At 39.4% G+C, this 251,007-nt stretch overlaps 1 protein-coding gene across 4 annotated transcripts; it reads right to left on the bottom strand.

The window, feature by feature from the left end:
- Positions 1-24,592: 24,592 nt before the first annotated feature.
- pamr1b (peptidase domain containing associated with muscle regeneration 1b) lies at positions 24,593-193,783 on the bottom strand. 4 transcript variants are annotated; one of them, XM_042753304.1, is made up of 14 exons: positions 193,315-193,783; positions 158,732-158,908; positions 157,149-157,274; positions 128,669-128,783; positions 55,691-55,908; positions 43,810-43,917; positions 42,821-42,991; positions 42,512-42,700; positions 41,413-42,252; positions 37,643-37,828; positions 28,009-28,075; positions 27,540-27,772; positions 26,691-27,034; positions 24,593-25,539 (listed from the first exon to the last, which is right to left on the bottom strand). In XM_042753304.1, the coding sequence occupies exons 1-14, from the start codon at positions 193,445-193,447 to the stop codon at positions 24,985-24,987; spliced, it is 3,462 nt and encodes a 1,153-aa protein (XP_042609238.1). In that variant the 5' UTR covers positions 193,448-193,783; the 3' UTR covers positions 24,593-24,984. The 4 variants fall into 4 exon arrangements, with proteins under 4 accessions (XP_042609238.1, XP_042609239.1, XP_042609240.1 ...); XM_042753305.1 differs by having other exon boundaries at positions 158,799-158,908; positions 193,315-193,445; XM_042753306.1 differs by lacking the exon at positions 128,669-128,783 and having other exon boundaries at positions 158,799-158,908; positions 193,315-193,445.
- Positions 193,784-251,007: the final 57,224 nt, after the last annotated feature.

The following is a 251,007-nucleotide window of genomic DNA, read 5'->3' as shown; positions in this document are numbered from 1 at the left end:
GAGGGCAGATTAGAGTAGAGTAGACGTTTGAGGGACAGCCGGTGACGTCCATAGGATGGCATTATGCAAACAAACCTAACAGGTAACTGGTAACATGAAGTGAGATTGGAGTTTCTGACACTCATTTCAGCACAGTAGTTCAGAATCAATTCTTACTTTTAGGAGACAAAACGTTATTTGTCGTGCAATTTGATCTGAAAACTTTTGCAGACCTTTTTACATTAACAAACAGCTATATTGCAATTCATGTGATTCCCTTTCTCTAAGAAGGGACCAGTGATGGCTTCTGCTTTTTCCAAGAATGCTATTCTGCAAAGAGAAGAAAAACTAAATGAAACAGTGACAGCTGTAATAAAAAACAAATGTATGGGCCCTGAGAGCAGCATATAGTTTATTAAAATAACAGTTATATGAATATTGAGTACTCCTGCCCTGAGAGCATGCACAGTTTAGTAAAATAACAGTAATATGAATTTTGATTACTCCTGCCCTGAGAGCAGCACATAGTTTATTAAAATAACAGTAATATGAATATTGGGTACTCCTGCCAACACATAGTACCCTAAAAATAACAGTAATATGAATATTGAGTACTCCTGCCCTGAGAGCAGCGCATAGTTTAGTAAAAATAACAGTAATATGAATATTGAGTACTCCTGCCCTGAGAGCATGCACAGTTTAGTAAAATAACAGTAATATGAATATTGATTACTCCTGCCAGCAAATAGTACCCTAAAAATAACAGTAATATGAATATTGAGTACTCCTGCCCTGAGAGCAGCGCATAGTTTAGTAAAATAACAGTAATATGAATTTTGATTACTCCTGCCCTGAGAGCAGCACATAATACACTAAAAATAACAGTAATATGAATATTGAGTACTCCTGCCCTGAGAGCAGCGCATAGTTTAGGAAAATAACAGTAATATGAATATTGAGTATTCCTGCCCTGAGAGCAGCACATAGTTTAGGAAAATAACAGTAATATGAATATTGAGTGTTCCTGCCCTGAGAGCAGCGCATAGTTTAGGAAAATAACAGTAATATGAATATTGAGTACTCCTGCCCTGAGAGCAGCGCGCATAGTTTAGGAAAATAACAGTAATATGAATATTGAGTATTCCTGCCCTGAGAGCAGCGCATAGTTTAGGAAAATAACAGTAATATGAATATTGAGTATTCCTGCCCTGAGAGCAGCGCATAGTTTAGGAAAATAACAGTAATATGAATATTGAGTGTTCCTGCCCTGAGAGCAGCGCATAGTTTAGGAAAATAACAGTAATATGAATATTGATTACTCCTGCCCTGAGAGCAGCACATAATCGCTGTAGCATTGGAAAAGCGTGTTTTACTCCTGTTACCACATAAACAGCTTTGGTGCAATCAACAGATGTAGCAGTCAAATAAAAATGCATGCTATATTATATTTAGACCATGATTATTTGTTCTGTGCATCTTTGTTCTCTAATTATCTTATTAAATGTTAGAGATGTTCATCATTACAATTTTCATGAAAATACATGGTAAATTAACTTACCTTGCAATAAATGCATCCCACGAAGCGTCAGTAACGTATCTGTCTGAAGTATTCCATCTACACTTTCAAATTTCCTGACTCTGCCTCTGCTTCAATTTAATTGGTTGAATCTATAAACCAATCATTTTCCTTTCTGCCCTCAGAACATGTTTGAGTAAGTAAAACTCCCATCTGCTTGTCTTTAGCCCAGGCGAGACGCTTCTGACGCTGTCTGTTGTTCTAGAGTGTCTTGACACAAGGAATGCGACAGCTGAAACCCATGTCTTGCATACGTCTGTGTGTAGTGGTTCTTGAAGCACTGACTCCAGCTGCAGTCCACTCTTTGTGAATCTCCCCTACATTTTTGAATGGGTTTTGTTTCACAATCCTCTCCAGGGTGCGGTTATCCCTATTGCTTGTACACTTTTTTCTACCACATCTTTTCCTTCCTTCGCCTCTCTATTAATGTGCTTGGACACAGAGCTCTGTGAACAGCCAGCCTCTTTTGCAATGACCTTTTGTGTATCAATGGTCGTCTAACTAGACTGAGAGACCATAACAGTCTTCCCCATGATTGTGTAGCCTACAGAACTAGTCTGAGAGACCATTTAAAGGCCTTTGCAGGTGTTTTGAGTTAATTAGCTGATTAGAGTGTGGCACCAGATGTCTTCAATATTGAACCTTTTCACAATACCTCAAGGTTTGACCTCAAGGTTAGACTATTGTAATGCTCTATTGGGTGGTTGTTCTGCACGCTTAGTAAACAAACTCCAGTTAGTCCAAAATGCAGCAGCTAGAGTTCTTACTAGAACCAGGAAGTATGATCATATTAGCCCGGTCCTGTCAACACTGCACTGGCTCCCTATCAAACATCGTATAGATTTTAAAATCTTGCTTATTACTTATAAAGCCCTGAATGGTTTAGCACCTCAGTATTTGAACGAGCTCTTGTTACATTATAGTCCTCCACGTCTGCTCCGTTCTCAAAACTCTGGCAATTTGATAATACCTAGAATATCAAAATCAACTGCGGGCGGCAGATCCTTCTCCTATTTAGCGCCCAAACTCTGGAATAACCTACCTAACATTGTTCGGGAGGCAGACACACACTTGCAGTTTAAATCTAGATTAAAGACCCATCTCTTTAACCTGGGCTTACACATAACATACTAATACACGTCTAATATCCAAATCCATTAAAGGATTTTTTAGGCTGCATTAATTAGTTAATCTCTAGCCGGGAACACTTCCCATAACACCCGATGTACTTGCTACATCATTAGAAGAATGGCATCTACGCTAATATTAGTCTGTTCCTCTCTTATTCCAAGGTCACCATAGCCACCAGATCCAGTCTGTATCCAAGTCAGAGGGTCACTGCAGTCACCCGGATCCAGTATGTATCTAGCCCAGCTGTTGGATCAGCACCTAGAAAGGACCTCTACAGCCCTGAAAGACAGCGGAGACCAGGACTAGAGCCCCAGAGACAGATCCCCTGTAAAGACCTTGTCTCAGACGACCACCGGGACAAGACCACAGGAAACAGATGATTCTTCTGCACACAACCTGACTTTGCTGCAGCCTGGAATTGAACTGCTGGTTTCGTCTGGTCAGAGGAGGACTGGCCCCCCAACTGAGCCTGGTTTCTCCCAAGGTTTTTTTCTCCATTCTGTCATAGATGGAGTTTTGGTTCCTTGCCGCTGTCGCCTCTGGCTTGCTTAGTTGGGGACACTTCATTTACAGCGATATCGTTGACTTGATTGCAAATTATTGCACAGATACGATTTAAAAACTGAACTGAGCTCCATGATGACATCACTGAATTCAATGATGAACTGCCTTTAACTGTCATTTTGTATTATTGACACACTGTTTTCCTAATTAATGTTGTTCAGTTGCTTTGACGCAATCTTTTTTGTTTAAAGATAAAGATGACTTGACTTGACTTGACAATATTCTAATTTTCTGAAATACTGAATTTGGGATTTTCCTTTCAGTTATAATCATCAAAATTAAAAGAAATAAACATTTGAAATATATCAGTCTGTGTGTAATGAATGAATATAATATACAAGTTTCACTTTTTGAATGGAATTAGTGAAATAAATCAACTTTTTGATGATATTCTAATTATATGACCAGCACCTGTATGTCCAGCTATAGACAGGCTCTAAAAACTGCCAGGGCACAGCATATCCACAAACTCATAGAAAATAACCAAAATAATCCAAGGTTTTCATTTAGCACAGTGGGTAGATTAACAAATAACCAGACACCACCCGATCTAAATATTCCCTCACAGTTAAATAATAATGACTTTATGAATTTCTTCACTGATAAAATAGATAACATCAGAAATACAATAAAAAATTTAGATACTACAGCGTCTAGTATACTTTAGCTTCATTCATCAAACCCAAAGAAAAACTGCAGAATTCATACTCTAGATTTAATGCTGTAATGTGGAATTGATGTTAATGGTGTTGAAATTCTGCAGCAGAGCGATGATATCTCAGATCATTATCTAGTCTTGTGTATACTCCATACAGTAAAGCTAAAACTGTAAATTCATCTCCTTGTTACAAATATGGTAGCATCATCAGTTCAACCACAAAAGACTGCTTTGTAAGTAATCTTCCTGATTTATCTCAATTCCCCAGCATATCCAATAGCTCAGAACAACTTGATGATGTAACAGAAACGATGGAATCTCTTTGCACTTTAGCACTAGCACTAGCACTTTAGATAAAGTTGCTCCTTTAAGTTTAAAGTGCCCCTATTATGCCTTTTCGAATATTACATTTCATGCAGTGTGTCAAGTTGTGAAGCCGACCGTGCACAATATTTAAAGTTATTCTCTATCAGAAAAACAAACAAACATAAAAGAGTCGGCTCGCAATCACCTAAACGAGTCATCAGGAATTTGAATCTTATTCAACGTCACGAAGTAACACATTTGCATAATGTCTGCCCACGTTCTACGTCGCCAACTTGCCTGCCCACAAACAAAGTAAGGGTGCTTTCACACTTGGTTCGCTTGCCTGGTCCGCACTTGAGTTCGATTGCTCCCCCCTCCCCCTGCCCCCGCTGGACTACGTTCATATTATTTTATTTGGGTCCGAACCGCAGTTCATTTGTGTCACCAGGCCAGCAGCTGTTTACCCCGTTGCTTAGTAATGACCGTTCATTAAAATTACACAAATGCATATCATTGCTCTCTGCACTTCTATATATATACGTTTTTGAACCTTCGTTTTGTTTACAAAGCTTCAGTACATAATGGCACTTACACCTGTCTTACGAATGCACTGCAAATTATCTGAAGAACACTGAAGGCGAATGGAAATGAGATATACAGCTTTCTGTTTGCAGTGCGTCAGTCACACTTGTCAGGAAAGTGAGTGAAACACACACCAAACACACCTTTTAATCAAATAATGTCATTAATAGTGGTTCACTTCCGCGATTTGGAACGATTACATTCACATTCATCAGCAGCGAACCGTACGGGAGTTCACATGAACCGCACCCCAGACAACCCTTTTTAATCGGACCTGGGTACGGGTCGTGGGTGCGCACTCAAGTTCGGAAGACAGCGTACACATCATCCAAACAAACCGAACTATGACGTCAATCGAACCCGGGTGCACACCAAAAGTGCTAGTGTGAAAGCACCCTAAAATTCCTGTGTGGTTAACATCAATTCGAGAAGATGCTGTATCCTACCCTGTGAGAGTAAAAATTTTTTAACACATCTTTTAATAACCATACTTGTCAACACTTAACACTTACCGCTGAGAAACCCTGCTCCAGTCATGATTGCAATTCAGTCTCTTGTCAATCAACCACTTTAACCGTTTCATCATCAGACTCTGTCTCAAATTGTTAAGGTACAATCAATACCTTCTTTTCTATGTATGACAAGTCTTCAGGGCTGTCATTCCATCATGGCAATGGGTGTTTCGTTTCTGACACACGCTGTATGGGGTAGACCAGGGGTCAGCAACCTATGGCACGCAGAGAAAAAATAAAAAAAACACTATCATAGTGATTTGTATGCAATACGTCTACATTTTGAGGTAATAACTTATCATAGTCACACAGCCTGTTGGGAACTATAAATACTATTAAAGTGTGAGAATTAACTTGCGCTAGTCTACGGATGAGCGCAACCGCTGCACATATAGGTGCTTCAGATCAAAGCCTCAGAGGTCTAACAGCGCTCGTCAATGTCAAAATGACTAAGATGGCCAATCAAATCAAAGTAGGCGGGGTTTATTGTTGACAGAAATAGAGCGCGAAGCCTCAGTTAAGCATTACAGAGAGCGAAGTAAGATGAAGCTGCAAATCATTTAATATTAATATTAAGCCCTATTCGGACGGTAATTGTTTCTCAGGGGGACGCAAGTGATTTTCACCATTTACAGGGGGTAGTGATTTAATTGCCGACCGAATCCAGGATGCCGGTGTTTTTCTCTCTCCACCCCAGTAAAAATCCCCGGCCGAATTAGCTACTGTTTTTTGACAAACACCGAAGTCATGTGGTAATTTAATTGCCGTCTGAATCCACATCTCTAAAGTTTACAAGAAGAAATCGATTCAAAATTCAGTGCTTAAACCCTTTTTGAGCACTCCCGAACACCGTTAGGTACGTTAACTGTTGTACTTCGGTGTAATTTGCATAATTATTTATTTCTTACTTATTTCTGAAATGCTGGAAAATATTTAAAAGAACAATACTTCATAACTGCTCACAGTGACTGGGAGCAGAAAGAGAAGAAAAGAACGCAAAGGGTCGAAATGGGTCTTTATTATGGAAGCAGCAGGTATGCAATACAGTTTTAAAATGTGTGTTATAAACAGATATATAGGCTACATAACTATACCACGTATAATTATATACAACTATAGCGCATCTTTTTAAACAGGAGATTTAAATAAATAATAAATAGGATTATATAAAATATGCTTGGAATAATAAGAATACATTTTACATAATAATAAGTATTTTTAAATGCATTTTACACAATAATAAGAATACATTTTGTAAATAATTTTTTTTTTTATTTACAGCAGAGAATTATGTGACTGGTCACGTGAGCAGCGCGTTCCCAGGTTCCTAGGATCACAGAACTCACTCCTCTGTGAATAGATCACCATCCGAATCCATGAGTTGTTGATTTTGTTTTTTTCTACAAACAATGATATCAGTTAAATATAGTAAAAAAAATGAGTAAATTTCATTAAAAACACTGTAACTCTATCTACAAACAATCAGATAAATATAATGTAGCAGTTCAGTATCGATGGAATTATATTCGCTTAAAAAAAATGAATGTAACTTTATAAAACGTAACTTTTTCAGAAACTATCAAATATATGCCATTACAAAAGAAGAAACGTCTCGGTTACGTATGGTAACCCTCGTTCCCTGAAGGAGGGAACGGAGACGCCACGTCGGTGACCGACGAAAATGGGATATCACTTCGATAGACCAATCTACTTCGAGTGTAAACTAAACGAGCCAATGCACATTGGCATGCAATTATTGCATCCAGCTGCCGCTGATCACAGCGTGAGTATAAGAAGGCAGCAGGTGCAATGCATACCAGCTTTTCGCTGAGGAGCCGAGCCGGAGACCCGGCAGCTCAGCGGCGGTACAGTAACCATGGCGACGGGACGTGGCGTCTCCGTTCCCTCCTTCAGGGAACGAGGGTTACCATACGTAACCGAGACGTTCCCTTTCAGTCGGTCACTCTCGACGCCACGTCGGTGACCGACGAAAATGGGATCCCTACCAAAGCGCCATGGGTGCTGCCCCTTCCAGTGCCCTGTGCGAGCCGCCTGCGCCCCTATTAGGTGTAGGCCGGGGCTCGGAAAAAAGTAGTTCCACTCACCATTGTCAAAGCACTACCTCACTGGGTGAGATTGGATAACACTGGGAAAACGTACCCGTTCGCTTGGAACAGGGACGCTGCGGAAGCCCCATCCTTCCCGAAGGAGGTCTCGGGAGCAAATACACACATAGCATCCGTTTAGGTGTATATGGAGAAATTTGAGGTGATTAAAACCCTCTTGGAAGGCAGAAGTCTGCCGGGGAAACACGGGCTCTAAGGCTATACCGTGGACTATACACATATGAGTACCGTTTAAGTCTCAATATGGAACCCAGCCTTCCATGGTTCTCACGGATTCATCATGAAGGCCTGGCGCCGGACGTTCCCCCGCGTCCAGCTGCCTAGGGTGATGGAGGATCTCAACAGGGTCTGCAGTACGGACACTCTGGAGCGGTTTTAGCAAGCCGACACTAACCGGGGCCTCTCGGTGCCACTACCCGTTTGAGGTGAGAACACAGGAGGATACCGGCTCTACACGAAGGCTATAGAACCTAGCGAACGTGTTAGGGGTCGCCCAGCCCGCAGCTCTACAAATATCTGTCAGCGAGGCGCCACGAGCCAGCGCACAGGAGGATGCAACACTTCTTGTCGAGTGAGCTCGCAACCTGAACGGGCAGGGCACACCCTGTGCCTGATAAGCCAGGGCTATGGCATCCACAATCCAGTGGGCCATCCTCTGCTTAGAGACGGCATTCCCCTTCTGCCGGCCTCCGTAACAGACAAAGAGCTGGTCTTAGGTCCTGAAACTTTGAGTCCAGTCTACGTAGCATCCCAATGCTCCGACGGGACAGAGCAAAGCTAGGGCTGGGTCTGCCTCCTCCAGGGGCAGCGCTTGCAGGTTCACCACTTGGTCTTTAAAGGGTTGTAGTGGGAACCTTGGGGCACGTAGCCAGGCCGGGGCCTCAGGATTACCTGGGAGTCAGCCGGCCCAAACTCTAGGCACGAATCGTCGACCGAAAATGCGTGCAGGTCCCCTACCCTCTTGATGGAGGCCAGTGCAAGCAGGAGCAGAGTTTTCAATGAAAGAAACTTTGGCTCGACTGAATGCAAAGGCTCGAATGGGCCCTGCTGTAGTGATTTTAGCACCAGAGTCAGGTCCCAAGAGGGTATGGAGGGGGGCCAGGAAGGATTTAACCTCCTGGCCCCTCTAAGGAACCTGATGACGAGGTCATGCTTACCTAAAGACTTCCCATTCACGGGGTCATGGTACGCAGCAATAGCGGCAACCTGGACTTTGAGGGTGGAGGGAGACAGCCTTCGCTCCAGCCCTTGCTGCAGAAAGGAAAGCACAACCGCAATCGGGCATCTTCGGGGGTCTTCTCGGCGAGAAGAACACCACTCGACGAACAGGTTCCACTTCAAGGCGTAAGCGTGTCTCGTAGACGGTGCTCTTGCCGAAATGATGGTGTTCGCTACCTCCTGGGGCAGGTCACCTAGAACCTCCGCGTCCCGTCCAGGGACGCAGACATGGAGTTTCCAAAGGTCTGGACGCGGGTGCCAAATGGTGCCCCGTCTCTGAGTCAGTAGATCCTTCCTCAGAGGAATCGGCCAAGGAGGGGCTGTCGTGAGGAGCACCAGTTCGGGGAACCAGGTCCGCGTGGGCCAATACGGCGCCACTAGCAAGACTTGCTCCTCGTCCTCCCGGACTTTGCACAGTGTCTGTGCAAGAAGGCTCACTGGGGGAAACGCATACTTGCGTAGGCCCCGCGGCCAGCTGTGTGCCAGTGCATCCCTGCCGAGAGTTCCCTCGGTCAGAGAGTAGAACAACTGGCAGTGAGCGGTCTCTGGAGAAGCAAACAGGTCTACCTGAGCGGCTCTGAACCGTCTCCAAATCAGCTGGACCGTCAGGGGATGGAGTTGCCATTCTCCTGGGAGCATTGCTCGAGACAGCACGTCGGCTGTACGGTTGAGCAGGCCCGGAATGTGAACAGCACAAAGTGACCTCAGAACATTCCGACTCCAAAGGAGGAGGTGGCGGGCGAGTTGTGACATGCGACGGGAGCGCAGACCACCTTGTCGGTTGATGTACGCAACGGTCGCTGTGTTGTCCGTTCGGACCAGCACATGCTTGCCTCGTTAGTGACCTTTGAGACGGTTCAAGGCAAGGTGCACTGCTAACAACTCTAGGCAATTGATGTGCCACTGCAGCTGCGGGCCCGTCCAAACCCCTGAGACTGCATGCCCGTTGTACGTGGCCCCCCAGCCGGTGGTGGAGGCATCCGTGTAAACCACAGCATGCCTGGAGATCTGCTCTAGGGGCACCCCTGCCCTGAGAAACGCAAGATCTGACCACGGGGTGAGGGTTTGGCGACAGGCCGGTGTAACTTGGACCCGGTGAGTGCCGCGCTTCCACGCCCACCTCAGGACTCGGCCATAAAGCCACTGCTGGAGCGGTCTCATATGTAGCAGGCCGAGCGGTGTAAGTGCCGCTGCGGCCGCCATATGCCCCAGGAGCCTCTGAAAGAGTTTCAGTGGGACCGCTGTCCTGCTCTTGAATGTATTCAAGCAGGCTAGCACCGACCGCGCACGTTGCTCTGTGAGGCGTGCTGTCTGTTCGACCGAATCCAACTCCATACCAAGAAAAGAGATCCTCTGCGTTGGCAAGAGTTTGCTCTTTTCCCAGTTGACCCGAAGGCCCAACAGGCTGAGGTGCCGGAGCACCAGGTCCCTGTGTTCGCACAACTGATCCCGAGATTGCGCTAGTATCAGCCAATCGTCTAGATAGTTGAGAATACGAACACCCTGTTCTCTGAGTGGAACAAGAGCCGCCTCCGTGACTTTCGTGAAGACACGAGGAGACAGGGACAGCCCGAAGAGCAGGAACTTGTACTGATATGCCTGTCCTTCGAATGCAAACCGCAGAAAAGGTCTGTGGCGCGGAAGGACCGACACATGAAAGTTCACATCCTTCAGGTCAATCGCTGCAAACTAATCTCGGGGACGGGTGCATCTGAAGATGTGTTTCTGCGTCAACAGCTTGAACGGTAACTGATGAAGGGCCCGGTTCAAGACTCGCAGATCCAAGATCGGTCGTAACCCCCGCCTTTCTTGGGTACAATGAAGTAAGGCTGTAAAACCCCGTCCTCATATCGGCTGGAGGGACCGGCTCTATCGCGTCTTTCGCCAGTAAGACTGCGATCTCTTCCCGCAGAACAGGGGCATCGGACGCTTTCACTGTAGTGAAGCGGATACCGCTGAACTTGGGGGGGGACGCCGGGCGAGCTGAATCGCATAGCCGAGGCTGATGGTCCGCAGGAGCCAGCGAGACGGGCTGGGTAGCGCTGACCAGGCGCTTAGAAACCGTACAAGCGGGACCAGCGGAACCACAGCCGTACCCGCAGTGGGGCAGCGAGGTGGAACACAGGGACCCATCTCGGGCGGCTTGTGAGCAGGCCTGAGTGTGGTGCGAGTGTGGGGTGCAGGGCTCACCTGGTTCCACGGGGGTGGCAGAGGGTGGGCGTGAGTAGGGCCTTTGTTGACGCTCTCGAACCGCCCGCTACTGCCATCTGGCGAAGGAGGAGGATGAGTGGGGTCCGGTGTTTGGCCGTCCGCAAACTCTCCGTGCCCTCCTGGGACCCAGAGATGAGGGAAAAATGCTCTTTCGTCGAGAATTTGGGGTACCGTCGGCCGTGAGGCCAACGGCGGGAAAAAAATGAAACAAAAGATTCTCCACCCGGCCCTCCTCCGGGAGAGGGAGTGGTGCGTTCACCATCTCCCGAAGAGCAGATCCCTCCATCTCTGGGTCGCCTGTCTCAGGGCCGCTTGCTCTTGCGTTTACCACCAGGTTTGGCGGGGGCCTGGACAGGCGGGGCCCCTCTCCCACGCCCGGCTCCAATACGCTGCTTTGCTGGAGGCTGCTGCGGCTGCGGCGCGGGAGCGGGGGCGGACGCGGGGGCCCGCCCTCGGCGACGAGCAGGCTGGGGTGCTGCGGCCGGCGGACGGGTGGAGGCAGCAGCTGCCCGCCGGGGCAGGATGTGTCGGATCACCTCAGTCTGCTTCTGGGCAGCCGAGAACTGCTGGGCAAAGCTCTCAACCGCGTCGCCGAAGAGGCCGGTCTGGGACACAGGGGCATTGAGGAACCGGACCTTGTCGGTGTCCCTCATGTCTGCCAGACACAGCCAGAGATGGCGCTCCTGGACCACAAGCGTGGACATCGCACGACCCAGGGAACTCGCGGTGACCTTCGTCGCTCGGAGCGCGCGGGGTCAGTGGCGGTTCGAAGCTCTTTCAGAACTTCTGGATCGTGACCACCCTCCTGCAGGTCCTTCAGAGCCTTGGCCTGGTGCACCTGCAGTAAACGCCATGGCGTGTAAGGCGGAAGCAGCTTCCCCGCAAGCCGCATAGGCACTGCCGGTCAGACCAGACGAGTGCCTACAGGCCCGGGAAGGAAGCACCGGGTCTCCACGCCAGGAGGAGGCGGACTTAGGACACAATTGCATCGCTACCCCCCCCACCCGCTCCACTGACGGGATTCCCGAATACCCCTTCGCTGCACCACCATCAAGGGTGGTGAGGGAGGAGGAGCCCACTGGCCGGTTTCTGGCAGTAAAAGGTGCCGTCCACGACTTTGTGAGCTCATCATGCACTTCCGGGAAGAAAGGCACTGGGGCGGGGCGCTGCTGAGAACCAGCACGTGCCACCCCGAGATACCAATCATCCAGCCTCGATGGCTCGGGACGCGGTGGAGGATTCCACTCGAGCCCTACCATCTCGGCGGCCCGGGAAAGCATAGCTGCCATTTCGGGATCCGACTCAGGCTTTGCCACCGTCCCTGAGGGCGGCAGCGCAGCCGAATCTTCATCCGACAGCTCTCCCTCCGATGCTGAGATCGACATCCGGTCGGGGGGAGGCCCACTGGATACCACTGGTACGCTCCCTGTAGAGGGCCCAGCGCGTTCCGTGGGTTGCTCCACTGGATCAGAGGTGCAAGAGGAGCGGTGGTCCCCAGAGGGTTGGTTCCCTGCGGGGTTTGCCACCACTGTAACCCCTCAAACCGCCCGTGCTACTACCGGAAGTGGTTCTCGTCTGTCGGCCGCCAGAACGAGCCCCAGATCGCGGCAGCGGCAGCGGGACTCCGCCCCCCTGAAGGTAGCAGAGCCTGGCTCGCAGCTCTGAGACGGTCATCTTCCCGCAGTGAGAACATGACTCGTCCACGAAAGCCACCTCAGCGTGCTTAACGCCCAGACACGTGAGGCAGCGATCGTGACCATCACCCGGTGCCAGGTAACGACCGCATCCAGAAACGCACGGGTGAAACGGCATCCTTATAAGGACGATCCGTCGTCTTTATAAAGACGCACCCGTGGAACTCTTTTAGAGGAAATTCGCTCAGGAAATACTCTTTTTTGGTGCTGAGGCGCACAGGGGAGCTGGCCGCTTGCAACACGACAGGGGGTAGTGCAGCCTGAAGTGTGCAAACCACTCGACGCTGGAACGACCGCCGCTGAAACGCCGTCTCGCCAACACAGAAAGCTTTCCAGAGCGTGCTGAACTCGCAGTTCACGTCGACAGTTAAGGTAAGCGGAACGATACTCCTCGCTCGGCTTCGAAGCAAAAAGCTGGTATGCATTGCACCTGCTGCCTTCTTATACTCACGCTGTGATCAGCGGCAGCTGGATGCAATAATTGCATGCCAATGTGCATTGGCTCGTTTAGTTTACACTCGAAGTAGATTGGTCTATGAAGAGAAGAGAATACTTTTTGTACACGAAGAAAACAAAAATAATAGACTTTATTCATTAATTCCTCTCTTCTTTTTTCAAAGATTCGTTTTCGCTAATCGTGGATTCTGTATGAATTGCGCTTCGCAGTTTTTCATTTGGTGTTTTGACACAAACCTCTCGTGGGGGCGGGCTTAACAGTGATCCACTCTGATTGGATAGTGAGCTTTTGATGGACAGGTGCTCTCTGACTTGGAAGTACAGACGTCACTCATTGGCGCGCATATTGGAAAGCTCTCACGGTGAAAACACAATCAGGATTTATGCAGAAAAGGCACTTTACTAATAATATACGGTTAGTTCTAGATGTGTTAGATTATTCAGATTTAATAGACAGTGATGGTTTCATTTTCTTTTTAGATTAAAACAAAGCTTTCGACACGTTGGAACATGAATTTTTATTTCAGGCTCTACGAAAAATTGGCTTTGGCGATGCTTTTTGCAGGATGGTCCAAATGCTTTACATAAACTGAAACAGCTCTATCAAATTAAGTAATGGTACTTCACCTAGATTCTTTTTAAAACGAGAAGTTCGGCAAGGATGTCCAGTTTCACCTTACCTGTTTCTAATTGCAACACATTTCCTTAGCACACATATAAACAATAGTCAATTAAAGGGTATCACAATCGGTAACACTAAAATAAAAATTAGTCAATTAGCGGATGATACAGCTATATTCTTGAGTGATTCATCAGTTAAATTGGCTTTGGGTATTCTTTTTTTTAGTTCTATTTTAGTTTCTATTTTAGTTCTTATTTTATTTTTTATTTTTGTTTTTTTGTGGTTGATATTATGTGATGTATGTTTATACTTTTGTATGTTTTTGTTCTCTGCATTAATAATAATAAAAAAAAGCCTCTCACAGTGATTTGTATCCAATACGTCGTGCTTTGTATTACTAAATATGTAAATAATATTTGACCTTCGATCGTCTCAGTCTGTAAAGATGAGCTCTTGTCCTTCAAGGCAGCTTAAAGTCAGCTTGTTTTACTGAATTACAATAATAATAAGGTCAAATATCCTGTCCATCAAAAGCTCACTATCCAATCAGAGTAGATATACAAATCACCACGAGAGCTTTCCAATATGCGCGCCAATGAGGGACGACTGTACTTCCAAGTCAGAGAGCACCTGTCCATCAAAAGCTCACTATCCAATCAGAGTAGATCTCTGTTAAGCCCACCCCCACGAGAGGTTTGTGTCAAAACAACAAATGAAAACTGCGAAGCGTAAGCGAAATCTGTGGCAATGCATTCAGAATCCACGATTAGCGAAAACGAATCTTTGAAAAACATTAACAAAGAATGAAGCATATTTGAAGAGCCTGTTAAATTTGTGAGACTTTTTTTAGAGAGTTTTTTTGATAGTTTCTGAAAAAGTTATGTTCAGTTTTATAAAGTTATGTTAATTTTTTTTGAAGCAAATATAATTCCATAATTTTACCCCCCTCCTTGCTGAGAAATATAATGTAGAGATTCAGTATCGATTAATAAAAGTCACGTGGCAGCGCTGACAACAAGTTTATGAGCTTCTGAATGTTATTTTTTGCACAGCGCAATCTAACATCTCTGTGTGCAAGTGGTGTGTGTGTGTGTGTGTGTGCGTGCACGTGCGCATCATATGATGAATGGTTTAAATGCATTGGCCTCGTCAGACGCACACATACAGTGATGTTCAGTACGGTCACGCTGTATATATGTTATTCAAGAAACTTTTGAAAAGTTTAAAAAAACTATTTATGAAAAAATCTTCAGAAACTATTTGCATGAAAATCAAATAGACCTATTGTTTTTTTATCGTACCATTTAAAAATGTGTATGTACAAAGCATTAATGCATTCTGTATAATATGGGGGGTTGGCACAGTGTAGATCAATCCAGAGCCAATCTCTCTATGGCTCTGGATGAACAGCTAAGCACAAAGCCATCTAACAAACAAAAGGAAACAAGGTTCAAAGAAACAAAATAATGAAAAACAATGATTCTTTGAACTGCTTCGCGCAAAGTCATTTACGAATCATTTAGAAATTAGGTCAAATTAAATCTATTTTCTGATAAAACTAATGTGTTTTTGACCTTGCATGCATGTAAACCTGTTTTAGGAGATTCATAAAAGAATATTGGCAACCTTAAAAATGGCATAATAGGGGCACTTTAAGGAAGATTAAGGAAAACAGTCCAACACCGTGGTATAATGAGCACACTCGCATCCTAAAGAGCGCAGTCTGGAAAATGGAGCGCAGCTGGAGGAAAACAAAACTAGAGGTACAGTATTTTGTTTTGCATGGTGGGAAAGTACTTTCTCTAACAAAAAAAGCCTTAAAAACTGCTAGATCTTATTACTTTCATCTCTTTTAGAAGAAAACAAACACAACCCTAAGTATTTATTCAGTACTGAAAACAAAACAACAACAAACAAAACAAAACAAAACAGAACAGAGGTGTTAATCAAAGGACCAAAAACCTCCGCATGTAATATTCAGAACACTGCTACTTGATGGCTGATCTGTCAATTCTTCATCATCAGTTAGGAACCTAGGTGTGCTATTTGATAGCAATCTTTACTTTGAAAGCCACGTTTCTAGCATTTATAAAACCAAATTCTTAAATCTCAGAAATATATCTAAATTAAGACCTATGCTGTCAATGGCAAATGCAGAAACATTAATTCATGCGTTCATGACCTCAAGGTTAGATTATTGTAATGCTTTATTGGGTGGTTGTACTGCACGCTTAATAAACAAACTCCAGCTGAACCAAAATGCAGCAGCTAGAGTTCTTAATAGAACCAAGAGTATGACCATATTAGCCAGTTCTTTCAACACTGCATTGGCTCTCTATTAAACATCGTATACATTTTAAAATCTTGTTAATTACCTATAAAGCCTTAAATGGTTTAGCACCTCATTTTTTGAGCAAGCTCTTATTGCATTATAGTATTTCATGACTGCTACAATCTCAACACTCTAGCCATTTGATAATACCTAGAATATCAAAATCCAGTCCAGATGGTACATCAGCACCTAGAGACGACCTCGACAGCCCTGATTGTCAGCGGAGACCAGGACATCTAGATGAGCCCCAGAGACAGATCCCCTCCGAAGACCTCGTCACCTAGACGGCCATTGGGACAAGACGATGGGAACCAGATGAGACTTTGTTGCAGCCTAGAATTTAACTGCTGGTTTCATCTGTCCGGAGGAGAATGGCACACTATTTCAACACACTATATCCCTGTTTAATACTGTAAAGCTGCTTTGATATAATCTGCATTGTAAAAAGCACTCTATAAATAATGACTTGTCTTGACTTGAAAATTAATTTCTGTCAATAATGTCGACTTGATTGCACAGGTACTATTTGAGCTGAACTGAGCTGGATGATGAAGTCACTGAATAAAAGATTAACTGACTTTGAGTGTTAATTGGGTGTTTTGTATTGTCCCGTTTAATACTGTAAAGCTGCTTAGACACAATCTGTACAGTAAAAAGTGCTATAAATAAAAGTGACTTGACTTGTAATCTGCAGTGTTGTGTTCTTTCTCAGCCTAGATGATATGTAACACTAGTCATATTTAGTCAGATTTTCATACTCTTTCAATCACATAAATTGTGCATTTACATTTGCCTCCATTATTACGAAACACACAACACACAACAAAAACAGCTCCAATCACGCTGTCCTCCATTCATGGGTTGTTGATCTTAATATAGGCTAAAACTCTGAATTTATGTTTTGTTTTCTTTAGTGCCTTTTAAGCACTTGACTTGGTGTTCATTTCGTAAAGTTGTTGAGGTCTCTTCTAAAGCTTTAAATGAGATGATATGAGACCCCGAGAGTCTTTAGTTCAGAAGAAAAATCTGAGCAGAGTGTATGGTGTTGTTCAGATCTTTTCTAAAGCTTCAAAGGGGACAAATGTGAGGCATCCAGTGTCACTAGCTAAGAAGAAAAGTCAGAGCACAGTGTCTGATGTTGTTGAGGTCTCTTCTAAAGCATTAATAAGACAGATATTAGACCATCAGAGTTTCTAGCTAAAAGGAAAAATTTGAGCACAATGTGTGAAATTTTAAGGAGGCCATTGTGAGAGTTATTTTTCAGAAGACAAGTTTGAGAAGCAGGAGACTCAAGCAAAAGTCTCCATTTGACCACATTCATGTCTAGGAGAAATATTAGAGAGATCTTAATTTAGCTTTTTATTTCCTCATATTTAGCTTTCATAGTGCTAGTTCTTAAGTATGCTAGCCCAGAAAGTGGTGGACTGCTTAAAGGTCTTTCTGGTGAGTAAGAGTGTTCAAAAACAATGCTGTCAAATGTTGCTTCTCTTCCTTTTCTGAGTGAGAGAAGAAAAGATCACAACAATTGCACAATTTCCCCCAACGTCTACTTTTCACTTTGCTCGCACAAGGAACATGTCTGAGGATTTGACACATTTTAGGTTGTGCTGCTAATAGTTTTTTTTTTTTATTTTTTTTATACTTTATTTAACCAGGTTAATCGGTTGAGAACAGGTTCTCATTTGCAACCGCGACCTGGCCGAGATAAGACTCAGGGTACAAGACAACATGAAGTTACACATGACATACCGACATTTAAATACACAGTCATAAATGTAGAAGACATTCAGATTCAGTTAAAAGTACTGGACAATGTATAAATATAAAAATTAGAAAAACTTAATAGTTTAAAAAATGTAAAATAGAAGTACAAGAAAAATAGCAGTAGAATATTAGTATAGTCCAACATGGGTGAATTGATAAGTGCAAATAAGTGCAATAACAACCATTCAGATGAATATGTGCAAAAAAATACTTAAGACTTTGTTCGCAGAGAGCATCAACATATACAGTGGTCCGTCAGTAAATTTGAGAGTAAAACTTTAAAAGTAGTGCTCGAAACAGTAGATTCTAATTTGAGAGACTTTTGTAAAGTGTTCCAATCATTTGCAGCAGAAAATTTAAAAGAAGAGCGGCCAAAAGAGGTGCATGCTTTTGTAGGGTCTAGAGAGATATATTTACTCGAACGCAGGTTAAATACAGGCACTGATATGGTTATTAAAGTACTTAGGTAAGATGGTGTTTTACCTAATATGGACTTGTAAATTAAATGATACCAGTGATTTAGGCGCCGGTTGTGTAACTAGGGCCATCCAACTAGTGAGTAAAGAGTGCAATGGTGGGTGTTGTATGGGGCTTTAGTAATAAAGCGAATAGCACTGTGGTAAACAACGTCCAATTTTTTGAGTAAAGAATTAGAAGCAGTTCTGTAGACAACATCACCAAAGTCAAGCATTGGGATGATGGTCGTTTTCACAAGGGCCTGTTTTGCAGGAAGAGTAAATGAAGCTTTATTTCGAAATAGAAACCCAATCCTGGACTTGATCTTTGACTGGAGATGGTTTATGTGGGTTTGAAAGGAAAGCGAGGGGTCTAGCCAGACCCCTAGGTATTTATATTTCTCCACATATTCCAACTTAGACCCATTCAGGGTGGTGATGTTTATTGGGCACGGAGATACAGAATGTGTCCGGTTAAAGATCATGCATTTTGTTTTACTAGAGTTTAAAGACAGTTGAAGATCACAGAAGGCTAACTGAATGTCTTCAAAACTCTTTTGGAGTTTTTCTAACACGTTTTCCAATGTTGAGCCTGAAGTGTACAGAACGGTGTCGTCTGCATAGAGATGAATAAGAGAGTTGCCCGCAGCACAAGCAACATCACTGATGTAAACAGAGAATAACATCGGACCAAGAATCGAGCCCTGGGGCACCCCCATAGATACAACCAGAGGCTCAGACAGCAGACCCTCAGACTTAACACACTGAAATCTATCAGTGAAATAATTAGAAAACCAAGAAAGGCACGTGTTTGAGAAACCCAGGGCCTTAAGTTTCCCAATAAGAATCCTGTGATTGACAGAATCAAAAGCGTTGGCCAAGTCAATAAAAACAGCAGCACAATGTTGTTTTTGGTCTAGAGCTGTTATAACATCATTTAGGACCTTTAGTGTTGCTGAGGTACACCCATGACCAGCTCTGAAGCCAGATTGCATATCAGAGAGGAAATGATGTGACTCAAGATGACCTATTATCTGTTTGTTGACTTGACTTTCAAAGGAGATGGGTCGATAACAGTTTGGGTCTATAGGGTCCCCCCCTTTGAATATGGGAACAACTGCAGCAACTTTCCAGTCTTTAGGTATCTCTGATGAAACACATGAGAGATTGAATAGGCTGGTAATGGGTGAAGCAATAATTGCAGCTGATATTTTCAAAAAGAAGGGGTCCAAATTGTCAAGTCCAGCTGATTTGTGTGGGTTGAGGTTTTGTAGCTCTCTCAAGACATCTTCAGTTTGAATTTCAGAAAAAGAGAATTGTGGGTGATTAGAACCAGGTGCTAACGTAGGTGCTGTATAGTTGGGCCGGGTAGATGCAGCCAGTTTTAGCTCATGCCCATAAAAGGAAATTAACATGTCTGAGGATTTGACACATTTTAGGTTGTGCTGCTAATAGGAAATTTAACTATTCTTTTTAAATTCCATTTGCATTAACCTATGAATTACCTACATTTAATATCTGATTATGTATTATGTTTGACACTTTTTCAGGTTGTGCTGCTAAAATGAGAATTAACCATTCTTTTATTGTGCTTCAATATCCTGCCTTGTCAAACTTATAAATAAAACAAACTAAAAAAGATAGTAAACATGACTCTAATGGCTTGTCGGAGCAGCAGCAGTACTTATGTCTTGTAAATCTTTACATCTGAATTTGTTAACAAGGTGAGACTCTGGATCCTACAGTTAAAAACATAATGCTTCTCATAACCTATATATATCTGATATTATAGTAATAAATGATCTTCTCTTGCTGAAATGCTACAGACAACAGCTATAGGGGTGTGACAAGACACGCCAGACGAGACAAAACTAGACAAGCTTTTTACTCAGTATCTTCAATGACGAAATACATGACTGGAAAAACAGTCTGCAGGTGCATTTTTGAAATGTTTTAACTAATCATGTTGTAATGAATGTCATTTCAGTTCTACTTTCTGAGTATGAATTATCACATGCAGTATAAGAAAACAATATTTAAGCAGTGTAAAAGGTTTCGTCACAAACTTATTCTTCCAGGACATTTTCGGAACCCGTCTCACTCGCAAACCCCTCTGCGTTGCAGGTGACACCACTCACCCATCATACAGCTTCTTCAGTCTGCCTCCATCAGGGAGGAGACTGCGGAGTTGTCCAGGCCAGGACCAGCAGACTGAAGGACAGCTTCATTCATCAGGCTGTCAGGAAGCTGAACTCGCTCCTGAACCCCCCCCCCCCTCCCTCCCTCCTTCCTCTTCTTCCCCAGGCACACTGAACTATGAACCCCCAGCCACTTTTCCTGCACTGTTTGTTCACTTCACTGGTTTGCACTCTATCTGCCATGTGCCTTGCGCTGCTTTATTTAACTTTATTTTTATTATTTTTTTTAACATGTGCTTCTTTGTATAGTTATATTTTATATTTGATCTGTATCTATCTGGATTTTTAGGCTCTACTGTTAGTGTTATCTTTATGCACCATGGGTCTGAGAGTAATAATTCTCTGTATGTATGTACTGTACGTGGAAGAATTGACAATAAAGCAGACTTGACTTGACTTGACTTAACTTCTCTTCTGTATGATTTCACATGAGTCTCTTCAGATCTTAGAACTGTACAAGAATTATGAGTTTCTAGAAATTCTGACAAACAGTTGGTGGTTGCCATTGACTTCTATAGTTTTTTTCCCTACTATGGAAGTTAAGGCAACCACCAACTGTTTGATTACCAGCAATCTTCAAAATATCTTCTTTTATGTTCAACATAAAAAGCAACTAATACAGGTTTGGAACGACATGAGGGTGAGTAAATGATGACAGAATGCTCATTTTTGGGTGAACTATCCCTTTAACCTCAGCTTTGGCAAACTACTTACCCCTCTGGAATACATCCTATTGTGCCAGGATACTCTAATCAAGACCTGGCCAGACCTGTTACTTTATGTCTTCATTCCATCATTTTCATTTCTTTAACGTGTGAATATATCCCCCACTGTATTCTACAACAAAAACAATCAGAGCACCTTGTTATCACTAGTTTTATTTTAATTTGCAGAGTCCCCTACTACAGTAGCTTACATCCCATCTTATATCTTCCATTTTTCGTATGAGACGTTAAACCGAGATCCTGACTCTCTGTGGTCATTAAAAATCCCAGGATATCCTTCGACAAAGATTAGGGGTGTAACCCGGCATCTTGGCCAAATTCACCCATTAGCCTCTGACCATCATGGCCTCCTAACCATACCCATATCTGCTGATTGGCTTCATCACTCTGTCTCCTCTTCACCAATTAGCTGGTATGTGATGGACGTTCAGGTGCAATATGGCTGCCGTCGCATCATGCAGGTGGATGCTGCACACTGGTGGTGGTTGAGGAGATTACCCCCTTCTATGTAAAGCACTATAGTGCCCAGAAAAGCGCTATATAAATGTAAGGAATTATTATTATTATTATTATTATCCTGTTAGCACCGCTAACGTGGTTGCCGCTTATCCTGCTTACATTGCTTAATCTCCATTCTTTTACTCACCGTTATTTGCTTTAAATGGTGGATTTGTGTCTACCTTTGAGTGCAGGTGAGGACACGTTCAAGCTGAACTTGGTGCAGCTTGAGCTGGAGGCTGTAGAGAAGCAGATCCGCGACCTGGTGGAGAAACAGGCCCTGCTGAAAGAGCAGAGAGCCACGCTGGAAGTCCCGGGTAAGTATACAGCTTGCTGCTAACACTCCCACCATCTCTACACCGTGTGTTTCTTTGCTCATGATCTGTGCACCCAGGACGCAATCTTCACCTCCTTTACTTCAACGCTAGGACACCACAGACCCTGGGTGCACCAGCAGCGGAAGACGTGAGCCAAGCCCCCAGCAAGGACCTCTCCACCGTCTTCAAGCTCTCCACCCAGAATCACTTAGCTCCCCTTCGCGAGTAGGAATGTGATGCTGTGATCATCATTGGCAAGTCCATGCTACCCTTGCTAAAGGTAAAGTGCACACTCACTGTTTCCCTGGTGCTTGTGTTCTCAATGTTTCTGCGCAGATGCCCGCGATCCTGAAGGACGGCGAGAGCCCCAAAGTGGTTGTTCTACACATGGGGGTTAACGACATCAAGCTGCGGCATACAGAGACTCTAAAGAGGGACTTCAGAAGCCTGATTGAGACGGTATGCAGCACATCTCCCGCAATGACGATCATTGTGTCAGGACCGCTTCCCACATATCGACGAGGACGCGGAAGGTTGAGTAGACTGTTTTCTTTAAACAAATGGTTATTGTCATGGTGTAAAGAACAGAAACTACTCTTTGTTTATAATTGGAATCTTTTCTGGGAGTGTCCTAGGCTTTTTCGTGCTGATGGCCTGCACCCCAGCAGAGTTGAAGCGGAACTCCTGTCAGTAGTGATGGACAGATGAAGCCTCAAGAAGCTTTTCAGCTTTTCAGCCAAGTGGTTCACAAAAGGGTTAATTTCTGGAGGCTTCATTTGCTCACAATACCACCTGGTGACCAAAGAGTGTAAAACAATCATATATATTACAGACAGAGGTATAAAGTCTAGGGGTCAGAAAGTAAAAGTCCTGCCATATGTTTATTCCACCCATGAGCTCAGACAGCTGATTTCACCAGAGGAGGAACCAAGTAATTTCTCTCGAGTCACATCTCAAATCCTCAAAGAGTTCAAGTTAATGAGATAATTTGGAGACTAATTAAATGATGATTGTGCATTAGTGATGCACACCTGTTATTGAGAATTACAGAGGATCAGATGTTTTATTGATTAAAATGATGTCACCATCATGAGGATCAGTGTTTGCTTTAGTTGGACTCTTGAACCTTGACTTTTTGTGTTAGATCTCTCTCTCTCTGTAGAAATGCTGTTATATAGCAGTAAGATCAGTGCTGTGCAATGAACAGCTGTTAGCTGTTTTCTTATGATGAGATAATCATCAAGTGCTGATCTGTTTGTATCCAAAATAACTTTTTTTTTTCATTTATATCCTCAGGTTTTGAATAATCAACCCAGTGAAACTAGAACATGCAATGAAAGTGTTGCTCTAATAATTATATTGAATGAATTTCAAATCTATGTAATGCATATAAAAAAAATTTGCTATTTAGACACACACAGACATCAAGAACCAGCATATGAATCTGAACAATGGTGACAATCAACAAAATGCTTCATGCTGCAATGCATGCTGGGTAACACCATAGAAAAACTCCCATCATGCACTGCATCATGAATAATTATTATCACCACTGTTGAGGATCGTATGATAAGTGTTCATGTCTAAAATCCTGAGCAATGTAGTTCTTAGGTTTTCCAATATTTATGCGTTATGGTGACATTTGTTTAATTAAGTTTTTTTTTGCAGTTCTGTAATAGCTGAATTATTAAAAGGGCCAAGAGCCCAACTAAAGCAAACACTGCTCTCCATGACAGTGGCATAATTTTAACCAATAAAACATCAACATATGATCCTCTGTAATTCTCAATAACAGCAGGTGTTCATCCCTAATGCACAATCATCATTTAATTAGTCACTTACTTATCTCATTAACTTTAACTCTTAGAGGACTTGGGATTTGACTCGAGACTTGCTTGTTACTTGAAAGGAATGACTTGGTTCCTCCTCTGGTGAAATCGGCTGCTGAGTTCATGGGTGGAATAAACATGGCAGGATTTTACTTTCTGAGCTCTGGACTGTAATATATCTGCTTGTTTCCACTCTTTGGTCACCAGGTGGTATTGTGAGCAAACTAAGCCTCCAGAAATTAACCCTTTTGTGAACCACTTGGCTGAAAAGCTTCATGAGGCTTCATCGGTCCATCACTGCCTGTCGGACAACATCTCCAAGATGCTACACTCCATATGACTAATAAGCCAATTCTCAAATAACTGCTATGATGGCTTTTGTTCTACCCACTTAAATGATAGAAGTACTTGCATTGTCCAATCTATAAAGACTATGTCTGTACCCCCGAATAGTGAGGTCAAAATATACATTTGATGCAGGATCTAGAAAAAATCTGATCGTGATTCAACTGGAAAAATGCTAAATAAATGAACAAAAATAATTTTTAAAGTTTGGGCTCCTAAACAGTAGATCACTCGCACCCAAAGCAGTTTTTGTAAATTAAATTATCGCATGGTTTTTTATGTACTCTGCTTGAATGAAACCTGACTCAAACCAATTAATGAATATCAAACACTGTGAAAAGTTTGATGAAAATGAAAATGGAAGATATGTGTTTTTACACACTAAATGTTGTAGTATTTGATTAGTTTTCATTTTGTCACTGCAGTCCATATCTATGATCTATGATGTTATGATTCTTAGCTGGGTTCCCCCAATAAGAAAGTACTGAAAAATATTTGTAAATATATACATCTTTTATACATCTTTCAATAGCGTTTACAATGGTAAATGCAACATTACAATTTATGTACATTTATAAGATTTATAGTCAAAGCAAATATCACCTGAGAGACTGAGGGCCAACATGAATGTAAGAAGTGGCTCAGTGTTGGTGTTTTAGGAATTTTCCTAAAACCTTGAAATATTGTTTTAGGACTATGTTTTTTTAGGACTATTTCCCTTATAATGGTTACAATAAGGTTTAAATTAAGTCCATGTCTTATATATGTGCACTTCATAGTCCAGTGTATTTAAGCCTATACATTAATGCAGTATTATGATGGATAGAAGAAAATTAATGAAATGATATAAATGAAACATAGATAAGATGTAATATTGTATGTCAGCCTATGTCATATTTTCCTCTATAAAGCTGACAAAATTAGCAACATGAGTGTACACGGTGTAAAGCTCTGGGTTGCAGTTTAAAGAATCATATCCAAAACTGACCAACCCTAAAAGTTTCCACTCCTGTGAGCCCTGTCCATGTGGAGGTGTCAGACGGGAGTCTGTGGAGACTGGAGGCAAAATAAGAATCCCTCCAGTGTCAGCAGGGCAAATGTTTGACTGTTCCGCGCCAGAACCCTGTTGCCCACACAGCATGTTTTCAGACACACTGATAGGAACACCATAACTGGCATATTGCTGCTCACACTGAACAACATCCCCCAGAATCACTCGGCCCACACGTGCTTTCTCAGCATCTCCAGCCTTCTGGTCAGGTAAGAGGGACCAGCCTGTCACCATTCTTTGTCTGGAGTCTTCTACTCTATCATGAGCATCTGGTAGGCAGATCGGTAGCACATGTTCTCCAATACGAGCCTTGTCCAAGAGCTTCAATATGGCCACATCTGAATCCAGCACCAGGGGATCATAGTTTGGATGCAGAGTGATGGAGGATACCTGACAAATCAGAGATGAGATGTAGAATGAATAGCAGGATATACAAAAAACAAAATGAATAAATATGCTGTAGTCGTCAAAACTTGGGCAAACATTATTAAATGTAAATAAATGTAATACATGTACATGTAAATAAATAATTCACATACAAGTTGAATAGATATTCATATACAGATATTCATTAAACAATCACCTCTTGGGTTTTACAAAAAAAAAGTTTGTTTTGGAATGACATGCAGGGGAGTAAATCATGACGGAAGCAGCAATTAAATGGCCAAGCACACCAGTGCCGCAGAAAAAGAATAGTAACATTGATTTGGTGAAAAAGCAATGTTTTGGTATTCTCAGAAGATGGTTACAGTGACACATACAATGTTTTATGTCAGTACCCCAAAACATTGCAAAGATAAACACTCCTTTTGATCTATTACACAAGAACAGTTAATGTAGGCATATCTTCTAATAATTTTTGTTTTGAAAATTATGGAAATATGGTGCTGGCCCCAATTTTTACAGTATAAAATTCAGCATTTTATGACAAATTTAAATTATCTTATAAGGGAACACTGAGGATCATTCTCAGTACTCAACAGGGTGTGTCCCAACAAATCTAAAAACACTGGTCTCATTGTGCTTTTAGGCCAAACTATTCAGATGTTAAAATATCTAAAGAAAATATATTATTCTGTGGTTTGACCAGTAGGTGGCGTTGAGTTCAACTGCTCAGGTACTACACTTTTTCCACGTTTTAAGTATAAACAAGTCAAAAACAAGAGGGGGACAAATCTGGCCGGCACTAAGAAAAAATACTGTCTTAATGTGTTATGCTTCTTAAATAAATGTAATGTTTTTTAAAGGGTATTTAGACATTTTTTAATGGAAAACATGACTAAAAAAATAATAATTTAATTTTAATTTTTTTTCAACAACAAACAAAGTTGCTTATGATAAGCAGACTTTCATGTGTGCTTGCCCACTTGTGTTTTCATTTGTTTTGTCATAGTTTTAAGTGAAGGTCATTTTTAAAAATTATTTAAATTTAACTTTAATAACTATTTTAATAATGAAAGTTTTAAATGTGCAAAACAGTTATAATAAAGAATGTGTAGGAGTGTCCAAACTTCTGACTATTTGTATTCTTTCAAACTGACCCGTAATCGCTGCAGTCCCTTGGTCACTCTCAGATCACTGCGATACTGTTTGCCAAGCACTACCCTGATTTTGGCCGTGTCAAGTGGATATAATTTTCCCAGCTCTGTGACACAGTGGGCAGCTACAATCACACTTCGCTGGTTCACCAGGGCTCCACTGCAAACAAGCTGCCAACCATCCATGTCACTCTCTTCTTCCATCAGTTCAGTGTTTGCTCCCATTGTCTTGGCCACACTTAACTTCCCTAGTTTGCTTGCAACAGGCAAACGGTAGATGGCAGCCAGCCAGGGCCAGTTAGTCTCAGAAGGGTTCTGAGGGTCAAAGTTTGTCAGCTTCCCACACACTGGCATAAATAGGATGAGAGAGAGAACAAAAATGAAGAGAAGAAACAAAAGCAATGAATATTTTACAGATTATCGAGTATGACAATACAAGTGCACTTAGAGGGCTTTGATTGTTGTAGATCATATATAGAGTTCTATTTGGTTTCATTACTTCCTCAAGCATTTGCTTGTGCTGATGCTCTGATAAATGTGTATGTATGTGATACTTCTGTAACTCTTGCATTTAACAAGAGCATGAGGCCCACTTACAGAGGCTCGCCCTAAAATACTGTCAGATCACAAACAATTGGCATATTCACATAAATGTGTGACTGTGTTGGCATTTACACTGAAAGACATGTAATGTTACAATGAAAACTTTGCTCATTTTCTTACAAACCTCCATGATTTTCCATCACATGAAAACCTAATTAAAAGATGAAATTTAAATGATGAAATTGATCTCTTTAATAAAGACCTCTACACCTCCCCCATTGTTGTTTGTCTTGTCTGTCATGCCCTCACCAGGTGAACAAGAGACATGACGTCCACTCCACTTTCCCATCTTCAGACAGGTTCTGCGTGCACTTCCAAAGTGCTGGTAGTAAGGTGACATACACTCATACTCAATGTGTGTGTAGACATGATGAAACCCCTGTGGGAGCGGGGGCATGGTGAAAGGGGCCTGGGTGGGCTGCACTTCCCTTAAGAAATTGGTCACTCCAGAGGAAGAATAAAACTTATGCACAGGTGTTTTCCTGAAAGCACACACACACACACACACACACACAAGAGAGACAAAACAAGGACATCATATTAGACAAACATGCCTAATTAATGAAACACAGTTTACATTTCACATATTTACTTGAAAATTCTGCTTTGGAATGAATGGGAGAATTATGGTCACAGTAATGAATTAAACAGTTCAACTTTACATACATGTTATTGTAACACTCTGCCATCAGGATTGACATAGTACAACTGGCTATACCTGGATGGGATATGGGGATGTAGAACTCTCTGTTTGACCAGCACAGATACTTTGGGCTCTCGACAGGCTATAAATAAAAATGCAAACATTCATCTTAGTTTTGAATTTATTTTAGAATCTATGTTTAAAATGTTTATGTCAGTACAATATTTATGAAAATAGATGGTCAGATTTATATTGCTGATTTAAGTATTCTGTATAAATGTGTTGGTTTTTTTTTTTACCAGCAGTTACAGCTCTGTAGCACCTGAAAGAGTGGAGCATGCCAGCTCATTTTATACCCATATGAATAGGGAGTGGCTAGCATGCAAATTCCTCTAACCAGTTCTCATTGGCCTTTTTTGAAAGCATCAGAGGTGTTTAGGGCTCTCAAGTGCAACCCCTACTGTCACTACATTGAGCATCTTGTTCCCTCCATCAGGTAACGGAGATTACAATAGTAACTGAGATGTTTCCTTAGACAGTTTCCAATCCAACTCTGCTTAGTTTCAATAAGCAAAATACCACAACCAGCTGAACTGTTACAAAGTTTGCCATTGCAGATGCTGGCAAGATACTGTGGACCTGGTAGCAATTACCACATCGTAACCCTCTCAATGTCCATAATAATAAATAAAAAATACATTTACAGCCATGCAAATCTTTAGTTTACACTGGGGAAAGTGCTCTTTTTCCATACAGGGAAAAAACACTATGGAAAAAACACTACCCAGAGAAGAGGACAGTATGTGAAGAATACATCAGGTGGGCTTACCTAGTGGGAAGCACTACACATGGAAGAGGTCATGGGCTCTAACAAAGAGATAGGAGAGGATCATATCCACAGAGACTGGTGGCAAGTAAGGTTCTGCCCAGGAAATATATGTGGTTACTGACAGAGCACCTTTACAGTAAAAAAATTAAAAAAAAAAATACAGCATTTGAGATTACCATGTAGAAATCACCACACATGGAGCCCTTAGTCCAATTAGACAGGCCCATCTGATAAGAGGTATACCACAAATAATGGGCCTGGTAGCAGAATTCCTCTGCCACTGATTCTGCTACTGATGAGTACTGAAAACAGTCAGTTGTTATCCCAGGTACACCAGAAATAGGAAACACACGTGGATTGGAAAACTGTGCATCATTGTGGTGTGCTTGCAGTGCTTGCAGGTTCAGCACCTGGTCCCCGAAAGGGGTAGTGGAAACTTTGGGTACATTGCAGCTCCCTAAGCCTCTTGATGGAGGTAAGCACGGTCAGGACGGCCGTCTTCAAAGAGAAGGCACTAAGCTCAACTGACTCTAAGGGCTCAAAGGGAGCTCTCTGCAGACCCTGTAAGACCAAGGAGAGGAATAAGGCACAGCCTAAAGGGATTTAGCCTCCTCATGCCTTTGAGGAACCTAACAATCTGGTTGTGCTTTCCTAGAGACCTACCTTCCACAGTGTCATGATACACCACTATAGTCCTGACATACATTTTCAATGTGGAGGGGGACATCTGTCTGTCCAACCTTTCCTCTAGGAAGGAAAGCACTGACCCAGTGACAAATCTCTGTGGATCTTCTCCTCAGGAAGAACACTAGTTAGCAAAAATAAAGTGAAGGAGGGCAATTTACCAGGGAGGGGCCGTCGAGGGGAGCATGAGCTCTGAGAAGCAAGTGTTTGTGGGCCAGTAGGGTGCGACCAGCAGGACCTGTTCTCCTTCCTCCCTGACCCTTGAACAACATTTGCGCAATCAGGCTCACTTGGGGGAACACATACTTGCACAGTCCCTTGGGCCAGCTATGTGCCAAACCATTGGTGCAGAACAGAGCTTCAGTCAGGGAGTACCATAGACGGCAATGGGAGGACTCTTGCAAAGCGAACAGATTTACCTGTGCTTTGCTGAATCGACTCCAGATAAGCTGGACTTGCAAAGAAAGTTGTGATTTTAATGTTCCTATGGTCATGACATGTACCATCTATTAACACTGTCTCTGCATAATGTTTGCATAGGGATTTGAGGCCATCCTAAAGAGAATTATGTCACCCACATTCAAAAATATGGTAAGGCATCTTTGAAAAAATATTCCTCATCCATGTCAGCTCTTTTAGTTGGAAATTCTGGTTCCCTTCAGGAACTCGAGCTGTGTTGAAACGCTACAGGAATGCCTTTGATGTGACCACGCTCTGAATCACATGTGTAATCAGTCCAATGGATAGGCGAGACGTCACGGTGATGTAATGACCAGGAAGCTTAAAAGCATGTGAGGTGGAACCAGCATCAGCTTTCTGTCAGTCAGCAAGCGCTCTGTGTGTGTGTCAGTCGCTATCTGTTTGTGAGTCTTATTTAGTGTTGTTTGTCCACTTATAAGCTCCATTAAGTCAAAGCTTCAGTCAAAAGAAGCATTTGGGCAAGCAGGCAGCGTTTAGGCTGTCTGTTCTTCCCTGCCCGTGCTATATTTTGGGTGAGGACACACACACAGTTTGTGTGTTCTCTGCTTGGGAGCAAAGCACGCAGAGTCAGCTCTCGAGGGAGCTAACTGCCCATATTGCAAGCATTTTGTTACTGCCTTGCTTCGCTCTCAGAGGGCTCTCTTTGAGGAGGGACCCTTCACTAGCGTTTCTCGCGGTGCCAGGAGGGGCAGCTGTGCTCGTGGGTTTTGCATATTGATCCAGTGGAGGGAATGTAGATGGGCAAGTCCCTATCTTCTTCCTTAACCACAAGATCTGGCGCCCACTCTTGGGGTTTTGGAAGCCCGTGCTATGGTCCTTCCACCCAGCTCCCTGCTCCGCCTGTCTTTCTCAAAGGAGACTGACATGGAGGGCATCAATGAGCTCGCCAGCTGCACAAGCATTAGTTACACAAGCATATCATGCCTAATATTATAATGAGCAGCATTAATAGTGAGCGGAGCTCCCGCAGTCGGTTCTTGGGGGTCTGATTGTGTTCCCCGCTGTTAAGCGCTCCGCTCTCACCGTGCACGCTCCGAGGACTGTGTCTGTGCCTGTGATCTTGCGATTCCGGTCCCACTGCTGCTGAGGCATGGTGGCGACTGAGATCGCAGGGATCACTGGGATTGAACATGATCTGGCGGGCGGGTTGGAGGTGCCTCTTTCTATCTCCACCCATGTTCCCTAAATCTAGAGCTCATTCTCGAGGCTTGGAAGCCCGCGCTGCAGTTTCTTGCCCCTCTGAGTGAGAGCTCACTGCTGCAGCTATTTTTCTCTGAGGAGATTGATATTGTTTGTGTTGTCAACTGTGTTCCAGCTCCTCATTCTGGGGGTGTCACTTCTCTTACTCCGCAGAGTCTAGAGGCAGAGTGGAGCTCCCAGACTGAAGGCTTCTCGGTGAGCGGTGGTCTCTTATATCAACCACCAAGGAGGTCTGCGTTCCCGCCCCCTCTACAGGCTGGTGCACCAGATACTTGTGTAGTTCCAGGGCAAACTCCTCTCACTGAAAGCAGTTCACATTCCTGGGAATCTCAATATGGGAGCAGACATCCTGTTGAGGCAAGGGCTGAGGCCCGGGGAATGAAGACTTCACCCTGATGTGATGAAGCAGATATGGAGATCTTTTGGCCAGGCTCAGGTGGACCTGTTCGGGACTCGAGAGACATTGCACTGTCTCCTCTGGTTTTCTCTGATTCATCCAGCTTTACTGGGGCTGGATGCCATGGTACAGACGTGCCCGAAGTTGTGGAAGTTATGGGTGTGGATCTCAACTGAGGTTGTTGAGACCATCCTCCAATCCAGAGCTCCCTCAATGAGGAAACTGTATGCTTTGAAGTGGAAACTTTTCACTTCCTGGTGCGGAGACTGCCAGCTCAAACCAGTTAACTGCCCAGTTGGTACAGTGCTGGAGTTCCTGCAGGCCCATCTCTCTGCAGGGTTGACCAACTCAAACGTTAAGGTTTATGTGGCGGCCACTGTGGCCTACCACGGCTCTATTGGTGACCAGTCAGTGAGCAGACACCCCCTGGTTTTACATTTCCTCCACGGTGCGCTGAGGCTGAGGCCTCCGGCCAGAGAAGCTTATGCTAAGCAGTGGATCAGGATGCTATTCCATAACCTTGAGTCCTCTGATCTCCCCTTTTTGTTGGGGGTCAAGACTCACTCCTTCTGAAGTTGCCTTTGGGCAGGATGTCCCCACCTACTTTGTCAGGTGCCTACCTGCTTTCTGCGACCCTCCTGGTTCCGTTCTCTTGCTTTAGCTGAGCTCTTCCACACTAGGCAGGGATTTGTAAGCCTGGCAGCGTGGGCGATCTTGTTCCCATAGCGTTGCAATGCAGCTCGAATTCCTGAAGGGGAACATCTCCAGGTTACGCATGTAACTTGGTTCCCCGAAGGGAATGAGACGCTGCGTCTCAGGGCCATACTTTCATACTGAGCGCTTGCTTCTTTCCTAGAAGCTGATGCCGGTTCTACCGCACGTGCTTTTATGCTTCCTGGTCATTACCTCACCCCACCCATGACGTCTCGTCCATCCATTGGACTGATTACACATGTGATTCAGAGCATGGGCACGCTGAAGGTGTTTCCCTAGTGTTTCAACACAGTGTTTTGTTACCTTTGGGGAACCATGGTTACAAGCATAACCTGGAAATGGATAGGCGAGACGTCATGGTGATGTAATGACCAGGAAGCTTAAAAGCATGTGAGGTGGAACTGGCATCAGCTTTCTGTCAATCAGCAAGCACTCTGTGTGTGTGTCAGTCGCTATCTGTTTGTGAGTCTTATTTGGTGTTGTTTGTCCACTTATAAGCTCCATTATGTCAAAGCTTCAGTCAAAAGAACCATTTGGAAAAGCAGGCAGCGTTTAGGCTGTGTGTTCTTCCCTGCCCGTGCTATATTTCGGGTGAGGACACACACAGTTTGTGTGTTCTCTGCTTGGGAGCAAAGCACGCAGAGTCAGCTCTCGAGGGAGCTAACTGCCTATATTGCGAGCATTTTGTTACTGCCTTGCTTTGCTCTCAGAGGGCTCTCTTTGAGAAGGGACCATCCACAATTTCACCCCCACTTTCAACGAGCGGCAGCTGTGCTCGTGGGTTTCACATATTTATCCAGTGGAGGGAATGTAGATGGGCAAGTCCCTATCTTCTTACTTAACCACCAGATCTGGCGCCCACTTTAGGGGTTTCGGAAGCCCGTGCTGTGGTCCTTCCACCTCGGGGAGAGGGCAAGACGCTCCGCCTGTCTTTCTCAAAGGAGACTGACATGGAGGGTGTCAATGAGCTCACCAGTTGTACAAGCATTAGTTACACAAGCATTTCATGCCTAATATTATAATGAGCAGCATTAATGGGGAGCAGAGCTCGCGCAGTCGGCTCTTGGGGGGCTGATTGTGCTTTCCCCGCTGATTCAGAGCATGGGCACGCTGAAGGTGTTTCCGTAGTGTTTCAACACAGTGTCTTGTTACCTTTGGGGAACCATGGTTACAAACATAACCTGGAAATGCTTTTTTTTCACTGTGTCAAAGCATGCAGCATGCACTGCAATGCACCGTAAGGATCAAACAGGTTTTTCATAGAGTTGAATGAACTGTGTACTGTAAAAAAAACAAACAAACATGCAGCTCTGAATAACAAAATCTGAATGAGTGGAGCAAGCCAGATAGGAAAATCTGGCATTCAAATTCCACTCACCAGTTCTCACTGGTATTTTCTGAAAGCATCAGAGCTGTTTGGGACTCACAAAGTATGACCAACAGTGCCACTACATCAACACAACATTGAGTGAGGGGCAGATAGGAAACTAAGGCTGCTGCTGGAATAGGAGCTTACCCTGGAAGTACAACAGGAGATGCTCACCCTGTGGTCTGTGTGGGTCTATTTCCTCAGTATAACAACAGTATACGCTAAATCTTAAAGAGGTCATATGATGCAATTTCAATTTTTCCTTTCTCTTTAGAGTTTTACAAGCTCTTGGTGCATGAAGAAGATCTGTAAAGTTGCAAAGACTGAAGTCTCAAATCCAAAGAGATATTCTTTATCAAAGTTAAGACTCTGCCACACCCCCTACAACGGCTCATTCAAACACAACCCCACATATCTACGTCACAATGTGGAAATATTTGCGTAATGCCGACCAAATGTTCACGCAAAGAAATAAGGCGTGGTTTCAGTAGCCTAACCGCAGTTAGTGTTGAAGCAGCCATGTCAAGGAGATGCTGTGTGTATCTAGGGTGAAAGCAAAAGCACTTTATTTGGCCTTCCAAAAGTAGATGCATTTAGGAAGCTTTAAGATTACTTACAACAGAACAGCAGCATATTTTATGGACGACCGTTTCATGAACCTAGGAGAGGAGGTAATTCAGACTTTGCTACGACAATCTGGTGCTTCTGAATCAGCTACTATAAGTATGTTTTGCTATTAAAGTATTTGCTATAGACTGTTCAAATGCTGAGTTTTGTGTGCCTTGTGTGAGTAAGTGTAGCCTGGTAATACCAAACTCTGCTACTTCGCTTTGATTCGTAGACAGACCGAGTTTTGCTGCCTCCTTAACCTGATCCTCCATGAGAGCAACCAAGGGGGACACAATCACAATTATCGCCTTGCTGGACTTTGGCCTCCCCAGTTTCTCGCTGACGATCGGTAACAGTTGATAAATTAAACTTTTCTCAAAACCTGTCAGGAGTAGGGCCACAACATCACCTCCATTCAAAATGTGAAACAAACACTCTTCTTGTTCGAGCTTCAGTTGGAAAATCCCGGGAATATTCTCCACAACAGAGCGAATAGCATCCCGTGTCTCCATGTCTGCTGTCGTTTAGATTTCCCTAACCTGGGAAAATCTGGGAGCTGGTTTGCTATCTCAGACTGAGTACAGAAGCGAACTGAAATTGAGCAGAAGTACAAAGTCTGACGTAGTCAGGCTAGTGTATGTGCGTAGGTGTGTGTGAAAGAGAGAGAGACAAGGGTCACATCACAGTGGAGTCAGTTGCCTTTACCATCCGTGGCTTGTTTACTACAAACACATACGAGCATCATCACTGTGTCTGTCACGCGACTCTGTTCCCCTTTCGGGTTTGAACTGATGGTAAAACTAAGGACATTATTAATTGTCTTTACATTTATTTTGAAAGAAGAAACTTGCGAATATGGAAAGGGGCATTACATTTCCGATGAGTGTTTCGGTGTTCGGCCAATCAAAATGCCCTGGGTCAGTTGGCCAATCAGAGTAGACTGCGCTTGTCAGAAGGCGGGACTTTGTAGAAAACGACGCCTTTGAGAGAGGTGCACCAAATACAAAATACAAAAATATACAGTATTTGAAAAATAATGTGTTTTTTGAACATTAAAGCATGTCAACATATTCTGTTACACCAAATACACAAAATAATGATCTTTAAAAAAGCATCATATGACCCCTTTAAGCAAAGTTGTGATGGTTAGGGAAGGATTTGGGTGAGAAGGCCCACAACAACTTTGGCACCTGTATGCTCTTATTGCTATGAATCATCATTATTGTTGCAAATTGTAATTGATGTGTTGGCATGTGGGTGTTTTCACGCAGAAGAAAAACTGTCTGCGGATTACTCGCCTAAGTGGATAAATGTGCTATTGCTGCCAGACTTGATTCCCCAAAATCACATTGTATTTGATGCAAAACTAACTCTAGATTCTTAAGCAAACGGGGGTGTAAAAATTACTCAAAAATTATACTTTATTTAAAGTATTGATACAACTCTACTAAAAATATAAGTATCTGGCCAAAAATACACTTGAGTTAAAGTAAAAAAGTACAACTTTCAATTATACTTATGTATTTAGAAGTAACCTATAAATACATAAATAAATAAATAATTGTTTCATCATACTGAATCATCTTACAAACACAAACAAAAAAAAAATCCAAAACAGATAAACAAACACACACAAAACAATACCTAAACATAAAAACCAACATTAACACCTTCAAAAATTATATCTTTGCATAAAATGCAAGTGTATGATTCATCTAAAGATGGCACTTCAAAAACTACATAATCTGAGCGTGATGGTAATCTGTATGACCCCAGTTGATGAATCTATGGACAATATCACTCGGTGCAATGCGGCACCAGGCGCGACACAAGTGTTTTTGGTAGTTTCAGTCTGACGCAGTTATCATTTTCACATTTTGAAATTAGCTATATAGACCAAAACCACTTTTTGTACCAGGCTGTAAACACATTTTTTTCTGCTGTTAAGTTGGGCATTTTAACATGGGGAGTCTATGGGACTGACTCCCTTTTGAAGCCAGCCTCTAGCGGCCAGAAGATGAATTGCAGTGAAGGTTGCAGCTGGGGTTTTTGAAGCGGTCCCATACACATGCATCGTATGGACACTGTCAGGAGCACCCCTAAGCATAACTTGCAGCTAATTTTACATACAATTTTCATTTTTTTTCATTTTTTCTTTATTTATTTATTTTAAGATTTGTTACTCAATATACTTCGTCAGATTTGATGGCCAGAAATTTCCCTGATTATAACTGAAGCTAAAACCTGTGCGCTTGATGCATGAAGACAAAAATCACTAGCTCATCATGCATGTGTGAGCTTCTGTTACCATATTTAATGCATGCAAGGTGGAAGAAAATCATCTTGTGATGGCTACCTCCAGCATGATAATGCACCATTTCACATTTCAAATCATCACAGACTGGTTTCTTAAACACGATAGTAAATTCACTGTAATCAAATTGTCTCCACAGTTGAATGGAAGATTAGCATCATGGATGTGAAGCCGACTAATCAGAAGAAACTAAGTGATGCTATCATGTCAATATTGACCAAAATCTTTGAGAAATGTTTCCAGCCCATGCCATGATGAATTAAAGCAGTTCTGAAGGGAAAATGGGGTCCAACTTCATACTAACAAGCTGTACCTAATATAGTGGCTGGTGAGCGTACCCTATTCGGATAGGATTAGTTTTACAAGGGTAAATAGAGTAATGAAATTTTACCACAGGCCGTCTGTAATATTAATGGTCAGTTCACATGGGAAAACAAATATTACTAAAACTATCAGAAGTTGGAGTGGTAACTCGAACAACTCACCAACTCACACCAGAAAATCACATAACATTAACATACATATTTACAGCTGGTCTATTTACATGGGATTAGCATTACCTGAGGTAGGATTTTTCTGGACCTGTTCACAGAAGGTAACATTTTTTGTAATATTTAGTGACAATGTCCATAATGATTACTGAGATGCTCATTCGAACAGGACTAAAATAACTGAGAAGCTCTGCTTACAATTACTTTACCCTACCTCTCCATGTAAAACAAACCCCGTCCAAATAAAACTTAAGTGTAAGAATTTGGCAAGGCACTGCCACCTAATGGCTGTTCCTGATAACAGCCCTATTTTTTACATCAGCACCTGCCATGATGTTTCTTAACTGTCATTTCTGATACTGTAAATAGGACAGCAAACTCATTTAAAGAAATCACTGCTTGCCACTGCTATACACAATACTGTAAAAAGCACTCTCTTCTGGATGAGGTCCTGTCTGCTCTGTGCTCCTAAAAAGAATTCTGCATTTCTGTGCAAAGGGAGAAACTGCCAATATGCAAACTGCAATCAGAATTAATTTTAAGGAGGAGTTTGCAACTATTTTGTATCTCTTCAGTAAATTCAGTGCTAAAAAAGACTGCTGAAGTCTGAGACTGCTTCAACCTCTCATACAGACGGGCTGCGTGCCAGACCAGGTGCCATTAGGCTGACACGTCCTCCGGGCGCTGCCACTCAGAGCGTACGACAGGTTACAGAAGAGCTCCACTGTTTCTGGAAGGAGGTCAGGAACCAACTTATAGTAACCATTATACAATGGTGACAGCCGAGGACATGGTCTCCCTTCACCCTCTGAGAGAGAGAAAAGAAAGTATGACAGCAGAAAGTGAAAGACAGAAAAAAAAACGTCAATGTAAACATCAAACATAATCAAAGTACATGATTAAATAAAATGGTTATTGTTTAATAGGGCACCCAAAAGCACAGTAGTAATTAGCCGCTTTGCGAGCCAGGGCTAATAACGAGCTGGGAGGGGCCTAAAGCCTCGCACCTCCAGCGAGGCCAAAGTCAAAATTTCCTATAGTGTTTATAATGGTGCTACATTATAACATTATTAGGCCTTGCGTTATTATTTCTGAATGTAATAAAATGCGACTTGTACATTTTGGGGTTTTTTTACCCTCAAAACCTTAATTATTTTTGATGTGTTTTTAAAAAAACATGCAGCAAACATGCAGTTATAACAAATATGTTTCAGGAACTCATGGTTACAACAACCAGCGGGAAAAAAACCTAAGACAAGAGCCCAACTAAAGCAAACACTGATCTCTAACATGGTTCAACATCTAAATCAACATCTAAACCTTAGTTAATTCTCGATCAGATCTTCTGTAGACGTCTGACAGAAGTAAAGTCAGTCTGGTTACTAATAAGTGGAGCTGGTGATGCTGTTTGTGGGGTTGTTTAATCAGATCTTGAGAGATTTCATGTATTTTATTTCAGTTGATTTCATCTTCGTCTGTGGCTGAAGTCAGTTGTAGTAGGTCTTGTGCTGTTGTTTGTTAACAGCAGCTGTTCCTCACTAATGCTCAATCAGCACTTAATTACTAAACTGCAAAGTTTTAAAAGTTTAAGCCATGGTTTAAGACAAGGCAATCTGTTTACTCAAATGGTCTTATTTTTGTTAAAATCTTATTTTTGTTAAGTATATTTGGGTAAAGAATTCCTACATTTAACAGCTCTGACAAAAAAAAAAAAAAAAAAAAACGTAAAGTATACCTAATATTTTTCAATACAATACACATATAATAAATAATTACCTATAAAAGTTTAGCAATATTAACAATTTTAGCAGGCAAAAGTTAATCTGCTAAATTATTATTCATAATAATAGCCAATAGGAAAATGTTGAAATTTTAACAAACCACCATTATTTTGATCAGCGTTTCTTAGTTTCTTTGCTTTTCAGTATTTGTCATGCTTATAATATGTAGTGTTTCAACATAAATACTTCTGCATTAATAAAGAAGAACATTTTAAAGTTAAGGTGGATTATAGTGCATTATATGTCTTGTGATGGATGCCAACCTATAATAAAAATGATAAATAATATAAAAAGGGTTGATCATTTTGGTGGTGACAATCATCAAACTAATTCAGTTAAATAGATCAACAGCAATGGATGCTGGGAGTATTGATTGAGTTTTGTACTACGTTGATACCCAGCATGCATTCCAGCTAAATTTTTCTTTTGTTGATTTTCACCATTGTTGAGTTCCATATGCTGATTCTTGAAGTCAAATTAATTCAGCAATTTAACAAGTGATTAATTGACAGAAGTATGACAGCTGTCCCCGTGCTTTATCATTCACATATAAAAAACACAACAATTATTAAAACATTCTCACAAAGATTACAGTCACCATCAGCCGATCCCAAAAGATCTTAGTTTTCATTGCTTCAGCAAATGCTTTTGAACACATTTTTACCTAACCTAACATTGAAGTACAACGAGTCAAGAGCCAAACTAAAGCAAATGCTGATCGCAATAATGGTGTTTTGATGAAATTTCTACATTATTTCAACATTAATTACAGGTGCAAAAGTAATGTTATTTCAGTGCCGTTAACACTGACAAATCAACTATTTCTAACATCGATTCAGTGGTTGCTTGCTATCAGGATGTGTTCTCCTCAGCTGTGGGATCACACATGCGCACTTTGAGGTGCCAGAGCTAATATTTTTGGGTATATTTTACTTTTTTTTTTCTTTTTGCAGTTATTACTGTGAACAAATAGGTAGTGTAAGTAGAATTTACCCATTATTATATATTTTACTTGCTAACAAATCTACTTAAGTATATTCTAACTGATTTTCATGGGGGTTTTTTGGGGGGGGGACGTATGGAAAAGAAAAAAGAAAAAAGTAGTTACTGATTAGCTAATAGGGAACTACCACATTCGACTAAGCACTATTACTCACTAATTCATTAATTAGTGAGTTGTTAGATACTTGTAGTTACTAGAGTGCTAATATTGCATTACTCGTGTTCTTGTGAAGTTATTCATTAATGATGGAGCAGTATTCTAAAGTGTTACCATCTTTTGTTTTGGGAAATGTGAGAGGTAGATTTTTATTATGGATGTGAGTTGGGAAGAATTTATCAGTTCCAATTTATCTTAACAATTCCAGTTCCGTAATGGTTCCATTAACAATTCTTATAGTACTTTTAACGAATAAATATTTGCAAAAAAGAAACGCAACTCCAGTGCCAAAGAATCAGATAATTTCAATTCATTTTGAAATCAGACAACACTGGTTGTGTTGTACATTTTTGATTCACTAAAAAGAACTGGCTCATATTTATTTCTCTACACTGATTGGGTTGTCTATTTAGTAGGGTACAATGGGGCTAAATGTGCACAAGGTCAAAAAGCACATTTTACCTTATTCTCCTTTAAACCACTAGATGGTGCCAAAATTCACCTCAACACATTTCTTAACAACCACGGATATGCACATGGATATTTGGCTGATCCATGGACAGCAATACAAGGTTGATTCTAGCTAATTTTAGCTAATATTATCTAAATATATAATATACAATATTATAATATTATCTAATATTTATCTCATTTTTTTTTTTTGTAAATGTTGTAAATTTAAGAAGAAAAGGTAAAATGATCAACTCAAAGTAATTAAAGCAGCAGTTTTTCAATGACAGAAGAATATGTAAAAGTACGGTATTTGGGGTAAAAATGTGCACCTGCCATTGGCGCTAAAGCACAAAAATTAGCATGATAATAAATAGATGGCTGAATTGTTCGTGTTTTTTTTTTTTTTTTTTTGACCAACTTAAAACCACCAAACTTTGCCAAAGTGATTGTTCTGAACAAGTATTAACTTAAAAGCATTAACATATTACTTTAGCTAAAGTATTTGTATATATATTTTCTGCGTTTTCCCCCACCCCTAATATACCAAAATATGACATACAAACCACCAGATTTAAACACAAACAGACACACACACACACACACACACACACATACATATATATATATATATATATATTACACGGCTCTGTGGAATACTTGATTCTGATTGGTCAGCCGTGACATTCCGAGGTATGTTATTCCTGGATAACAGCCTGTGAAAGCTAATAACACAGGCTCATCCGGGTAACACCGGTCGGCGCTGTACTCTTGCTTGTACTATGTTTTTTTTTCTTGGTGGAAGCTTTGCGTTTGTTTAGCTAATAAAATATTAAAACCCGATTCAAAATGGTGTACAATTATTTAATTATGTCATCCTGGTAAAAATATACTTGTGGCAACCATTAACAAAGACTGGACATAATTATTGAAAAAGCAATTAAACTGTATAAATCACTATAAAACATTTAATTGTGTTACCAATAATCTGCCCAGATTCACCTTCCATGTCTGTGTTTTGTTGAGATTCGTTTTTTGTCTCTTGTTGTAAATCCTGTTCTGACGTCTTTACGTTCACTGTATCCACTTTGACCTTTTCCATAGGTTTAGCCATCATTGTCATTTTATCAGTTGTTTTGCTCACGGTTGGCATGACTGTTGTGTTGTAATTTCCAATAGTAGCTGATGGGAGTTGCTCAGTTTCTTCAAACAGTGTCCCCAAATTTTCTATGTCATTCCTATTGAAAAATTTAGTGTTATTTCCTTTGTGTATTGTATCTATTTCATAAAGAATATTGTCTTTCTCATCTTCAGTCAGGCTTAATATTGTGTATTGAGGTCCATCGATTCTTTTTTGTCCTTTGTCCATTCCACCATCCTTGGTTTTGTCAGCCTTTGTGGTCTGATTATTGGCCATCCTATTGTCTATCAAGACAATATCTATATATTCCATGCCCAAATCTTTTGTTGGACTTCCAACTTTCTTTCCGATATCTAAATGTGCGTCTTTGTCAAAGGGTTTAAGAGCGTCCTTATCCTCTCCAGTTTCCTTCTTTCTGATTGTGTTAATGCTGCTATCAGCATCTTTGTTTTCAGCTTTAGGTTTTTCTTTTACAAAATCTCTCCCAAAATCTATGCCCATGTCTTCGCCAAACTTTCCATCTTGCCCCACGTTATCTTTTCCAGGGGTAGGCTTTTGTGGTTTTATATCTTTGACTGTTTTTGACTCATTTTCTTTTTCTTGTGAAGTTTTGTTCTTGGCAAGGGCCAGTTCGTCTTGTCCGGTAGGTCTGTGTTTGCCTTGGTTTTGTTCAGTATCTGCTGCAGGAATTTTGTCCAGCTCTGTAAATAGAAGAAATTCAAAGGTTTAATTAAAGCACTGCTCTACCACCGAAAAACTGAAGTAGAAATGGAAAAAGAAAATAACCACAGACCTACCATACTGTATATGCCAACGATAAACTGACTATAATGATTTAATGTAAAATACATTGAAGACTTGAGATGCTTGATGTTATAAGCAGTGACCATGGAGACAATCTAGCTATCCAGTGTCAGGACCAAGAGCTACTAAGTCATTGTATTGTAAACAGTTCAGTACCTTTGACACAGGTTGGTGCTGTCCCACTCCAAGTGTTATTGCCCAGACAGGTTCTCTGAGGGATTCCATTCAGTTTGTATAGCTTATAGCAGAAATACTGTATAGCAATAATTACATCATTTGGTCCATAAACGAGGAAGTGATCACCATGCTCTGGCTTTGGAGGAATGCCGCAGTTTTGGTCAGGCACTGATGAAAAGATACAGTCAAGCTTCAACTATGATCAAATTAATTTTAACCCAAGTACAATGACTCAATTTTAGCCTTGCTTGTAGATCCATATGTTATGATGAGTTTTTAGTTGCTTACCACACTGTGGACTTGGTGTACTCCATGACCCATCCAATAAACAGGTGGCCATCCTGAAACCCTTTAATGTGTATCCAGGGTCACACTGGAACACAGCACGTCCTCCAATCCTTACATCCAGATGCTCTGTATTCCCGTGGGCTGGAACCAAAGGCCTTCTGCACTCAAGCACTGGGAGATCATATATACATTCACAGGGCTCGGCATTAGTTGGGAGGGAAAGGGCCCTTTATAAAAGTTAAAAAAGTGTCCTAGAAATCAATTGAATATTATAATAATATTAAGAATAAAATACAATTTTTATTATGCATGACTGATTTACTTGTCCAAATCACAAGCACAAAACAAGCCCTGCAACTGTTACATGCTACGGTATAAAAGTGTGATGGAACACATTCTGTTATTATTTATTTTGCACCACAGTGTGGCAGTATGATGTAAGATCAAAAAGACATTGATAACTCTTTTTTTCTTAGTGGTTGGTTCAGGTCATGTGACTCTTAGGTTAGAGGTTAACCAGTAAATGACTGCAGTGTTCTAGATTCTCTCCATTCAGTTAGCCAGAAATTGCTCCTCTCCCTGTTTGCCTCACATGTTGTGCCTTGCAGAGTCTCTCTCTCTCTCTCTCTCTCTCTTTTTTTTTTTTTTTTTCTACAAAAAAGAGAAAAGAAGTGGAAAAGAGCAGAACCTCAACTTTCCTCCTGTGTTCGACACTTTTCTGAATCCTGTAGCTTACTGTCAAGTTGGTATAGAAGGAACACACATCAGGGGCAGAATAAAAAGTGCAGCATTAAGAAATACACGGCATAAATTCGCCTTGTAAGGGTAGTAGTATAAACAAGTGTTAACACATTTTAAACAAAACAACATCAGCAGCAGCAGCAGGAACAACAAATTAGCTGCAATTTGAGTCTAGACTTAACCTCTAGTCATGTCTGTGTATGGATAGAATTAAATTGTAATTTATCTCTTAAAAAGACTGTTCTCACCATGTTCACATCTCTTTCCAGTATATCCAGCCAGGCAGGCGCAGTGGAAGGAGTGAGAGGAGTCTACGATGCAGGTGCCATCATGCAGACATGGAGAAGATATGCATTCTACACAAATACATTTACACGTTACTCATTCAGTTCCAACAATAATACATTATGTATTATATACTGTACACATGCCTAAACACACATATATAAATACAGATGTTATGTTAAATTTACAAGAAATCAAGAAAATACAAAATCTGTTTCCTTGAGAGGCCAAATGCATATAGTACATGCATTGGGGCTTTCAAGATGATATTGTCAAGGATAATCTTTTTGGACTTTTTATCTTTTGTTTGTTAATAAAACCTGCAAATAAATTCATGTTTCAGACTCCTACTTGCAACCAGTTGCAAATATATCTTGAATTACAGAAATTTTATACAATTGCATTTTTTCCCCTCATTTTAACCCTGTGACATGCAAAGATCGCAGGTGGCCGCAGATTATTATTGTACAAAATTTACAGCATGTTAAAACATAATACTTATACTTGATCTGGACAAACTGTATCATTAGGAAGATTATAGACTCTAGCTTCGATATTTGACCACTGTGATAGTAATTTCTTTATTTAAGGAGTGCAAAATAATCAATATCTTTGCCATGTTCAGGAATAAGTATTATTAAGCCTTGTTTATAACCCTTTCCTCTATATGTGTCATGGATCCTGTGCCTGCTCTTCCATTCACTCACCACCAGAGATTACCCGCTCATTACTATGGACTCTAGCGCCACACTAACAGTTGCACTTCACCCCAGACTACATTTCCCATCATCCATTGCACTGATTACACATGTGGCTGCAGCTAATCACACACTCTACATAAGCCATGGACTTCCTCGTTTGCCTGTATCTGTCTCCTAGTGATAGCAACATTACGGAGCCAGTTTTCAGTCATAGTTCTCCAGTTCTTGCTCCTAGATGTAGTCTTAGTTTAGTCACGTCGTGTTGCTTGAATGCCTGTTACTTGATCTCCTGCCTGTCTAGGATTATTCTCTTGTTTTGTCGTTTGGACTCTGTTTGCCCCTTGCCTGGATTATTGCATGTTTTGGATTACCCGTTTGCCTCGCCCCCTGGATTACGGGAGGCCTACACAGGGCACTGGAGGGGGCAGCACCTGTGGCTTGTTGGTATGGATCCTAATTCGTCGGTCATCACCGATGTGATGTTGAGAGTGACCGACTGAAAGGGAACATCTCGGTTACATATGTAACCCTCATTCTCTGAAGGAGGGAACAGAGACGTTACATCCCGTCGGCCACAGTTGCTGTACCACCACTGAGCTGCCAGGTCACCAGCTCGGCTCCTCATCGAAAACATGCGAAATCCACATGCCTATGTCCATTGGCTCGTTTAGTAACAATCGAAGCGGATTGGTCTCTCTAGCGAGATCCCAGTTCGTCGGTCATCACTGACGTGAATTCTCTGTTCCCTCCTTCGAGGAACGAGGGTTACATACCTAACCGAGATGTTTTGATATATGTAAGGTAGGAGATTTAGAACATATCTTCATGGAACAGGATCTTTACGTAATATCCTAATGATTTTTGGCATAAAAGAGAAATGTATAATTTTGACCCGTTCAGTGTATTTTTGGCTATTGCTACAAATATACCTGTGCTACTTATGACTGATTTTATGGTCCAGGGTCACATATTGGTTTTATTCAGGGTGATGAATTCTTTAAACAGGTCTGACTTGAATTCAACTTTAAACACTCCACCTTGAGAGTGCCAACATTAAATCCAAGATTCTTTGATTCTCTGAGTTTGTTCTTGTAAAGTGTTTACCCAAGTGTGCACACTCTTAAATATTGACTACACATTTTGGCAGCAGAGTGTGGTCTGTCTGATCATTTTACCAGCTGCAACAGTATGGCACCTTAAATGTTTACCATTTGTAACTCAAATCACAACATTTAACAAAATAATACCTAAAAGTATTTGCTCATAAACTCATTTTGGTTTATAAATGTGTAAAGTCAGCATTTTGTCTTTCATAATGCCGATTAAAAGTGTACAAGTGATAAACTAAAATTCTGCATTATTATATCCCAAAATGAATTAGTTTACTAATTTTTAGTAATTAACAATTTTCAAAAATTTCTAAAAATCAAATATAAATCTTGAAAAATCACCCTTTTTGAAATAGAAACTCCCCCTGTACCATATAATAACCCAGCTAATGTTAGATGCTTCAATGTATTATGATTTGTCTGTATTTACATTGTTTAATGGATGAACTGAGACCTGTAGAAGAGAGTTTTGCATCTGTCCCCAGTCCCAAGCAATCAGATGTTGATGACCACAGATGTACATCTAAAAACGTTGCCGCTGTTAGAACACAGTGGAAAGACCACGTCTTCGAGGAGCATACATACAGAGACAACACAGTTTAACTTATGTAAAAGAGTCAACGCAGTGCGATACTTTCAAGCCTCCTGCTCTGAAGAATGACTATGACTTAAATCTGTTCACCGGTCTCCAACTCCACACATTTCATACCCTTGTAGCTGTTCTGCGTCCCCATGGGAATCTGACTTACCAGACTGAAATTGAACAGGTGCTGACACTAATGAAACTGAAATTAAACCTGTTGATAGAAGATCTAGCCATTCGATTCCATATATCAGTGAGTCAAGTGAGCAGGATAATTTCTTTTTGGATTGACACCATGGCTGTAGCCTTGAAGGATCTGATACCATGGCTCCCCAAAGAAACAATCAGGGCCATGCAATTGCATTTAAGCAACATTATCCCAATGTTACCTGTATCTTAGGCTGCAGTGAAAGTGAAGTGCAAAGACCAAGGAACCTAGACTCACGGTCTGAAACATACAGCCACTACAATGCTTGCAACACTATCAAGGTGGCTATTGCACCATGTGGTCTAGTAATGTTTATATCTGCAGCATATGGGGGACACTGTAGTGACAAACTTATCACATGTGATTCTGGCATTCTTGAATACCTCCATCAAGGAGATGAGGTGATGGTGGACAGGGGTTTTTGATTAGAGACTTGTTGTTTGAAAGACAAGTTAATTTAATAATTCCTCACTTCGCCAACAAAACACAGCTGACAAAAAAAAAAAAAAAGAAAGTAACATGTCGCCGCAGGAATGCAAATGTAAGGATACATGTTGAACGTGCAATTAGGAGACTGAAAGTATACAACACTCTCAGAAAAAAAGGTACAAAAGCTGTAAATGTGGCGGTACCTTTTCAAAAGGTACACTTTTGTAGCTTTTACACTTTAGGTATTAATATGTACCTTTAAGGTATCAATATGGACTCTTTAGGTACAAAGCTGTGACTTTTGAAAAGGTACCGCCCCAGTGACAACTTTTGTACCTTTTTTTCTGAGAGTGAAGGTGTTATCACAAACCTTGCCTATCACCCTTATGCCAAAGATAGATAAAATTCTGTGTACTGTATATGTGCAGCTTTAGTGAATTTGTGTGGTGAACTGATCCGTGAAGCAGATAATTAAAGAGGTCATTTGATTCAATTTCAAATTTTTCTTTCTCTTTGGAGTGTTACAAGCTCTTGGTGCATAAAGAAGATCTGTAAAGTTGCAAAGGCTAAAGTCTCAAATCCAAATAGAAATTCTTTATAAAAGTTAAGAGTCAACCACTTCTACCTACAACTGCTCATTCTAACACGCCCCCACATGTCTACGTCATGATGTGGGAAGATTTGCATAACATCGCCCAAATGTTCACACAAAGAAAGGATGCGTAACTTTGATTCTCGCTGTAGTATTGTTGCTGCTACCTTTATGAAGATGCTGTGTGATCATTGTGAAAGAGAAACTACTTTGTTTGGCCTTCCAAAAGAGGATGATATCCGCTTCGTCATGCCTAGAACTGATACATGCTGGTCGCTGCGGAAATACAGTGGTGGTCAGAATTATTGGCACCCTTGGTAAATATGATCAAAGAAGGCTGTGAAAATAAATCTACATTGTTAATCATTTTGATCTTATATTTTAAAAAATCACATAAATCTAACCTTTCATTGGAGAATGGGAATTTAAAATAGGGGGAAGTATCATTATGACATTAATGATTTTCTCTAATACACATTGGACACAATTAACAGCACCCTTTTATTCAATGCTTTTTGAAACCCCCATTTTTGCCAAAATAACAGCTCTGCAGTGTTGAGAAGGTTACTCTGGAAATGTAATAGGTTATAGATTACAAGTTACCCTGTTTAAAATGTAATAGTAGTGTAACTTTTTCAATTACTTTATTAAGGTAATGTAACTGATTACTTTTGATTACTTTTGATTACTTTTCTAAATTTCTAATGAGTGTTTATTTTCAACTGTAAATCATTTTCAAACATTTACACCATGCAGGGTTAACCTTACAGTAGTGCTCAACACTGTCAAACTTTCACAATCTTTCATCACTAGAATTAAGATGATTAAATTTGAACACATCCACCACAAAATCAGACTTTAGTACCGCCTTTTACTTTGAGATCGATCTGAAGTTCAGTGCAGATTTAAAATCATAAGAAAACGTTTACTAATACTGATTTTGTAACCAAATATTTGCATGACTACAGGAAACACTGCTTCTAACAATGGTTTGGGAAAAAAATAGTTAATTAAAAAATAATAATAAATAAAAGCATATATATCAGCTCAAAAACGGATATCTAATAAGCAAGTGTCCTATTCTGTGTACTAAACTCCTGAAACACTGGTGTCTTTTTGAAACATTGCTGTCACTTTGTATATGATATGAAAGATAGTTTTCTCAAAATAAGTAAAATGCTCATGAAGTGACTCAGAGCAGTTCTAAAGATGATGTTTATTTGTTCATGTACTCATATATTGAGGTGGCAGAGGCTGAAAACACAGTGAGCTTCAGTAGGTCTATGTGTAGTAAATGAAACCGCATGTCTGCGTCATTAATTTCCACGAGGGGCGGACTAAGAAAAAAAAATCAGGCCAGGAAATCTCGTACTCATACACCCACAACACATTCTGAAACATGGACAACCCTATTTTTTTGTATGGACCTCACATACAATTTTTTTTTTAAATCTTTAGGTTTGGGACATGCAGAATAATTATAAGTTCTCTCCTGAACTGCACCTTCACTTCCATTTTGCTTTTCAGTCTCTTTATTTTGCCATATCTCTCACATGACTTTAATACTCAAGATTCAACAAAAGTATACTTTCTCAATTGTCTGCATGTCAAAATGAGTACATCACTACAATATCTTTATAGACAAATCCTAATACTGATCATGAGTCATGTTTTTCCCTTATAAAAATTAACCATGCTTTTATTATAGTAACCATGTTTTGTAACCAAGCACAGTAACCATGTTTTTTGTTTTGTTTTTGTTTGTTTTTTGGCAAATGGATTACCATTTGTACTTATTTTTAAATAAATTCATTTTAATTTGTGGTTACCATGGTTTAACAATATTAACCACTGTCTTTGGATTTATAGTAAACTCATCGTTAATTTTGGTAAGGGTTGTGTTGTTGTCTGCCCTAGCTCCCCCTAAACCTATAATACAATATGATTATTTTTCCGCTAAATTACTACTGTAACATTACAATAGATAATAATGATATTCTTTATAAAGTATTTTGAGTGATGACTGATGAGCAACGGGCTGCTGCTGCTGCTTAACTAAGTAAACAAAGACAAAACTACAATAGCATCTTTACAGATGAAACTGACCTGCACTTGAAACCCTGAACAGTAGTTTTTCTCTTCTGCTCCACCTGTGCGCTTCATTCTCTCTCTCGCATTGATTACTCTGAGTCTGGAGGAGCCGTGAAGAGCGCGCGAGCCGAAGCATTGCAGTCACGACTAACCGATTCATGATTTATTAGAGATTTAATTATCGAATGGCGGATTCGGAAATAATCGCTTTAGTACATTCGGCATGCAATTATACGATAATAATATTAAAATAGCGGGCCAATCGGTTGCCAGACCTCCTGATGGCCAGTACAGCCTGATTTCCACAGACACGCAGAACGTTCATATATTGTCTTTTTGCAGCTTAATATTAATAGACACTAGTCCATATCTCATTTTGATTCAAGTGTACTGACCTACTTTTGATTTATTCGTCCAAAATGTGGCATATTCCATCCGCGTTAGGCAACAGGAATTCCATTTTTATGACTGGATTCTATGAACCAGACTGTGTTTTCCGCATTGCAGAAATTATAGGGCCTTGTTATTATTGTATTTTTATTGTATTTTTATTTAGTTTTTCTTTTGATAGGGAATTAAGTCTTTTCTGTTAGGAGCTGGCTTGGTGTTTGTTTGTTGTTTTGGCCTTTGCTCACCCCTGAAGTTGTGCTTTTACTCTGTGGTTCTGTAAATAAATGTATAAAGGATCTCTGATTGTTGATTTTAGTTTATGTTGCAGTTTATACGGCTGTCGCAACAGCCGTATGTCTCAGAATAGTCAGTGCAATTTGGGAAAGAAATAAATTAAATCTGCATGTGGATGTGTGTAAATATTCAAATGTAATCCCCTTTGTAATCGTTAACATTTTCATAAGTAACTAATTTAATTACACATTTTTTTCTTAGTAACTGATTACAGTTACATTTACAGTATTTTGTAATTAAATTACGTAACGCCGTTACATGTATCTAGTTACTCCCCAACACTGCAGCTCTGGGTTTTCTCCTGATGAGGTTAGAGAAAATCTGACAAGAGATCAGAGACAATTCCTTCATCCAGAATCTCTCCAGACCCTTCAGATTCCCAGCTCCATGATAGCGCTTCTCCTCTTCAGTTCACCACACTCATTATCTGTAGGGTTCAGGTCAGAGAACTGGAATGGTCATAGCAGAAGCTTGGTTTTGTGCCCAGTGGCCCATTTTAGTGTTGTTTTTAAACTTTGTTTTTGGATTATTGTCCGGTTTGAAGATCTGAACATGGCCCATTATAAGATTTCTAACAGAGTCAGTTATTTTTTGATTGTTTTTTAATCTGCTGGTATTTGATAGAATCAAAGATGCCATGTATCTAAACAAGATTTCCAGGACCTCCAGCAGAAATATAAGCCCACAACATCAAAAATAGAGCAGTATGGAGTCACGTGGGACCACCGAGGAAGATGGCCGCACACTAGAGGAGCTTCTAAAGCCCGTTGATTAATGTTCTGAATTTGGAGACATACGCTTCAATTGTGGTCATAATTTTGACACCCTTTGTCGACTTTGAGGTTTCTTAAGGACTGCAGCCTTCTGAAAAATGGCAAGTAATAACAAAGCAAACTTTTTCAAAGGAGCTACCACGAGGAAGAAGCAAGCTAGCATTAGCCTCGCCCCTGCCCAGACCCCGGAGCTAGAGCCGCCTGAAAGCACACCTGCGACTGATGACGCCCCTCCAGCGGCAACGGAGGAGAGCACGGGGAGCGACACCAAAAAAAAGTTTTAGAAGAAATAAAGAAAATGAATGCTACTCTTCAGGCGGTGGCAAAAGATGTCACCACTATTAAAGACACAACTAAAGAACTAAAAGACTCAGTGGAAGATATAAAAGTGAGGATGGGAGAGGCGGAACAGCGTATATCAGACATTGAAGATGCTAGTGCGCTTACTGAGGCAAAAGTGGACAAATGCGAGGAGAGGCTGGAGGTGTTGAGGTCACGCGTGGAGGACCTGGAAAACCGCAGTAGGAGAAGTAATGTAAGGATTATCGGACTTAAAGAAGCTGTGGAGGAACCTGGAAAAGTGGATCAATATGTGATGAAGATTCTGGATAAAGCATTTGAGCTTTCTGGAAGTGAATTTGAAATTGAACGTGCGCATTGTTCCCCTGTACCAATGCCGGACCCTAATGAACCTCCCAGGGCGATACTTGTCCGCTTTCTACGTTCATCTGCCAGGGATAAAGTAATACGAGTGGCCAGAGAGAAACGGGGTATCGACTGGGAAGGCGCTAAGCTTTCCTTCTTTGAGGATGTTACGAGGGAGTTGGCGGAGAAGAGAAAAGCGTTCAAACCGGCGAAAAAGCGTCTTAGCGATCTACAAGTGAAGCATAGGCTGGCTTAGCCTGCAACACTTATGTTTATGTGACAAAAGAAAACGTTCAAAGATGGAAAGAAGGCTGAGAAATTTCTGCAGGAGTTGAGTTAGAGGAGTGCGGGACTTAATGTAACATATGGAGGAGTGTTTGTCAACCGAAAACTGTAAGGTAACAAACAATGGGTATAACGGGACTGAATGGGTTGTGCTGCTGTCGGACATCTAATGTGTCTCACGGACCAAGTAAAGTTTAGTGACTCAAGTTATAGTTAGTTCGGGCTGGGTAGGATGGGAAGGAGGGGAGGTGGGGGTCACTTAGCAACGTTGATCTGGGTTGCTATGCAAAGAAGGATGTTCATTTTGTTCATGTTTGATTTTTCTAAGACAGCTAGTTTTAATGGGCCGGATATGTTTTGTAATACTGAGTGCCTATATATATATATATATATATATTTGAGTTGTGTAATGTTTTTGGCTTTGGCCAGGTTTGTAAAGCGCACAGGGAATATCCCTCCACTTTTTTTTTTTTTTTTTTTTTTTTTGATAAAGATGAATAGGTATATTAAAATAATATCATGGAACATAAAAGGATGTGGGAACCCAGTTAAAAGGAGGAAGGTTCTGACATTTAAAATCTAAAAATACAGATATAGCATTTATCCAGGAATCTCACATTGTAGGAGAGGACGAGCCAAAAAAGTTTTAAAGAGATTGGGTGGCCACCGTCTTTCATAGTTCATATTCAAGCAAACAAAATGGTGTTTTGATCCTTATTAATAAAAAATTAAGCTTTGTGATGCTGAAAAAATATAATGATAAGGAAGAGTGCATTATATGTTTGGAAGCGTTAATAAACGGGGTTCGAACAATTTTGCGTAATTTATGTATACCTAATAAAGAGGAGCCAGATTTTTTTCATGGAATTAACAAGATAATAGGGGATCGTGAGGGGCAGGTTATATTGGCCGGAGATTTCATATCAAAGTCTTTGGCAGATGCAATTGAAGGTTGTGAGATTGGTACCATTGCCATTAGTGATCATGCCACAGTAGAGTTGCAAATCGATTTGAACACGGATAAAACAAAGAGGGGTCGCTGGAGGCTCAATACTATGTTGTTGCAAAATAAAATGTTTAGTGAGGAGTTAACAAAGGATCTGAAATTTTTCTTTGAAATCAATATGGGTTCCACAGATGAAGTAGCCACAGTTTGGGAAGCATCCAAAGCATATATAAGAGGAAAGATAATTGCATATGCGACAAAAGTTTAAAAAAAAAGTAATTTAGAAAGAGAAAAAAATTTGGAAATAGAAATACGTGAATTGGAGAAGGATTTGGCGAGACAATATTCAAATGATAAATACCAGACTATTTGTAAATTAAAATATCAGTTAAATGATGTTTATAATAAAAAGGCTGAATATGCCTTATTTAGGCTTAGAACAAAATTTTATGAAGGTGGTGAAAAGAATGGTAGATTATTAGTGAGAAAATTGAAGCAGCAAGGTAACCTAAATAATATATCAATGATTAAAAAAGATAACCAAGTGGTAACCTCATCAAAGGAAATAAACTCAATTTTCAAATCATTCTATCAAGACGTGTATACTTCTGCTGGTGCGCTTAATGAGGAGGAGGTGGAGACATTTTTCTCAGGCCTACAATTACCAACTCTTTCTAGTGAACAAAAAGCAAGGCTGGATGCACCTATAACGGAAGAAGAGGTCAGAGCTGCTATTTCATCAATGAAAAATGGGAAGTCGCCAGGTTGGGATGGCTTCCCGACCTAATATTATAAGAAATATATTGATATTCTGGCTCCAGTCTTGCATAAAGTTTATCTTGAGGCACTAGAAATAGGCTCCTTACCAGGTACATTTAATGACGCACTAATCTCCCTTATTCCTAAAAAAGATAGGGATATTTCAGATCCAGCGAATTACCGACCAGTAAGCCTTTTAGGAGTTGATTGTAAGATTTTAACAAAGGTTTTAGCCTCCCGATTGGATAAGATATTGCCAGATATTATCAATTGTGATCAAGTTGGTTTTATTAAGAATACACTGTAAAAAATAAGTGTCATTTTAACTGTACAATTTTGTAAAAACGCTACAAAAAAAAGTGTTAATAGGTTAACAGTAAGTTCCTGTACTATATACAGGGAAAAACTGTAAAAGATCTAACCAGACATTTCATGTAATTTTACAGTAAAATGCTGTTAATTTTACAGTTTTTAGAAATAAAAAAAGAACAAATCAATGTATAATTTACACTCAAAAACTGTAAACTGATATTCCCAGAATTCCCTGTGTGACGCTCCACATTTGAAAGTATTTTTGTTTAAATAATCATGTTTTTTAATAGTTTTTTGTTATCAGTTGTACATTTTGGCTTTATGTTACATCTTCTGCTGTTTAATGAAAGTTTATTGAATTGTTTAAGTATCGTGTGTCACCATGATGGTGTTTTGTGTTTGCATGAATGACTTTGTGCACCTTCTATATATTAATATAAACTTCTGCTTGTGGCGAAGCTACTTGTGATGAACTTCGATTCTTCATGTGGCTTTCTCTTTTACCACCTGCATTATTATGGTGGTTGTCAGTATGTTAAAGGTACAAAACAGATTTTAATAGCAGTGTGCGTTGTTGAATTTACTGGTTTACATTAAAATTTTCTTGTTTGTAAATAACAGTTTTATACTGTAAAATTTACAGTTTTTGGCCGTAATTGTGTTTTACAGTTTTTTTCTGTATTTTTTACAAAAGTATTCTGGCAACCACAGCTGCCAAAATTATTTTGTAAAAACTACAGACTTTTTTTTACAGTGTATTTTTTACAAAAGTATTCTGGCAACCACAGCTGCCAAAATTATTTTGTAAAAACTACAGACTTTTTTTTACAGTGTAGGTGTTCGGGTGATAACATGAGAAGACTTATTCATCTTATACACAAAAGTAAATCTAGTCTAGACCCGGTGGCGGCCTTCTCGCTTGATGCGGAGAAGGCCTTTGACTGGGTAGAATGGGGCTTTCTTATGCCAGCCCTTTTAAGGTTCGGGATGGGGCCTGGATTTTGTAGATGGGTGAAAACGATATATTCCAGTCCGAGGGCAGCAGTTTTGACAAATGGATTGGTGTCCGACTTTTTCCATCTCTCACGCGGGACCCGTCAGGGGTGTTCTTTGTCCCCACTGCTCTTCATGATATTTCTGGAACCACTAGCTCTAGCTATCCACGCTAATACAGATATCAGAGGTGTTCACGCAGGGGGTGCGGAACACAAGCTGTTTCTGTATGCCGACAACATCTTAGCAGTGTTAACTGATCCCATGCAATCTCTACCGTCGTTGCTCACATGTATTGAATCATATTCAAGGTTGTCAGGTTATAAAATAAATTGGTACAAATCGGAAGGCATGCTGCTTTCAGCATCATGCCATTCTGGATACATTACTACATTCAATTTCAAGTGTTTACCTTCGGGTATGAAGTATTTAGGAATATTATTAAACCCAAACCTAGAGGACATTATGCTTTCAAATATGAAACCTCTCCTCCTAAAAATAAAAACAAATTTGGATAAATGGGGAAAATTGAATCTTACGTAAAAATATTGACAGTTTAGTTGAATAATTGATAAACTGATGGCAGACAAACACATAATTATATATTTGCAGACTATAGCACATTGTTAGTTGTAATGCAACAACATATGCTTTGCACAGAAAGAAAGAGATCCATGCCCCGACCTTAAAAATGAACTGTATTCATAGAGAGCAAACTGATAATACTGTCTTACCTGAGCTCTCCTGAAAGATGGCAAAAAACCCATCAAAGTTCTTGTAACCATCTGAGATGAAAAGAATATGCAAGGAATTGCCAGTGCTTTTGATTGGAGGTGGTCGCTCATTTCCACAATAACGTCCAATCACACGTGAGTTCAAGCTCTCTCCATCCCTCACTTCAATGTAGTCATACTGACAGCTGTGGTCAAACTCCAAACTGAGCATCATGAACCTGAGATAAAGAAAATGACAAGTTCAGGTGATTAGGATATGATACATGTGTCAGGATATGCAGTGCTTGTGTGATGATATACAGTCTTAGTAAAGTAATGACCCTGCAAACAAGCCCAAACCCCAAATGGGCCTGTAAACACAGACAGTTCCGTTAGCTGGTGGAAGAATATAAACATACTGCTTATGTTTCAGTGCATGCTGAAGGAATAAAACCATCCATAACATATCTGTCCATTATCTCTGCAAATGTTAATGTGCTCTGTACTCTGTTAATGTAAAAAGCAGTGAAATGTTTTGGCAGTTTGACAGTCTTGCTGTATGACGTATGAATTGAAATTATTTTAATACATTTTGTTACTTTTCATGTAGTTCTCTGAATTTATTTGACATTTTAACTTTTTGTGTAGTTTTGAGGTCTGGTAAGGATAATTTAATAATTTGTTTAATAATTCATAATCATTTGACGGCCCAAAGGCCTGCAGTCCACATTTCCTAGTGCAACGTTGTCGTTGTTCGTATGGGACAATAAAGAACCATTAATGGAAAAAAAAAGTGTGTTGGCACAGGTGCATTGGAATGTATTGGGAATATACTAAAGTAATAAACCTCCTGATCAAGTTAGTGAATTTCTTTAACCATTTCAAATCCATGACTATATGTTGTTTACATATCTTTACTTTTGTAACTACTTTCCATATGTGACCATGGACCACAAATCCAGTCATAAGGGTAAAAAGGTTTTATTTTATTTTATTTTATTTTTTAATTTTTTTTTTAGATTTACAGGTCCTTCTCAAAAAATTAGCATATTGTGAAAAAGTTCATTATTTTCCATAATGTAATGATAAAAATTAAAACTTTCATATATTTTAGATTCATTGCACACCAACTGAAATATTTCAGGTCTTTTATTGTTTTAATACTGATGATTTTGGCATACAGCTCATGAAAACCCAAAATTCCTATCTCAAAAAATTAGCATATAATGAAAAGGTTCTCTAAACGAGCTATTAACCTAATCATCTGAATAAACTAATTAACTCTAAACACCTGCAAAAGATTCCTGAGGCTTTTAAAAACTCCCAGCCTGGTTCATTACTCAAAACCGCAACCATGGGTAAGACTGCCGACCTGACTGCTGTCCAGAAGGCCATCATTGACACCCTCAAGCAAGAGGGTAAGACACAGAAAGACATTTCTGAACGAATAGGCTGTTCCCAGAGTGCTGTATCAAGGCACCTCAGTGGGAAGTCTGTGGGAAGGAAAAAAGTGTGGCAAAAAACGCTGCACAACGAGAAGAGGTGACCGGACCCTGAGGAAGATTGTGGAGAAGGACCGATTCCAGACCTTCGGGGACCTGCGGAAGCAGTGGACTGAGTCTGGAGTAGAAACATCCAGAGCCACCGTGCACAGGCGTGTGCTTTTGAACCAGAAACAGCGGCAGAAGCGCCTGACCTGGGCTACAGAGAAGCAGCACTGGACTGTTGCTCAGTGGTCCAAAGTACTTTTTTCGGATGAAAGCAAATTTTGTATGTCATTCGGAAATCAAGGTGCCAGAGTCTGGAGGAAGACTGGGGAGAAGGAAATGCCAAAATGCCTGAAGTCCAGTGTCAAGTACCCACAGTCAGTGATGGTCTGGGGTGCCATGTCAGCTGCTGGTGTTGGTCCACTGTGTTTTATCAAGGGCAGGGTCAATGCAGCTAGCTATCAGGAGATTTTGGAGCACTTCATGCTTCCATCTGCTGAAAAGCTTTATGGAGATGAAGATTTCGTTTTTCAGCACGACCTGGCACCTGCTCACAGTGCCAAAACCACTGGTAAATGGTTTACTGACCATGGTATTACTGTGCTCAATTGGCCTGCCAACTCTCCTGACCTGAACCCCATAGAGAATCTGTGGGATATTGTGAAGAGAAAGTTGAGAGACGCAAGACCCAACACTCTGGATGAGCTTAAGGCCGCTATCGAAGCATCCTGGGCCTCCATAACACCTCAGCAGTGCCACAGGCTGATCGCCTCCATGCCACGCCGCATTGAAGCAGTCATTTCTGCAAAAGGATTCCCGACCAAGTATTGAGTGCATAACTGAACATAATTATTTGAAGGTTGACTTTTTTTTTTGTATTAAAAAACACTTTTCTTTTATTGGTCGGATGAAATATGCTAATTTTTTGAGATAGGAATTTTGGGTTTTCATGAGCTGTATGCCAAAATCATCAGTATTAAAACAATAAAAGACCTGAAATATTTCAGTTGGTGTGCAATGAATCTAAAATATATGAAAGTTAAATTTTTATCATTACATTATGGAAAATAATGAACTTTTTCACAATATGCTAATTTTTTGAGAAGGACCTGTATACATCATATGAAAGCTGAATAAATAAACTTTCCATTGATGTATGGTTTGTTAGAAGGACAATATTTGGCCAAGATACAACTATTGGACAATCTGGAATCTGAGGGTGAAAAAAAAAAGCAGAAAAAAAAAAGCAAAAAAAAAAAAGAAAAGAAAATAATCAAAATATTGAGAAAATCCCCTTTAAAGTTGTCCAAATGAAGTCCTTAGCATATTACTAATCAAAATTAAGTTTATATATATTCAAGATAGGAAATTTACAAAACATCTTCATGGAACATGATATTTACTTAATATCCTAATGATTTTTGGCATAAAAGAAAAATCAATAATTTTGACCCATACAATGCATTTTTGGCGCTTGCAAATATACCTGTGCTACTGAAGAGTGTTTCTTTTGGTCGAGGATCACATATGTATGTAAAGCTGCTTTGCAACCATGCAAAATTGTGAAAATCACTATTTGAAGTGTGGTTAGATTATTGAAAAGTGAAGCTCATAACTTTACAGAGTACTGCATCATTATGAATTATTATTATTATTATTTGCAACTCAAAACATTTCTTTTTATCTATTCTATGTTTATACTCAACAAGTAGAACTCAAATACAGTATTGTACAAGGAAATATTGTATTGTACATTTAATCATTACAGGTCAACAGAGGATTCAACTAAAATAAATTAAAGTATTACTTCAATATTTAACAAATTAGATTGTTTTATTTGCAAAACCCCCACTGAATGAATTAATGAATTAATTAGGGCTGCCACTAACGACTATTTTTATTTTGATTAATCTATCGACTAATTTATTGATTAATCGATTAATCTAAACAATTAATTTCCCACCAAAAAAATCAACAAATTTACTTATGAATGTTTTATTAAACTATATTTTATTAAACCAAATGAAATCCAATTTTATATATATATATATATATATATATATATATATATATAATATATATATATATATATACATATATATATATATATATATATATATATATATATATATATATATATATATATATATATATATATATATTTTTTTTTTTTTTTTTTTTTTTTTTTTTTTTAATGAAATCAATTATTTAGAAATGCTTTTGATTATTAAAATTTAATGAAACCATTAAAATGGAATCCAGAAAATAATAGAAAACAGAATTTGATAAAGATAAAACTGTATAACTTAATTAATTAGACAGGCTTTTTGATTAATACAATTTAATTTAACCATTAAAACGGAGTATAGAAAAAAGAAAATGGCAAAAAAAAATAAATGAATAACTGAATTTACAAATAAAACGGATTTCATAGGGCCCTATTCTTACTTGCTAGAGTGTGAAACTGAGAAAAATGACTTTAAAGTTTTTTTACTTGTCCAGCCAAATTAATTATAGGTAGAACACTGTAAACTTAACAAATAGATGTTTTAGTAATGAAAATTATCTACATTAAAAAATTTGTGAGCTCAAACTTACTCTGCCTTTGCATTGTCTGCAAATGTGAGAAGTCACACCAAGGCAAAAGGCAGTAACTTCCACATTATCAGTATTTGGTTGCTGATCACCATTTACAAAATTAACAAAAGTAACACTTGTATAAAATCTGGTGATCATGGGCTATCTCATATAGGCTATTGCATATAGTAATGTGACTGTATTATTATTATTATTATTATTTATTTATTATTATTTTGACCGTAACAATCAGACTAAAAGTTAAACATGTGAGTGGATACCGTGGATACCAATTTATATACTATGCTCATTAACGTAAAAGAATGCTAGACATAGCACAGTTCCTTCTATATTGATGAATGAAATAGCCTAACCTTAAAGAACAACATGTGGACTAAAGTGAACACCAGCAAGCAGGAATAATGCTCAGAATGCTTGTGGATTAAACATCTCAGATGACGTTCATTGCCATGGATTGATTTGATCAGGTTACAAGAAAAAGTAGGATATGGATTTAATTGCAAACTGTTAGTAGGCTTCTGATTTTATGACTGATCGTGCTAACTATGGCATTTGAGTCCACACGCGTCCAACTGACAGCCTGGTGAATAATCTGCATTACAAAAAGAAAAGAAAAAAATCTTTAAAGTTTATTCACGATTACGTATTGCTGCCAAGGTATCTAGTCTTTACAGTGCTTTCTTATATGGAGCTGTTTGGTAGATTGTGATCTATCTAATTTGTTTGTCTACACCCTAATTAAAATGTGACAGACTTTAATGGAGAATAAAAAATAAAAAAAACAGAACACCATATAACTCCAAAACGCCACCATAACTTAATTTTGATGCATGGCTAAACACAGGCAGCACGCTGTAACTCAATTTGAGCGTTCCAAACAAAGTGAAAGATCCATAACTGGTAGTGATGGCCAAATGAAGCCTCATGAAGCTTTTCGGCTTTTCAGCCAAGCGGTTCACAAAATGGTTAATTTCTGGAGGCTTCATTTGCTCACAATACCACCTGGTGTCCAAAGAGTGTAAAACAATCAGATATATTACAGACAGAGGTGTAAAGTCCGGGGGTCAGAGAGTAAAAGTCCTGCCTTATTCCACCCATTAGCTCAGACAGCTGATTTCACCAGAGGAGGAACCACAGCCTTTGCACAGCAGTATAATTTTATATATATATATATATATATATATATATATATATATATATATATATATATATATATATATATATATATATATATATATACATACATTTTTTTTTTTTTTTGTGGTAATAAAGATAGATGTAAGTGAACAATAGCCTTTAAATTTACTTAAAATTAGGTTGGGCATATAAATGACGTTCATATGGGACACGTCCTGGCCAGGATTCTAATATTGCCTAAAATATCCAGGCTTTGGCTGTTTGCACTGTGCAGGTCGATCGTTGTATGACATTCATGAGAGCTATAGAGAGCAGAGCAGACGGCTCCTTATGCTTTTGAATCGCTCTCACGTGTTTGTTCGGTCGTTTGACTTGAAGCGGCACTGCGCACTTAGGTGTCTTTTTTTGATCGGTGTGCAGCGACACTTCAAGTCAAACAAATGAACAAACACGTGCACATATTTGCATCGCTTTGATCGTTCCATGTAGATCTCACCTCCTCACACGCAGCCCGACGATTGGTCAATTATATACAATACCTGCATGTTATTGGTTAAACTGCTTTGGATGTATTACAAAAAATCAAAAACAATTACTTCAAATAACCAGTATGAACGGTGCATATGGCCACCCTACATAAAATACATATATAATAGCAATGAGGCAATAATAATTAGTTCAAATAAAGTATCAAAAGCAAGAAATCATATGGTTTTATTGAACAAAACTGTTAAAATACATAATGTAATATAAACAGTGTTGGGCAGTAACATATTACTTAGTAATGAGTTACTGTAATTTGATAACTTTTTTTAGTAATGGAGTAATCTAACGCATTATAATTTTCAAAATAGTAATTAGAGTATAGGTACAAGACGATGTCTCTATACGTTACTGCCGCGTTACATTGCTGACAGAATGCAGTGTTTTATATTCTAGAGTAAGAGTGTCACGATATACAAGTATTGACGATAACTGTGATATTCAAAGCAACAGTTATCGATATCGTGTTAATTTAGTGTGTGACGATATACCGCAATATTTAAAATGAACAGTTCTCTTATGATAACACCACATGTATAATCTGTAGCGCCAGTTCCTGGTTGATCCCCCAGGTGGCAGTATCGTGCCTTAACGCTCACACCTGTCACACAAGAAGACACAGTGCTCGCATCTACTCCGAGGAGGGCCGTGTTCAGCAGAGTAAGTTGTCATTATTTTATTAGTCATAGAATGGGAAACGTTATATTAACCTGTTAACAGCGGTTTTCTGTGTTCATATATTTAAGTAAAAGGTGATTATTTTAATAATTACCATGTTTTCTTTACTCGTCTTATTTTTGTATTTGCACTCCATACAGCCTGTGCATAGTAACACTTTATTTCTTTGTTCAAATCTATTACTAGTTACACGATTAAAACTGATCTTGAAAAACTGAGCGACCACATTGCTACATTAAAAGCAGTGTCATGCACTTAATGCCTCATCTGCGGTCATTCTTCAATAAGGTTCATTAGTTAACATTAGTTAATTACATTAGTTAACATATATAAATAACATAAATAATAATGAACAATATTTCCACAGCGTTTATTAATCTTAGTTCATATTAATTTCAGAATCAGAATCAGAAAGAGCTTTATTGCCAAGTATGCTTACGCATACAAGGAATTTGTTTTAGTGACATAAGCTTCCAGTACACAGAGACAACAACAACAAAAAAAAAAAAAAAAAAAAAAAAAATTGCAAATAAATAAATTGTATGAACAGTTGCGCTATAGATGACAATGGATTAGAATAGAGTAAGATGCAGAGATGTACTTTCAGCATTTACTAATGCATTATTAAAATCACAAGTTGTGTTTGTAACCATTAATGCACTGTGAACTAACATGAACAATGAACGACTCAATTTTTAATAACATCAACAAAGATTAATAAATCGTGTAATAAATGTATTGTTCATTGTTCATTCATGTTAGTTAATACATTAATGTTAACAAATGACATCTTATTGTAAAGTGTTACCATTAATATTTATTAATCATACTGTTGAACTTGACAGTATTTTCTCTCTTGTTATTTCATAGGAGCTTCAAAGAAGACGGAGAAAGCCAGAGTCTTGTGCCCTGCGTTTATCAGTATCCTTATGTTCGTTTGGTGAAAAAGAAAAACAAAGTAAAAAATAATTTGACTGATATCTTTCCCCCCAAGGTTTCTATAGATATCACAATATATTGATTCTAAATCGATTCGATATATAAAATTCTAATATCGTGACAGCCCTAATCTAGAGATTGTAAAAAGGATGTAGCACACTAAGTGCCAGTGGATTAGAGACCTGCCCCCGCGAGACCCGACGCAACAGAGTGCAGCGCAGTACAAGATGCTGCAGCGAGTGGTTAGACACTTGTGTGTGTGCGGGATGCAGGAGAATAAAATGATTCATGGGACTCCTGCAAAATAGAAATATCTAAACATAAAATATCTAAAACAAATAAATTGTTGTTCATCTATTGCACAAAAGCAACATGAACTAATATAAAATATAAATGATTAACAGGCGCAAGTGTATGCAGAGTTTCTATTTAGGATATAACACCTGTTTGCAGCATTGAGCAATGCAGTGCTGAAATTTGCGTACTTACAAATCCTCTCATTATAACAAAAGAATTGTAGACATTATGAAAGATTCATTATGCATATATTTATTGTGTTATAACAGAGATTTGTGAGATTGCAATGAACTATTCTTTGCTGGCATTCTGCCAAACCATGCACGCAGCAGCTGCTTGCTTTATTTAAAAATAACAGTGTTCTGTGAATGTTGATGCATTAATAACAAACATTTATCGGGAGCGTGTATGCTGGGATTTAATAAATTTCATGGAGAAAAAAAGTAATGTAACTAGTAATTTAACTAATTACTAATTACTTTTGAAATAAAGTAATCAGAACAGTAACGTAATTACTTTTAAAAGGAGTAATCAGTAATTTGATTACATTTTCAGAGTAACTTGCCTAACACTGATTATAAACAATAGAGCTAATGTACATTGCGCATTACAACAAAGGCCTGCAGAGGGCGCCAACGGACTGATGATTCTTTTTACACATTGCTGTGCGATCTAATACTTGTTCAATTTTGACAAAGCACCATTTAATTCAAATGTCCACTTAATCTTTAATATTTGTCCATTTCTTTAGGATAGAAATGCTATAGCCACTGTAATTAATAAATAATTATATAAAATATGTGGACATCAAAATGTGTAAACTCAGAGTGAGGGTTTGAGCTTTTATTTTGAAACCATGATGCATTCTCCTGAGTTTGCATAGATTTATAAATGATTTACCTTACAAATCTGATGAAATGGCACATGTTGCATTCCCAGATGAACGTTATAATAAACCCAAACTCAGAGTTTCAGATGCTCCGCACATATAAATGATAACAGTTCCTGTGGAACTACTGTGAACGCTGTGTGACGCACGTACTTAACCTACACCCATGTAAATAATTAAAGCACATATACTGCATTAGAACTGCATTGCATATAATTATTTAATTAAATTGTAGCATTTGTGAATTCACAATTATGCTTAATTATGATTTTTTTAAATGGGTTTAATATATCATGCAGCCTTGGGAAACAGTCTAATAATGTGTTTTATGGATTCTCATCCGTGAAATGCGCCACTTCTGGTATTTTGCCATTAGTTGACGCAAGCAAAATGAAGCCGGTGCCAAGTTTAGAGCTGTTAACAACAAAACACAGCAGAAAACAACAATGCTAATTATAAATATACAGTGAATATACAGTGAATATAAATATACAGTGGGTACGGAAAGTATTCAGACCCCCTTAAATTCTTCACTCTTTGTTATATTGGAGCCATTTGCTAAAATCATTTAAGTTCATTTTTTTCCTCATTAATGTACACACAGCACCCCATATTGACCATATTGACAGAAAAACACAGAATTGTTGACATTTTTGCAGATTTATTCAAAAAGAAAAACTGAAATATCACATGGTCCTAAGTATTCAGACCCTTTGCTCAGTATTTAGCAGAAGCACCCTTTTGATCTAATACAGCCAGAGTCTTTTTGGGAAAGATGCAACAAGTTTTTCACTACTAGATTTGGGGATCCTCTGCCATTCCTCCTTGCAGATCCTCTCCACTTCTGTCAGGTTGGATGGTAAACATTGGTGGACAGCCATTTTCAGGTCTCTCCAGAGATGCTCAATTGGGTTTAAGTCAGGGCTCTGGCTGGGCCATTCAAGAACAGTCACGGAGTTGTTGTGAAGCCACTCCTTCGTTATTTTAGCTGTGTGCTGGGGGTCATTGTCTTGTTGGAAGGTGAACCTTCGGCCCAGTCTGAGGTCCTGAGCACTGTGGAGAAGGTTTTCGTCCAGGATATCCCTGTACTTGGCTGCATTCATCTTTCCCTCGATTGCAACCAGTCGTCCTTTCCCTGCAGCTGAAAAACACCCCCACAGCATGATGCTGCCACCACCATGCTTCACTGTTGGACTGTATTGGACAGGTGATGAGCAGTGCCTGGTTTTCTCCACACATACCGCTTAGAATTAAGGCCAAAAAGTTCTATCTTGGTCTCATCAGACCAGATAATCTTATTTCTCTGTTTTTTTAGCAAACTCCATGCGGGCTATCATGTGTCTTGCACTGAGGAGAGGCTTCCGTCGGGCCACTCTGCCATAAAGCCCCGACTGGTGTAGGGCTGCAGTGATGGTTGACTTTCTACAACTTTCTCCCATCTTCTGATTGTATCTCTGGAGCTCAGCCACAGTGATCTTTGGGTTCTTCTTTACCTCTCTCACCAAGGCTCTTCTCCCCCGATAGCTCAGTTTGGCCGGACGGCCAGCTCTAGGAAGGGTTCTGGTCGTCCCAAACGTCTTCCATTTAAGAATTATGGGGGCCATTGTGCTCTTAGGAACCTTAAGTGCAGCAGAATTTTTTTTGTAACCTTGGCCAGATCTGTGCCTTGCCACAATTCTGTCTCTGAGCTCTTCAGGCAGTTCCTTTGACGTCATGATTCTCATTTGCTCTGACATGCACTGTGAGCTGTAAGGTCTTATATAGACAGGTGTGTGGCTTTCCTAATCAAGTCCAATCAGTATAATCAAACACAGCTGGACTCAAATGAAGGTGCAGAACCATCTCAAGGATGATCAGAAGAAATGGACAGCACCTGAGTTAAATATATGAGTGTCACAGCAAAGGGTCTGAATACTTAGGACCAAGTGATATTTCAGTTTTTCTTTTTTAATAAATCTGCAAAAATGTCAACGATTCTGTGTTTTTCTGTCAATATGGGGTGCTGTGTGTACATTAATGAGGGAAAAAATGAACTTAAATGATTTAAGCAAATGGCTGCAATATAACAAAGAGTGAAAAATTTAAGGGGGTCTGAATACTTTCCGTACCCACTGTAGTTATTTTTCATACTATCTATCTATCTATAACCTATGCTCAAACTAGATGTGACAAGACGTTTCTGATTTACATTTAGCATTATTATTCTCTAGGCTAAGAACATTTCAAAATAATCATGTAATTATAATTTGGAAAATTGTTGTTAGATGGCTAGGATAGAACTTAAACTTTGAAATTGCTAGTTCCCTTTCGAACGTTCACTCTCGTTATGTATGGGGGAAAACTCCCTTTTTCCTTTCTGCTGAAGCTGATTTGTTCACGTTTGTGTAGCTGCATAAACCAATGGTGCTTGAGCCCGCCAGAAGGGGCAGGGCCGACTCGTAGCTCCATTCATCAGATCATTTCTCCTTCAGCGACAAGGATCATCTCTTCGCTGACTCTTCTGCAAGAAGAAGCCATAGAAGAAGCTCCAGCTCTGCTCCCCGCCCTGAAAGAAGCCAAGGCAGTGACATAAGTGATCTCTGCAGGCATCCAGCATCCGGAGCAAAAGAGCAAATTTCTAAGAGAGAATTGTCATGCTGCGAGCCCTTGCACGATGAAGACGGACACAGCGAGTGTGCTGCCTGCCTCGGCCGCGCCCATGTAGAGGCTGCGCTCACTGATGGCTAATGCTCTTTCTGCGAGAGCACCAGTCTCTCTCGTCTATGCTCATGGGTCGCCTTGTTTCACCCGCCAGGCCCTCCCGTCTTTCTCCTCCCCTAAGAGGAAAAAACAGCGGGGCAGCGGATCTTTTTCAGCGGGCTCGAGCGGTGTCAAATCGGCTCAGCGCCCATGTGCCCCGCCCTTCCCGCGTCCTCTCATGCCAGTGTGCTTCACAAGTGAGGACCAGCGCCCCTCTTCAGCCGCGAGTGGACTGGTCTCATTCAGTGCGTCCGAAGAGGACATTATTATCGATGATGTCACCGCCGACGACTCTGTATCCTTGGCGGTGTCAGGAATGGAGGAATGGGGCAATTCCGGCGAGGAGCAACCCCTCCCCCTCAGGTGCCGAAACCAGACGCCGAGCATATCCGCGTCCTCGCAAAGGCTGTGGAGGATCTGGGCCTCAAGTGTAGGGCTTCGGACAAACCCGCCACTTGGCTTACTAGACAAGTGGTTCCTGCCAGAGACCCACCAGCAATCCTCACGCCACGCCCGGCCCTGTTCTTGCCAGCTGTCCATGACGAGGTTACCAAGATGTGGAGCGCCCCTATTCGGCACGGGTAAACCCCTCGACTGCAGTAGCTCTAACCACCGTTGACGGTGCTGACGAAAGAGGGTACACCAAACTTCTCCCCCTGGAGAAAGCAATCACCTCACATCTGTGCCCACCATCTGCCCTCAGGCTTAAAGGGCCATGCAGCACATCCACCTAAGCCCTACAGGACTACCTCGGCCATCGCCAATAGGGCTTATGCAGCAGCCGGACAGGCCGGTTCGGTGTTGCATACAATGGCAATCCCTCAAGTGTTTCAAGCCAAATTTCACCGTAACATGGACAAGTCTGGCCAAGAGCACCAAGAGGCCTTTAAGGAGCTGCGTACAGCAACAGACCCGGCTCTGCATGCTACAAAGGTGATCGGCAGGACCATTGCCAGTCTGGTGGTGCTGGAGCGCCACCTCTGGCTAACGCTGACAGAGTTTAGGGACGCTGAGAAAATGGCCTTCCTCGACTTTCCAGTCTCGCCGAAAGGGCTATTCAGCTCCGCTGTAAATGGGTTTACTGAGCAGCTTTCGGAGGCTCAGAAGACGTCGCAGGCACTGCGTCATTTCCTCCCTAAACATGGAAGAGCCCCGCTGCTCAGCCTGCAAAGCCAGCGCAGCATCAGCCTCAGCGGAAGACAGAGCCTGTGCTGAAACAGCACCCCAGGTCGGCGAAACGCTTCCCCTTCCCGAAGCGTCAAGGTCCCTGCCCATGAGTTGTGCTGGACCCTGAACCACCAAAGCCGTCTTGAGGTGCTAGAGAGGAAAAAGAGGTGCTCCCTTCTCACCTCGGCTGGAACGTCTCTTCGACCTCTCTTCGAACACCTCTGAGAGATGGAGTTTCGTCGCTGTCCACTTTTGCCAGATTCTATAACTTAGACATCCTCGCCCTGCAGGCGCGGATTCTATCTGTCTAACCTCTCATGTGGGTAGTGGTTTCTCATGCCCTCAGCTAAGCTTGTGGCGAGATAATGCCCAAGTCCCTTAGGCCCCTTATTAGTGCTCTAACACTGGGCTCACAGAGCAGCATGTAATTGTTGCTTGTAATACGGCGTGATTGGATTCGTTACCATACATAACGAGAGTGAATGTTCAAAAGGGAATGCTTTCAGTTACTTAACATAACCACGGTTCCCTGAGATAAGGAACAAGCATTATGTCACGTGCCACACTACAAGCTGCACGAATCGATGATCGTCGCTTCAGTTGAATGATCTGATGAATGGCGCTACGGGCCGACTTATATAGAGTCGGCCCCGCCCCTTCTGGCGGGCTGAAGCGCCATTGGTTTGTGCAGCTACACAAACGTCAACAAATCAGACTTCAGCAGAAAGGAAAAAAGGAGTTTTCCCCTTTAGATAACGCTCATTCCCTTATCTCAGGGAACCGAGGTTACGTTAAGTAACCGAAAGCATTATCTTTCTTTTCTGCTCAAGATGAAAACGTTTTGATTATTGTAGTTACATTTTATTTTTTAATAATGCTTTTAAGTAGGCTAAAGTATTAAAATAATATAGATTTCAGGAGGAAAACCCTGAACAGAAACAGTATTTTTTTTTTGTCACATGACCTTGCATGTATCTAAATGTTAAAATACAATACATGTAAAAAAACATGATAAAAGATTAAAACATAGCCTATAAATAACAGACTGGATGTACAACCTTACATGTTACCACCACTTTTTTTCTTTTTTTTTTTTTTTTTTTTTTTACAAAGCAGATAATCGAATATATATTTTGTCTATAGCTTATAAAACAGCTTCATAAATATGAAGATTTCAATACATGAGGATGCTGAATGAGATTTTTTTTTAGCAAGCCATTAAATGACTTGAGACTTGACTTGGACTCCAAGTTAAAGACTTGTGAACATCTCTGGGCCAAACAGAGTGAGGGTGAAACCGGTCAGAAAAGTTCCAGCATTTCATCCTTCACCAGGTCTAGCAGGATGGGTCTTCTTCCTGCCATCTTGCACCTAACTTCAGGAGGGAGGACCAGAAGGGCAGTGTGGCTTCTTGTACCCTCCCTCGTAAGGACTGATGTAGGAGCATCACAACCAGTCCCCAGCATGGAGGGGACAGACCTGACCTAAGGAAAATGGCAGGAATGACATTACCCTAAGAAGAAATGGGTGATAGTAGTGCATCAGGTCTACACTCTCTCCCATTCTCTTCTCTTCCCATTCTGTTCCAGTTCCTGTTAGGGCTTATGCCTCGTCTCCACTAATACACATTTGTTTTCCAATTCAGTTGGCTCCTGTTAGCGAGCTGTTTCAGGGCACCGAGTTGGTTTTGTTTTGTGACTCCAGGGCATCGGTGTATTAAACTGTATTGACAAATAACTGATAATAGCTCAGTCAGAGAAGATGGTGGTTCAACATCAAGATGCTTCTGACTCTTAAGATGCTTATAGCATTAATTTCTCTTAAGAGGGTAGGGGACTTGCAGGCCCTTTCAGTAGCTCCCTGCTGCCTTGACTTAGTCTTGTGTAGCCAGACGTTCTAACTTACCTCAGAAGGTCTGGGAACCTTGGCCACTTTGAATGGCTACACCAAATGACTGACAGGTAAAGCAACCAATAACGTTTAGTTTTTTTGTCGTGTCATGTTTAGGGGCATGGAAGTGTCACCACAATAACAGACCAGTGTCTAGACCTCTTGGACTTATTTTAAAGAGTATATGCCATGAAAATGACATATTTCACATACTTTGAAAAATCCAGCCTTTAGTTGATCCTGATAATGAAGTTTAGTTTCTGCTGCCATGGATCTGAGGGATTACACTCAGTCTTGGGGTTTTGTTTCCAGAAGATAGACTTTATTTCAGAGAGAAACCAAGCTGAGATGTTCTCTGTGAGAAGATCTCTCGAATGTCCTATGGTATCTTCTTATATACAGTATACAGGGCATTCCAAATATTTCATAATTTTCCTTATGCTTACATTCGATTCCTCCCTAGAGAGAAGGGCCCCCCTACTTGTTTTGGTAAAGAGAAAGACCCTTTTGTTGGTCTTTCCAGATGTTTCTCATGTTCTGGTGGTACATCCTGGCCACGTACATAGGATTATAATGGAATAATAACTATAGACATATATGGCTAAATTCACCTTGATTATAGTTGATTAATGAAAAATCTTATTAATAAAAATCTTCCACAATAAGCGCTCATCATTACAGCTGTAAACATGACAGCTTTCTTATTTCGTGAGGGGGTTTGGCATCACGCATATTTGTTTCCAGGGTGTGATGTGTGATGTCCAAGGTGATCTTGCACATTAGGCTGAATTACGTTCCAAAGGTGCCTTCATCACCATTTCATCCTGTTATTCTTCAAGCTTTCACCGCTACCGAAACATCAGAGCAGCAAAAAAAGTTATGTCCAGTCCAGGCCTTATGGGTTTATGGGGGGGCTCTTCTACATCCAGAGAGACTATATTTCATTGGGTTTCAAATGCAATTTCCCTTGCCTATAAGGGTGTATGGTGTAGCTTTGCCTCTAGTGTTTTTCAAGTGATATCTTCTAGCCTGCTGTATTCCCCTGTCTATCTCCAGTCTCTGCATCTCCTGTGATCTCCTCCTTGTTACCCCTGTGAAAGTAAGAAGGATACTATACCTATGTTCCCATAGCATGGATTTCTGGAGCAGTGTCTTGTTAACATATAACCGGCTAACATACGTAATCCTGAGATGTTCTGCTAACTTATTAAGGTTTACAGTGTAGTCACTGAGATGCCTATTAGGATATCAATATTTTTCTCTCCTGTGCAGGGACAGCAAGGCAAAATGTAATAAACAATGGTGATGATTACATTTTAATCCTTTATTAGCCGATTTTGGGTTTTATGCTAAGTTGTAGTAGATATGGAGAGTGGTGTCACAAACACCAAGCAGGGAGTGCTCTGCCCTTTGGGCCCTTATTCTTGTTTGTGTAATCATTATTGGTTTTTCATTGTTTTGTTTTTCAAATCATCTTATTGGTTCTGGTTTGTAACCAGGAAGTAGATTTAGGAGTTGTGTAACTTATGTAGGAGGACTAATTTAGTAACTTCATTAGAAGTGGATCTGGTCTTATTTTTGTATCCATTGTTTATTGTAATCTGCACATGTCCAGAAAAAAAAAAAAATCTTAGGCTGGCTGCACACTAGACGATTTTCAAATCTTAAACGATTTTAAAACCATTACAGACCACAGATATGAAGACAGTTCAACCGATTTTTAGACTTATAATCCTCTGAACACACACACTAGACGATTCGAGCAGACCGCAATACCACACACTTGTTGACTGTAGGAACGATTTCACAGTGACACGTGATCTCACAGACACTCACAAGATCAAATGTGACTAGAGAAGAAAAACTAATAGTGGACAATTAATGTTGATAATAATCGTTATGATACCACACAATAGAGGATTTTTGGGACAAAAAATCGCTTGCAACAAGCCATGAATCAGTGCAAATCGGGCATTAAAATCTGGCTGGCATGTTTCAGCTATAGAAGCACGCAACATCCGGTAGGTGACGCTTGCTCACTCTCATTGGCTATTGCAGGCATCACATCAGAGGCAGCACGATCAAGAGTCGTAAATATCAAACATGTTGTAATGACACCACACAATAGAGGATTTTTTGGACGAAAAATTGCTTGTCATAAGCTGCGAATTGGGCCACAGCCCCCTGATTGTTCAGGGATGCAAATCTGGCTTAAAATCGTCTAGTGTGCGGCCAGCCTTAAGCAGTGCGGTGAATTATTATTGTTCATTGTTGTCTGTTCAGGGAATATTAGTAATGCAAATAACATGGGTTATCTTAAAACATTTTATTATAATATTTACACCATCCAAATACGTATATATTTCCTTCTAATTCTCATTGCTGGCTGGTTTATATTCACTGTTAAGAAAATTTATTAATGTAGCCTGCTTATAATAGCAGTGAACTTAAAACAACAGGACAAAAAAATAGTTAACCGCTGACTGTTTTAGGTGTACAGTGACCTCTGGCAGTTTAAGTGTTAATGTGCTAAAATTAGGGATATGCTGGTATCAAATTTTCCTGTTGCGATTAATTGATAATGTTTTGTCACGGTATGCAGTTTCAAAAAAGTGGTCATAATACAGTAAAACAGGTTAAATAACTTTTTTCTTATAACAAAAATACTGTAACTGAACATTTAAATACAATAAAGCAATACAAAAAATATATTTAAAGTTAAAAGTTTTACACTGATTAAAGTGCAAAAGAACTTTAAAGACCCATAGGTATCACTTTACAATAAGACCTCATTAGTTAACCTTAGTTAATGCATTAACATTCACAATGAGCAATAGCTACATTTGCTACAGAAGTTATTACTCTTTGTTAAAAATGTGTTATTAAATATTGGAATACCTAAGATTAATGAATGTTCAGAAGATTTTTTCATTGGCAGTTTGTTAACTAATGAAGCCCTAATGTAAAGTGTTAATGAACAATAAAGAATCAAAACACTTTCAAACAATATCTAGGGCATGTTGTAGTCCAGATTAAAATGGAAAAAAATTATGGAAATATATAAATATTATTTTATATTATTTAAATGTTTAGAAAGTAGCAGCTGCTTTTATTTATGGGGTTTCCACGGACGTCTCCTTCCTTAACCAGCTAAATGACTTTTATGCTCGCTTCAACAGCGACAGCAAGGAGACGGCCACCAAAACCACACACTCAGCAGATCACCAACCTCTCAATTCACCTCCACAGATGTCCACACTGCATTGAGCCGGATCAACGCACGCAAGGCTGCCGGCCCGGACTGCATTCCTGGACGTGTGCTTAGGGCATGTGCAGAGCAGCTTGCAGGGGTCTTCACAGACATTTTCAACCTGTCCCTCACCCAAGCAACTGTGCCAACATGTTTTAAGTCCACATCCATTGTGCCAGTACCAAAACACTCCTCCCCGATGTGCCTGAATGACTATCGCCCCGTAGCACTCACACCCATCATTATGAAGTGCTTTGAGTGATTGGTCCTAGCACACCTCAAGGACTGCCTCCCACCCACACTGGACCCACACCAATTTGCCTGCCGCAGAAATAGGAGCACAGAGGATGCAGTATGCACAGTGCTGCACTCTGCACTCACACACCTGGACAATAACAACACATATGTTCGGATGTTGTTTGTTGACTTCAGTTCAGCATTTAACACCGTCATTCCCTCCAAGCTGACCACAAAACTTGGAGACCTGGACATTAATACCTCCCTCTGCAACTGGATCATGGACTTTCTGACCAACAGACCTCAGCATGTTAGGTCAGGCCACACCCACTCCACCACCATCACACTTAACACCGGCGTACCACAGGGCTGTGTGCTGAGCCCATTCCTCTACTCCCTCTACACCCACGACTGCAAGCCTGTGCATGGATCCAACTCCATCATTAAGTTTGCAGATGACACCACAGTGATTGGCCTCATCAGGGGGCTGGGGGGTAGTTCTGTATAACTTGCAGAACAGGTTTTAGGACAACTTTAAAGAAAGGTTTGATCCACTTCAAATGTTGACTACTGTATAGCGCAATAAAGTGTATTAGTTAGGTATTATAACTTAATTTCAGCGGAGGTTGCCTTATTAGCCACTTTTTAAATTACTTTAACCAAAACTGTTGCATTAGGGCTGGGCGATAGGCCTATGGCCTAAAAAAAAAAAATCCCAGATTTTTTTTTCAAACAAAAAAAAAAATCCGATTTACAATTTAAATCAATTTTTTTTGCCTCCCTACTTAAAATCAATATTCAAATGACAAAGAAATTGTTCAAAACAAGTTTTAATATAACAATATATTCGAAGGGTTGTGAGTTCGAGTCTCGGGCTGGCAGGAATTGTGGGTGGGGGGAGTGCATGTACAGTTCTCTCTCCACCTTCAATACCATGACTTAGGTGCCCTTGAGCAAGGCACCGAACCCCCAACTGCTGCCCGGGCGCCGCAGCATAAAAATGGCTGCCCACTGCTCCGGGTGTGTGTTCACAGTGTGTGTGTGTGTTCACTGCTCTGTGTGCACTTGCACTTCGGATGGGTTTAAATGCAGAGCACGAATTCTGAGTATGGGTCACCATACTTGGCTGAATGTCACGTCACTTTCACTTTAACTTTCTTATTAATACTAGCCCATCATGCATCTAACCATCCACTCGGCGTTAAGAGCTGTTCAGATTAAAACTGGCAGCTCCGCAGTGAGTCAGTGTCATGGACGGAGGACAGACCAAGTGTAGGCTTAAATCAGTTTTCTAGTCTATATTTTCATCTCGTTATGTCGCTGGTTTAGGTTATGTATTTATTTTTATTTCTTATATCAATTATTTGTAAATATAGCAGACACTGTCTAACCGTGTCTACACCGGACGGCCTTGTTCATATAGGGCGAAACATCTCTCTCACTCGACAGTACAGTAGGCCTATGTGAGCGGAGTGGAGCAGCAACAATTTCCCTCCGCGCTCCGAGCATTTAATAATCACTAAGCTCCGCGGTTCATTGATACCAGAAACACTGCTCCGCCTTCACTCTGTGGCTAAAGTTGAAATGTTATGTTCGTGTAACGTGAAGGTTCGGTATGTGGTGGTAGATCACTCTTTATAATAATGAACAGCAGAATGGAGACAGAAGACTTCCACAAGCGGCACTTTTTACTGACCACCGTCACAACAACAACACTTCCTTAAACACAGCCTTTCACGTGACGTCACTAACCAATCAGAAGCAAGGACTTAGACTGAGATAAACGTGAGCAGAATATCCTTACTGCATTAAATATGTAAACCCCATAAAGGTGTAAATAATTAACTGACTAAACATTGTAAATATACTTCTAGTATATTAACTCAAATATAAATCATATTAAATTCTAAGCATTACAACTTTCCAACATGAAATATGAACTCCACTTCTAAACCTTACATTTCCTCCCCCACCCACAAAGGAAACGTCCCCGTTTCCCATCAAATAAACAAGTAACAGTCACCACAGCAATAAACCAACTGTATCAGTTCAGAACATAGTCCTTAAGGAATCTTGGAGGTCTAACTGAACGTTTCCAAGGGCGTAGCAAAGAACCAGAAGCCTGAGGAGTGGAGGGGACAGTGTCAAACTGGCCTACTGGGCCAAAGGAGGGAACTGAGCAAGACTGAGTCAGGGGAGAGCGGGATTGGGGCTGTGGTCGGGGTTGTGGATGGCCAGTGGGAGGGACTAATGAGGGAGTATTGCCCTGGCCAGATAAGGTGTAGCTCCTCGTGGCTGCAAACTTTAAAGGCTTAAAGGGCAAAGCACCTGATAATGCAGTCAAATGAGGGAGTTGAGACTGCAAAAAGTCACGTGTAGGTGTGTCTCATGTCCACAATCTGGCACAGGAGCATAGTAGGGTCTGAGACGGTTGTAGTGTGACAATCTGGGACTTATCAGACTGATCCAGGAGATAGTGAATCCTGTATGTCACTCCAGGAGAATCCACATCAGATCCTAGGCACTCTAATATTTCAAAGGGGCCTTTCCAGTGAGGAGCAAGTTTTTGTTTTGCTGTAGTGGGGTCATTTAACCAGACAAGGTCTCCCGGAACATAGGGAGTGTGCTTAACACTCTTGTCATACTGTCGTTTCTGCTGATTGTGGGCATAATCTCGGTTCCATGCCGCAGAACTGAAAGCGGACTGAAGTTTCTGTGTCAATTGTGCAACATAGTCCGCAGGAGAACCCGTAATAGACAAAGATGGTGTGTTGTTAGGTAACAGCATGTTGACAGGCATCCTGGCTTCATGACCATGTGTGAGGAAGAATGGTGTGAATCCTGTTGTAGAGTGTGGGTTGGTATTGTAAGCCAAAGCAACTTGGTTGAGGCAGTCATCCCATTCCCCAGACTGCTGAAGAAGTGTCTTGGCTAACTGATCAATAAGTGTCCTGTTGAACCTCTCAATCATGCCGTCACACTGAGGATGATATGGGCTGGTACGTGTTTTCTGCACGCACAGCAGGTCACACAGATGTTTCACCAGGTCAGATTCAAACTGACGTCCCTGATCAGTGTGAAGCATTTCCGGGATACCATGCTCACAAATGAAGTTTTCAAACAGACATTTCGCTACTGTTATGGCGCGCTGGTCTGGAATGGCATAAAGGTTGACATACTTGGAGAAATAATCTTGGACAACAAGCACATACCGGTTGCCACGACTCGTGATGGGGAGCTCAAGTATGTCAGCTGCAACCTTTTGGAATGGCTCAGTAGCAACAATTGTTTTCATTGGAGCCCTCTGATAAGGTGTGGGACTCCGTCTGGCGTCACATGGAGTACATTGCTTGCACCACATCTTGATGTCACGTGACATAAAGGGCCAGTAGCACAGCTGTTGAGCACGTTTCAGGACCTTATCAGCAGATGAATGACCAGTTACAGGATTTCCATGCAGCATCTGCAGAACAGTGTCTTTCAAAGCATGAGGGACAATCCGTTGATGGAGCACTGATGTTGTGGATGGGTTGAAAACTTTACGGCAGAGTACACCATTATGAAAAGTAAGTCTGTGGAATTCTTGCCAAAGTGCCTTCTCAACAAGTGTGCGTTTTTTCATGCGCCAGTATGGGGGTTTCTGTCCCTTAACTGTCCAGCTAATAACCTCTAACAGTACGGAGTCTCGCTGTTGTTCCTTTTTAAAATCCTCTTCAGGGAACTGCAGCACAAATGTGGAGGAAACAGACTGTTGAACACACTGTGAGGAGGCCAGAGGAGGTTGTGGTCCAGTCAGGTTACAGCAAACTGGCTTTGTATCAGTACTGCAGAGGCTGTGATGTACAAAACTGACCGGACTAGACAGACTCACAGGACTCAGACTAGAATGTCTCTTGTCAGAGTGCGGATTACCAAAAGCACTGGAGGAGGTGCTCTGCTCACTTGGTCTGATGTCAGCGGGGGCGACGTGACATCGCATCTGCATTGAGGTGACTGTGGCCATCCTTGTGAATTACAGTCCATTCAAAAGGATCAAGTTCAAGGGCCCAGCGTGCACGGCGACCAGTTCTGTCATTGTCAATGGGTATTTTCCTGAGACCCAGGAGAGGTTTGTGGTCAGTTACAATAACAAAGGGCTGTTTGTAAAGGTAGTGGCGAAAATGTCGCACGGCCCAGACAATGGCCCAGAGTTCTCTGTCATATGTTGACCATTTTCTTTCTGCTTTTGAGAGAACATGACTAGCATAAGCAACCACTTTTTCTTGATCCCCTTGTCTCTGAGCAAGCACAGCACCAATTGCAGAGCCTGAAGCATCTGTGTAGAGGGAGAATGGCACAGTAAAGTCAGGGAATGCGACCACAGGAGGGTTTGTGAGTGCATGTTTCAGGTAAGTGAATGCATCCTGACAATGAGAAGTCCATTGGAAAGGTGCATTCTTCGCTGTGAGAGCATGTAGAGGGACACTGTGATGTGCAAAGCTTCGGATGAATTTGCGGTAATATGAACAAAGTCCCAGAAATGCTCTTACTTCTGTAGCTGACCGTGGAGTAGGCCAGTCTTGGACACTTTTCACATTCCGCGGGTCTGGCTGAATGCCGTCTTTGGATACAACATGACCCAGAAACTGTACTTGATCCCTGGCAAAACAGCATTTTGAGGGATTCAGCTTCAGGCCACTTGACTGGAATCTGGAGAGAATTTCTTCCAGGTGCTGGAGATGTTCACTGAAAGAGCGGCTGTAGATGAGGACATCATCCAGATACACAAGGCATGTTCTCCATGGGAGGCCACGAAGTACCATTTCCATCAAACGCTGGCATGTGGCTGGAGCGTTGGTGAGACCCATTGGCATAACTTTAAAGTGATAAAGGCCACTACCTGTTGTGAATGCTGTTCTTTCACGGTCTTCCTCCTGCAGCTCGACTTGCCAATAGCCATGTTGTAGGTCCATTGTGGAGAACCAGGCAGAGCCCGACAAAGCATCCAGTGCGTCATCGACTCTCGGAAGAGGGTGGGAATCTTTGATTGTCACTGTATTAAGTTTTCTATAGTCCAGGCAGAAACGCCATGTGCCATTTTTCTCTTGCGCACCAAAACAACTGGCGCAGCCCAGGGACTGTAGCTTTCTTCAATGACATCTGCCTTTAACAAGTTGTCAACTTGAGTCTGTATTTCAGCTCTCTGTTCTGGTGTCACTCTGTAGGCTCTCTGTTTAATTGGTGTGGCCTCACCAGTGCGGATTTGATGCTTGATGATGCTCGTGCGACCTCTGTCCTCTGAGTGTTTACTGAATACTGCTGAGTATTTCTGAAGCAGTGATTTCAGAGACTGAACTTGGGAAGGTGACAGGTCGCTGTCATTTATCTGGACAGATGGAGCTATATCATGCACAGGGGAGGTTGCACACCCTGTCCCTTCCCCTGATACGACGTCAACAGATGAAACCGAATGAAACTCACCCAGGTGTTGACCTGAATGCAGCTCAACGTCATCTCGGGAGGGATTTAAGATTCGAACCACAGTTGTACCATTCTGAACCTCACTGAGAGAATGTGCCACAATGATGTCACACAATGGGTTGGGCATGAGAACACCATAATATTCAGTTGGCATGGGAGAAGCAGGTGTAGCTGCTGACACACAGGCTGTGATGAGAGTTTCACTCATAGCTGGAATCTTAGTGGGCGCTAGCACAGATACATTACAGCAGGCGGCCACTTCATGTCCTTTGGGCAGGAGAGGAATTTTCATGTCCCAAAGTTGCAGCATTTTGTTGTTTATGTCAAGGAGGGCATGGTGTTTCCGTAGAAAATCAAACCCAAGAATGACTGGCTGGCAAGCACCTCTGAGAATTTCAAAGTCCTGTTGCCATACCTGATGTCCAAGTCTGATACCAATCGTTAACTTGCCTAAAATGTCCAGGCACTGTCCATCGACTGAGCGAGCTGGCAGAGAGGAGGGTGTCATGGGGCGTTTTTTCAATGCTGGGTGAGAGTTACGAAAATCTTCGCTCACAATGGAAACAGTAGAACCAGAGTCAATTAAAGTGCACACTTCAATGCCCTCAACAATAGCCAAGATTGTAGAAGAGACAGAATCATCAGAGTGTGAGTCATTCTTGTCAGGCATTAACTTGGGGAAATCCTTCTGGGGCAGTGAGACAGTAGCTGATGTTTGCCCCTCAACAGCAGCTAATGGAAGTTTCCCTGACGGTTGGAATCAGAGTGCGGGTATCGTTCAGGAGACTTGAAGCGAACACTACCTCTAGCGTGTGGACTGGCATCCCTGTTTCCCTGTGGAGCAGGACTAGGGCTGCGTCTGTATCTGTTCGTATCATCCTTGTCATGGCGACCATACCTGGAGTACTGATAGGACTGGCGTGAGGGAGAGCGATGCCGGTCACGTCTATCATTGTCATGCCATTGACGGTCTCTCTGAGTAACAGGGGAAGGAGGACAATGGTCATAGCAGGACCCTGTATCACGACCATGATACTGCTCAGGTGAGTAATTGTCCCTGCGGTGTTGTCTGTTATAATAGGGTTGTGGAGAGACACTGCGTGCACTGTATCGAGCATCATCAGAGGAAAACCTTTCAGTTTGGGAGTCCAGACGCTGAGCCAGGTAGCTGTGTTTCTCTCTTAATAGGTGTACTTCACTTTGTAAGCTGTTGACAGTAAGAGTCAGCTGCTCAACTGCATGCAGAAGCTTATCATCAGTAGATTTAGGACGAACCATAGCTACCTGCTCTGAAGATTGAGAGTGTGGAGACCCTACAGTTGTCAGTTGGAGCGCTGCACGCGCCCTCTCACAGCGGCTGGCGATACGCAGGGGCATCCTCAAGATCCTCCGCACCCATCTCATGGACTTTTGACTGAAGATTTGGGTCCAAGCCAGCAACAAAGCGGCGAAATTTTTCACCCTCCAGTGCATTGTGGTCATAGTTGGGAAAGGCTTCTAATACAAGACTAGTGATGTCAGCACTGTACACATCCAAACTTTCACCTGGTCGACGAGGTCGAGCATTCACATTTGTCTGGAAGAATGGCAGGGAGTATATTGGTCCAAAAACGTCCCTGAGTTTCTCCTTTACTGAATCATAGTCCTTCTGGATAGAAGAAGGAAGGCTGTCCCAATACAGAAATGCAGCATCTGCTAGGCGAGTAGGGAGGACGGAAGCCATCACTGTATACAGATCTGTATCAGTTGAACTCATAGCCTGCACTGCCACATCAAAACTTCGATACCAACTTTTGAATGATTCAGTCCCATCTCCTTTAAAAGCAGGTGGAAGATCAATTTTTAGGGCACTGGAGACAGCACATGTGGCTAGAGAAACAGCACCTGTTGATGTAACGTTAGCATCTCGCCGTCGTCGTGTGGGGGAAGACTGCAGCCCAGTTTCACTTTCATCAGCCGACATGGTGACAAAATGTCCAGTCCCAAAACTCACAAAAGCACGTAAAGTGGAAAAAAAAAAAAAAAATAATAACTAAACAAATACCGCAATAGTCCCTTAATATCTCCACACTAGTTGTTAGGTAATCCACTGCTCTCAAAGAGTGTAAAATCCAGATAGCACACAAAAAAAAAAAAAAATGACCGCATCCACAGTTCGTAGGAATAAAACTCGCCAAATGTGCAAAAACCACCAAAATAACACCACGCTGCCACCAAATGTAACGTGAAGGTTCGGTATGTGGTGGTAGATCACTCTTTATGATAATGAACAGCAGAATGGAGACAGAAGACTTCCACAAGCGGCACTTTTTACTGAACACCGTCACAACAACAACACTTCCTTAAACACAGCCTTTCACGTGACGTCACTAACCAATCAGAAGCAAGGACTTAGACTGAGATAAACGTGAGCAGAATATCCTTACTGCATTAAATATGTAAACCCATAAAGGTGTAAATAATTAACTGACTAAACATTGTAAATATACTTCTAGTATATTAACTCAAATATAAATCATATTAAATTCTAAGCATTACAACTTTCCAACATGAAATATGAACTCCACTTCTAAACCTTACATTCGTAATAGCTTATAAAAATAAAATATAAATAAATAAATAAATAAATAAATAAATAAATAAATAAATAAAATTACAGGAGAGTTTCAAAGGGGATTAGGCTATTGTGTGCAAACTTTTTGTCCTACCAAACGCAAAATTAATAAAATCTTCAGCACAAAAATTTATAATAACTAAATAACGATTCTCAAATATATTTTATAAACAAAATAAATATTTTCAAACATTTCATCAGTTTATTTATCTACAGATCGATGCATTTGTTACAGATTTCTGCTTATTCAAAATCAGATACAGATGAAGTAGCCTACTGTAAGATTACATTTGTTTGAATGCATTATTGCGACAGCGATTACGTGTGAATGTGCTGTATCTGTTTAAATCATGCTTTAACCCGAAAATAATCAGTAAAAGGAAGACAAATTCCTTGAGAACTAGCCTTTAACATCCCGCTCGACTATTCAGAATCACTCCGCTCCGCTCATACTCTGCTCGGCAGCGTGTCTCAAACGTGCGGGGGAGGCTTGAGCCCAATCATTCTCGAAACATAAAATATTTATTTTATTTCAATTTTCGTTTTTGTGTTTCAGAGGAAAAATCAGTGTTAAGGCATCTCTCCATTACAGACCGTTCTGAAAGAGGAATTTATGCAAACGCGTATAAAATTCTTTAAAAACTTTAACAGAGATGTCTAGAGGGTATTTAATAGGTCTGCTTCCCACGTAAGATTTTTCTAGTTACTAGTCGTTCATTTGTCATTATTCAACTAATCGCAAATTTATATTAAATTTACAACTATAATCCAGCCTTAATATATTCCACGCTCAAGCACATGCATTAAGTTTGTCACAAAGCACAGGCGGAAGTAGCCTAATAATTATGAAAAAGGAGACATTTTAATTATTTATTAATAAACAAATGTTTTCTTGTCGGCTGCAAGATGAAATTCACAGTGCTGACTCTCTCCACATGGACGCGCTTTTAAAGAGAAATACAACCTTCACAGATTACATAATGCTTTCGTTTCGAATTGATTCGTTTAAAAGACATTTCAAGCTTTCTGTAGATATATTTCTCATGTATGTGAGACACCCAGATTTTCAGTTATTTCATTATTAGGAAAAAAATCACGTGATCGAGAGGGCGCCTCCCTGTCATGCATGCGCATTAATAATTTTTGCACAAACACTTGAATATAAATAATAATTTACATTTTGCATAAGCATTACAAAGTAAATAATTTTTAACATGCAATTATCCAAAATAAAAACAAACAAGATTTGTAATGAAGATAAAATATGTAGACAAATAAGAATAAATGCTGCACGTGCACTCAGCTGCAGAGCAAATCTTGCACTGATATTTTACGGAATATTATACATTTTATATTATGCATTTAAATGCGGCTGCAATTTATTTATTTTATTTATTTATTTTTACTTTACTTAAATTATATGAAAGCAAGCAAAGAAGACTCCATTTAAAATCACTGAAGTTGTCAATTAATGAAGCTCTTTTTATTACATCGTGTGTACTTTGTTGATAAGTGAGGACGTTGTATTAATCCATCCATTCTTTAGAGTTGCAATGATTTAGTTAAATCGTGCAGGTTTAATTTATTCGTTTCTTGTTTTAATTAGGCCTAAATAATGGGAGCGAAATTATACAGTGCCTTACGTTTTACTAAAATAAAGATAATTTATAAAACATGCAAGCCTAGCTCACAATAGGCTACCACTTTTAATGCTCTGATGCAAAGTAAACCACATTTTCTTTTTAATAATATAACACATAATTCATATTATATAAATAATACTGCACACTATTTAAATGTGTCTAATCTAAAATATGGATGTAGAGAAAATATAAGCACAGGCTCATAGGCTTGACATTTATCCTGCTTGAATTCGTTCTAAGAAACGCACATATCTTCATAAGGACTAAACTTTCATCTGTGAATATTAAATATTTTTTCTTTCATTTTCCCTGACTGCAGTCAAATATAACACTTCAGTGAGGCAAAGCTGACGTCTGTTTGCGAAAATGTGCTTTGATGCGCTTGTTTGAAAACTTGTGATTAAAGCGCCACTCAGCGGTCAAAAGCTGCAAATGCACTTTGCAGACGCCGCTGCGGCGGTAGAAACGACGTTTTGGATGTCCACCTACTGTATCATGCTGATAGTATTTAAAATTTAAAATCTGTAAATTATGTCCATAATACTTATCTGTATAGTTATTGTACATATTGTAGACCTTGTATATTCTGTACTTACTGCTTATTGCACTTCTGGTTAGATGCTAACTGCATTTCGTTGCCTTGTACCTTACATGTGCAGTGACAATAAAGTTGAATCTAATCTAATCTAATCTAATCTAAATAGTGTTGTGTGTTCCACAGTTATTGTCAAGTGTTCATTAGATGGATTGCCTGGGGGAAGAAACTATTCCTGTGTCTGGTCGTTCTGGTGCTCAGTGCTCTGTAGCGTCGACCAGATGGCAACAGTTCAAAGAGGGAGTGTGCTGGATGTGAGGGGTCCAGAGTGATTTTGCCAGCCCTTTTGCTCACTCTGATAAGTACAGTTCTTGAATAGAAGGGAGGGTTGAACAAGTGATTCGCTCAGCAGTCCGGACTACCCTCTGTAGTCTTCTGAGCTCAGATTTGGTAGCTGAGCTGAACCAGACAGTTACTGAAGTGCAGAGGACGGATTCAATGATGGTGGAGTAGAACTGTTTCAGCAGTTCTTGTGGTAGGTTGAATTTCCTCAGCTGGTGAAGGAAGTACAACCTCTGCTGGGCCTTTTTCACAATGGAGTCAATGTGAATGTCCCACTTCAGGTCCTGAGAGATTGTGGTGCTCAGGAACCTGAATGACTCCACTGCAGTCATAGTGCTGTTCATGATGGTTAGTGGGGGGAGAGCAGGGGGGTTTCTCCTGAAGTCCACTATCATCTCCACTGTTTTGAGTGTGTTGAGCGTCGTCCTGAATGAGGCTGATGAGTGTGGTGTCGTCAGCAAACTTCAGGAGCTTGACAGAGGGGTCATTAGATGTGCAGTCGTTGGTGTACAGGGAGAAGAGCAGTGGGGAGAGAACGCAGCCCTGAGGAGCGCCAGTGCTGATTATATGGCACTGGATGTGTATTTTCCCAGCCTTACTAACTGCTGCCTGTCTGTCAGGAAGCTGTTGATCCACTTACAGACGGAGGTGGGCACGGAGAGCTGAGTTAGTTTGGGCAGGAGAAGGTTTGGGATGATCGTGTTAAAGGCCGAGCTGAAGTCCACAAACAGGATCCTCACATAAGTCCCTGGTCTGTCTAGATGTTGCAGAACATAATGCAGTGCAGTGTTTACTGCATCGTCCACAGACCTGTTTGCTCTGTAGTCAAACTGAAGAGGATCCAGTAAGGGTCCAGTAATGTCCTTCAGGTGGGCCAGCACCAGTTTTTCAAATGACTCCACAGACGTAGAGCCACAGACCTGTAGTCATTTGGTCCTGTAACTTTGGATTTTTTTGGGATGGGGATGATGGTGGAGTGTTTGAAGCATGAAGGGACTTCGCACAGCTCCAGTGATCTGTTGAAGATCTGTGTGAAGATGGGGGCCAGCTAGTCAGCACAGGATTTCAGACAGACTGATGTAACAGTCTGGGCCTGGTGCTTTTTTCCTTTTCTGCTTCCAGAAAACCTGGCGCACCTCCTCTTCGGTGATCTGAATTGCAGGTGTGGGGGAGAGGGGGGTTGCAGGAGGTTTAAATGGTGAGAGCGGTTGTTTGGAGAGGTGTTCAAGGTGGGTTGCAAGAGGTGCGGATGGTGTGAACGGTTGTGTGGAGAGGTGTTCAGGGCGGGTTGCAAGAGGTGTGAATGGTGTGAACGGTTGTGTGGAGAGGTGTTCAGGGCAGGTGATGGGTGTTCTTTCAAACCTGCAGTAAAACTCATTCAGATCGTCTGCCAGTTGTTGATTCTCCACAGTGCTGGGGGATGGTGTCTTGTAATTGGTGATCTCCTTCAGACTTTTCCACACAGATGCTGAGTCGCTGGAAGTGAACTGAGTCCTTATTTTTTCAGAATAATTCCTCTTTGCCACTCTGATCTCCTTTTCCCGTGTGTATTTAGCCTGTTTATACAAGACATTGTCCCCCTTCCTGTAAGCATCTTCTTTGGCCTGACGGAGCTGTCTGAGTTTTGCAGTGAACCACGGTTTGTCATTGTTGTAATTTAGATGAGTCCTGGTAGGAATACAGATATCCTGACAGAAACTGATATAAGATGTTACAGTCTCTGTGAGCTCGCCCAGATCGGTGGGAGCAGCTTCAAAAAACACTCCAATCAGTGAGGTCAAAACAAGATTGTAAATCCTGCTCTGCTTCATTAGTCTATCTTTTTACAGTCCTTAATACAGGTTTAGCTGATTTTAGTTTCTGCTTGTAGGTCAGAAGAAGATGAACAAAACAGTGATCAGAGTGCCCCAAAGCAGCTCGTGGAACAGAGTGATATGCATAGTTTATGGTGGTGTAACAGTGATCCAATATATTACTGTCTCTGGTGGGACATATGATGTGCTGTCTGTATTTTGGTAGTTCACGGGAGAGATTTGCTTTATTAAAGTCCCCGAAAATGATTAAAACAGAGTCCGGGTGTTGTTGTTCTGTCTCTGTGATCTAATCAGCGAATTTCTGTAAAGCCAGGCTCACGTGCGCTTGCGGATGAATGTAAACACTAACGAGAATTAACGAGCAAAACTCCTGCGGCGAATAGAATGGCTTGCAGTTAATGAAGAGTGTTTCTAGATCTGAACAGCACATCTTTTTTAACACTGTTACATCTATACTCCACCCTTCGTTGATGTAAAAGCATGTCCCGCCGCCAAGCGATTTCCACGTTGATTCTGCGTTGCAGTCCACTCTGAACAGCTGAAAGCCCGGCAGATGGATCACGCTGTCTAGAATGGCATTGTTTAGCCAAGTTTTTGTGAAACACAGAGCAGCAGAGTGTGAGAAATCCTTGTTTGTCCAGGAGAGCATAAGGAGTTTGTCCATTTTGTTGGGTAGAGAGCGGAGATTTGCCAGATGGATGCTAGGCAATGGCGTTCGAAATCTGCGTTTTCTGAATTTCAAAAGCGCCCCAGCTCACTTTCATGATCAGCGCAGCTGCTCCACCGACGAAAATGTCCAGCAAAACATCAGAATAGTCGAAGACCGATAATATATTGGGAGATGTGTGGTGCCGAATTTCCAGCAATTTGTCTCTGGTGAAACTGATTGCAGGAATATAACTAAAGACAGGACAAACTAACAAAAACACAAAAACAACTGCAGAGCACATCACGGAGGCAGCCATCCTGTATCGGCGCATGCAGAAGCACATTTCAATGCCATCCAACAAGGCTCAATTCTTGCACCGCTCTTGTTTAGCCTGTATATGCTCCCACTAAGTCAAATAATGAGAAAGAACCAAATGACCTATCACAGCTTTGCTGATGATACCCAGATTTACCTAGCCTTATCTCCAAATGACTACAGCCCCATTGACTCCCTCTATCAATTTATTGATGAAATTAATAGTTGGATGTGCCAGAACTTTCTTCAGTTAAACAAGGAAAAAACTGAAGTCATTGCATTGGGAAACAAAGATTAAGTTTTCAAGGTGAATGTATACCTTGACTCTAGTCGTGGAAGTCGTGGCCTAAGGGTTAGAGAGTTTGACTCCTAACCCTAATGTTGTGGGTTCGAGTCTCGGGCCGGCAATACCATGACTGAGGTGCCCTTGAGCAAGGCACCGAACCCCCAACCGCTCCCCGGGTGCCACAGCACAAATGGCTGCCCACTGCTCCAGGTGTGTGTGTGTGTTCACTGCTGTGTGTGTGCACTTTGGATGGGTTAAATGCAGAGCACAAATTCTGAGTATGGGTCACCATACTTGGCTGTATGTCATGTCACTTACTCACTTAGTCACTTACTTAGGGATCAAACAACCAAAAATCAAATCAAATTGGTGTGATTCTGGAGACAGACCTTAGTTTTAGTAATCATGTCAATGCAGTAACTAAATCAGCATACTATCATCTAAAAACATTGCAAGAATTAGATGTTTTGTTTCCAGTCAAGACTTGGAGAAACTTGTTCATGCCTTTATCACCAGCAGGGTGGACTACTGTAATGGTCTCCTCACCGGCCTTCCCAAAAAGACCATTAGACAGCTGCAGCTCATCCAGAACACTGCTGCCAGAATTCCGACTAGAACCAGAAAATCTGAGCATATCACACCAGTCCTCAGGTCCTTACACTGGCTTCCAGATACATTTAGGATTGATTTTAAAGTACTTTTACTTGTTTATAAATCACTCAATTACCTAGGACCGAAATACATTGCAGATATGCTCACTGAATATAAACCTAACAGAGCACTCAGAGCATTAGATCGAGTCAGTTAGAAATACCAAGGGTTCACACAAAACAAGGGAAGTCCGCTTTTAGTTATTATGCCGCCCGCAGTTGGAATCAGCTTCCAGAAAAGATCAGATGTGCTAGAACATTAGCCACTTTTAAATCTAGACTCAAAACTCATCTGTTTAGCTGTGCATTTATTGAATGAGCACTGTGCGATATCCAAACTGATTGTTTTTTATGTATTCACTGTATTTTATGTAAAATCATTTTCTATTTTTAACTGTTTTAAATTCATTTTTAATCAATGTTTAAATCATTTTCAAAGTTTTTTAAGTTCCTTGTTTTACTTTTGTGATTATTTTACTTTCTTTTATGTAAAGCACTTTGAATTACTATTGTGTATGAAATGTGATATATAAATAAACTTGCCTTACCTTGCCTAGTTGGGATCTTGACCCTTAAGTTGTTAACATTAGATTTTGTGTGGCTGTGGTAACTGAATTATAACAGACAGACAGACCAGAGGAAAGGTGATCATGTGGTGTTGATTCTGTTTTGAACTAATCATCATGTAGTGACCTGAATACCCTAGTTAGGTTTTCTTTATTGATTACATCAACAAGGTGAGGAATACGAGACCTAAAAGTTATTTCTATATAAATAAAAAACTCTTTAATTTAGACACACACATCAAGAATCAGCGTGAGAATCACAACAATGGTGACCATCAAAAAAGCATGCTGTAGCCAATAAAAACTCATCCAGGGATCCCATCATGCATTGCGGCATGAATAAATTATGAGCTGAATTGTCTTTGAAACTTTTTATTCTTACTATATTCTATTTTTTCTGTTTTTATATGACACTTTAGTAGCTTGTTTTGTGATGTTCAGAATTGATCTGTAAAGAATCAATGATCAATAAAGAAAATATAACTCAGAGTATAGACTCCAAAAGAGTTTAGTGATTCAGGTCAAATAACGATTATGTTAAAACTGTAGCATCTGCTTAGGATCATGTACGATCGTTTGGGCTTTATGTCTTAGAAATTCCTTTTAGCCTTTTGACATTTGCATATAAATTACAAAATCTGGCCCCATAGTCTACAGTTATATGGGCGCCATAAATGGCCAGTGTTTACCCCCATTATCCGGAAGATAATGAATAGATCAACTCTCTGGTCTCCCCATCGAACTTCAAACACATTCCAAGAGGAGCAAATGACCCCTGTGCCAGGCACCAATGGCCTGACTAGACTAGTGGTCTGTCTCCACAATTTCTAAACACATCACACACACACATAAAGACATTTTCTTTATTTAGACTACAATTAATCAGTTACAAATGTATCTGGTATATGCATGTGTTGTTTGTATGTTTCCTTATTATAATAGCCTAGTTATAACTCGTTATTTGTGTTAGTTAAGCTCCAGATGCTCATATTTAGTTGTATGAATGCATCTCTGATTTAATATCTTCTAGATGTCCTTTCCTTGGTATCAAAATAATCTGCTCTTTATTCCTCAGACAATGATGTACACTATGTGATCGTGAAATGCATCATACTATTTGTACTATGTTTTGGGTAAAACTGAACCAATTCATCAGGCCAGTCATAAAACATGCAAATGAGGTGTCACTGGGACAAAGAAACACTTTCCCGCTGAAACTATGCGCCTTGTTACTGGTCAGTCTAACCAAAAGGGGTGTTACAGGGAAACCAGATAAAACCTCTCCTGCACTCAAAAGGTTTCTCTTCACGTGCGGTTCCCTAGAGACACCCATCACCTGGGAAACCCCGCGACTCCCCTTCCGGGGGTAGTCTGATCTTCTGGCAGTTTTCAGCAACTTTGTTGATTCACTTCGGAGTAGTCAACCCATGGATGAACCGACAAAGCTTTTACTCCTAACAGATTTCAACAGCAATCAACGCATTAAACATGCTCCAGGACACTACTCAGCATCTACAGAACCAATGCAAGTAACAAAGCTAAAAGGCTTTGACCCCTTTTAATTAAGGGGATGTGATTCTTTGATGGTTCTTAACAGGTTGTGATTAGTTGATGAGTTCTCTCTACCACTACCCCCCCCCCTGTGCACGAGCGCTACCTCTCTCGACAGTGCGCACTCTCTCTCTCTCTCTACAGCACACGCTCTCTCTCTCTCACTCTCTATCCATGCCTTCCTTGCATTGGCATCAATGTTTAATGTGTGTATGTTTGTGTCTAGTCAGATGTTGCATGTTCCCCTGTAGTGTAGTTTAATCAGAGGTGGGTAGTAACGAGTTAAATTTACTTCGTTACATTTACTTGAGTAAATTTTTTGGGTAACTAATACTTTTGGAGTATATTTAAAGATGGGTACTTTTACTCTTAAGTACATTTTAGGGGAAAAATCTGTACTTTTACTTCGTTACTGTGGGCGACGCTCCTCTCGTTACTTTATCTTAATGCAATATAAGTTATAAATGCTTCAGTTTATTCCAAACGCGCCGTCTACTTTTCTCTGTGCAATGAGCGATGCCCATTCACGAATGATTCATTCTTTTGAGTCAATTTTGTTCAAAAGCTTGATCAAACCAGTTGGCAAAGCAGTAAATTGATTCGTGAATCAGTTTGAATGATTCGTTCAGTTCCCGCCGCGTGCGCTGAGCGTCTGAAGCGGTTCACTCAGAGTTGTAACAGAAAGTTTAAGAACATCAAGAGCGTTGAAGACACGACGTTGGATCTGCACTGAATTGAAAGCAAATCTGCAAAGGCTAGTATTTGCTTGCGATGAACATCTTTATTAGATGAACCCTGCGTGTGCTGTCTACGGTTCATCAGGTATAACATAGGCTACGTCTACATTAATCTGGATACATTCGAAAACGATGTTTTCGTTTTAAAACGCTCTCCGTCTACACTAGCGTTTTCAAGCGTTTTCCAAAAGTGTCTCATCCACACAGAAACATCAGAAAAAGTTAAATTCGCTTTCTGCGCATGCGTAAAGCCTCAAAAAAGCTCACTGCAGATTATACAATGCACACTACAACGCGAAAATGGCATTTTCAAATTTATCCACTTTGGAGAGTGTTTATACAAAACCGTATAAGTGTGGACATGGCCTTAGGCTACATTCGATTACAGTACACGATACCACTATGACATTAGTTTGTTGTACGTGTAACTAACGGAGGCGTCATGCCCATTCAAAGTGAAGGGGCACGTGCCCCCTCAGATTTTTGAGCCAAGTGGATTTTGAATGCAGCTTCCAAAAGAAAAAAAAAAAAAATAGCCGATTAATATTATCTATATTTGATACAATCACACCGGCATGAGAACGTTCAGCGAGTCATTTCCAGCCAATCAGCTGCTAAATTCAGATCCACGTTCGCTGGCTAGCACTGAGCAAGAGACAGACGAGTTTTTACAGCACTGCACATTACAACCAATCACACAAGATTCTGTTGAGCTTATGAATGCAATGACCAATCAAAGGTGTTCCGATGAGTCATCGCTAAAATCCCGGTGCTTCCTTCACTCGCTCGCTGACTGAATATCTCTTTCTGGCGAATTCTCTCATCAGAAACAACAAAGTGTGTGTGTACGAATCTGTAAATAAGATATTGATTTCACAGTGTTAACATTTTCAGTGATTTTAATGGAAGTTTATGAGAGTGATTGAACTCTAGACTGTCAGTAAAAATGTTCTTTGATAATGTAAATGTTCTTTGCTCTCTTTCTGTACAATGAAAGATTAGTAGCCTAACTTACAATGTTTTTATATCACATTAACTTTCAATGTTATATTCACATTTAATATAAAGATATGAAATATAAAAATATGTTATGGCATGACATCCATATCTGTTACTTAACAGACAGGTTTTTATGCATGGTTAATAGATTACATTATTAGGCTACTTTGACCATCGCATATTATCTAACATAATCTATGAAGGTGAGAATAAAGATATTTCATGATATAGTTCATGCGTCTGGGAATGTTACTAATAAAAATGAAAAAAAAAAAAAATAATGCATAATAATAATTTGCCAATATGCTGTTGTAGCTCCTGTGTGTCACATGACGACCCCCCAAACTCGTGCCCCCTCAAAAATAATAAGTGCATGACTCCCCTGCTTATACATTAAATAAAATATTATTTCTACATTCAATAAGCTGTCACAGAGTATGAAATGAATACCTCCAAACCCGCGTTAGCTCTGTTCCAGGAGGAATGCCTTTGCCTAGTCACAATTAATATTGATATTTCCACAATATTTACGCTTGCATAAATATACATATGTTTACATTTTGCAGAACAGATGGAAGAAAATCTGTCAATGTGCATTTGGTTCGTTATGTTCAGATGTTCGGTAACTTAGCGGTCATGTGAGGAGTTTTATTTATCCAAATAAAAATAGACTATAGATATTTAGTATATGACCCAAAGTCACTAGTAACTAACTACTTGAGTAGTTTTTTATCCAATACTTTTTTACTCTTACTCAAGTAACTCTTCAGACTAGTACTTTTACTTGAGTAAATATTTCTATAAGTACTTTTACTTTTACTTGAGTACAGTTTTTGGGTACTCTACCCACCTCTGAGTTTAATAAACATCTATATGTATTCACGCTTGGTTGTCTGTGTTTGCTGCTCACGGGACGAGGTCACTTTAACGTTCCAGTTTTGTTACATGGTCTGGGAGCAATGTATTGGTATTTTCGTGGCCAGAGAAATAATTTTACTTCGAGTCAATAAATGATTAGCACTGTCCATCCTGTAGACGAACAAATCATTTTATTGTACTGTTAATGCTATAATGCTACAAGTAATTCCTGAAGATGAATATAATTAATAACAACCCATTATAATTAATTATGTTCATCTCACTTTGAGTTAAAATTAGCTACAAAACAATCATCACCAACCAATGACTTTTGTTCACGGCTTATCTGTCTGTTATAATTCAGCTACAGCAACCAAACAAAACTTAAAATTAAAAAGTCAAGAGTCAAGATCCCAAATAAAGCAAACACTGACCACTATAAGGGTGACATGAATTTTTTTAGATTTTCTTCTTCGGTGATTCTGCTTGTTAACCCTTTGGAGTTGATCCCTGCGTATACCTGTTATGAGGCATCTTCTCCTGATAACCCCGAAAATAACTTAAGTTATACTTTCAGTTTTGATCGTACAGATAAGAGCAATACATCAATCGAATCTGTAAAGGGTCTACTTTTATTTGTATCCACAAATAATAACAACAAAATAAAGAAATAAAAAATAAAGAAAACAAACAAGGTGTGCTGTCTGCAGCCTTGGTCTGCGTTGATCTTCATTTAGAAACGCGTCATTAAAATGAACTGTAACTCAGTGAATACTCAACAAAGAGACATGAGAGATATATCTATAGAAAGCTTGACATGTCTACTTGTAAACTAAGCAAGTGCTGCCGAAAACAAATACTCTGTGATAAAGTAATCCATATGAAAACAACGCGATGTCCGTCTTTCACGTCTCCCTTCATTATATCTAATGTGACCACGCCCACGCGCTGAACGCGGTATTGATATTTAATGTTCCACGTGAAGCTCACTGCTTCTAAACGCCCATACAGAAAACAAAGCAGCGAGACTGTTCAATTTTTTTTCTTTTATTTTACTGTTTGCTTCGTGCTGAGAGGAATAAGACATAATTCACCCCAAGAAGATGCGCTGAGGATTACCTCAGGATTTGAGTTTTGGATTTTCTCAGAAAAAAGAATGAAGCGCTTTATCCAGATGAGATCATAAACATGAGTAAGTCTTTTATTATTATTATTTTTTTTTAAAATTTATATACTTGTATTAGGTTTCACATAATGTTTACACATTTTACTAGTTAGACTTTTTCCAAACTATAATTCCCGACTAAATGTATAATCAAATGAAACTTTATGAAGTTTCATTTACATCATCTAAATGTTCTACTGTACTACTAGTATCAGTGACCATCACAATAATGCAGTTTATCATTTAGTTTATTTGAGAGCACATAAACAATATACACTTTGGAAATGCTAGTTATGTGATGTTCATTTATATATTTCAACATTACACAATACCAGTCAATACCAGTTTGCTAAAACGGTAATATTGTTCAATATTTTTACTATTTAAAATAACTGCTTTCTATTTGAATATATTTTTCAATTTATTTTATTCCTGTGATCAAAGCTAAATTTTCAGCATCATTACTCCAGTCTTACTCCAAGTATAACAATACACACTATACCATTCAAAAGCTTGGAGTTAGTATATATAGAAATTAAAACTTTTATTTAGCACACACGTGATGATAAATAAAAACGATTAATAAGATAAATGTTACAAACAATGCTGTTCTTTCAATTTATCAAAAAAAAACCTGAAAAAAAAAAATTCTCAGCTCTTTTCAACATTAATAATAATAAAAATAACAATAAATGTTTGTTTGTTTGTTTTTTTGAGTAGAAAATCAGAATATTAAAAGGATTTCTGAAGTATCGTGTGACTGGAGTAATGGTGCTAAAAATTCAACTTTGAAAGTCAGCTTTGATTGTTCCTAATAAACTGTTTAACTGCACTTGCAAGTGAATCTCATATAATTTTTTGGGATAATTAAATATATTCTAAATAAACTACAAACATAAAAATATGTACATTTATTTTGTCCTCACATTCTTTCTTGTAACTCTTTCCTCTCGGTCACACACCTGGCTGAAAGGCTCATTATACAGGGCTTTGTCTTCTCAGGTGTGAATCACACATATATTCATGATAGTTGATGCCTACTCGCATATGCCCGTTACAAAAAAAAAGTGTCTTAGAAAATTTAAATCAATTTATTGTTTTCTGTGAGTGAGTAAACAAGATGATTTTCACATCATTTTGAAGCAAAAATTCTAGGCTACAAGCTCCAGGCTTGACAGTCTTGTGAACAAATGTTGTGTATTTGTTTTATGACCTTATTTCAGTGACTTCAAAATTTTAGTTTTCACTAACCACGCATAAACGTTGTTTTCTCAAAAACACAATCATGTACATACATGCTATTTACATATTATTGTAGCCCAGTTTGTACTGAATATAGTGTTTTCAAACTTTAGCCATGTATGTTTTCAGACTTTAGTCCACACTCAGTGTGTTAAATCAACACTGGGGATTTTGCTGTGTTCTTAAATGTTTCTTAAGATGTTATCTCTTAAAGGTAGCAAGGTGAAAAGCATTGATCCTAGTATTGAGCCTTGTGGAACTCCATAACAAACTTGTGATTGATATTGTAGCATTTGGACCAATCAGACACTCCATTTTCATTAGATTTAACAAACAATTATTCATTAGATTAACAAATGGTCACAGACCCCTCATCCAATAAACATACTGCGTGCCAGGATGTCTGTGAATGACACCAGGCCCCTGGTTACCATAGCAACCAGGACAATTCAGCCAGATCAGATAAACTTTTATGACCTAAAAGTATGTGGAGACAGTCTTCCTCCTACTCAATTCTCTCTAAAACAGACATATACTGCTATAGGAAATGACTTCTTTCATTAATTCATAGACAATTTTTTCTATGACCTTCCTATCATGCATGACCCCAGGTCGCTGTGTATGTTGTTACTGTTCTTGTATATTGTCTTTTGTACTGTATACTGTTTTATGAATGCTTATGATAGAACCATTCGTTCATGTAATCTTACCTATATGTAATCTTACCATGTTTAGTGTCTATGAATTTGTCTTCTGATTATCTAAGCGAGATTGTATATTATATGTTGGTACATGGGCAATATATTAATGTTCTAAGAATCTTTAGTAATTTTGCATCAACACCCAATCCAGTTCCATATTCCATTACTATGCTCTCAGACAAAGGGTCATAAAATTCCCCAGTATTTCCAACCTTCCGCTCGGAATTTCAGCTTTTCTCATTGGACAAGCCCATCCTGAGAGGCGTGAATCTTCTCAGACCTTCTCAGACCACACAGTTCTGCCTAGGTCTTCTGCTAAGTCTTCTGCAAAATCTTCTGATTGTGGCCTGTGTGGAGAGCTTGAGCCGGTGCGGGCATGCCCGGTGGGCTCCAACACAAAGTCTTTCAGTTGGCGGTCCTGTTAGATTCTGAGAAGATGAGGATGTGAGCTAGAACACCTCTGCAAACCTTAAGTCTGCACCAGGCTTTGGCCTAGTCTTTACAATCACCAATGGTCCTTGGATCTCAGCTGATGTCTCTCTTAGCTCTTCATCATCTCCATCTGGGAGAAAACTCTCCCTACCACCAGAATAACATCTTTTTGGAGTTCATTACTCTTCAAACTCGGAAGAAGGTAATCGCGACTCCTACACCACCGAACCTCCAAACCATCAAGACTTTCATCTGAGACTGCATCCAGACGCTCGTTCCAGGCCAAGGCAATGCAAGTATTGTACATTTAATTAAATGAAACAGAGGTTTAGTATAAGCTGAAGACCCCATTCTAAAATGGTGCTGATGGTTTTACTCAGGTGGTTAACTGACTCTTTTCATAGCTTCATTCTCTGGTTTTCCTGATGGTTTCGTCCATTAAGTCTCATTTGCCCTTTCCCATGTATGAGTGATTGTTTGTTTGTTTGTTAGACTAGTTTGTGTTCATATTTAGTTAATAAAACTATTGTGCACAAATTACATGAGTTTCTAATTCTGCCTTGCAAATTAATGTCCCTTTACGATTTTGATCCTTGCTACATGCTCTAATGCATTATCAGGCTACTGTAAGAAGGTTGTTTTCTGTGGTCACGAAAATATCCTTTCTTAGAGTTGATATGAAATTGCACTAAATGTTACTACTGGCAGCTCATATAAATAATTGTAATTAATCATAATTAATTGTAATTACTTATATACATTTCCCCTTTGAGGAATTTGCTACAATATGATACTTCATTTACTGCTACAAATTGATAACAGTCAGGTAAGTACAGTTTTAACCATGCCAAAGCAATTCCCCTAATGCCAACATAGTTTTCAAACCTATCCAAGAGAATATTGTGTTTGACAGTATTAAAGGCAGCACTTAGGTTCAGTAACACTAATAGAGAGGTGGAACCATGATCAGATAAGCTAAGTTAATTGTAACTCTAATGAGTGCAGTTTCAGTGCTATAAAATGATCTAAAATCTGACTGGAATTCCTCACGGATATCATTTCTTTCCAAGAAGTAGCATGGTTGTGAAATTATAAGGCCTTCGTGTAGGTAGGAATAATATCCCTTCTTTTGGTTTCTTCCAGATTCACTCCATTTTTTAAGCTGTTTTCTTCAGAGCATGAGTGTGCTTGTTATACTGTGGTATCGGACTGTTGATTTTGCAGCCTTGGCTTAATGGAGTATACAAGATAATACATTAGGTAATACAGGATAATGATAAGGATCTGAGACATTGCTCTGCTGAAGAATTTCAGTGTTATACACTTTGATTCATGTGACAATATTAAATCTATACGATCAAATATGAAGGAGCATTTTAAGTTCTTTTTGCTGTTATCATTAAAATCTGCAAGTGGTGGAGGTTAAAAAGATGTTGCATTTGAGCAAAATTCTCATCTAGAATGGGATACACGCCACGGCACTGTCAGTCTTTACAATTGGAAATGTTGGCTGTAAAAAACAGATTCTCCATTCTAAAGGGGAAAATATTCTTGCACTGAAGTAATTAAATTCTAAAGTTATGGCACATGATTGCTTAGAGTTAGTGTAAATTTTGTCAGCTATTTTCATTTTAGTCTTGGTCTTAGTCCCGTGTTAAAATGTCCTTGTTAGTTTTTATCATATTTAGTCAAACTTATCCTATTTAGTTTTAGTCAAGATTTAGTACTAAAAATCTCAACATTTTAGGCTAGTTTTAGTCCAAGAAAACCTGAAGTATTTTAGTGTAATTTTAGTCAATGAAAACTTAGCAATAAGATTATCATTAATTAACTGTACAGTATTTATTTTGGCAGCCATTTTTAATTTAGTCTTAGTCTTACTCAAATGTACATTTTAGTTATATTTACACAACCATGTCCTGTTTAGTCAAGTTAAATTTAATGAAATATATAAGCATTTTAGTCAAGTTTTAGTCCTTGAAATCTTAGTCACATTTTATCATTCTGTATAATGGTTAAACTCATTAAAAAAAAAAAAAAAAATCCATTCCATTTTAGGTATTGCACTTTCACCAGTAAGCACAAATCAATAGAATGTCGACACATACATAGTGTATTTTACCTCATCTAGTGTACTGATTTATTAAAGGCTTTTTATTATATTAATTAATACCAAAGGCAATCTCTCTGTCTACAGTATGAAAACAGCTAAAGCAAACGAAAAATATTATAACAGTGAAATTCCTAGTAATTCCAAATTGCAACGGACTATATTTTTCTATTAAAACAACAGAGGTTGAGTAAGTACATTTATTCATCGACCACAATCGCAAACAATTAGTCGAGATCTCATGACAGAACACAGACCGACTGAGTGACACTTTCAATTAGATCGCTAAACTTCAGCTTGTTTGTCAGTAGGTGCGTTTACATGGACACTTTTTGCTTCCATCGGAATAAATTCATTCTGATTGACGAATCCGAGCATAGTGTTTACACGACCGCTAAATAAAGTGATCGGGTTGATATGCGCGTTTATATTATTGTAGATTTGAAACACCCCCCATCCATTCTGATCATCTCTCTACACAACCATTAACACCTCCATCAATACCCCTCTCCCCCCTCCTGCTCTTCAAATCAGTGAAAACGATGTGCGCCAGGTCTTCAGGAAGAACAAAAGAAGAAAAAGCACCAGGCCCAGATGGTGTTACACCAGCCTGTCTGAGAACCTGTGCTGACCAATTGGCCCCCATCTTTTCACAGATCTTCAACAGATCTCTGGAGTTGTGTGAAGTGCCGTCCTGCTTCAAATGCTCCACCATCATCCCCGTTCCAAAGAAACCCAAGATAACAGGACTTAACGACTACAGACCTGTGGCTCTAACATCTGTTGTCATGAAGTCGTTTGAAAAACTGGACATCTGAAGGACATCACTGGACCCCCTGCAGTTTGCTTACCGAGCAAACAGGTCCGTGGATGATGCAGTCAACTTGGGATTGCACTTCATCATGCAACATCTGGACAAAACAGGGACTTATGTGAGGATCCTGTTTGTGGACTTTAGCTCGGCTTTCAACACCATCATCCAAACAGCCCTCCAGACCAAACTGACCCAGCTCTCTGTTCCTAGCTCTATCTTTCAGTGGATCACCAGCTTTCTGACAGATAGGCAACAGCTAGTGAGACTGGGGAAATTCATGTCAAACAGCTGCTCCACCAACACTGGTGCCACTCAGGGATGTGTTCTCTCCCCACTGCTCTTCTCCCTCTACACCAACGACTGCACCTCCAAAGACCCCTCTGTCAAGCTCCTGAAGTTTGCAGACGACACTACAGTCATCGGCCTCATCCAGGACGGTGACGAGTCTGCTTACAGGCAAGAGGTTGAGCAGCTAGCTGTCTGGTGCAGTCTTAAGATGATTGTGGACTTCAGGAGAAACCCCCCTGCACTCCCCCCACTCACCATCATAGACAGCACTGTGGCTGCAGTGGAGTCATTCAGATTCCTGGGAACCACCATCTCTCAGGACCTGAAGTGGGACAATCACATTGACTCCATTGTTAAAAATGGCCTAACAAAGGTTGTACTTCCTTCGCCAGCTGAGGAAGTTTAACCTGCCACAGGAGCTGCTGAAACATTTCTACTCAGCCGTCATTGAGTCTGTCCTGTGTACTTCAATAACTGTCTGGTTTGGTTCAGCTACAAAATCAGACATCAGAATACTACAGAGAACGGTTTGGACTGCTGAAAGAATTATTGGTGCTCCCCTGCCCACCCTTCAAGAACTGTATACATCCAGAGTGAGGAAAAGGGTTCAGAAAATCACTCTGGATCCCTCTCATCCAAGTTACCCCCTTTTTGAACTTTTGCCATCTGTCCGGCGCTTCAGAGCCGCAAATACCAGGACAGTCAGGCACAAGAACAGTTTCTTCCCCCAGGCAATCTACCTCATGAACAGTTAAATGTTCCCCACTTATGCAAAAAATGTGCAATATTCTTATATTTATTTGTTACCCCTCCATCCAAGTCCATCTCTGCATCTTACTCTATTCTATTCCATTGTCATCTATAGCACAACTGTTAATACAATTTATCTATTTGCAATTTGTTTTTTGTTTTTTTCTGTGTTGTTGTTGTCTCTGTGTACTGGAAGCTTATGTCACTAAAACAAATTCCTTGTATGCGTAAGCATACTTGGCAAAAAAGCTCTTTCTGATTCTGATTCTGATATGTCAAAAGCTTCTGGTCGGATTTAATCTTTTGACATGCACACACTGCATGAATATACAGAGTTTCCCGCTGTTTTAAAAAGCACACTAGATATTTATCTACTTAGTGTTCTAATTAGGCGATGACCAGCACATGAACTGTTGTGCAGTACCGCTTACTTTTAAAAAAATTAATCACTTAAAAGTGCCCCTTCCCGCACCCAAAACCAGTCGTTTGTTGATGAAAGTCTTAAACAAGGACTCTGGTGGAATGTTGTCCTGCTCCACTTCACAGATGCTGAGTGAAAGGAGAGTTTTATAATGACGGGATACTTATATATGACACTTTATTCACCAGGAAGAACACCTCATTCCGTGCGTCATACGTCATTATGCTATTTCTATGTCACTGCGTATGCGCAGTACTTTCCAGTTTCGGTTTTCAATCCGATCAAGCGTTTACATGTCCTCTCGCTCGGATTACAAAAGGAATAAACCACCCCTTACAATCCGATCTAAATTTTAGTCGGACCTGTCAATTCAATCCGATTGACGTGTTTACATGGGACTTTTTTATTCTGATTGTGCTTCTAGTCCTATTTACGATCTGATTAGTAGGGTCCATGTAAATGCAGCTAGTGTCAGATCATCAGCGGCAGCGCTTCCGCAATGAGGAAGCTAGCACTTGCGCATGGTTGCCAGATTGCCTAAAATAAGCAAAACATCAGGCAGAAAATGTATCAATCTAACAGCGAAGATCTAATTCAGGGATTAGAACTCTTGATATCTGGCAACCGCACTCATGAGATCTCGTGTAGTAGAGGCATGTAGAGCAGTCTGCAATAACATAATAGGTATGGCAAGCCGTTTTAACATTTAAAACTTTGTTTTGACTATCCATAAATATAATCGGATAGTCACAATTGTAATTCCAGATATCTGTACTGCAATTATGACTCACTGTAATTGGAATTAAGATATCTACAATGTGATTATGACTAGTCATAATATGCACTGAAGATATCTACAGTGTCATTTTGACTAGTCATAATACACATTCCAGATATCTACAATGCTATTACAACTAGTCATAATCTTCCATTGACTTCCATTGAAAAATATTTTCGGATATCTTCAATTGAGTTTTGACGTATCATAATTCCAATTCAAGATATCTTTAAATATGATTTGGCTAGTCAAGATTCTAATTAGAGATATCTCAAATTAAAATTTGACTAGTGATAATTCATTTAGAGATATCTTCAAATGAGTTTTGACAAATCGTAATCCCAATTCAAAATATTTTTAAATATGAGTTGACTAGTCAAAATACAATTTAAGATATCTTTAATTCAAAATTTTTAAAGATATCCAAAATACATTTGTAGATATCTGCAATTAATTTATGACTAGTCAAATTACAGCTGTAGCTATCTTGAACTAGAATTTTGACTAGGCAAATCATAAAGATATCTTGAATTGGAATTATGACTAGTCAAAACCCATTTAAAGATATCTGCAATTTAATTATAGATATCCCATTCAGATTTTTGACTAGGAAGAATTATATTTGGAGATATCTGCATTTAGCTTTGTGACTAGGCATAATGGCAATGTAGATATTTGGAATTAACAATTTGACTAATCAAAATATGTTTATAGATATCTACAATGTGCATGCAAATACACCTTTGTTGAGCCCCACCTTAAACATTTTATTTAACCAATCCTGGCTTGGAAACTGTTGTCATCCGCAATTTTGTCTAAGAGTTGTGAAATAAAGGTCCTGCATCTTTGGGTGATTTTAAACTGTTTTATACAGAAGTAATTCAAAAGTATGGAAATAAAAATGTAGCATAAGCATGTGTAAAAGTGGTAAGTAAGCTATACAGAGAGGACTTAAATAGACTTTTTTCCTGTTTTATATCATAATGTTGAGACGTGTGTGCTGTGGATTAAATTTTGTTAGCCTTTATTTACAAATGAACACATGTATAAGACTCATGTCAGCCGTTGCAACATTTGATATAATGTTAAAAGAATCCGAGTGTCTATTTACACTAAGTGCAAGCCTGCCTTGTTATCAGATGCTACTTACACTATCCGGCCACCAACATGTGATTGGGATAGTCAACACTGAAAAATGACACTAAATCAGTGTCAGTTGCAGTGGAGTAGTGGTTAAAGTGTGTGCTTTTTGACACAATCAAACCAAGTTCGCATCCACCTTTTGCCAAACATTTTTTCTCCCTTTTCAAATCTCATATTGTATCGGAAAGGCATTTATTTTCAATAAAAATGAAGGAAATAATAAAAAGTTGAAAATAAATAAATAAATAAATAAATAAATATATATATATATATATATATATATATATATATATATATATATATATATATATATATATATATATATATATATATATATATATATATATAATTCCATTGTTTTTCATTATGTCTAAATATATAATAAATAAATTCAGACAAGCAGTTTGCGATTTTCTGCCTTTATTGAACATAACAATGCATTTGGTCCATTTTGCAACATGATTCGATTAAAATCACAGCGCTATAGCTACATACATGTACTCTGGAGACCTTTTACCACATAAGGCTGCATCCAGATTTATTAATAATCCATGAAGCACTTCATCCAGTAGCTTTTCTCTCCGTGACAACAAAAGCAGACTATGTTAGCAAAGTAGGTGGGGAGGAGCTCTAGGAGGAGCTGAGTAAATTTATTCGGACATTAAACAACAGCAATTCGACTAGGATCAGTTGCAATTCAGATATCTTAAACTATAATTGTGACTAGCCGAAACTGAATTATAGATATCTCTGATTACATTTGCGGATGTATGACGCGTCTATTGAAGATATCTACAAAGTAATTACAGATATCTTAAATGGAGTTTTGACTAGTCAAATCATATTTAAAGATATCTGTAATCTGATTTCTTGCTAGTGCAATTATAATTGCAGATATCTCTAATTGTCATTGTGACTAGTCCAATTATAATAATGACTCGTCAAAATACAATTGTTCCTATCTTAAATTATATTTATGGATAGTAAAACCAAAGTTTTAAATGCTAAAACAGTTTGCAATATAATAGGTGCTTTCAACTTGAAACACGGCTACAGATGGCGGTCAACGAGAGCAGCCGCTTGCAGACGGGGGAGGAGTTGAAAACAGACACGTCAAGCCGGACACTTTCAGCTCTCGTTAGTGACAATCACGTGGTGTTTGCATACTTTATCACAGACGAAGTGAATTAAATGCAATATTTGTCAAATACACAGACGTTTCAGAAACATTTTCATGATCAACAGAAACACTTTTTATATACTGCTTAATACAGCGCCATCATTTCAAGAATAAAGTTCAACATAATCATATACTATTTAAATACTAATAAAGTGGGGCTATGCTTTTATCAGTGTTGTATGATAAACGTAACTCAATACAACAGTGCGACTACAGTAAAAAGCTTTTACAGCTTTTACTGTCCTAAAAACACAGATTTGTGGCTATTTTTGGAGCTGAAAAGGTTTGAATAAACCCGAAACACACGTGATCGTTGTGATGCGGTGAATCTGGCCAATTGTGAAACAGCTGTGTCGTCATCAGTGCTCCTGCAGCCGCTCTGGAGAAACTGCGGCGGCTGAGTCAGCCGGCTGTTCTCGACACGATCTCGCGGTGCTTTGATGCCACACGTGACAGTCATGTGGCGTCGGCGCCATCTCAAGTCGGACAAAATTTATAACCGGCATGCACTGCTTCAAGTCAGATTGCGATCGGTTTGCGCAGGTTTGTTAAAAAGTAAAGGACCTAAAATCGACCCCTGAGGGATGCCGGTTGAGACAGAGCTAATCTCAGACCTATAACCACCCATAGAAATTAACTGGGAGCGATCAGTAAAATAAGACCCCAACCACCTTAATGCAGTCCCAGACACACTAAACACTCTTTCAAGATGAGTAAGTAATAGACTGTGATCAAGAAGAATAAGAATAGATGTTGCACCAGAGTCAGAAGCCATCAATAAATCATTGGTGACTTTGACCAAGGCCGTCCCTGTGAAATTTACGAAAACCCGACTGAAGAGGTTCAAAAAGATTATCAACTGTGAGATGATTACACAAATGAGAAGCAACAATCTGCTCAAATAATTTTGCCAAAAACGGGAGATTTGAAATAGGATGATAAAGTTTTAATTATCGTTTATTGACCTTATTATTGTCTCATCTTCATCTCATCTTAGTCATGGGGAAAAAAAGCTGGTCAACAAACATTTTTCGTCATAGGCTTCGTTAACTACATTAAGACTACTTAGAGTCTGTAGCTCTTTATGGCTATTGCTTTAGAACCATCAGCCAATAGATTAATGTGATTCTATAGGGCTTTAGACCATGTGACTACTGACATTATGTTCATTTACACTGTAAAGTTCTTAACCCTCTGGGGTCTGAGGGGTTTTGGGGGCCTGGAGAAGCTTTGACATCCCCTGACTTTTGTGCTTTTTTCAGTTGCTTATAAATAGATACATAGCTAAATTCTAATAACACTGTAATCAGTACAAACTGGGCTACAATAATATGTAAATAGCATGTATGTACATGATTGTGTTTTTGAGAAAACAATGTTTATGCGTGGTTAGTAAAAAACTACAATTTTGAAGTCACTGAAATAAGGTCATAAAACACCTAGAGAACATTTGTTCGTAAGACTGTTAAACCTGGAGCTTGTAGCCTAGAATCTTTGCTTCAAATGATGTGAAAATCATCTTGTTTACTCACTCCCAGAAAACAATAGATTGATTTAAATTTTCTAAGACACTTTTTGTTTCAAAAGGGCAAATGCGAGTATGCGTCAACTATCATGAATATTTGTGTGATTCACACCTGAGAAGACAAAGACCCACATAATGAGCTGCATAATGATCCTTTCAATCAGGTATGTGAACGAGAGGGAAGAGTTATAAGAAAGAATGTGAGGACAAAATAAATGTATATATTTTTATGTTTGTAGTTTATTTAGAATATATTTAATTATCCCACAAAATAACTTGAGATTTACTTGCGAGTGCAGTTAAACAGTTTATTAGGAACAATCAAAGCTGACTTTCAAAGCTGAATTTTTAGCATCATTACTCCAATCACACGATCCTTCAGAAATCATTCTAATATTGTGATTTGCTGCTCAAAAAACATTTATTATTATTAATTTTGAAAAAATATGTTTTTTTTTTATTAATTGAAAGAACAGCATCATTTCTAACATGATTATATATATATATATATATATATATATATATATATATATATATATATATATATATATACTGACTCCCAGCTTTTAAATGGTATAGTGTATATTGTTACACTTGGAGTAAGACTGGAGTAATGAAGCTGAAAATTTAGCTTTGATCACAGGAATAAATTAAATTTTAAAATATATTTAAATAGAAAGCAGTTATTTTAAATAGTAAAAATATTTCACAATATTACTGCTTTAGCAAATGCAACTTTCTGTATTTTGGATCAAATAAATGCAGGCTCATGTGTCATGTTGAAATATATAACTGAACATCACATACACATAATGTATATTGTTTATGTGCTCTGAAGGACATACTTTTTTGAAGAGACATTGAAGAGATGGGAGTGTGTGCCTCGCTTGGTCTTAGCTGTGTTCCAGGTTCCTGAGTGGACTGCTTATTTGCATTGGCTCGCTTTGCAACAGGTTATTATTTATCTGAAATAAGAAAGTAAACATGCTGTTTACGCAAATCAACTGCATTATTAACTTTATTGTGATGGTCACTGACACTATTAGTAATTTATAGGAAATAAAGAACACAATTACCACATAGCACATTTATTATCAGTGATATTTACCGCTTGATACACTTTCTTTTTTTTGAGTTTTTTTTTTTTTTTTTACCTCAGACGATTGCAAACACCAATGACGGGGTATAACAAATTAAAAATATTTACACCAGAGCAGATATTGATGAACAGAAGCTTAGTTACATTCTTGAAAACACAAGCATGTTTTGTATGAAGGCCTATACAATATATATATTTATAAACATATGTGGCTATATTCATGAACAGAGAATAGCCTATCACAGTAAAGTTTTGTCTAATCATTCTTACTGACATTAAGCTAGCAACATTATAACTCATATTACTTTTGTATCGTATTGCTGTCTGTTATAGAACATTAAAAAACAAACAAACAAAAAAAAAACATGCTGGCATCGTGAAACTTTAGTCAGGAATTATAGTCTGGAAAAAGTCTAACTAGTAAAATGTGTACAAGTGACATGAAAACTGATACAAGTAGATTAATAATAAAAAAGACTTACTCATGTTTATCTCTGCTGGGTCAAACTGCTTCATTCTTCTTTCTGAGGTAATCCAAATCTTATTCCTCTCAGCGGTCCTATTGAGGTGAATTATGTCTTATTCCTCTCAGTGCGAAGCGAACAGTAACAATTAAAAAACGTGAAGTACAGTCTCGCTGCTTTGTTTGCTCTGATGTGGCCGGTTACCCGCCGCAAGCTTCAAGTGGATGATTATAATCTCAATAGCGCGTTCAGCGCGTGGGCGTGGTCACATTAGATATAATGAAGGGAGACGTGAAAGACGGACATTACGTTGTTTTCATGTGGATTACTTTATCACGGAATATTTGTTTTTGGTAGCACTTACTTAGTTTAAAAGTAGACATGTCAAGCTTTCTATAGATCCATCTCTCATGTCTCTGTGTTGAGTATTCACTGAGTTACAGTTCATTTTAATGACGCATTTCCATATAAAGATCACCGCAGACCAAGGCTACAGACAGCGCACTCTGTTTTCTTTATTTTATAAATGCACAAAGTTTTGTTGTTATCATGTCTGTATACAAATAAAAGTAGACCCTTTACAGATTTGTTTGATGTATCGCTCTTATCATTACGATCAAAACTGAAGGTGTAATTTAAGTTCTTTTTGGCCTTATTAGGAGAATTTGCCTCAAAGTGTGTATTCACGTTAGCCGACTCCAGAGGGTTAAAGGGTCATCCATTTTCCACAGTTTGATATAATTCTTTAGGGTCCTAATGAAAAGTCTATTACATACTTTGGTTAAAATTTCTTAATGTCAGTGTAAAACAACACCCTTTTTACATTGTCAAAAACATCTCTGCTTTGTTGCGTGTTCCTTTAAATGCAAATGAGCTCTACTCATCCCACCCCTCTCTTCCGAGCCACTCTCTGAGAGACTGTAAACTTTAGCCACATTTATTGTGAAACTTGCTAACAAGCACATTATTAGGAAGGCAATTTGCAAAGATTCATAAAAAAAAAAAGAAATAAAAAATTATAAATTTAATTTTATTAAATTATAAATAATTATAAATAAAATAAAACCTTATAATCATTTCTTCTGTAGGTGAAGCTGGATCACAAATGATTTGCGCGTAAATGACGACTGTTATGTTCATTATTACATCCAAAAACAAAACACATCAATCGCTTAGGAGACATTCTGGTCTACCACTGCTCTGGTGTCGAAAAAATAGGTGCGTTCGACTTGAAGCAGTGCTGCACAGAATGATCACTCTATGACATCAAAGTACCGCAAGAGCAATTCGAATGCATTGGATCCGTGTGCTCTCTTATCGCTCTCGCGGTACTTTTATGTCATACAGTGATCATTCTGTGCAGCGCTGCTTCAAGTCGAAGGCGCCTAATGACAGACTGATGACAGGGCGGAGCTGTGATAAAACCAAATACTGACACCACTGTCAATCAACAATCGTGGGAGGGGCCTGTGCAGAACTACGTCATCCTGCCAAGAGCCTGAGATCGGCTTGATATGAGAAAGGGGTTTGGATTTATCAAGATATTTATCATTAAAGGGTGGATGTGTACACACACTGCCAACACATATTTAAGTTCAAACAACATGTAAAAGTGAATTTTGAATCCAATGACCCCTTTAAGAAAAAAATAATAGAGAGCACATGTAAATAAACTGTGCTGTCAGTGGCACAATTCATTCTTGGTGAATTCCCTCAAACAGAATTATCTGACCATTTTATTGACTGCCATAAATATTTTATTTCCAATTAAAGGATATTATATCTTTTCTTAGACTTTTAATTGGTAGAATGTAAACACAAAATACAGAATAATGGTTCCTGTCTTTTATTAATCCAAATTCAGGTTTTCAGGTCTATGTTTTCCTCCAGCATGAAGAGGTAATATTTTCCTGGCTCTGAAACACTGACATGCATTTATTTCCCTTGCAACAGGCCAGTAATGAACTATTGCCAGACTTCTTGAATGTGTCAGATTTTCCTGATTATTCATAAGTACTTCATAAGAATTGCATTGGAGATAAACATAGGACATCTAGACAAAACCAGCCATCTTACTGATGAAATTCAAAACTTCATTATAATAATGTTTGACTTTACTGTTGGTTTTGGTAAATCATTATAATGATGTTGACCCGAGACATCAAAACATCTGAGGAACATTTGACTTGACTTTGTTGGATTAAGATGCTACTTCGACTAATAATTGACAAAAAAAAAAAAAAAAAAAATGTTTTTTGTCAATTTGGTTGCATTTGTTAAACATCAGATATGCTCACTAGAAATTTAGAGTAGAGTCCTGCATTGGGATTGGGATCTTGTGGGATGCAAATCTCATGGGAGCAGGCAGTTTTACCTTTACTGCGGGTAGGGGTGGAGGGACAAGAAAATATACCGCAAGTCCTGCCATCCTACAATTTGGCACATAACAAGTAAAATGGAATTACATAAATGTTAGGCTTGCTAGCCGGTGTTAAATTGTGTTTGGTCATACACCAATTATACTACTTGTCCATCATGGCACCTGTGTGATGTGGGCTGTGAGACAAAAGTAGCCCACAGAAAATTCAACCCATGGCAACAGTTCAAAAGTAGCCCAATTCCGTGGAAAAAGGCAGATCTGACAACCCTGCATCCAACACAAGTTGCAGGAGTCAGATTTGACTGATCACAGGTTGAGAGTAAGGAGAGATGACTGACAAGACCATGGTGGTGAATTTGCTGCTCAACAGATCCTAAGCTCATAAAAAAAAAAAAAAAAAAAAAAAAAAAAAATTATGTACAATATTAGAATGTTTGCAGGTGCAGGTGGAAGTGGACACAAAAATCATGAGATATAGTGGTAGGTTAGGAATTTGGCAGGAGCGGGATTAAGAAAAAGTCCTGTGCATGGTTCGAAATATAGAGTTAAAATTTAGGATTAGTCCTGACCACTTAGATGTTTTTTTGTCATATTACAATATTAAAATCAACAATCACGATCTGCTTGTGCACTAATACACAAAGCAAACAAAACCATTCCCTGAATCTCAGAGTGCGTAGTATCCATCCTAAAAAGTATGTGGGCCAGTTATGAATCTCAAAGCATAGACTGTTGAAAAGAGTATGCCAAAAGTCCTTGGATGGATATAATGGATAATATTGCCTACAACCCATAACACTTTGGAACTACAAACATGGTGGATGTGTGTGAGATTGGGTCGCCGTGATTTTGCCAAATAAGATAGGTTCCAGGATCAACATCTTTTGTTGATCCTGGATCAATATTACTGTCCAAAAATATAGACTAAACTCAATCCCTACTCCTAAACCTAACCCTACCCATAATTTATTCCTAAAATCAGTGTGAAATGATAGCTGATTAACAAGGGTGTGGAAGCACCTAACCCTGATCATAAGCCTAAAACAGATATTTCCTGAAAAGTTATATCTCAATTCTGATTGGTTAATTGGACTGTTGTTCCAGGATCAACAAGGATGTTGATCCAGGAACATGTTGTACTTCACGGTCACCTGTGAGATTGACAAGTAGAGATGCCACAAAAGGGGTCTGAGTAATTAATTTGAGTTATTAAATATCTAAGTAGTTTGTGCTGGCTACTGTATACAGGCCACCAGAGCACCATACAGACTTTATTAAAGAGTTTGCTGATTTTACATCCGAGTTAGTGCTGGCTGCAGATAAAGTTTTAATTGTTAGTTATTTTAATATCCATGTTGATAATGAAAAAGATGCAATACTATAAACATAAAAATACATTCTGAACTCTATTGGGGTTAGACAACACGTCTCAGGACCTACTCATTGTCGAAATCATACTCTAGATTTAATACTGTCACATGGAATTGATGTTGATGGTGTTGAAATTACGCAGCCAAGCGATGATATCTCAGATCATTATTTAGTTTTGTGCAATCTTAATATAGCTAAAACTGTAAATTCTACTTCTTGTTACAAGTATGGTAGAACCATCACTTCTACCACAAAAGACTGCTTTGTAAGTAATCTTCCTGATGTATCCCAATTCCTTAGCATATCCAAAACCTCAGAACAACTTGATGATGTAACAGAAACTATGGACTCTCTCTTTTCTAGCATTTTAAATACAATTGCTCCTTTACACTTAAGGAAGGTTAAGGAAAACTGCCTGACACCGTGGTATAATGAGCACACTCGCACCCTAAAGAGAGCAGCCTGGAAAATGGAGCGCAGCTGGAGGAAAACAAAACTAGAAGTATTTCGTATTGCTTGGAGGGAAAGTAACCTATCTTACAGAAAAAGCATTAAAAGCTGCTAAATCTGATTACTTTTCGTCTCTTTTAGAAGAAAACAAAACATAACCCCAGGTATTTATTCAATACAGTGGCTAAATTAATGAAAAATAAAGCATCAACAAGTGTTGACATTTCCCAACATCACAGCAGTAATGACTTTATGAACTACTTTACTTCTAAAGCCAATACTATTAGAGATAAAATTGTAACCATGCAGCCGTCAGCTACAGTATCGCATCAGACAGTGCACTATAGATCCCCTGAGGAACAGTTCAACTCATTCTCTACTATAGGAGAGGAAGAATTGTATAAACTTGTTAAATCATCTAAACCAACAACATGTATATTAGACCCTATTCCATCTAAGCTCCTAAAAGAGGTGCTTCCAGAAGTCATAGATCCTCTTCTGACTATTATTAATTCCTCATTGTTATTAGGATATGTCCCCAAAACCTTCAAACTGGCTGTTATTAAGCCTCTCATAAAAAAAACACAACTTGACCCCAAAGAACTAGTTAATTATGGACTGATCTCGAATCTCCCTTTTCTGTCCAAGATACTAGATTTCCAGTCAGGATTTAGACCGTATCATAGTACTGAGACTGCTCTCCTTAGAGTTACAAATGACCTGCTCTTATCATCTGATCGTGGTTGTATCTCTCTATTAGTGCTATTGGATCTTATTGCTGCGTTCGACACTATTGACCACACTATTCTTTTGCATAGACTAGAACACTTTGTTGGCATTAATGGAAGTGCATTAGCATGGTTTAAATCATACTTATATGACCGCCATCAGTTCGTAGCAGTGAATGAAGAGGTATCATATCGTTCACAAGTGCAGTATGGAGTACCTCAAGGCTCAGTACTAGGGCTGTTACTCTTCACGCTTTACATGCTACCCTTGTGAAATATCATCAGGAAACACGGTGTTAGCTTTCACTGTTATGCTGATGATACTCAGCTCTATATTTCTTCGCGGCCCAGCGAAACATACCAATTTGAAAAACTAACGGAATGCATAGTCGATATAAAAAACTGGTTGATGAGTAATTTCTCACTGCTAAATTCTGAAAAAACAGAGGTGTTAATTATAGGACCTAAAAGCTCTGCATGTAATAACCTAGAACGCTTTCTAAGACTTGATGGCTGCTCTGTCAATTCTTCGTCATCAGTTAGGAACCTAGGTGTGCTATTTGATAGCATCTTTTCCTTAGAAAGCCACGTTTCTAGCATTTGTAAAACTGCATTTTTCCATTTCAAAAATATATCTAAATTACGGCCTATGCTCTCAATGTCAAATGCAGAAATGTTAATCCATGCGTTTATGACCTCAAGGTTAGACTATTGTAATGCTCTATTGGGTGGTTGTTCTGCACGCTTAGTAAACAAAAAACTCCAGTTAGTCCAAAATGCAGCAGCTAGAGTTCTTACTAGAACCAGGAAGTATGATCATATTAGCCCGGTCCTGTCAACACTGCACTGGCTCCCTATCAAACATCGTATAGACTTTAAAATCTTGCTTATAACTTACAGGTCCTTCTCAAAAAATTAGCATATTGTGAAAAAGTTCATTATTTTCCATAATGTAGTGATAAAAATTAAACTTTCATATATTTTAGATTCATTGCACACTAACTGAAATATTTCAGGTCTTTTATTGTTTTAATACTGATGATTTTGGCATACAGCTCATGAAAACCCAAAATTCCTATCTCAAAAAATTAGCATATTTCATCCGACCAATAAAAGAAAAGTGTTTATAATACAAAAAAAGTCAACCTTCAAATAATTATGTTCAGTTATGCACTCAATACTTGGTCGGGAATCCTTTTGCAGAAATGACTGCTTCAATGCGGCGTGGCATGGAGGCAATCAGCCTGTGGCACTGCTGAGGTGTTATGGAGGCCCAGGATGCTTCGATAGCGGCCTTAAGCTCATCCAGAGTGTTGGGTCTTGCGTCTCTCAACTTTCTCTTCACAATATCCCACAGATTCTCTATGGGGTTCAGGTCAGGAGAGTTGGCAGGCCAATTGAGCACAGTAATACCATGGTCAGTAAACCATTTACCAGTGGTTTTTGGCACTGTGAGCAGGTGCCAGGTCGTGCTGAAAAAAACGAAATCTTCATCTCCATAAAGCTTTTCAGCAGATGGAAGCATGAAGTGCTCCAAAATCTCCTGATAGCTAGCTGCATTGACCCTGCCCTTGATAAAACACAGTGGACCAACACCAGCAGCTGACATGGCACCCCAGACCATCACTGACTGTGGGTACTTGACACTGGACTTCAGGCATTTTGGCATTTCCTTCTCCCCAGTCTTCCTCCAGACTCTGGCACCTTGATTTCCGAATGACATGCAAAATTTGCTTTCATCCGAAAAAAAGTACTTTGGACCACTGAGCAACAGTCCAGTGCTGCTTCTCTGTAGCCCAGGTCAGGCGCTTCTGCCGCTGTTTCTGGTTCAAAAGCACACGCCTGTGCACGGTGGCTCTGGATGTTTCTACTCCAGACTCAGTCCACTGCTTCCGCAGGTCCCCCAAGGTCTGGAATCGGTCCTTCTCCACAATCTTCCTCAGGGTCCGGTCACCTCTTCTCGTTGTGCAGCGTTTTTTGCCACACTTTTTCCTTCCCACAGACTTCCCACTGAGGTGCCTTGATACAGCACTCTGGGAACAGCCTATTCTTACCCTCTCGCTTGAGGGTGTCAATGATGGCCTTCTGGACAGCAGTCAGGTCGGCAGTCTTACCCATGATTGCGGTTTTGAGTAATGAACCAGGCTGGGAGTTTTTAAAAGCCTCAGGAATCTTTTGCAGGTGTTTAGAGTTAATTAGTTGATTCAGATGATTAGGTTAATAGCTCGTTTAGAGAACCTTTTCATTATATGCTAATTTTTTGAGATAGGAATTTTGGGTTTTCCTGAGCTGTATGCCAAAAATCATCAGTATTAAAACAATAAAAGACCTGAAATATTTCAGTTGGTGTGCAATGAATCTAAAATATATGAAAGTTTAATTTTTATCATTACATTATGGAAAATAATGAACTTTTTCACAATATGCTAATTTTTTGAGAAGGACCTGTATAAAGCCCTGAATGGTTCAGCATCTCAGTATTTGAACAAGCTCTTGTTACATTATAGTCCTCCACGTCCGCTGCATTCTCAATACTCTGGCAATTTGATAATACCTAGAATATCAAAGTCAACTGCGGGCGGCAGATCCTTCATTATTTAGCGCCCAAACTCTGGAATAACCTACCTAACATTGTTCGGGAGGCAGACACACTCTTGCAGTTTAAATCTAGATTAAAGACCCATCTCTTTAACCTGGCTTACACATAACATACTAAAACACTTCTAATATCCAAATCCGTTACAGGATTTTTAGGCTGCATTAATTAGGTAAACCGGAACCGGGAACACTTCCCATAACACCCGATGTACTTGCTACATCATTAGAAGAATGGCATCTACGCTCATATTAGTCTGTTTCTCTCTTATTCCGAGGTCACCGTAGCCACCAGATCCAGTCTGTATCCAAGTCAGAGGGTCACTGCAGTCACCCGGATCCAGTATGTATCTAGCACAGATAGTGGATCAGCACCTAGAAAGGACTTCTACAGCCCTGAAAGACAGCGGAGACCAAGACAACTAGAGCCCCAGAGACAGATCCCCTGTAAAGACCTTGTCTCAGACGACCACTGGGACAGGACCACAGGAAACAGATGATTCTTCTGCACAAACTGACTTTGCTGCAGCCTGGAATTGAACTGCTGGTTTCGTCTGGTCAGAGGAGAACTGGCCCCCCCGACTGAGCCTGGTTTCTCCCAAGGTTTTTTTTCTCCATTCTGTCACCGATGGAGTTTTGGTTCCTTGCCGCTGTCGCCTCTGGCTTGCTTAGTTGGGGACACTTCATTTACAGCAATATCGTTGACTTGATTGCAAATTATTGCACAGATAATATTTAAACTGAACTGAGCTGCATGATGACATCACTGAATTCAATGATGAACTGCCTTGAACTGTCATTTAGCATTATTGACACACTGTTTTCCTAATTAATGTTGTTCAGTTGCTTTGACGCAATCTTTTTTGTTTAAAGCACTATATAAATAAAGGTGACTTGACTTGACTTGACTTAACCTGATTAAACTGATTTAAAAATTTTATAAAGATACAAATACCTCACAGATATGTCTGGCCATAAATTTCCATGTTATTAAATGTATAATAATTTGTAAAAGAGTTCTCAGCATTACAGACTCATAACTAATAGATCAAGGGTCTTTTTTCATCGTCTTTTTTCGTCGTCTTCTTCTTCGTCGTCATCTTCTTCTTCTTCAGTACAATAGTAAAAATTGTTAAATTTTATTTAAATTAATTAAGTAAAATGTGGAATGTGTATATGAGGATGTAACTGTTACAGGTAAGTGACAGGAGGTTGACAATGACAGAATGTATATAACTATCCAACAGGTTTCAATGGTTTCAAGGCACAATTTAATGTCCAAAACTTTCCTATTCTTCTACTACACACAAGTTTTTCTTCACAAAAATAGTACATACTTTAAGGGCATAGTACAAGTATGTGAATTTGCATGCAGCAGGTCACCTGCATTGTTCCTGAATAAATCAGCAGGTTTCAACTAAACAGTTGAATAAATGAATCAACAACTTAAGACATTGACTTATCGCCAACTACTGACAGTTTTAGTTTTATATTTGGAAGTATACTTTAATTTTTAACCATCATTTTATATTTATAAATTGAAAATGTCATACGTTAAAAGATTAAGGGTGGAGTATCCCTTCAATAGTACAGAATGAATCTATTCACTTTATACTTGTATTCACGTTTTATGTCAGATTCTTAAAACAACAATTTCACTTAGAATATTTAGATACTATATAGCTGTTCCTAATCAAATAAATCTGTATCAGCAAAACCCATTTTTGCACCGCAGAGTTGGGGTTGAGGTTGCATTGGTAGTGGCATTTAGATGTATTTGCACAGGCTGCTTAATATCTCTAAATTATGAAATATCCTAATATGCTATGTCAAATGCAGCAATGCTAATTAATGTATTCATGATCTCAAAGGTTTTTTTTTTTTTTAAGTTGCCAGCCACCACCAGCATTTCACAAATAATTAATGGCACCCAGAATATTTTGTTGTATGAGTATCTGAATTTGCAACATGTTAAAACAAAGAACAGAGCCTCTGCTTTAAATAAAATAAAAATGAATAAATAAACATTTTATTCTAGCTTCACAATAAGCAACATTTTGAACAAAATCTGTGAAAACTGCGTTTTTGTGGATTCAGAATGTCTCGGTTACGTATGGTAACCCTCGTTCCCTGAAGGAGGGAACGGAGACGCCACGTCGGTGACCGACGAAAATGGGATATCGCTTCGATAGACCAATCTACTTCTCGCCGCTGATCACAGCGCCAATGCACATTGGCATGCAATTATTGCATCCAGCTGCCGCTGATCACAGCGTGAGTATAAGAAGGCAGCAGGTGCAATGCATACCAGGTTTTTGCTGAGGAGCCGAGCCGGAGACCCGGCGGCTCAGCGGTGGTACAGCAACATGGCGATGGGACGTGGTGTCTCCGTTCCCTCCTTCAGGGAACAAGGGTTACCATACGTAACCAAGACGTTCCCTTTCAGTCGGTCACTCTCGACGCCACATCAGTGACCGACGAAAATGGGATCCCTACCAAAGCGCCATGGGTGCTGCCCCTTCCAGTGCCCTGTGCGAGCCGCCTGTGCCCCTATTAGGTTTAGGCCGGAGCTCGGAACAAGTAGTTCCACTCACCATTGTCAAAGCACTACCTCACTGGGTGAGATTGGATAACACTGGGAAAACGGACCAGTTCCACTTGGAACAGGGACGCTGCGGAAGCCCCATCCTTCCCAAAGGAGGTCTCGGGAGCAAATACACATATAGCATCTGTTTAGGTGTAAATGGAGAAATTTGAGGTGATTCAAACCCTCTTGGAAAGGCAGAAGTCTGCTGGGGAAACACGGGCTCCAAGCTATACCATGGACTATACGCATTCGAGTACTGCTTAGGTGTCAATATGGAACCCAGCCTTCCATGGTTCTCACGGATTCATCATGAAGTCCTGGCGCCGGACATTCCGCCGCGTCCAGCTGCCTAGGGTGATGGAGAATCTCAACAGGGTCTACAGTACGGACACTCTGGAGCAGTTTTAGCAAGCCGACACTAACCGGGGCCTCTTGGTGCCACTACCTGTTTGAGGTGAGAACACAGGAGGATACCGGCTCTACACGAAGGCTATAGAACCCAGCAAACGTGTTAGGGGTCGCCCAGCCCACAGCTCTACAAATATCTGTCAGCGAGTCACCACGAGCCAGCGCCCAGGAGGATGCAACACTTCTAGTTGAGTGAGCGCGCAACCTGAACGGGCAGGGCACACCCTGTGCCTGATAAGCCAGGGCTATGGCATCCACAATCCAGTGGGCCATCCTCTGCTTAGAGACAGCATTCCCCTTCTGCCGGCCTCCGTAACAAACAAAGAGCTGGTCAGAGGTGCTGAAGCTTTGTGTCCGGCCAGGTAGCATCTCAATGCTTGGACGGGACAGAGCAAAGCCAGGGCTGGGTCTGCCTCCTCCAGGGGCAGCGCTTGCAGGTTCACCACTTGGTCTTTGAAGGGTGTAGTGGGAAACTTGGGCACGTAGCCAGGCCGGGGCCTCAGGATTACCTGGGAGTCAGCCGGCCCAAACTCTAGGCACAAATCGTCGACCGAAAATGTGTGCAGGTCCCCTACCCTCTTGATGGAGGCCAGTGCAAGCAGCAGCAGAGTTTTCAATGAAAGAAACTTTAGCTCAGCTGAATGTAAAGGCTCGAATGGGCCCTGCTATAGTGATTTTAGCACTAGAGTCAGGTGCCAAGAGGGTATAGAGGGGGGCCGGGAAGGATTTAACCTCCTGGCCCCTCTAAGGAACCTGATGATGAGGTCATGCTTACCTAAAGACTTGGTACACAGCAATAGCGGCAACCTGGACTTTGAGGGTGGTCTTCTCGGCGAGAAGAACACCACTCGATGAACAGGTTCCACTTCAAGGCGTAAGCATGTCTCGTAGATGGTGCTCTTGCCGAAGTGATGGTGTTCACTACCTCCTGGGGTAGGTCACCTAAAACCTCCGCGTCCCATCCAGGGACAACATTGAGTTTCCAAAGGTCTGCCAAACGGTGCCCCGTCTCTGAGTCAGTAGATCCTTCCTCAGAGGAATCGGCCAAAGAGGGGCTGTCGCGAGGAGCACTAGTTCGGGGAACCAGGTCCGAGTGGGCCAATACGGCGCCGCTAGCAAGACTCGCTCCTCGTCCTCTCGGACTTTGCACAGTGTCTGTGCAAGAAGGCTAACTGGGGGAAACGCATATTTGCGTAGGCCCCACGGCTGAGATCGACATCTGGTCAGGGGAGGCCCACTGGATACCGCTGGTGCGCTCTTTGAAGAGGGCCCAGCGCATTCCGTGGGTTACTCCACTGGATCGGAGATCCAAGAGGAGTGATGGTCCCCAGAGAGTTGGTTCCCTGCGGGGTTTGCCACCACTGTAATCCTCAAACCGCCCGTGCTGCTGCTGGAAATGGTTCTCGTCTGTCGGTTGCCAGAATGAGCCCCAGATCGCGGCAGCGGCAATGGGACTCCGCCCCCTTTTTTGAAGGTAGCGGAGCCTGGTTCGCAGCTCCGAGATGGTCATCTTTCCGCAGTGGGAACATGACTCATCCACGAAAGCTACCTCAGCATGTTTGCCCAGACCCGTGAGGCAGCGATCATGGCCATCACCCGTTGCCTGGTAACGACCGCACCCAGAAACGCACGGGTGAAACGGCATCCTTATAAGGACGATCCGTCGTCTTTACAAAGACGCACCCATGAAGCTCTTTTAGAGAAGTTTGCTCTTTAGGAAATGCTCTTTTAGTGCTGAGGTGCACAGGGGAATTGGCCGCTTGCAACACGACAGGGGGTAGTGCAGGGAGTGAAAGGGAACAACGATTAAAACATAGATGGAATAAATAATTTCCATCAACACATCCAAAGCTTGCACAATCCAAAACCACTTTCTGGATGATCTTTTCATTCTCTAATGTTAGGCAGTTTTGATTTATATAATGATTAATGTTATATGATCACGTTATTTTACATGTCATGCATCGGCTTACATACATGATTGCTTGTTTCGGTTTCTTTGCTGCATTTCGATCCAGACATTCAATACTCTTTCAGAAGATGCATAATAGTGCCTCCTACTGAAATTCCGAAAAGCCAAAACATTCTGTCAATGCTGGCAGGGATGCGTTGCCTCATAAATGACAGAAAATTCTGTCAATGGTGGGCAAAGAGTTAATAAACAAACTCCAGATGGTTCAAAATGCAGCAGCTAGAGTACTTGGTTACACTTTATTTTAAGGTGTCCTTGTTACAGTGTAATTATACATTTAAGTACTGAATAATATTAATAAACTATGCACTTACTATATGGTTAGGGATAGGATTAGGGTTTGGTTTAGGGTTACTTGCATGTAATTATGCATAATTAATTGTTATTATAATAGTAAATAAACAAAAAAACCTTAAAAAAAACAGTTTCTTAAAACAAATCTTTACCGAGTTCTTATTAGAACGAGAAAGTATGATCTTATTAACCCAGTTCTGTCAACACTGCAATGGTTCCTTATTAAACAATATATAAATTACTGTTTACTTTTAATGCCCTGAATGGTTTAGCACCTCAGTATTTGAGTGAGCATTTACCGCATTATAGTCCTTCATGACCGCTACAATCTCAAAACTCTGGCCACTTGATAAAACCTAGAATATCAAAATCAGCTGCGGGTGGCAGGTCCTTTTCCTATTTAGCTCACAAACTCTGGAACAATCTACCCTCTGTTCAGGAGGCTGCAGTTGGGGAAAATGAAAGAAAACACTGTAGTTAAAATATTTAATATTAACAGATGAAAGTTTAGTAGGCCTACTTATGAAGTTATGTGCATTCCTTTAGAACGAATTCAAGCAGGATAAATGTCAAGCCTATGAGCCTGTGCTTATATTTACTCTAAGCTACACAGTATTACACCATATTTTAGATTTGAAACATTTAACAGGTGTGCAATATATTTTATATAATATAAATTATGTGTTATATTATCGTAAAGAAATGGTGGTTTACTTTTCATCTGAGAATTAAAAGTGATAGCCTATTTTAGTGAGCTAGGCTACATTTGCAATCTATATGCAAAATGTCAATATTCTCACATATTAGGCCTATTTTTGTCACAAGTACATTTTAAATTTATATATAAAAATCCTTTAATAAAACAGCATACATTTTTGACATGCACATACTTTGTTATTCGTTACATGTCCTTTATTTTGACAGAGAACTACTTGGGAAAAAGACATCTGTTTGTACACTCATTAAGAAATTGTTGCGTGTTTTATGAATTATTTCATTTATTTTAGTAAAATGTGAGGCACTGTTTAATTTCACTCACAATTTAGCTAAATCACTGAAACTGAAAAGAATGGACGGAATAATAAAACATCCTCACGTTTAAACTCAAGTTCTCTCATTATAATCAAAGTATAATCAAATTATAAAAACAAAGTGAACACGATGTAAAAAAAAGGTTCATTAATTGATTTTAAAGGGAGCCGCCTTTACTTGCTTTTATACAGTTTAAGTAAAACTCACACACAGCAGTGAGAAGTGAACACACACCCGGAGCAGTGAGCAGCTATATATCCAGCGCCCGAGGAGCAACTGGGGGTTCAGTGCCTTGTTCAAGGGCACTTCAGTCATGGGTATTGAGGGTGGAAGAGAGCACTGTTCATTCACTCCCCACCCACCTACACCTCCTGCAGCACCGAGACTCGAACCTGCCTTAACCTGCTTTGTATCTTTATTATTTAATGCAAAAAAGATTTATTAAAACAAGTTTATAAGAGTCATGCATACATTTAATCTTGATCAAGAACAACTAATGATCAATCATTTGGAGCGACATCGGCATTAGATCACTTTAAAACGTTAGATAGCCTTCAATTTACAGGTTATAACTGCATCTGTCTCGGTTGTAGACTTGTGAAGATTTATTTTTAATGCGGATCCCATACTGTAACCTAAAATAAATGTGCTCTATTACTATTCATATTCAAGTGTTTGTGTGGAAACTTATAAATGCACGTGCATGACAGGGAGGAGCCCTCTCGATCACTTGAATTTTTTCCTGATAATGAAATAACTTAAAATTGGTGTGCCTCACATACATGAAAAATATATCAACAGAAAGCTTAAAAATTTTACTTTTAAATGAACCAATTCAAAATGAAAGCAAATACTCCCTGATTATGTAGTCAGTGAAGGTTGCATTTATCTCTAAAGTCAGCACCATGAGTGTCATCTTGCAGATGACAAGAAAACATTAGTTTATTAATAAATAATTAAAATGTCTCCTTTTTCACAATTATTAGGCTACTTCTGCCTGTGCTTTTTTGCAAACTTAATGCATGTGCCTGAATATATTAAGGCTCATGATGGATTAGGCTGTGTTAATTTAAAATAAATGTATGATTAGTTGAATAATGACCTAAATGAATGACTACTAGTAACTAAAAAAAATCTTACTTGGGGGGCAGCCCTATTAAATTCCCTCTAGACATCTTAAACAACAATAACATTATAATATACATTATAACATCCTTAAAAGCCATTAAAAAATAGGATAGTCTTAGGCTACAGTCTACTCATCAAAGATTTAAAGAAAGACCTTTACACAAGTCTTTCAGAATGGTCCGTAATGTAGAGATGACCTTTACATTGATGATCCTTAACATTGATTTTTCCTCTGAAACACAAAAATTTAAATTGAAATAAAACTTATCCTACTATATTATTTAATAATAATCAACAACGCTTGTCCATTCTGCAGATATTGTTGCTTCTGGTTTGTGCACTGTAAATCACAGAAAGTCTACAAAATATGTTGTCTCCCAAAAACTCGGGTCTTATTTGTCAAGTCCTAAAGCATGTGTATTTCCCAAATCTAAAATAGCCTATAAAACACTTTCATAGATGGATACTTTTCTGATATCTGGACTCTGTTTTGAATTTAGAAAAACATAAAAAGATGGTTCAGTATATTGGTAATGAATACATTCTCTGAGAATTTATATTTTAGGTTTCGACAGAATGTCACGTCAATAATGCTGGAATTGCCCAATAATGAAACTAAAAATATACCAACACTACATCACATCACAGTACATTATCACATCAATACAATATATACTCAGTCTGCAATATATTTGTATTGCCAAAATGACTGCAGCGTTGTGTGTACAATTAAAACAGTGCAAAACTGAAAATAGTCAAAGCAGCACACATTAAGAACAAAAGTTTTTATCTCTTTGGCAGACGCGCGTTTCTCTAGGCCAGTTTCTTTCTCTCCTAATGTCTCCTGAGAAAAAACAACTCTGTATGCTGTTGCAAAAATTACAAAATATTATTTTATTATTATCAAAAAAACTGACCACCTTCTACCACTGGACTATGGATTGATTAACTTGATAAACCAAACTTCCCTTTTCCACGCAAGACGGATGCACGCAAGACAGATGCACTCTTCAATCTTCTCACTTCGCAATAATAAAAATAGTGTCATCAAGCAGATAATTCTTGTGTGTTTATTATAGCGTTCAAATGCTGAAAATGTGTTTTTGTTCCATTAATAATTTTTAATTATTAATAATTAAATATGAACCAAAAGCACAATAATATTAACGTCTTATTGTCATTATTAGCCCTTCATGGATTCAGTCTATATATATTATATGTAGCTTATTGTGAATATAAACCATCAGTTTTTGAAGAAAGCGCATCCGGTTTAACCTGCTTTTAGAGCTTTGCATTTCAGCCTGAGCTCGACATGTTCACGCAGACAGAGATGGCAGAAAGCGCATCCGGTTTATTTTCTTTGTTTTACAGAAGCACAAGATTTTGAAAGTGAAAGTGACATAACATACAGCCAAGTATGGTGACCCATACTCAGAATTTGTGCTCTGCATTTAACCCATCCAAAGTGCACACACACAACAGTGAACGCACACACACCGTGAACACACACCCGGAGCAGTGGGTATCATTTATGCTGCGGTGCCCGGGGAGCAGTTGGGGGTTCAGTGCCTTGCTCAAGAGCACCTCAGTCGTGGTATTGCCAGCCCAAGACTCGAACCCACAACCTTAGGGTTAGGAGTCAAACTCTCTAGCCACTAGGCCACGACTTCCTCATTTTGTTGATATCATGTGAGTGTACACAAAAATAAGGGTACACCATTTACAGTTCCGAATGAAATATATGTCTTATCTGTATGAGAAAAAAATGATGGTGTACTTCAAGTTGTTTCCACTGTTATAAAGAACAGAATGAAGGGATCGCACTGTCGCCTCAGTGTATTAACTTCCACTCTCCGCACAAACGCTTAGATATATGCCTAAAAACAGTGCACTTTTTAAATGTTTAAACTAATATTGTAATATGCTTTAAGTGTTCTATATCTACAGATTTTATTTTAAGCAAGTCGTGATGATTTGAGATAGCTAAATTGATCAAACGTGATCAACTCAGCTCTGCCGCTATCCGCTTGGTCATCACAAAACTGAACTATTTTAATGGTGAGAGAGAAAAGAGACACGGGCTCCAGTCGGACTCGTGCTGAGGATACTGGTAAGCTGTCGGCCAAGGGCTGCCATAGGGCTTAGGTTTGAGGTCCGTGCTGGGCTCTACCTGATTTCTGTGTTTGGAAACAAATATTTTGAATCAGGGGCTGTTTTCAAATTAAATGACAAAAATCTTAAGTTGTTTTATGTTGACTAATTTATTTAATTGTTTATTTATTTAAAAAAATTATTATTATTATTATTTAAACTTTTTTTTTTTTTTCATTTTATGGAATCCCCCAATCTCCCGCATGTCCAAACTCTTTATATAAAACCATATTATTTATTTATTTAAAATGGATGAATTATTATTTAAACATTTTAATTAATACAAAAAAACAATAAAAATTGATACATTTCTTAATTCATGGGCTTAATTTTCGGCATGTCATGGGCTCTGTATATGGGAATAAAATGTGTTAAAAAAGGCCAGATAACGAATAAATAAATGTGTGACCTGCTGAAATAAATAAGCAAATTATTAAATCTAAGTTTCAAGCCTTTCATAATTTGTGACATTTATGTAACTATAATGCCAAAATATGTTAGAACTAAGCCTAGCCTATAACATGCAACAATAAGCCACCTTTTCAATTGTTTTATTTTTTATGTTATAATGCACACATCCTTCAATGTAATCTAAACCTTCCAAGTTAATATCCTACTTCTTGTAAGATTTCTAGTTTTTCATGTCGCAGCTTTAGCCTATTATTTTTATTTATTTGTTTATTTTTTTATTTTTATGGTGTGAGTCAGAGTAAATTGCGATGCAAATCAAGTCTCATGAACATGCAGCCTTGTACACATAGATATGTATGCTTGTACAGTGGACCAATGGCCAAGGACAGGATTTTTTGCTCAAAAACTTTCATTAGCCTGTAGATCGAAATGAAAGCCCCTTAAAGGGAAACTCCATTCCTCCATTCCTTACCCCCATGTCGTTCCAAAACCCGTAAAAGCTTTGTTCGTCTTCGGAACACAATTTAAGATATTTTGGATGAAAACATGGGGGTAAGTGAATAATGACAAAATTTTCATTTTGGGATGGAGTAACCCTTTAATGCAACATAAGGAAATTGTATCATTTTAATGGTTATCATAATGACTGTTTAATAACCATAACATGCAGTAAGAGTCTTTGCGTACATTTTTTTTTTTTTTTTTTATGAATTAGGCTGAAGCCTATACGACTGTCTCACATTTTGAAATTAATTTTCTAAAAATAAATTTTAGATTAATTTTCTAATATTTTTAAGGATGTTATAATGTTATATTATAAAGTTATTTTTGTTTTATTTCGTTATTTGATCTCCAGTTTACAAAACAAAATATAATTCCAGTCAGTTTGCAAACTGTCCTTTTGCACCACCTGGCGGTAGTTTTGTGGACGACTTTCGTGGACGACACGTGACTGACTTGCAGTTAACTTGCATGGCCCTGCGGCAGCGTTACACGTGGCGGTATTAGGCATTTTGGTTGGCCACCTACTGTAACACAACCGGAAATGGGAACACTTCCCATAACACCCAATGTACTTGTTATCGAATGGCATTTACACTAATATTAGTCTGTCTGTCTCATTCTTATTCTAAGGCTCCTGTCTGTATCCAGACCAGATGTTGGATCAGCACTTGATGACCACAACAGCCCTGAATGTCAGTGGAGACCACAACAATTAGATGAGCCATAGAGACCTATCCCATGCACAGTTCTTGTCAACTAGACAGCCAACAGTCCTTTGCACAGAGCCACACACACACGCACACACACACACACACACACACACACACACATAAATATAGTGGTAACTACAATTATTGTCAGCATTCATTAATATTTTACACTTTTACTACCAATAAAGTTTTTGAAGCTATTGTCAATACATTTCAGTGTGTATCCAAACAACATGTATGCTTTTCTATATTAGGATTGTAAACTTTATTTGCACTGAAAACATAATGGTTCCTGCCTGTCAAAAGTTTAATCTGAGCATGTCAGAAGCTGCAATGTTCCATAATTTTGTCACAGAGAATTAATTTATGGCATAACATCTCTAACTTAAAGAAACCATTAAAGAGAAAGAAATGTCAGAAATGTCAAAAACAAACAAAAAACAAGCAAACAAACAAACAAATAAATAAATAAATAGAAATCAATGCACATAGTTTGAAACAATATACAGTATATAATTTAGTCCAAAAGAAGTTGTTTTGCTTTTGTATGATTTGTTCTGTATATATTATATATGTGTGCTTCTGGGTGTTTATGAGTGTTTCTCTATAATTATCTCTCTAGGAAAATATGTGTAAGGCCAGGCAAATTGTTTCCTCATGGGTTTGGAGTGAGAGTGTGCATGGGCCACATCAGACTCTTGAGTCGGGGAATCTTTATTTCATACCATTCATTTCTGAACTACCATCCATTACTGGAAATGAAATTACTGGTTGATAAATCCTGATCTCAATAAAGTTTACACACACTTTCACTCCATGATCTCACTCAGGACATGCACTGTCTGTGGAGTTTTGGCCAGGACCACTTCCAGAATAAATCACTGAGGCATTTTTGTCCCGTCCATTGCTTATCACTGGGTCAATCACTGATATTTCGAGAATTAATACAGCATACATACAGGTCCTTCTCAAAAAATTAGCATATTGTGAAAAAGTTCATTATTTTCCATAATGTAATGATAAAAATTAAACTTTCATATATTTTAGATTCATTGCACACCAAATTGATATATTTCAGGTCTTTTGTTGTTTTAATACTGATGATTTCGGCATACAGCTCATGAAAACCCCAAATTCCTATCTCAAAAAATTAGCATATTTCATCCGACCAATAAAAGAAAAGTGTTTTTAATACAAAAAAAAAGTCAACCTTCAAATAATTATGTTCAGTTATGCACTCAATACTTGGTCGGGAATCCTTTTGCAGAAATGACTGCTTCAATGCGGCGTGGCATGGAGGCAATCAGCCTGTGGCACTGCTGAGGTGTTATGGAGGCCCAGGATGCTTCGATAGCAGCCTTAAGCTCATCCAGAGTGTTGGGACTTGCATCTCTCAACTTTCTCTTCACAATATCCCACAGATTCTCTATGGGGTTCAGGTCAGGAGAGTTGGCAGGCCAATTGAGCACAGTAATACCATGGTCAGTAAACCATTTACCAGTGGTTTTGGCACTGTAAGCAGGTGCCAGTTCTTGCTGAAAAACGAAATCTTCATCTCCATAAAGCTTTTCAGCAGATGGAAGCATGAAGTGCTCCAAAATCTCCTGATAGCTAGCTGCATTGACCCTGCCCTTGATAAAACACAGTGGACCAACACCAGCAGCTGACATGGCACCCCAGACCATCACTGACTGTGGGTACTTGACACTGGACTTCAGGCATTTTGGCATTTCCTTCTCCCCAGTCTTCCACCAGACTCTGGCACCTTGATTTCCGAATCACATGCAAAAATTTGCTTTCATCCGAAAAAAAGTACTTTGGACCACTGAGCAACAGTCCAGTGCTGCTTCTCTGTAGCCCAGGTCAGGCGCTTCTGCCGCTGTTTCTGGTTCAAAAGCACACGCCTGTGCACGGTGGCTCTGGATGTTTCTACTCCAGACTCAGTCCACTGCTTCCGCAGGTCCCCCAAGGTCTGGAATCGGTCCTTCTCCAAAATCTTCCTCAGGGTCCGGTTACCTCTTCTCGTTGGTGCAGCGTTTTTTTGCCACACTTTTTCCTTCCCACAGACTTCCCACTGAGGTGCCTTGATACAGCACTCTGGGAACAGCCTATTCGTTTCAGAAATTTCTTTCTGTGTCTTACCCTCTCGCTTGAGGGTGTCAATGATGGCCTTCTGGACAGCAGTCAGGTCGGCAGTCTTACCCATGATTGCGGTTTTGAGTAATGAACCAGGTTGGGAGTTTTTAAAAGCCTCAGGAATCTTTTGCAGGTGTTTAGAGTTAATTAGTTTATTCAGATGATTAGGTTAATAGCTCGTTTAGAGAAGCTTTTTCATTATATGCTAATTTTTTGAGATAGGAATTTTGGGTTTTCATGAGCTGTATGCCAAAATCATCAGTATTAAAAACAATAAAAGACCTGAAATATTTCAGTTGGTGTGCAATGAATCTAAAATATATGAAAGTTTAATTTTTATCATTACATTATGGAAAATAATGAACTTTTTCACAATATGCTAATTTTTTGAGAAGGACCTGTATATGGATGTCATTCCCAAAACTTTGCAGCATGTATGTGTCCAAAAAACTTTACAAAAAGTTTCATACAAATTCTGAATGGATTATAGTGTATAGAAAGAATGCAAAGTGCGCTTCCTTTATGATCACTAAAAGCATCACTTATCTTGTAAACTTAAAATAGTAAATGAAGTTGAAAGTGGATGGAAGTAAATGAAAGTGTAACAGTGCAAACAGGTTTTCTGTAAGGGGTAGGTTTAGGGTTAGAGGATAGAAAATATTGTTTGGTCAGTATAAAATAATAGAAGTATATGGAAAGTCTCCACAATTCATAGAAAAAAAAATGTGTGTGTGCGCGTAACATATTTTGGGGACAAATGTGTACCCAGGAATGAGCTAAATCTATCATGTGTCCTTTTTGGGGTATTTTCATTTGTAAGTGGAGAGTTCAGATGCAAAAGACTAAGTGCCGGTTGAAATTTTCTGCTAAAATGAGCATTTTTTTCAGGCTCCATATGTTTATGTTCAGTTATTTCACTTAAATGTCAATGAAACGAACCTATTCATTGCCATTAAAGTGAAATTACTGAACCTACACATAGCAGAAAATGCTCATTTAGAAGATAAATTCAAATGGCACTTAGATGATTTTGCATCTTAACTATATAGAAATATAAACTATATACTATATAAGTCTTTGGAATGTCCCAGTTTATCTAATTTGTGTGTGTGTGTGTGTGTGTGTGTGTGTGTGTTTGTGTGTGCAATATCAGTTCTCACCTCAGATCAATGGTGAAAGGCCGGTCTACTTTTAGTGTCCACTCACAGTGGGCATTGTTTGGGTAACTCTCAAGAACCAGATGACCTTGCCTCTTATGAATCACTCCTCCACATGCTAAAAAGCAGACAAAGTCAGTAAAGTTTCTGTGTCAAATGCATTAAAAGCAATTAGAATACTTGTCACAAGTCAGACATTTAAGCAAGAAGAACAGTAGGAAGTGATATTTAGTGAACTGTTGTAAGGCTGATGCCATATGTCTGGACCTAAGGAAGGCCACAGTCTGAGAAAACCAAGTACTCTTATGAAAATCAACATTTGAACTCTGTCGATGAAATATAATGCTTTAAAATTAACACATTTAATGTACTTGCCCCACCCCAGACTTACGTGGGTCATCTGACATTTCATACAGTTCATTGATGACAAATATGAGGCAGGGCACCAATTCACTGCATGATAGAGCCTAGAGAACGTAATCGGAATGTCCCTAAAATTCAAGATATGGGGCAAAAATGCCCCTGTTTGAGTTTTTGTCTCATGTTTACAACATATAGTCAAGCAATATCATGTGAGCAATAGGCTAAGTTGAATATCACATGAGTGCAAATGTGATACTGATCGTGTACATGCTGGTTTCGTCTGGCCAGAGGAGAACTGGCCCCCCGACTGAGCCTGGTTTCTCCCAAGGTTTTTTCTCCATTCTGTCACCGAGTTTTGGTTCCTTGCCGCTGTCACCTATGGCTTGCTTAGTTGGGGACACTTAAAGGGGTCATATGATCCAATTTATTTATTTTTTTCTTTCTCTTTGGAGTGTTACAAGCTCTTTGTGCATAAAGAAGATCTGTAAAGTTGCAAAGACTAAAGTCTCAAATCCAAAGAGATATTCTTTATAAAAGTTAAGAGTCAACCACACCCCCCTAAAACACCTGGTTTAAACACGGCCCCACATCTCTACGTCACTATGTGGGAAGATTTGCTTAACACTACCCAAATGTTCACGCAAAGAAAGAAGGCGTAACTTTTACTCTCACTCTAGTTTTGTTGTTGCCGCCATGTTGTGGTCATCACATGTCTCACATGTGTCCTTTGTCGAATCCGCCGGCCACGCCCGTTCTCTAACCCGCCGGCCGTTCCTCACTCAATCCCGCAGTGTGTGACGCTGTGTGACGCATTTTATGGAGGACAGTTTCCTGAACCTGCAGACTAGCCTACAGTTGGTCTGTGCTCAAAGGCTGTTCTATAAAGTGAGGCAGTTCTAACTTTGCAAGGACAGTCTGGTGCTTCTGACTAACAGACTGTAAGTACATGTTTTATATTTAAAGAATTTGCCACTGATGATTCAAATGCAAGTTTTAATCAGTGTTGAGTAGCGCTTGTTTGTCGTTTCTCCAATCACAAATGCAGACATGGTTTTATGTTTACGCAGCGCTATAAGCAACGCAGCGCGTAAAAACACTGTATAAGTCATTATAATCAGTAATTATGTCCCCACCGGATGCAACAGATTTGTATATGTGGTTTGTAACAGTTTGTAATGGGTTATATTTGTTTAGTCTGGTCATGCCAGGAGACGGCATCACAGTATATTAAGGGCCATTACATTTCCCTCACACTTAGTGGTGTAAAGAGTACTAAGAAATTGTACTTTAGTAAAGGAATTGCTACTTAAGGAACAATTTACTTGAGTACAAGTAAAAGTACTGAAAAATAATATGACTCAAGTATGAGTAAAAAAGTAGTTTTCTGAAAAACTACTCAAGTTACTGCGTTACAAAGTACTTTAGTACTAACCCTAACCTTAACACTCATGTACTTTAATGTCTTTTTCACAAGTAAGACCCAGGAAATCCCTTATATAGGACAAATGCATCAGATATCACTACAGCTGAATAACATGTAGATAGAGATGCTTTGACTGATGAAACATTAAGATAATAAACACAACTGCAATGCAATGCTAGTTGACATAGCTTGTATCACAGTAAAGAGTCTCACTGTGATAAGAAGCGAACCACAGAAGCTAACTGTTTCAAACACAACTGATGTTATGAAGTGATTTTGGAGAAAAACATGACATTAGTCTCATAAACTGTCATGTTTGACGCTATGTTAAGCAAACATACTACCTATCCCTGTTGCCAGGAGCAACTGTTTTATAACTAATTTTGAAAAGTACATTCACATATAAGATTATGTGATTGTTTTTAAGAAGGGCAAAAACAAAGAAGGGTAAGTGAGGGTTTAAAAGAAAAGAAAGAGTTTGTAAAACAGTATGAATTGAAAACTGCCAGTAAAAAATAACACTGTGTATGGGTAAGGTTGGGCATCATTTGAATTTTTATGATTCCGATTCTTGTCAAGTCCTAATTTTTAGTCCAATAAGGTAAATAATAATAATAATTATAATAATAATAATAATAAATTAATTAATTAAAAATGAGAAATCTTAGATACAGTATCATTCACATTTATTCTAACTCTTATTGCAAAATATTAATCGTTAGCTGAATATTATGAAAAAAAAAATCAACAGGCTAAAAAACCAACAAAACAAGTATGTGTGCACAACAGAAAAAACAAAAATGGTGAGAAAGAAAAAAAAAAAAAACATTTTCTCTTTTGTCTAATTGACAGGCTTTATTTTTTCTTATGTATTTTAATTGGATAAGAAATCAAATAAACTGCTGGATGATAGCCAATAATTTGTATTCTATAATATATATATATATATATATATATATATATACACAGTGGGTACGGAAAGTATTCAGACCCCCTTAAATTTTTCACACTTTGTTATATTGCAGCCATTTGCTAAAAATCATTTAAGTTCATTTTTTCCTCATTAATGTACACAAAGCACCCCATATTGACAGAAAAACACAGAATTGTTGACATTTTTGCACATTTATTAAAAAAGAAAAACTGAAATATCACATGGTCATAAGTATTCAGACCCTTTGCTCAGTATTTAGTAGAAGCACCCTTTTGATCTAATACAGCCATGAGTCTTTTTGGGAAAGATGCAAAAAGTTTTTCACACCTGGATTTGGGGATCCTCTGCCATTCCTCCTTGCAGATCCTCTCCAGTTCTGTCAGGTTGGATGGTAAACGTTGGTGGACAGCCATTTTCAGGTCTCTCCAGAGATGCTCAATTGGGTTTAAGTCAGGGCTCTGGCTGGGCCATTCAAGAACAGTCACAGAGTTTATGTGAAGCCACTCCTTCGTTATTTTAGCTGTGTGCTTAGGGTCATTGTCTTGTTGGAAGGTGAACCTTCGGAGCTCTGGAGCTCAGCCACAGTGATCTTTGGGTTCTTCTTTACCTCTCTCACCAAGGCTCTTCTCCCACGATAGCTCAGTCTGGCCGGACGGCCAGCTCTAGGAAGGGTTCTGGTCGTCCCAAACGTCTTCCATTTAAGGATTATGGAGGCCACTGTGCTCTTAGGAACCTTAAGTGCAGCAGAAATTTTTTGTAACCTTGGCCAGATCTGTGCCTTGCCACAATTCTGTCTCTGAGCTCTTCAGGCAGTTCCTTTGACGTCATGATTCTCATTTGCTCTGACATGGACTGCGAGCTATAAGGTTTTATATAAACAGGTGTGTGGCTTTCTTAATCAAGTCCAATCAGTATAATCAAACACAGCTGGACTCAAATGAAGGTGTAGAACCATCTCAAGGATGATCAGAAGAAATGGACAGCACCTGAGTTAAATATATGAGTGTCACAGCAAAGGGTCTGAATACTTAGGACCATGTGATATTTCAGTTTTTCTTTTTTTAATGAATCTGCAAAAATGTCAACAATTCTGTGTTTTTCTGTCAATATGGGGTGCTGTGTGTACATTAATGAGGAAAAAAATTAACTTAAATGATTTTAGCAAATGGCTGCAATATAACAAAGAGTGAAAAATTTAAGGGGGCCTGAATACTTTCTGTACACACTGTATATATATGTATATATATATATATATATATATATATATATATATATATATATATATATATATATATATATATATATAAATATATGTGACCCTGGACCACAAAACCAGTCTTAAGTTGCTGGGGTATATTTGTAGCAATAGCCAAAATTACATTTTATGGGTCAAAATTATAGACTTTTTATAGATAGATTTCTTTTATGCCAAAGATCATTGGGATATTAAGTAAAGATCATGTTCCATGAAGATATTTTGTACATTTCCTACAGTTGATTAGTAATATGCATTGCTAAGAACTTAATTTGGACAACTTTAAAGGCGATAATATTTAAAAAAAATTTGCACCCTCAGATTCCACATTTTCAAATAGTTGTATCTCGGCCAAACATCATCCTAAATTTTAAAAAAAATGACACTTAAGACTTGTTTTGTGGTCCAGGTCACATATTATATTTATTACCTCAAAATGACCTGAAATTGCCTTTTTTTAGCTACAGCAATAGTGGGATGCCTTTGTCCATGTTAGGGATTTCCTGCATGTCATTAGTTATTATATATTACTTCTACTAGGGTGTTTTGGACTTTCTGCATGAGAGCACCCTCCAGCTTCGAGTATGAATGAAACATGCACTGCACGAGAGTTTAGCGCTCCGTAATGTTCATATCGTCTCGTTTTGGATATGAATAAATCGTCCGGTCATACAAAGACTATCTTGTTTATATGCCCATGTGCTCACACATCCAAAGCACGCACACAGAAAAAGTGATTTTAAATGCATCTGATTGACAGGTAAATCATGGTCCAGATGCATGTAAAATGCATGCGCTCTTATTTCAGTGTTGTTGTTAATGTTGAGGTTATTTATAGCTTCGTACATTTAGTTTACCTACACTGTTAAAGAGGGTGATCTTTACCATTCAACTGAACAATGTGCATGTATTTTAGACACTTAATTGTACTTGCTCCATCCATGCAATAACTGTGTCCTTCTATCAGCTGAGTTTCTATTTACTTATACTGCTGTGAAATATCGACGGTATGACCAATTTCAGGAGCTGATAAAGTTACGATTTAAAATCAGAGCATAGCTCACATTAACTAAAATACTGAAACGCTAATAATGCTGATTCAAAACTACAACCCAGGTGATTGAAACTCAAAGCAAAGCGCAGTTTGAACGGCCTGCCCCCGCAGCTGAACTGGAAGTTTTGAATGGTTTTGCACCCGAGTCAGACCTGTCTGTTATTGGCTGAAGCGCAGGGCTCCAACTCAGAAGTTTGCTCACTTTTCTCCATCTGCTCCTCTGTCACCTTATTTATTTATTTTTTTGGTGAAAAATAAATGTAGCGAAGTTGAATACTTTTACTTTTACTTGAGTAGAATAAAACTAAAGTACCACAGTTTAATTATACTCAAGAAAGTAGAAAAATTTTTAAAAAATTTACTCAAGTACTGTAACAAAAGTATTTGTAATTAGTTACTTTCCACCTCAAGTCACACACTTGAGGTATTCAGCCAATCACAACACACTGGATGGCTGGCAAATCAGCGTACACCTCGTTTTTCAGAACGATGAGCTTTGTAAAAATCGGTGCGTTTCAGAAAGGCGGGGCATAGAGGAGAAACAATAATGTACATTATATGGAAAATAATGTGTTTTTTTTTTAACCTTAAACCATAAAAGCACATTTCATTACACCAAATACACAACATAATGTTCTTTTTAGCAATTTCATATGACCCCTTTAATATCCTGCGATATCGTCAACTTAATTGCACAGACACTAAACTGAAATGAGCTGGACGATGACATTACTGAATTCAATGATGAACTGCCTATAACTGAAGATGTGGTGTTTACTATTGTCATTTTGCATTATTGACACACTATTTTCCTATTTAATACTGTAAAATTGCTTTGACAATCTGTATTGTTGAAAGCACTTTTTGAATAAAGGTTACTTGACATACATCTTAAACAGTTCAGTACGTAAGAAGTTAATATTGTGTTATTTTAGACACAATGTTGTCTATTTTGCTCAATTTTGACAACAAAAATATGAAGACAAAGCAGAACTGTTCGTCTTCGAGCAACACACAGCGGTATTTCTAATCGCTCTTCCTGTACTTTAATGTCACACACCGATCTGTCTGATGGTGATGATCAGCTTCAAGTCGAACAAGCTTAATGATTCAATGGACCATTCATAAAGAACCATTTACTTCACCCTTAAATGAATCAGCCATTTGAATGACTCAATCAAATCAAATGAACGAATAAATGACTCGATGACTTAATCATTAAGACATTTACCACCACCTACTGGCAATTTTAGTTTATTATTTAGAGTATCATTTCATTAAATAAATAATTAAAATTTTCCTTAGTAATAAGAATAAAATTAATAAAATAAATTATTAAAGATTTAGTTCACCCACACAAAATTACAACTGGGTCATCATTTACTCACCCTCATGGTCCAAAAGAGTATATGTAATCAATTTTATCAAACTAAATATTTCTTGCTGAAGCTACTTTCTGTAATGTCTATTTGATGCTTTACACAACAACGTCTTTAAATTATTTTTGGGAGTAATTTCTCAGCCAAAATTGATGTGTGATTAATTTGCAATTAATTATATTAATTAATCGCCACATCATGTAATTAATTAGATTAAAAATTAATCGCTTACCAGCCCTACTTTAGTTAAGTTGTATGCAGTTGCATTAACTATAGGGGCTAGTTATAGCATAAAGTTTCCAGTCATAACCGCTGGTTATCGTCTCAACTTTATTCAAGTTGTACATAGTTATTTCTATCATGACAACTCTCAGAAGATTTTAGCTTGGCAATACATTAATGTATTTGGTTTTGGCAGAATAGATCTGTTACGCTGCTATTGGTTATTGCTGTAGTTGTAGATTATTGCTGCTGCTGAGATAACGTCTGTTGATGATGGTTGATGGGGTATTTATTCAATACAGTGGCTAAATTAACGAAAAAAAAAAAGCATCAACAAGTGTTGACATTTCCCAACATCACAGCAGTAATGACTTTATGAACTACTTTACTTCTAAAATCGATACTATTAGAGATAAAATTGTAACCATGCAGCCGTCAGCTACAGTATCGCATCAGACAGTGCACTATAGATCCCCTGAGGAACAGTTCCACTCATTCTCTACTATAGGAGAGGAAGAATTGTATAAACTTGTTAAATCATCTAAACCAACAACATGTATGTTAGACCCTATTCCATCTAAGCTCCTAAAAGAGGTGCTTCCAGATGTCATAGATCCTCTTCTAACTATTATTAATTCTTCATTGTTATTAGGATATGTCCCCAAAACCTTCAAACTGGCTGTTATTAAGCCTCTCATCAAAAAACCACAACTTGACCCCAAAGAACTAGTTAATTATAGACCGATCTCGAATCTCCCTTTTCTGTCCAAGATAATAGGAAAGGTAGTATCCTCACAATTACATTCCTTCTTAGAGAAAAATGGAAATCCTCACAGACATAATAATATGTCTGTGAGGATTTCCAGTCAGGATTTAGACCGTATCATAGTACTGAGACTGCTCTCCTTAGAGTTACAAATGACCTGCTCTTATCATCTGATCGTGGTTGTATCTCTCTATTAGTGCTATTGGATCTTAGTGCTGCGTTCGACACTATTGACCACACTATTCTTTTGCATAGACTAGAACACTTTGTTGGCATTAATGGAAGTGCATTAGCATGGTTTAAATCGTACTTATATGACCGCCATCAATTCGTAGCAGTGAATGAAGAGGTATCATATCGATCACAAGTGCAGTATGGAGTACATCAAGGCTCAGTACTAGGGCCGTTACTCTTCACGCTTTACATGTTACCCTTGGGAGATATCATCAGGAAACACGGTGTTAGCTTTCACTGTTATGCTGATGATACTCAGCTCTATATTTCTTCGAGGCCCAGCGAAACATACCAATTTGAAAAACTAACGGAATGCATAGTCAATATAAAAAACTGGATGATGAGTAATTTCTCACTGCTAAATTCTGAAAAAACAGAGGTGTTAATTATAGGGCCTAAAAGCTCTGCATGTAATAACCTAGAACGCTGTCTAAGACTTGATGGCTGCTCTGTCAATTCTTCGTCATCAGTTAGGAACCTAGGTGTGCTATATGATAGCAACCTTTCCTTAGAAAGCCACGTTTCTAGCATTTGTAAAACTGCATTTTTCCATCTCAAAAATATATCTAAATTACGGCCTATGCTCTCAATGTCAAATGCAGAAATGTTAATCCATGCGTTTATGACCTCAAGGTTAGACTATTGTAATGCTCTATTGGGTGGTTGTTCTGCACGCTTAGTAAACAAACTCCAGTTAGTCCAAAATGCAGCAGCTAGAGTTCTTATTAGAACCAGGAAGTATGATCATATTAGCCCGGTCCTGTCAACACTGCACTGGCTCCCTGTCAAACATCGTATAGATTTTAAAATCTTGCTTATTACTTATAAAGCCCTGAATGGTTTAGCACCTCAGTATTTGAACGAGCTCTTGTTACATTACAGTCCTCCACGTCCGCTCCGTTCTCAAAACTCTGGCAATTTGATAATACCTAGAATATCAAAGTCAACTGCGGCCGGCAGATCCTTCTCCTATTTAGCGCCCAAACTCTGGAATAACCTACCTAACATTGTTCGGGAGGCAGGCACACTCTTGCAGTTTAAATCTAGATTAAAGACCCATCTCTTTAACCTGGCTTACACATAGCACACTAATACACTTCTAATATCCAAATCCATTAAAGGATTTTTAGGCTGCATTAATTAGGTAAACCGGAACCGGGAAAACTACCCATAACACCCAATGTACTTGCTACATCATTAGAAGAATGGCATCTACACTAATATTAGTTTCTCTCTTATTCCGAGGTCACCATAGCCACCAGATCCAGTCTGTATCCAGATCAGATGGTCACTGCAGTCACCCGGATCCAGTATGTATCCAGCCCAGATGGTGGATCAGCACATAGAAAGGACCTCTACAGCCCTGAAAGACAGCGGAGACCAGGACTAGAGCCCCAGAGACAGATCCCCTGTAAAGACCTTGTCTCAGACCACCACCGGGACAAGACCACAGGAAACAGATGATTCTTCTGCACAATCTGACTTTGCTGCAGTCTGAAATTGAACTCCTGGTTTCGTCTGGTCAGAGGAGAACTGGCCCCCCGACTTAGCCTGGTTTCTCCCAAGGTTTTTTCTCCATTCTGTCACCGATGGAGTTTTGGTTCCTTGCCGCTGTCGCCTCTGGCTTGCTTAGATGGGGACACTTCATTTACAGCGATATCGTTGACTTACTACGATTTAAACTGCACTGAGCTGCATGATGACATCACTGAATTCAATGATGAACTGCCTTTAACTGTCATTTTGCCTTATTGACACACTGTTTTCCTAATTAATGTTGTCCAGTTGCTTTGACGCAATCTTTTTTGTTTAAAGCGCTATATAAATAAAGGTGACACTTGACTTAACTTGACTTGATGATGCCTTTGACGACAACAAGACAATTATTATTATCTGTCAAATATATAGGAGCCTATCTTTAGTGATGCAGCGCGAAGTGGTGGACTATTGTTGTGTGTACCTGATTGGTTCACCAGACAGTTTAAACTAGTGACTTGAGTTAAATGTGTTTATGGGCTAGTGAAGCCCGGAGATATTAACTAGTAGCTTAACAATGTTAACCTGGGTGCTGTACCCTTTTACAGGTTTATTTATCTAATGACCTAAATAACTATGTGCATCTGAGCCAATAGCTCAAATTTACCTAGATAGAAATTCTTACTATGTGTGTCATTAACAAACAGGAATCACATTGTAGGCTGATAGATGAAGTAACCCCCAGCAACCACCTGACTCAGGTGGCTTGGCTCCTGAGCAAATCGTTTTAAAATTGTCATTCATGAGTAGATTATTATTATTATTATTTATTTTATTTTTTTTGCATTAATGTTACTGCAATGCAAATACTTACCTTCTTAATCTCTCAATAAGCTAACAGAAGTATTCGGCAAAAGCATAAATCGCTGTACACCCAGTAGTTGAGGTGTGACTTGATATGCCCAGAACTAATGACTAAAAAGCAGCTTCTCACTTATCTTGATCGTTTAAAATATTTGTATGTATATTAAGTCAAGTCAAGTCAAGTCATCTTTATTTATATAGCGCTTTAAACAAAAAAGATTGCGTCAAAGCAACTGAACAACATTAATTAGGAAAACAGTGTGTCAATAATACAAAATGACAGTTAAAGCAGTTCATCATTGAATTCAGTGATGTCATCATGCAGCTCAGTTCAGTTTAAATGGTATCTGTGCAATAATTTGCAATCAAGTCAACGATATCGCTGTAAATGAAGTGTCCCCAACTAAGCAAGCCAGAGGCGACAGCGGCAAGGAACCAAAACTCCATCAGTGAGAGAATGGAGAAAAAAACCTTGGGAGAAACCAGGCTCAGTTGGGGGGCCAGTTCTCCTCTGACCAGACGAAACCAGCAGTTCAATTCCAATTAAGAACAATAATGTTTGCATGTATGATCAAATCATTAGCTAAATGCATGGCCAAGATGGTCTTAAGCAAGACATTACAGTGACTTTATTTTAATGCAGTGTTTGCTTTACATGCTACTATGCTGTAATATTATTGCCACATTGCCGTCTAATTGTACATATTGGTGCTGCTGTTTATATTAATTGACCAAATTAAAATTTGCAACATAGAAATGCTATGCATGCTGCTGCTGAGAAAATTTATATTCTTGATGACTGAATGCCTATGCAAGCTGCTGCTAATACACAAAGAAACTGTATTGCTGTAAGCTCCATTAATTAGACATATAGTTAGCTAGGCAAATGTCTATTTTTACTTAGTGACTATGTCAGATGCAAGCAGCACAACATGGCAAAATCATTAGAGCCCATAACCATAGGTGAAGCTGTCCACAATGTATGTGGTGTGATATGGCCTACTCAACAATTACCAACGGTAACCAAGTCCCTGTTCTATTTCTGACATAGTTTAGGTGCTCTCACTATATCTGATATGAAAAACCAATGAATATGTATGATCGCTTTGTTGCTTCCACAAATACAGCCTGTCATGGCGTGCCACCTTGATCACTACCAGCAAGCTTTTCACTGTAGTTCACGCAACTACTGATTTACTTCTGCTACTGCTGCTCTTGATAATATTCACTAACATTTCAATACTGAGTTGTAATACATGCTGTTGCTATTAATGGTATTTGCAATGTTGTAGTATGAATATACTGTGTGAGCTGCTGTGGTTAAAATATTGAAATCAGAATTTGTTACGGATAATCTACTGCTGCCGCACGAAACCTGCTGTAAGCCCCATTGGATAAGCAAAAGTAATATAATGCCTATTGTACTTAAAAGAGTTAATTTACCATCTATGAGTTATCACTGAAATTTAATGCAGCAAAAGCCCTTTTTTTGCTGCTGCTGCTATATTAGCAACAATAATATGACTTGCTATTCATGTTGCTGCTAATATTATTTCTAACCTTGCAAGTGAATGTGCTACGCATGCTGAATAGCTATGCATACTGCTGCTACAACTGCACAAAAGTAATTAAAATTGCTATAGCCCCTTATAAACAAACAAATACAATCAAAACCTGTAAACCTTCATGAATAAGCAAAAATAATAAAATGCCTAAAAATGCCTATTTCAACTAAAGAGTTCGCTTACCGTCCATGTGTTATTTTATCACTGAAATTTCATGAAACTAAAGTACTTCCTACTGCCCCTGCTAAATTAACAACATAATAATTGGTTTGTTATGCAGACTGCTGCTAATATTATTTCTAACATTGCATATGAATTTGCTATGTAGGCTGCTGCTAATACAATTCACTAAACGCGATCTGAATAGCTATGCATACTGCTGCTACAGATGCATAAAGTACTAATAATACCATCGAAGGGTTATCACTGAAATTTCATGCAGCTACTTTTTGCTGCCACTGCTATATTAGCAACAATAATTTGACTTGCTAAGCATGCTGCTGCTAATATTATTTGCAACATTGCATCTGATTTACTATGCATACTGCTGCTATTAAAATTTGCTACATGCGATCTGAATAGCTATAAGTACTTAGAATTGCTATAAACCCCCTTTATAAAAAAACAACAACAACAAAAACACACACACACACACACACACACACACACAAATAATACCTAGTTGCTTTGAAGAGTTCATGTACCATCCATGCTTAGTCACTGGAATTTCATTAACTACAGTCTACCAACTCCTGCCACCACTAAAACGTTATTTGATTTGCAATGCATACTGCTATTAAAGCTCCAATATGTAGGAATTTTGTAATAAAATTTCCGAAAATAACTTGCACAGTGTGATATATTTCCTCCAGTTGTGTACTTACAATATCTCAAAAGTCTCCGAAGATTTTTTATTTCAGAGAAAATTCCGATTTTAAATAACTGGCCGTCCCGGAAAAAATATGTCGCCTCTCAGTGACGCAATGTCCGCTCTATACTTTTTTTCTGGTGTAGACCATGTGATGTTCCAACACACCGGAATATCACATGGTCAAACGCGGAAGTGGTGGTTATGTTATAGCCGCACGTATGGTTTGGTTGTCGTTGTTATGGATCACGATAACTCTTTGGCGAGTATTGAAGTGCCAGTAAAACGTAAGCGTCCATATTCGGATACACGCAGACTATGTGACAAACGGAGGAATAAAACCAGGATAAATATCGGCCAGGCATTTACGAGATGGAGAGAGCTGCGCGAAAATCTTGGACTCGACAGAGACTCTGCTCTCGCGAGTGTATTGATAGACAGGTAAGCAAATCAATTATTTATTTTGTTATTGTACAAGTAACGTAATAGTTACAGTAAAGATGATTTTAATAGATATGAATTACACCACATGCCTGTACATTCTGTCACTGTAGCATTTTTTAATCAAAACGCATTAAAAACGAAATCTCCCATCGTCACCTGCTTCATAGCGTCATCAAGCTTCGCCTTTGTTATTGTTGGAAATGCGCCCTCTTGTGGTCAATTACAAAAGTCACATACTGGAGCTTTAATAATAAGCTAATAACAAAATCTGAATTTCTATGGATACTGCTGCTACACTCCATGAAAGCACTAGAATTGCTGTAAGGCCAGCAGAATAAACAAATAAGTGAATTCCAAGTTTAAAAAGTTTCGTGCTAGCTACATTGTTTCAGCAACATACGGGGAACACTCAGGTAAGTAGTAAATAACAACAGGGTTTATTTGTAAGTGAGCAGAGGATCGAGATGGTGAAGGATGGTAAGCACCAACAGTTCAGAGAAGTTGGGAAAAGAACTTAGCTGGGTTAGTAACTTGAATTCTTTTCCTTTTTCTTTCCAGGTGACGATAGAGCAAGGGGAATGCAGTAGCACAGGAGAGCACTGAGGGACACAGGTAGGTAGTTGGAGTCAGATAAGTGTTGCAGGTAGTAACCTTGAGACCAGACACCGATACTGGGGAATGTGAGGGGCTAGATGGGAGTGCTGATTGGCAGCAACAGGTGTGAATGATTAGAATGCTGGTGATTGGGACCTTGTTAATGTGGCAGGTTGAGCGGCTGAATCACTGACAGTACCTCCCCCTCCCAGAAGGCACATCCTTGTGCCATTTTAATTCCAGAGGGGTGGGGGTGGATACCCAGGAAGCCTATCAGAACAGGCTTGTACAGATGGGAAGCCTCCAGGGCAGTACAGGTTCAGGGAACCATGGCAGAGCAGCTAGTTCAGGGAGCCATGTTGGAGCAGGCAGTGGCCTCTGTGGCCTTGGCCTCGGAACATGACTTGGCCTCTATAGCCGGAGACGCTTAGCCTGTAACCCCCCTTACGTACCCCCATCCCCCTCCCCAATTTTCTTGGGGAAAGTCTTGGGTCCTTTGGCTGCAACAGGCTCAGGATGGAACATATCTGGCTCCTGTTTTAGGAACATAAGCCCACTCTGGGCAGGACTCAGGAACAGGACCCATCTCTGGGCTGCATTCGGGGACAGAAGCCCTCTCTGGACTAGAAGCAGAAGCAGAAACCCTTTCTGGGCTTGATGTTGGGACGGAAGCACTCTCTGGGCTAGATGTGAGAACGGAAGCAATCTATGAGCTAAACTCCGGAATGCAAGTCATCTCTCGACTCTGGTCAGAGGCTCGAGCAATCTCTTGACTCTGGTCAGGGGCTAGAGCCATATCTTAACTCTGGTCAGTGGCTGGAGCCTGCACTGGACTTTGGTCAGAGGCTAGAGCCTGCACTGGACTTTGGTCAGGGGCTAGACGGCTTCAGTGAACCATCTCTTCTACCTCATCCTCTTCTTTTGGGCTGAGTTTAAAGAAAATAGTAAGCTTGCGAGTGAAGCAGCTGGCGAGCTTGACAGTGTTGCAGGCAGCAGTCGTGGGTATGAAACTGCAGGCTCTGTTTTTTTCTGGGCTGAAGACTGGAATGGATTGCGGAACTGGAGACAAAGGAAGGGATGTGGATTTCAGTGCTGACCTGACAGACTGAAATGCTGGGTCTGCAACTTTAGCTCATAGGTCAGCGCTATTTGATGCTCAAATTTCCAAGAACCGAGTATTGAATTAGACGTGTGCATTTTGATTCTGCTTAATGATTCCTGCGTTCGCATTTTAATGTGATTTAAAATAACTTAAGTGCAGGAACGGAAAGAGTGCCTTGTTTGCAGGCAGCCAGAGGTGTAAAGTCCAGGGGTCAGAAAGAAAAAGTCCTGCCATATGTTTATTCCACCCATGAACTCAGCAGCTGATTTCACCAGAGGAGGAACCAAGTCATTCCCTTCAAGTAACAAGCAAGTCTCGAGTCAAATCCCAAGTCCTCAAAGAGTTAAAGTAAATGAGATAAGTAAGTGACTAATTAAATGATGATTGTGCATTAGTGATGAACACCTGCTTTCTTTGAAAGAAATTACTTGGTTCCTCCTCTGGTGAAATCAGCTGTCTGAGCTCATGGATGGAATAAACATATGGCAGGACTTTTACTTTCTGACCCCTGGCCTTTAAGGCGGGCGTACACGGTGCGTTTTTTGCTGTCGTACGAGTTTGCATGTGATTTTTTTCCATCGTGTGGAAATCGTGTGTGCTCGTATGGTCGCGGCTCGTATCATGTGCGAGGAATTACGAGCCGAGAAGAGTGCCTTACGAGCACTTCTCGACCTCCCGATGATTTTTAAACATGTCTAAAAAGTTTGTGAGCTATTGGTTTGAAATCGTGACGTGTGCGGTTGAACGAGCCGATTTATTGATCTATCTGAAGTTGACCAATCACGAACTAGGAAAACCACAGAAGAAAGACGGCAGCGCCACAGCGAATGTGGACTATTGACCAAGATGATAAACTCGCTGAACTCTGGCAGGAACAGCGAGCGCTGTATGACTCTCCCACCATCTCTCACCATCCCTCTCAATTTTTTCTCTCTCTCTCTCTCTCTCTCTCTCTCTCTCTCTCTCTCTCTCTCTCACACACACACACACGAATATGTAGTTTAGATGTAACGGTTTTCTATACTGTACAAACTGTATATTCTATCCCCATACCTATATCCATCACGGAAAAAATGCATGTTTAAAATTTCAATTAAACACCGTTTGGTATTTTTTTAAGCCATTTGGTTTAAGAGGGCATAGGAAGTGTCCTCATAAACCATGTTTACGTTGTAATACCCATGTCATTATAGACATTTGTGTCCCCATAAACCATATACAAGAACACACACACACACACCAGGGTGACCAGACGTCCCGGTTTCGCTGAAAAATAACCTGTATGTGTAGGAAACAGTCACGGCTCGTATCAATATTTTATATGCAGTTATGAGAGAGGGAGAGCAGTTACAGTATATTAGGCGCGTTCGACTTGAAGCAGCGCTGCACAGAATGATCACTGTATGACATTTAAGTACCGCGGAGCGATTCGAATGCATTTGATCCGTGTGCTCTCTTATCGCTCTCGCGGTACTTTGATGTCATACAGTGATCATTCTGTGCAGCGCTGCTTCAAGTTGAATGCGCCTATCAACTTCTTGCGACTGCTTCGGAAATTGGCAGGTCGTAAAATCATGTCGTATACCACCTCATCCGTATGATTTTTAGATAAACTCACTCGTGACGTGTGCGTGGACATACGATCTTCCGACCATCCGAATTCGCACCGTGTACGCCCGCCTTAACACCTCTGTCTGTAATATATCTGATTGTTTTACACTCTTTGGACACCAGGTGGTATTGTGAGCAAATGAAGCCTCCAGAAATGAACCCTTTTGTGAACCACTTGGCTGAAAAGCTTCATTTGGCCATCACTACCCCCTGCACATGATCAAAAGTGAATTTACTAATGAGAATGAAAAGCATTTATTGTACTGATCTAAAATTAAAGATTGCCAAACAAATCATTTAGCTCAAAGGACCACTTATCTATACAATGGTAACTTAATAAGAAGCTTAACTCTGTGTTTCCATCAACCTATTTTATGCACATGTTGGGATATCATATATAAAAAAATTATAATAAATACATAAATAAATAAAACACATTGGAAGTGCTAGGATAGCCTACAGTGCCTTCTCTTACTGCAGCAAATTACATTTTTTTTTGGGTGCAAAGATTATTTAGAATGTAAGGATTTACACATTGTAACATCATGCACATGCAGTGCTTCTGTGTAGGGAGAAGAACAGAATAAAACAACATATAAAGGAATAAAATAAATAGTTTGAACAAAATATATTTAATATATTTTAACAATATAAACATATTACAAAATAATACGTCTACACTGAGTTCCAGTTCATTTTTGTGACCGCGCCACAAGCTCAAGGAAACCGAGAAGGCTGAAAGCCCATACTGTTTTTTTTCTTTATTCTATAAGCTCAATGTTTTGTTTTTATTGTGAGTGTACACAAATAAAAGTGAATATTTTACAGTTCCGAATAATGTCTTATTCTTATCTATATGACCAAAAATGACATAGAATTTTAAGTTGTTTCCACTACTATAAGGAAAAATAAATAAATAAATCTAAGCAATTGCGCCTGGAGCCTCTCATGCAAAATATTTGTATTTGTGCCGAATGAGTGATGTAAGTTATAGGTGTGTTTCAGTTTTATATGTAGTTTATAACGAATGCTATTTTTGTGTTTTATTTTATAATTTGTCTGTTTCTTAAATAAATTTGTTTTGTTTATTTGTTTTTATAACGAATGTCATTACAATTTGTGATTTATTTTATCATTTGTATATATAAATTTGTACTATAATTTTATAGCTGCTCATATTTTCTGATTTTTATGTTCCTCTGCCTGAATATTTAAAAGGATTTGTCAACAACTCCTGTTTTTTGTCTCTCAACACAATTTTGTCTGATATGTGTGTAGCATTTTTTTTTTAATTCATGTAACAAATAAAAAAAAAAAAAGCTTTACAAACTTTACAAATTACTTTATTGCATGATTTTAAGGAATGTTTAAATAACTTTTATAGGTAGTTTGAAAATAAAATGTCATGAATTTGTTGTATTCGCATTTGTTGCATATAGTGTAGCACAGTGGTCCCCAATCCTGGTCCTGGAGAACCCCCAGCACTGTACTTTTTTGGTGTCTCTCTTATCACACATGACAAACATTGGCAAATAGAGAGAGAAAAGCAACTGCCAAATGCATTTTTAAAAAGCGATTTAAAATGTGCATTTAAAAATATTTATTAATGTACTTTTTTATTGTTGTTACACGGTTAAAACATGAATTAAATAAACCGGTTTAAATTTGTCTATTTATTACACATTAAAAAATGATTTTTTTTAAATTGATTGTTTTATTAAACTATAATTAAAAACATGAATTAAATAAACATCTTTAAATATGTCTATTAATTTGTCCATTTAAAAAGTGGTTTATTTATATAAATTTTTATGTTTGAATTACTAAATCTGGTGAACTTTTCAATTTCAGATCCTTGGCGTTTCTTTAACCCTACAAGTAAAGCATTTTCTTTTTTCTCTCCTGTGCATCGTACATTTACTCGGATTGATTATCTCTTATTGGATAATAGATTTCTTCCATGTCTCACTTCTACCTCTTGCTCCAATGGTTATCTCAGACCATTCTCCTGTTGTACTCAACATTAGGTTTAAAGGCTTGGTTCGATCACGCTACCCTTGGCGTATTAATACGAGCTTACTGTCAGACGAAAAATTTGTTGATATGATATCCAGCCAAATTGATTTGTTTTTGAGTACTAACAGGACCTCTGATGTGTCTGCGTCTGTCTTATGGGAGACGTTGAAAGCTTACATTAGAGGTCAAATAATCTCTTACGTGAATTATGATAGAAGGCGGAGGAGGGAGAGAGTGGTCACTCTAACCAATCGCATTGCCCAGTTGGACGCAGCGTTAGCCACTTCTCAAACTCCTGAGTTGTATAAGGAACGCCTCACAGCTCAGTCATCCCTCAGGTTAATTTGGACATGGCAGATCAATTAGAAATCCCAATAACTGCCCTAGAACTTTCGGGTGCTCTTAAAGTGATGCAGTCTGGCAAATGCCCAGGGCCAGATGGCTTTCCTGTAGAGTTTTACAGATGCTTTCAAAATAAACTAGCTCCGGTTCTGATTGATATGTTTAATGAATCTTTTCAGACGGCTAAACTTCCCCCTACGCTTAATCAGGCTTCGATTTCTCTTATTTTGAAGAAGGACAAGGACCCTCTTAGTTGCTCTTCGTATAGACCAATTAGTTTATTGAATGTTGATTTCAAAATTTTATCCAAAATGCTTGCTCTTCGTTTGGAAACTGTTCTTCCAGATATCATCTCTCCTGATCAAACGGGGTTAGTTAAAAATTGGCACTCTTTTTTTAATTTGAGAAGGCTTTTTAATACTATTTATAATCTTCCATCAACAACCTCACCGCAAGCAATTGTATCGTTAGACGCGGAGAAGGCCTTCGACCGTGTGGAATGGGCATACTTATTTCATACTTTGGGGAAATTCGGCTTTAAGGAAAATTTCATTTCTTGGGTGAAGCTTTTATACTCGTCACCTTTGGCTTCAGTTAGGACAAATAATAATCAGTCTTACTTTCCTCTCTATCGTTCAACACGGCAAGGGTGTCCTTTAAGTCCTCTTTTATTCGCTGTGGCAATTGAGCCTCTTTCCATTGCGCTCCGTGCTGACCCACATATTAAAGGTACTGTGAGTTGTGGGCAAGAACAGAAAGTGTCTCTCCATGCAAACGATCTTCTTTTATTCATTACTGACTTCTCTGTCAGTCCCAGCTGCACTTTCTGTTCTTGGTTCTTTTGGATCCATATCTGGTTACAAGCTAAATTTAGGAAAGAGTGAGCTGCTTCCTCTTAATAAGGCAGCACGTGAATATCCACTTCACACCCTGTCATTTAAAGTTGCTCAGCATGAGTTAAAATATCTTGGGATTCAGGTTACTGCTAAATTCAGGGATCTTTATCGCGCTAATTTCATTGCTCTTCTGTCTCAAGTACAAAGTAGTTTCAAATCGTTGGTCAGTGCTGAACTTATCTCTAGCAGCTCGGATTAATAGTATTAAGATGAATGTCCTTCCCAGGTTTCTATACTTGTTTCAGTGTGTACCGATTTTCCTTCCGCAAACCTTTTTTCGGAAATTAGACTCCATTATTTCGGATTTTGTTTGGAGTGGGAGGCCACCAAGATTACGTAAACAATATTTACAGTCACAAGTTTTACTACTGGGCGGCTCATCTCAAAATAATTCAGTTTTGGCTACATTCTGGTTCACAGTTATTATCGTCAGTTTGGAGCATTCTTCCTGCAAGCCTTTTTCACTTTCAGCTTTGGCTCATTCGCCTATTAAATCACCTATAAAAAATTACACTAAAAATGTCATTATTAAGACAACTGTAAAGATTTGGAATCAGTTTAGACGTTCCTTTGACCTTCAAACATATTCTATTTTGGCACCAATAACAGCTAATCACTCCTTTCCTCCATCGTTAATTGGTCGTGCATTTGAGATTTGGTCTAATATGGGCATTAAAACATTTAAGGATCTCTACATTGATAACACTTTCGCCTCATTTGAACAGTTGTCCAAAAAATTTTCCCTCCCAAACACTTTTTTAGGTACTTGCATATCCGTAATTTTGTTTTTCATAGGTTCCCTCAGTTTCCTTCTATGCCCTCTGACACATCCCTTGATATTTTTTTAAAACCAGCTCCCACTTTGAAGGGTATGATTTCATTTATTTATGCTCAGATCCACTCACTTAGATTGGTTTCTTTGTCATCAATTAAAGCGCTATGGGAGGAGGATCTGGGGATTGCGTTCAGTGATGATATGTGGGGGAATGTTCTTGACAAAGTACACCACTCCTCAGTTTGTGCCAAACATGGACTGATCCAATGTAAAATTTTACACCGTACTCATTTAACTAAAACCAGGCTCGCTAAGATGTTTAATAACATTGACCCGACTTGTGACCGATGTCACCAGGCAGCAGCAACACATATACATATGTTTTGGTCTTGCCCTGTTTTAACAACCTATTGTCAAAATATTTTTGATTCTTTGAGTGAGGTCACAGGGAAGAGAATAGTGCCTGATGCTATCACTGCACTTTTCGGGGTAACTCCGGTCACAATGCCGTTGTCTGCAGAGCTCAAGATCTTCATAGCCTTTGTTAGTTTGTTAGCAAGGCGTTTGATACTTTTGAATTGGAAGTCTCCTACACCTCCATCGCATATTCACTGGATTAGGGATGTTCTGTACTTCGCCAAACTGGAAAAAATTAGACATTTGTTAAGGGGCTCCCAAGAAAAAAATTTTAAGACGTGGGACCCCTTTTTTGAATATGTTGGGAAGTTGACCTTTCCAGATAATCCTCAGTAAACTTAGTGACCCGCATTTTTGCTGCAAATGAATGGGCAGTAGCCCTTTGGACCGTTACTCACAGCTAATAGTTAAAGGTATTTTTTATTTTTTTTGTATAATTATTATGTTGTCTGTCATTGTTTATTTTTGTTGATTCTTGGTGTTTTGGTCTTTGTATTATTATTATTATTATTATTATTTTTTTTTTTTTTATATATATATGTGAAGGGGAGTTTTGTTTGTTCCTATTTCATGTTAAAATTCAATAAAGAGACTGATGATGGAATTACAAAATCAATAAATTGATTCTTCATTTATTTTTAAGTGGCACTCTCGGCTCTCCATAGATTTCATCCAAGGCTGTGGCTGAAGTAATTTGTAGTTTTCTTCACTGATGCTGCTTGTTAACAGCAGGTGTTCATCACTAATACACAATAATCATTTAATTAGTCACTTAATTATCTCATTAACTTTAACTCTGTGTTCCTGTGGCTCAGTGGTAGAGCATTGCATTAGCAGCGCAAAAGGTTTGGGTTTGATTCCCAGGGAACACACATGGTAAAAAAATAAAAAAATTGTATAGCCTGAATTCACTGTAAGTCACTTTAGATAAAAGCGTCTTCCAAATGCATAAATGTAAATGTAAACTCTTTGAGGACTTGGGATTTGACTTGAGACTTGAAAGGAATGACAAGCCTTGCGTCTCAATGTTCATACTATCCATCCTAAATAGTATGTGAGATTAGAATAAGAGTGTCCCAAAGCATAGTATGTTGAAAAGAGTATGCCAAAAGCCCCCGGATGGTCTACTATATCAGGTCCATTTTTGAAGTGTGGATCTGTGCACACTCTAATGGCTAAAATTGCCCACAATCCATTGCGCTTTGGTGAAGGATTCGGTCTAAAACTACACATGAATAAATGGCGTTAGAAAAACTACAAACGTGGCGGATGCGCACGATCAACGGTTAGGTAGAGAGGTTTACAGGGGTTTGAGATAATAAAAATAAACATATAAACTGGTAAAAAAAAAAATATATATATATATATATATATATATATATATATATATATATATATATATATATATATATATTGTTATCTGTGTTATATTTCATCTGCAACAGCAATGTGTACTTTTATAATCATCCATTTGGTCGCTAACTTTTAAATGCATCATTATGCAGAAAATGAGTATAGTTCTCCACATGAAAGACCCGCAACTGGCAGATCAACAAGCTACTTATTTTCTCTCCAGTATGGTAGGAAATTAAATTAAATGTGGACGATGTTAACTGTGACAAGATGATTGACAGACCAGTTTATAGTGACAGGGTGCGACAGAGCGGTCCTTTAAAGATGCAATTTTATGACGTTATAGTATGTCCCAAAGCTGCCTAATCTTCTACTACACACTCAAAAGTCTGTACTTTTTCTTCACCAAAAGAGTACACACAGTAGGTAGACAACCAAAATGGGTAATACCGCCGTGCGTACCACCGCCGCAGGGCCGCGCCGTTAACTGCAAGTCAGTCACGTGTTAAAATCATTCGCTATACTACCGCCAGGTGGCGCAAAGGGACGGATTGCGAACTGAATGTAATTGTGAAATGAAAGGAAGATGTAAAACAACAATAATATTATAATATACATTATAACATCCTTAAAAGCCATTAAAAAAATAGGATAGTCTTAGGCTACAGTCTACTCATCAAAAATTTTAAGAAAGGCCTTTACACAAAGGCTCTTATGCATGCTATTGTTATTAAACAGTCATTACATACATACATATATACACACACACACATACATATACATATATATATATATATATATATATATATATATATATATATATATATCGGTTCATTCATATATATATATATGGATTAAAAGCTAAATGTTTTCATTTCGGTTCATTCTTGGTTAAAAAAAAAAAAACACTTATAATAATCTTCAGGTTCCATTTGCAGAGCGAAATGAGAACGGTTCAGCATTTACAAATAATTCTTATTCACTCTGTTATTTTTCTTGACTTTTCAAATTGCTAACACTTTGCATTTTTGAATTATGCCTTTACTGTGTGACCAATAATTGTGAATTGTGACTTTGATCGCGCTGGTGCCTCACGCGCACATATTCAGTGGAAACAGTTGTTCACCAAGCCATGAGGCGCGAGCAGCAGTCCACTTTAGCATATTTTTGCTCATTATGATTTTTTTTTCGTCGATACTGAAACACGTGTGAAATCCAAATCCTGTTTTACCTAATGAATAAGAGTTTAGCTTCAAATGGGCAACATGTTTGGATTTGTCCGGAATGAGAGAGATAAGCCCAACCTTACCTTATGTATCGCTTTAAACTATTTTTAACTATTATTATTATTATTATTTGTTTGTTTATAAGCCTATATTATTATATACTGCAATTATATTTATCCATTAGAATTATATATTTGTAATTCTTGTTCTGTTCTGATAAATTTGTTGAATTTAAAGGATTTGTTGTAAAGTGAAGGGAACTAAAAATATCCTGTTGTTACTTTAGCTTATAGCATTATAAGGCCTGCCGTTATTATTTCTGAATGTAATAAAATGCAACTATCACAAACTTAATTTATTTTTTAGCATGTTTTTGTGTGTTTTTATCCGGCTTTATTTTTCCATTGCATCTGAAAATGACTTTGTGCATCACATTCACTCCGTGCGCTCAATCGGCCTCTCGCGTTGTTCAGCTGTGGACGATTTCAAAATGTTTGATATAAAGGTTGCTGTCACATTTTATACAGGAATTGTTCATTTAAAAAAGAAAAAAAAAAAAGAAAAAGAAAAAAAAAAAAAAAAAAAAAGAAAAAGAAAAAAAATCAAATTATATTGTTAGGTTTATGCTAACATGCAATCAAGGTCTTCAGATACAATATTAGATACAAGTTCATTTAGGCTATTTAACATGCACTTGACATTTTACCGGGTTAACTTATAAACTCCTTGATATTTTAAAGTCAGTTTAACAGTATTGAAATTCAAGTTGAATCTAGTATAAAAAAGGTTTTAATTGCTTAAATTATTTCTATGAATTAATAAGTTAGCATGACTTTTTCATCATAGCATTTTTTACTAGCTGTATTTGTTTTCTGAAACCAAGCACCCACTTTTTTCTTTTTTACATCTATTAATCGCTCGCATATCTCCTACAACCTACAAATAAGGACTAATAGAGGTTCTTTCTTTTATTATTTATTTATAATGTTTATTCTTGAAGAAAATAAGTATTTATTCTTAAATAAAATAAGGGACAGAATAAGGGACGATCCAAATATTTGTAATGTACAATAATATAGGCCTATATCTGCCTGCAGTTAAAAAGTTATATTTGTTTTGATTCACCCATTTATGTAGGATACAATTATTCTAAAAATAAATAATGTCATAAAAAACGCCATCGGCCTGAATAAATTTTACCATTATAGAATTGGGGTAGTAATTTAGGAGGTGAAAATACAGTGAAATTACAAATGGCATTGGATTTTAAAGCATGACAACTGAAGGTCTATGAAACATTTCTATGATGCATTTTTTTTTTTAAATGGCACAAAGTTTTCAACTAAAATAATACTATTTCAACCATACAGCCTGTGAATAAATAAAATGCATACTTTTCAATTAAAGAACACTGAGAGTGTAGGTTGCTTCTGGTGTTTGGATTTTTACTTCAATATAATGAGCTCCAAGTTTAAGAATAGCCTACACTAGATTATTTTTTTTAATCTCTATTTAACAGCATTAGCTCAATGAAATACGTCTTCCTTCAGGTAGACTGAATGTTTTCCTGCCTTGCTAAATGTTGGGCTCATGATCAATGAGTTGTATTCGCTCAAATTGATTTAGTTAAATCAAAACTTGAGTACATTGAAGCTGGGTATAGTTAGCATGAGTCCCGCTCGCTGTGAAGCGGGAGCAGCTGACGGAGGATTCCGCTTGGTCTTAAAGCCTTCCTCAAACGCCTACGTTCACAAATAACAATGATTTTCGCAAAAATAATGATTAATTATAAACTGATAATTTGTTATTATTTTGGTCTAGTGAAAATAATAATATGGGCTGCGAGAAAATAATGAATAAAAAGAGTAGGGATGCTATGAGTGCAGCCATTTTTCAACCCAGTAACATGACAACACACCTTTCCTCAGCCAAAAAACAGACCGAGCTCAGTTCAGCTGGAGGGGGATGGGGGTTTTGGGGTAGTTCTGTATAGCTTGTGGGGGTCGAGATAAAGGTGTGAATCTCTTGCTCTTTCATATGGACAGTCTTATGAGGGTTTCAAACTTGCAGAACAGGTTTTAGGACAACTTTAAAGAAAGGTTTGATCTACTTCAAATGTTGGTTTACTTTACTGCAGAACCTTCCGAGGTGGCGGCGTCCATTTCTGAACTCATTGCCTGTCCTGTTATGGCCATGGAGGCCGTTCATGAACATACAGTCTGCCCTTTAATAATCATGGAGGCCTTCCATGAACTCTCTACCTGTCCTGTTATGGCCATGGAGGCCGTTCATGAACATACAGTCTGCCCTTTAATAATCATGGAGGCCTTCCATGAACTCTCTACCTGTCCTGTTATGGCCACAGAGGCCACTGTTAACCTCTCTGTGCTCTCTGTTCCAGTCCCGTCTGATCCGCCTTGGTGGATACCCGCTTTGCTGTGGAGGTCATCTGGGAATCTTTGCTGCTGTATGTTCTGCTGACCTGGTGGTCCTTTACTCCGCCAGGGCTCCCTGCTCTGCCTCCCACTCCAGGGATCCATGCTCCTCTGAATTTGACTTGGCGGACTTCTGCTCCACCGTTTCACTGTCTGCCTCTGCTCCACGGCCCAGGCCCACCACTGTTATGTGATTCTGATTCTGTTCCCCTTCATGGGCCTGGCCCTCCATCCCTCCCCCTGTTCTGCCTTCGCTCTACCACCCTCCTGGACTTGTTAGGTTTTGGGTTTTGTTAAGGCATCTGGAGCCACCCTTACAGGGGGGATATGTAATAGGGGTTTTTGGATTGTTTCATGTTCATGTTTTCATGCCTTTTTTTGAAGTTTAGTCATGGTCCCTGTCTAGTCATGTGATTCCTTTGCCCTCATGTTATCATGCTATTGGTTCTTTGGTTCATGTGTCATGTTCTCATTGATGGTGTTAGTCATGTGTCCTGTCTCTCATTGGTTGGTTCTTGTCATGTGACCTCTATTGTTTGATATATATATATAGCCCTCATGTTGCCATCGTCTCTTGTCAAGTATTGATGTTGTAACATGCTGTCGGTGAGTCTGTTAAAATCTGTTCATGCCAAGTCAGGTCTGTTCAAGTCTGTTCATGCCAAGCCTTCCTTTGTTTGTATGGATTTTGGATTACTTTGTAATAAAGCAGCATTTGGGTTCATCTTAAACTTGCCTTCAGTGGACTGCTTGTTACAACAACATTAAAATAAAAATGTAAAGCATGTACAAATACTAGAAATTGTGAATATAAATAACAGGGAATCATGTAAAAAAAAAACACTGAAAACAATGCACATTTCATTTACCTATTATAATATTTATGTATTTTTGTTCACTTGGTTGTTAACTAATAAAGGTCCAAAAATTTGTCAAGTTTTTCATCAGGTGTCTTTTTTAATTATATGATGTCATTAAGTTGCTGTCTTGCCACCAGCCAATCGCTGCATTGCTGATCTTGGTTTCGAGTATCAATACATCTGCCCTATTCAGGAAATAGAGGTCTTCACGGGTCTAAAAATTCGTGCCCGAACCCGAAAGAGACCCATAATGTACTACACCGAACCGACCGGGACCCGTCTATTATTTCAAAAGCTGGACCCGGACCTGTGTAGATCCGAGAAATGCCTACCCGGTCCTGACCCAGACCTGTCTATTATTTGAAAGCTGGACCCGAACCCGCCGGGAAGACACAGACCCGACTGGACCCGATTGTCACATATTCCACCTTAAATTGCTATTACAAGTCAATAAACCTGTTGCGAAAAATACAACTTTTTGTCTTACCTAATTTAAGGAGCCGTAGTCCTCCGACAAGAAAGTTATCCATGTTATTCCTCTCGTTATTCCAAGTCCAAGCTTAATCCACTCATTATTTCAGCTGTTATTTCAATGTACATTCTGACTCGAGGTAACTCGCATAATAACTTCGACTGTTTGCCCTTTTGAACTATGATAATGACTGCTCGTTCAGTGCCATGGCCGCTGACGTTATTTATTTGCTATCATATCTGTGCTCTCTGCTCTGCGTCAAGTCTGAATCTGACCACTAAAACTTTAAGATTAAACGGTTCATTTATATTATTATAAAAATGGGAGAAAATGTAAAGCGCGGTTTGGCGGTCGAAGTCATTGTGTCCCTCACTGGTTGCCATAGAAACATGACACACACTTGAGACTGCACATGCGTGCTACCTGGATCAACCTAAAATATGCTTTTTAACGCAATTTGAGCGTCATAGAAAACATTCATGTGACAGTTCACCTTATATTTTGTTGCTGATTTGAAGTATATTAAATATGAGTGTGTCAAGTCTGCAAGCATTTTTGAGATTTCAACTTTTATTTACTACTATGTCACATAGTAGGAACAGGAACTCAAAATGACACTTAAAACATAAAACATAGAAATAAAATAAACTTATATAGAAAATATTGATCTGATTCCCCACTGCACACAAAACCATGCATGACAGGCTATCTGACTTAATTAAACAAACACAAAACATCTTGAAGTGTGCAATCTGTGCCTTGCCATAAAAAAATAGAAATTAAATATTAAATGCTAAATATGCAATGCAATGCAAAAAATAAATAAACATCAGCTCGCTAAGCTGTGTTTGTCTTTATCTTTAATAAAGTGGTGCTGAAGGATGCCCAGACAGAAGAGGTGCCCGTAGGTTTTACCTCTGTATACTCGTTTTTTTAGCTTTTTTCACTCATGAACGTATCGGTTTTTGTTTGTTTGTTTGTTTTTTGACTCACACTTTTCTTTTCCTAATTTTACAAGTTGCAAGTTACAAAAAACACAAGCAGTGTCTGATCACGGCCGGGTGTTCTCGGAGTCCGATGACTCGCACTGTGAAGACCTCTATTGGGAAACATGAGAATGCGCAATAATCTCAGACAACTTAATCCAGATATTTTAATCAAATCTGCAAATTTATTTGAAGAACAAAATTACCCAGAGATCAGTTATCATGATTAGAAGATCTCAAATCTTTCAAATCATCCAGATGTATTAAGCGATGTATGAAGAATGGGCCTCTGGTGAGACACAGGGCCCATGACCAACACAGGAAATTGATACAGGAATAATTGTATGTTTTTACTTCCCAGTCAGTGAGATTGCATATGAGTAAAAATATTCAGTATAATGATGCTTACCCAGGTAAGCTGGCTGATCTTAAATAGAAAAAACGGCATCATGATTAAGTAAACAAACTCTGAGCATTTCACAATCACGCTGAAGAGAACGACTATATATCATTACTTTGAATACATGAAAACTTAAGTGTAAGGATCTTACTTAAACAGTCCCCACCAGTCCAGCCTGGGCGACACTCTGCACAGTACTGCCCTTTTACAAAGAAATCGTCCCTTGGGCCCCATGTGCCATTGTTGCAGCGCTTGCAGTTCTCGAATATGCTGCAGCCTGAAGAGGAAAAATGAAAACACCTAGAATTAAAAAGAGGCATTAAATATTGAGATTTGGTTCTGAGAAACTAGCATAGAAGATTTAAACCAGCCATCTCCATTAGACAAACAAGTCAACAACGTGCTTTGCAGGTGCCCTCTTATAATTCCAGCTGTGCTGCTAAAGGTGTCATGGGCTGCGCGGTCCAAAGGATTTGGAGTGATTGGCTGTTTGCTGCACACATCACACTTTCATGTGCACATGTTCCACAGAGTTAATCACAAAATCTGGCTCAAACTCTGAGTTGACTGAGAATGTTCATATCGAGCTTTGTGAGTCTGCTGAACCTGATCTAAACCAGGTTGGATTTGTTTGGTTTTGTCAACTTGTTGTTTGTTCAGCTAGCTTTATGCAACAGGCCACTGATGTAATGAGGCTGTTTTTCTTAACATCAACAGTGTTTTGATCCTGATTATTTGAATGCACTCACTTACTGGATCATTGGACTGAAACCTTTCTCGGAGTTTAAAGGCTTAAAATGATCTGATCACAAACAGAGAAGCGAAATTGAGTTAAAGGGTTAGATTTTAAATTCTGTTTTAGTAATTTTGTTGCTGAAAAGTAATTGTCCAGTAATTGTGTTAAATTATTTTAACTCATTAAGGATTATTAAATTAATCACATACATTAACCTATTAACGTTTACAGTCATACTTAAGAGTCCTTGGATAGCAAGCAATTCTGGCCCTCAAGATCTACTTTACTGCAGAGTTTACCTCCAACCTTGATCAAACTCCTGACCTGAAGACCTTTTTTAGCTTGTTCAGGTGTGTTAGGTTAGGGTTGGAGCAAAACTCTAGTGGAAAGTGGACTACGGCGACCAGAGAAACCCCTGCTCTATGGTTAACAGTAAAGTAAAGTATGGTTAACATTAAAGTAATGGCTGATGATAATTGACATTAATAATCATCCATTTAGTTAGTACACAGAGCCTAGATCCAAAAAAAAAACCTTTGTTATTCTTAGATTGCAAAAATCATGTACAGATATTTTTTTTAAAGACCAGGCCAGTTAATTTTCCTGTTGCTGTAAAACTCATTACAGACATCACACAGTCAAGAATGTAACAAATTATTTCTCAGAGAAAAAATAAATAAAATAAAAAACACTTTAACCATTAAATCGGATTAGAGTGAATACATTCTATTCTTAGTTAACAAGTTCCAGAGTTCCAAATGTCAAAAACAACAAATCATAACACACGTTGGGCTAATGGAATATTTACAATATAGAATATATACAGTATGACATTAATGTTTCTGTCAGGTGCCTGATTGCTTTCAAGCTGTTTAATTATTGAATATATAGGATCAAATGTAGCTATTATTAGACCATGGGCAAACCATAAAAATGTTTATCACAAGAAGAGAAAAATGAGAAACAGTTGTAAATGTGTTGATGTGTTATCTGCTCACCGGGATGGATGATGCAGGGATCGCATTCATTTACAGCATTACGACAGCATGGCACTGCATAACCTACCGAAGACCCTTGAAGAGGACATTTACAGTGGATGACATCATATTCACAGCATCCTCTACACATCACACTCCACTCGGGTCCTGGACAGTAGTTGTACAGGAACCTGTAATCTAACAAGTAAAATACAGTATCATAGAGAGTACAAACTGACCATACACTGTGTTTATCAAATGACTGTAAGAGACATTCTTATATTAAACAATAATATAGAGAATTGTTTTAAGGATTCACTCTAAATGAATGAATATTTAGCTTGCTTGTAAGTAGACATGCCTAAATAATTTGGTTTAATTAAGTAATTTGGACATAGTTTAGTTGCACTAACTCATATAAGTTTAATTAATTTAATTATTTTTATTTCTTTTTAAGTAGGAAATCAAATGACCAGAAATGTTCGTATTCATTCAAATAAAGAAATATTCCAAGCCTAGAGTTAATCATTCAAATCAGTGTATTTTTAATATCCCTCCCGCAGCATGTCATGGGTGGTTGTAAAAACACACATGAAGATGAAGGCGAAGGCAAATTAACAGAGCAACATTAACAGAGCAATCTACAACACATCCAAGAGAGATGACTTGGAACAACTAGACTGAGGCCCTGTCCACACAAACGTGGCTATTTTCAAAACCACAGCTTTTTCTATGCGGTTTGGCCATTCGTGGTTTGGCCACTCCTGCCAGGGTGAAGATTTTCAAAAACTCTGGTTGCAGTTTCATTATGTAGACAGCGAAGATTTTGGCTTGTGACATCCGAGCATGCATTGTTATCTCTGCCTACTGGAAACTTTTTCAGGCTTCTGATTGGCCAACATGGCTTTACGGTTGACCACCTGGTATTGCCACCTGTTGGCTTGGCATGCTCTTGACAGTGCTTCATAGCATGCTTTTGTGTTTCTATGTGGACAGAGATTTTTTTAAATGGAAAAAGGAAAAACTTTATAAAAAATACCTGTGTATGTGTGGACATGGCCTAAGGAAAGACGTTGCAAACTGAAAAACAAATTTCTTTACATTCCAGTAAAGATGACTCTTTTGTAGGCAATTACTGTATATGGATGAAAAGTGCACTTTTAAAATACAGAGTCATGTGAGGTGTACATGTCCTGAAAGTGAAAACAAAAGGTGTGTTCAACTTGAACCATGGCTACAGATGGTGGTCAATGAGATTAGCCGCTTGCAGTCAGGGGCAGAGTTGAAAACAGAGCCATCAACTCGGACACTTTCTGCTCCCAGTAGTGATGCTCACACAGTGTTTGCATGCTCTATCACAGATGAAATGAATAAAATGCAATATCTGTCAAATACACAGATGCTTCGGAAACCTTTTCATGAGCAACAGAAACCCTTTTTATATACTGCTTAATACAGTGCCATCTGTTCAAGAAAGTACAACATAAACATATACTATTTAAATACCAATAAAGTGGAGGTATTGCCTTTATCAGTGTTTTTTGATAAACGTGACTCAATACAACATTGTGACTACAGTAAAAAAGCTTTTACTGTTCTAAAAAGACCCACCATGGAGATCAGTGTTTTGCTTTAGTTGGGCTCTTGGCCTTTTAGTAATTCAATGTAGTTTGCTTTTAAACAATTGTTATATTGTGTCACAACAAACATTTGTGCATTACTGAATTAAAAGCTTGAGAAAGCAGATGAGCGTACACTTTGTGCTTTTAAATCACTCTAATCAATATCATGAAGGTTTCTTTCTTTATTTATAAACATTAACATACAACAAAAACACAAAAAAAAAAAAAAAAAAAAAAAAAAAAAAATCCAATTAAACAAATGTCACCGCAATTCATAATTATTAGAAAAAGTAGGAACTTTATTGCTCAGACTTTTAGACATGAACACTTATCATACGATCCTCAACAGTGGTGACAATAATTATTCATGCTGCAGTACATGATGGGAGATTTTACTATGCTATTACCCAGCATGCATTGCAGCATGAAGCATTTTATTGATTGTCACCATTGTTGAGATTCATATGCTGTTCTTGATGTCTGTGTGTATCTAAATAATTCAAATTTTTACTGTACTAAAAAGACAGATTTGTGAGAATTATTGGAATTTATGCAGTGAATTGTGAAACAGCGGTGTCATCATCAGAGCTCCTGCAGCCCCTCTGGAGAAACTGCACCAGCTGAAGCTGGCTGCACACTACACGATTTTCAAATCTTAAACAATTTTAAAACCATGGGAGACCACAGACATGAAGAGTGTTTCAACCAATTTTTAGCCTTATAATCCTCTCAACGCAAACACTAGACAATTCGAGCAGACCGTGAGACCACACATTTGTTGGTTGTAGGAACAATTTCACAGTGTGAGACGTGATCTCACGGACACTCGCGAGATCAAATGTGACTAGAGAAGAAAAACAGACAGAGGACAATCAAAAACATGTTGTTTTGCCTGGAGGCAACATGGTACCAAATAGAGATAAAGCATGACGTATCCTATTGCCAACAGGTGGCTCTATGATAATAACTGAATATTGGCCTTTAGATATCTTCAGGCCATGACTCTTTCCAAATATTTGAAGTTTGGTGCAAATTGGACATTGCATGTTTAAGTTAGTGTAAAACAAGACATTGCCTGTTACCAGCAGGTGGCACTATGATTATAATGGAATATTGACCTTCAGATGTGTTCAGGCCAGGACTCTTATCAAACGTGTGAAGTTTGGGCAAGATCGGACATTTTATGCCTGAGTTAAAATAACATTTATTCCCATGGCGAGACATCAAACTTTGTCACTGCTCCATGGACACGCCCTTTAACGAAAAGATCTTCACAATTTAACATCGCACAGGCCTTTAGAATAGAGTGACTGAAAAAAATTGATGTCATAAAATTTTTTCGGAGTAGTTTGTTACAGCGTAAAATATGTCACTTCCTGTTGCCAATAGGTGGCGCTATGACTATAACTGAATATGGGCATGTCAATCTGTTCAGGTCAGGAGTCTTATCAAACATGTGAAATTTGCTGCAGATTGGACATTGTATGTCTGAGTTATAGCAACTTCATTTTTCATGGCGAGACATCGAAATTCGTCAGGCCACAATGGACACGCCCTTCAACGAAAACTCAAGATCTTCGCAATTTAACGTCGCAAAGGCCTTTAGATTAGGCATACCACATTTGGTGTTGATCTGAATAAATCTCTAGGAGGTGTTCGTTAAAATACAAGGTATGCAAATGACAAAAATGATGCAAAATTTGCTCATAAAATAAAAAATAACTGACTTCCTGTTGGGTTTCGGATATTGCTCCAAGAGTCTTTTTTGTAGGCATTGATGCTTTACATATGTGTGCCAATTTTCGTACATGTACGTGAAACATAGCTCGAGGGCTGCTGATTTTTTTAGAATAGGTGGCGCTGTTGAGCCATTTTGACACACCCTCTTCTGAAACCTATATCAGACATAAATTTTCACCAGGTCTGACGCGTGTGCAAAGTTTCATGACTTTTTGCGCATGTTTAGGCCCTCAAAAATGTGATTCATTTTGGAGAAGAAGAAGAAGAAGAAGAAGAAGAAGAAGAAGAAGAAGAAGAATTAAAGCTGCAAGCAGCGATGAACGGGCCCTCGCACCTGGGCTCACCACCAGCGAGTGGCTTTAGTAAAAAGTGAACGGCGAGAAATATGCATTTGAAGTTGTAAATATAAATGGAATATGTCAAAGTCATTTATATCTGCCAATCTTCCTGCATGATCTGTCATATGGCCAACAGGTGGCGCTATGATTATAACTGAATACTGGCCTTTAGATGTCTTCAGACCATGACTCTTTCCAAACATCTGAAGTTTGGAGAAGATCGGACATTTTATGCCTAAGTTACAACAACCTCTATTCCCATGGCGAGACATCAAATTTTGTCACAGCGCCATGGACACGCCCTTTAACAAAAACTCAAGATCTCCACAACTTAACATTGCAAAGACTTTTAGATTAGACTGACCAACATAAAATGTTGATGTCATTAAATTTCTAGGAGTAGTTTTGTACAACGTAAAACATGTCACTTCCTGTTGCCAGCAGGTGGTGCTATGGCTATAACTGAATATGGGCATGTAGATCTGTTCAGGTCAGGAGTCTTATCAAACATGTGAAGTTTGGGGCAGATTGGACATTGTATGTCTGAGTTATAGCAACTTCCTTTTTCATGGCGAATAATCGAAATTTGTCAGGCCGCCACGGACACACTCTTCAACGAAAACTCAAGATCTTCATAATTTAACATCGCAAAGGCCTTTAGATTAGGCATACCAAGTTTGGTGTTGATCTGAATAAATCTCTAGGAGGAGTTTGTTAAAGTACAACGCCTGAAAATGGCAAAAACAACACTCATTTTGTAGAGAAAATTCAAAATAACAGACTTCCTGTTGGTTTTCGGATTTTGTACCAAGATACTTTTTTTGTAGGTATTGGTGTGTTACATGTGTGTACCAATTTTCCTACATGTACATGAAACACAGCTCGAGGCGCACTACGTTGAAAGTGTATAGGTGGCGCTATAAAGCCATTTTGCCACACCCACTTCTGAAACCCATATCAGATGTAAATTTTCACCACTTCTGAGGAGTGTGCAAAGTTTGCTCGGGCCCTAATAATAATAATAAACAAAGCAGATACAATAGGGTCCTCACACCATCGGTGCTCGGGCCCTAATAATAATAATAAACAGAGCAATTCCAAGAGGGTCCTCGCACCATTCGTGCTCGGGCCCTAATAATAATAATAAATGAAGCAATTCCAATAGGGTCCTCGCACCTCGAACGTTGGGCCATATGCTTATAAAATGGTAAATATTTGTGCCATATTTCATGCTGCCAGTTGGTGGCGCTTTGACTATAACTGGATATTGACATGTAGATGTCCTCAGACCAGGACTCTCACCAAACATGTGAAGTTTGGGGCAGATTGTACATTGCCTATTTAAGGTAGTGTAAAACAAGTAATTTCCCGTCACCAGTAGGTGGCACTATAATTATAATTGAATATTTACCTTTAGTTGTGCTCAGGCCAGGACTCTTATAAAACATGTGGAGTTTGGGGCAGATTGGGGATTGTATGCATGAGTTACAACAACTTCCTGTTTCATAGTATTAATAACATCTTTTAACACATAGTAAGTGTTGCTAGCATGTTTGAGAATATTTCTAGCATGATTAACACACAATGGCATATTTTACTGTGTTGCTAATAGTGTATAAGTGTAAAACATGTCACTTCCTGTTGCCAGTAGGTGGCGCTATAACTATAACCAAATATGAGGATGTAGATATCTTCAGGCCAGGAGTCTAATCAAACTTGTGAAGTTTGAGGCAGATTGGACATTGTATGCACGAGTTACAGTAATGTTCTGCTTCACTGCATTAATAGCATGCTTTAACACTGAGTTAAGTGAAAGTCGTGACATTTGTCAAGTATGGTAACCCATACTCGAAATTGGTGCTCTGCATTTAACCCATCCAAGTGCACACACACAGCAGTGAGAAGTGAACACACCGTGAACACACACCCGGAGCAGTGGGCAGCTATATCCAGCGCCCGGGGAGCAACTGGGGGTTCAGTGCCTTGCTCAAGGGCACTTCAGCCATGGGTATTGAGGGCGGAAGAGAGCGCTGTTCATTCACTTCCTCCCACCTACAACTCCTGCCAGCACCGAGACTCGAACCTGCGACCTTCAGGTTACAAATCCAAGTCTCTAACCATTAGGCCACAGCTGCCCCTAAGTGTTGCTAGCATGTTTTAGCATGCTTCTAGGAGTTTTCCAGCCTATTTAACACTTGTTGATGCTTTTTATTATTTTGCAAGCAGTGCATAACAGTGTTACACATGACACTTCCTGTTACCAGCAGGTGGCGCTATGACTATAACCTAATATGGGCATGTTGATGTGTTCAGGACACGACTCGTCAAAAATGTGAAGTTTGGGGCAGATCAGACATTGCTAGCCTGAGTTACAGCAACTTCCTTTTTCACCGCATTAGTAGCATGCTTTAGCACTTAGCTAAGTGCTACTAGGATGTTTTAGTATGTTTCTAGCATTTTGTCAGTGTATTTAGCACTTCCTGACACTTTTTAATATGTTGCTAGGAATCCATAACAGTGTTAAACATGACACTTCCTATTGCCAGTAGGTGGCGCTATGACTATAACCAAATACGGGCATGTTGATGTGTTCAGGCCAGGACTCTTGTCAAATGTGTGAAGTTTGGCACAGATTGGGCATTGTATGCATGAGTTACAACGACTTCTTGTTTGATAGTATTAATAGCATGCTTTTGCACTTAGTATGTGTTGCTAGTTGCTAGTATGTGTTGTGGCGCTATAACTATAACCAAATATGAACATGTACATGTCTTCAGGCCAGGACTCTGATCCAACTTGTGAAATTTGTGGAGGATCGGACATTATATGCCTGAGTTACAGCTACTTCCTGTTTCACTGCATTTGTATCATGTTTTAACACTGAGCTAAGTGTTGCTAGCATGTTTTAGTATGCTTCAAGAATTTTACCAGCCTATTTAACACTTGTTGATGCTTTTTATTATTTGCAAGGAGTCCATAACAGTGTTAAACATGCCACTTCCTGTTGCCAGCAGGTGGCGCTATGACTATAATCGAATACGGGCATGTTGATGTGTTCAGGACTGGACTCTTATCAAACTTGTTTAATGTGGAGCAGATTGGACACTGTATGCCTGAATTACAGTAACTTCCTGTTTCACTGCATTAATAGGATGCTTTAGCACTTTAGCACTTAGCATGTTGCCAGTGTATTTAGCACTTACTGACACTTTTTAATATGTTCCTAGGAGTCCATAACAGTGTTAACCATGTCACTTCCTGTTACCAGCAGGTGGTGCTATGACTATAACTGAATTTGGTCATGGGTGAAAACCTATCACACGTATGAAGTTTGGGGCAGATCGGACATTTCTTGCCTGAGTTACAGCGACTTCCTGTTTCCAGGCGAAACATCAAATTTTGTCAGGCCGCCAGGGACACACCCCTTGACGAAAACTCAAAATCTTCTCAATTTAACATCACAAAGATCTTATGATGACCCTCACCAAATTTAAAGACAGTCCGATTAAAACTGTAGGAGGAGTTTGTCAAAGTACGAGGCATGGAAATGGCAAAAACTGCACAAAAATAGTACAGGAAATTCAAAATAACTTACTTCCTGTTGGGTTTTGGATTTTGTACCAAGAGACATTTTTTGTAGGTAATGGTGTGTTACACGTGTGTACCGATTTTCATGCATGTACGTGAAACGTAGCTCGTGGTGCACTCCGTTGAAATTTAACAGGTGGCGCTATCAAGCCATTTTGCCACACTCACTTCTGAAACCTATATCAGATATAAATTTTCGCCAGTTCTGATGTGTGTGCAAAGTTTCGTGAGTTTTGGAGCATGTTTAGGCCCTCAAAAATGCGATAAATTTAGGAGAAGAAGAAGCGGAAGAATATTAATAAACGGAGCAATTCCAAGAGGGTCCTCGCACCACCGGTGCTCAGGCCCTAATAATAAACAGAAAAGATACAAGAGGGTCCTCGCACCATCGGTGCTCGGGCCCTAATAATAATAATAATAAATATAGCTGCAAGCAACACCAACCCTCTAGCACAGGGGTGTCCAACCCTGTTAATGGCAATTGACTGTCCTGCAAAGTTTAGCTCCATCCCAAGTCAAACACACCTGAAGCAACTAATTACGGTCTTAAGGATCACGTGAAAATTAAAGGTAGGTGTGACTGATTAGAGTTGGAGCAGAACTTTGCAGAACAATCGATCGCCAGGAACAGGATTGGGCACACTTACTTTAGCAGTTTGGATCTAAGGGATACAGCAAGAAAAGGGTTAATCCGAACCATCAAGAGACACACACACACACACACAACCCAATATATAAAACTTGAGTAACACTTCCAATAAGGTTTCAGTTATTAACATTAATTATATCAAAGTACATTAACAACAATTGTATGGCATTTATTAATGTGAGTCTCTCTCTATCTGTCTTTCTCTCACACTCACACACACACACACACACACACACACAAAGAACAATATATATATATATTATTCTAAAATTATTCTAACACTTTTCAATAAGGATTTAGTTTTTAACATTATATAAGTTAACATGTACATCACTTATATAGCATTTATGAATCTTAGTTAATATTATGTTCAAAATGGATTACTACATTATTAATTAAAATTTATAGTCAATGTACATTAGTTACTGTACCATGAATTAACATATTTTTTTTTTTACTAACACAAACAAATGCAGTAAAAATATGTTGTTAATACTTAGCTTGTACTAATGTTGAAGACTATATTATTTAACTATATCATTTAACACACACATATGTTAATTAAAGCTTAGTTAAAAAATATTTTAATACATTATTTATTAATACATTTTTTATTTACAGTTTTATTTTAAGATAGTTTATGTACTGTGAAATAACATTAACATTAATATTTTTAATGATAGGATTAACTAAAATAAAAAAGATTAATAAATGATCTGAAAAATAGAATGTTCATTGTTACTTCATGTTAGTTAATGCATTAACTAATGTAAACCAAGAGAGCTTATTATAAAATGTTGCCAACACTTTTCATGATCTATAACCATTTTAATAAATCCTTTTAATGATCTAAAAACATTTGTGAAATGATTATATAAAACTATATTACCCGTCAAATTCATTAGCTTTTTAAAATACATATTACTTTTCTTTGAAAGATTTTTATAAATGATTTAAACGCTCTACACGTTTCAACAATTATTTAAAAGTAATCCTATAGCTCCATCTGGTGGTGGCCATGATTGGTATTACACACTGCACGTTTGGTGTTGCTATCTGAACCAGCCAGAATGAAGTGTGCCTAAATGGAGCGTGAGTACAGGACAGTCTGGCCATATGCCTACGTAACGCCAGGTTCACAAGCTCTCTCTGTAATCCGTATTTTTTCCGAGCCCATGTTAATGGATCAGGGTGTTCACACTGCACACGGTAAAAGATGTGAACAGAAAAGGTTAGAAATAGAAAGATGAGAAAATAATGAATATCTTGCGCATGAGCATAGAGAGAGTTGTGAGTGCACAGGACACAGTTTGAGCAGAGGAAACACTTTTTAAGTGCGTGCACTCTCTCCGGGCATGAGCAGTGTGTATCTGAGCACGCCTGTCTGGTTTTGTGACAAAACAAAGGATATCTGTGTGCAAACAGAGAGATTTGCGCTCAAGCATTATTTTAATGTGCTTTCATGTTACAATAATGCACTCTCGCTGCTGCTTCTGCACCGCATACACATACTGTATACGCACTGCAAATGGAGTACGTGTGAACCTGTATAATGTATAACAAATCTATTTCAACACCTGAGGAGCCGCTACAATGAGCTCTATGACCAATGCATGGCAAGAAAACATGCCTAATAATTCAGCACTCCTGAATATATTCACTTCCAGCCTTAAAGGATAATTATATATCACTCATAAATGATTAAATACCAAATGTATAGTATTTATTAAGACTAATGTGATTTGGAATTGGTAAAATGTGCTTGGGGAAAAAAAAATTTTAGAATATCAATGTGCCTAATTATGCACTCTGTGAAAAAGCATTTTTAACGATTTTATTGATCTATAAGAATTTGAAAATATTTTTGCCTGCATTACAGCTTAGTCTTCATCTGTGAGCTGAACTGTTTTACTGTTACATCCATGAGATTGTGTAAATTCAGATAAATGTAATGTCACAGGATGTCTGTCATAGGTCAGTACCAAATTAGTTTAAAATTATTTACAGACTAAAAACAAAAATATAAGTCCACGAGTGTGTATTTGTTTTTTATCTTTTTATGTTGCAATTAACATAATTCTTAACCTATTTATATAAAATCATGTTGTCTGGGCCCTACAAATTGTACTAGGTTTTTTTTTGTCCCTAAAACTGACAGAAAAGGATAAGGCCTAAGAGATTTCTTAAGCTGTAATGAGGTAAAAAACAACAACAACAACTCACAATTACTTTTTTTTCTGGTGATTATAGAGATGTTAACTCTCCCTCTCTCTCTCTTTCTCTCTCTCTGTCAGACAGGCCCTCAACATCCCCCCCCCACAGAGAGAGTGGCCTCAGAGTGAGATCAGATGTCTGACAGTTTTTTAATTTTCTGTTATCCATACAGTGTTGTAAAGTTGTGAAACTATGCATATTTCCTCAGAATTACTTGTTCTCTGTATGAAAAAAGGTTTTGAAGTGTTTGTAAGCTGCAATTTAAAAATACAAGACAATTAATGATTCCCTTTTTACTGTTATTTAAAAAAATCACCACGGCAAAACCGTCCAAAATCCATTCGCAATTTAAGTTCCTCAATGTTTTGGCATCATGTAGACAAAGTTTGGTGTGTATAGTGTGCTTCTCCTCTGAGGAGTATGCATTAATTCACAGCTATATTTTTCCAAAAATCCATATTCAAATCAAAATAGCTGACTTCCTATTGGTCGTAGCTAATGACTGTAAATTAGAAAGTTGTCCGTCTTAATAAGAACAATATATGTACAGAGTTTGGTGTCTGTAGCTAAAACTAAGCCCCCCACTTTTGACAAAAGGTGGCGCTATAGAGTGCCTCCTCCACGCCCTTTTATGAGCTTTTGCCAGTGTCTATCTATCATTAATGCTGATATGTGTTTTGAGTATCACGAAATTCTAAGCATGTTATTTGCCTCAAAATCACCCGCAAAAATATTCCAGTTTGACATGTTGCCATGGCAATACTATATTTAATATCAATATCCCCTCAACAGTTTTACATGGGCTGTGTTTTGACATTATTCTGATGAAGATTGAACCAAATTGAGTAAAAATAAGATGCTGAATTCAAAGCATTTTGAAAATGACACACTTCCAGCTGCCAGTTGGTGGCGCTATAATTTTGACTCCTAATAGTCACAACTATGCGATTAACATCATACAACGAACAAACCGATGAATTTAAATTAAAATCATGTAATGTATGTGGATGTTATTGGTCACTTCCTGTTACTCATTTCTTGCCATAATTTCAACGCCTCGCCACGGCCAAACCATTCGAGATATCAAAAATCCCCTGGCAATTTTGCATCCCCAATGTCATGAGATCATGTTGACCGAGTTTACTGGCAATCGGGTAAAATACTTATGACAAGTACAAACCCGATTCCAAAAAAGTTGGGACACTGTACAAATTGTGAATAAAAACAGAATGCAATGATGTGGAAGTTTCAAATTTAAATATTTTATTCAGAATACAACATAGATGACATATCAAATGTTTAAACTGAGAAAATGTATCATTTTAAGCGAAAAATAAGTTGATTTTAAATTTCATGGCATCAACACATCTCAAAAAAGTTGGGACAAGACCATGTTTACCACTGTGTGGCATCTCCTCTTCTTTTATAACAGTCTGCAAACATCTGGGGACTGATGAGACAAGTTGCTCAAGTTTAGGAATAGGAATGTTGTCCCATTCTTGTCTAATACAGGCTTCTAGTTGCTCAACTGTCTTAGGTCTTCTTTGTCGCATCTTCCTCTTTATGATGCGCCAAATGTTTTGTATGGGTGAGAGATCTGGACTGCAGGCTGGGCATTTCAGTACCCGGATCCTTCTTCTACGCAGCCATGATGTTGTAATTGATGCAGTATGTGGTCTGGCATTGTGATGTTGGAAAATGCAAGGTCTTCCCTGAAAGAGGCGACGTCTGGATGGAAGCATATGTTGTTCAAGAACTTGGATATACCTTTCAGCATTTATGGTGCCTTTCTAGATGTGTAAGCTGCAAAATGACACACGCACTCATGCAACCCCATACCATCAGAGATGCAGGCTTGTGAACTGAGAATTGATAACAACTTGGGTTGTCCTTGTCCTCTTTAGTCCGGATGACATGGCATCCCAGTTTTCCAAAAAGAACTTCAAATTTTGATTCGTCTGACCACAGAACAGTTTTCCACTTTGCCACAGTCCATTTTAAATGAGCCTTGGCCCAGAGAAAAACGCCTGCGCTTCTGGATCATGTTTACATATGGCTTCTTTTTTGACCTATAGAGTTTTAGCCGGCAATGGCGAATGGCACGGTGGATTGTGTTCACCGACAATGTTTTCTGGAAGTATTCCTGAGCCCATGTTCAGGAACAGTACAGTAGTGTTCCTGTATGTGATGCAGTGCCATCTAAGGGCCCAAAGATCACGGGCATCCAGTATGGTTTTTTTTACGGCCTTGACTCTTCTCTGAATCTTTGGATGATATTATGCACTGTAGATGATGGTAACTTAAAACTCTTTGCAATTTTTCTCTGAGAAACTCCTTTCTGATATTGCTCCACTATTTTTCGCCACAGCATTGGGGGAATTGGTGATCCTCTGCCCATCTTGACTTCTGAGAAACACTGCCACTCTGAGAGGCTCTTTTTATACCCAATCATGTTGCCAATTGACCTAATAAGTTGCAAATTGGTCCTCCAGCTGTTCCTTATATGTACATTTAACTTTTTCCGGCCTCTTATTGCTACCTGTCCCAACTTTTTTGGAATGTGTAGCTCTCATGAAATCCAAAATGAGCCAATATTTGGCATGACATTTCAGAATGTCTCACTTTCAACATTTGATATGTTATCTATATTCTCTTGTGAATAAAATATAAGTTTATGAGATTTGTAAATTATTCCATTCCTTTTTTACTTTGTACAGTGTCCCAACTTTTTTTGGAATCGTGTTTGTATATCAAATTCCAGAGCATGTGCTTTTTACATAGCTCTAAATAGCTGACTTCCTGTTGGGCGGAGTATATGACATGCAATACGAAAGTTGTTCGGCACAATGAGATCTATATGTGTACTAAGTTTCATATGAATACGTGCAAGTACTGTATGTGTGAGCTATACATCAATATTTCTGACTGTGTTCCGGGGGCGCCGTAGAGCCCCTGTGCCACGTCCGGGTCCCAGCCTCTGCAGCCTCCTAATGGCCACAGATTCTGGTGTGCAAAGGTGTATGCAAATTTTCAAGAGTTTTTGAGCATGTAAGAATACTAAACCCCAAATAGCCAACTTCCTGTTGGGCGGAGCCTATGACATGCAGTACGAAAGTTGTTTGGCTTGATGAGATCTATATGTGTACCGAGTTTCATACGTCTACATACAAGTATGTATGATATATGGCCCTCCATATTCCAGGGGGCACTGTAGAGCCCCGGTGCCACGTCCGTGTATCAGTTTCTGCCCGGCCCTAATGGTCGCAGATTCCAAGGTGTGTGCCAATTTTCAAGAGTTTTTGAGCACGTTAAGGGCCCCAAAATCCCCAGAGATGTTGGAAAATAATAATAATAATAATAATAATAATAATAATAATGCTAAAATAATCCTAAGGAAAACAATAGGGCTCTTCGCCCTTTGGGCTTGAGCCCTAATTACATGGTTTTATTGAACAACCCTGATAAAAACAGGCCTACATAATGTAATTTGCCTACACAAAATATGAACATAACAAACTTAAGTTTATTTTGTATTATAACACATACCTGCAGAAGGCGCCGACTGCCTGGTCATGCTTCATTTTACAGCGTGATTCAAGAACATTTAAATCCATGTAATTTTAAAGTTGCAGTCTTTTTTGTGTTCAAAATTTACATAATAAGTGAGTACACCATGTATCCATTTTCCAAACTGTGTTTTTTGGCTTGTCCCGCATCACTACTGTACACCTATAATAAGTGTTTATATTTGGACTATTTAGACTGGTTCAGGTAGGAACCACTGAGGAGTAGCCCAGTACCTGCGTGATTCGCCATAGACATAAACAGAGAGAAGTAGCTCCGGCTACAGTGTTCTTCTGCAAGACACACACAGTTCTGTTTATTAACCACTAGAGCGCCAAAAGTTAAGTAAGACCGCTTTTCACATCAAGGAGTAATATCACAAGATCTCTTTTGCTGCTAAAAGCCAGTCGAAATGGCTCTTTATTCATATCAGATGCGCTGCATTGTTAATTTTGCATAAGGATTGTTTTATCGAGGGGAAAAAATAACACTTATTTCATATACACTGCCCTTTAAAAATTCAAGTACTTTTCAAGTACCTTCTCAAAAATACTTCTCAAGAAGTTTTCAAGGGTTTTCCAGGTCTAAAATTTCAAGAAGTCAAATTCAAGTACTTCAAACACTTTACGCACCTTGTGTGAACCCTGTAGGGTGCTAAAATAACCTCAGCATTAACAACAACACTGAAATAAGAGTGCATGCATTTTATGTGCATCTGACTTATAGATCAACCATGATTTATTTGTCAGTCAGATGCATTTAAAATCACTTTTTCTGTGTGCGTGCTTTGGATGTGTAAGCACATGAGCGAAGAAACAAGATTGTCTATCTGTGACCGGATGATTTATTCATATCCAAAATTAGACAATATGGATATTACGGAGCGCTAAACACTCTCATGCAGGAAAATCATCGTCGTGCAGGAAATCCCTAATATTCAACTCTTTTCATTAGTATTTTCAGTGACAGTTACAAAATGGTACATCATAGAAAGAAAAGTATTAGACCACAAGAAACTGTCCATCATTATTCTCTCCCACAAACCTTCCCTCCACCCAAATAACTCCTCTAAATGATTCAAATTGGGGAAAAATACTAATAATTCTAATAAATAAAAGAAAATAAGTAAATAAGAATAAAATAAATAAACCAGTAATTAAAGATAAATAATAACAATAAACTTTAAATTCCTTCCAATTCAGTCTTTTAATAGTTATGGATCGTTACCAGTCAGTGGTGAGCAAGGTAAACCTTTAGTGCAATTTAATAAGGTATACCAAATCTTGTAAAAGGATTTAAGTGAACCAGAGAGTGAACATCTCAATTTCTTAAGCCCAACACAATAGAAAATGTCCTGTATCCACCTGTCATGAGATGGAGGGGAAGTATGCTTCCTCTTAAGTATTTAGAATAGCCCGTCTGGCCAAAATTGTAGAAATGGTTCAGGGACAATGTTAATGTTAAAAGCTTTTTAAGCATCTCAAATCCATAGGACCAAAAGTTTACCAGCTTCGGACATGTCCAAAACACACTGAAAAAGATGTGGAGTTGGATTTACTTGAAAAAAGCTTGGAAACAATTCTCACTCAGAAAAGGCTAGTTAATTTACAAAAAGTTGACAAGTAAAAGCCTAAACATAATTATGAGTAGCTTTAAATAGAAATGTTTAACTTAAGTTTACTTGGGAATTCCAAAGTGCCAAAAGGTTTTTCACTGGTGAAAGGAGTTTTACTGTGTTGACCAATCAGCAGTAAATATACATTTACGTAATTTCCTTAAGGCAAGAGAAGGTGGCGGCGATAAGACGTGGTGTAATTATTCATCATACGTTTATCTATACTTTATATACCACAAATATGTATATTACGATAGCTTGTTACAATACGATCATAAATTTTCCTTTGCTTTATATCTTGCAGCTTTAGTAATTAGTTTATTGTTGTTGACAGACATATGTACAGTGAGACAAAACGATGACCGCATATGCATCGAAGGTGAAGCCCTCAGAGTTGGTAGTTTGTATTGGCGTCCTTTTTGTGCAATACAGTACAGAATACATCATGTAAGTATAATAATTATTACCACCTATGCTATTACAACTGATCAATTCACAATCTATAAGTATTTGAACGAGCTCTTGTTACATTATAGTCCTCCACGTCCGCTCCGTTCTCAAAACTCTGGCAATTTGATAATACCTAGAATATCAGTCAACTGTGGGCGGCAGATCCTTCTCCTATTTAGCGACTAAACTCTGGAATAACCTACCTAACATTGTTCGGGAGGCAGACACACTCTTGCAGTTTAAATCTAGATTAAAGACCCATCTCTTTAACCTAGCTTACACATAACATACTAATACACTTCTAATATCCAAATCCGTTAAAGGATTTTTAGGCTGCATTAATTAGGTAAACCGGGAACTGGGAACACTTCCCATAACACCTGATGTACTTGCTACATCGTTAGAAGAATGGCATCTACGCTCATATTAGTCTGTTTCTCTCTTATTCCGAGGTCACCGTAGCCACGAGATCCAGTCTGTATCCAAGTCAGAGGGTCACTGCAGTCACCCGGATCCAGTATGTATCTAGCCCAGATGGTGGATCAGCACCTAGAAAGGACCTCTACAGCTCTGAAAGACAGCGGAGACCAGGACTAGAGCCCCAGAGACAGATCCCCTGTAAAGACCTTGTCTCAGACGACCACTGGGACAAGACCACAGAAAACAGATGATTCTTCTGCACAATCTGACTTTGCTGCTGCCTGGAATTGAACTGCTGGTTTCATCTGGCCGGAGGAGAACTGGCCCCCCAACTGATCCTGGTTTCTCACAAGTTTTTTTTCTCCATTCTGTCACCAATGGAGTTTTGGTTACTTGCCGCTGTCGCCTCTGGCTTGCTTAGTTGGGGACACTTCATTTACAGCAATATCGTTGACTTGATTTTTTAATTATTGCACAGATACTATTTAAACTGAACTGAGCTGCATGATGACATCACTGAATTCAATGATGAACTGCCTTTAACTGTCATTTTGCATTACTGACACACTGCTTTCCTAATTGATGTTGTTCAGTTGCTTTGACGCAATCTTTTTTGTTTAAAGCACTATATAAATAAAGATGACTTGACTTGACAATCTATGAAGACGATTAGACAAAATCAAAAAAAAAAAACATTTAGAGTTTGTTTCTACCTTTCTGCTTGGTGTCCAACTAATGCAGAGTATATTCAAGTTGCCAACACACTGGTTGTGAAGTACCCTTTCCAGAGAAATATAAAAGGAAATGACTGTGGTAAATTGCATTGTTTTTAATCCACTGATTTATCTCTATCAACATAATCAAACACGATATTGTAGTAACAATGTATTGTAATCTTTATTTGCTGGAAAATGACAATCAGTCAAATTTGTGTTTTAAGCATACCTGACACATCCCTAAACCTGAAATTTAAAGCAGAACGTGCACCACTTGCAGGTTATTGTAGCATATGTAAGCACACTACCATATGCGTCATTTATTTTTGCCCTGTTAATCAATTTTACATTTTCACTTAGTCCAGGTCAATGTAAGGAAGATACTGTACTACAGATATTTAAATCTTTTTTTGTATATACTCCACTTTTTCACTGACTGATCATCATGTTACTGTTGATGCAGTTCAATGTTTTTATAATTTTTTATATCTAAAGCACTTTGTTCAATAAGTATTTAGATGTTTCACATATCTGTCATGGTCTAAGCATTATCTGTTTCTGTTGTTCTGATGAAGGAAACTTGTGTTGGGTAGGATTCAATGTCTGCTGGGCACATGTGTATGTGCTACAAAGTGAGTATCAGAAAACACCTCCAGACACCTGGACTGTCAAAGACCACACGGCAGGAACATTCTCCTGGAGATGTTGAGAAAGCACGGAAGGAATGTCTTTGGAGGATGTATTCAAAAAACACCCATACTTAAGGACACCTGCTAGAGTGAGTATAGTAAAATAAATGATCAACTGTAAAATATCTTGTTTCAAATCTTTTCTTGTAATATTTTATTCTTCTGTACCCTTTTAGCCCATCTGTTAATTTAAAACAATAGTTTTAGAAAACAATGTAAGATTTATCAGTGTATACAAAAACATGAAATGCATCGTATATTGTGACCCTTATACATTAGCCTTTTAATTGTTTTTGCAGTTTTGGTTAAAAAAACTGCAAAAACTATTAAAAACTAGATCCTCATGCCTCAGCTGTACCATTACCCAAAGTGCACTCGAAGGACATTTACTCTTTTGAAGTTAATCCAAAATGTTGGAGTTGTACATGCACATGAACCAAAAATTAGTATAACCTATGGTATAGATGAGTGCCAATCAACTTTTTTTGTGATTCCATTCTTTTAGAAAACATGCACAGGAAGCATATGTACTTTTGGTAACAAAAATGACTGTCTCAGTGAAGAGTCAGCAGTACAATTATATTATAATATAATGGAGAAGGGTCTGGCTGCAGACTTCCACTTGCACTCTCAGAAACTTGCGCTTCTGCTAGTGACAACACTCGCAGTCTTTTTTATTTTATATTTAGTTCTACTTATTGGTTCCTTTTTGTTTGAATCTCTCAACATTTGTTTTTTTCTTGTGTAGGTATCATTGACTGGAAGTCTGTCAGTCCAGATGTGAGGAAGACACACAGAGTGAGTTTGATTTCAGCAGGTGTGATGGCTGTGGATGCATCTACAGAAACACCACTGGATACTGTAGCCATGGAAAGAAGGGGGTCTTCATAGCTTTCTATTCAAAGAGTTCGCTGGATTCTGTTCTATGGACTGCTACTACAGAATGAATGAATGAGTGTGTTATCTATCTATCTATTTATCTATAAATTATTTTTTTTTTTACTTGAATTGGCAGCTGAACTGAAAGCTAAATAAATGTTTTAGTGGATAAAGCTGTGTCTGTTTGCTTATGTCACTTAACATAAGGATACTAAACTCTTCTGACGAATTTTAAAATTTTATAATTTAGTGGTTTTGTCAACTATATATTTTTATCAGACAAAACAGTTTTCGAGGGTAACACTTTACAATAAGGTTTCATTTGTTGATATTGATGTATTAACTAACATTAACTATGAGCAATACATTTGATACAGTATATAGTAAACTTTGTTAGTTAATAAAAATACAGCTGTTCGTTGTTTGTTCTTGTTAGTTCACTTTACATTGCATTAATTAATGTTAACAAATACATCTTTTGACTTTAACTTAAGAACAGCTAGTGCGACTAACCGTGTTAAGAGACGTTTGTATTCTCGAAAAATAATTGTCATTTGTTTTTGATTATTGATAAATCAAGACCTAAACTTGCGGCGATGACGTCAGTAACCCGCGCCATGCAGAAGTTTTGAAGGTACTTTCAAAAGTAATTTAAAATAATATTCTTAATATCATTAACGCTGTTTTTACCTTGGAAGAATTAAATTCGGTTTTATAGGATTATGTTGAATTTATGGCTTCCTATTAAGAGTATATGGCTCGCCAGGTTTTTTTTTTTTTTTTTTTTTTTTTTTTTTTTTTTTTTACAGCCAGCTTTCGCATTACCTTATGGCACGCCCCCTACCTTTCGTTTCACCAATGAGAAACCTTTTGGCCCACCCCCACATTTTGGCATGTCCATTGCTCCAGGCTGCAGCTACCCCTACTAGTAAAAAAGTGTGCTGTTAAATAACAGTAATATAATGCACTAAAAAAAAAAACAATAAGTAAGATAAGTTAAAAAATAAGTTTCTTTCTTTTGCACACATATATTTTAAGTGTAAATACAACTCAAAAACAGTGAAAATTTTTACATATTTAATTATTCATGCCCCAGTGTATGATGGAAAATATGGGATCATAACTTTGATATTTACTTAAAGAATCCTTGTAAACATAACAAATGAAAACAGTGCACGAGTCTTGCAGTTTAAATCTAGATTAAAGACCCATCTCTTTAACCTGGCTTACACATAACATAGTAATACACTTCTAATATCCAAATCCGTTAAAGGATTTTTAGGCTGCATTAATTAGTTAAACCGGAACCGGGAACACTTCCCATAACACCCTGATGTACTTGCTACATCGTTAGAAGAATGGCATCTATGCTCATATTAGTCTATTTCTCTCTTATTCCGAGGTCACCGTAGCCACCAGATCCAGTCTGTATCCAAGTCAGAGGGTCACTGCAGTCACCCGGATCCAGTACGTATCCAGCCCAGATGGTGGATCAGCACCTAGAAAGGACCTCTACAGCCCTGAAAGACAGCGGACACCAGGACAACTAGAGCCCCAGAGACAGATCCCCTGTAAAGACCTTGTCTCAGATGACCACCGGGACAAGACCACAGGAAACAGATGATTCTTCTGCACAATCTGACTTCGCTGCAGCCTGGAATTGAACCGCTGGTTTCGTCTGGTCAGAGGAGAACCTGGCCCCCCCAACTGAGCCTGGTTTCTCCCAAGGTTTTTTTTCTCCCATTCTCTCACTGATGGAGTTTTGGTTCCTTGCCGCTGTCGCCTCTGGCTTGCTTAGTTGGGGACACTTCATTTACAGCGATATCGTTGACTTGATTGCAAATTATTGCACAGATACTATTTAAACTGAACTGAGCTGCATGATGACATCACTGAATTCAATGATGAACTGCCTTTAACTGTCATTTTGCATTATTGACCCCGTTTTCCTAATTAATGTTGTTCAGTTGCTTTGACGCAATCTTTTTTGTTTAAAGCGCTATATAAATAAAGATGACTTGACTTGACTTGTGCTTGAATGGTATAAAGACATTTAAAATGCGCACAAAGGAATCGAGTAGACGATTCCTGACCTTAAGCATCCTATTCCAGACTTGGAATAGATTTTGGATACCCAAGCCTAGGTATAGGTTAAAATTAAAATTAAAACTCAGTTAATACTCAACGAAGAGACACGAGAGAGATATCTATAGAAAGCCTGACATGTCTACTTTTAAACTAAACAAGTGCTGCCGAAAACAAATATTCTGTGATAAAGTAATCAATATGCGATATACAACGCGATGTCCGTTTTTCACGTCTCCCTTCATTATCCTCTAATGTGACCACGCCCACGCGCTGGATGCGCTTTTGAGATGATAATGTTTCACTGAAGCGAGCCGCCCACACAACAGAAGACAACGCAGCGAGATTGTTCAAGTTTTTTTATTTTACTGTTTGCTTCACGATGAGAGGAATAAGACATAATTCACCCCAAAAAATGTGATGTGGATTACCTCAGGATTTGAGATTTGGATTTCCTCAGAAAAAAAAAAGAATGAAGTGCTTTATTCAGCAGAGATCATAAACATGAGTAAGTCTCTTTTTATTTATTTAGAGAATTGTTTTAGGTTTCACATAATGTGTAAACATTTTACTAGTTAGACTTTTTCCAAACTATAATTCCTGACTAAATGTATAATCAAGTGAAACATTATGAAGTTTCAATAAAAATATACACTACTATACCATTCAAAAGCTTTATGTAAATAATATAAATGTAACAAATAAATGTAACAGATGTAACAAACAATGCTGTTCTTCCAATTTATCCCCCCCAAAAAACCTAAAAAAAATCCTCAGCTCTTTTCAATATTAATAATAATAATAATAATAATAATAACAATTTTTTTTTTTTTGTAGAAAATCAGATTGTTAAAAGGATTTCTGAAGGATTGTGTGACTGGAGTAATGATGCTAAAAATTCATCTTTGAAAGTCAGCTTTGATTGTTCCTAATAAACTGTTTATCTGCACTCGCAAGTGAATATTAAATTATGTTGTGGGATAATTAAATATATTCTAAATAAACTACAAACATAAAATTATGTACATTTATTTTGTCCTTACATTCTGTCTTGTAACTCTTCCCTCTCAGTCACACAGCTGACTGAATGGCTCATTATGCAGCTCATTATGCAGGCCTTTGTCTTCCCAGGTGTCAATTCATGATAGTTGACGCCTACTCGCATATGACTTTTACCAACAAAAAGTGTCTTAGAAAATTTAAATCAATATATTGTTTTCTGTAAGTGAGTAAACAAGATGGTTTTCACATAGTTTAGAAAAGAAATTCTAGTCTACAAGCTCCAGTTCTCAAAAGTCCAGGGAACCAATGTTCTGTATGTGTTTTATTGCCTTATTTATTGCCCTAAAACACAATCATGTACATACCTGCTGCTTACATATTATTATAGCCCAAAAGCACAAATGTCAGGGCATGACAAAACTTCTCCAGGCCCCAAAAATACCCTTAGACCTCAGAGGGTTAAATAAAATGCTCTTTTATTTTGTCCTACCGAAAATGTACCTGGAGTCCAGCTTTGTTATTATATCAAACTACACTTTCAATGTGATTTTTAACCATTCAAGTCAAGATGACTCACAAGGTGTTTTTTCACTGCTGCACACATCCTTGTGTAAGTGTTCTTTATCCTGTTGATTTTCATTCATAATATTCAGCTAACAATGAAATATTTTGCAATAAGAGTTAGAATAAATGTGAATGATAGCTAAGATTTTTATTAATTAATTAATTTTTATTTATTTATTTATTTATTTTTACTTATTTTTTACCTTATTGGAATCAAAATTAGGAATTGACAAGAATTGGAATCTTTAAAATTCATACGATGTACAACCTTACCCATACCCCACATTATTTTTTACTGGCACATTTCAATTCACACTGTTTTAAACCCTTTCTTTTCTTTTAAACCCTCACTTACCCTTCTTTGCTTTTGCTCTTCTTAAAAACAACCACATAATCTTATATGTGAATGGACTTTTCAAAATTAGTTATAAAACATCTCGGTTACGTATTGTAACCCTCATTCCCTGAAGGAGGGGAACGGAGACATCACGTCGCTGACTGACAAATTGGGAATCTTGCCAGAGAGACCAATCCACTTCAAGTCAAGTCAAGTCAAGTCAAGTCAAGTCAAGTCAAGTCAAGTCAAGTCTACTTTATTGTCAATTCTTCCACATGTACAGTACATACATACAGAGAATTGAAATTGCAGAAGAGGGAAGGGGGGTAAGTTCGGGAGCGAGTTCTCTCTACACAGTCGCAACATTGATGGTCAGAGGAGCATTCTGAGTGTGCACACTCCTGAAGTCAACAACAATCTCCTTTGTCTTCTCCACGTTCAGAGAGAGATTGTTGCCACTGCACCATCCGGCCAGGCGGCTCACCTTGCTCCTGTAGTTTGTCTCATCTCTGTTGCTAATGAGATGTTGCAAACTTAATAAAGAGGTCGGAGTTGTGTTTAGCTGTGCAGTCATGGGTCATCAGAGTGAAGAGGTGGGGGCTCAGCACACATCCTTGGGGGGCCCCAGTGTTCAGTGTGATGGTGCTGGATGTGTTGCTGCCGACCCGTACTGCCTGAGGTCTTCTAGTCAGAAAGTCCAACAGCCAGTTGCACAGTGAAGTGATGAGTCCCAGCTGGACCAGTCTGTAAATGAGCTGTTGAGGTGTTGAATGCTAAACTGAAGTCTATGAACAGCATTCTGAAGTATGAGTCCTTATTGTCTATATGTGTGAGTGCTGAGTGGAGTGCAGTTGCAATGGCGTCATCGGTCGAGCGGTTGGACCAATATGCAAACTGGAAGGGGTCCAGGGAGTGAGGGAGGGCAGACTTGATATGGTGCATGACTAAACGTTCAAAGCACTTCATGAGAATAAGAACAAGTGCAACTGGACGGTAGTCATTGAAGCAGGATCGAGATGGCTTCTTCGGGACTGGAATGATGGTGGTAGCTTTGAAGCATGTGGGAACAACAGTCTGACTAGGCGAGATGTTGAAAATGTCTGTGAAGACATCAGTGAGTGCCGCTGCACAGTCTCTCAGCACACACCCAGGAATGTTGTCAGGACCCAGAGCTTTGCGTGCGTTGATCCTGCTGAGGGATCTCCTCATGCTGTCTGGGGTCAGAGTCATCACCTGTTCACCGGGAGGAGGTGGAGTCTTCTAAACAGTGGTGCTGTTTTGTTCCTCAAAGCGAGTGAAGAAGGCGTTCAGCTCGTTCAGCAGGGAGATGTTGCTGTCACATTTCTTTGTAAATTCTGTTCTTTGTATGCTCCTCTCTGTGTGGTGTTAACAAAGTCTAAAATGTTATTACCTCGTGTTGGAAAGTTAATGTGTTGGTGTATTTTTGGAAACACAGTTTTTAAGTCTGCATGGTTGAAATCCCCAGCTATGATGAGAAAAGCATCAGGGTGGGCTGTCTGCTGCTCACTGATGTGCTGGTACAGTTAATTTAGTGCATTGTTCCTGTTGCTGTTGTTGGAGTTCGGAGGAATGTATACAGGAATGAGCAGTATGGCTGTATATTCCCTTGGTAGATAGAACGGCTGACACTTAATAATCATAAACTCCACCAGAGGTGAGCAGTGTTTGCAGACCACAACAGCTTCGCTCCACCATGCATCATTGATGTAAACACAAAGCTGCTGAGGGGTTTTACCTCCCGCGACGAGAGCTCTGTCCACTCGATAGCATGTCAGCTGATCGAGCTGAATAGCGCCGTCTGGAACGCTGTTGCAAAACCATGTTTCTGTGAACACAAAAACACAACAGTCTCTCACAGTCCTTTGAGTTGAGTGTAGTAATAGGATATAGTCCAGTTTATTGTCCAAAGAGCATACGTTAGCCAGTACGATAGTGGGGATAGCTGGCTTGTGTGGGTTAGCAGTTAGCCTAGCCCGGATACCTCCGCACTTACCCCTCTTCTGCTTCCTCTCACACCGCTTGTGGCACCTCCGCTGTGGGCGAGATGCAGTAGTTGGGGTCGGTGATGGTGTAGGCCTCCGGAGCAGACCGAGATCCCACAGCTCTTCCGCGTGCATGGAGTTTAACTCTAAAAATGTGGTTCTGTCGGCATCCAGCAGAAACTCACAACTGTATGCGTGCTTAAAGACAGGTAGACGCGATGAAGACGTACAAAAACACTGCGACTCACAAGACAAAAAACACCGTTCTGACGGAAGCAATACAATACAAATAACATACACTAACCTCAATCTTGGAACATTATTTACAGTGTAAACTAAATGTGCCAATGCACATTGGTATGCGATTATTGCATTCAGCTGCCACTGATCACAGCATGAGTATAAGTAGGCAGCCGGTGTAGCGCATAATTGGGTTTTTGCTGAGGAGCCGAGCCGGTGACCCGGCTGCTCAGCAGTGGTACAGCAGCCGTGGTGAACGTTCTTCAGGGAACGAGGGTTACAATACGTAACCAAGACATTCCCTTTCAGTCGGTCACTCTCGACATCACATCAGTGACCGACAAAATTGGGAATCTCTACCAAAGCACCATGGATGCTGCCCATTCCGGTGTCCTGTGCGAGCCGCCCAGGGCCCTTTTTGGTGTAGACCGGGGCTTGTAACAAGAAGGCCAGTCACTGTATCATAGCACTACCCACTCAGTGAGATTTGGATAACACTGGGAAAATGTACCAATTCCACTTGGAACAGGAACGTTGCGGAAGTCCCATCCTTCCCGAAGGAGGTTTCGTAAGCAGTTACACATATGAACATCTGTTTAGGTGCATATGGAAGGGACTGTAACCCTCTTAGAAATGGCAGAAGTCTGCCAGGGAAACACAGGCTCTGAGGCTATACCGTGGACTTTACACATATGGGATCCACTTAGGTTTCTACATATGGAACCCAGCCCTCTACCGGTTCTCAAGGATTCAGCAAGTAAGTGCCTGGCTCCGGATGTTCTGCCATGTCTGGCTACCGAGGGGACGGAGGAGCTCAACAGGGCCTACAGTATGGACACTCTGGAGCAGTTTTAGCAAGCAAACACTTAACTGGGGCCTCTCAGTGCCACTACCTGTTTGAGGTGAGAATACAGGAGAATACCGGCTCCACATGAAGGCTATAGAATCTAGTGAATGTGTTGGTGGTCGCCCAGCCCACAGCTCTACAAATATCTGTCAGCGAGGCAACAAGAGCCAGCACCCAGGAGGATGCAACACTTCTAGTAGAGTGAGCTCACAACCTGAGTAGGCAAGGCACACCCTGTGCCTGATAAGCCAGAGTGATGGCATCCACTATCCAGTGGGCCATCCCCTGCTTAGAGATGGCATTCCCCTTCTGCCGGCCTCCGTGACAGACAAAGAGCTGGTCTGAGGTCCTGAAGCTTTGCATCCTGTCTACGTAGCATCTCGATGCTCAGACGGGACAGAGCAAAGCTAGGGCTGGGTCTGCCTCCTCCAGGTGCAATGCTTGCAGGCTCACCACCTGATCCCTAAAGGGAGTAGAGAGAACCTTGGGCACATAGCCGGGCCAGGGCCTCAGGATTACCTGGGAGTCAGCCGGCCCAAACTCTAGGCACGGATAGTCAACCTGAAGATGCGTGCAGGTCCCCTACCCTCTTGATGGAGACCAGTGCAACCAGGAGAAGAGTCTTCATTGAAAAAAACTTCAGCTCAACTGAATGCAAGGGCTCAAATGGGACCCGCTGTAGTGCTTTAAGCATCAGAGAAGGTATAGAGGGAGGCCGAGAAGGGTTCAACTTTCTGGCCCCCCTAAGGAACATGATGACCAGGTTGTGCTTCCCCACCATCTTTCTCTCCACGGGGTCATGGTAAGCAGAAATAGCAGCGAGGCAGACTTTAAAGGTAGAGGGAGACAGCCTTTGCTCCAGCTCTTGCTTAGACAGGTACAAGTGTGCAAGACCATTTAGAGATTTAAAAACAAACATCAATATTTTAAAAACAACTCTATGACGTACCGGCAACCATTTTAGAGCCATTAAAATAGGAGTAATATGTTGATGTTTGCAGACTCCCATTAGAAATCTGGATGCAGCTTTTTGAACCATTTCAAGCCTTGTAATAGAGGACTGGGAAATTTCAGCATATTATGAATTACGATAGCCCAATCGAGAGAAAACGAAAGCATGTGTGACTCTTTCTAGATCTTTGGGGGACAGAAAAGGCTTTACTCTACACAGAAGTTTCAGATGAAAAACCTGACTTAACTTCTGTGTGTATGTGTTGATCAAACTTAAAGGAAGAGTCCAGAGTAATTCCCAGACTTTTCACAGTTGGTTTGATATAGGAGTGCAGATTTCCAACATTAACAAGGTTTTTTTCTTCACAGAGGGCCCAAACATAACTTCAGTTTTACTCGCATTAAGGCGTAGAAAATTTGAGAACATCCAGGATCTTGGTAAATGAGATGTAAGATGGCGCCGCACATGGCAGCCTCAGTGCTCACCATTCACACCTCCTGCAACCCCCCTCTCACCCCCACCTGCATTTCAGATCAGTGAAGAGGATCTGTGTCAGGTCCTTAGAAAGAACAAGAGAAGAAAGGCACCAGGCCCAGACGGTGTGACACCAGCCTGTCTGAAAATCTGTGCTGACCAGCTGGCCCCCGTCTTCACACAGATCTTCAACAAATCATGGAGCTGTACGAAGTCTCCTCATGCTTCAAATGCTCCACCATCACCCCCTGTCCCAAAGAAACCCAAAATTACTGGACTTAATGACTACAGACCTGTGGCTCTAACGTCTATGGCCATAAAATCATTTGAAAGACTGGTTTTGGCTTATCTGAAGGACATCACTGGACCCTTACTGGACCCCCTTCAGTTTGCCTACAGAGCAAACAGGTCTATGGATGATACAGTCAACATGGGACTGCATTACATCATGCAACATCTAGACAGACCAGGGTCTTATGTGAGGATTCTGTTTGTGAACTTCAGCTCGGCTTTTAACACTATCATCCCAAACCAAATCTAGAGCTCTCTCTGTCAAGCTCCTGAAGTTTGCAGAAGACTCCACACTTATCAGCCTCATTCAGGACGGTGATGACAGGACAGGAGGTTAAATAGCCGGCTGTCTGGTGCAGTCTTAACAACCTGGAGCTTAACATGCTCAAAACAGTGGAGATAATCGTGGACTTCAACCCTCCCTTCTCTCCAAGAACTGTACTCATCCAGAGTGAGCAAGAGAGCTAGCAAAATCACTCTGGACCCCTCACATCCAGCACATTCTCTTTTTGAACTGTTGCTATCTGGTCGACGCTACAGAGTTCTGAGCACCAGAATGAATAGACACAGTAATGCTGTTTGTGGAGTTGTTTAAACAGATCTTGAAATATTTAATATCTGGTATCTTGAGAAATCCCTAGCAAAATACAGTACAAAAAAACATACGTTGTCAGTGTCGTGCGCTTGCTTAGACCTTTGTTATGATAAACAGTAAAGTGTGTTCAAGCGCTAGCAAAAGACAGTGTAAAGAAATACCCTTTAAGAGAAGCAGTTAAATCAGCGGAAGTTAAAAGCAGATCGTACGTGTATTTTTTTCGTCTCATTAGTGTTTAGCGCAGTTGTCGTTACTAGGAAACGCTTGTTTGTTTACTGTGTTGAGACGTGCTGCGTTTGGTCTCGTACTCTATTGCATACATTGTCAGTGTCGTGCGCTTGCTTAGACCTTTGTTGTGATAAACAGTAAAGTGTGTTCAAGCGCTAGCAAAAGAGAGTGTAAAGAAATACCCTTTGAGAGAAGCAGTTAAATCAGCGGAAGTTAAAAGCAGATCGTAAGTGTATTTATTTCTTGTCTCATTAGTGTTTAGTGCAGTTGTCGTTGCTAGGAAACGCTTGTTTGTTTACTGTGTTGAGACATGCTGCGTTTGGTCTCATACTCTATCGCATACGTTGTCAGTGTCGTGCACTTGCTTAGACCTTTGTTGTGATAAACAGTAAAGTGTGTTCAAGCGCTAGCAAAAGACAGTGTAAAGAAATACCCTTTGAGAGAAGCAGTTAAATCAGTGGAAGTTAAAAGCAGATCGTAAGTGTATTTATTATAAACAGTAAAGTGTGTTCAGCTGAATTCAATTTCCGTTTTGTCTGACGGGTATACAAAAAAGGTTAGTAAACCGTGGTAGCGGTCGCGGCAGCCTTCCTGTTAAGCCCTCCTCATGTGAAGACCCAAGAGTGTAAAGACCATCGACACTACCGTGCGACTCCACCGGGCAGGGACACCGGCAAGGGATATAAGTATTGTTTTGATTACTCCTTTTTTTTTTTTTTTTTTTACTTCTACCTGTTTCACTTCTATTTCAGTTTTTATAACCAATTATTACTATGTGTTACCAGATCCCTACTATCACTACCACTCGAAAACTACGCATCACACAATGTAGGCAGCGCAATCCTAACAACCTGCACACTCTGCCTATGTCTGCTAATACACTATCTTTTTCTATTGGTCTCTGGAATTGCCAGTCTGCTGTAAACAAAGCCGATTTCATTACTTCTATTATTAGTCATTCAAAGCTTAATCTCATGGCCCTGACAGAGACCTGGATCAAACCAGAGGACACTGCTACACCTGCAGCCCTCTCCAATAATTTCTAATTTTCCCACTCCCTCCGTTTGACTGGAAGAGGTGGAGGTACTGGTCTGCTCATCTCTAATGATTGGAAATTTAATCCTTTACCATCTTTGGGTATCAACAGTTCCTTTGAATCTCATTCTGTTACTGTTACCTACCCTTTTAAAATACATTTTGTAGTTGTCTATCGACCCCCAGGACCACTAGGTATCTTTTTGGATGAATTAGATGTGCTGCTCTCAACCTTTCCTGAGGATGGTACTCCCCTAGTTATGCTTGGAGATTTCAACATCCACCTAGATAAACCTCTATCTGCTGACTTCCACACTCTGCTTGCCTCTTTTGATCTCAACCGAGTGTCAACTACTGCTACTCACAAATCAGGCAACCAACTGGACCTTATTTACACACGACACTGCTTCACTGATCATGTACTGGTTACTCCACTGCACACCTCAGATCACTTCCTCCTCACTCTTAACCTCAACATGGTTCCTGACACATCACTTACCCCTCCAGATGTCATCTTTCGACATAACCTACGCTCACTCTCACCCTCCCAGCTATCTAAACTGTTAGCATCTTTTGATGCTAACAGTGCTACTGATACTTTCTGCTCCACTCTTACATCTTGTTTAGACACTGTTTGCCCCTTGTCTTCCAGGCCAGCCCGTACCACCCCTTCAGCCCCTTGGTTATCTGATGTTCTACGCAAACATCGTTCTAAGCTTAGAGCTGCCGAAAGGGTGTGGTGCAAATCCAAAAATACTACTGACCTTAATGTGTATCAATCACTCCTCTCTTCCTTTTCTGCTAATGTCTCCACTGCTAAAAAGACATACTACCATAACAAAATTAACAATTCGTCTAACTCTCGCATGCTTTTTAAAAACATTTTCCTCACTCCTTTGGCCTCCTCCTCCCCCTCCTGCTTCATCTCTAATAGCTGACGACTTTGCCACGTTTTTCATTAATAAAATTAAAAACATCAGTGCACAATTTTCCACACCACAATCCATCAAGCACATCTCACCAGCAAACATACACTCATTCACATCCTTCCCTTCACTCTCTGAGGCAGAAGTCTCCAAACTCATCCTTTCTAATCATCCTACTACTTGTCCGCTTGATCCTATTCCATCTCATCTCCTTCAAGCCATTTCTCCTGCAGTTGTACCTGCACCTCACTCACATCATTAACACATCCCTTCATACAGGTGTTTTCCCCTCATCATTTAGACAGGCTTGTATAACTCCACTACTTAAGAAACCCACCCTCAACCCATCTCTTTTAGAGAACTACAGACCAGTTTCCCTTCTTCCTTTCATTGCAAAAAAACACTTGAACGAGCTGTATTCAACCAAGTCTCTACCTTTCTCACACAAAACAACCTCCTTGACAGCAACCAATCTGGCTTCAGAAGTGGACATTCAACTGAGACTGCCTTGCTCTCAGTTGTTGATCTATCTGCTGCTTTTGACATGGTTAAGCACCAGATCCTCCTGTCAACCCTACTGACAAAGTGCATCTCAGGAACCACACTCCAGTGGTTTGAGTCTTACCTATCAGATAGGTCCTTCAAAGTATCTTGGAGAGGTGAGGTGTCCAAGTCGCAACATCTAACTACTGGGGTGCCTCAGGGCTCAGTTCTTGGACCACTTCTCTTCTCTGTCTACATGGCATCATTAGGTTCTGTCATTCAGAAACATGGCTTTTCATACCATTGCTATGCTGATGACACTCAACTCTACCTCTCATTACATCCTGATGATCCATTGGTAGCTGCTCGCATCTCAGCTTGTCTAACAGACATTTCTTGCTGGATGAAGGACCATCACCTTCAACTCAACCTTGCCAAGACAGAACTGCTTATGGTTCCAGCAAACCCATCGTTTCATCACAATTTCACTATCAAGTTAGGCACATCAACCATAACTCTTTCAAAAACAGCCAGAAACCTTGGAGTTTTGATTGATGATCAGCTAACTTTCTCAGACCACATTGCTAAAACTGTCCAGTCCTGCAGATTTGCTTTATTCAACATTAAGAAGATCAGGCCCTTTCTTTCGGAACATGCTGCACAACTCCTTGTTCAAGCACTTGTTCTGTCCAGGCTAGACTATTGCAATGCTCTCTTGACAGGTCTTCCAGCCAGTTCTATCAAACCTTTACAATTAATCCAGAACGCGGCAACAAAATTAATTTTTAATGAGCCGAAAACAATACACGTCACACCTCTGTTTATCAATTTGCACTGGCTACCAATAGCTGCTCGCATAAAATGAAAGGCATTGATGTTTGCATACAAAACCACCACTGGCTCTGCACCCCTTTACCTAAATTCATTACTTCAGACTTATGTGCCCTCTAGAAGCTTGCATTCTGCAAGTGAACGTCACTTGATTGTTCATCCCAAAGAAGCACAAAGTCACTTTTACGGACTTTTAAATTAAATGTTCCCTCCTGGTGGAATGACCTGCCCAACTCAATCCGAGCAGCTGAGTCCTTAGCCATCTTCAAGAATCTGCTTAAAACACATCTCTTCCATCTTTATTTGACCCTCTAACTTTTGCACTCACTATTCTAATTCTATTAAAAAAAAAAAAAAAAAAAAAAAAAATATATATATATATATATATATATATATATATATATATATATATATAAATACCTTTTCTAATCTTTTTGTATTCTATATTTTCTTTTCATTTATAATACAAAAATAAAAAAAAAACCCCAACAACATCATCCTCTATTCTTTTTCAATTCTGTCTGTTTTCTTTCTTTTTATTATTATATTATTTAAAAGCCCTTGTATATGTATACTGCGTTTAGGCTAACTGAGACTTGTTATAGCACTTATATATCATTGCTCTTTTGTTGTTTTGATTGCTTCCATTGTCCTCATTTGTAAGTCGCTTTGGATAAAAGCGTCTGCTAAATGACTAAATGTAAATGTAAATGGTATCTTCAGTTCATCTAAGGCTGTGGCTGAAGAAAGTTGTAAAATTTTGTGTTCTTATTTCTCTTTCTTTCAGTTTTTGTTCACAACAGGTGTGTGAATGATTGAGAGAATGATTCAGGAACATCATACTAACATTTAAGTAACATTCTACTAACATAGAGGAAACTGGACATTTTTATGTTCTTGGAATGTTACAAATCAAAAATTTGAAATCAAAATTAAGTTGAAAGAATGTTAAAGGAATATCAGACCTTTTAGAAATGTTCCTCTAACGTCAAGAAAACTGGACATTTTTTATGTTCCCAGAATCGACACCGAATATTTGGAGAACATTCTTGTAACAAAATTCTGTTAGCTGGAGAGATAATGATTTAAAACAAACAAAAAAAATAATAATTTTCTTAATTTTCTCCAGAGCTGTATGTATAGAACTGAGAAAATAGTTATGGAAATAAATTGTAGTCTATATCTCACACAGCAAATGTGTTTGTTTACAGGAAATGTTATGCAAGCAAATCTCTAATCACAGTTATCCCTGTAGTTTAAAACATTCATGTGAATAGTCTGCACTCAGGAAAGCAAAAAACTTTTCTGATATGATATGTCTGTGGCATCTTAGACATGGCATACTGTAGCTCTTAGAAGTATTTAAGTGACACTGTAAACATCTATAAAGGATCATTTTGTCTTTCTCCGACTCTCTGCACCAGAATCAGGCAAAACCAGAAGTCTATGCACAAACTAACTAGTCAGGAAATCCAACATAGTCATCACTGAGTCTACAGTTTGTAGTCGCTACCCTCAGCCCTTAAAAAAGCTCAGAACAACAACATTCTAGAGGTTTATGTGACAAACTGTAACACGCACAGACAGACTACAAATGCATAAAATAAGAAGTCCAGGATTAGCTCAGTCATAGTTGAGTACATTCAAAATTCACTTTTATACACAGCTCACATGGAAGAGAGAAAATATTCTGGTGCTGTGATCTAATCACCCGATGACCTCATATTTGTGTGTGTTGTTGTAGAACTTCAGAAAAACAGGGAACAGTAGTGTGGGAGGTGTCTGTAACCATTTAAGTTTGTTAGAAAAAGCTTACTGCAGTTTTTTTTTTTTTTTAAACCAGAGCTTAATTCTGATATGAGCTTATGTTCAATATGTCTTATGGTGAGAACTGCATTAAACAATGTCATTATAGGTATAGATATCAAAACAGTTATACACTGAACTGTTGTGCTCTTTCAGTCTAGCCAAGGTAGGTCCCTGTCCAGTGTTTAGTTAAGATTCAAAGCTATAATGTTACAATAAAATTACATTTAGACATACTCTCAAAATAACAGGTCCACTTCCCTCACTGCAAAAACATAATTTTCTTCATTACACCATATTTCTAGAAAAATGGTTGGAAACCACCATCCTATATAATCATTTACCCTTTGAACTGCACAGTTTAGTGAATTGAAGATAACATATATGTAAATAAAATCTGCTTCTTGCAGGTGTCATTCTCAGTGATTATAAACTTAGTTTAATACAGCATTACTGCAGCATCTTTTGCTATCAGTATTAATTGGCATGTAATTACAATTTTGCACTTTAGTATAGTGGCTGGATATTCCACAGGCCGGAATGATAGCAGCCATGGAACAAGAAACTCCGCTGGGTTTTAGAAGGACTCTCACTCTGAATTACCACTACAAAGCTCTATATGCTTTCACCCACACATAAAGGAAACCCCAGTCCAATATGAACACATTTGCTCCCTAACTAGCCATCTACTTAAGGGATGGTTTGTCTTTAAATTGTCCAACATATTTTTGGATGTCTGTACATGAGGCAAGGCATAACCTTTGTTTGAACTAATACTTGTTTTCAAAATGTGAGTTGAGGTTGTGAATGTGAAGGGGAAGAGTTCCATGGAAATTACTTTTTTCCCCTTTTGTCTGATCTTTGCCAAAGGGTGGCGAGCAAGGGAATACAAAGTCAGTGATCTGTCCCTTCATCTATGCTAGAAACAGTCTCAGCATGTATCTAATCTTGGGGTCTGTAAGATTAAGACAGGAATATCCCTTGAATGGGTATTATAAAGATTATGGTTCAGGTTCACATTTGTTATTTACTCACTCTGTTCAGTTTTATTAGATTCATAGATTTGAATCCACATACAAAGCAAAATAATAAATTCACACATTTCACTTCTGAAAATGAATGCTTCTTAACCCTCCCAAAAACATTTTCACATCTCACATTCCATTAATTCAGATGGGAGTGTTTTGTTTTTAAGAACATTACTAAAACATTACAATTAATTACTGTAATGTGAAACAAATAAAGTGGTACCGGTACAGTTCCTACACCTCAAGCATTAAAAAAAATAAAAAAATAAAATAATAAAAATAAAAATACTGACAGAGAGAGAAAGTGTATAAGGGACAGTTCAGTTGACACTGACTCTCAGACAACAAAAGAGCGTGACTCTTGTTGAAAGCAAATAAATAAATCAGACCTACCATATGGCCAGGCTGTCCCCTGAGCCGACAGGAGGAAGATGATGAGGGTACTGCAGGGTACAGAAATGTGGTTTGAGAAGAGAATGTGGCCTGCCCGCTGGGTGCGCCTCTTCAGCTGAACAGATAAAAACATGCTGCAGTCTTAAGCTCTGTTTACCCTCTGAGCTCAACTGCTTTGACATCACCTCTCCTCTTTACTTCCCTCCCTCCTGACTCACATTTTCCCCCTCTCTCTCTCTTTCTCCCTCCCTCTCTCTCTCTCTCTGCATACTCCCCTAAGTTTCTCTCTGTCCCAAACCTCTTGCATTCTTTACACATTCAGCACCCTCTCCCTTTCTCTTTAAATTTACTGTACTCAAAAGAGAACGTCTCTCTTTCTTCCTCTATTTCTCTCCCCTCCCTTGGTTTCAGGTTTCAGACTCCAGCATGTAAGAGCCCCCGCTAATCAACAGCTCTGCTGTTAGAACTCCCTCACTGTTTCATATTAAAAGTTATGTTCACTGGAAAAAGTTTGTTTTTTAAGACAAACAAAATAACTGATCAAGAAAATTCTATTCTATTCTATTCTATTCTATTTCAGAAATAAATGGTCACAGCCTCACAAATCCTGACTTCTGACCAGTAGCATAAAGTCTGATTGAGTTTGCAACTTATATTTGCCAAGAACTGCCCACTTAAGTCCAAAGTACTTTCTATGCATTTGCTCAGTGTCTTATATGACCATACAGCAAGTTGTTTCAACTCAGCGAAGCATGTTCAAAAACACATCAGTTACTAACAGGCAAAAGTTGTAGCGTTACTTGTCAAGTTATAAAGATGCAATGTTTTTAGTCTAATAATAATGATTGTCACAGACTGACTGTGTACAATGACTTTTATTTTGAAAGGTTTGCTGAAGTGCATATGTACACAAACAGTTTCCACCATTACCCTCTCTCTCTCTCTCTCTCTCTCTCTCACACACACACACACACACAATCTGAAGTCCAGAAAAACACTGTAGATGTCTGTTTTTTATCCTGTGTTGTAGTATGCCACTCATAGTCCTCTGTTTACTTTCATTGTATTGTATATTTACTTTCTATTGTCTTGTTTAAATGTTTAATATTCAGTTATGTAGTTTAACATCAAAAGAAGGGACACCAGTTCCTTTACAAATGTTAACAGATTCATCTATGTAACTAAACATACACACATTTACTCAACACTGTAATTGCATTGTTGCATTGTGGTACACTCCTCACCAGCCAAACCTGTGCCCAGAAAAGGCTACCATATTTAAAGTTTCCGTTTGCCCAGAATTTTGTTATAAGAAAGTTCTCCAAATATCCAGTGTTGGTTCTGGGAACATTAAAAATGTCCAGTTTTCTTGACGTTAGAGGAACGTTTTTAAAAGGTATGATGTTCCTCAAACATTCTTTCAAGTAAATTTAAATTTCAACATTCTAGGAACATTGATTTGTAACATTCCAAAAACATAAAAATGTCCAGTTTCTTTAATGTTAGTAGAATGTTATTTAAAGGTTAGTATGATGTTCCTGAACACATTCTCTCAATCATTCAAACGCCTGGGGCCCATTTCAGAAAGGAGGTTAAGTGAAAACTCTGAGTATGTTAACCCTGAAATGAGGGAAACTCTAGGTTCCCTTTCAAAGGAACTTCGAACTGCGTCCTCTAGGGGTGGCTATGGGGAATGCCTCGTTGTGACCCATGTCTGAAGCATACATTGAAAAAACACCAACAAGTTGGCCGGCGACAGCCCCTGACGTCACTACCAGTGCGACTATAGATAAATAGGCGCCAGGAGAACACGTCATTCTCTTCTTCGTCTTCACTGACTGTTCTGTTTAAAGTGTGCATCTGAACGTGGTAAGAGCGATCTATCATGGCGACTACTAGCAAAGCATATAGACAGTGTGTGCATCCGTGTCATCGTTATTTGACACCTGATGACACACACAATCTTTGCATTGTTTGTTTGGTTGAAGAGCACGCACGCTATGTCATTGCCGGGGCAATCTGCGTGCATTGTGAGTGTTTTTCAATGAAAAAGCTCCGCTCTCATTTGTCTCTCTTTTCGAGGAAAGAGGGGCAGCCATCTACTTCCCGCAGTTCAGGACCCGCCGCTGCTGAGGCACGGGGGAGAATGAGCTTGTGGGGATCACAGGTGGATCTGGCTGAGGAGTTTAGAGAGGGACTTTCCCGAGAGAGTGAGCCTCTGGAGGATGATGTTATATCTTTAACACTTTCCGATACAGAGGTTAGTGCTCTGCTGGGTTCGGCCCAGGAAGAGCAGGAGATGTCCAAGGATGGCGAAGAAGCTGAGGCTGAGCCTTCTCAATCCTCCTGCCCTGCGTATGTAGAGCTGTTGAAGGATATGGATCGCACCATGGCAAAGTTGGACTTGCCATGAAAGCGCGCTAGCAAGGTGATGCCACAAGGTCATCTCGACGAGCGTTATATTTCCAACCATAGCCCTCCAGCTCAGGTGAGCCTTCCATTTCTGCCTGATCTCCATGCAGAGATTGAAAAGGAATGGAAGAGGCTATTTCTTCTCGCATCCATCGGTTTCAGCATATGAGTTATGCCAACATCGAGGCTATGCGTGAAAGCGGCTATGAGAGAATGCCCCCTGTAGAAGAGAAGTTGGCTAGCTATCTCTCTGTGGGGGAGACGTCCTCTCTTAAATCTCCCTCATTGCCATCTAAGCCCCTTCAGGATACATCTCACTTAAATGGCATTGCGGTGCTTCAAGCGTATCAGGCTGATCTGCTGAAAGACCTGGATAAAGGCGAGGGCCTTTCCCCTGATCAGGTAGCTGAGCTGCGCCACACCACACCACAGATCTCTCTCTCCGTGCTACTATCCGCCATGGGAAGGACTATGGCAGCCATGGTGGTAACGGAGAGACATCTGTGGGTGAATCTGGCAGATATCGGGAAGAAAGAAAGGGGCTTTCTTCTCGATGCTCCGGTTTCTCCTTCCGAACTTTTCGGTACCTCCGTTGAGATGGTAGTCGAGAAGTTCAAAGAGGCGAAGGCGCTCTCAGCTGCCTTCAAATCCTTCATTCCACGAAGGTCCAGGTCTGAGCCCGAACAACATAGGGGTCCTGGTCCGTCTCGATCTGAGGATCATAGACGGGCACAGAAGGCTAGTGTTGCGACTCGCACTCCTCCCTCACATGCGGGTAAGTGTAAGAGGAATTGTGGGTCAAGGGAAGGTAGGCAAGACCTAAGGGATAATAATAATAATAATATTAATAATAATAATAATAATAATAATAATAATAATAATAATAATAAATTTTATTTATAATCCACTACAAACAAATAAAATACAAAACTACAATAAATGCAATACAAAGTAGAAACTATAAATCATAAAATACTCATTACAGTACAAAACTCCATAAAAGCAATTTTAAAAAAGATGAGTTTTTAAAAGCTTCTTTAAACTGGCTAGTGTGTGAGCATCTCTAACAGCAACGGGAAGTGCATTCCATAACCTAGGTGCAGCAACAGAGAAAGCTCTTTCCCCCATAGATTTTAATCTATAGGGAGGCTGTTGAAGAGTAAGAGAATCAGCAGACCGAAGGGAACGAGAAGGCGTGTAACGGGTGACTAAATCACAAATATAAGAAGGGGCAGTTCCATGTATAGTTTTGTATGTTAATGTTAGAGTTTTAAAAACAATACGTGACTCTACAGGAAGCCAATGCAAACTATAAAGCACGCCTGTGATATGCTGAGATGATAGAGTATATGTGAGAACACGAGCTGCTGAATTCTGGATATACTGCAGGCATTTGATTGATTTAGCAGGTAAGCCAGTGAATAGTGCATTACAGTAGTCAATCCTGGAAGTAACAAATGCATGAATAAGCCTTTCAGCGTCAGGTGGAGTGAGGAAAGGCCTAATTCTTGCAATGTTTCTGAGGTGATGGACAGCAGATTTTGTAATACTCTTAATGTGAGAGTCTAGTGTCAGATAAGTGTCAGAAATCACTCCAAGGTTACGAGCCTGAGCAGATGGAAGTACTACACTGTCATCCATAATCAAATTAAGATTGCTACCCTTGTGAATAGCCGCTGATGTGCCAATGAGTAGAACCTCTGTTTTAGAACAATTCAGTTTTAAAAAGTTATGGTGCATCCACATTTTTATTTCCAGCACACACTCTGAAAGAATTGTTGAGGTAAGAGTAGGATCAGACTTGGAGCTGATGTAAATTTGGGTGTCATCAGCATAAAAGTGATACCCCAAACCATATTTCCAAATAATTTGTCCCAAAGGAAGCATATACACACTAAACAATATAGGAGCCATCACAGATCCCTGAGGAACACCATGACAGACCTGTCCAAGTTCACATTTGTTTTTTTCCAAGACAACAAATTAAGTCAAGTCAAGTCACCTTTATTTATATAGCGCTTTAAACAAAAAAGATTGCGTCAAAGCAACTGAACAACATTAATTAGGAAAACAGTTTGTCAATAAGGCAAAATGACAGTTAAAGGCAGTTCATCATTGAATTCAGTGATGTCATCATGCAGCTCAGATCAGTTTAAATCGTATCTGTGCAATAATTTGCAATCAAGTCAACGATATCGCTGTAAATTAAGTGTGCCCAACTAAGCAAGCCAGAGGTGACAGCGGCAAAGAATCAAAACTCCAATGGTGACAGAATGGAGAAAAAACCTTGGGAGAAACCAGGCTCAGTCGGGGGGCCAGTTCTCCTCTGACCAGATGAAACCAGCAGTTCAATTCCAGGCTGCAGCAAAGTCAGATTGTGCAGAAGAATCATCTGTTTCCTGTGGTCTTGTCCCAGTGGTCGTCTGAGACAAGGTCTTTACAGGGGATCTGTCTCTGGGGCTCTAGTCCTGGTCTCTGCTGTCTTTCAGGGCTGTAGAGGTCCTTTCTAGGTGCCGATCCACCATCTGGGCTAGATACATACTGGATCCGGGTGACTGCAGTGACCCTCTGACTTGGATACAGACTGAATCTGGTGGCTATGGTGACCTCGGAATACGAGAGAAACAGACTAATATTAGCGTAGATGCCATTCTTCTAATGATGTAGCAAGTACATCGGGTGTTATGGGAAGTGTTCCGGGTTCCGGTTTACCTAATTAATGCAGCCTAAAAATGCTTTAATGGATTTGGATATTAGAAGCGTATTAGTGTGCTATGTGTAAGCCAGGTTAAAAAGATGGGTCTTTAATCTAGATTTAAACTGCAAGAGTGTGTCTGCCTCCCGAACAATGTTAGGTAGGTTATTCCAGAGTTTGGGCGCTAATTAGGAAATGGATCTGCCGCCCGCAGTTGATTTTGATATTCTAGGTATTATCAAATTGCCAGAGTTTTGAGAACGGAGCGGACGTGGAGGACTATAATGTAAAAAGAGCTCGTTCAAATACTGAGGTGCTAAACCATTCAGGGCTTTATAAGTAATAAGCAAGATTTTAAAATCTTGTTTAACAAGTACACAATTCACAGAACACAGAAAATATCGTGTAGATCATACTTCCTGGTTCTAGTAAGAACTCTAGCTGCTGCATTTTGGACTAACTTGAGTTTGTTTATTAAGCATGCAGAACAACCACCCAATAAAGCATTACAATAATCTAACCTTGAGGAAATAAACGCATGGATTAACATTTCTGCATTTGACATTGAGAGCATAGGCCGTAATTTAGATATATTTTTGAGATGGAAAAATATGCAGTTTTACAAATGCTAGAAAACATGGCTTTCTAAGGAAAGGTTGCTATCAAATAGCACACCTAGGTTCCTAACTGATGACGAAGAATTGACAGAGCAGCCATCAAGTCTTAGACAGTGTTCTAGGATATTACACGCAGAGCTTTTAGGTCCTATAATTAACACCTCTGTTTTTTCATAATTTAGCAGTAAGAAATTACTCGTCATCCAATTTTTATATGAACTATGCATTCCGTTAGTTTTTCAAATTGGTATGTTTTGCCGGGCCGCGAAGAAATGTAGAGCTGAGTATCATCAGCATAACAGTGAAAGCTAACACCGTGTTTCCTGATGATATTTCCCAAGGGTAACATGTAAAGCATGAAGAGTAACGGCCCTAGTACTGAGCCTTGAGGTACTCCATACTGCACTTGTGATCGATATGATACCTCTTCATTCACTGCTACGAATTGATGGCTATATTCTAAATAAACTACAAACATAAAATTATATACATTTATTTTGTCCTCACATTCTTTCTTGTAACTAATCCCTCTCAGTGACACAGCTGACTGAATGGCTCATTATGCAGCTCATTATGCAGGCCTTTGTCTTCTCAGGTGTGAATCACAATGATATTCATGATAGTTGATGCCTACTCGCATATGACTTTTACCAACAAAAAGTGTATTAGAAAATTTCTGTAAGTGAGTAAACAAGATGATTTTCACATAATTTAGAAAGAAAAATAACAAATCATGTACAAACATGCTGCTTACATATTATTATAGCCCAGTTTGTGCTGATTGCAGTGAGATTAGACTTTAGCCATTTAGATATTTTTAAGAAACTGAAAAAAGCACAAATGTCAGGGAATGACAAAACTTCTCCAGGCCCCAAAAATACCCTTAGACTCCAGAGGGTTAAGACTTTCTGTATCATTTTAGAGTTTGCATGGCCTCTCTGTGCAACTCTGTCATCCCCATTGTTTGTGCGTAGTGGTGTGAAGATGATTTAAATTACAGATTTCCAAACAATCCAAACATATGAGTATCCCCTTGAACTTGGTAAAAAGATAATCTGTTTACCATCTTGACTGGAAAATTCTGTTTTCATGGTCTGTTTTTCATTTATTATTTACTAATAATAGTGAATGTTTACATTATAGTGCACGTTCTACTGTGCTGAAATGAAGCGGCTGGAAACTAGTGACCTCTCCTGGTTGGAGATAGTATTAAACTAAAAGCAATCTTTAAGTGACTTACATTTCAAATATTTTAAAACTGATCATCCGAGTCTAAAATGATCCAGTGGGCCGTACTAAAAGACATTGCAGTTTCGGTTTCTTATATGCAAAAATAGATTGCATTAGAGCCCCCTTTTGTCGGCTGTCCACATCACTTTATCTGACACTTTTTCTTTGATGATAAATCAGCAGGCTGACAGCCATTTGATGGACGGCCATTCTGGACTTCTCCAGAACGTCCAGATGGCCAGTCCGCCCCTGCTTATATGGATCCCAGACATACACATCACAGTATATAATAATAGTAATTGTTTAGTGCTATGTCTTTTTAGTTTATTTAAGTGTAATTAAATGTCATAGTTTAGTGTCATGCCACTAAAAAAAGTTAGATGTTTACAGCTGATTGCATAAATGTGCAATTTTACACTGATAATACTGTATATAATATAAAACAAAATATTTGCCACACATAATATAAAGGCTACTGCATTTTTTTTATGTGCTCAAGTGCTTTGCTTTTAAGAAATGTTGGACTATAGCCCTTCTGAGGTGTTATGGCATGCTCTAGAATAAAGTGTTTAGGAAATGTCTGTGAGATAATGGAAAACAGACATGCTACAAACAAGGAAAAGCCAAGAGAACAGGAGATTACACACACTCCCCATTCATAACAGACATTCAAATAGTGTACAGCCAGGGGCATATGGAATAAACAGATGTTTCACCCAATAATGTTTGTTATGGTTCTCCATAGAGACATAGAGGTCATTGAGGTCATATTTTGGATTTTCCTTTGAATTTTCCTATTTTGGCTGAATGACTTCATCTGCGATGTAGCCAATAAGCCCTGTAAAGAATTTGGAGAAGTGTGTGTATGTATGTAAAAACAATCAATTTTGTTTGAATTTAGTACTGATTTATTAGTACCTCAACGCAAATACTGAATTGACCTGGGCCCTGTTTTTTATAGGTGTCTTTTAACTTCCTAAATAAAATAATACAAAGGATCATCTCATTGTCAAGCCAAGTCACCTTCACTTATATAGTACTTTAAATAATACAGATTGTCTCAGAACAGCTTTACAGTAATTTATAGAAAATAAACAGAATCAAATACATCATCAAATATAAGACAAATTTAATTTCTCTGTAAAGACAATAGTGTCATTACTCATGTCAGGTTGGCAAAAAAGGAGGAATCAGTTGTGGGGATAACAATAATTAATTAAAATTAAGTGGCACACAGAAACAGGAACATGAAAGGAACTGTTGAGGCCACTGTCAGGAAGGATTCCAGCCAGGCGGTCTGGAGAATGGAAATTCAGAGCGAACCACAGAGCAAAAAATAAATAAAAAATAAAAAAAATTAAAAACTCTGAATGGAGTGGTGTACCATCCAGCCTGGGGCAAGTCCTTAATGGAAATCTATAATCCACTCGCCAGAGAAATGCTTCCCTTATGAAACAAAACTATATGGGATATATTACATAATACATTTCCATATATTGGAAACTAGCACTTATATTTTTCAATATACAGCAATATATGCATTGACAATATATCCCAGTCAACACATGAGATCATGTGATGATCACTGTGACATCACATCATTCCCATACGGTGATACTCACAGTGTGAGTAATATGTGAGCTCATTGTGAATTCAGCAGGTTGAGAGCAGGCAGTTCAAATACTGGTCACCAAGGAGGCTTTCTACATCCTGTTTCTCAACACTATCACAGTGAGAGCACATGGTGAGCTCATGAGTGCACACTCAGCTAACAGTTTTTTGTTAGAAGAACCTTCTCCAAACATACAACTGACTTCGAGACAACCTTCAATGAAATCAACTAAAATACAAAGACATATGAAATCTTTTATGATCTCAGCAAAGAATGATTAAACAACTCCACAAACAGCATCACCAGATTCACTCATTATTAATCAGACTGACTTTATTTCTGTCAGACATCTACAAAAGCTCTTATTGAGAACTAACATAGATTTAGATGATGATGTTTTATTGTTTCATTTGACGCTACCATCAAGGTGATCAGTGTTTGCTTTAGTTGGACTCTTGGCCCTTTGACTTTATAGCATTATATGTTTGTTGTTAAAAATATCAAAGAAAGACTGCATCCAAGTTATATTGGCTTGTTATTGCTGTAGCATCTGCTTAGGATCATGTATGATCGTTTGGGCTTTATGTCTTAGAAATTCATTTTAGCCCTTTGACATTTGCATATAAATTACAGAATCTGGCCCCATAGTCTACAGCAGGGGTCGGCAACCTACGGCATAATCGCTGGCACGCGAGCAATAGGGAACACTGTATACTGTCGTACATTTTGAGGTAATGACTCATCATAGTCACACAGCCTGTTAGGAGCTATAAATACTTAACTTGCACTAGTCTACGGATGTGCGCGTGACCGCTGCACATACTAGGCACTTCAGATCAAAGCCTCAGTGGTCTAACAGTGCTCGTCAATGTCATAATGACTGAGATGGCCAATCAAATCAAAGTAGGCGGGGTTTACTGTTGACAGAAGCAGAGCGTGAAGCGTCAGTTTAACGTTAAAGAGAGCGAGGCAGGGGCGAAGGCAGCAGAGGGCCTGACGGGCACAGCCCCGCCCACTCTGATGAAAGGCCCCCCAGTTTATTATACAAATATAATATTTGTTAAATAATTATTGTTTCATCTATTTTAACACAATTAGAGAATTAGAGAAGAGTGTTTTTGCATAATTCTTGATGAGTTTGATGGACAGCAGTGTTAGCCAATTGTTATCCAGGCTGTTTAGGGCATGTCGCGTATGTAAATTCTCGCATGTCTGTTCACCCATTCAGTTGGACTGTAATTTGCAGCTTTGTGTTAGAAAATGTTAGAAAAACAGCAGCAATGTATAATTCTGTAAAAAATAATTAAAAAAAAAACCTCGCACTGACAAGGAAGAAAGCCCGTCCATCAGTCTTCAAGTAACGGTAAGACTTTCAGTTCCACGCGCGAACAGGTTCATTCTGTGAAGCCTGGATACTGTCAGACCGATTATGAATGTCATTTGAGCTCAGTCAGTGTTTTCAGTTGGTGTCCAAAGTCGTTTGGTGTGCGGTGTCTAACGAATTTAAGACCAGCTGTAACTAGTCATCCTCATGAAGATTAGCCTTTTTTTTATTTCTTTTTTTATATAGGCCTATATAAATTTTGTGACTGATGCCAGTGATTAACTGCACCTGTTTCATAATTTGTAAGCCTATTAATTTAAATAACGAATTAACAAATAATAAAAAAATCACAAGCATGACATTTCTGAATAAAGTAATTTTATTCACTTTAGTTATATCTAAATTGGCATTTTCAATTAATACATTCTTCTGATTATTAGGCCTATTAATATTTTTAAGTTAATTTTATTATTAAATTAATATTACAATTAATTTGCCCCGCAATAATTTCATAGCGCATCACCGCATAACTGACACGCTGCGAGGATAATAAAGATTAGGCTAGCTTACTCCTCACTGAAAATGTTTTTAAAAAGGTCTTTCAAAACAGTTTTATTATAAAATTAATTATATTATAATTGAAATTATTAACACTGCAATCAACAATGAAAATCAATTAAAAAATCCACAAAACATTCACAAAATAAAAATAAAAGAAAAAGAGAAGGAAAAAAAAATGGTTTAACACAAAGTATGTATTGAGTTTGCGGTTGGGGGCCGTGGATTTGCAATACACCACTGGACTCGGTCTGTTAGTTAGCCTATTGTCCGCTCACTTTTGCCCAGGCCCGCCCAAAAATAAAATTGGGGTGTTGGCACAGTGGTTAAACAGGAAAATTAAAAATGCCCTAAAGGTTGCCGACCCCTGGTCTACAGTTATGTGGGCGCTATAAATGGCAAGTGTTTACCTCCATTATCCGAAAGATGCTGAACAGATCAACTCTCTGGTCTCCCCATCGAACTTCAAACATATTCAAGGAGGAGAAAAGATCCCTGTGCCAGGCACCAATGGCCTGACTAGACCAGTGGTCTGTCTCCACAATTTCAGTGTGTGTAACACATCACACACACACACACACACACACACACACATAAAGACGTTTTCTTTATTTTAGACTATAATCAATCAGTTACAAATGCATCTGGTATATGCATGTGTTGTCTGTATGTTTCCCTATTACATTAGACTAGATACCACTGTTTATTTGTATTAGTTAAGCTCTAAATGCTAATATTCAGGTGTATCAATGTATCTTTTTTTTTATATCTTCTATATATGTTTCGTCCTTGGTATCAAACTGATCTGCTCTTTATTTCTCAAACCATGATGTACTCTATGTGATCATGAAATGCATCATACTATTTGTACCATATTTTGGGTAAAACTACACCAACTCATCAGGACGGTCATAAAGCATGCAAATGAGGTGTCACTGGAACAAAGAAACACTTTCCCGCTGAAACTATACGCCTTGTTACTGGTCAATCTAACCAAAATGGGTGTTACATGGAAACCAGATAAAATCTCTCCCACACCCAAAAAGTGGGCTTTCTCTTCACATGCGGTTCCCTGGAGACACCTATCACCTGGGAAACCCTTTCGGGGGGAAACCGATCTTCTGGCAGTTTCAGCAACAGGATTTCAACAGGAATCTACGCATTATACATGTACCAGGACACTCTACTCGGCACCTACAGAACCAATGAAAGTAACCGCTTGTTAACTATTTAGTTGCACTCCTAGGCTTTGACCCCTTTTAATTTAGGTGATGTGATTCTTTGATGGTTCTTAACAGGCTGTGATTAGTTGATGAGTAAATGTTACTATTACTGTCTTGCATGCGAGCATTACCTTGCTCTACAGCAGGATGACTCAAATCTTACCCTCGAGGGCCAGTGCACTGCAGAGTTTAGCTCCAACCCTGATCAAACACACCTGACCATGCTAATCAGTGTCTTCAGGATCATTAGAAAATCACAGGTAGGTGAGTTTGATCAGGGTTGGAGCTAAACTCTGCAGTGCACTGGCCCTTGAGGGTAAGATTTGAATAAGCCTGCTCTACAGTGTGTGCTCTCTCTTTCTCTCTACAGTGCGCTCTCTCTCTCTCTCTCTCTATCCATGCCTTCCTTGCATTGGCATCTATGTTTAATGTGTGTATGTTTGTGTCTAGTCAGATGTTGCCTAGAAAAACCTTGGGAGAAACCAGGCTCAGTCGGGGGGCCAGTTCTCCTCTGACCAGATGAAACCAGCAGTTCAATTCCAGGCTGCAGCAAAGTCAGATTGTGCAGAAGAATCATCTGTTTCCTGTGGTCTTGTCCCATTGGTCATCTGAGACAAGGTCTTTACAGGGGATCTGTCTCTGGGGCTCTAGTTGTCCTGGTCTCCGCTGTCTTTCAGGGCTGTAGAGGTCCTTTCTAGGTGCCGATCCACCATCTGGGCTGGATACGTACTGGATCCGGGTGACTGCAGTGACCCTCTGACTTGGATACAGACTGGATCTGGTGGCTATGGTGACCTCAGAATGAGAGAGAAACAGACTAATATTAGCGTAGATGCCATTCTTCTAATGATGTAGCAAGTACATCGGGTGTTATTGGAAGTGTTCCTGGTTCCGGTTTAACTAATTAATGCAGCCTAAAAATCCTTTAACGGATTTGGATATTAGAAGCGTATTAGTGTGCTATGTGTAAGCCAGGTTAAAGAGATGGGTCTTTAATCTAGACTTAAACTGCAAGAGTGTGTCTGCCCTCCCGAACAACGTTAGGTAGGTTATTCCAGAGTTTGGGCGCTAAACAGAAAAAGGATCTGCCGCCCGCAGTTGACTTTGATATTCTAGGTATTATCAAATTGCCAGAGTTTTGAGAACGGAGCGGACGTGGAGGACTGTAATGTAACAAGAGCTCATTCAAATACTGAGGTGCTAAACCATTCAGGGCTTTATAAGTAATAAGCAAGATTTTAAAATCTATACGATGTTTGATAGGGAGCCAGTGCAGTGTTGACAGAACCGGGATAATATGATCATACTTCCTGGTTCTAGTAAGAACTCTAGCTGCTGCATTTTGGACTAACTGGAGTTTGTTTACTAAGCGTGCAGAACAACCACCCAATAAAGCATTATAATAATCTAACATTGAGGTTATAAACGCATGGATTAACATTTCTGCATTTGACAATGAGAGCATAGGCCGTAATTCAGATATATTTTTGAGATGGAAAAATGCAGTTTTACAAATGCTAGAAACATGGCTTTCTAAGGAAAGGTTGCTATCAAATAGCACACCTAGGTTCCTAACTGATGATGAAGAATTGACAGAGCAGCCATCAAGTCTTAGACAGCGTTCTAGGTTATTACATGCAGAGTTTTTAGGTCCTATAATTAACACCTCTGTTTTTTCAGAATTTAGCAGTATGAAATTACTTGTCATCCAGTTTTTTATATCGATTATGCATTCCATTAGTTTTTCAAATTGGTATGTTTCGCCGGGCCGCGAAGAAATATAGAGCTGAGTATCATCAGCATAACAGTGAAAGTTAACACCGTGTTTCCTGATGATATTTCCCAAGGTGTAACATGTAAAGCGTGAAGAGTAACGGCCCTAGTACTGAGCCTTGAGGTACTCCATACTGCACTTGTGATCGATATGATACCTCTTCATTCACTGCTACGAATTGATGGCGGTCATGTAAGTCTGATTTAAACCATGCTAATGCACTTCCTGCTTGCTTTACTGCTGTTTTGTGATAGCTCCGAGTAGCTTTGTTTTTCTGTAGAATCTTTATATTACTATCACTCTCTGTTGTTTAAAGTGATAAAACATAACTTAATTCCTACCATATTTCTGATATTATCTATCAATCTAATCTGATTAATTTGATCGTTCACTTTTATTTTAAATCCGCGAGTGCAGTGCACCTGCATCGCGTTAGCACTCGTTAGCTTGTCATTGGCGTTTCCATTTGTGCCTATCGCTGTTTTCTTTCCTCCTCTCCTCTCTCTCGCTACTCTCTCTCCGGTTTTCACAAGTTCATCAAACAACTGTGGTAAGAATCTTTCATCAAGCACAGTGAGTAATGGCTTCTCCTGCTATTGTTATTTGCACTGCTTGCCACATGTATAGTTTATCTATCTCTGTCGGTGATGAGGGACTCACATGTGATAAATGCAGGGAAATAGTTAGGCTGACAGGGAATGCAGGGAAATAGTTAGGCTGACAGAGAAGATTTCAGAATTTTTAATAAGTTGAAAAAACAATGGTTGGTTCTTATTCAGAAGGTCCCATACTATATGCACACCTCATATCAAACCATTTTACTGCAGCATTTTTGATATATGGAATCATCCGATGATTTAGAGGGCTATAAAGACCTCATTTCTAATAAGTAGAAAAAAACACCAGTCAGTTCTTAAAAGGGACATCCCATACTATATGCCCACCTCATATCAAACCATTTTACTGCAGCATTTTTGAGATATGGGTCCTTATGCTGATTTAGAGGGCTATAAAGACCCCATTTATAATAAGTAGAAAAAAACAATAATCAATTATTATACAGGACATCCCATACTATATGCACACCTCATATCAAACCATTTTACTGCAGCATTTTTCAGATATGGGACCATACGAGGATTTAGAGGGCTATAAAGACCCCATTTCTAATAAGTAGAAAGAAAAAACAATAGTCAGTTTTTAAAAGGGACATCCCATACTATATGCACACCTCATATCAAATCATTTTACTGCAGCATTTTTCAGATATGGGACCATACGATGATTTAGAAGGCTATAAAAACCTCATTTCTAATAAGTAGAAAAAAACAATAGTCAGTTCTTAAAATGGACATCCCAAACTATATGCACACCTCATATCAAACCATTTTACTGCAGCATTTTTGAGATATGGGTCCTTATGCTGATTTAGAGGGCTATAAAGACCCCATTAATAATAAGTATTAAAAAAACAATGGTTGGTTCTTATTCAGAACGTCCCATACTACAGTAGGTAGACAACCAAAATGGGTAATACTGCAAACTGCAAATCAGTTGCGAGTAAAATCATTCGCGAAACTACCACCAGGTGGGGCAAAGGGACGGATTGCGAACTGAATGTAATTGTAAAATGAAAGGAAGACGTAAAACAACAATAACATTATAATATACATTATAACATCCTTAAAAGCCATTAAAAAATAGGATAGTCTTAGGCTACAGTCTACTCGTCAAAAATTTTAAGAAAGACTTTTACACAAAGGCTCTTATGCATGCTATTGTTTTTAAACAGTCATCATATATATATATATATATATATATATATATATATATATATATATATATATATATATATATATATATACGGATTAAAATGTTTTCATTTCGGCTCATTCTTGGTTAAAAAAAAAAATAATCATAATAATCTTCAGGTTCCATTTGCAGAGCGAAATGAGAACGGTCCAGCATTTACAAAAAATTCTTATTAACTCCGTTATTATTCTCGATTTTTCAAACTGCTAACACTTTGCATTTTTGAATTATGCCTTTACTGTGTGACCAATAATTGTGAATTGTGACTTTGATCGTGCTGGTGCCTCACGCGCACATATTCATTGGAAACAGCAGTCGTTCACGAACCATGCAGCGGGCCACTTTGGCATAATTTTGCTAATTATGTTTTTTGTGAAATCCACGTGTGAAATCCAAAGCCTATTTTACCTAATGAATAAGAGTTTAGCTTCAAATGGGCAACATTTTTTTTTGTTGTTGTTTATAAGCCTATATTATTATATAGCCTGCTGCAATTATATTTATCCATTAGAATTATATATTTGTAATTCTTGTTCTGTTCTGATAAATTTGTTAAATTTAAAGGATTTGTTGTAAAGTGAAGGGAACTAAAAATGTCCTGTTGGTACATTAGCCTATAGCATTATTAGGCCTGCCGTTATTATTTCTGAATGTAATAAAATGCACCTCTAACAAATGTAATTTATTTTTTAGCGTGTTTTCGTGTATGTTTTTATCCAGCTTTATTTTTCCATTGCATCTAAAAATGACTTTGTGCATCACTTTCACTTCGTGAACAAACAAATATAACTTCAGATCTGCCTCCTGCGATGCTCAGCTGTGGACGATTTCAACATGTTTGATATAAAGGTTGCTGTCACATTTTATACAGGAATTGTTCATTTAAAACAAAAACTAATTATATTGCTAGTTTTATGCTAACATGCAATCAAGTCTTCGGATACTATACAAGATACAAGTTCATTTAGGCTATTTAACATGCACTGTGACATTTTACCGTTTCAGCTTATAAACTCCTTGAGATTTTAAAGTCAGTTTAATAGTATTGAAATTCAAGTTGAATCTAGTATAAAAAAAGGTTTTAATTGCTTAAATTATTTCTATGAATTAATAAGTTATCATGACTTTTTCATCATAGCATTTTTTACGAGCTGTATTCGTTTTCTGAAACCAAGCACCCACTTTTTTTTTTTTTAAAATCTATTATTGCTCACATATCTCCTACAACCTACAAATAAGGGCTAATAGAGGTTCTTTCTTTAATTATTTATTTATAATGTTTATTCTTGAAGAAAATAAGTATTTATTCTTTAATAAAATAAGGGATGATCCAAATATTTATAATGTACAATAATATATCTGCCTGCAGTTAAAAAGTTATATTTGTTTTGATTCATCCATTTATGTAGGCTACAATTAGCCTATTCTAAAAATAAAAATAAATAATGTCATAAAAAATGCCATCGGTCTGAATAAATTTTACCATTATAGAATTGGGTTACAAATGGCGGAGGTGAAAAATACAGTGAAATTACATATGGCATGGGATTTTAAAAGCATGACAACTGAAGGTCTATGAAACATTTGATGCATTTTTTTTAAACAATGGCACTTAAAGTTTTCAACTAAAATATTACTATTTCAACCATATAGCCTGTGAATAAAATAAATAAAATGCATACTTTTCAGTGAAAGAACACTGAGAGTGTAGGTTGCTTCTGGTGAATGTTTTCCTGCCTTGCCAAATGTTGGGTCAGTTTGCGCGAGTCTAGCGCGCTGTGAAGCGGGAGCAGCTGACGGAGGATTCCGCTTGGTCTTAAAGCCTTCCGCAAACGCCTACGTTCACAAATAACAATGATTTTGGCAAAAATAATGATTCATTATTAATTCAACCCAGTAACATGACAACACAGCGTTCCTCACATCCCAAAAACAGACCGAGTTCAGTTCAGCTGGAGGGGGTTGGGGTAGTTCTGTATAGCTTGTGGGGGTCGAGATAAAGGTGTGAATCTCTTGCTCTTTCATATGGACAGTCTTATGAGGGTTTCAAACTTGCAGAACAGGTTTTAGGGCAACTTTAAAGAAAGGTTTGATCCACTTCAAATGTTGACTACTGTATAGCGCAATAAAGTTTATTAGTTAGTATAACTTAATTTCAGAGGAAGTTGCCTTAAATTGCCTTAAAAAAAATAAAAAATAAAACTGTTGCATTAGGGCTGGGCATAGGCCTATGGCCTAAAAAAAATCCCGGATTTTTTTCACAAAAAAATCCGATTTACAATTTAAATCCATTTTTTTTGCCTCCCTACTTAAAATCAATATTCAAATGACAAAGAAATCGTTCAAAACAAGTTTTAATATAACAATATATTATTTTTTTAATACTAGCCCATCATGCATCTAACCATCCACTCGGCGTTAAGAGCTGTTCAGATTAAAAACTGGCAACTCCGCAGTGAGTCAGTGTCATGGACGGAGGACAGACCAAGTGTAGGCCTAAATCAGTTTTCTAGTCTATATTTTCATCTTCTTATGCCGCTGTTTTAGGTTATGTATTTATTTTTTTATTTCTTATATCAATTATTTGTAAATATAGCAGACACTGTCTAACCGTGTCTACACCGGACGGCCTTGTTCATATAGGGCGAAACATCTCTCTCACTCGGCAGTACAGTAGGCCTATGTGAGCGGAGTGGAGCAGCAACAATTTCCCTCCGCGCTCTGAGCATTTAATAATCACTCCGCTCCGCGTTCATTGATACCAGAAGCACTGCTCCGCCTTCACTCTGTGGCTAAAGTTGAAATGTTATGTTCATAATAGCTTATAAAAAAAACAAAAAAAAAAAATAAATAAATAAAATAATTAAATTACAGGAGAGTTTCAAAAGGGATTAGGCTATTGTGTGCAAACTTTTTGTCCTACCAAAAACGCCAAACTAATAAAATTGTCAGCATTAAAAGGTATTAATTGCTGCTTTCTGCTGTGCAAATTGTGTTTGTGATGAAATTAACAGTTTACATTTTCGTAAGTTATTTTATCTACAGATCGATGCATTTGTTACAGATTTCTGCTCATTCAAAATCAGATACAGATGAAGTAGCCTACTGTAAGATTACATTTGTTTGAATGCATTATTGCGACAGCGATTACGTGTGAATGTGCTGTATCTGTTAAAATCACGCTTTAACCCCCGAAAATAATCAGTAAAATGAAGACAAACTCCTTTGAGAACTAGCCTGTAACATCCCGCTCGACTATTGCCGTCATTATAGTCTTCTGATCGGAGAGATTATGTGTATCAAGCTATAGCTAAATATGTTTATCATGTGAATTATTGCTAAATATGCAGTTATATTACGGGCTGTTGGCATGAATTGTATTCGTGATGGAGCGGTGCTGGAGCGAGTGAAAACCACGACGCTCCGACTTTTAAAAAATCCTCTCCTCGCTCCAGTCAGAATCACTCCGCTCCGCTCATACTCTGCTCGGCAGCGTGTCTCAAACACACAGGGGAGGGTTGAGCCCAATCATTCTCAAAACATAAAATATTTATTTTATTTCAATTTTCGTTTTTGTGTTTTTTAGAGGAAAAATCAGTGTTAAGGCATCTCTCCATTACAGACCATTCGGAAAGAAGAATTTATGCAAACGCGTATAAAATGCTTTAAAATCATTAACAGATATGTCTAGATGGTATTTAATAGGTCTGCTTCCCATGTAAGATTTTTCTAGTTACTAGTCGTTCATTTGTCATTATTCAACTAATAGCAAAATTATATTAAATTTTACAACTATAATCCAGCCCTTAATATATTCCACGCTCAAGCACATGCATTAAGTTTGTCACAAAGCACAGGCGGAAGTAGCCTAATAATTATGAAAAAGGAGACATTTTAATTATTTATTAATAAACAAATGTTTTCTTGTCGGCTGCAAGATGAAATTCACAGTGCTGACTCTCTCCACATGGACACGCCTTTAAAGAGAAAATACAACCTTCACAGACTACATAATGCTTTTCGTTTTGAATTGATTCGTTTAAAAAGACATTTCAAGCTTTCTGTAGACATATTTCTCATGTATGTGAGACGGCCACAATTTTCAGTTATTTCATTATTAGGAAAAAAAAATCACGTGATCGAGAGGGCGCCTCCCTGTCATGCATGCGAATTAATAATTTTTGCACAAAAAACACTTGAATATGAATAATAATTCACATTTTGCATATGCATTACAAGTACAGTATTTTTTTTTTTTTTTACATGCAATTATCCAAAATAAAACCAAACAAGATTTGTAATGAAGAATAAAATATGTAGACAAATAAGAATAAATGCTGCACGTGCACTCAGCATCATGCGCAGAGCAAATCTTGCACTGATATTTTACCGAATATTTATACAAACCTGCTTTTAAATGCTGCTGCAAATTTATTTATTCATTTATTTTATTTTTACTTTACTTAAAAATATGTGAAAGCAAGTAAAGAAGACTCCATTTAAAATCACTGAAGTTGTCAATTAATGAAGCTCTTTTTTTTTTTTACATCGTGTGCACTTTGTTGATAAGTGAGGATGTTTTATTAATCCATCCATTCTTTAGAGTTTCAATTGATTTAGTTAAAATCGTGCAGGTTTAATTTATTCATTTCTTGTCTTAATATTTAGGCCTAAATAATTGGAGCAAAAATTATTCAGTGCCTCACACTTTACTAAAATAAAGAAAATAAAATTTATAAAACACGCAAGCCTAGCTGACAATAGGGCTACCAACTTTTAATGCTCCGATTGCAAAGTAAACCACATTTTCTTTTTAATAATATAACACATAATTAATATTATATAAATAATACTGCACACTATTTTAAATGTGTCTAATCTAAAATATGGTGTTAGAGAAAATATATACGCACAGGCTCATAGACTTGACATTTATCCTGCTTGAATTCGTTCTAAGAAACGCACATATCTTCATAAGGACTAAACTTTCATCTGTGAATATTAAATATTTTTTCTTTCATTTTCCCCGACTGCAGTCAAATATAACACTTTGGTTAGGCAAAGCTGACATCTATTTGCGAAAATGTGCTTTGATGTGCTTGTTTGAAAAACTTGTGATTAGAGCGCCACTCAGCGGTCTAAAGCTGCAAATGCACTTTGCAGACGCCGTGGCGGCGGTACGAGCGGCGGGAGAACCAACGTTTTTACGCGATGGCCACCTACTCTATATGCACACCCTCATATCAAACCATTTTACTGCACCATTTTTCAGATATGGTTCCATATGGCGATTTAGAGGGCTATAAAGACCCCATTTCCTAATAAGAATAGAAAAAAACGAATAGTCATTTTACTGTAAGGGACATCCCATACTATATGCACACTCATATCAAAACATTTTACTGCAACATTTTTGAGATATGGGTCTTTATGCTGATTTAGAGGGCTATAAAGACCCCAATTATAATAAGTAGAAAAAAAACAATGGTCATTTCTTATACAGGACATCCTATACTATATGCACACTTCATATCAAAATATTTTACTGCAGTGTTTTTGAGATATGGGACCATACGATGATTTAGAGGGCTATAAAGACCCCATTTTTAATAAGTAGAAAAAACAATAGTCAGTTCTTAAAAGGGACATTCCATACTGTATGCACACCTCATATCAAACCATTTTATTGCAGCATTTTTGAGATATGGGTCCTTATGCTGATTTAGAGGGCTATAAAGACCCCATTTATAATAAATAGAAAAAAAACAATGGTCATTTCTTATACAGGACATCCCATACTGTATGCACACCACATATCAAACCATTTTCATCATATTTTTGAGATATGGGTATTTATGCTAATTTATAGGGCTATAAAGACCCCATTTATAATAAGTAGAAAAAAAAACAATAGTCAGTTCTTAAAAGGGACATCCCCACGATTTCCCATACTATATGCACACCTCATATCAAACCATTTTACTGCAGCATTTTTGAGATATGGGGTCCTTATGCTGATTTAGAGGGCTATAAAGACCCCCATTTCTAATAAGTAGAAAAAAACAATGGTAACTTCTTATACAGTACATCCTATACTATATGCACACTTCATATCAAACCATTTTACTGCAGCATTTTTTAGATATGAGACCATATGATGATTTAGATGGCTATAAAGACCCCCATTTCTAATAAGTAGAAAATAACAATGGTCAGTTCCTATAAGGGACGTCTCATACTATATGTACACCTCATATCAAACAATTTTACTGCAGCATTTTTCAGATATGGGTCCTTATGCTGATTTAGAGGGCTATAAAGACCCCATTTATAATAAGTAGAAAAAAAACAATGGTCATTTCTTATACAGGAAATCCCATACTGTATGCACTCCTCATATCAAACCATTTTACAGCGGCCATTTTTGAGATATGGGTCCTATGGTGAGTTTTAGAGGGCTATAAAGACCCCATTATAATAAGCAGAAAAAAAAAACAATGGTTTGGTTCTTATTCAGGACGTCCCATACTATATGCACACCTCATATCAAACCATTTTACTGGCGGCATTTTTGAGATATGGGTCCTTATGGTGATTTAGAGGGCTATAAAGGGGGGGGACCCCATTATAGTAAGCAGAAAAAAAAAAAAAAACAAATGGTTGGGTTCTTATTTCAGGAACGTCCCATACTATATGCACACCTCATATCCCAAACCATTTTTAACTGCAGCATTTTTGATATATGGGGACCAACAATAATTTAGAGGGCTATAAAGACCCCATATTCCTTTTGGTCATTCGATTTTCTTGTCAGGAACAAACTACTTTTCCCTGGCGGGCTGTATTTGTTTTACATTTTGTATTGATCTTTATTGTGCCCATTTTTGTTTTTCATTACTCGTTTCGTTCCTGAGAAGAAAATCGAATGACCAAAAGATGCAATGACCCTTTCCTGAAGACCACTCACCTTCCTTCTCTAAATATAGACCACCAGGACTCAATACGCTGGTTATTTATAGATGAGCCGTACACCAGAGTATAGTCACTGTGATGGTGCCGCGATCAGTCCTCAGTCTCATGGGGATGACACCGAGGTTTCGCACACATGACATGAAATAGTGAGCTATCACTGTTGGGTTATTATTTGTTGGTCCACATTCAAGCCACAGTACTTTACGTGAAAATCCATCTATGCATCCCGATATGGCCAAACCGAATGGCTTGAGTTTATCATAACCTTCTGCGTGCCACATATAGTTAGGTCCCATTGAGTGGTAGGTTGTTCTTGTAAACCTTCTGCGTGTTCTGCTCTCACACCCGCGAGGATTAAGCTCCCGGAGCAAATTCATCACATCATCTCTCTTCGAAAATTGTACTTCTGTTTAAGTACCTGCCACATCGTGCGGTAGCCGAGTAGTTGGAGAGGAATAATCCTTTCTGCGGTACAACCCGGCTTCGTTCAGTTTACTTTTAAGAGTCCTCAAGCTGATGTTTACACCGTGTAGACTTGACATCATGTCCACGATTACAGCGTACGAGTGGCCTTCGTTAAAATATTGAACACATTGATGCAGTATGTCTGGTGTTTCCGTCTGGTCCGCGTCCTTTAGAAACTCCAAACACCGACCACACGTAAAGCAAAACCGCGTTAAGCTGCTCATGTGTTTGCCACAAAACGGGCAAAACATCCCTCGGCCGCAGTCCATGTTCGGTCACCATAAACTTTATTTACGCCATTTACTCCACAACCACAACACCTTTTACCGCGTCACTTCCGGTGTGTGGTACATTCCCTTTCCGTGAAGAATCTGTCATTGTAAATTTGTTTCAGGACTGTATTGCGTCTTGTTAATTTGTTTTACTAAAATGTAAATTTGTTTCGTCCTTGGTAAAAGTGTTATTTCCCATGTAATTGTGTTTTATGATAGGTAAAAATGTTTTCCAAAATGTAAATTTTGTCTCGAGCTTCGTAAAAGTGTTTCACACTTCGTAATGTTGTTTTGCACTTCCCGGCCACGGTATTTCGAACCTGCAGAAAAACATTTATTAAAAATATCAGGCAAATCGCCGTCATCTATACCACTCAATTTTATTTGTTGCGCTGTTCTACACACAGGCTGATTAATAGCTGCCATAGTTTTAATGCCTTGCCAGGCTGCCTTTAAATCCCCACTATTATATTGATTTTCAATTTTATTCTTGTATTGGCTTTTTGCTTTCCTTATTTCATTTTTGACTTCTCTTGAGACAGCTTTTTTCTCTACCAGGTCCCCTAAATAGAATGTCTTTTTTTCCTGTTGATAACACTTTTCAATTCCTTCGTTACCCAAGGCTTGTAATTAGGATAAATGACCACTTTTTTAGATGGAATAATCATATCAACACAATATTTGACATAGGCAGACATTGTTTGCGTGAAGTCATTAATATCATTACAAGTGTCATAAAAACAAGTCCAATCAGTACATTCCAGACACCCCTGTAGAGAGGAAATGCTGTCTTCTGTCCAAAGTTTTATGTTTTTTTCCTCACGCTCAAGGCGTCTGAACGCGGGCTTATACACAGGCATCAAATAAATACTGTTGTGGTAGGAGGCACCAAGTGGCGGCATAGCCATAGATCTATAGGCTCTTTTTACTGAACCATAACATAGATCTAAAGTGGTGTTCCTCTGCGTTGTAGAACAAGTTATATACTGTTCATATGATCTTAAGGTCTTGTCTAAAGTACAGTGGTTAAAATCTCCTATAAAAAACTTTGGGGCCTCTGGGCAAATAGAGTCCAGTCTGTGAGTGACATCAGCGATCACTTGCGCTGCAATTGAAGCATTGGCTCGCGGATGAATATACACAAGCGTATAAAACAGCTGTTGGAACTCTCGAGGTAAATAGAATGGCCGGAGAGACACTGTCAACAATTCAATATCCGAAGTGCATATTCTTTCTCTCACTACCACAGTGTTACAGTACCTTTTATTTACGTAGAGGCACACTCCTCCTCCCCGACTTTTCCCAGTTGTCATCGGGTCTCGGTCCAGGCGAATTGGGCTACCAAACCCTTCATAATCAGGTCCTCGTCCCGGTCTGACTCCCCTTAGCCATGTTTCCGAGAAGGCGAGAAGACAAGTGTCTCTTATACCGGGTTTGCACTTGATCCAAGCTTCCAGCTCGTCTGTCTTGTGTCTTAGTGACTGCACGTTTGACAACAGGATTGTGGGGAGTGGGGGTAGCTTACGGCGGTTGTCGAGCCTGAGGTTTTTTAGTCTCCGATGCAGGCCTCCTCTTCTCCCTCTTTTCCGATGTTTGCTCCGTGCATGCAATCTGCACAACTCCACCGGAATATCTGGTATAATACCGGCAGACGCTGTTTGTAGGGAGATCAGAAACTCCTGACTGTGGATAATTTTCCCCAATACTCCATACTCCGAACCGTAACAGGTGGAGAGTTCAAGCAGTAGTGTTATCACAATAGATATTGCGAACAGTTGATCAAAAGTCTTAAGAAGCCACATCTCTGGATGACTGACACTTCCATTCACGCATAAACATTAAAGTCCACAATAAACACCCAATAAAAATCAATAAGATTTCATTAAAAAATGTGTATGTACTGTACAAAGCATTGATGCATTCTGTTGGCACAGTGATTAACCAGAAAAATTAAAAATGGCACGTCATGTCGAAAAGGTTGCCCACCCCTGCTGTACATTATTGTAGGTCCTCTATGCCCCGCCTCTCTCAAATGCCTCGTTTTCTATAAAGTCCCTCCTTCGGACAAGCGCAGTCTGCTCTGAAACGTCAGAGACGGACGTTTCCAAACTTATCCTGTCCAGTCATCCTACTACTTGCCCACTTGATCCGATCCCCACTCACCTCCTTCAAGCGATTTCTTCTTCTGTTACACCTTCACTTACTCACATTATCAACTCATCTCTTCACTCTGGAACGTTTCCCTCAGCATTTAAGCAGGCTCTCGTAAGCCCACTGCTGAAGAAACCATCTCTAAATCCAGCACTTCTAGAAAACTACAGACCGGTATCCCTTCTTCAATTCATTGCAAAGACACTTGAACAAGCTGTGTTCAACCAGCTCTCTATGTTTCTTGTACAGAACAACCTCCTGGACAGCAACCAATCTGGCTTCAAAAGTGGCCACTCAGCTGAGACTGCCCTGCTCTCGGTTACTGAAGCCCTGTGACTGGCAAGAGCAGCTTCAAAATCCTCAGTACTCATTTTGCTGGACCTGTCTGCTGCTTTTGACACCGTTAATCACCAGATTCTCCTATCCACCCTCAGAAAGATGGGCATCTCTGGAACTGCACTCCAGTGGCTTAACTCCTACCTGTCTGATAGATCCTTCAGGTTGTCTTGGAGGGGTGAAGTCTCTAAGTCACAACAACTTGCTACTGGGGTTTCCTCAAGGCTCAGTACTTGGACCGCTTCTCTTCTCCATCTACATGACGTCATTAGGATCTGTCATTCAGAAGCATGGCTTTTCCTATCACTGCTACGCTGATGACACTCAATTCTACTTCTCATTCCAGCCAGATGAACCGACAGTAGTTGCTCGCATTTCAGCCTGTCTGAGTGACATTTCTAGCTGGATGAATGACCATCACCTTCAGCTCAACCTTACTAAGACTGAACTGCTGGTGGTTCCAGCTAACCCATCGTTTCATCACAAACTTCTCTGTACAGCTGGGTTCGTCAACCATAACTCCTTCCAGGACAGCCAGAAACCTAGGAGTTGTGATGGATGATCAGTTAAGCTTCACCGACCATATTGCTACAACGACCCGGTCCTGCAGATTTGCCTTATATAACATTAGGAAGATTAGACCCTTCCTGTCAGAGCAAGCCACCCAACTTCTTGTCCAAGCTCTTGTTCTCTTCAGACTGGACTATTGTAATGCTCTCCTGGCGGGCCTTCCTGCATGTACTATCAAGCCTCTACAACTGATCCAGAATGCAGCAGCGAGGGTAGATTCAAATTACCCAAAAACACCTAAAAAAACACCACTCCCAAACAGCCAACACACCCTACCAGTAGCCGCTCGCATTAAATTCAAGGTACTGATGCTTGCCTACAAAACGACCACTGGCACAGCGCCAACATACCTAAGCTCATTAGTTCAGGTGTTTGCGCTCTGCAAGTGAACGATGCCTTGTGGTGCCATCCCAAAGAGGTTCAAAATCACTCTCACTGACTTTTTCCTGGACTGCGCCCAGCTGGTGGAACATCTAAAAAACATCTAAAGACTCATATTTTTCGCCTGCACTTAACCAACTAATACTAGTACTTACCTTTTCTTTTTCTTGTCTATCATATTCATTTAAAAAAAAAAAACCTGGCTACGTGTTCTGTACTAGACTACCTGAGACTTGTCAAGTCAAGTCAAGTCATCTTTATTTATATAGCGCTTTAAACAAAAAAAGATTGCGTCAAAGCAACTGAACAACATTAATTAGGAAAACAGTGCGTCGATAATGCAAAAATGACAGTTAAAGGCAGTTCATCATTGAATTCAGTGATGTCATCATGCAGCTCAGTTCAGTTTAAATAGTATCTGTGCAATAATTTGCAATCAAGTCAACGATATCGCTGTAAATGAAGTGTCCCCAACTAAGCAAGCCAGAGGCGACAGCGGCAAGGAACCAAAACTCCATCGGTGACAGAATGGAGAAAAAATCCTTGGGAGAAACCAGGCTCAGTTGGGGGGCCAGTTCTCCTCTGGCCAGACGAAACCAGCAGTTCAATTCCAGGCTGCAGCAAAGTCAGATTGTGCAGAACAATCATCTGTTTCCTGTGGTCTTGTCCCGGTGGTCGTCTGAGACAAGGTCTTTACAGGGGATCTGTCTCTGGGGCTCTAGTTGTCCTGGTCTCTGCTGTCTTTCAGGGCTGCAGATGTCCTATCTAGGTGCTGATCCACCATCTGGGCTGGATACATACTGGATCCAGGTAACTGCAGTGACCCTCTGACCTGGATACAGACTGGATCTGGTGGCTACGGTGACCTCGGAATAAGAGAGAAACAGACTAATATGAACGTAGATGCCATACAGCTAACGATGTGGCAAGTACATCGGGTGTTATGGGAAGTGTTCCCGGTTCCGGTTTACCTAATTAATGCAGCCTAAAAATCCTTTAACGGATTTGGATATTAGAAGTGTATTAGTATGTTATTTGTAAGCCAGGTTAAAGAGATGGGTCTTTAATCTAGATTTAAACTGCAAGAGTGTGTCTGCCTCCCAAACAATGTTAGGTAAGTTATTCCAGAGTTTGGGCGCTAAATAGGAGAAGGATCTGCCGCCCGCAGTTGACTTTGATATTCTAGGTATTATCAAATTGAGAACGGAGCGGACGTGAAGGACTATAATGTAACAAGAGCTCGTTCAAATACTGAGGTGCTAAACCATTCAGGGCTTTATAAGTAATAAGCAAGATTTTAAAATCTATACGATGTTTGATAGGGAGCCAGTGCAGTGTTGACAGGACCGGGCTAATATGATCATACTTCCTGGTTCTAGTAAGAACTCTAGCTGCTGCATTTTGGACTAACTGGAGTTTGTTTACTAAGCGTGCAGAACAACCACCCAATAGAGCATTACAATAGTCTAACCTTGAGGTCATAAACGCATGGATTAACATTTCTGCATTTGACATTGAGAGCATAGGCCGTAATTTAGATATATTTTTGAGATGGAAAAATGCAGTTTTACAAATGCTAGAAACGTGGTTTTCTAAGGAAAGGTTGCTATCAAATAGCACACCTAGGTTCCTATCTGATGACGAAGAATTGACAGAGCAGCCATCAAGGCTTAGACAGAGTTCTAGGTCATTACATGAAGAGCTTTTAGACCCTATAATTAACACCTCTGTTTTTTCAGAATTTAGCTGTAAGAAATTACTCGTCATCTAGTTTTTTATATCGACTATGCATTCCGTTAATTTTTCAAATTGGTATGTTTTGCAGGGCCGCGAAGAAATATAGAGCTGAGTATCATCAGCATAACAGTGAAAGCTAACACCGTGTTTCCTGATGATATCTCCCAAGGGTAACATGTAAAGTGTGAAGAGCAACGGCCCTAGTACTGAGCCTTGCTGTACTCCATACTGCACTTGTGAACGATATGATACCTCTTCATTCACTGCTACGAATTGATGGCGGTCATATAAGTACGATTTAAACCATGCTAATGCACTTCCATTAATGCCAACAAAGTGTTCTAGTCTATGCAAAAGAATAGTGTGGTCAATAGTGTTGAATGCAGCACTAAGATCCAAAAGCACTAATAGAGAGATACAACCATGATCAGATGATAAGAGCAGGTCATTTGTAACTCTAAGGAGAGCAGTCTCAGTACTATGATACGGTCTAAATCCTGACTGGAAATCCTCACAGATGCCATTTTTCTCTAAGAAGGAATATAATTGTGAGGATACTACATTTTCTAGTATCTTGGAAAGAAAAGGGAGATTCGAGATTGGTCTATAATTAACTAGTTCTTTGGGGGTCAAGTTGTGGTTTTTTGATGAGAGGCTTAATAACAGCCAGTTTGAAGGTTTTGGGGACATACCCTAATAACAATGAGGAATTAATAATTGTCAAAAGAGGATCTATGACTTCTGGAAGCACCTCTTTTAGGATCTTAGATGGAATAGGGTCTAACATACATGTTGTTGGTTTAGATGATTTAAAAAGTTTATACAATTCTTCCTCTCCTATAGTAGAGAATGAGTGGAACTGTTCCTCAGGGGATCTATAGTGCACTGTCTGATGTGATACTGTAGCTGATGGCTGCATAGTTACAATTTTATCTCTAATAATATCGATTTTAGAAGTAAAGTAGTTCATAAAGTCATTACTGCTGTGATGTTGAGAAATGTCAACACTTGTTGATGCTTTATTTTTCGTTAATTTAGCCACTGTATTGAATTAATACCTGGGGTTATGTTTGTTTTCTTCTAAAAGAGACGAAAAGTAATCAGATTTAGCAGTTTTTAATGCTTTTCTGTAAGATAGGTTACTTTCCCTCCAAGCAATACGAAAAACCTCTAGTTTTGTTTTCCTCCAGCTGCGCTCCATTTTCCGGGCTGCTCTCTTTAGGGTGCAAAAGTGCTCATTACACCACGGTGTCAGACTGTTTTCCTTAAACTTCCTTAAGCGTAAAGGAGCAACTGTATTTAAAATGCTAGAAAAGAGAGAGTCCATAGTTTCTGTTACATCATCAAGTTGTTCTGAGGTTTTGGATATGCTAAGGAATTGGGATACATCAGGAAGATTACTTACAAAACAGTCTTTTGTGGTAGAAGTGATGGTTCTTGCAACATACTTGCAACAAGAAGTAGAATTTACAGTTTTAGCTATATGAAGTTTGCACAAAACTAAATAATGATCAGAGAGATCATCGCTTGGCTGCATAATTTAAACACCATCAACATCAATTCCATGTGACAGTATTAAATCTAGAGTATGATTTCGACGATGACTAGGTCCTGAGACGTGTTGTCTAACCCCAATAGAGTTCTGAATGTCTATAAATGCTGATCCCAATGCATCTTTTTCATTATCAACATGGATATTAAAATCACCAACAATTATAACTTTATCTGCAGCCAGCACTAACTCGGATGTAAAATCAGCAAACTCTTTAATAAAGTTTTTTTTAAAATAATGTTTCTCATAATGTTTTTCATTTAAAATAATGTAATCATCAGGTTTAAGCCAGGTTTCTGTCAAACAGAGTGCATCTAGATTATGATCAGTGATCATATTATTTACAAAAACTGCTTTCGTATAAAGGGACCTGATATTCAATAAGCCAAACTTTATCATTTGTTTATCCGTATTGCATCTGTTTTTTATTTGTTGAACCTCAATTAAATTGTTGCTCTTAAACTGGTTTGGACGTTTTTTGTATTTTCTAGCCCAGGGAACAGACACAGTCTCTATAGTGTGATATCTAGGTGAAAGTAGGGCTGTGCAAAAAATCGAATACGATTTTCATGCGCATCTCTTCAGTAAAGACGCTCCTGTGATTAGTAGTATATCTCCAGCACGTGCGTTAAGATCAGGGTTGCCAGGTTTTCACAACAAATCCTGCCCAGTTGCTTCTCAAAACTAGTCCAAAACTAGCCCAATCGCGTTTCCAGGAGGTTCCCCGATAAAAATTGCATCCCGGGGTTAAAAATATAAGTTTTTGGCAGGGTTGCCCTGGCAATATTCACATTTTAGGGGCTAAATATCACGTTATTGGTCGCTTAAACCCGCAGACACGAAAAACAACCCGCAGACTTGGCAACACTGGTTGGCATTTTACTACACAAAGCCGTAATTCACTGAAAATCTACACAAAATCAATTTAAAAAATTGCAGGCGATTCTTTGTCGATTTTGAAAGCGATTTTTTGTAGCTTGTCGGTGGACTATGGCTCTGTGTAGTAAATGCCGCTCCACCTGAACCAGTGTTGCCAAGTCTGCGGTTGTTTTTCATGTCCGCGGGTTGAAGCGACCCCAATACCAATAACGTGATATTTAGCCCCTAAAATGTGAATATTACCAGGGCAACCCTGAAAAAAAATTATACTATAACCCCAGTATTCAATATAAACAACTGAACCTCCTGGAAAAGAGATTGGGCTAGTTTTGGACTAGTTTTGAGAAGCAACTGGGCAGGATTTGTTGTGAAAACCTGGCAACCCTGATCTTAACGCACGTGCTGGAGATATACTACAAATTACAGGAGCGTCTTTACTGATGAGATGCGCATGAAAATCGTATTCGATTTTTTGCACAGCCCTAGGTGAAAGAGTCTCTATGTGCTGAGAATTAACTGACTTCTGTGACTGGAGGCGGCTAGCAGACGGTCGGTTTAGCCAGTCTGTCTGCTTCCTGACATGGGCCCCAGTTAGTCAAGTACAAACTCTAAGACTATGTGCCATATTTCTAGAAAGAAGAGCGGCAGCACCCCAGGAGGGATGAAGACCATCTCTTTTCAACAGGTCAGGTCTGCCCCAAAAACTTGTCAAATTGTCTATGAAAACCTATGTTATTCTGCGGGCACCACTTAGACATCCAGCCATTGAGTGATGACAATCTGCTATGTATCTCATCACCACGGTAAGCAGGGAGGGGACCAGAGCATATTACAGTGTCTGACATCATGCTTGCAAGTTCACACACCTCTTTAATGTTATTTTTAGTGATCGCCGACTGGCAAAGTCGAACATCATTAGCACCTGCGTGAATAACAATCTTGCTGTATTTATGTTTAGCATTAGCCAGCACTTTTAAATTTGCTAAGATGACAGGCGCTCTGGCTCCAGGTAAACATTGGACTATGGTGGCTGGTGTCTCTATCTTCACATTCCATACAATAGAATCACCAATAACTAGAGCACTTTCATCAGGTTTCTCAGTGGGTGCATCACTGAGTGGGGAGAACCTGTTTAATGTTTTGATCGGAACAGAAGAGTGGTGTTTAGACCCACGACTATGCCGCCTCACAGTCACCCAGTTGCCCTGCTGCAAAGGCCCTGTTACCGGGACCGAACAATGTACAGGACTCCCTGAGCTAGAAGCATCCAAAGCCGTATCTAGAGCCCTCACATTCTTACTGTCCTCAATTAAAGTTAGGATGCGTGTCTCTAATTCTGAAATCTTCTCTGTCAGGCTAACTATTTCCCTGCATTTATCACACATGAATCCCTCATCACCGACAGAGATAGATAAACTATACATGTGGCAAGCAGTGCAAATAACAATAGCAGGAGAAGCCATTACTCACTGTGCTTGATGAAAGATTCTTACCACAGTTGTTTGATGAACTTGTGAAAACCAGAGAGAGAGAGTAGCAAGAGAGAGGAGGAAAGAAAACAGCGTTAGGCACGAATGGAAACGCTAATGACAAGCTAACGAGTGCTAACGCGATGCAGGTGCACTGCACTCGCGGATTTAAAATAAAAGTGAACGATCAAATTAATCAGATTAGATTGATAGATAATATCAGAAATATGGTGGGAATTAAGTTATATTTTATCACTTTAAACAACAGAGAGTGATAGTAAGATAAAGATTCTACAGAAAAACAAAGCTACACGGAGCTACGATCACAAAACAGCAGCACGGCAGGCAGGAAGCAGGAATAACACTGTCCAACAGCGACACCCACAGGTAGGAGTGAATGAGATAGCACTTGTATACCGTTGTTGTTCTCTTTTTGATCGGATTGTTTCTACTGTTCTCATTTGTAAGTCGCTTTGGATAAAAGCGTCTGCTAAATGATTAAATGTAATGATTGGCCAACTGACCCAGTGCATTGTGATTGGCCGAACACCGCAAGCACTCATCAGAAATGTAACGCCCCTTTCCATAATCGCGAGCTTCATCTTTCAAAATAAATGTAAAGTTAATAATGTCCTTAGTCTTACCATCAGTTCAAGCCCAAAAAGGGAACAGAGTCATGTGACACACAGTAGGTGCGTTTACATGGACACTTTTTGCTTCCATCGGAATGAATTCATTCTGATTGACGAATCCGAGAGTAGTGTTTACATGACCGCTAAATAAAGTGATCGGGTTGATATGCGCGTTTATATGTCACAAGCTTCTGATCGGATTTAATCTTTTGACATGTGCACACTGCATGAATATACAGAGTTTCCCGCTGTTTTAAAAAGCACACTAGATATTTATCTACTTAGTGTTCTAATTAGGCGATGACCAGCACATGAACTGTTGTGCAGTACTGCTTACTTTAAAAAAAAAAAAAAAATTAATTAAAAGTGTTGGCTGCTTCAACACTAACTGCGGTTACTGAAACCACGCCTTATTTCTTTGCGTGAACATTTGGGCGGCATTACGCAAATATTTCCACATAGTGACGTAGAGGTGTGGGGCCGTGTTTGAATGAGCCGTTTTAGGGGGGCCTGGCAGAGTCTTAACTTTGATAAAGAATATCTCTTTGGATTTGAGACTTCAGTCTTTGCAACTTCAGGGATCTTATCTATTCACACACAGCTTGTAACACTCCAAAGAGAAAGGAAAACTTGAAATCGCATCATATGACCCCTTTAAGCAGCCCTTAATGTCGATCATGGATCAAATCGATCCACTATGGCAAACAGCGAATATTTGTGCTATTTAATGCATTTGAGACATTTTCCTCAGTGCATAACTGACACTTCACAGGTATATTTTTCATCTGTAAATGTTAGAAAGTCATGCAAATATATCCATTTTGCTGTCAGGAGTGAGCGAAGCTTACGCAAGTGAACCAGCGCTTCTGCACGCATGCGCGCTACACAGACTGAGCCAATAGAATAATGGCGCAATAATTCTGAATAAAATATGCATTCTGCTAAAATATTTGTTGTTGGACATTAAATGTGACGCATGTAGAATTTTAATCCTACATATGTTAATTTTTAACATAGCAGTAACTGTAAATCAAATGTAAGCTGCTAATACAGCCCTACCCATAGGAAAAATTGATTGCTCAGTGATTGCTTTTCCTAAGCTCAGGAGACTTAGATGAGACTCTCATATATACTCTGCGTAGTATCAGAAATAGAAGTAGACACAAATGAGACATGAGCAATATTTGAGAACAAACTCAAATCAGAGAATGTGGTGGAATATCTCTTTATTGTCTTGCTGCAATCTCTATCAAGACTCCATTATAGGAATATTTTATTGCTCAGTGGATGCTCTTTCTAAGCTCAGGAGACTTATTTGTGATTCTCATGTATTTCTCATTTTAGTCTCAACAGTGTCTCAGACATTTCTCCTAAAAATCCTTAGGCGAAATAAAAGTAGACACATCTGAGACATGAGAAAGTTTTGAGAGAAAGGAATCCAAAATGACAATGGGAGAGAAATGTGTGAGAAACATGGGAGATCTCTTTATTATCTCGCTGTAATCTCTGGCAAGACTTACAAAAATGTTTTACTGCTCAGAGGTTGCTTTTTTGGTGCAATGGGGTTTTTCACCTTTAATGGTCAGGACAGTAGGAGTAGACGGGTGACAACTGAACAGGAGCAGGAAAGTACCTTTAGCTAGGTTTCAAACCCATGCTGTCTGAAGTGCAGTTGTGCTTCTCATCGATGCGCTGTCCACAAGGCTATGACTCTGACAGAGGTTGCTCTACGCTCAGGATACTAAGTGGTGATTCTCTTATATGTCTCATTGAGATATCAGCTTTGTCTTCAGATGTCTACAGTTATTTACTAATATTGTAAATACTAAAACTATCATTTAATAGCATTAAAAATTTCAGAATAACAAGGGTTACTAGTTTAAATGTTTAATTTATCTTAGTGCTGGGCAATGATTAATCATGATTAATCGCATCCAAAATAAAAGTTTTTATGTACATTATATATGTATTTGTACTGTGTATATTTATTATGTATATATAAAGAGACAAACATATAGTATATATTTTTTTAAATCTTTACATGCATTTACATTAAAAATATATATATATATATATATATATATATATATATATATATATATATATATATATATATATATTTATATTTAACAATAAGGGGAAGTCGTGGCCTAGTGGTTAGAGAGTTTGACTCCTAACCCTAAGGTTGTGGGTTTGAGTCTCGGGCCGGTAATATGACTGAGGTGCCCTTGAGCAAGTTGTTCACATTGCTTTAACTAACTTTTTCTTACAGAGAATGAAGGTTTTCTGCTTATGTGGGCTTGCAGTCTCTTCATTTGCCTAGTGGCTCTTACATAGTGTTACTGTTCACAGAATCGCTAAACTGTGTTGGATGCGATTAATTGCGACTAACTGTTATGATGCCACCATCATAGAGATCAGTGTTTGCTTTGCGTGTTAGATCTCTCTCTGTAACACTGCATGTGCTGTTGTGAAGCAGTGAGCTCAGTGCTGTACAGTGAGCTGTATTCATTTGATGCGATAGTCATTGTAATCTGGCCTGGTTACATTTAAAGTAGCTTTTTATCTTTTATGTGTTTAGGTTTTGCATAATCAATCTTGTAAAACTACAGCATGCCAGCAAAGTGTTGATCTAACAGTTATAGTAAATTAACTTTAAATCTGTTATGCATTAAAAAAAAAAAAGTACACTCTTGCAGCATTTAGACACACACAGACATCAAGAACCAGCATATGAATCTCAACAAAGGTGACTATCATTAAAATGCTTCATGCTGCAATGCATGTTGGGATACACCATAGTAAAACTCCCATCATTCACTGCAGCTTGAATAATTATTGTCACCACTGTTGAGGATCGTATGATAAGTGTTCATGTCTAAAAGCCCGATCTGATACAACTTCTTTTCATTATTGACACATTAAGATGGCATTTGTTTATTTATTTATAGTTCAGTAACAGCTAAACGTCAGTCGTTAACCCAAAAAGAGGGCTGTTTCATGACATGCATTAAAATGAGTTAAAAGCAGAAAGTATAAGCTCTTCTACTACTTCAAGAACTGAGTTAGCAACACACACATTTTTGCTATTAAACAATATTGCAAGTGCTAAGACGCAAATTACTTAATTACTAAAAGGCTCAAGAGCCCAACTAAACAAACACTGACCACAGATATGGTGGCAATTTTAATATATATATATATATATATATATATATATATATATATATATATATATATATATACTCCAGTTGATTTCATCCAAAATAATCGAAACTTATTTTTTTTTTATTCTCTCCAGTTGATTTCATCCATAGTTCTTGCTTGTTAACAACAGGTGTTCAAGTCAAGTCTGCTTTATTGTCAATTCTTCCACATGTACAGTACATACATACAGAGAATCGAAATTGCGTTACTCTCAGACCCCCGGTGCATACAGATAACACTAACAGTAGAGCCTAAAAATCTAGATCAAATATAAAATATAAGATAAAACTATACAATAAGGGAATGTAAAAAAGACATAATAGAAAAAATAAAATAAAAATAAGGTTAAATAAAAGCAGCGCAAGGCACATGGCAGATAGAGTGCAAACCAGTGAACAAACAGTGCAGATAAAAAGATTTTTAGTGCATAAAAAATAGCTTATTCAGTCTGATTAAAAGTGACAAAGTGACAAAGGGCTCAAGAGCAGTTATTTTATTAAACTGACTGACGAGGTGGTAGAATGATGTCAGTTCCATGGTGAATGAGGTAGTGAGCAGACCACTGCTGCACAAAGTGACTGGTGCATGACATCGTATGTTAGAGGGAGGGGGGGGTGGAAGGACCTGGGGATGTGGGATCTGGGGGGGGGGGTGCCTGGGGCAGAAGAGGGACGGGGGGGGCAAGTTCGGGAGCGAGTTCAGCTTCCTGACAGCCTGATGGATGAAGCTGTCCTTCAGTCTGCTGGTCCTGGCCTGGAGACTCCGCAGTCTCCTCCCTGATGGCAGCAGACTGAAGAAGCTGTGTGACGGATGTGTGGGATCACCTGCAATCCAGAGGGCTTTGCGAGTGAGACGGGTTCCATAAATGTCCTGGAGGGAGGGGAGAGAGACACCAATGATCTTCTCAGCTACTCTCACTATGCGTTGCAGAGTCTTCCGGCAGGACGCGTTGCAGGCGCCATACCACACAGTGATGCAGCTGGTCAGAATGCTCTCGATGGTGCCTCTGTAGAAGGTGTACATGATGGGGGGTGGGGCTCTGGCTCTCCTCAGTTTGCGGAGGAAGTAGAGACGCTGCTGTGATTTCTTGGCCAGTGCTGCAGTGTTGTTGGTCCAGGAGAGGTCCTCTGTGATGTGCACACCCAGGAACTTGGTGCTGCTCACTCTCTCCACAGTCGCACCGTTGATGGTCAGAGGAACATACTGAGTGTGCGCTCTCCTGAAGTCAACAACAATCTCCTTCGTCTTCTCCACGTTCAGAGAGAGATTGTTGTCACTACACCACCCGGCCAGGCGGCTCACCTCGCTCCTGTAGTTTGTCTCATCTCTGTTGCTAACGAGACCCACCACAGTTGTGTCATCCGCAAACTTAATGAAGAGGTTGGAGTTGTGTGACGGTGTGCAGTCGTGTGTCAGCAGAGTGAAGAGAAGGGGGCTCAGCACACATCCTTGGGGGGCCCCAGTGTTCAGTGTGATGGTGCTGGATGTGTTGCTGCCGACACGTACTGCCTGAGGTCTTCCAGTCAGAAAGTCCAACAGCCAGTTGCACAGCGAAGTGTTGAGCCCCGGCTCGACCAGTTTGTGAATGAGCTGTTGAGGGATGATTGTTTTGAATGCTGAACTGAAGTCTATGAACAGCATTTTGACGTATGAGTCTTTTTTCTCTAGATGTGTGAGTGCTGAGTGGAGGGCAGTTGAGATGGCATCATCGGTCGACCGGTTGGACCGATATGCAAACTGGAATGGGTCCAGGGAGTGGGGGAGGGCAGACTTGATGTGGTGCATGACTAGCCGTTTGAAGCACTTCATGAGGATGGGAGTAAGTGCAACAGGACGGTAGTCATTGAAGCAGGATGGAGATGGCTTCTTCGGGACTGGAATGATGGTGGTAGCTTTGAAGCATGTGGGAACAACAGCCTGACTAAGTGAGATGTTGAAAATGTCTGTGAAGACATCAGTGAGTTTTGCTGCACAGTCTCTCAGTACACGTCCAGGAATGTTGTCAGGACCCGGAGCTTTGCGTGCATTGATCCTGCTGAAGGATCTCCTCACGCTGTCCGGGGTCAGCATCATCACCTGGTCACTGGGAGGAGGTGGAGTCTTCTGTGCAGTGGAGCTGTTTTGTGCCTCAAAGCGAGCGAAGAAGGTGTTCAGCTCGTTCAGCAGAGAGATGTTGCTGTCACAGGTCCTCTGTGGGGGCTTGTAGTCTGTAATGGTCTGTATCCCCTGCCACAGGGTCCGAGTGTCTCTGCTGTCGCTGAAACGATGGGCTATCCTCCTGGAGTACTGTCTCTTAGCCTCTCTGATACCGCGGGACAGGTTGGCCCTGGCTGTCCTCAGGCCCACCTCATCTCCAGCTCTAAAGGCAGTGTTCCATGTCTTCAGGAGTCTGTAGACCTCCCCTGTCATCCACAGCTTCTGGTTGGCCCGGACAGTGATGGTTTTTGTGACTGTTACATCCTCAATACAGTTGGTGATGTAGGCAGTGACAGTCTCCGAGTACTCCTGGAGGTCAGTGGAGTTATTGTAAGTGGCAGCCTGCTTAAACATATTCCAGTCAGTTGTATCAAAGCAGTCCTGAAGAGCGTCAGACGACCCTTCCGGCCACACTTGAATCTGTTTCTGAACTGGTTTGGCGACTTTAACGAGCGGTCTGTATGCAGGCATTAGCATGACAGTGATGTGGTCGTAGGCACCGAGGTGGGGGAGGAGGAGGGCTTTGTAAGCTCCTCTCTGTGTGGTATAAACAAAGTCTAAAATGTTATTACCTCGTGTTGGAAAGTTAATGTGTTGGTGTATTGTTGGAAACACACTCTTTAAGTCAGCATGGTTGAAATCCCCAGCTATGATGAGAAAAGCATCAGGGTGTGCTGTCTGCTGCTCACTAATGTGCTGGTGCAGTTCATTTAGTGCATCGTTCCTACTGCTGTTGTTGTTCGGGGGAATGTAAACTGAAACGAGCAGTATGGCAGTATATTCCATTGGCAGATAGAACGGCCGGCACTTAATAATCATAAACTCCACCAGGGGTGAGCAGTGTTTGCAGATCACAACAGGATTGCAGCACCACGCGTCATTGATGTAAACATGAAGCCTGCCGCCACGGGTTTTTCCTCCCGCGACGCGAGCTCTGTCTGCTCGATAGCACGTCAGCTGGTCGAGCTGAATGGCGCAGTCTGGAACGCTGTCGCTGAGCCATGTTTCCGTGAATACAAACACACAACAGTCTCTTACAGTCCTTTGAGTTGAACGTAGTAAACGAATGTAGTCCAGTTTATTGTCCAAAGAGCGTACGTTAGCCAGTACGATGGTGGGGATAGATGGCTTGTGGGGGTTAGCCGTTAGCCTAGCCCAGATACCTCCGTGCTTACCCCTCTTCTGCTTCCTCTCACGCTGCTTGTGGCGCCTCCGCTGTGGGCGAGATGCAGTAGTTGGGGTCGGTGATGATGTGGGCCTCCGGAACAAACAGAGGTCCCGCAGCTCTTCCGCGTGCGTGGAGTTTAACTCTAAAAATGCAGTTCTGCCGACATCCAGCAGAAACTCACGACTGTATGCGCGCTTAAAGACAGATAGACGCGATGACGACGTACAAAAACACTGCGACTCACAAGACAAAAAACACGAAAACACCGTTCTGTCTGGACAGAGAGAAGCCGCTGCGTGTGGACGTGCCGCCATCTTGGACTTTTATAATGTTATATGTTATATTTTTATAAACTTTTATAATGTTTTATAATGTTATATGTTCATCACTAATGCACAATCATCATTTAATTAGTCACTTAATTATCTCATTAACTTTAACTCTTTGAGGAATTGCTACATTACTATCCAACCAATTATGTGTCTAAGTACATAAACATTGTCCAATAAAAAAGTAATATTATACTAATTTCTGCATAATGCCTCTCTCAATATAGCCTTTAACTCTGAATTTATGACACAAATCTCCATTCGATCTTAAAGTAAACTAATTTCTGTCTATGAGAAATATTTGAGATGGTAAATCATTTTTGATTTTTCTTTCCTATGGGTACTATCTCAAAGGAGTTCATGTGTGTTCCTCTTATCAGTTAAAATGTAGTCTGATTTCTATTATTTATTTTCATTTTAAATTCAGTGGTTTCAACTATTAATTTAGTGTTTTAAATCCTTTAATGCTTTAAAGAGTGATTTTAGATGGTACTGTTTTAATGTTCTACTAATAACCACAAAAAACAACTGTTAAAATGTTTTCATATATAAATAAAGCTGCATTTTCTGTATACTTTTAATATAAATAAATCTCAACTTTCAAAATACTTTCATCTTTAAAAAAAAAAAAAAAAAAAAAAATCATTAAATATAGTTGGTTGTAGCCTAATTTTTTATTTCTTTGAGACTTTAAGTTGCATTTTCTGTATACTTTTATACTACTAATAAAGTCAACTAATTTTAGCCTATGTGAGAGAGTCTGCGTTAATATAAATGCTATGAAGGTAAAAATGACGTCAAAAAGATCTATTTTATTTTAATGTACGTGTACGTTGGAGGAGTGGTTATGAACAAAGGCAGAGTTTCTCCGCGTCTGGAGAGCGTCAGCGCAGCAGATCATTTCATAAAGCTACAGCTATAACACCAGCATTAGAAACTTTTTAAAATAAGTTGAGCTCAAAACTTACTTTCAGTCAGCAGCGAGTGTTTGAAATAACGCGATCCGATGTGGATTATAATCACTGTACGAGACAGAAATATTTAAAAGCGATGCAAAAGACTGCACGATCGCCATTAACGTTACCATAGTAAACATGGTAAATGTGACCACTTGAAGAAATCAGACATCAGCTTCTTATTCTCTATCACAATCGTGTATTTATTTAGTAACATATTTTATCCGTCATAAGTGTCGACTCGAGAGTTTAGCTCCGCAAAGCCGGTCATAGAAATATAACAATGTTTTTTTGTTCGGGAGCTTTTATAAAAATACAGAAATTATCATTCTTTCTAAATGTGATATATAGGCTACTGTGACTACAAATAGACCAAACACAAACATACAAAACTAAATATCATTCTATGCCCATAACCCACAATTCCTATGTTACTAACCCCCAACCCGCCCGTTTAAATCCATTATGCTCAATGTATCACTTATTATAATAAAACATTGATGCTTTTGGATTTAAATCTTTAACAAAGCATGCAAACAAACGACCGCTTTTATCATGTTCGTTTTGTGATCGCGTTGGTTCCAGTGACTTATTTCTGATTAGTTTTCTGATAACTTCTCTTTGTTGGTGAAAAGATGGGGTTGCGTGACGTTGTTCCTGAGAGGCGTGTAAAGGGCGGGTTTTAGTGAAGCACAGCGGAGCTTCTGACACAACGGTGGAAACGCAGCGCTATTTTGGCCTGATGCTACAGGTCCGGGGCTATTAGCCCCGCCCCGACAGTGGAAAAGCGGCTAATCACAGCACATTTCGTACTTCAGAAGGCGGCCCTTCATTTGATACAGGAACTATTCGAGCTGTTCATGTAAGATTCAGGAGAGAGGTGTTGTAATGATGCAAAATATGTGAAAAATAATGTGTTTTTAAACAACCTAGTATGAGAGCCTGTTCTAGTACACCGCCGAAACAAAATCAAGACTTTGTAAAACAGCATAATAGGATCCCTTTAACAATACACTTAAGTGTGAATTAAATGAAAAGTTTTCATCCACCTAAATGAACCTTATTATTTGTACTTTGTAACCTTCCAACCGAGAACTCTCGGAAGGGCGCATCACAAATAAACTTATAAGGGAGGACTTCATTGACTATTATGGAATTAACCAGACTCAGAAACACTCAAACCAAGTACCAACACAAAAGTAACTGCATAAGTGTTTATATCAAATATGTCCCACAAAACCATCAACACAGTGAATCAGCTGAAGATATGCATGCATGTTTTCTAAGTTGTCATAGTGAAAAAGGATATAAGAAACCAAGCTTATCTGGTCAATGTCCATGAACTAGCTTTCCTTGAAAAGATCTTTGCGCAAGGTACAGGTGAAGACAGGGGTTTGTCAAACAAGAAGAGCAAAAAGTCCAGTAGTTCATTTCATATTCTAGCTTCAGTCGATCCAGGCTTCAGTTTAGGGTACGTTGCAATAATGGTGTCCTTGCAGCACTCAAACATCCCAATTCTCAGTTGATTCAAGTTATCCAATGATGATATTGGCATGACTAATTAAAACCCCATAAGAAACAGTACAGCATAGGATGGAAGAATCCCGTAGAATAAGAAAGATATCTCTGTGGATGAGGTATCTACGAGAAGTCCTTCTAAATAACAACATACAGGCTAACATTAACACCAAACGTATTAAATGAAATGACGTAACCCAGCAAAACAATGATAACAACACTTACTTGGATGAGCTTAAAACCACAGTTTCTCAACCCCGACTCTATACATAAGGTCAGCAGAAGGAGGCCATGCTTCTCTCCAACCAAACAATACTCCTACTTCTTCTTCTTCTTCTTCTTTCGGGTTTAATGGCGGTTGGCAACTAATCTCAAAGGTGCATTACCGCCACCTACTAGACTGGAGTGTGGGTATTAGAATGACATCAAAGGAGAGGTGAAGAAAAATTAAATAAGTAAATAAATAGAAATAAAAACTTATATATAACCTTTACAAAAGAAAATTCCTTCCTATTACATTCTTTCACTTAATCCAGTGTTTTTCAAAAACAAAATTAATAAATTGTGTATACTCCCAGATGATTTCCCTAATAAATGCTCAAGTGTCATGCTTTGTTCATCCATCTGTACCTTTAATTCTGCCCGATCTTCTTCATATTTTTTGCAGTCTAACAGTATATGCTTCACTGTCTCTTGCATATTACGCTCAGTGCATAATCCAGTGGGATGTTTTCCTATTCTGTGCAATGTTGTATTTAAACCAGTGTGACCCATTCTAAGACGTGAGACTAACATCTCCTCCCTAGGGCTTCTGCCCTTCCTCATGCTTGTGGCTACTTGATTTTGTATGCTGTATAGATGACGTCCTGTATCCACTGTGTTCCAATATTCTTGCCATATTTTAAGTGAATGTTGCTTTATGATGGTTTTGACCTCTGCTCTACTTATTGGTACGTGTACATCTACTGTTTCATGCTTTATAGAATTTTTTGCTAGCATATCCACAACTTTATTTCCTTCCACCCCTACATGGGCAGGAACCCAAAGGAAGGAGACAACCACTCCCTTATTATGAAGTGTGAGAAGCAAGTGGAGTATTTGATAAATGAGGTCTTGTCTACATGACGCTCTCCCAGATTGAATGCTCAATAATGCTGATAAACTGTCTGAGGCTATAATAACACCTTGACTCTGATGATTTTTTTCCACCCACTCTAATGCCAGTAAAATTGCTATCAACTCCACACTGTAAACTGACAGATATTCTGTAGTCCTCTTTTTGACTACTACTTCATACCGAGAAATAAAAAATGCTGCACCAGTACGGCCTGTTTCCGGCTGCTTTGATCCATCCGTAAAAATGAATAATTCCTCTTGATACTGCTCTACATAGTTTTGAACTATTATCCACTGCGGAATTATTTTTGAGTTTTCTTTTAGTATTTGTTGTAAACTTACATTTACAGATGGTTTTATAAATTTCCAGGGTGGTATTGTTGATATTTCCACAGTGGGTCCTATTTGCAACTGATTGAGACCTGCATTTTGAGCCTTAGCATCCCCCACCCATCCGAAACTGTAAAAATTGCTTTTATTATGCTCTGTGCATTCTTGCAAGACAGTTTTTGTGGGGTGCTCCATACTATGTCCTTGTAAATTAGTCCAATATGCCAACATGATCTTGACCCTCCTAATACGTAGCGGCATCTCTCCTACGTCCACCTGTAAAGCGGTTACTGGTGATGTTTTAAATGCCCTGGTACAAATCCGAAGTGCCTGTGCCTGCTCCACATCAGGCTTTTTAAGGTTAGATTCCGATGCTGACATATACGCTAAGGACCCATAGTCAGAGGCAGTTCTCATGAGAGCCTGATAGATGTTTATTAGCGAAGCTCTACTCGCTCCCCAGTCTCGCCCTGATAGACATCTCAACACGTTGTTGATCTTCTTACATTTATTTCTGACCTTATCAATATGCTGACACCAAGTCATCCTCTCATCAAAGAGAACTCCTAGAAACCTCACCACCTTAACCTGTTCCAAATCCTGTCCATACAATTTCAGTGGTACTACTTTGTGGCGCTTACAGAAGCATATAACTTGAGTTTTTGGAATTGAGAGTTTAAATCCCCATTTAGAAGTCCATTGTTCAACTTTCTCTATTGCATTTTCTTTCTAAGATATTCTACATTTCGACCCCTAACCCAGAGTGCTCCATTGTCTGTATAAAGTGACTTACCTATATTTCCACTTACCTGATCAAAAATGTCATTTATCATAATATTAAACAGTATGGGGCTGCAAACACTACCTTGTGGGGTACCATTTTCCACTATATGCCTACTTGAATACTCTGTACCAACCTTAACTTCTATTGTTCTTCTGTCCAGGAAATCTAATACCCAACCAAATAATTTACCTTTTATTCCTAATTTGACCAGTTTTATAAGAAGTCCATCCTTCCACAGCATATCATATGCTTTTTCGACGTCAAAAAACACAGCAATTACACTTTCCTTATTAGTTTGTGCTTTCCTTACTTCTGCTTCTAAGCACAAAACAGAATCCATTGTTCCCGTACCCTTACGAAATCCAGACTGATATGCTGAAAAGAGACCCTTACTTTTCATATAGTAACCTAACCTATCTGTTACCATCCTTTCCATGACTTTCCCTAATTGTGATGTTAACGCTATAGGTCTATAACTTGACTGGTCTAAAGCATTCTTACCAGGTTTGAGTATTGGGACTATCACTGCCCTCAACAATGACCTCAAGGTTAGACTATTGTAATGCTCTATTGGGTGGTTGTTCTGCACACTTAGTAAACAAACTCCAGTTAGTCCAAAATGCAGCAGCTAGAGTTCTTACTAGAACCAGGAAGCTATGATCATATTAGCCCGGTCCTGTCAACACTGCCCTGGCTCCCTATCAAACATCTTATAGATTTTAAAATCTTGCTTATTACTTATAAAGCCCTGAATGGTTTAGCACCTCAGTATTTGAACGAGCTCTTGTTACATTACAGTCCTCCACGTCCCCTCCGTTCTCAAAACTCTGGCAATTTGATAATACCTAGAATATCAAAGTCAACTGCAGGTGGCAGATCCTTCTCCTATTTAGTGCCCAAACTCTGGAATAACCTACCTAACATTGTTCGGGAGGCAGACAGACTCTTGCAGTTTAAATCTAGATTAAAGACCCATCTCTTTAAACCATTCTTACACAGCATTAATTAGGTAAACCGGAACCGGGAACAGCGTTAAAGGATTTTTAGGCTGCATTAATTAGGTAAACCGGAACCGGGAACACTTCCCATAACACCTGATGTACTTGCTACCTCAATCAGAAGAATGGCATCTACGCTCATAATAAGCCCTATTCGGACGGGACTAGTTTTACAGGGGGTCGTTAGAGAAATCTGTGTTTCACAGACGTACTTGGTGATATTAATCCCGTCCGAATCTGCCATGTCTGTGTTTTTCTCACACAACCTCTGTAATAATTCCAGAGCGAATTACCTACTGTTTTTCAGCAAACTCAGTGATCCTCTGAGAAAACTAATCCCATCCGAATGCGAATGTCTGTGATTGCTGGTGATATTTTATTTCACAACGCATTTCCTTGTGTGTTTTGGCCAACGTGAACAAGAGCTAGAGCTCTTACAGCGCGCATGTTTGATATATTTGCTTCCCGGCAAAGAAATAATAATTATAAAAAAAATAAAAAAAATAAAACCAAGAGCCAGATCACGTAAACTGTTAATATTGGCTATTGTAATCTCAGCATCAGGTAAGATTAACGTTACTCACGTTCATTTATGCACTCAGTTACATAATGTTTTAATTACAGATGTACCTTTATGAAAATTAAAAATGGGTTTAGCCTACTACAAAAAACAAATTAAACTAAAGAAACCACACATTAAAATGGTTTTGCTATACTAGCCATTTAGTTTTTAGTATTTATTGTGTAATAATACTAATGGTAATCAATCCGAATGACTAACGTTATATGCAATGCACGCGTACAGAGCGCGTGATCTCTGTGACGCCCAGATGCACAAAACAGACCCTCCCACCTCTGTAATAAACACGAAGATGTTAGTCCCGTCCGAATTGGTACATGAAAATTGCAGACGTCAGGTGGTAAGAATCGAAACTCAAACGTAGTTTAGAAAACTAGTCCCGTCCGAATAGTGCTTTAGTCTGTTTTTCTCTTATTCCGAGGTCACCGTAGCCACCAGATCCAGTCTGTATCCAAGTCAGAGGGTCACTGCAGTCACCCGGATCCAGTATGTATCCAGCCCAGATGGTGGATCAGCACCTAGAAAGGACCTCTACAGCCCTGAAAGACAGCGGAGACCAGGACTAGAGCCCCAGAGACAGATCCCCTGTAAAGAGCTTGTCTCAGACGACCACCGGGACAAGACCACAGGAAACAGATGATTCTTCTGCACAACCTGACTTTGCTGCAGCCTGGAATTGAACTGCTGGTTTCATCTGGCCAGAGGAGAACTGACCCCAGACTGAGCCTGGTTTCTCCCAAGGTTTTTTCTCCATTCTGTCACTGATGGAGTTTTGGTTCCTTGCCGCTGTCGCCTCTGGCTTGCTTAGTTGGGGACACTTCATTTACAGCGATATCGTTGACTTGATTGCAAATTATTGCACAGATACTATTTAAACTGAACTGAGCTGCATGATGACATCACTGAATTCAATGATGAACTGCCTTTAACTGTCATTTTGCATTATTGACACACTGTTTTCCTAATTAATGTTGTTCAGTTGCTTTGACGCAATCTTTTTTGTTTAAAGCGCTATATAAATAAAGATGACTTGACTTGAGTAAGATTTGTAACTAATTCCAATTTTCGTACTCATCATTGCAGCTTGTATGAGAGTGTTGGTTGGCCATCTCTGCACAATCGCAGGCTGGAGCACTGGTATATTTTTCTTTTTAAGGCCATACTTTGTAAACTGCCTCCTTACTTATGATCTCTTCTGACTCTTAAAGTCACTACCAGGAAATGTAATCTTAGATCATATGGGCAAATCATGTATGATATCCCACGAACGCGAACTCTCTTCGGTGAAAGTGCCTTTAAAGTTTTTGCACCTTTTTCCTGGAATAAATTGCAGAATCAGCTAAAATTTGATTATTTACAGACAATGACACAATTTAAAATGAGGATAAAGGAATATTTGAGTACTTAATGCACGTGCTGTTACTAAGTGCTGCTGGTGATCATGTTGAGATGTTAAATTACCAAAATGTTTTTTTTTTGTTAAATGTTTGTTATATGTATTTTTTAATATGGAACTATTATTCTGCTGTCTTGGCCAGGACACCTTTGAAAAAGAGATTCTGAATCTCAGTGGGATTATTTCCTGGTAAAATAAAATAAAAATAAAAAAATGTACAGATTTACAGCCTGATTGGAATGATGTTTGTGTTTGACCCATTCGCCTGCCTACTCATCTCTGCCTTGTGGATCCCTATTGTGTATGTTGAAAGATCAGACTGCTATTACGGTACTGACTCTCTGCCTGGTTTAACGATTCTGTCTTTAAGATCTTTCCCTAATAAACTTCTGCAAATGGATTCTAATGTCGCCCCAGCCTCAATGTTACAAAGCTTTTCTTTTTCTTTTGTTTTCACTCGCTATCTTTACAACATACATTACATTAAGTATTTCATGGCACACTTGTTTTATTTTTAAAAAAAAAATAATAATCTTATATCCGGGTCAATACGGTAAATTAGTAAAACAAGCAAACCTGAATCTGAGCAGAAGGCAACATCCACGTGTCAGCCAACAATACATGACATGTTTCAGAAAAAAAGAAAAGACAAATCTGGATGACAGATCAAAACCATATGGACAAAGTGATCACAGAAATGAAAATTACTGACAACCAACCATTCACAATGGTCTCTGAAGTTGGCTCTAATCGACTCATTTATCACTCAAAAACATTATATTAACTAAAAAGTGAGACATATTACAGCACTGAGAAGATGCCAGAATTCTACTAAATGATGTTTTATTAACAAGATTCGGGAGGAGCACGTCAGATACTTAGCCTAATTAGAACAGGTGGAGCACACTTAAGATAATCAACACTATAGGGTATAAATACAGCTGACTTATCCCTATCCATTGACGGTTTATCAGCATCTTGGTTCGCTTGAATAGCACCATGTCTCAAAGCCAAAGCTCTTTGTCCGAAGACCCATCTAACTCTCCTCCGGGCCCAACGCCACAACCAACCGGCTCTAAGGCCACTCCTCCTCGGCATGGCACCCCAATCGAGGCCCAGGCTCCAACTCGTGGGCGTGGTGTGGCGTGAGCAGCCACTCGCCTCCCAAGACGCCTAGGCCTACCCTCGCCACCTCCGGCAAGAACCCCAGTCGACTCCCCGGCATTCTCCTACCGCTCGGCCAGGCCTACGATTCCGCCAAAAGAAAAGTGGACGGTGTCGAGTCTGAGTCAAGTGCTGGCCAAATCAGACATCCAACCTTCACGCAAGTTGAGTAAGGCAGAATTATATGACTTGTATACCAATTTGCAAATTACTAACAACTCTCCTGAGTCCACCCCAATCGCAAAGCAAAGCAAAAAGAAAGAAAAACTTACAGATACGCCTCGCTGTACTCCACCGTCCTCCTCCGGCGCAAGGCCTAGCTCCCAGCATCTATCAAGCCATGGCAACAGGCCATCAGCAAACCTGGGCCGCGCCCCGGATCCAGCCGACACAAGGGTGCATGCGATGTCAGCCGCAGCCCAGCCTCTCACCACGGCTTCCATTTCAACAACACAGGGGGCCGTAGCTCAAGAAAGCACTTGGCCACCTCCACCGCCGATCACAGCCCCGCAGCACGCAACTTTATATCCAGACCCCGCTGCACAAGCAAGCGCTTGGTCGAACTGCATCCAAAATAACCATTCGCCGCCCGCCCCTTCCAGCTTTGGGCCTGCGGCTCAAGCAAGCGTCTGGCCGAACTGGCCACAAAACACAGCCCCGCCGCCTGCTCCTTCCAGCTAAATGCGCAGTAAAAGTTAGCCAATGGAACCAGTGCCCATATTGGGGTGCAATTGACCCAGATCTCCACAGATGAGTATTTTTAGGCTGTAGGAATATTTCCTGTGCAATCTGTAGGTCAGTTGCCCACTCCACCATATCTTGCCTACAAGTTAACCCCTCTATACCCCCATGTATTGACACCTCAACGAAATCCACCAGCTATGTCCCAAGGACCGCAACCACGGCAATCTCGAGTCCCGAGCAAAATGCCCCATTAACAGCAGATGGCAGGCAAACATGCTTTTCATTCAAAAGCAGGAAATGCATCAGACAGCGCTGCCGTTTCCTCCACATCTGCAGCTATTGCGGTGGAGCTCAAAAGTGTATTCAAAAGTGTGAATAAAAAATCTAAAAATTACCTATCGACTCCTGTGAATATTTATCGAACCTGCTCACCACCCAGACAAAGAATTCACTAATTATCTTCTCTCTGGACTCAGAAATGGTTTTAATCCCGGGGTCGAATGTGCGCTCTCCCAAAATTTCATATGCAATAATCTTCAGTCCGCCCACGCGGAGCCCGACATCGTAGATAATTTAATCAAAAAAGAAGTAAAGTCAGGCTTCATGATCGGCCCTTTCGATAAACCCCCCTTCGAAGTGTATCGTGTCAGCTCCATCGGAGTGGCTACTAGAAAATTTTCAGGTAAGAAACGCCTAATAATCGATCTGTCATCACCACATAATTCCACGGTCCCAAGCATTAATAGCTTGATCCCTCTTGATGAATTTTCTCTCAAGTACCACGACACAGATCAGGCAGTCAAATTGATTAACCCTCTGGAGTTGATTAACGCGTATACGCGTTTTGGGGTATTTTCTCCTGATAACCCCGAAAAGAACTTAAATTACACTTTCAGTTTTGATCGTACAGATAAGAGCAATACATCAATCGAATCTGTAAAGGGTCTACTTTTTTTGGTATACAGAAATAATAACAACAAAACTTTGTGCACTTATAAAATAAAGATAACAAACAAGGAGTGCTGTCTGCAGCCTTTGTCTGCGCTGATCTTCAGATACAAATGCGTCATTAAAATGAACTGTAACTCAGTGAATACTCAACTTAGAGACATGAGAGAGATATCTATAGAAAGCCTGACATGTCTACTTTTAAACTAAACAAGTGCTGCCGAAAACAAATATTCTGTGATAAAGTAATCCATATGAAAACAACGCGATGTCCGTTTTTCACGTCTCCCTTCATTATCTTCTAATACGACCACGCCCCCCCCGCGCCGAGCGCGCTATTGAGATTCAAATGTTTCACTGAAGCGCGCGGCTTGAATACGCCCACACAACAGAAGACAACGCAGCGAGACTGTTCTTCAAGTTTTTTTTTTATTTTACTGTTTGCTTCGCGATGAGAGGAATAAGACATAATTCACCCCAAAAATATGTGATGTGGTTGAGGATTTGAGATTTGGATTTCCTCAGAAAAAAAGAATGAAGCACTTGATTCAGCAGAGATCATAAACATGAGTAAGTCTCTTTTTATTTATTTATATACTTGTACTAGTTTTCTCACATAACGTGTAAACATTTTACTAGTTAGACTTTTTCCAAAGACTTTTTCCAAACTATAATTCCTGACTAAATGTATAAATTACACTTACACAAGTGAAATATTATGAAGTTTCAATAACAATATACACTACTATACCATTCAAAAGCTTGATGTAAATAATATAAATGTACCAATAAATGTAACTGTAACAAATGTAATAAACAATGCTGTTCTTTCAATTTATCCCCCCTAAAAAACCTGAAAAAAAAATATTCTCAGCTCTTTTCAACATTAATAATAATAATAATAATGATAATAATAACAATAAATGTTTTTTTTTTTTTTTTTTGGGTAGAAAATAAGATTGTTAAAAGGATTTCTGAAGGATTGTGTGACTGGAGTAATGATGCAAAAAAATTCAGCTTGAAAGTCAGCTTTGATTGTTCCTAATAAACTGTTTAACTGCACTCACAAGTGAATATTATATTATGTTGTGGGATAATTAAATATATTCTAAATAAACTACAAACATAAAATTATATACATTTATTTTGTCCTCACGTTCTTTCTTGTAACTCATCCCTCTCAGTGACACAGCTGACTGAATGGCTCATTATGCAGCTCATTATGCAGGCCTTTGTCTTTTCAGGTGTGAATTCATGATAGTTGACGCCTACTCGCATATGACTTTTTACCAACAAAAAGTGTCTTAGAAAATTTAAATCAATATATTGTTTTTCTGTAAGTGAGTAAACAAGATGATTTTCACATCATTTAGAAAAAAAAAATTCTAGGCTACAAGCTCCAGTTCTCAAAAGTCCCAGGAGCCAATTTTCTGTATGTGTTTTATTGCCTTATTCAAGTGATTTAACATTTTTAGTTTTTCACTAACCACGCATAACATTTTTTTTTTCTCAAAAACACAATCATGTACATACATGCTGCTCACCATATTATTATAGCCCAGTTTGTGCTGATTACAGTGAGATTAGAGTTTAGCCATTTAGATATTTATAAGAAACTGAAAAAAGCACAAATGTCAGGGCATGACAAAACTTCTCCAGGCCCCAAAAATACCCTTAGACTCCAGAGGGTTAAAATTGCAGGTCGAGGAGCCTGGCTCACTAAAGTCATCACTTCTGCCTTCTGTGGGGAAACGAATGGGCTTCTAAAAGTATCTTAGTACACTGCGACAATGAAGAGGCTGTTCAGTGTAATAACAAAGGCCGCTCTCATTCTCCTTAGACGCTTAACATGGATAGCAGCATGCCACCAGTTCATAATAATTGCTAAACATATTCCAGGTTCAGAAAACCAAATTGCTGACTCTCTGTCTCGCTTTCTGTTTCAGAAATTCAGGACGCTGGCTTCAGAGGCGGACCAGTTCCCTACTCCAGTACCTCATTATTAAGAATTAATATTCCCGTAACCCACCTTTTTAAACCCCTCCTCGATGCATCACTCGACACTATCCTCCAAGCAGTTTCTCCTAGAACCCTCCAGTCATATGTGATGGCGTGGAGATGTTTTAAAGCATTCCACCTATCATACAACATACTGTTCCCCGATTTTTCCCTACTTTCAATCACCTCATTCATATCCTTTCTCAACAGTGTAAAAGGTCTCCAGGTCGTGTCGAACAAAGGTTACCTGAGCGGTGTCCAGTTTTTCCACAAACTGATGTTCCGCGCTCCCTCACCCGAAATGAACAATTCTCAAACCTCCCTTTTGATTAGGGGAATCCAGTGATCCCAGCCCACCCGTCCCGACTCCAGGCAACCCATAACACTAGACATTCTCACAGAATGTATCCACATTCTTTGCACAGGTTACCAGCCTCTCAGTACAGCCTGTACTCTCGACGCCATGTTTATACTAGCTTTTTTCCGTTTTCTTAGATGCTCGGAACTCACCATCTCTTCTAAATTCAAACCAAAAATCAACCCCAACATCTCAGACCTAACCATGCTCGATAGTGAAACAATTTTGTTCTTAATCAAACAAAGCAAGACAGACCAAGCCAAGAAAGGTCATTTTATCTACATTTTCAATCTCTCTTCTCCAATCCAACCATACCAGTCCATCTTCAAGTACCTCCGCCTTAGAAATTCTCAGACTCAATTCCCCCATGAACCACTATTTTTAGACGACTCCAAAAACCCATCACTCGCTTCTGGTTCCAAAAACATCTCAAATCCGTCCTGCAATTATCAGGTATCCCAGCAGAAAATTTCTCTAGCCACTCTTTTCGCATTGGGGAAGCAACATCAGCAGCCCAAAAAGGCCTCTCCAAACAGCAGATCCAAACTCTAGGAAAATGGTCTTCAGAAGCGTATCAAAGTTACATCAGAACCAATCAGTTTCACATTAAAGAAGCCCACCAAACCCTCATCGGTCACCACTAAAGTAATCACTCTGGGGAAAGAAAAAAAAAAAAAAAACACTGTCTGGCCAAATACTGGCCAGTCAACTTTACCTTTCTGTCTTACGTTCGGAGAGGCTTACCCGTTTGATGTTGTGAGTATTTACCTCCCATCAGACGTCGGCGAGAGCCTCCCGTTTAGACAACATTACTTTTTCTACGGCCTTCTACGGTCGGCGAGGCTTACCCGTTCGACGCTGCGAGTATTGAGGCTCCCGTTGGATGTCGTCGAGAGGCTCCCAGCTAGACAACTTACTTGTTTCATCCTATGGTCAACAAAGGCTTACCCATCCAATGCTGTGAGTATTGAGCTCCCATCGGACGTTGGCGAGAGCCTCCCGGCCACACACCTTACCTTTTCCTCCTACGGTCAGCGAGGCTTACTCATTCGATGCCTTGAGTATTGAGCTCCCATCGGACGCCAGCGAGAGCCTCCTGGCAACACAACTTTACCTTTCCGTCTTACATCCGGAGAGGCTTACCCGTTCAATGCCTTGAGTATTGAGCTACCATAGACGTCGGCGAGAGTCTCCCAGCCACATAAACTTTACTTTCTCCATGCTATGGTCGGAGATGCTTACCCATTCGATGCCTTGAGTATTGAGCTCCCATCAGACGTCGGCGAGAGTCTCACGGCCACCTAACTTTTCATTCCTGTTTGAAGGGTGGCGATGCTCAGTCATACGATATTAAGAGTCTCAACCTCCCACCAAACACTATCCAAATCTTTCCCCCCACCTGGTGAGCCTTACCCGTTCGATGTCCTGAGTCCTGATCTCCCATCGGATGCTGCGAGCGCCCGCGCAGTCGGGTTTTCCCTTTCCCGCCCCCCTGGCCGGCGAGCCTTACCCGTCTGATGCAGTGAGTATTGAGCTCCCGTCAGATGTCTGCGAGAGTGCTCCCGGTTGGGTTTCTTTACTTGCTGCCCACAAACAGGTCTTATCCATCTGATGCCGTGAGTATTGATCTCCCGTCGGATGTCGCAAGAGTCCTCTTTGTCGGTGGCCCAAAGCCTGTTTTATCTGCTCAACTGAGAGGACCTACACATCCGTCGTCCTGAGTCTTGATCTCCAGTCGGAGGCTTCATGGGCCCTCTGCCTCCTGGTCGGGCTATTCAATCACGCTGCTTCTCCTCCACCTGCCCGAACTACTCACCCGTACGTCAACACCCGTGACCTATTCCAGTCTAGGCAACTCGGGCCCTCCTGGTCGGGCTATTCAATCACGCTGCTCCTCCTTCATCGGCCGGAAGGGCTCATCCGTTCCAATGCAGTGAGGTGCTCCGGTTGAGCAACGACTAGAGCCCTCCCGACCGGGCACCCAAATCACTTAGTCCGATACCAGCAGCCGGTTGGGCCTACCTTCCAAACACGTAAGTCGCTTCCACCGGAGTACATAGGCTCTTCCGGCCTGTCTACCAGCTGACTTTCCAAATATCAGCCCCCGCCAGATCTCAATGCTATTGTGGGGTGGTCTTTAGTCTGGCGGCTGTCCTTTGCTATTGCTTTTTTGGGGGGTACTCTAGGTTCGGGCCATTCCCGAGCTTGGAGCCCTTCCCCGGACAGCAGGCCAAATATGCATTATAATACTTCAGCTAATTATATGTAAGTGGGAACTTGTGAAATAATGTTTTATTAACAAGGTTCGGGAGAAGCACGTCAGATACTTAGCCTAATTAGCACAGGTGGAACTCTCTTAAGACAATCAAACACTAAGGTATAAAATACAGCTGACTTACCCCTATCCATTGATGGTTATCAGCATCCCCCCTCCATCCCATCTCCTCCACTTAAGAGTTAATTTTACAACTTTATATAGGGGGGTACTCTAGGTTCGGGCCATTCCCGAGCTCGGAGCCCTTCCCCTGACACCACACTAAACATGCATTATAATACTTCAGCTAATTATATGTAAGTGTGAACTCGTGAAAGGGTTGTAAGCAAGATAAAAATCCTTATCCAGCTGGAGAATGCTGGCTACTCACTCTACATTACAACAGATTGTTGGTCAGGATCAGCAAAGTCAATGATGGGCCTAACATGCCATTTTATTGACAATGAATGGAACAGAAGGCAGCTTGTTTTTATTACAAGAGTAATGTAAAGTTAGGGAATACATCAAAGATACATTCCTGAACCTGCTGGAGGAATGGGAAATTACCAAAGACCCTGGAGCTCTTGTCCTGCCAGACAATGGCACATACTGTACATGGTGAAAGGTGTAGTATATGCAGTGAATGGTTTAGTCCAAGACACCCCCACACAGTTTGTGTAGTGGTTACACCCGCAAATGTTTGTAGTTGAGTTCATCTGTACCTGGGTGAGTGAGTTGCGTTCATGCGACAAGATAAAAATAACTCCTATTTTAAACAATGTTTATCATCAATTATTCAAAACAACTAACCTAAAAAAATATACAACAAAGGACAAAGGGCTCTCTGATATTCCAGACCTCAGCTGCACAGCACATTCGTTGCAGCTGGTGTTGAGTGATGGTTTGGCCAGCCAAAGAGCAAACAAAAAGCTGTTATAGATGTGATTGCCATGCTAAAGAAATGTGTCACTCACTTCCAACATTCCATCATGGCCAAGCAGTTTCTGAAAAACTTCCAGAGGGACCTTGGCCTACCAGAACACACAACTTAATCCAGGCAGTCCCAACAAGGTGGAATTTAACACTCCACATACTGTGCTCTTAACATCTCCTCTGGGAAACATGGCAGTTTTACATGTGCAGCTTCTCACCAGTGGGACATTGTGTTCAATTTGGTTGAAACACTCGTCTCCACTGAGGAAGTGACACTAGAGGTGAGCTGCAGTAATTCATCTGTGTCCAGCATCACTCCCTGTGTGACAGTGCTCAAGATTTACTTGAAGATCAAGACACAACAATCAACACAGGGCATCAGAACACTCAGTGAGGTAATGGGGAGAGCCTAATCAAACGATTCTTCAAACTTGAAGCCTCAAAAACTGTGTTTCTGGCATGTCTTTTGGATCCACATTATAAGAGTCATGCATTCTCCCATGCCTCTACACCAGTGGTTCCCAACCTTTTTCAACTCGCGGCCCACACAACCAAACACATGTGTTTGCGCGGCCCACTGCAAAAAAAAATTAACTGACCCCGCTATTGTTGGGTTAATAACTTAGTACTCAGAAGCTAGATTGTTACGGTATTTATTGAATGAACTAGGGCTGTGCGATATGAAAAAAAAAAAAAACTATCGCGATTTCTTTGATCAATTTTGCGATTTTGACACACACAGATATGCTTTACAGTCATAAATGCATTCAGGATGAATTTGAAACATATTTCCAAAAGAAAACCAATTAGAGCTTTATCAAAAAGTTGTAACGTCTCTAGAACAGGCACAAGTCAAAATAATCACTATAGTAAAGGTGTAACAAAATTTCTAGACTTATGGCAAAAAATATAAATAAATAAATCCTCAGTCCAGGAACTTTTTTGCCATACATTGTTTACAGAGCTCATTAATTGTAGCGGTGTCTCAGGTGTTGAAATAGATTTGTTATACATTATACAGGTTCAAAAGAAATACTTCAGCATAACTAACACAAAAACAAAAATAGCTGCAAAAACAGAAGCCAGACCCAATCAATCAAACCAAAAACCACACAAAAATATAGCTGCAAGCAGCGATGGCGGGCTCAAGCCATCAGCGCAAACGCCACCCAGGGTGGCATCAGGTAAAACTGTGCCCAGCGGGCACATGCATTTACAGTAACCCTCTGGCAGTCAGGTTTTAAGGGATACGGCAATTAACGGGTTAATCCGAAGCATCAAGACTTTGAAATCCCATACACAGAACAATATTCATTAAGAAAGTGAAATTAAATGATTAATAAACTATTTATTCGAACCCTCGCTATTTTCTATTTTAGTAAAAGTCTTGCCTGTGGAACATCTGTAATAGAGTTGGCTAGCTGGATGCAAATAAAGTCATGCCTTTTATTTTTTTCCCTGTTTGCTATTTCACATTCCTGTCAAAGCATTGTGGGCAAAGACACAGAAGGCAACTGAAACAATGTGGTTTAAGTCAAGGTGATTATTAGGGGTCCAAGCACATTGGTTTGTGTAGATGATGCAGTTAAACAATGAACGTGTCTCTTTTCAAGTAAATTATGAGTCCTTATGTGAGTACTATTATATGCACAACATGAAAATAGATAACTAATATAGTGTCCCTTCTATACTTTTTCAGTAATGTGTGATTAACTTGAGAAATATGTTGTCAATATAATTAAAACTAACAAAAAGTAATGGTATTTAGGAGATGATAGCTTTTGCATAATTACTATATTGGGCTTTAATTAAAGTTTATGAAAAAAAGAATGAATGTTTATGCATTTTTTATTAATGCACATAAATGAAACACTTTCAAGTCTTTGAACAGATCTTGAAGTATTTGCTATCCTTTTGGCCTCCATCGTGTGGAAAACATTAGCATTGTGGCCTTCTTTTTTGAACAACATTATGAAAGGGGCCAATATTTTTTGAATGATTATCTAATTTACTGATTCTGTATCTTATTTCATGCTTAATCATGAGTTTAATTTTCAACTTACATTTTTAAGCAGTGTTGAATGATTACTATGTGAGTTGCTA

The sequence above is a fragment of the Cyprinus carpio genome, chromosome B25 (assembly GCF_018340385.1).
Source record: "Cyprinus carpio isolate SPL01 chromosome B25, ASM1834038v1, whole genome shotgun sequence".
Classification (NCBI taxonomy): Eukaryota; Metazoa; Chordata; class Actinopteri; order Cypriniformes; family Cyprinidae; genus Cyprinus; species Cyprinus carpio.
The sequence above is the reverse complement of the archived record's forward strand: the minus strand, read 5'-3'. Positions and strand labels throughout refer to the sequence as shown.

Excerpts from the sequence above, each read along its gene's own strand:
- pamr1b (XM_042753304.1), bottom strand. The coding sequence starts at position 193,447 with ATGTTTTTATCTGTTCAGCTGAAGAGGCGCACCCAGCGGGCAGGCCAC. Across the intron at positions 42,992-43,809 it reads TGGAAAGAGATGTGAACATG|TGCTTGAGTGCAGAAGGCCT; the intron begins GTGAGAACAGTC and ends ATGATCTCCCAG. Across the intron at positions 42,701-42,820 it reads TACACCAAGTCCACAGTGTG|TGCCTGACCAAAACTGCGGC; the intron begins GTAAGCAACTAA and ends TCTTTTCATCAG.